The sequence below is a fragment of the Lissotriton helveticus genome, chromosome 11, assembly GCF_964261635.1.
Source record: "Lissotriton helveticus chromosome 11, aLisHel1.1, whole genome shotgun sequence".
Lineage (NCBI taxonomy): Eukaryota > Metazoa > Chordata > Amphibia > Caudata > Salamandridae > Lissotriton > Lissotriton helveticus.
In genome coordinates this window covers 815394800-815683157 of record NC_136072.1, presented here as the reverse complement: position 1 = coordinate 815683157, position 288358 = coordinate 815394800, and the positions used below count along the sequence as shown (strand labels likewise).

At 46.2% G+C, this 288358-nt stretch overlaps 1 protein-coding gene across 1 annotated transcript; it reads left to right on the top strand.

The window, feature by feature from the left end:
* The first annotated feature begins 83871 nt into the window (after positions 1 to 83871).
* LOC144791208 (neuropeptide Y receptor type 1-like) lies at positions 83872 to 208555 on the top strand. Its single transcript, XM_078665858.1, has 2 exons — positions 83872 to 84007; positions 206836 to 208555. The coding sequence occupies exon 2, from the start codon at positions 206942 to 206944 to the stop codon at positions 208043 to 208045; it is 1104 nt and encodes a 367-aa protein (XP_078521984.1). The 5' UTR covers positions 83872 to 84007; positions 206836 to 206941; the 3' UTR covers positions 208046 to 208555.
* The last annotated feature ends 79803 nt before the right edge of the window (positions 208556 to 288358 follow it).

Sequence of the window (288358 nt, the reverse complement as noted above, 5' to 3'; positions counted from 1 at the left end):
GAGCATTCTGTCACCAGATAGGCTCCAGACGTGGGACGTCAGCCACACAACTAGTCATATACATAATTCAGACATACTGCTTACCCACCAGATCCTTCTATAACCAGGCAGGATCCAGGCACTTCAGCCACACAACCAGCCATACACTTATTTCAGACCTACTACATGCCCACCAAAGCATTCTATCACCAGGCAGGCTCCAGGCACTTCAGCCAACTAGTATGTAACACTTGAATCAGATATGCTACATATCAATCAGAGCATTCTATCACCAGGCAGGATCCAGGCACTTCAGCCACACAACTAGTTTTCAACTTAATTCAGACATACTACATATCTACCAGAGCATTTTTATCACCAGTCAGGCTCCAGGCACTTCAGCCAACAAGTATGTAACACTTAAATCAGATATGCTACATATCAATCAGAGCATTATATCACTAGGTAGGAGCCAGCCCCTTCAGCCACACAACCAGTCATACACTTACATCAGAAATACTACATACCCTTCAGAGCATTCTATCACCGGGCAGGGTCCAGGCACTTCAGCCACACAACTAGTTGTCTACTTAATTCAGACATATTACATGCCTACCAGAGCATTTTATCACCAGTCAGACTCCAGGCACTTCAGCCACTTAACCAACCATACACCTAATTCAGACATACTACATACCCATCAGAGCATTCTGTCACTAGTCAGACTCCAGGCACTTTAGACACACAACTAATGATGCACTTAATTCGGACATACTACATCCCAGAAGAGCCTTCTATCACCAGGCGGCCTCCAGGCATGGGATTTTCAGCCACATAACTAGTCATACACTTAATTCAGCATAATTGAGAAATACCACATACCCACCAGAGCATTATATCACCAGGCAGGACCCAGGCACTTCAGTCACACAACTACTCATACACTTAATTCAGCATGCTATATACCCATCAGAGCATTCTATCACCAGAAAGGATACAGGCATGGGCCGTCTGCCATACATCCAGTCATACACTTAATTCAGTATAGTATCTACCAGGTCCCCCCCACACAGCTTGTCATGCCTCCTTCCTCCTACTAGAGAAAGGGCTAATATTGACATTTAATAAGACCAAAATGAGCCATTGCAGGACTTCTGGCAGAGGGCTTGATAACATCACATGCCTGTGAAGTGATGACCAAAATGCCATCAATCATTCATTTTTGGAAGACGAACCCTTACACGTAATGTGGCAGGATGTTCAAGGACCTGTACATTTTATTTTAATATACATTTAAGTATGATTTCCCTAAAGTATCTAAAACTTTTAGAAGTTTTATTATTGATTGTAAACATTTCTGTCATATTTCAACTGCCGAAAAAGGTTCTGTACCACAACCCAGAATGTCCTCACAAAGTCACAAATGATTGGTGAGTAATGAAAAATACTAGCTAGGACCCTTAAGATATGAGGTGGGACTCCGGCCAGGCTGACCAGGACAAACCCCAGGTGTACAGCCAGTATTAGTAGCATGCACGGAGCATGGAGGAGACATGTTACTTCTTCCTGTTCAGATATCCACAGTGAGGCTGGTTAAGTTGGTATAACTCGTTCATCCTACCGGTGCTCCCTACCCTCCCTAGTACCACTAGAAGAATTGTGCCTGGTCGAATGGACAGGAATCTGCTGTTCCAGTTACAAACAGGAGGGCCAGATCAGCTGGAAAGAACGCTTAAGCCTCCACACTGCCCTGAGGAATTACACAGTGGTGACATCCCACCAGTATGAGGCCAGCACAACATCATGCTAACATCACAAGTGAAGTGAGTCTGTTACCTCCAGCTGCACCCCATTCAACACTCCATCTGATTGCATTGCCCAAAGCTTGGACAGAATGTAGCCAAGGACTCTGGTGGGCACAAAGCTACCTGCAGGAGTTTGTAAGTCCTCAGGTGAGTGGTTCTGGCTGACGGACAAGCAGCCTCGCCAGTTTTTTCTCCTTAGAAGGTTTCTGTGGCATCTTGCCACATCTTACTCTAGTCTCCCCATGAGGGTAAGTGGTTGCCTGCCATCATACAAGGGCTAGGCGGCAATATCTTCTTCCAGGCACAGGATTCTAGTGCCCACAGTGGCAACACCCACACCACAGGAGCCTTCAACAGATCTCCATCCCTGGAAGCCTCTGCCTTCAGCAGTCTCCTGCACTCCACCACAGGGGCTGAAAGGCTTACCTGAGTCTGACAAAGCGTGCTGCATTGGAGTGTACTCTTGGGGCCAAGGGCCTGCGGCAAAAGGGCTGGAAGAGGGTACAGCCAATATGGGGAACCTTCTGGGCCCATAAGGCAAAGGGAATATATTATTATTATTTGGGAGATTTATAGAGCGCCTGGTTACGCGCACCGGCGTGTCCCCGCGCTATGGTAAGTGGAAGTAAACGGTCCAAACCACCCTCAAGTCGCCTACCTCCCGTATAAGTGAGTTTTAAGTTTTTTCCTGAAAATGGACTCTGGAGGCTCCAAACGTAACTCCAAAGGTGGGGCATTCCAATGCTTGGCGGCCAGATATCTAAAAGACCTCCCCCCCCATTCGGGCCTTCTTAATTCTTGGAACCTTCAGTAGCCCTGAACGGGAGGAGCGAAGATCACGCAAAGGCTCATACCGAGTCACCAAACTCTGTAGCGGAGCGGGAGCTTTGCCGCTCAGAATACGGTGACATGTAGAGAGTGCTTTAAACTCCACCCTTCTCCCGACAGGGAGCCAGTGTAGTGCCTGGAGCGCTGCCTTAGAAGGAGATCTCTTAGGGAGCCTCAGGACTAAGCGAGCAGCTGCATTTTGCAGCACCTGGAGGTGGCCTATAACCTTTCCCGTGGCCCCCAGATACAGCAAATTGCCATAATCTAGGCGCGATGTGACTAGGGCATGCACCAGCGTTCGGCGCGCTGTAATAGGTAGGAGATCTAATACCTTCCTTAAGGTTTCCAGGACACCGAAGCATGCCCCTGCCACCCGGCCAATCTGGGGGCCAAAGGCCAGGTCAACATCCAGCCATACTCCAAGATTCCTTGCTTCCTGACAGGGGACTGGGGTATCTCCCAGGCAGGAAGGCCACCATGCCGACGACCAAGCAGACGGCCCTCCCCCCACCACGAGTACCTCGGTCTTGCTACCGTTAAGCTTCAAGCAGTTGGTGGACATCCAGGTTGCAAGTTCTTGCAAGCAAACTCTGAAAATGTCCGCCGCAAGACAGGGCATACGTGAGAGGGAGATGACCAACTGCGTGTCGTCGGCATAGGACACTAAGTGCAGACCATGTCTTTCTACAATTGCAGCCAGCGGGGAGACATAAACATTGAACAAGGTCGAACAAGGGGCGCCTCAGGGGCTCTGCACTCACTCTTCCACTCACAAATCATTAGCAATCAATCCTATAGACAATTCAGATGTAGGCTGGAACAGAACAGTTGGGGGGGGGTTACACAAACATGTGACGAACAAACCAATCAGAAAACAATATACACAGGAACACAGTATGTAACCATTCTTGAATGGTCGCCGTGTTTCAGGAGGGGGGCGTGGTGAATCTCAAGATCCCTTTCCTGTCGCTGGTCAGCTCCCTTATCTCAACTTTCCCTAAAGGGAGATGATGTTACAGGACTCCATCCTGTGGGCACCTGTTATCAGGCTTGGCACACAAGGAACTAGTATTTGCTGGGCTTCCCCTGCCAAATCAATTGTATCCTTAAACATATAAGTTCCAAGTCTGGTACCGGTTTCTCAACAAAGGTAGCAAATAGCCATTTTTATGCTTTATTTTTTTTAATTGTGTATAGATATGCATTACGATGATTAACTGTAAGTGGTGTAATGTTCATAAAACAAAGCCTATGATTTGTACATCAAGCACTCACTTTGGTCTCAGTTAACCACCCAATACACTCCTTTTGTTCTGCACGAAAAGTTATGGTTGCTGATAAATTAATGAATGTATCGATTAGCATCAGGGCTCTGGTGCTGGTGTGTAAGGCCAGTCTATGAACTGGTGAGCTACAACGGGCTTGCTAATGAGCTGTAGGAACCGAAGTCCAGATCTCCATTTTCCCCACCGTTTCTCCCCAGTGACAACACGCAAAATGATGCCCCCTCTTCCCCTGCATAACGTGAAGAGGGCCCTTGAGTCTCCTAGTGCTCAAGAAGGTCTTCTAGTAAGATCTCGCATGCAGTGATTTTCACAAGTGATTTGTGAGGCCTAAAACAGAAGCCATCTAGGTGCCACCTGTCATGTGCCACCGAGCAGTGATCAACTTTACTTGGTCAAAGAGCACCCACAGTGCTCCCCCTTTCTGTGAACTTCGCCTACACATACATCTTTGACTGACCAATGACCAACTGGTTTTTGTTGAACAGTGTAGGAGTAATTGAAATTGGGCCCCTATCCAACTCCCACGCAACTTAAAAATGTACGATTCCCTATAGTCTATTAGTCAGTAAAAATATACCCTCAAACTTGGCAGTATGGAGTGTGCTGTTGCTCCCCAGACCGTGGACTTGGTTTGCTAATTTCCCGCCAAATTGGGACAAGCAGAGATGAGGTTCTGTTGGAGGAAGCATCCTGCCTTTGTGCTGCAGGGCCGAGAGGCATGCTGGGACTGCTGACTCCGCTCAGGGCCGTGGACCCTGGCTGAATGCAGCGGCGCAGCTTCTATTGGGGCAGCACGGGCCCAGACTCCCGACGGACCCACCAACCGGTGATAATTGCTATATTTGATAGGTCATCCAGCGGCCAGGCGGCTCATTTCCATGCTTGCACTAGGGCACATGACACACTGGCTGCGTCACTGCCTGACTGAAGGCAAACCCCCTTAAAAGTGAGTACTCCTCTCATCCACCCTGAGCATAACGAACTAAGGGGCATGTGTCAGCCTTGCAGGCGGGTTTACAACCCGCATTGCAGAACTGGCTTCCCCACTCCCCACCCGAGGATCCGCCATTTCCTGCCACTGTCCCTGCTTGATGTGGCATATAGGGCCAAGACTCACCTGCTGCACCATCCATCCAGAAAAGGATTTAACAACTGACATGCTGATTACACCGTGCCCAGACTGCCAGGACCATTAAAATCCCGGGCTCCTTTGCCTCTAAAGCAGGGGTATCCAACCTTTTGTGTAGTCAGAGCTACTTCTGGCCAGTGAAAATCGCCGTGAGCTACTGAACCCGAAGCAACTCGCGCATTTTTCAGAGAGACCTCCCACGCCTCGTTTCATTGACTTAAAGTCTAATTTCATCAGAGCCCATACTGTTGTTTGAACAAAATACCCAAGACAGGCCTGACTTAAGAGTTCCCTAGAACACCAAAATAAATGACTTTGGATTTGTGACGCTTCAAGACATTTCAATTAATAGGTCCAAAATTAAGGTCCAAAATTTCAGAGACACTGCTAACGACTACAAATTACAAAACGATAAAGTAGTACTATCACAAAATTAGCTGCAATACACCATATAATTTGTCTTTTTTGCTGCATGATTTTGTCAAACTTGCTGTATAATTTGGTCCCCCAGTGCCACATAATACCAGTGGCCCTGAACCATGACTTAACAGTCATGCCCCCTCAATCCCATGCCCCCCATACCCCTCTACTCCCCCCCCCCCCGCCTCATCATGAGCTTGGCCTTGACTACTGGACACAGATAACTGCAGAGTTGTAATAGGCAGTGGTACCCAAGGGCTTGTGGAAAGTGAGCAATCATACAGCAGCACGAAAATCCTACTGCTGATCCTGGCTGTATCTATTTTTACCTGCCTGCCAAGTAACGGTAACCTATACATGTGCCTTTCAAAGTTTTTTGTTTTATTGTATTGCCTGTATTATAATTGTTGTGTCTGTGACTGCTGTTGTCTGTCTTCCCCCACTGCCTGTACGTGGTCCGTGCCCCTTTTTCTTCCCTCTGTTCCCCTCGCTGTCCCCATGCTCTCTCTGCCCGGTCTTTCCTTCTGTACCCCTCGCTGCCCCGTGTCTCTGCCCGGGTTTCCCTTCTGTTACCCTCGCTGCCCCCGTGCCTCTATGCCCGTTCTGCCTTCTGTTCTTAGCTGCCCCTATATTTTTGTATTCTGTATTTTGCCTGTGTCCCTTTCGTGTTTTGTGCCCGTCTGCCCTCTGTGCCACTTGTTTTCCCTGTTTTTTGTGCCCTTCTGCCCTCTGTCCCACTTGTTTTCCCCTTGTTTTTTGTGCCCTTCTGCCCTCTGTTCCACTCGTTTTCCCCTTGTTTTTTGTGCCCTTCTGCCCTCTGTTCCACTCGTTTTTTGTGCCTTTCTGCCCTCTGTTCCACTGGTTTTCCCCTTGTTTTGTGTGCCCTTCTGCCCTCTGCTGCACTCGTTTTTTGTGCCTTTCTGCCCTCTGTTCCACTCGTTTTTTGTGCCTTTCTGCCCTCTGTTCCACTCGTTTTTCCTTTGTTTTTTGTGCCCTTCTGCCCTCTGTTTCACTCGTTTTTTGTGCCTTTCTACCCTCTGTTCCACTCGTTTTTGCTTCATTTTTTGTGCCCTTCTGCCCTCTGTTCCACTCGTTTTCCCCTTGTTTTTTGTGCTTTTCTGCCCTCCGTTCCACTCGTTTTTGTGCCCTTCTGACCTCTATTCCACTCGTTTTTTGTGCCCTTCTGCCCTCTGTTCCACTCGTTTTCCCCTTGTTTTTGTGCCCTTCTGCCCTCTGTTGCACTCGTTTTTTGTGCCTTTCTGCCCTCTGTTCCACTCATTTTTTGTGCCTTTCTGCCCTCTGTTCCACTCGTTTTCCCCTTGTTTTTTGTGCCCTTCTGCCGTCTGTTCCACTCGTTTTTTGTGCCCTTCTGCCCTCTGTTCGATTAGTTTTCTGTGCCTTTCTGCCCTCTGTTCCATTCGTTTTTCCTTCGTTTTTTGTGCCCTTCTGCCCTCTGTTCCACTCGTTTTTTGTGCCTTTCTGGCCTCTGTTCACTCGTTTTTGCTTCGTTTTTTGTGCCCTTCTGCCCTCTGTTCCACTCGTTTTCCCCTTGTTTTTTGTGCCCTTTCTGCCCTCTGTTCCACTTGTTTTTCCTTCCTAACCGGCGCTCTCTGATGCCTTGTCAGCCATCCCTCCCACGGGATCCCTAATTCCACCATTGAGCTTACCTGCGGTGGAAGGCACGTCTCCTACTGCTCCGCGCTGGCACCCGACGATGACGCCACAAGAGTCAGACTCTCACGAGAGGAGTCTGCAGCTCCAGGAGAGGAGCGTCATCCTCTTCGCCCGCCCCCACCCCAGCTTATCTCCAATCCGAGCGGCTGGTTTGGGTGAGGGTGGGCAAATGGAGCAGGAGAGGCTGAAGGGATACACGAGCTACTCCCGGGGTCTCCGCGAGCTACCGGTAGCTCGCGATCGACCGGATGGAGCTACCGGTAGCTCGCGATCGACCGGATGGAGACCCCGGCTCTAAAGCCTGAGTTCAAGGGCGACTGCTCAGGGAGACTCACACAGCCCCCCCCCCCCCCTCCTTTCCCCACCCCAGACTCTGGCCACCACCTGGACGGAGGCACTTGTAGAATTGAAAGATTCGACTGGTGCACCTATGGGGCTGTATAAAATATTGGCACGTCTATGGAGTTTTATACCCTGGGATAATATTGGCAAGGCTGCTTTTTACCATGGAGTAATATTGGCATGGCTATGGTGCTATGCAGAAACGAATACAGTAATATTTCCCAGGGAAAACGTTTCGATCTCACTTCCTATAATCACACCACCACCCATATATTAAATTCATGCTATAAAAAAGGTATCTTCTACGAACACTGTAAAAACAACCACATTCATTTCTGGAACAAATCTTGTTAAACATGCATTATTGTGATTAAACATCTATCAATTCATCTTTTGCCCCCTTGTTAAGTCGAAGTTTGAACTATCAGCATTGGAGCTTTAGATCACGATACGAGTGAGATCAGCTGGGCAACGAAATAAGATTATAACAGTGGTTCTGGATGGAGGCTTTTCCATTTGCGTCGTTTAGCAGGGGAAGGTTGCACTGAGTAACCTGCAGATCTAAATGGGAGGGATATTTTATACGACGAGTGTAACGCTCTGAGGGGTCCCTGTATTATTTTTCATGGGGCATTTGATACGAATTGTTTTCAATCCTTTTTAAGAAGAGAAACAAAGCCATTCAATGGTCTAAATCGTTATTTGAACGTTTATATATTTATGAGCCTCATTCTATTTCTATATATTGTGAGATTCCTTAGTTATAACTCACAGTAAATGATTCTAAAAAAAAATATTGGGACGAATATATAGTTCAAAAGTCCTAAAGACGGTGGTGTAGAAGTATTATTTCCACCGAAACGCGTCGGCCAGGAATAGTGACATAATCACCCAGCACTGAGGGTATATGAAAAATGAATTCTTGATTGTAGAATGACATCAAATGGTGAATATGTGTTAGTTTAAAGGCTAATGTACTAGCTTAATGTAACATTTTCTTGATGTATGTGATACTTGTTTTATGTGTTTTTTATGGTGCAACAACACGTGACAAAAAATGAATTGATAGATGTTTGTTATAACAATAATAAATATTGAACAAGAATTTTTAGAAATTGATGTTGGTTTCACAGTGTTCTTAGAATATATATTTATGACAGTATGAATATAACATATGTGTGGTGGTGAGGTGGGTATGACATATTTACCCAGGGGAACATTCTTTAAGTTTTTGGTTTGCAAACCTTGACCCCTTGGTCTGAGGGGTTGTTCTCATTTACTACTTATGGTGCTATACACCTTGGGATACTATTGGCCTGTCTGTGGAGCTGTGCAAACTGTGAAAATACTGACCTGGCTATGGCGCATTACACCCCGGTGAAATACTGGCCTGTCTAATGAGCTGTACATACTGAGGGATTACTAACTTGGCTAAGGAGCTGTACATATTGGAAAAATACTAGCTTGTTGGTGGAGCTTTATACCTAGGGGTAGTATTGGCATGGCCATGGTACTTTACATCCTGGGGAAATATTGGCCTGCTATGGCACCTTACGTCTTGGAATAATACAGCCTTATCTATGAAGCTGTTCAAGCTGTGGAAATACTTCCCTGTCTGTGGAGCTGTGCAAACTGTGGAAGCACTGCCCTGTCTGTGGAGCTGTGAAAACTGGGGAAAAACTGCCATGTCTGTGGTGCTGTGAAAACTGGGGAAATACTACCCTGTCTGTGGAGCTGTGCAAACTGTGGAAGTACTGCCCTGTCTGTGGAGCTGTGCAAGCTGGGGAAATACTGCCCCTTCTGTGGAGCAGTGCACACTGAGGAAATACCGCCCCATCTGTGGAGCAGTGCAAACTGGGGAAATGCTGGCCCTTTTGTGGAGCAGTGCAAACTGAGAAAATACTGCTCCTTCTGTGGAGCAGTGCAAACTGAGGAAATACCGCCCTATGTTTGGAGCTGTGAAAACTGTGGAAGTACTGCCCCATCTGTGGAGCTGTGCAAACTGGGGAAATACTGGTCCTTCTGTGGGGCAGTGCAAACTGGGGAAATACTGCCTCTTCTGTGGAGCAGTGCACACTGAGGAAATACCGCCCCATCCGTGGAGCAGTGCAAACTGGGGAAATGCTGGCCCTTTTGTGGAGCAGTGCAAACTGAGAAAATACTGCTCCTTCTGTGGAGCAGTGCAAACTGAGGAAATACCGCCCTATGTTTGGAGCTGTGCAAACTGTGGAAGTACTGCCCTATCTGTGGAGCTGTGCAAACTGGGGAAATACTGGCCCTTCTGTGGAGCAGTGCAAACTGGAGAAATACTGCCCCTTCTGTGGAGCAGTGCACACTGAGGAAATACCGCCCCATCCGTGGAGCAGTGCAAACTGGGGAAATGCTGGCCCTTTTGTGGAGCAGTGCAAACTGAGAAAATACTGCCCTTCTGTGGAGCAGTGCAAACTGAGGAAATACTGCTCCTTCTGTGGAGCAGTGCAAACTGAGGAAGCACCGCCCTATGTTTGGAGCTGTGCAAACTGTGGAAGTACTGCCCTATCTGTGGAGCTGTTCAAACTGGGGAAATACTGTACTGCACGTAACAATTTAAATACCACTATTTTGTTTCATTTCTTTTATAGCGATGTAGCACTACTCATCCCAATACAGGGTGTCAGAGCGCTTTACATCAAGCGTACACATTAGACATTGACAATTGTGTAAAATCAATATGCAGACACTGAGGATTACAAGGTCTAGGAGACACATGTCCTTCATAGCTTACTGTGCTACATTGGAAGGATTCAAATTTATGAACTGCAGGTAACAAAAGGATCTTTGTGTTAAAAGCAATGTCATTTACATAAAATAAAATATTTCATCTGCTGTTACATAATGCGCTTTGCAGGAGCCAAATTACCCCTCTATGCTAATTTAATTCAAAACTAGGACTAGACAAAACACAGATTCCTCCAGCAAATACGTTAACCTCCAGAGTCATCTTACATTATTATTCCCTGAGCTTTAGTTGGCACACAAAGGTCTCTGAAGCAGGTGCATAAACCCCACAAGATATTTTAATATGCAGACTGCAACCAACTAAGCATAACATGTTTCCCTCCATGTTCCTCCTTGTAGCCAATTTCTCTGTGGCAAGGTATTGAAAAATAAATGTATAGGTTGAGGCTCATATTTTGCGTCGGTTTACATCACTTTTTTGGCACAACTCAGATACAAAAATATAATTTGTTAAATATTGTAATGTGCTCAGATGTTCTCACGATAGACCTGCTAAAGATATGTGTGAGGTCTTAAGATCTGATGTTATTTCTTGTAATGACACTTTCTGTGAAGTCATGGGCTGTGATACCACTTCCTGTGAGGTCATGGGTTGTGATGCCACTTCCTGTGATGCCACATGCATTGTCACACGCTGTGTTGTCACACGCCATGATGTCACTTGCATACTGCCTAATATAATATATATGATACAATGTGATATGACATACTATTTTTTTAAATATTCCCGGGAAGGGTTAAACGAATAGCCTCGACTGGAATTGGTTGAGACCAGTCGCTACGCTCACTCAAAGGGGGCTATATTAAACAACCTTTCCAGGGCAGTGTTGCGTGCCCAGCTCATAAAGTGGCAAAAGGCGAGAAGTTTTCGCTTCTATGAATCATTAAAAATTTGAATAACTCGAGGAGACAGTTGGCTGGGCGACAGAGACAGTGTGCCCAAGGAAAGCGCGGTTGACATTGGTCCACGCGCACGGCATGCCGTGTTCGGGCCACCAGCTGCATGCATGAAGAAAATCCTCCAGAGTACAGAGACTGCTACAAGGGCAGGGGCGTAGCTAGTGTACCATGAAGAAAGGGACTTGCCTTATTAGCCCCTGTTTGAACTGTGAAATATACCAATAACCAGGCTTCAGATGGCCCCTCTGGCATCTGGGCGGCAGTGCTACTGCACCTGCTGCACCAGCACATTCTACGCTTCTGCAGTCAGCCAGGGTATATGGCCAATGAGCGGAGTCGGCAGTCCCAGCATGCCTCTCGGTCCTCGAGCAGAAGAACTCCATCTCATCTTGTGCCAGTTTGGCGGGAAATTACATTCACAGGTTCATGGTCTAGAGAGCAACTGCACATCCCTACTGCCAAGTTTAAGGGCACATTTTACTGGCTAATGGGTCTTGTAATTTTTTTTAAAGTACGTGGGCGTTAGATAGAGGTCCAATTTCAATTACAGTATACTGTTTTGCAAAATCCGGTGGCCATTCTGTCAGAGTCAAAGACGTATGTGTAGGGTAAGTTCACAAAAATTGAGAGCACTGTGGGTGCTCTTTGACCAGGTTAAGTGTATCTCTGCCCTTGGGCACATCACACAGGTGACAGGGGCCTTCTATTCTAGACGTCACCCCTGCGGTGTCACGCGCGCTCAAACTAAGGAGAGCTGTTCATGTAGTGTGCACGCTGAAGGGGTGGTGCGGGGCGGGGGCAAAGTCAAGGGCAAACCCTACGCATCAATCAAATCAATAAGACGGAGCGTGTCTGAGCAGATCTCAAACGAGGGGACAGGAAAGCTACTCGAAACCCCACACTCCCTACCAGGGTAAAAACGTCTGCCTCAGCAGAAACAAAGTCTATATTTTCACGTGAGAACCACATGTGGCCAGGGGCGCTGGCACGGGCCCATAGCCCCCACCCATCTCTGGAATGGGATGGGAAAGTGCCTTGGGTGGTGTTAGGAGGGATGACGCCATGTTCCCTACGGGCAGCCTCTGCCTCCACTGTCTTTTTATGGGAGGTTATGTTAAGAGAAGTCCGAATTAGCAGCAAAGGAATTTAGCGGCTTTCATTTTTCACGTAAACGATTCCATTACTTTTTTTACAATCATTTTCGCAATGTGCGTAGTAATTTTTCAGTTACTGCATACACTTTTCTATTTTACAGTTATACATTGCTGGGACGGGAATGCCCCCTGTGTGGTACAAGAACGTGCGCTCCTGCCCTCAGTGCCCGACTGCATTTAAATATGGTATCCTTGTACCTTGGCACTTGGGTCATGCTAAACGTGCATGTGAGATGAGGCCCTGGCCTGTCCCTGACTGCGCGAGCTCCAGAACCTGTCCTGTGACCTGCAGGGGTGCAACACTTGTGGCCCTCACAGTGGGCAGAGTACTCCTGCCCTGTCATGGGTGAAGCACACAAAGTGGTGGTAGAAGCATACCACGTTTTGTGACTGTAGCACGGCTTAATTTGTAACAAAATAAGTGCTGGGCCCTCTTTAGGAAGCCACTGCAGCTTGCATCACTCATTGCCCCAGTCAGCAAGGCCAGTGACAATACCAACCAAACTACTAACCGTCACACTCCCACAAGTGTGACAATTCAGTCTATTCCAGGTTCCCAAAGCTAGAATAACGGCTTGGACGGCACAATTTAGTCATTTTTAATGTATATTGAATTGATAAACAGCTGTTGTTGTGCTCATCTCTATATATTAGATACACACTGCCACCATGTGGCAGACTGTCATAAGGGCCAGAGTTGACAATTAGTGGCAGTGCCAAGCATCGGAAACCAGAGGCTCAAATTAAGCTTTGAGCGTGACCAAACATTTTTATCTGAGTCAGTGAGAGAGTGGACTACTGTCCCCTCTTGTATACATTTCCTCTTGATCTGTGTACCCAAAAAGCCTGTGCTAACATTACACATATATCCATCAAGTGCATGTGCATGTACAGTCAGCCTGAGGTACAAGGGCGGTAGAACGTCTCTGTATGTGTGAGAGTCTGATTACCTAAATGCAGTGATCAATTTTGGATGCACATGGTTTGGCATGGCTACTTATGGAGGATGAGGATAGCTCCTTCAAGCATTCCAAGTACATAGCCTGCATTTCTGTGGCTGGAGGTTGAAGATCCTGACACAGAAATGATGAGGATTGAGATAGGGCTACATCCAGGGGCAGTATGTAGGCTCCTGCAGCTCCTGCAGTGTGGGGGTCCCCCAGCATTTCTTGTTTTGGGGAGGGGCCCATTAACCCTCCATTGAGCCCAAGATCAATGAATATCTGTGCGATCCGGGTGACGCCTGCGTCCCTGATCACATTCCGCCGGGGTGCCTGAACATTTTGCCTTACGCCTCTCTCTACATTTAGAAATTCCTAGGATTTTTTATTAGCAATGGAACGCTGATTAGTTTTCCCAGAATACTGCCATTAGGGGATGTTCAATGTGCGAAAGTTTCTGGGTCCCTCTTTACGGCTTTAGAAAATCTGATGACAGCAGAGGTGCAGATACTGCACACTTCTTTGTGCCCATCGGATGGGTGCTCTTGCTTAGAGACAGCTCCAGTGTTACCCGTGTTAAGAGAATACATTTTCACAAAGACCGTGTCTGGAGAGCAGCCTGAGAAAGACATTTGAAAGAAAGCAAACCCAAACCAGGTTTATAGTTTGAAACAGTGTAACTTCATCACCCCAAACTAAGGGGCTCATTAGGATGGCGGACGGACCTGCGTCCGTCCGCCACCCGGGTCCGTCCGCCACCCTAGAGTAGGAGGGACTGTCCGCAGGGGCAGCGGCGGTCCCTCCAGTGCAATTAGGATGTGACCGCCAGCCTGGCGGTCACATCCTCAATATTTAACATTGCGGCGGGTGCTGCTTGAAGCAGCACCCGCCGCAAGGTTAAATATGCATACTTAGCATTTGCATGCACAAAGCGGCAGGCGCCACGCGGTGCCTGCTGCTTCGTGCACTCAAATGCAGAGGGGTACCATAGGTACCCCCCATGTGCACCCCCCACCCCCTCCAATCACCCTGGGGGCCCGCGGGCCCCCAAAGAAATCACCGTATGCCTTTCCACAGCGGAGAATCCGCCGCGGAAAGGCATCTGTTTTCCGCCATCCTAATAGGGCTGGCGGTGTCTGATAGACACCGCCAGCAATGTTAGACCTTTTCCGCCGCGGTCGGAAGGCGACCGCGGCGGAAAAGCTGCGGACCGATTTTGAGACCCACCGCCATCCTAATTTGGCGGTGGGTCTTTTGTGCCTCCCCAGCCGTTTTCCCGCATCCTCCGGGCCGGCGGTGGCTTCCGCCGGCCCGGAGGATGCGGGAAAACCGCGATCGTAATGTGCCCCTAAGTTTGAAGTCTGAGACAGTGGTTCCACATCTCTTGTTTGGAAAATGTGCACACAAATATAAAGTGGGATCCAAACCACCTTACTTTGTTTCAGTCCTGAATTCTTCTTGACAAGGAAAGGAGTACTCAGCAGAGTACTAGAAGAGCTGCTGGGTAACTAGAACAACCGGTCTCCCAGAGGTGAGTGGATATCACCAGAAGTCTGCAGTTTCCTCTGGAAGGGCTTAGGGCAGGGGTACTCATAGTACGGCCCGCGGGCCGCTGGCGGCCCGCCTGGCCTTAATTGGCGGCCCGCGGACCCTGTTGCCGTGCATGTCCTTCATGTTTAAAGTTAAACAGAGAAGATGGCCGCAGGCGCATACGTTGTGAATACTTATTGAATACGTATTCACAACGTATGCGCCTGCGGCCATCTATTTTGCTTATGGTTGTCTTTGATTGGACTGCGCCCCTGTGACGTCGCCCCCGGCACCCGGCGCGAAGCACAGGCCCTTTAAAAGTCAGCTGTAACTAGCGCTGTTACAGCTGACTTTTAACCCCTTCGCTGCTAGGCCTTTTCCCCTCCTGTGCTAAGCCTTTTTTTGGCGTTTTGGAGTAGTGCGCGCTTAGGCCCTTGTAACTTTTTGACCACATAAGGTATCCGCGCCAAATTTGCGTCCTTTTCTTCCAACATCATGTGGATTCTAAAGGCGCCCAGGGTTTGTGGATTCCCTCGGAGGGGTCCCAGAAATTAACCAAAATATAGTGATTTTTTTGTTTTTTTCAGAAAAATTGGAAAAACGGGCTGCAAATGAAAGCCTCTGGGTTTTTCCCTAAAAATGGTATCACAAAAGGGTTTGTAGGGCTGAAATCTCCATTTTCTCAGCTTTCAGGGAATGACAGTCTTTTGTCAGAGAACCGACATTTTTCACTCAGTTCTGGCATTTTTCTGGGACATAGCCTATTTTTGCTATTTTTAGAGCTTTCCACCTCCTTCCAGTTAATGGTAGAAATGAGTTTGAAAGCAATAATGGATCCTGGAAAGCTTTACATTTTCGAAAAGTAGACAAAATTCTGAATTCAGAAAGGGGTCATTTGTCTAAATCCATGAAGGTTTCGTTATAGAAACTAACAGTTAGATATTGGAATATTTGAAATTTTGTTGAAAAAAACAGCCTTTTGTCTCAACGTTTCCACCTATAACTTTTTCTAATTTTGACAGCTCTTGGAAAGCAATATACCGTTACATTCGTTAGACCTTTCTTGGTTGTGGGGATATATAGGACTTGTAGTTTCACCAAGAACCCGACGCACCCAGATCCAAAAACTGAGCAGCAACTTGCAAAGGTATTTTTTCATTTAATGGGTATAGTGCACTTTGTCTTGGAAAATGTATACATGGAATAATCTGTATGATAGACACCTATGTATTTCTGAATTGGGTACAAATTATAGAGTTCAGAAACAGTATATAATTGCACATTTTCAAAGTTGGGAATACTCATACTAGCTTGAGAATTATTGGTCATTTTTCATAAAGATTTTTTTTTTACACAATGTCTTTCATTGAAAGGGAGAAATGCATGAAAGCTCCATTGGTAATAACAGGTGATTTACAAATCTGAATTACCCCAAGTGTCCCGATAAAAACGGTACCTCACTTGTGTGGGTCGGCTTTGTGCCTGCGACAGGAAACGGCGCAAAATGCAACGTGGTCACACCTAAATTTTGCAGTTACAAATTGACCCTTTTTTGGCAAAGTGCCTACCTGTAGTTTTTGCACCCTAGCTCTGCCGGCACCTAGGGAAACCTAGCAAACCTATACATTTTTGAAAAGTAGACACCCAGGGGAATTCAGGATGGGGTGAGTCGACTGCCTACCACCAGGTTTTGTTACCCAGAATCCCTTGCAAACATAAAAACTTGACCAAAAAACACATTTTCCTCACTATTCTGTGGTGGAAAGTTCTGGAATCTGCGTGGATCAACAAATTTCCACCCACCCAGCGTGCCCCCAGGTCTCCCGAAAAAAATGGTACCTCACTTGCGTGGGTAGGCATAGTGGCTGCGACATGAAACAGCGCAAAACTTAGCATGGTCGCACCTCAATTTCCCAGTGAAATTTTGCACGTTTTAGACAAAAAGACTACCTTTTGTTTTTGCGCCGTAGCTCTGCCAGCACCTAGGGAAACCTAGCAAACCTATACATTTTACAAAACTAGACACCCAGGGCAATTCAGAATGGGGTGACTCGTCTGCCTACCCCCAGGTTTTGTTACCCAGAATCCATTGCAAACATAAAAATTTGACCAAATAAACACATTTTCTTCACATTTCTGTGGTGGAAAGTTCTGGAATCTGCGTGGATCAACAAATTTCTACCCACCCAGCGTGCCCCCAGGTCTCCCGAAAAAAATTGTACCTCACTTGCGTGGGTAGGCATAGTGGCTGCGACATGAAACAGCGCAAAACGCAGCATGGTCGCACCTCAATTTCCCAGTGAAATTTAGCACGTTTCGGACAAAAAGACTACCTTTTGTTTTTGCGCCATAGCTCTGCCAGCACCTAGGCAAATCTAGCAAACCTATACATTTTTGAAAACTAGACACCCAGGGCAATTCAGCATGGGGTGACTCGTCTGCCTACCCCCAGGTTTTGTTACCCAGAATCCCTTGCAAACATAAAAATTTGACCAAAAAAACACATTTTCCTCACATTTCTGTAGTGGAAAGTTCTGGAATCTGCGTGGATCAACAAATTTCCACCCACCCAGCGTGCCCCCAGGTCTCCCGAAAAAAATGGTACCTCACTTGCGTGGGTAGGCATAGTGGCTGCGACATGAAACAGCGCAAAACGCAGCATGGTCGCACCTCAATTTCCCAGTGAAATTTAGCACGTTTCGGACAAAAAGACTACCTTTTGTTTTTGCGCCGTAGCTCTGCCAGCACCTAGGGAAATCTAGCAACCCTATACATTTTTGAAAACTAGACACCCAGGGCAATTCAGGATGGGGTGACTCGTCTGCCTACCCCCAGGTTTTGTTACCCAGAATCCCTTGCAAACCTAAAATTTGACCAAAAAAACACATTTTCCTCACATTTCTGTGGTGGAAAGTTCTGGAATCTGCGTGGATCAACAAATTTCCACCCACCCAGCGTGCCCCCAGGTCTCCCGAAAAAAATGGTACCTCACTTGCGTGGGTAGGCATAGTGGCTGCGACATGAAACGGCGCAAAACGCAGCATGGTCGCACCTCAATTTCCCAGTGAAATTTAGCACGTTTCGGACAAAAAGACTACCTTTTGTTTTTGCACCGTAGCTCTGCCAGCACCTAGGGAAATCTAGCAAACCTATACATTTGTGAAAACTAGACACCCAGGGCAATTCAGGATGGGGTGACTCGTCTGCCTACACCCAGGTTTTGTTACCCAGAATCCCTTGCAAACATAAAAATTTGATCCAAAAAACACATTTTCCTCACATTTCTGTGGTGGAAAGTTCTGGAATCTGCGTGGATCAACAAATTTCCACCCACCCAGGGTGCCCCCAGGTCTCCCGAAAAAAATGGTACCTCACTTGCGTGGATAAACATAGTGGCTGCAACAGGAAACGGTTCAAATCGTACGGTGGTGAATTTACATTACCTTATTGCAAAACTACCTTGATTTTGGGGGGGGGGCATCTGAGTTTGTGGCCCGGGGCTCGGTGGTATTCTTTGCAAAGTAGCAAACCCAAACAGTTCTGAAAAGTAGACACCCGGGGGCTTCCAAGGAGGTATGGCTTGCGTGGATCCTCCAACGTTCCTTTACCCAGAATCCCTTGCAAACCTCAATTTTAGCAGAAAAAAATCAATTTTTTCACACGTTGTAGTCTGGAAAAGCGTGGCATCACTGGTCTCACACAAATTACCTCCCACCCAGCGTTCCCCCAGGTCTCCCGATAAAAACGGTACCTCACTTGCGTGGGTAGCCATAGTGGCTGCAACAGGAAAAGGTCCAAATCGTACGGTGGTGAATATAAAATACCCTGAAGCAATATAACTTTGATTTTGGGGGGGGGGGCACCTGAGTTTTTGGCCCAGGGCTGGGTGGTATTCTTTGGAAAGTAGCAAACCCAAACAGTTCTGAAAACTAGACACCCGGGAGAGTTCAGGGATGTATGGCATGCGTGGGTCCCCCAATGTTATCCTACCCAGAACTCCTTGCAAACCTTAAAATTAGGTAAAAATAGCACTTTTCCAAACTTTTTGGCGTGGGATCGCCGTGCCGGCAAAAAGGTCCTACCACCCTGCGTTCCCCTTGTTCTCCCGAGTAAAAGGATACCTCACTTGTGTGGGTGCCCCAAAGCAGAACACGCCAAAAATGAATTTTGAAAAAAGTAGTTTTTAGTCATATTTAAGTTTTACAAATTAAGCACCCCAGCCTGAGTCACATGCCTTTGGCCCACCCACACAAGTGAGGTATCATTTTACTCGGGAGAACAAGGGAAACGCTGGGTGGTAGGACATTTGTCCCGACAGCGAGATCCCACCCAAAAAAGTATGGAAAAGTGTTTTTTTTTACCAAAATTTCAGGTTTGCAGGGGTTTCTGGGTAGGAAAACATTGGGGGACCCACGCATGCCATACCTCCCTGGACTCCCCCGGGTGTCTAGTTCTCAGAACTGTTTGGGTTTGGTAGTTTCCAAAGATGCCTGCCAAGCCCCGGGCCAAAAGCTCAGGTGACCCCCTCAAAAAATAAGATTATTTGGCTAAAGGTAATGTTTTGGTCTCCACAGTATGAATTGGGCCTTTTCCTAAAGCAGCCGCTATGCCTACCCACGCAAGTGAGGTACCGTTTTTATCGGGAGACCTTGGGGAACGCTGGGTGGGAGGTAATTTGTGTGAGCTCAGTGATGCCACGCTTTCCCACACTAAAACATGTGAAAAAACTGATTGAAAGTATGATAAACTGAACCACTGACTCACAGCTCGTGAGCTGTAAAGCCACGTCAAGGCACCAACCTCTTTACAGGCCATTCATACACCTTTCGTACGCGTGACACATACAAAACATTCACACCGCCAGCCGCGGACCCATCACATTCCAACACTCACACCAGCAAACAGCGCCATTCAAGGGCCCATCACTTTCACACGCCCACATTTCGGACACTGCAACTACACAAAATGATGGACTGTGTGGAGTGTCACTCAACTAGCAGTGTGTGTAGTGACCAACAGAAAGTAACTACTCACACACCGCCTGCCGAGCGCCAGTCCACCCACACCACCATCCAAGCACCAGACCATGCACACCGCCAGCCAAACACCACTCAGCGCACACCGACAGCCAAGTACCACTCCACACACACCACCAGCCAAGCGCCACTCCACAAACACAACACCAGCCAAGCACCACTCCGTGCACAGACAGCCAAGTACCACTCCACGCACACCGTCCAGCCAAGCGCCACTCCACACACACCGCCAGCCAAGCACCACTCCACACACACCGCCAGCCAAGCACCACTCCGTGCACAGACAGCCAAGTACCACTCCATGCACACCACCAGCCAAGCGCCCGTCCACACACACCACCAGTCAAGCACCCCTCCACGAACACCACCAGCCAAAGACAAATCCAAACACAACACCAGGCAAGCGCAAGAGCACGCACACCGCCAACCAAACACCAGACCACGCACACCGCCAGTCAAGCACCAGTCCGCAGACACCGCCAGACAAGCACCAGTCCACAGACACCGGCAGTCAAGCGCCAAACCATGCACACAGTCAGACAATGGACACTACACGCAAACCAACATCATACTTTAGTTTTTTTTTAAAACAAAAGAGAAACAAAAACAAATTGCAAATTGATACAAATCTACTAACTCGACAACTAAATCTAAAAAGACTACACAAATACAAACTTTGAAACTGAACAATAACTATTACAGAATAAAGACCAACCAGTTCACTTTACCACTCATTGATACTCCCAAAAATTATTTTGCGTGTGGTACAATCTAAAACAAGCAGGTACACACAGCCCGGGGTTTGAAGGGCAGTCGGGGCAGTACATGCGAACCTCCTTCCGCAAACCTCTTCGCCAACAGACTCTACATCTCCGACTGGGAAAGTCTTTTGAGGTTGTAGGAGGAATTGTATCAGGAAAGTGGCGATCTTTCAATCTGGCAACATCCTCCACCACTCCAACTCTAGGAACACTTGCCTGTTCCACTAAAACAAGGCTGCCTATTACAGACTCCTGAAACTTTACAAAAGTCAACTTTGACTGGGGACAAGATTTCTGGAACACAATAAAAGCATTAAAGGTTGCCAAGTGGAAAAGATGGATAGCCAACTTCTTGTACCAAATGTAAGCCTTACGAAGAGCAGCATACGGTTCCAACCTCTGATCAACTCTGTCAACACCACCCATGTACTTATTGTAGTCCAGTATGCACACAGGTTTGCGCACTTCTGCAACCTGACCCCAAACATTCCGCGGTTCAGTGCTTTCATCATGTATTGTAGTCAACATGTAGACATCTCTCCTGTCTGTAAACTTCACAGCTAGAAGCTCCTCACAGCGCAAAGCACTGCACTGTCCCCGAGCAAGCTTTCGACAAACAAGTTCTTTTGGGAAACCTTTACGGTTTGAGCGGATTGTGCCACAAGCAACAGTGTCCACTTTGGCCAATTCCCTGAACAACCGCACACCGGTGTAGAAGTTATCGACATACAAATGATGGCCTTTGTTAAAAAATCCACGACCAAGTTCCCACACAATTTTCTCAGTCACTCCAAAAGTCGACGGACAACCAGGGGGGTTAATCCTGGATTCCTTACCAGTGTACACCCTGAAATTAGAGACATATCCAGTCTCACTGTCACACAGCATATACAGTTTGATTCCATAGCGTGCCCTCTTACTAGGAATGTATTGCCGAAATACCAAGCGGCCCTTGAACAACAGCAAAGACTCATCCACTGCAATTTCTTTCCCAGGATAAAAGATCTCAGAAAATCGATCAACCAAATGATCAATGACAGGCCAAATCTTGAAAAGACGGTCACAATCAGGGTGATCTCGTGGCAAAGCAAGACTATTGTCAACAAAATGCATCATCCGCAGCAGAAGCAAATACCTATCACGAGTCATGACTGCCGGAAATATAGCTGTTGCCATCAAGGGACTAGTAGACCAATATGAAGCCATTGATGGTTTCCTAAGCAAGCCCATCAAAAGAGTTAAACCCAAAAACTTTTTCATCTCTTCCAAATTGGTGGGAGTCCACCGGGTAGCTCTAGCGTGGGGCTTAAGGCTGGCACTGTTCACCCTCAAAAAATGTTCAGCATACAAATTAGTCTGCTCTTGCTCTACAATCTCTGCCAAAAACACATCATCCATAAACAACTTGAAAAAATCAATAGGCAAAAAGTTTTCAGTGTTCACCCTACACCCTGGAACACCAGTAAATTCAGGCAATGCCGGCTGCACCATGCCTGGTGCAACCCAGAGGTCAGAACTTTCATTGTCAAGTCTTGCAGCCGCAGGCCGCCGCCCAGCTAACTCTTGTCTCACAACACCAACTGGAAGTCTAGCAGCCCCAGGCAGCAGCCCAGATGTCTCTTGCCGCACAATTGGCACATCACTGTCCTCCGCAACCACAGGCACAACCATGTCCTCCAAAACCGTAAACACAGCAATGTCCTCCCCAACCACAGGCACATCATCCACAACAAAAGTAGCTTCATCAGCACTCAAAGTGTCTTCATCATCAGATGAAGCCATGTGTAGAGAAAACTCACTACCTGAATCTTCACCTCCCACCTCTGGCTCAGAATCAGAGTCAGACTCTGGACCATGGTCAGAGGAAGAATCAAAAAGCATTCCAACAACTTGCTGAGCAGTAATCCGGCGGCTAGCCATTATCCTTACAAATAAAGGAGTCTGCACAAACAACTCAACAACCCCAACACTACGCAAAGTAAGATAAAAATGTAAGACTTTTTCACCAAAAAATATATTTAGAAAAAATATACAATTCACTTACAAGACACAACTACACTCACCAGCACCTACTCTGCAAAGACACAGCAAATAGGCAACGATATCCCACTAGAAAGAAGAAAAAGAAAAAAAAAACCTTACATCTACAGAAGGACACATCAAAAACAAATGCAAAACATGTTTTACAATCACAACAAACAGCAACAACACATACTCGTATTACTACACAATTACATTACAATTGAACAAAAAAAAGGTCTCTTACCAAACACATGCAACTACAGAAACAGCAGAACAACAGAACCACCAGTAACAGAACCGCACACTGCAACAATCTAAAGAGAAAAAAAAACAATACACATTAGAAGAAACAAAAACAACACACATTACAACAGGCTATGTCACAGGGTATGTCACAAATGGGGTGTCTGTCCCCAAGGGGGGAAGATTATAAATCATTATAAACGTGGGCCCCCTGGAAGCAACCCTACGGAGGGCAGAGAGGCCAAATAAAGACACGGCAGAACATACTGAAAACAAATGGGCCCAAGGAAGCAACCCTTGGCCAAGGGGTCGCTCCCTATAAAAAAAAAAATAACCCTGGAGTCTAGTGGGCTTTTCTATTCCCCCCCCTGGGGCAGAAAAGTCTAAAAAAATATTAGGGCCACTAGGAAGCGACCCTTCCCCAAGGGGTCACTTCCTTTTCAAATAAAAAACAAATCCCTGGTGACTAGTGGGCTTTTCTGCTCCCCCTCGGTGCAGATCGGCCGAAAAAACGGCCGATCTGCCCCAGGGGGGGGCAGAAAAGTCTGAAAAATATTTTATCCCCCTAAGGAAGCGACCCTTGCCCAAGGGGTCGCTTCCTTTATAAATAAAAAACAATCCCTGGTGTCTAGTGGGCTTTTCTGCCCCCCCTGGGTGCAGATCGGCCAAACAAAACGGCCGATCTGCCCCAGGGGGGGCAGAAAAGTCTAAAACATTATTTGGCCCCCTAAGGAAGCGACCCTTGCCCAAGGGGTCGCTTCCTGCACACAAAAAAAACAAACACAAGCAATCCCTGGTGTCTAGTGGGCTTTTCTGCCCCCCCTGGGTGCAGATCGGCCAAACAAAACGGCCGATCTGCCCCGGGGGGGCAGAAAAGTCTAAAACATTATTTGGCCCCCTAAGGAAGCGACCCTTGCCCAAGGGGTCGCTTCCTGCACACAAAAAAAACAAACACAAGCAATCCCTGGTGTCTAGTGGGCTTTTCTGCCCCCCCTGGGTGCAGATCGGCCAAACAAAACGGCCGATCTGCCCCAGGGGGGAGCAGAAAAGTCTAAAAAATAATCTGGCCCAAAAAGGAAGCGACCCTTGCCCAAGGGGTCGCTTCCTGCACAACGTTATTGCCCCCAATCACATCCCTGGTGTCTAGTGGGGCATTCCTGGTGCACGATCGCGACGCTGTGCGCGATCGTGCACCAGGAATGCCGTGCATTGGGACATCAGGGGAGAGGAAACACAGTTTCCTCCCCCCCGATGCCTCAAGGCACCGAAAAACGGCCCCCCCGCCCCACCAGAGCAGCAAACACGCACCTTGTTGCTGGACGCGCTGGAAACAAATGGCTTCCAGCGCGTCCAGCGCTTCCTGATGACGTCGGCGCGCGCTGTGCGCGCTGACGTCACCAGGAAGCGTGGGGGGGCCAGGGGGTGGCAGCGGAAAGTCTTCCGCTGCCACCCCTGCAAAAAAAAAAAAAGATCGCCGCACAGGGGGGGAGCGCCAGCGCTCTCCCCCAGGGCTGTACTGATGACGGAGCGGTTCCGTCATCAGCACAGCCCAACCGATGCTGATGACGGAACCGCTCCGTCATCAGCATCGAAGGGGTAAAAGGACCTGTTAAGGAGCTTCCTGTGTCCATGGTGACGACGTTGACGTCCCTCTCTGCAGCAGCCCCGGGGAATCTTCCTCGTGTTGCAGCAGCCCCGGAGAATGGACACCTTCATCGCGTTCCAGGAGAATCTTCACTGCAGTCGTCTTTAGCCTCGATAGTTTAACTGCAGGGAAGTGAACCGTGGTCATATTTCACTTTTTGCTTTTGTATGGTTGGCTAAATATCGGAAGCAAATGTCATCCCTGCATCCTGCGCTCCCCTGCTCGGCCGCATTCTTGGAGCCCTCAGTCAGCCCCTCGCTTCCAGCCTCGGACACAAGCATTTTAATTAATTACATATCGAGCATGCACACGAGGCATCAGGCCTGGATACAGCCCGACTCCCGAACTAACTTGGCCGGTTCCTGATGTACGGTGTCGGAGCTCTGTCTCCGACTCTCTGCTCCTCGTCTCTCTTAGCACTCTGAATTTTTCTTTCTTTCTCCTTCCCCCTCTATATATTTTCTTCTTGTCCTCCTTTCTCATCTTGTCTTCTGGCACTTCTGCGTCCATTTTTCTTGTTCATCTGTTCTTTTTTTATGTCACCCTTCCTTCTCTTTGTGTTTCACCTCACTCATGTTTTCCGTTCCCTCGACTGTCTCTCCCTGTCTGTCTTTTCTCCTCACGCTCTCCCTTTCTCAAAGTACGTAAAAAATGCAGCTGCTCTCCTGAGACTAGGGGGGCATTACCTGGCCTGTAGAGTCACACAGGCTGATGTAGTGTTTCACCTCCCTGCTCTTGCTGTGTCTGGCCTAACGCCATCACTACAGGACAGAATAATGGTGCACTAGGGAGAGGGATGCACCACCAGGAAGAGGGGTCTGACATTACCTGCTCCATGCAGAGACATGCATTGTTGTTGGAACAGGAGCCCGAGACCTCTGACCCCGAATGAATGATTGTGATAGCGGCACAGGAAGGGCCTGGGCCCTTAAAAAGGAGGATTGTCGCCGGGGTGCCTCACAAGCTCCCCTTGAAGTAAGAGCACACTTGCTGATGGTCCAGCCGAGGCCTGTTCTTGAGACAATGGGTCGACTCTGTTGCATTTCGCTGCATAAACAATCGCCGTGCACGTGCCCCCTGGATAGTAGAGCCCTGTCTTCTATGTCCTGTGACCTGCACTTTAACTACTGGGGGTGGGCGTGGGCTACACTTGAGCTCGGGGGACTGAAAGCAAACGTGCTTAATTTGTGCCGGCACAGCAATGAAGCACGCTGAGGGGTCCGAGAAACAAATAAAAAGTGAGTGGGAGACAAGGGGGGGAGAGAAAGAGATATGGGGAGAGTGGATGGAAAGGGAGGGGAGGGGAGGTGAGTGGGGAGGGATGGAAAGAGGTGAGGGAACGGAATGGAAGTGAAGATGGGGCAGTGAAATGAAGATGGGGCAGTGAAATGAAGATTGGGCAGGGACGTGAAGATGGGGCAGGGACGTGAAGATGGGGCAGGGGCGTGAATATGGGGCAGGGACGTGAAGATGGGGCAGTGAAATGAAGATGGGGATGAGGCAGGGAAGTGAAGATGAGGCAGGGAAGATGGGGCAGGGAAATGAATATGGGGAAGGGAAACCTTAAACTGCAATCCACCTTGGGTGCCCTGATACCTCCAACTCCCGCCGAACCACCTGAACATGTTTCCATGAAGGTGGATTCACCAAAGTGGCAGGGTAGAATGGGTGACATAACTGACATTGACCTCACTTAAATGACATGGATGCAAAAGGGGTGAACACCTACTTTGCAGTATGTATTGATTTGTTCTTGGGGAAGGACTGGCTTTTGCAGCAGGGACTTACGTTGAAGGTGTTTGACAATTGCAAGGTTCTGTACTGAAAAACAGTCATTCAGACCGCCTTACGTCCTTTCCGCATTCCCACAGCTCACGATGTCCCAGACATACTGCCATGACGTGCTCCTCTCCCACCTCCCCTACCCAAAATTCTTTTAATTAAAATGCCCTGTGTAAAAGAAAAATTTTCTTTTTTTTTTTAAGATTTGCATTTCAAATTGCCATTCAATCCCACTTAAGATTGCTCTTGGCTGCTAATAAAAAAATACTATAAACATGTGCTGCATGTAGTTACATCTGCTTTGGAAATACAGCACTGTCTAGTAATGTTTTGAAACGGCAGTGGTCTTTTTTACCCCTCTAGTCCCGCCCCCAAATGACCCCGCCCCCAAATGACTCCACCCCTACTGGTGCGGCCCTCGGCCACAAACAACACTGTAAATTCGGCCCCCGAGAGAAAGTTTGTGAGTACCCATGGCTTAGGGGCTTCCTAGTTCCTAGAAGCTTGTCTGCCTGCTGAGAGAAGGAAGGAGCGCGTCTTGTCCTGCACAAGGAAGGACTGTCAAGGATTAGAACATTCAGAGAAAGTGGTCACTATGAGAGAGTGAAGCCAGGAGGCTGTATAGTGAGGAAGGTCCCTTGGTCTCTCTGTGCATTTCCTACCTGAAAACTACCCCATAGATTGGATCAACCAAACATGGCCATATCCACTGTGGGCATAATTCTGTGCAGCTACCACAGCGCCTCACCACTGTGAGCTGGATTGGCCTGTCAGATTACAACTGCACCTCGCTTCTGTGAATCTGATCGGCCTGCAAGGCACCAATGTAGCTCACTATTTTGAGCCTGAAAGGCATGGACGGCCACAACAGTATCTCTCTGCTGTGAACCTGATCAGCTTTGGAGGCAGCAAATGCACCATGTTTTTTTGAGATTGATGAGTCTAGAAGGTTTCAACTGAACATCACCTTGTGAACCAAACTGGCTGAAGAGACTGCTTAGCTAGGTAGGCCGGATCCCAACGCCTGTGCCAAACTAAATTTACCCACAACATAAGAGAATTACTATTTCTAAGCATCATGGGCTGTGATTGTCTTGCTCAACCTGTGAGGACTGGTGTGCAGAGTTCACAAAGCTTACCCTGTTGCCATCGCACATGGGCTGAGATGGAAGTACCATGGATAAGCTTGAGTGACCATGTTGCACCTCTAAACCCCTGGAAGGTAACAGTGATAATCTGCATCTCTGTCTAATTCATGCCTCTGCCACTAGATACTGAGGGCTAAGCTCCTGGATATCACCCAGGTGGTGAGAAGAAATGAAAGCAGGTAAACGTAGTGTGAACTGATGAATGAAACCAGCACTTCAACTCTGTATTCTTGAGTATAATTGGGTTGTGGAGTCGTTAGTTCTATTGTGCAATTAAAGTACCTATTTTACTATAGGACAAGCAGTGAGCCGGGCATTGAAGTTATTGTGTCTGTTGATTGGAGACTTTCTCCCTTAGAAGCCTTGAACTGCTTGCCCTTGCTACCCCGAGATTCTAGTGCGGTTCTACTTGTCCAGTTTGCAGAGGTATAGTAGGACCAATGCCAGGACACCAGTGGCAAACAACCTCAACCACCTCAGTTGGAGCTTATGATTAATGAAGAGATGCCTGTGCATCTCTCGTAGTTAATCAACTTTGTGGGGTGTCTCTTGGTCGATAATTTGAGGGTGCGTCAGACATTTCTGCTAGGAACTAAAGCAATCTGTCCTGGGAAAAAATGGCAGTTGGGAGTCCAATCAAAACAGAGCACTTACCTAGGAGTAAACGCAATGCGCATACCCATGGCAGCTACCATACAATTTGATGCTCTGAATTATAGTTTTGTGCATGGACCTGATATTGGCTTTGGGGTTTGAGGCAGGTGATCTGAGCTCTGCCACCCTGACTTTTCAGGCAGGTAGTGCAGCCCAGGGGACTTCATTGGACACATTGGTCAAGGGTTTGAAGTACCGAAATTTACAAACCCCAGCTTATTATACTCACAATTATCAAATATCACTCATCAATAATCAGTCGATTGGCAGTGTAGAAAGTTCAAGCGTTTATTAAACAAATAATACTCTGCCAGAGGAGCTCCCAACGACCTCACACTCCGAGGACCGCAGAGAGACTGCGGGCACATTGTCAGGTCTTCACATATATACCATCACAATTTGCAACCGTTACCTAAGATGGAAAACTACAAGCTGGTACAGGAGGTGGCAAAGGGTATGCCCATATATGGCACACAAAGCATCTATCTAAGCTCAGTATAGCAAGGTCACGCTGGTCAACTCCCTTCTGGTGGTTTCGGTGAGAGTCTGCACCGCGCTTGCAGGAATGTGCTTATCGGGTCGGCCCCCTCCTACAACCTTGACGGGGCCCATAAGCAGAAGCAGCTGCTCGCTACATGTGCGTGGCTATTTTTCATGAGAACGGGGAGATGCGAAAATGCAGAGCTAAGGAGGTTTTACGAACAGTGCTGTGGGTTGACTAAACAAAATGGCCTATTTACAAATTCAAATTCAAAAGTGCTTTATTTCGAGTATTACTCATAAAAGCAGACAAACATACATATATTAAAAAACAATTAAATTTACATAGTCAATTAGACGTAAGCACATAGATAATATTTAAAAAACAGTACACGATTAAAATGTCAAGAGCAGGTTTGATATAAAAAAGTGCCTAAATAATAATCACGAATAAACAATTTATGAAAATATTCATATCATAAAATTTCAGCCGATGATACGTTAAAATTGAGTATGTTACAATAAAAGATAAAATAGATACGAGTCTAGCAGTCTCTGGCCAACTAATCAACTTTTACAGAGAATAAACAATAGTCTAGCAGTCTCTGGATTTACAATGAATTGTTACAGAGAATAGACATGTATCTATCAATTACTATGGACTAAACAATAATTAATTATCCTCCCATCAATCTCTGTCTTATAGTCCAGGCCCACCCCAGATATTTTGCAGTAGCAATTATAATCCAGTTAACAGATGTGGATCTTACAATCCGCAATGCTACCATGCTGTTTTTTGTACCTAGGTTCCTGCACATGGGAGCCAACCAAGCTCGCCTAGGTGCAGAGTACTTTGGACAAGAGAACAAAAAATGCCCAAGCGTCTCGTTGCCTACCCCACAGACTGGACAGATTGATACACCCCCTGCTTTCCATTTAGATGTTAGGTTACAGAGGGGAAGAGAGCCTACCCTCAATTGGAAAAGCAGTTTCCTGTCCATGGGTTTTGATATGTAGTCCCAATACATTTCATAAATTGGGTACAACTTGATCTCTAAGTAACTAGTGGTCATAGACCCACTGTTTAAACTAAGCATGCTCTTATTAACAACATGTTCCCAGTAAATGTTTTTTAGGGTGGACTTGGAAGGGAATGAAGCCCCAGCTGGATCGATCCATAGAGCATTAAGTCCTAATTCGAACAAGGCAATCTTCAATGATTTAAACCATTTAATTTTGTTGTAGCAGTCATTTGTGACAACATCTTTAAACCCATTCGCGTAGTGAGAGAGCTCTGGCGTGGTCCAAAGCCTACGCCAGTATAAAATCGGGCGTAGTTTGGCCTTATCAGAGATCGCTCTCCTACCTAGTTTGTATCTTAGGGGCAATTGCGGGCTGCTCTGAGGGGCACCTATCAATTTCCTATAAAATTTGTTTTCTGAGGTTTGGAGTTCCTGAAGGTTTTCATGCCCCCATAACTCCGCACCATACAAGGCAGACCCTATTGCTTTTGCCTCATAGATTATCAATGGTGGTTTGATGGGCTTGGTGAGCGATTTCCTTTGCTCCTTGATAATTGTGCCAGCTAATTGCTTGTGCCTTAATATAGCAATATTAAGATGTGACTGCCACCTGTTGTCATTAGAAATATGGATCCCTAGGTAGGTGAAGGATTTTACAACCTCCAAGGTGCGACCACTCAACGAAATTTTAGATTTAAAATTTCTGTGGGGATTGAAGGCCATAAGTTTTGTCTTAGACCCGTTTACCTCCAATCCGTGAGCTACACAGAAATCATCAAATATTGCCAATGCTTTTTGCAACCCAGCTGGTGTTTTTGATAAAATTAAGGTATCATCGGCGAACATTAAAATTGGAACTTTTTCACCTGCAAGAAAGGGAGCGTCCACTGCCTGAGATTGCATACAAGAAACCACACCGTTGATAAAAAGGGTGAACAAAGTAGGCGCCATTGAGCAACCCTGTCTAACCCCACGCTCAACTGGGAATTCGGCGGTATCATTACCGTACCCGCCCCAGCGAATTTTAGCGTAATTGCCCTCGTGTAAGCGCATAATTAAGGACAACAGTTCCCCAGGGACCCCAAGAGTCACAAGAACTTCCCACAGTTTTGACCTTGGTACCAGGTCGAAGGCAGCCCGCAAGTCAACAAATGCTGCATACAGGCTGCCTCCACCTAGCACCACGGTCCTCCACTGAATCAGCTGGAGACGGAAGACTTGGTCCACAGTGCTGGTTGCCCTGCGGAAGCCGGCCTGATAGGGGGATAAGATGTTGTTATCCTCAACCCAATCAAGCAACCTATTAATGATTACTCGCCCCACTATTTTTTGGATAGTGTCGATCAAACTAATTGGGCGGTAATTACTAGGCAGAGCACGGTCTCCTTTCTTGTATATCGGGATGATAACAGCACCCCTCCATGTTACAGGCATATCTGCACCTCTGGCAATATGATTTATTAACAGATGGATGTATTTAGACCATCTTGCAGTATCGTTTAAAAAAACGTCTGCTGGAACACCGTCAATGCCGGGGGCGCGACCATGATGAACAGTTTTGAGTGCAATCGATATTTCGTACTGCGTAAAAGTGTCATCTTCTGTCATGGAAAGGGGTAGACATACACTATCAATAGGCTGGTCACTAGAGGCATATTGTTCGCTAAAGAATTTTACCCAGGCATCCTGGGGGACATTGTTTGTAGTGGCGTCTTCGATCCTGTCATGACCCCATTTGACTATGTGCCAGAATAACCTAGAATGATTTTGGTCACTGGCACTCTGTAGCAAATTCCAATGGGCTTCGTCCCAGGCTTTTTTTGCTTTAGCTATGGAACATTTATATTGTTTCCTTGCTGTCCTGGTAGCCTCCTTATTTTTGTTCTTAATTGCGGCGCACAAACGGGCCCTGGCCCTCTTGCAATCTTGGTTATACCATTTGGCAGGCCTATAATTCCCAGGTTTTTTTTAATTTGCCGGTTTTAAGAAATGGCATTTTATTTCTTTGAAGAGGTCATTATGGACCTTGGTAACATTATTTTGGGTGGGAGAGTGCCCAGCCTCTCCCTCAAGGGCCAATATAGCCTTGTCAGTTGCCATACTTATTTTTTCCATGACCAGCGGGTCAGTTCTAACACTGGTCCACCTCAGCCTACGCATATCATTTGTGGGTACAGTCAATGGTGGTAGAGGTTCAACACAGGTACTTGACACAACATCAGACATCCACCAATTATGGAGAACACATAGAGGATTATGATCGCTCTCTAACCTTTCCGAAACGACCATATCAGTGACATTTGGCCATAGGGGCATGCTACATATAACGTAGTCAATACGGCTCTTATTTCTCCCATTGTTAAATGTCATGGCTGGTACTCTGTCAGACTTTGTCCGACCGTTCAAGGCCCTTAACCCATGTTCGAGGCACATAGCGTTTAAGCCGAGAATATCATCAGTCCAGCGAGTTATTGGGATTGTATTGAGAGCGGGAATATCCCATAACGTGTCTTCCTCCATGCCCAATTGCACATCGCCAATGTCTAGAGGTTCAAAAGTGCGGTTTAGGTCGCCAGCTATTAGTATGTTTTTCCCAGATGAGTGAGTTTCTAACAGTTTGTACAAAGACAAAAGGACCTCAGATTTTCCTGCATTACCCCCTCTAGCATATATATTATAAATATCTATGGAGGTAGATGGGTTACCCTTTAGTCGAATGAGCTGAATGTCTTTTTGGTAAAGCTCAATGTTTCTCACATCAATCATAAGAGCCTGGCGCACCCATATAGTAAGTCCCCCCATCGGTCGCCCTTTTGGACCCTTGGTGGCCGGGAGATAAAAGTTCAAGTAACCTAGTGCGAATACAGGATCAACAGCCCAGGTTTCTTGAAAAATGCAGACGTCATGCAAGCTGACAAAACCGAACCATTCACCACAATCCATTTTGGAACAAAGCCCCGCAATATTCCAAGACAATAAATTCCCGGTGGCATTTGCCATTGTAGAATAAATACAATGAGCTGGCCCTATTGGCGTTAGATCAACAATACCAATTTCGTTTGTATTTACTATAGTTAAACCAGCTCTAGGTACAATGATATCTGTCACATTTTGTAATGATGTTGGACAACTAGACACCTCTGTAAGGCTTGCAGCCATAGGAACTTGCAACAAGGTAGTGGGAGTGGATGGTAGTCAATCGCAAGCGTCTAGGTTGGAAAGAGCGGCAAATCTATTTTCCAATCCTAGACCCCACTCGGCAAGATCAGAGTTCTTGCTGCCCCTCTTAGTTACAACGTTCCATTTTGTTCTTAATGTGCTGCAATTAGGGCCTCTACCTTTTCTGGGATAGAAGAAATCTAGAGTCAATGGGACAATAGGGGTAAGTCTTTTCTGAGGTGGGTGGAGATTGGGCAGGATATTTGGCAAAACCTCGGGGTCAGAGAAGTTAAGTACAACACAGTCCCCCTTGAATTTTTTTACCCTATTCCCAATCCACTCAACCCTTCTTGCATTCACCAGTTCTTCCGCTAATTGCTCCTTGCCCCAGGAAGTTATGGCCATGTTGTTGGTTAGCCATGATAACGATTTATTTAGTAATGATGCAGTTGATTCAACATCACTAGGGGCTAATTTGGGTACGTTTGCAAGAACAAGAACTAATGGTGAAGCTTCCACGACGAGCTCTGATGATCCTTTCAAGGAATTAGGTTCCCCATGAGGTAAAGCAGATGGTACGTCTCCGGGGGGCCTATCGGATAAGTTTGCCAATAAAGGCAACGGGGGATTTGGTGCAACAACAGGAGTCGGTCCGTTAGATTTGCCAGATTGAATTTCACTCATCAATGGCTGGACACATGTTGTAATGACTTCTGGTAGTTTTCTCACTTCCCCCAGAGTTTTCCCCAGTAGACCTTCCAGTTTGCTTACCTCAGCAGTTAATTTATCGATTTTACTAATCAGGGGTTTTACCATCCCTTTGATTTTTGTATCCATCAGGCAACAGAGTTTTTGTAATAGATCATCGGAAAGAGTCACGTAAGTTTCCCCAATCAAGTCTTCCTCATCATCATCGGTAGATTTCCTTGGTGGCGTAGCAGCTTTATTTTTGGCTGATCTTAAGCCTCCTCGCTTTTGAATGGCTTTTCTTTTGCCCCCAGAAACCCTTGGTGCGGGAATGGGGGGAGCGGTAGAGGTGATAAACTCGCTATTTGTGGAAAGCACAGTCAATGCATCAATGTCACTATTTTCTTCAATATTAGCTACTGTGCCACTGGGCTGAATGCAATTTGTATCCTGGAGGGAGGCGTGTGCCCCGCCCAGGAGGCTGTTGTTTAGCAAAGCGAATGAATCCTCATTCTCAATAACTACCAATGGTGATTGTATAGGGGATTCTATTCCCAAAGAAGTCCTTCTATCGGTATTGATTTTTGTCACAACTTGAACAAGGTAGTTCTCCATTGTATTAGAGACAGAGGGCAACTTTTTTGCAGGCATTTATCAGCAGGAATGCACTTGAGGCAAGATAGTATAATACACACAAGAAATGAGGTTTGTGATTACCTGGAGCTTGGCAGGCCTGATATGCCTTGTGCGATGAGGAGGAATAGGAACAAGAGGCAAAATCCCTGGCCCAACCCAACCATGGCCAACCTCGGACGGCCTCAGACGGCCCGCCCTTTGTCCGGGCTTCGTCCGGGCGTCCCGCTCGCGTCCCGCGACGCGGAGGGCAGCGGGAATTTAAAGCGCCTCCGGGCGCGGTGACCCCAGTGATCGTGTTCCGGGTCCCAAGGCAGTCTGGGTATTGTAGTTTCCCTCCGCTCGGCGGCCGCAAGGAAATCTCAAGCGGCGGCGGGAGGGAAACAAGCAGAGTCCGGCAGCAGGTTCTGGCACCCCCAGGCGAGTTCAGGCAAGCAGTGGTAGCTATTTACAAGGAGAGCAAAGAAGGGCAATGATTATAAAGGAGGCTACTGAATGCATAGAAAGGGTGTCTTAATATGGTAATTAGCTACACCACGCTGAACACCGTAAAGAAACTACAATCTATTTCCCCGTGGGAAGCCTAATCCAATTTTTGTTCCTCAAACCCTACTTTTAGCGTGATGAAGCTAATAACCAGAGGCACTAATTGTCAAAGAGGTCCTCGTCCATTCGCATAAGTTCACGGATCTCCTGCTGGAGCATCTGGGCTTTGGTGGGGGTTGCCGAAGGAGTGACTGCTGCCGTTAATCTAGAGGCACAATATGAACAGCACGCAGGACCGCACTGCAGACAGAGACAGCAGACAAAAAGGATGCCTGCAGCTCCGCCCAGGATCAGTAATACCTTCCAACCAAATGTACTCAGAAGGCCCCAGAACCACCCAGACAGTGACCAGGACCCATTGTCTACATGTATTTCTGCAGCTATTCGATGGAGCTTCTGAATGGCCAAATGAACCATAGGGGCGGAGTCTGGGATGTAAACACAGCAAGAGCTGCCGATCACCCGGCATGCACCACCGCGATCAGCTAAGATAACATCTAAAACCATTCGATTCTGAAGAGAAACGAGTCTAGTAGCCTGAAGCTCCTCTGTGATATTGGCCAATATATCAGTAGTGATGTTAATGACGTTTTCTACCACCCTTGACAATCTCCTGATCTCACGGCTATTAAATATCGGACCCCAGAATGGAACCAACTCCTTAGTGAAGTCGGTGAACTGTTGCAGGGATGTGTCTGTCTGATCAACCTCAGTCATTGTAAGCTGTCTTCGCTGCCTGTGAGGGGCTAACTCGGAGATGTATAACTGATGCGTCTTATGATAGTCGGGGGGTTCAATGTATACTGGGGGATACAGAAAGGACAAATAACACTGGCCCGAGGTAACCAGGTGTAAGCATTTTCTCCACAGACAAAATATACATTAGGGGGAGTCAGCAGAGGCGGGCTACTGAATATTTTCAGATTATACGTGTAATTACAAAGGCTGATACCAACTTGTACATGACCTGCACCTTTAATGCAGAAGGGGGAAGAGGTGTTCAGGATGGGAATAGGCATAATACGTTCACTGGTAACATTTCTAGAAATAAACTGTTGAAAATATTGCGAATCGTTAAAGCTGGCAAAATCAAATAACTCATCTATTAGCCAGGTATCATTTATATTATCTGTGTAAACATTCATACAGGCACTAGGATCTAGGGATCCTTCCCCGTTATTGCCCTCGGGGTCAAAACCTTGATGCGTCTCAATGTAGGCCAAAATCATTTCATAGTCCCTCTCGGAGTACTGTTTGGGGTGAGCCACATAATGATTATACATAGCAGATAACATCTGAAACCAGGCTTCACAACTTCCTTAGAACGACAGAGGCAAAGAAAGGAACAAATCATGCTTGTGCATAACAGATGGCAGAAACCCACAGACCCAACATTTTGTCATATTCGTAGTACTGTGTGTCTGATGAAGCATTTCTATAAAAACATTCTTAGCATATGTTTGACGGTGCCTTTCTTTGTGTGGTGCTAGAGTGAACATAAAATGCTCAGGGGGAGTAACGGTCGACATCATCATTGATTGCATCGGGTTCTTATATTCCAAGTATACAAAAACCCCCATAAAGATAGCTAAAATGACTGCAATTGTAACTACAAAAGCAATTTTTACACGCATGGTCCAACTAGAAAACATTGGTTCATAAAAAGGCAGATATCTAGGAGCCAAAGGGAGTTCCTCCTCAATTATAAGACGACCAAAAGGGTACATTCCTAGCTAAAAAGTCCAAACTAACTAATGGGGCTAGAACAACTTCCTGCCAGAGGGTTCTTCTTCCTGTGTCCTTCAAAGCCTCACAGGCAGGCTTGTAATCCAAGTACACATCCGACGAAGTTTCACGGTGCAAATTTTTCGGAAAAGATTTTGCTCCAACAATCTGGCCAGTGATAAGAACAGAGTCTTTCTTTCTGAACAGAGCACAATATCAATGTTCCAGCTCTCAACTAGTTCAGTCCAGTGTCTCGCTCAGTACCCCAGATTAGAAACTAGCAAACCCTACTTTTATCCAAGTCTTTCCTTATCTCCTAACAGTGTCATCTGAGGTACTGTGATGCTTTCTCTGCCGCAGGTTGTAGCGGACATGACCGGGCACTTCCTGATCAGGGAATAACACAGGGGAAGGTACAACACCTTCGTCAGAACTGCTGCAAACCAGATTAACATGGACAGGGCCAGGGGTGATTGCTGATTCTGCAGGGACTGCCCCGTTCGGCCCTAATTCTCCTTCAGCTCCAATTTTCCGAGCATCGGAAAACGGAACAAAGGCAACAGCTCTCTCGCTTTCCTGAGTCAGAATTCCCTCAGGGTGTCGCTGGTCATGGGGAAGTGGAAGAGGAATCCTTTTTAGGTGCGACACATGGATCCAGTGTCGTTTCCCCTCCACTTTCACATCCGTCCGGGTGGCCAACAAGATCTGGAGTGGCTTAGACCATCTCTTGACCAGAACCCACTGGCCGGGTTCCAAGCGATATCCGGGGCCCTCTGGCAGGGGTTGCAGTACAGACGCTACCTGCTGATGAATAGAACGGAGATCTATAGTCAAAGTATACAGGTAATCAATCAACATAGGGTATTCAACATCAGTAAATGACCTCGGCCTAGGCACGCCCCACACACTAGCGGGTCGCCCGAAAACTATCTTGTAAGGAGATAGTCCAGAGCGTGAATGTGGGGTGACCCGCAGGGACATAAGAGCTAAAGGGAAGGTGTCAGGTCATTTTAAACCAGTGCTCTCTTGAATTTTGGCCATTTTCAACTTCAATATCCCATTGTATTTTTCCACCAACCCTGCTGACTGGGGGTGTCTCGCCGCGTGAAATTTCTGTTTTATCTGGAGCCCATTGCATATACTCTGTACAAGGGCCCCATGGAAATGCCCGCCGTTGTCAGACCAGATCAAGCGGGGCAATCCAAACCGTGGGATAAACTCTTTTATAAGCACCTTTGCGGTGGCTAGGGCAGTGTTTTCTTTCGTAGGGTACGCTTCAACCCATTTGCTGAAGGCGCATACCACTACTAGTACATACTTTAAGTTATTGACGCGCTCCATATGGATGTAGTCCATCTGGAGAACCTCAAATGGCAATGTCGGGGGAGCAAAGTTTCCACTCAGAACTGGTTCTCCTTTGCCCGGGTTATGTTGCAGACAAATCATACAGAATTGGACCAGACGTACAGCTGTTTTTTGTATATTGGGGTTATTCCAAACGGGGTCCAGCAAGGCACAAATGCCTTTAGCTCCGACATGAGCTGGTCCGTGGGCCATAGTGACAACAGCCTGTACCATTGCATTGGGCAGCAATAACCTCCCAAAACTATGGGCAACGCCGAAGGCGTATTGGCTATCCGTGAATATGTTGACCTCTAATCCCTCACTTAGCTCACAGGCCCGTAGTAAAGCCATCAACTCAGCAGCTTGGGCTGGTCGATGGGGTATTCGGAATGTTTCAACTACTGTTTTTAGAGTGGTAATTGCATATGCAGCTGTCGTGGTGCCATCTGCTAATTTAAAACAAGAACCGTCCACATACAATTCCCCTTGGGGGTCAGATAAGGGAACGTCTGTGAGATCGATTCTTCCCTTCGTTTCCTCTTCTGTCCTGAAGATACAATCATGGACATCATTCGCCTGTTCCTCCGAAGGGAGAGGTAACAGCGTAGCCGGAGTTAATGTAGCACAACGCTTAATGGTCACATGCGGGGCAAACAGAGTCAATTCATAACCCGTGAGGCGCGCGCTTGTCAGATGTTGTGTCTTTGTTTTGTTTAATAATGCGTCCACAGCATGCGGCACCATCACGGTCAAATTAGAATTTAGAACAAGCCCTTCTGATTGCCTGATGGCCGCCGCCACAGCCGCCGTGGCCCTCAGGCAACTGGGAAGTGCTCTGGCCACATTATCCAATGTGGCCGAGAAATAAGCACACAGTCTTTGTTTACCACCAAAGCCCTGTGTCAACACTGAAAGTGAGCAACCGTCGACCTCGTGCACATATAGTACAAAAGGTTTACGGTAATCAGGAGTGCCAAGGACAGGAGCAGAACACAAAGCGGTTTTCAAAGAAGAAAAAGCAGACTGACATTCATCAGTCCAAGGGAGAGGTTCATGCACATCTTTAGTGGTTAAATGTAGCAGAGGTTTAGCAAGAAGAGAAAAATTAGGAATCCATTGACGACAATAAGAGGTAATGCCAAGAAAAGCACGGACTTCACGTTGAGTGCAAGGCACAAGCATGTTAGAAATGGTAGTAATTCGTTCAGGTGATAAACGTCTACCCTCCTTCGACAGTAAATGGCCGAGGTAGGTCACTTCCTGTCGACAATATTGGAATTTGGATAGGGACAACTTATTACCTCTGTCTGCCAGATGGTGCAACAGCCTAACCGTGGCCTCTTTACAATCCCCTTCAGTGTCAGACGCCATCAGTAAATCATCAACGTACTGCAGGAGCACACTACCATCTGGCAAAGACAGGTCGTCCAGGACCGCCTTAAGGGCTTGGCTGTAGATGCTAGGACTTTCGGTATAACCTTGAGGAGCGCGACAGAATCTGAAGCTTCGACCAGATAATGAGAATCCGAAGACCTGCCTGCTATCAGGATGGATAGGGATACTGAAGAAGGCATTCTTCAGATCGATGACAGAGAAATATTTAGCAGTGGGAGGTATCATAGTAAGAATTGTAGTGATGTCCGAACCCACCGGGAATTGGGGTATTATTCCGAGCCGGACTTGTGGCAGTAGCGAGTTGGCTTCGTACCAATTGCTTACAGTTGAATGCCACCAAAACTGAAGTGCTGGTCTTGGGGAAACATGCTGAGTTATGGGGAGACCAGTGGTGGCCTCCAGAGCTGGGCATCACTCCTATCCCAGCCTTAGAAGTGAAAAATCTAGGAATTTGGCTGGACCCCGCGCTCACCTTCATAAGCCACACGAAGAAGGTTGCAGCCACCTGTTATGGTATTTTGCGTGGCATAAGGCCAGTTCTGAAATACTTCGATCCTCCCACTCGGCAGCTCGTGGTCCAAGCTTCAGTTTTATCCCGGCTGGACTACGGAAGTGCCCTGATGCTAGGGGTGAATCAAGCTGAGGCATCCAGACTTCAAAGGGTACAAAATGCCACGGCGCGGGCCATTGTTGGTCTTCCCAGACACTGTTCCGCCTCGGACACCATCTCGGCCCTACATTGGCTACCGGTCAGGCAGAGGATCAAGTTTAAAGCGCTCTGTCTGGCCTTTAACCCCTTCGGGGCTGATGACGAGCTGGGCTCGTCATGGCGTAGCCTCCTCGCACGCTCATGACGAGCCCAGCTCGTCATGAGCCCCACCCTCGGGGGAAGCGCCAGCGCTCCCCCCGAGTCAGCCCGATTTTTTTAGTTTCTGCGGGGATGGCAGGGGAAGACCTTCCCCTGCCTCCCCCCGCCCTCCCCGCCCGCGTCATCAATGACGTCAGCGCGCGAGGCGCGCTGACGTCACCGGAGGCTCCTTTTGTTTACCGACGCGCAGGGAAGCCATTTGCTTCCTGCGCGTCGGATGGGAAAGAGGTTTGTTTTGCGGCTGGGGCGGGGGAGATTGCTTGTAACTTCTAACGAGGGAAAGGAAAGGCTTTTCCTTTCCCTCGAGGGCACTTTAGAGGTTTCTTGCTGCACGATCGTGCGATCGTGCAGCAGGAATGTTAGGGATTTTTTTTTTTTTTTTCATGGATGATCAATTTCGTAGTTCGGGGAGCGGCCCCTTGGGGAAGGGTCGCTCCCCTTGTTGGGGGAACATTATCTATGAAGTCTTCTCTTTGCTGCAATGTTGTTGAAAGGCCGTTTTTTCTACAAAAATGCCGATGGGGGTCATTTATAAAGTAAAATAATAGTGCTCATTGTAATGATGGATGCAAGTGCCTCTGTCCTTCATTACTTATACTGATGTGTGTTTCTGAAGTGGCTAAAAAACACACCTGTGCTGCCTAGGCAAAGCTCACTAGTGTTTTTGGCCTGATGAATGTTTTTTTTTTGTGTGCTGCTTTTCAAACACATGCTTTGTCTCCAGTGACCATGTGTGTGTTACTATGCCATGTGCGAAGGGGTCCCTTGAGTGAGCTGTCCATCATAGTGGGAAGCTCACAAATGTTTGTGGGCTGTTGATTGTTACCTGAATTTGTGCTGCAACTCTAGCGCCATCTTTGTCTCCATTGACCATGGGTGCGTTACTATGCAACTGCACAAATGTGCGCAGGGGTCCCTTGAGTGGGCTGTCCATCATAGTGGGAAGCTCACAAATTTTTTTGTGTTGATGATTGTTTTCCTGAGTTTGTGCCGCAACTCGAGCGCCATCTTTGTCTCCAGTGTCCATGTGTGCGTTACTATGCAATTGCACAGATGTGCGCAGGGGTCCCTTGTGTGAGCTGTCCATCATAGTGTTTGGGGTATGCACGAAACATGTCGACGATAGGAGTTGATAGGTACATCTGGACACATTACGTTTAGGGCAGCCTATCTTTCCACCCCGTTTATTACCACCTAGAGGCAAGAATAAAGTTTATTGTAAACCTACTGGGCAGGTATTTCACACATCACATAGTCCACTCCTCAAATACACATGCACCACACATAGTCTAATAAAGTGCTCCTACGTAACTTTCGCAAGTCGCAGCACGCCCCAGCCCGTAGAGGACTGGGATGGCCCCAATGATGAAGCATGTCACCGTGGGGCAACCCTGGTGAGTGAGGGGACACCTAAAAGAGGAGCATTTCTCCCCTTTTTTGTACACAATACCATATTTTCACAATCGACCCCAGTGTGTGTTGGTTGTTATCTGAATAAACTAGCAACGCTCTTAGGTATCTGGAAGCAGAGACCATTTGTTCATCATAGTGGGAAGTTCACAAATGTTTTTGGGCTGATGATTGCTTTCCTGAGTTTGTGCTGCAACTCGAGCCCCATCTTTGTCTCCAGTGTCCATGTGTGCGTTACTATGCAATTGCACAGATGTGCGCAGGGGTCCCTTGTGTGAGCTGTGAATCATAGTGGGAAGGTCACAAATGTTTTTGGGCTGATGAATGTTTTTCTGAATTTGTGCTGCAACTCGAGCGCTTGCTTTGTCTCCAGTGTCCGTGTGTGTTACTATGCCATCGCACCAATGTGTGCACAGGTCCCTTGAGTGAGCTGTCCATCATAGTGGGTAAATTTAGGAAAGATGGTGCACTCCGCTAGTTGGTGGGCGTTGCCAATAGGGGATCTTCTGTGTGAGTTCACATGCCTCTTATGTGTATAAATGGTCAGAGACTGTTGAGAGCAGCAGATGGGGAGAAAGAAGCTCCTGGTCATAGGAACTGTTTTAGGATTGCGCTTGTGAAAATCAAGGATGCAAGTGCCTCTGTCCAGCATCGCAGTTAACCACAGTAATTCTGTTGTCCCCCTCCCCATGAGAATCCCTGATGATGTCAGCGCGCACAGCACGCGCCAACATCTTCAGGGATTCCCAGGCGGTCGGGAAGCCATTTGCTTCCTGCGCCTGGAGGTGTTAGGTTGGTTTTGAGATATTTGGGGGGGTTTGCAAAGAGGCTTCAGGGGAGAGGTAAGTGATTTTCCTCTCTTCTGATGTCTCTTTGCAGGGCATTTCTGGCTCACGGTCGCGCACAGCATTGCGATTGTGCGGTGGAAATGCCCTCACTAGCACCAGGGATTTTATTTTAGATTGTAGGAAGTGACCCATTGTGCAAGGGTCGCTTTCAGGTGGGTCGGATTTTAAATTTAGATGTTCTGGCCCCCCCCCCCCGGTGGGCAAATCAACCCGTACTTTTGTCCGTTTTGCCCTTTTTGATGGCCCATCTGTGTGGATGTGATTTTGGGGGTAAATTTGTGTATTGTTTATTCATTTGTTATGTTGTTTGTGAAATGTAGTATTAAATTATTTTTTTTCTTCTTTGTTTTTGATCCAGGCTTTTGCTGTTTGTATTGGTGTAGGTTGTGGTTCGGTTAATGCTGGTTTTGCAGCTTGTGTAGTTGCATGTGCTTGGTAAGTAAATGTTTTTTGTACTATTTTTCCTAGATAAATGTGTTGTTATGAAAAGTGAAGTTATTGCTGTTTGTGTGGCTTTGTGTTTCTTGATTGTTAACTTTTTTTTTGTATTGCTGCTTGATGTGTACTTTGTCTAATCTATACTTGTTTTTTTTTCTTTCCAGTGGGATTTCCTTTCTTTTTGCTGTGTTTCAGCAGAGTAGGTGCTGGTGAGTCTTCTTATATTTGGTTAGATTTGAATTGTTTTTGAGTGTATTGATTTTTGTGTGAAGACTCTACCTTGTTTACTTCTTCCTTTGCACAGTGTAGGTTGTTGTTCACTTGTGTGTGTAGTCTTCTTGATTTGTAAGGATAATGGCTGCTCGCAGGATTACTGCTAAGCAGGTTGTTAGTTTGCTTTTTGAGTCTTCCTCTGACCATGGTCCAGACACTGACTCCGATTCGGAGCTTGAGTTAGGTGCAGAAGATTCAGGCAGTGAGTTTTCTCTTCGCATGGTATCATCGGATGATGATTCTTCTTCTAGTGCTGATGAAGTGCCTGTGGTAGAGAGGGACATTGATGTGCCGGTAGAGAGGGAAGAGCCATGTGAGCGGCAGCCTAGGTCCTCAAGGTTTCCCTTTTTTTCTCGTCAGGAACAGGCAAGTGTGGTAAAGGCTGCGCCCAAAAGGTTTCACATTGCTGTGGTGCGCCAAAGGTTATCTGGTGCTGCTAGTCTTCCTGTTGTTGAGCAGCATGAGGCATCTGGTGCTGCTAGTCTTTCTGTTGTTGTTGAGCAGCAAGTGGCATCTGGGGATGCGAGTTCTTCTGTTGATGTTGAGATGCAAGAGGCAGCTGGGGATGTGAGTTCGTCTGTTGGTGAAGAGATGCAAAATGTATCTGGGGATGCTAGTATTCCTGTTGGTGTAGTGAGGCAAGAGGCATCTGGGGATGCTAGTGTTCCCGTTGATGTAGTGCAGCAAGAGGCATCTGGCCTGCAGGCTAGGGTGGCTTCTTCTCCTCATGTTAGTGATGACGTCTGGGTTGCCCCTGGCATGGTGCAGCCGGAATTGCCAGACTTCACTGGTGTTCCAGGGTGTAGAGTGGATACTGACAATTTTTTGCCAATTCAATATTTTCAATTGTTTTTTGACGATGAGTTTTTGCAGGAGATTGTGGAGCAAACTAATTTGTATGCAGAGCAGTATTTGAGGGACCACAGTGCCAGCCTTAAGCCCCATTCCAGAGCTACCCATTGGTCTCCCACATATGTTGAAGAGATGAAGAAGTTTTTGGGATTAACTTTTTTGATGGGCTTGCTAAGGAAGCCATCAATGTCTTCTTATTGGTCCACTAGTCCCTTGATGGCAACATCTATATTTCCAGCACTTATGACTCGTGATCGATATATGCTTCTTCTTCGCATGATGCATTTTGTTGATAATGATTTAGCGTTGCCACGCGATCACCCTGATTGTGACCGTCTTTTTAAGATTCGGCCTGTCCTTGATCACTTTGTTGATCGTTTTCCTGAGATGTTTGCACCTGGAAGAGAAATAGCTGTGGACGAGTCTTTGGTGTTGTTCAAGGGCCGCTTGGTTTTTAGGCAATACATTCCTAGTAAGAGGGCACGCTATGGCATCAAACTGTATATGCTGTGTGACAGTGAGACTGGATATGTTTATAATTTCAGGGTGTACACCGGTAAGGATTCCAGCATTAACACTTCTGCTTGTCCGTCCACTTTTGGAGTGACTGAGAAAATTGTGTGGGAACTAGGTAGACGATTATTTAACAAAGGCCACCATTTATATGTAGATAACTTCTACACTAGTGTGCGTTTGTTCAAGGAGTTGGCCAAAGTGGGCACTGTTGCATGTGGCACGATGCGCAGTAACCGGAAAGGTTTTCCAATAGAACTTGTTTGCAAAAGGCTTGTGCGGGGACAGTCTACTGCATTGCGATGTGGGAAGCTTCTAGCTGTGAAGTTTTCAGACAGGAGAGATGTTTACATGCTGACTACTATCCATGACGAAAGCACTGAAGCTCTGCCAGTTCGGGGTGAGACTGCTGAAGTGCGTAAACCTGTGTGCATTTTAGACTATAATAGGCACATGGGTGGTGTTGACAGAGTAGATCAGAGGTTGGAACCTTATGCTGCTCTTCGAAAGGCTTACGTTTGGTACAAGAAGTTGGCTATCCATCTTTTCCACTTGGCATCCTTTAATGCTTTTGTTGTTTTCCAGAAATCTTGTCCTGAGTCAAAGATGCCTTTTGTTAAGTTTCAGGAGACTATAATAGGCAGCCTTGTACTAGTGGAACAGGCAAGTGTGCCAAGATTTGGAGTGGTGGAGGAAGTGGCTAGACTGAAAGATCGCCACTTTCCAGAATACATTCCTCCCACAACTGCAAAAGACAAACCCACTAAAAGATGTAGAGTCTGTTGGCGAAGAGAAGTGCGGAGGGAGTCTCGTATGCACTGTCCTGACTGTCCTTCAAATCCTGGATTGTGTGTGCCAGCTTGTTTTAAATCGTACCACACACAAAAGAAGTTTTGGGAGTTTCATTGAGCTTGTAAGTGTACTGTCTGGTTTGTTTTCTGTAATATTTTTTTGTTTGCTTTTAGGTTTGCATTAGTGCAAAGCATTTAGGTTTTGAATTTGTGTTAGCAGATTTGTAGGTTTCTACATTTGATTTGTGGTATTTCTTTAAAAAATTCTAATTTTGATGGTGGTGTGTGCAGGATTGTGCTTGGATTGTTGGTGTGCGTGGACAGGCGCTTGGCTGGTGGTGTGCGTGGTCTGGTGCTTGGCTGGAATAGTGCATGGATTGGAGTTGTGCTGGGGGGGTTAGTGGATTTTTGCTTGGCTGGCGGAGTGTATGGTTAGGTGCTTGGCTGGCGGTGTGAGTGGAGTGGTGCTTGGCTGGCGGTGTGTGTGGAGTGGTGCTTGGCTGGCGGCGTGTGTGGAGTGGTGCTTGGATGGTGTTGTGTTTGTGGAGTGGCGCTTGGCTGGTGGTGTGCGTGGAGTGATGCTTGGCTGGTGGTGTGTGTGGAGTGGTAGTTGGCTGTCGGTGTGCGCTGAGTGGTGTTTGGCTGGCAGTGTGCATGGTCTGGTGCTTGGATGGTGGTGTGGGTGGACTGGCGCTCGGCAGGCGGTGTGTGAGTAGTTACTTTCTGTTGGTCACTACACACACTGCTAGTTGAGTGACACTCCACACAGTCCATCATTTTGTGTAGTTGCAGTGTCAGAAATGTGGGCGTGTGAAAGTGATGGGCCCTTGAATGGCGCTGTTTGCTGGTGTGAGTGTTGAAATGTGATGGGTCCGCGGCTGGCGGTGTGAATGTTTTGTATGTGTCACGCGTACGAAAGGTGTATGAATGGCCTGTAAAGAGGTTGGTGCCTTGACGTGGCTTTACAGCTCACGAGCTGCGAGTCAGTGGTTCAGTTTATCATACTTTCAATTATACGCAGTGTATTTCATTTTTGATGAAATTACTTGCGTATCCAATTGTATGTACTGAATCATCACTCACCCTCGTGCCAAATCCAACCAGTATGTGTGTGTGCTTGCGGATTAGATGGGTGTGCAGTAATAATTGTTTTTTTTCTAATTTCTGCAGTAGGGTGTACCTTGCCCCTTATTGTGATTGTTGTTATGTGTTGCTTTTCCATTCGGATGGTGTCAATGGTCTGGTTTGTATCAGGTATGAAAGGTGCGTGAATGGCCTGTAAAACGGTTGGTGCCTTGTCGTGGCTTTACAGCTCACGAGTTGCGAGTCACTGGTTCAGTTTTTATGCATTTATTTATTGACAGAGCATTTCATTTTTTTGAAATATCTTGTTAATAAAATTTTATGTACTGAACCATCACTCGCCCTCGTGCCAAATCCAACCTGTATGTGTGTGTCTTTGAGGAATAGATAGCCGTGCTTGAATGTTTGACTTTTGAGTAACTCTGTTAAGGTGTGGTATCCTTTTACTTGGGAGAACAAGGGGAGCGCAGGGTGGTAGGACTTTTTTGCCGGCACGGCGATCCCACGCCAAAATGTTTGGAAAAGTGCTATTTTTACCTATTTTTAAGGTTTGCAAGGAGTTCTGGGTAGGAAAACATTGGTGGACCCACACATGCCATACCTCCCTGGACTCTCCCGGGTGTCTAGTTTTCAGAACTGTTTGGGTTTGCTACTTTCCAAAGAATACCACCCATCCCGGGCCAAAAACTCAGGTGCCTCCCCCCCAAAAAATCAAAGTTATATTGCTTCAGGGTATTTTATATTCACCACTGTTAGATTTGGACCTTTTCCTGTTGCAGCCACTATGGCTACCCACGCAAGTGAGGTACCGTTTTTATCGTGAGACCTGGGGGAATGCTGGGTGGGTGGAAATTTGTGTGAGCCCAGTGATGCCACGCTTTCCCAGACTACAACGTGTGAAAAAATTGATTTTTTTCTGCTAAAATTGAGGTTTGCAAGGGATTCTGGGTAAAGGAACGTTGGCGGATCCACGCAAGCCATACCTCCTTGGAAGCGCCCGGGTGTCTACTTTTCAGAAATGTGTGGGTTTCGTAGGTTTCCATAGATGGCTGTCTCGCACGGGGCCAGAAACCCAGGTAACCCCTAAGTCCACCAGCTTTTGCAAGAGGGGTTACCTGGGTTTTTGGCCCCGTGCGAGACAGCCATCTAGGGAAACCTACCAATCCCACACATTTCTGAAAAGTAGACAACCGGGGGCTTCCAAGGAGGTATGGCTTGCGTGGATCCTCCAACGTTCCTTTACCCAGAATCCCTTGCAAACCTCATTTTTTGCATGGTAAAAAATCAGTTTTTTCACACGTTTTAGTGTGGGAAAGCGTGGCATCACTGGGCACACACAAATTACCTCCCACCCAGCGTTCCCCAAGGTCTCCCGATAAAAATGGTACCTCACTTGCGTGGGTAGGCATAGCGGCTGCTTTAGGAAAAGGCCCAATTCATACTGTGGAGACAAAAACTTTACCTTTAGCCAAATAATCTTATTTTTTGAGGGGGTCACCTGAGCTTTTGGCCCGGGGCTTGGCAGGCATCTTTGGAAACTACCAAACCCAAACAGTTCTGAGAACTAGACACCCAGGGGAGTCCAGGGTGGTATGGCATGCGTGGGTCCCCCAATGTTTTCCTACCCAGAAACCCCTGCAAACCTGAAATTTTGGTCAAAAAACCCACTTTTCCATACTTTTTTGGGTGGGATCTCGCTGCCGGAACAAATGTCCTACCACCCAGTGTTTCCCTTGTTCTCCCGAGTAAAATGATACCTCACTTGTGTGGGTGGGCCAAAGGCATGTGACTTAGGCTGGGGTGCTTAATTTGTAAAACGTAAATATGAGTAAAAACTACTTTTTTCAAAATTTATTTTTGGCGTATTCTGCTTTGGGGCACCCACACAAGTGAGGTATCCTTTTACTCGGGAGAACAAGGGGAACGCAGGGTGGTATGACTTTTTTGCCGACCCGGCGATCCCACGCCAAAAAGTTTGGAAAAGTGCAATTTTTACCTAATTTTAAGGTTTGCAGAGAGTTCTGGGTAGGAAAACATTGGGGGACCCATGCATGCCATACCTCCCTGGAGTCCCCCGGGTGTCTAGTTTTCAGAACTGTTTGGGTTTGCTACTTTGCAAAGAATACCACCGAGCCCCGGGCCACAAACTCAGATGCCCCCCCCCCAAAATCAAGGTAGTTTTGCAATAAGGTAATGTAAATTCACCACCGTACAATTTGAACCGTTTCCTGTTGCAGCCACTATGTTTACCCACGCAAGTGAGGTACCGTTTTTTTCGGGAGACCTGGGGGCACGCTGGGTGGGTGGAAATTTGTTGATCCACGCAGATTCCAGAACTTTCCACCACAGAAATGTGAGGAAAATGTGTTTTTTTGGTCAAATTTTTATGTTTGCAAGGGATTCTGGGTAACAAAACCTGGGGGTAGGCAGGCGAGTCACCCCATCCTGAATTCCCCTGGGTGTCTAGTTTTCAAAAATGTATAGGTTTGCTAGGTTTCCCTAGGTGCTGGCAGAGCTACGGCGCAAAAACAAAAGGTAGTCTTTTTGTCCGAATCGTGCTAAATTTCACTGGGAAATTGAGGTGCGACCATGCTGCGTTTTGCGCTGTTTCATGTCGCAGCCACTATGCCTACCCACGCAAGTGAGGTACCGTTTTTTTCGGGAGACCTGGGGGCACGCTGGGTGGGTGGAAATTTGTTGATCCACGCAGATTCCAGAACTTTCCACCACAGAAATGTGAGGAAAATGTGTTTTTTTGGTCAAATGTTTATGTTTGCAAGGGATTCTGGGTAACAAAACCTGGGGGTAGGCAGGCGAGTCACCCCATCCTGAATTCCCCTGGGTGTCTAGTTTTCAAAAATGTATAGGTTTGCTAGGTTTCCCTAGGTGCTGGCAGAGCTACGGCGCAAAAACAAAAGGTAGTCTTTTTGTCCGAATCGTGCTAAATTTCACTGGGAAATTGAGGTGCGACCATGCTGCGTTTTGCGCTGTTTCATGTCGCAGCCACTATGCCTACCCACGCAAGTGAGGTACCGTTTTTTTCGGGAGACCTGGGGGCACGCTGGGTGGGTGGAAATTTGTTGATCCACGCAGATTCCAGAACTTTCCACCACAGAAATGTGAGGAAAATGTGTTTTTTTGGTCAAATTTTTATGTTTGCAAGGGATTCTGGGTAACAAAACCTGGGGGTAGGCAGGCGAGTCACCCCATCCTGAATTCCCCTGGGTGTCTAGTTTTCAAAAATGTATAGGTTTGCTAGGTTTCCCTAGGTGCTGGCAGAGCTACGGCGCAAAAACAAAAGGTAGTCTTTTTGTCCGAATCATGCTAAATTTCACTGGGAAATTGAGGTGCGACCATGCTGCGTTTTGCGCTGTTTCATGTCGCAGCCACTATGCCTACCCACGCAAGTGAGGTACCGTTTTTTTCGGGAGACCTGGGGGCACGCTGGGTGGGTGGAAATTTGTTGATCCACGCAGATTCCAGAACTTTCCACCACAGAAATGTGAGGAAAATGTGTTTTTTTTGGTCAAATTTTTATGTTTGCAAGGGATTCTGGGTAACAAAACCTGGGGGTAGGCAGGCGAGTCACCCCATCCTGAATTCCCCTGGGTGTCTAGTTTTCAAAAATGTATAGGTTTGCTAGGTTTCCCTAGGTGCTGGCAGAGCTACGGCGCAAAAACAAAAGGTAGTCTTTTTGTCCGAATCGTGCTAAATTTCACTGGGAAATTGAGGTGCGACCATGCTGCGTTTTGCGCTGTTTCATGTCGCAGCCACTATGCCTACCCACGCAAGTGAGGTACCGTTTTTTTCGGGAGACCTGGGGGCACGCTGGGTGGGTGGAAATTTGTTGATCCACGCAGATTCCAGAACTTTCTACCACAGAAATGTGAGGAAAATGTGTTTTTTTGGTCAAATGTTTATGTTTGCAAGGGATTCTGGGTAACAAAACCTGGGGGTAGGCAGGCGAGTCACCCCATCCTGAATTCCCCTGGGTGTCTAGTTTTCAAAAATGTATAGGTTTGCTAGGTTTCCCTAGGTGCTGGCAGAGCTACGGCGCAAAAACAAAAGGTAGTCTTTTTGTCCGAATCGTGCTAAATTTCACTGGGAAATTGAGGTGCGACCATGCTGCGTTTTGCGCTGTTTCATGTCGCAGCCACTATGCCTACCCACGCAAGTGAGGTACCGTTTTTTTCGGGAGACCTGGGGGCACGCTGGGTGGGTGGAAATTTGTTGATCCACGCAGATTCCAGAACTTTCCACCACAGAAATGTGAGGAAAATGTGTTTTTTTGGTCAAATTTTTATGTTTGCAAGGGATTCTGGGTAACAAAACCTGGGGGTAGGCAGGCGAGTCACCCCATCCTGAATTCCCCTGGGTGTCTAGTTTTCAAAACTGTATAGATTTGCTAGGTTTCCCTAAGTGCTGGCAGAGCTACGGCGCAAAAACAAAAGGTAGTCTTTTTGTCCGAATCGTGCTAAATTTCACTGGGAAATTGAGGTGCGACCATGCTGCGTTTTGCGCTGTTTCATGTCGCAGCCACTATGCCTACCCACACAAGTGAGGTACCGTTTTTTTCGGGAGACCTGGGGGCACGCTGGGTGGGTGGAAATTTGTTGATCCACGCAGATTCCAGAACTTTCCACCACAGAAATGTGAGGAAAATGTGTTTTTTTGGTCAAATTTTTATGTTTGCAAGGGATTCTGGGTAACAAAACCTGGGGGTAGGCAGGCGAGTCACCCCATCCTGAATTCCCCTGGGTGTCTAGTTTTCAAAAATGTATAGGTTTGCTAGGTTTCCCTAGGTGCTGGCAGAGCTACGGCGCAAAAACAAAAGGTAGTCTTTTTGTCCGAATCGTGCTAAATTTCACTGGGAAATTGAGGTGCGACCATGCTGCGTTTTGCGCTGTTTCATGTCGCAGCCACTATGCCTACCCACGCAAGTGAGGTACCGTTTTTTTCGGGAGACCTGGGGGCACGCTGGGTGGGTGGAAATTTGTTGATCCACGCAGATTCCAGAACTTTCCACCACAGAAATGTGAGGAAAATGTGTTTTTTTTGGTCAAATTTTTATGTTTGCAAGGGATTCTGGGTAACAAAACCTGGGGGTAGGCAGGCGAGTCACCCCATCCTGAATTCCCCTGGGTGTCTAGTTTTCAAAAATGTATAGGTTTGCTAGGTTTCCCTAGGTGCTGGCAGAGCTACGGCGCAAAAACAAAAGGTAGTCTTTTTGTCCGAATCGTGCTAAATTTCACTGGGAAATTGAGGTGCGACCATGCTGCGTTTTGCGCTGTTTCATGTCGCAGCCACTATGCCTACCCACGCAAGTGAGGTACCGTTTTTTTCGGGAGACCTGGGGGCACGCTGGGTGGGTGGAAATTTGTTGATCCACGCAGATTCCAGAACGTTCCACCACAGAAATGTGAGGAAAATGTGTTTTTTTGGTCAAATTTTTATGTTTGCAAGGGATTCTGGGTAACAAAACCTGGGGGTAGGCAGGCGAGTCACCCCATCCTGAATTTCCCTGGGTGTCTAGTTTTCAAAAATGTATAGGTTTGCTAGGTTTCCCTAGGTGCTGGCAGAGCTACGGCGCAAAAACAAAAGGTAGTCTTTTTGTCCGAATCGTGCTAAATTTCACTGGGAAATTGAGGTGCAACCATGCTGCGTTTTGCGCTGTTTCATGTCGCAGCCACTATGCCTACCCACGCAAGTGAGGTACCGTTTTTTTCGGGAGACCTGGGGGCACGCTGGGTGAGTGGAAATTTGTTGATCCACGCAGATTCCAGAACTTTCCACCACAGAAATGTGAGGAAAATGTGTTTTTTTGGTCAAATTTTTATGTTTGCAAGGGATTCTGGGTAACAAAACCTGGGGGTAGGCAGGCGAGTCACCCCATCCTGAATTCCCCTGGGTGTCTAGTTTTCAAAAATGTATAGGTTTGCTAGGTTTCCCTAGATGCTGGCAGAGCTACGGCGCAAAAACAAAAGGTAGTCTTTTTGTCCGAATCGTGCTAAATTTCACTGGGAAATTGAGGTGCGACCATGCTGCGTTTTGCGCTGTTTCATGTCGCAGCCACTATGCCTACCCACGCAAGTGAGGTACCGTTTTTTTCGGGAGACCTGGGGGCACGCTGGGTGGGTGGAAATTTGTTGATCCACGCAGATTCCAGAACTTTCCACCACAGAAATGTGAGGAAAATGTGTTTTTTTGGTCAAATTTTTATGTTTGCAAGGGATTCTGGGTAACAAAACCTGGGGGTAGGCAGGCGAGTCACCCCATCCTGAATTTCCCTGGGTGTCTAGTTTTCAAAAATGTATAGGTTTGCTAGGTTTCCCTAGGTGCTGGCAGAGCTACGGCGCAAAAACAAAAGGTAGTCTTTTTGTCCGAATCGTGCTAAATTTCACTGGGAAATTGAGGTGCGACCATGCTGCGTTTTGCGCTGTTTCATGTCGCAGCCACTATGCCTACCCACGCAAGTGAGGTACCGTTTTTTTCGGGAGACCTGGGGGCACGCTGGGTGGGTGGAAATTTGTTGATCCACGCAGATTCCAGAACTTACCACCACAGAAATGTGAGGAAAATGTGTTTTTTTGGTCAAATTTTTATGTTTGCAAGGGATTCTGGGTAACAAAACCTGGGGATAGGCAGGCGAGTCACCCCATCCTGAATTTCCCTGGGTGTCTAGTTTTCAAAAATGTATAGGTTTGCTAGGTTTCCCTAGGTGCTGGCAGAGCTACGGCGCAAAAACAAAAGGTAGTCTTTTTGTCCGAATCGTGCTAAATTTCACTGGGAAATTGAGGTGCGACCATGCTGCGTTTTGCGCTGTTTCATGTCGCAGCCACTATGCCTACCCACGCAAGTGAGGTACCGTTTTTTTCGGGAGACCTGGGGGCACGTTGGGTGGGTGGAAATTTGTTGATCCACGCAGATTCCAGAACTTTCCACCACAGAAATGTGAGGAAAATGTGTTTATTTTGTGAAAAACTTAGCTTTGCAAGGGATTCTGGGTAACAAAACCTGGTGGTAGGCAGTCGAGTCACCCCATCCTGAATTCCCCTGGGTGTCTACTTTTCAAAAATGTATAGGTTTGCAAGGTTTCCCTAGGTGCCGGCAGAGCTAGGGTGCAAAAACTACAGGTAGGCACTTTGCCAAAAAAGGGTCAATTTGTAACTGCTAAATTTAGGTGTGACCACGTTGCATTTTCCGCCGTTTCCTGTCGCAGGCACAAGGCCGACCCACACAAGTGAGGTACCGTTTTTATCGGGACACTTGGGGTAATTCAGATTTGTAAATCAACTGTTATTACCAATTGAGCTTTCATGCATTTCTCCCTTTGAATGAAAGACATTGAGTAAAAAAAAAATCTTTATGAAAAATGACCAATAATTCTCATGCTAGTATGAGTATTCCCAACTTTGAAAATGTGCAATTATATACTGTTTCTGAAGTCTATAATTTGTACCCAATTCAGAAATACATAGGTGTCTTTCATACAGATTATTCCATGTATACATTTTCCAAGACAAAGTGCACTATACCCAGTAAATGAAAAAATACCATTGCAAGTTGCTGCTCAGTTTTTGGATCTGGGTTCGTCGGGTTCTTGGTGAAACTACAAGTCCTATATATCCCCACAACCAGGAAGGTCTAACGGATGTAACGGTATATTGCTTTCCAAGAGCTGTCAAAATTAGAAAAAGTTATAGGTGAAAACGTTGAGACAAAAGGCTGTTTTTTTCAACAAAATTTCAAATATTCCAATATCTAACTGTTAGTTTCTATAACGAAACCTTCATGGATTTAGACAAAGGACCCCTTTCTGAATTCAGAATTTTGTCTACTTTTCGAAAATGTAAAGCTTTCCAGGATCCATTATTGCTTTCAAACTCATTTCTACCATTAACTGGAAGGAGGTGGAAAGCTCTAAAAATAGCAAAAATAGGCTATGTCCCAGAAAAATGCCAAAACTGAGTGAAAAATTTCGGTTCTCTGACAAAAGTCTGTCATTCCCTGAAAGCTGAGAAAATGGAGATTTCAGCCCCACAAACCTTTTTGTGATACCATTTTCAGGGAAACACCCAGAGGCTTTCATTTGCAGCCCGTTTTTCCCATTTTTCTGAAAAAAACAAAAAAATCACTATATTTTGCTAAATTTCTGGGCCCCCTCCAAGGGAATCCACAAACCCAGGGCGCCTTTAGAATCCACATGATGTTGGAAGAAAAGGACGCAAATTTGGCGTGGATACCTTATGTGGTCAAAAAGTTACAAGGGCCTAAGCGCGCACTACTCCAAAACGCCAAAAAAAGCCTCAGCACAGGAGGGGAAAAGGCCTAGCAGCGAAGGGGTTAAAATCATGAAACTTTCGTCGCCGCCGGCTCTGACTAACTTGCTTATTCCCTACATCCCTTTGAGATCCTTAAGATCAGAGTCTCTTCATCTGGCAGTTTTCCCTCGCTTTAAACTTTACCGAAGGGGTGGCCGCTCTTACCGGGTGCTTGCTGCGGGGCTGTGGAATTCGCTTCCGGTGCACATCCGAGCTTTGAATGATCTGCTCACTTTCAGGCGCGCCATCAAAACTTTCTTGTTTCCTGCTTCTGAGTAGCTGTCCCTTTTCTTTTCCTTTTCCCTTTTCTGTGTTATGTTATAGTACCTGTCTAAAGCGCCAGGACGCCCCTTTGCTGGGGCAGCTGCGCGCTATAAAAATAATATTAACATAACATAACATAACATATTACTATTTTATTAACCTCCCGTAAATCGATCACAAAACGATAGACATCCACTTTTTCAGAAGTCCCTGTCTCAGGAGCCTTTTTCAAAATAGGTAGGATAGGGCTATTACAGATGTTCGATGCAGTTTTTGCGACCACCCCTTTATCAATCAAGTCTTGTATTGTGGAGAGCAAAGCTCGTTCTCCCGCTGGGGAGATCTTGTATTGTGGTATGCGAGGCAATCTAGCACCGGGTTTCAATGTAATGCGGACAGGGGGAATGTCTAGCTTCCCGACATCCGCATCTCCTGTTGCCCATAAACTGGGCGATATGTCCGCAAATTCAGGTGGCAATGGGTCATTTTTATCAAAACATTGTCTTGTACTTACATCGGGATTTTGGATAGTCAGATAAACACCATCAGGAGAGCAATGTATTTTAGCATTCAATCTTTTCAACATATCCAAACCCAAAAGATTCTCTCCACAACTGGAAGTTAAAAGGAATGGAGAGTCCATAGTGTATGGGCCAATCGTGAAAGGGAGGGGCTGAGAGATAGGGCTAATTACAGGAACTCCTGAAAATCCCACTGAGACATTATTATGCCCGGACAGAGCGGCCCCTGGGACCAATGAGCGAGCAACCAAACTATTCATTGCTCCTGTGTCAATCAAGAACTTATCAGTGGTCCCCATCAATTCCCCTGTCACATAGGGTCCCTGCTGAATGACCGGTATCGACACTTGGCCCCCACCCTGTCCTTGGCTGTCCTATACATCTCCGAATTTAGCCTGATCCTCAAAACCATAATCTTCATTGTAGTACTGCCTACCTGTGCCTCGTGCTTTATCGAAATGATTTTGCTCGTGTTCTCCCTGCGCTGCTTCTTCTCTATGCATATCACTTCGTTCTGGGCCACCGCGTCCTCTACCCCTCCCTCTGACTGCGCCGTTATGTGCTAGCAGCCACGGACACTGATCTTTCCAATGGCCCTCCTCTCTACAATACGCGCACTGATTGGGTCCCCATCGGGAGGGCTGACCTCCTCCTCCCCCCCTGGAGACTGGCCCGCTGGACCCGGGCCCTCTGGCGCCTCTCCCTGTGCCTCGACCCCTCACAACTTGCTGCAACAACACTCGAGTTTTAAGGTCCTTAGTCTTCTTTTCATCTTTATCCTAGCTCTCATTCTCCCTGTGCTCGTAATACTGGGCCATGCTTAATATGACAGAAGGGGAGGATGTGGTCCAGGTGCTTTCAGCCGCTTGCAGTCTGGTCGAAATCTCAGGTATCAAATTAGTTACAAATCTATTCACAAATAATCGTATTCCACCCTCGCTGGTGAGGTCCTGACCACTAAAGTCGATGAAAGTTCCCTCGAATCTGGTAAAGAAATCGGAGGCACTTTCATCCTTCTTCTGTTTACAAGTAGTCAGTTTATCCCAATCCACATTTCGTGGAGGAATCAACGTGTGCATATACGCTATAATCTTTGCTGGTAAAGCAATTATTTCCGCCTTCGGCTTATCTCCCGGCTTACGGTCTTTATCCAATGCCCTAAGCTCATCCCAGGTACCCCCCAACTCGGCCGCGTGGGGAGTATCATGGACTTGCCGCCATATATCTACGGGAACCAATAATCCGAAGAACAACTCAATATCTGCTAAAGTCATGACAGCGGAAGACGCTGCCTCTGTTAATTCTTTATAGTAGGCGGTGGGGTTCTTACGGGGATCAGGAAGTTGAGCTTTTAAAGCCAACACTTCACTTCGTTTCCATGGGGTGTACACCCACTGTTCTTGAAACCTGGCGTCTACTCGGTCTCGTGTTATTACATTCTGATCATTGTGCAGTTCGGGAATTTCGGGATGATAAATAGGGTGCACCTCCCTCACGGGGTGTTGGGAACCTAACTCGGGGAACCGTAGAAAAAGTCTACCTCGATAACCCACCAGAGTGTCAACATTCTTATAAACTTCCTCCGGGCTTAATTCAAACTTATGGGCGTGATCCTTTATGTCATACAGAATTTGTGGGGCTAATCCCCTTTCTCCAAAACTTTGTTCCCAGATTTCAATGAGAAATCGGGACATGTGCCGTAGGGCGGTCTGTTGCATCACCGGTTCAAAATCTTTCATGGTGCTCCATATATCCGTCAAGGTGTATATGTCTTTATACATCCATCTAACTGCTTGATCGGTTATTGCTTCCTTTTCTCCATAACCTACAGACCCTCTCGTAAATAACCGCCTAATATGCGAGCCCTCTGGATCCCCAAAAGGAGCCCGACCCCGGCACTCGGGTGTCGTGCTAGCTGACTGGGAAGTTCCTACGGGGCTAGACAAGGGTAATAGCGTTGGGGAGACACCCGCAGCCCCCAAGGGGCGGTGCATGTCCGGGAGCAGGGTGGCTAAGTTCTGAGCAGAGGAAGCAACGGTGCCTGGCACATTGGTGGGAGCCCGGTGCGGGGTTCCCTCTTGAGCCAATGCCACTGGAGCCGTTGGCGCCGTCAGAGGCACCGCTGGATATATCCGCTGTGGGGCATATGGCGGAGGGGGGCGAACATCCAGCAGATCCTCTATCTCATCTTCAGCTTCCTTACGGACATCATAACTCTTATCTACTTCTAACCGGAATTGTCTATCTAGGTACTCGATGTTCTGCTTGGTCTGGTTTTTATCATGCACAATTGCTTTCTGCGTAACGGTCTGTCCTTGCTTCATTTGTACCAATTTCTCGGCTCTCACTCTTCTGCAGGTGGCCTCTTTCTGCCATGTCCTCAGGGTATCGAACATGGACTGTCTGCTGCGTTTTGCGAACAGACGTTCTTGTAAATAATTAATCTTTTTCTCATTGAATGACCCTGTCAAGGGCCACTGCAGTTCTACATTATCTTTGGTGTACTTGTGCCATAACCAATTGAATATCAAGGGGCCAATCCCGTGCTTACAGTATAAATCATGGCTGGGAGTACCTTCCGGAGGGGCCGGCTGGCTTTCGTCTAATCTAGTACTATTTGGACTGGTACAGCCAAAACATAGCTTACTGAAGCACGGCATTGTGTCGCTACGGTTCTAACGGTAGCTATGGGAAGGAAAAGGCAAGTAATAATTTTACAACATTTTCACGCATACATGGCCATATCCAGTTATTCGTTCAGTCACTCATTCATAACCCGAAATCGTAATACAAATAAATAAACACAGAACACAGATTGACCTTCGGACAAGACAAACCAATAACCAATGCTAGCCCAAATCAAAAGACGGAGCCCGTCGACCCTCGTCTGTGGAGAACCGGTATGTTCCAAAGTCAAAGAACCAAAGATCAAAACAGCCTCACCATAGGGGCTGCCTAGAGATAGCCACACAGGTTTTTCATAACCACAGACCGACCTACCGACCATCCAATGGCTTTCTTGGTTCACCTCCCGGACTATGCTGGCTTAGCCCGCTTTTTCAAGCACCGCTCCAGATCTGTCCGAGTGCTACCCAAGCATGACCATCGGCATTTCAGAGGGCGCTCCGGCCAGGTGTGAACGTTTCACAATTCACACCTAGGCGTGTTAGTCATATCTCTATCAAATACAAATTAGAGGTGTCCGCCCGTGCAGTCTCAATACTGCCCTGTCAAACCACCTCACAAAATACCGCGATCTCCGTGGTCTATGACCACCAAATGCCAATCCAAAGGTAGAAGGATATCCAACATGAAACGAGACATACACTCACCTGGTGCACTCAGGTCCGGTTGCAGATTTCTCCACTGCCAATCGATCTATTCTTCCGGGTTTCACCCGTAGGACTCCGGCGTGGGGCCCTAGCAGCCAAGGCTCTTCCCGATCGGAAAATCAGAGCAACCCTTTTTCTTTGGTCAGTCCACCACCCCCCGACCGAGAACACCCCTCGTAATGTCCCGTTACTTTCCAGATACGGAGGGACGACCCCAACGTGGAGTCCCGGCGGAGTCGCCAACTGAAGTACCGAAATTTACAAATCCCATCTTATTATACTCACAATTATCAAATATCACTCATCAATAATCAGTCGATTGGCAGTGTAGAAAGTTCAAGCGTTTATTAAACAAATAATACTCTGCCAGAGGAGCTCCCAACGACCTCACACCTCGAGGACCGCAGAGAGACTGCTGGCACATTGTCAGGTCTTCACATATATACCATCACAATTTGCAACCGTTACCTAAGATGGAAAACTACAAGCTGGTACAGGAGGTGGCAAAGGGTATGCCCATATATGGCACACAAAGCATCTATCTAAGCTCAGTATAGCAAGGTCACGCTGGTCAACTCCCTTCTGGTAGTTTCGGTGAGAGTCTGCACCGCGCTTGCAGGAATGTGCTTATCTGGTCGGCCCCCTCCTACAATCTTGACGGGGCCCATAAGCAGAATCAGCTGCACGCTACATGTGCGTGGCTATTTCTCATGAGAACGGGGAGATGCGAAAATGCAGAGCTAAGGAGGTTTTACGAACAGTGCTGTGGGTTGACTAAACAAAATGGCGTCGGTCCTGTGGACCGACGCTAACCTATTTTCAAGGAGAGCAAAGAAGGGCAATGATTATAAAGGAGGCTACTGAATGCATAGAAAGGGTGTCTTAATATGGTAATTAGCTACACCACGCTGAACATCATAAAGAAACTACAATCTATTTCCCCGTGGGAAGCCTAATCCAATTTTTGTTCCTCAGGTCACTGCGGCGAGTGTGAGATGAGGAGTTATCAGGGTGCCAGGAAGTCATGGCAATCTTTCTTGTAGACGGGGCACGTTATACACCAATCAATTAGTGTTCTTGTGGAGCACAAGATAGGAGGGTTCAAGTGACGGGAAAGAGGAAGAAGAACAAAACGAGGAGGAATATAGTGAGGTGGCAGAGTTATTAGGGGCAAGGCATGAAGGAGAGGGGGAAGCAAAGATGAGAAGCAGCACAATGGAAGATGCGGCGAAAGGGAGGGGCGGCACAGGGACTGTTTGATTGGCACACAAACTAAAGGCCACGACACAGAAAAAGGGGCATCATTGAGTGCAGAGCACAAATGCTGGGGTGTACACTGTTGGTGGAAAATGGAGGACATGGGAAGAGTGACCATGAGTAGGGGAAAGAAAGTAGATGGGTATGGGCGGAGAGTGTTTCAGAAGGGGAGGAGGAACATGGAGAGTTATATGGGGATGGTGACAAGACAGATTATTGGGTAGGAGCTGGGGTGGTGCCAGAATGCAGGTGGCGTAAGTAGTATATTCTCGAGAGTCTTGTATGGCTCAAATACCCTGGAAGGAAGACAGGTTACAATCCAGTGTGGTTGACCTGGTGTCAGCGAAGTACCAGCCCAAGCCAAGCAAGGAAGATCTAGAGTGGCCTCTGTGAGGAATATGGCAAGACGGCAACCTTTCACGCGTGTTGATGCTGGTGTAGACAGCAGGGAGCTGCCTGGTCCCAGTAGAACTGGTTTGGCAGACCTGAACTACGAGCTTATGGAGGAGACAGAATTACATTACAAGAAGAGGCGTGAGAAATTAAAGGAAGGTGAAATAGCTGAAGGGGTGACAGGTGCGAGGCAAAGAAAGAGTGAGGAGTGTCACTGGATGCGGAGGACCTGAGGGCCCAATGGGGTCCTGCAGTTAACACGAAGAGTGAGGAGATTGATGTTTTACAGGCACCTAGAGCACATTCAAAGGTGCTGTTTCGAGAATAGTGATGGAGGACAAGAGGTCTTCAGAAGGAGGGAAGACTTTGGTGCAGACCCTGGTTTTAAGGCCAGGTGATTTGGAGAGAAAGAATGTGGGATTAGCGCTATAGAGGCACAATCAGTTGGCCTGGGTAGCGGAAACAGTGGCATGGAAAGTGAGGCACGCTTGGTAAAAGAGAAGTACTTGTTGCATCAAAGCGCAACTACAGTGCCGGAAAAGATGGTTGGAAATGGTGCTGTGAGAAGCAGAGGTACCCAAGCAGACGTGGTGTGTGAATACAGGGAAAGATAAGAAAGAGTAAAGAGATTTAGCTCAAGATGTTGCATTACATGGATATTACTAAACATTTGTAGGCACATTTGATGGCTTCAACAAAAGATAAAATATGGAAGGGAGACTATGTGGAACTTTATAACTTACTTCAGAGGAAGGTTAGGGCTAAGGAGGGCTCGTAGAAGGAAGAGATTGAGTTGCTAATCTGGCCAAGTTCCCAGTTAGTATTGAGAATTGAACAGCAGCGTTTTTGATATACATAGCATGTATTGTGAAAAGTACCAAAAACGCTGTGTTGCTCTTTGGAAGTATATTGTTATACTACTGAAGGCACAGGTACATTGTGGATGTTATGCCCGGGTTTACTACAAAGTGTTCTGGGTGCACCTGACAGAGGATAATGAAGGGAAGTGAGGGAGTTGAATATGGACTCATGCTTTGAATGGATGGCATGGGCAAGACTGGCCCCTACTGTGTACAAGTACACGACTAGCAGCCTACCATTGATGTATTTGCTCTTTCGACCAGGAAGGGGTGGGCAGTGCAGGCAGAGGTCAGTCTGGGCAGTAAGGGGGTTTTTGAGCATACAACAAAGATTTCTGCAAAAGGAAATATTTTCAGATTCCGTCACAAACAGTGGCGTAATGTAGGCCCCCCAGGCCCTTGCTGTGTGTGTGTGTGGGGGGCGGGGGGGAGGAAGCTTCAGGGGCCCCCTCAGCACTGTACCCTGACCTGAAAGCTCTTGATTAAGACCGGAGAGTGGGCCCTCCATTTACCTTGCTAGGGACCCGCTCAAGTTTTGTGAAGCCACTGGTCACAAATGCTCAAAATGCGATAGTAAGCACACAGTGTGACACCTATTTGTGAGAGGAACAGAGTGCAGAGTAGTGGCAGGCAGCAGCAATCACACAGAGGACGTGGTAGGAATACTCAAGGGCCTTTGGGACAGAATGCATACACCAGCTGAAATGGAGCAGCTGAGGTTTTGGCTGCAGTTTTATGACAAGACAGAGGATGCACAACACTTGTTAAAAGGTTGTGAGGACGGTTTTTGATTGGGGTATGGGAAGCCAAATGGGAGAAGATGGGTGGGAAACCTGCATTTTGCAAAACACACATGCTAAAGTCATTCGTCAGAAGCTGGAGAAGATTGGCGAGGGTGGAGTGGAGGGATCTCTCCAAACATTGCCATTGGAGCAGCTAATAATTTCACCCAAAGAAGAGGTACCGAAGAAGGATAAGGGTGAGTTCTGCCTGAGTCAACTCTTGTCATGGCTTAAATGGCACTCAGTGAACAATTGCAAATCTGAAGAATTGAGTTCAGTTACGTAGTCTTCGGAAGATGTTACAATAGAGATGGTGCAAAAGGCAGGCCCCGGGTCGTGTTTGGAAAAGAGTGACATAAAGTTGGGATCCAGACTTTTACCGTTTAACATGGAAGATTTTTAATAATTGGGCATATGGTTTGAGGGCCTTTTGTTTGCAGACAAGGATTTACCTATCTGCTGTTCCATCTCTTCTGCATTATTTGAGAAGTTTAGTTTCTTTTTGCTGTAGTTGTTTACTTTTACATCAGGGGTATAATCTGGAATGCATCAATTGGACAATTTATTTTTTGTTGGCCCTCAGTGCCCTAGAGTTTATAATGAGTGGCTGGCATATTTTCAGGATTTGATGTTGATTGTTGACTTGCCATTGACACAGGAGAAGGCTCTGGGTCTGTGTACAGCTCTGACATATCTGAGTATTGAGATTGCTTCTGGAAGTATAGAGACCAGATTACCAGAAGACCAGAAATTGGCAATGTTGCACTCGTTACGCAACTTGCTTAGAGACCCTAATGGGTGAAGTAGTCACACTCCACAAATCCTGATTGTTGGAAAGTTCAAGTGAAGGACATTCAAGTTTTCCTAGGCCATCTGAATTTTGCATGTAGGGTAGTAAGGCCAGGTAGGATGTTTTGCAGCAATCTTAGGTGGGTCTGTCAGGGCAGGGCTTGCCACATCATAGAATGAGATTGTCAGTAGGGGTTCGGGTAGACTTGATGGTGTGGAGGGTGTTTTGAGGAATTACAATGGGTTCTATGGGAGGAGTCACATCGGTGTGCTCAGATTTATTGGGAGTTTCACCTTTTTAGAATTCTTTCCACTTGTGATGTCTTTAACATTGTGAAGCGATCAACTCAGGAACAATCAGGTTGTGTTTAATGTGGATAATATGGTGGCAGTGGATACTGTAAATAAGCTCATGATGTGAACATTTTACAGCTGTTACAGTGTTTGTCTTAGGTTGCCTCCCTTATTACATCATCTTTAAAGTGAAGCATATCCCAGGTATCGGCAATGACACTGCGGATGCATTACCTCGTTTGCAGAGGAGGATAATCCATTGGCTCGCACCACATGCAGATTGAGTGAAGACTGCAATGCTGGAAACATTATGCAGATTAGGAGCTAGGAGATGGTAGCATTGACTGCTGCATAGACATAAAGACCATATTCTCAGGCATAGTTTGGGTTTTTGGTGTCAGGATCAAAGTAAAGGTCAATGGAGGACATGCACTGTGCGAGCAAGAGGGAGGATGGTTACTTTTAGGTCTGTCCCCAGCGACTATAAGTTAGCTAGTGGTGAACGCCTTTTATGGTAAGCTATTATGGAGTTACGAGCCATTGGCTGGGGAAAAAAGGAGGAAGGTAGTGGAAGGCTGGGGAAAAAGGAAGAGAAAGACAATGCCATTGGCTCCGTTGAGTAGAGTTTTGCAGGAGCTGACCGAGGTCTGTACTGGCAAAGGTGAGGTAATATTGTTCTCAACAACAATGGCATGGTGTTTTTTTGGGGGCATTTCAGTTGTCAAAGATTTCAGGGTTCGGGAAAGGGGTGCTTTCAAACAGAAAGAAGTGGTATGGAGGAGTTAAGTGATTCAAGCGCATGTGTGCAAGTCTCAAATGGATCAGAGGAGTAGAGACACATTGGTGGTGTTTATGAATTAACGTGCAGTACGAGTGTCCAGTGTACTGGTGGTAGAGGTATGTTGCTTGTAGTCGTACAGGAGAAAGTGGGTCTTTTGTAACAGCAGTGGTTGAAAATTATCTAGTTCTCAGTTGCTGCTGGTCTTAAGTAAGGTGCTGAGGATTTTAGGCTTACCGGCAGGGGATTTAGGCACATATGCAAAAAACGTAGGGCCTCAGTACTATTTAGGTCGGAAAGCATTCTGACTGACTCGGTGTCGGAATGGTTTTCTGACTGAATCGGACTCAGGGAGTCGGACCGCCGGATTATGATGTTTCCGAACACCGTTCGGTCGGACTCCCATTTATTTCAATGGGACCCTGTCCTCTGACCGACAACACAGGCTTCCATTGAAAAAGGGGGGGTTGCGGAAAACCTTGCACCCTGTGGCGGGCACCCCATGGTGCCTGCCACACTGTGCGTGGTTGGATAGAGGAGACCCATGAGTATCCCCACGGTCCCCAACCGGAGGCCTCTGGGTGAAAGGGGGCTGGCTATAGGCCCCCCAAAGTCCGATTCTGACAGCTGATCCATGTCGGACAAACCGTTTCGGAACGGCTGTCCGAATCTGACACATAATCGCTCGGTCAGAAACGCGATTCGCATAGCTGTATGAGTTGGCTCCGACTGACTCGGTTTCTCCGAATGTCGTTCAGAACGGAGTCAGAACGACCGAAAGGTTAGCTAACATTGTAGTTGGTCGGTCGGATTTGTTTCTAAGTCATTCGAAAATGTGGATTTTGAATTGGATTTGGACAAACTGAATACCATTTAGAGGCTTACCGACTGACATTGTAATCGGCCCCTAAGTGTGCTGTTCCACTTTGTACCCACAGAATTAGGTTAGTCCATGGTCCACTCAACCTTCATTGGTACTGGGGTTCCTATTTGAAGGATATATTTGCTCTCGCCGACCTAAGTGGCATGCTTCATCATCAGGCTTGCTCCACACTGTGTGGGTGCTGCAGTACCCAGCAGGCCCCAATTAAATGAAGCTCTTTGGCAGATATATTATCTGTGTCTTGACCCGGTGTTTGCCAGAGCTCATTTTTCTGCCCTAATAATTTGATGGGTCTAGGAGGCAGATTGGGTATATGTGATGAATTAAAATTGGCTATGGGTACTCCCTCTAGACTCTTTATTTGTGGTGAGTATTCATGTCAACCTGCCCGCCTGCCACCACATAGAAAACAATATCGCAAAAGCCATTTTAGGACTCGGGGAGACAATCCCCTGTCCTGATTTTTTTTTAAAATAGGGATACCCTAACCTCCTAGGTTTGGTGTGTGGGTCCCAGAGAGAACCACCCTGGGAACCCCATCCCCTGGGCCATTTAATTAAAAGAAGAAGGGGCGTGCGTGCCTCCTTCCATGAGCCATTGCATGGTCCCGGAACTTCATCCCCGGGGACAGCTCTGTAGCGGTGTTCCGGGGACATAGTTGTTTTGCTGCCTGCAAGAGCGCAGGCAGAGAAGTGTTATGTGCTCCCACCTGATAGGAACAGAAATCTGCTCCCACCGTGTAAGAGCACATATGTTTCTCCCTGTACTTGCTCTTGCAGGTAGGGAAACACAGAATTACTCCCGGCTAGTAGGAGCAAAATAAAAGCTGCTCCCACCAGGTGGGAGAAATGTTGGTTCCTGTTGCACCCACGATGAGTGTCAGCTAGGGAACCAGCGGGGCTCACTGGGGCTTGGCATTCCCTGCCCAGCCCCGGCCAACTCTTGACACGTTGTGGGTGCCTTAGATGGGCATAGTGGTACAAAAGGGGGTGGTGATAGACGGAGCATCTGAACCAATCAAACACTCACACCCAGTCAACAGATCTGGGTTTAATCCATCACCGTTCTTTAGCCCACTCTGCCAGCCCAGTTCAGACATGGCCATATGCAAATCAGTCTGACCCTGTGCCTCATGGGAATAGTCCAGCCCGAACTGCCAAGCCATGCCTTCCCTGGACCGGAAACAAGCTTCCGAGGACCAGTTTCTGGCATTTCAGCCGTCTTCAGCCCGGCGTGCTTGAATCCAGTGGCAAAGTGAGCAAGGGACTCACGTCTGAGCATACCCTGCCAACTTATGGCGAACAAAGTGGCACAAAAGGGGGTGGTGATGGACGGAGCATCTGAACCGATCAAACACTCACACCCAGTCAACAGATCTGGGTTTAACCCATTACCGTTCTTTTGCCCACTCTGCCACCCCAGTTCAGACATGGCCATATGCAAATCAGTCTGACCCTGTGCCTCATGGGAACAGTCCAGCCCGAACTGCCAAGCCATGCCTTCCCTGGACCGGAAACAAGCTTCCGAGGACCGGTTTCTGGCATTTCAGCTGTCTTCAGCCCGGCTTGCTTGAATCCAGTGGCAAAGTGAGCAAGGGACTCACGTCTGAGCATACCCTGCCAACTTATGGCGAACAAAGTGGTACAAAAGGGGGTGGTGATGGACGGAGCATCTGAACCAATCAAACACTCACACCCAGTCAACAGATCTGGGTTTAATCCATCACCGTTCTTTAGCCTACTCTGCCACCCCAGTTCAGACATGGCCATATGCAAATCAATCTGACCCTGTGCCTCATGGGAACAGTCCAGCCCGAACTGCCAAGCCATGCCTTCCCTGGACCTGAAACAAGCTTCCGAGGACGGGTTTCTGGCATTTCAGCCGTCTTCAGCCCGGCTTGCTTGAATCCAGTGGCAAAGTAAGCAAGGGACTCACGTCTGAGCATACCCTGCCAACTTATGGCGAACAAAGTGGTACAAATGGGGTGGTGATGGACGGAGCATCTGAACCAATCAAACACTCACACCCAGTCAACAGACCTGGGTTTAATCCATCACCGTTCTTTAGCCCACTCTGCCACCCCAGTTCAGACATGGCCATATGCAAATCAGTCTGACCCTGTGCCTCATGGGAATAGTCCAGCCCGAACTGCCAAGCCATGCCTTCCCTGGACCGGAAACAAGCTTCCAAGGACCGGTTTCTGGCATTTCAGCCGTCATCAGCCCGGCGTGCTTGAATCCAGTGGCAAAGTGAGCAAGGGACTCACGTCTGAGCATACCCTGCCAACTTATGGCGAACAAAGTGGCACAAAAGGGGGTGGTGATGGACAGAGCATCTGAACCAATCAAACACTCACACCCAGTCAACAGATCTGGGTTTAACCCATTACCGTTCTTTTGCCCACTCTGCCACCCCAGTTCAGACATGGCCATATGCAAATCAGTCTGACCCTGTGCCTCATGGGAACAGTCCAGCCCGAACTGCTCGTGAGGCACAGGGTCAGAGTGATTTGCATATGGCCATGTCTGAACTGGGGTGGCAGAGTGGGCTTAAGAACGGTGATGGATTAAACCCAGATCTGTTGACTGGGTGTGAGTGTTTGATTGGTTCAGATGCTCCGTCCATCACCACCCCATTTGTACCACTTTGTTTGCCATAAGTTGGCAGGGTATGCACAGACGTGAGTCCCTTGCTCACTTTGCCACTGGATTCAAGCAAGCTGGGCTGAAGACGGCTGAAATGCCAGAAACCCGTCCTTGGAAGCTTGTTTCCGGTCCAGGGAAGGCATGGCTTGGCAGTTCGGGCTGGACTGTTCCCATGAGGCACAGGGTCAGACTGATATGCATATGGCCATGTCTGAACTGGGGTGGCAGAGTGGGCTAAAGAACTGTGATGGATTAAACCCAGATCTGTTGACTGGGTGTGAGTGTTTGATTGGTTCAGATGCTCCGTCCATCACCACCCCCTTTTGTACCACTTTGTTTGCCATAAGTTGGCAGGGTATGCTCAGACGTGAGTCCCTTGCTCACTTTGCCACTGGATTCAAGCAAGCCGGACTGAAGACAGCTGAAATGCCAGAAACCGGTCCTCGGAAGCCTGTTTCCGGTCCAGGGAAGGCATGGCTTGGCAGTTCGGCTGGACTGTTATCATGAGGCACAGGGTCAGAGTGATTTGCATATGGCCATGTCTGAACTGTAGTGGCAGAATGGGCTAAAGAATGGTGATGGATTAAGCCCAGATCTGTTGACAGGGTGTGAGTGTTTGATTGGTTCAGATCCTCCGTCCATCACCACCCCATTTGTACCACTTTGTTCGCCATAAGTTGGCAGGGTATGCTCAGACGTGAGTCCCTTGCTCACTTTTCCACTGGGTTCAAGCAAGCTGGGCTGAAGACGGCTGAAATGCCAGGAACCGGTCCTCGGAAGCTTTTTTCCGGTCCAGGGAAGGCATGGCTTGGCAGTTCGGGCTGGACTGTTCCCATGAGGCACAGGGTCAGAGTGATTTGCTTATGGCCATGTCTGAACTGGGGTGTCAGAGTGGGCTAAAGAACTGTGATGGATTAAACCCAGATCTGTTGACTGGGTGTGAGTGTTTGATTGGTTCAGATGCTCCGTCCATCACCACCCCATTTGTATCACTTTGTTCGCCATAAGTTGGCAGGGTATGCTCAGAAGTGAGTCCCTTGCTCACTTTGCCACTGGATTCAAGCAAGCCGGGCTGAAGACGGCTGAAATGCCAGAAACCGGTCCTCGGAAGCTTGTTTCAGGTCCAGGGAAGGCATGGCTTGGCAGTTCGGGCGGGACTGTTCCCATGAGGCACAGGGTCAGAGTGATTTGCATATGGCCATGTCTGAACTGGGGTGGCAGAGTGGGCTAAAGAACGGTGATGGATTAAACCCAGATCTGTTGACTGGGTGTGAGTGTTTGATTGGTTCAGATGCTCCGTCCATCACCACCCCATTTGTACCACTTAGATGGGCATAGGGCACCCAAAGTTAAAGATTTGCAGGCTGCTGCCAGCAGGGCGTAGCTCTCAATATATAAAAAAAGGTGTGGCTGCCACATGTGGGCACCGAGGTACCCAAAAATAAATGGAAAAAAAGGAGCAAGAGGTGCTCATTTATTATTCACTCTCCCAGACAAGGCATGCCCTATAATACCCTTGCGATAACTATAACTGCTCAATTTCTGCAGTTTTGTTAAACCTAACTATAATGCCCCTTCCACCTTTGTTTCTTCAGTGAATTTCTACGTTTTTTTAATGTAATGTAACATTATTGAAATTCCTAACTATAACATCTCTTTAACCTTTGGCTTTTCCTCACTATTATTCACCAATGGTGCCACCATAGCTCCTCTCTTCATTTATTACATTCTTTTATAGCGCTACTCCTTGCAATATCATGTGTCAGAGTGCTTTCCATCACACACACGTATTATGCAGAGACAATTAATCATATCAATGTATAAATCATGTATAGGAAATAGGCGCTACAAGATAAAAGAGATACTTATCATCCTTGCTGGTAGGCATGGTATGTCAAAAGTGCTAGGTCTGAGAAGCACAAATGATTTTAAATGTAATGCAGTAGTTCTGGCTGTTTGCACTAATTAGAATGTATTACTTCACAAAGTAAAGTTAGCAACCATGGAATTATGAAAGATTGAGAAAAAACAATAAGGGCCTCATTTATGGTATTTAGGAGTAGGGCACCTTGCTGCACTGCCTTGCTCCAAAGTGAAAGGGCAAGAATGCACTGTATTTAAGCAATAAGGTCAATTCCGGTACTTTCTCCCTGCACTGGTGCCATTTTGGCAGCCGCTGCCTAGTGCCAACGTAGGCACTCTTGTACCATGGTGCAAGTGGGCCTACGTTGCATGCAGGATTGTTTTTGTACAGGAAGGGGCACCTTCCAGCACAAAAACAAGCCTAAGAGGCGTTTTCCTCTTTCTATGTGTGCTGCAGAATGCAACGCACGTGTAAAGAGGAAAAAACGAGGAGGAATTAACATCTATCTCCTTGTTACGCCTCACCACAGGAAGCGTATGGATTTGACGCTTCCACAGGTTTACATCACTTTGTAAATCTGGGGCAGCATCAAATTCCATGGGTGTTGCGTGGGAATACCGAACGCAATGCCCATGGAAAGCCACCTGGACGCAGAGTAAGGTGATGCAGTGATTTGCGTTGCCTAACTCATGATTTATGAGGCCACTCAAAGCCACGCAGGGTGGCTTTGAGCAACTTCATAAATCAAAATAAGAGCCCGGCGTCTTGCATGTAGCACTTTATGCCACTTTAAGGGGCATATTTACAAGAAAAGTGATGGAGCGCTGCGGCAGCCTTCTTGGCTTAATGCCATGCTCTGCCACTTTTGAAATGCAGGGCTGCACCGTATTTACAACAATACGGTGCAGTCCTGCATTTCCCCCTGCGCTGGTGCTAATTACAGCTGCCTAGCGCCAACACAGGCACCCTTGCACCATAGTGCAAGGCTACCTGCGTTGGGGTGAATGATTGTTTATGTGTCCCATCCTGCACATAAACAATCCTAAATGGCGATTTGTAATTTCTATGTGTACTGCTTTGTGCAGCACACATAAAAATTGCAACTCGTCATTTTTAAAATGATTGTTTATGTGCAGGAAGGGACACGTTTCTGTACATAAACAATCAAGCATGGCATTTTGCTCTTTTTATGTGTGCTGCACAATGCAGCACATAGAAACAGCAAAAACGAGGAGGAATAAAGCATTTCTCCTCATTGCGCCATGTTAAGACCAGGTTTTTTTTGTCTTAATTTTGGCGCTACCCCATATTTACGCCACCCTTGTCAATATGGAGCAGCATCAAAATGAATAGGTGTTGCTTGCCAAACACCCACCACTACGCCCATTGCCCACCCTTTCAAGCTAAGTATAGCGTGAAAGGGTGCCTTATTTCCAAGGCAGAATTAAGCCACCTTAAGTGGCTTAACACTGCCTTGTAAATAAGGCAAAGCCCATATTGCCACAGGAACGTTAAAAAAAGGGATGTTCCTGTGGCAATAGGGGCTTGTAAATATGCCCCTAAGATTTTTTTCCACTCAGAAATTTTAGCTGCTTTGGCATTCCAAGTTTGAAAGACATGGTGAATACATGTAGAGATGTGTGGGGAAACACAGATTTTCACGTAAATTTGCCAAAAGCGATAGGATCTGAAAGGGCACAAAATATTTCAGTACATTTATGATTTGCCAAAGACTTCTGAGGAGTTGGCCCCATTTTTGCCTCCACCACCTAATACGCACCCTGAATCCTAAAAGTACCCCTACACCCCAAAACCCTATCCCACCCTGAGCCCTAAAAATATCCCAGCACCCCAAAACCTAAACACACCCTGAACCCCAAAAATACCCCAGTACCCCAAAACCTTAAATGCACCCTGAATCCTAAAATGACCCCCTATACCCCAAAACCCTAACCAACCCTGACCCCTAAAATTACCCCAGCACCCCAAAACTTAAATGCACCCTGAACCCCAAAAATACCCCAGCACCCCAAAACCTTCAATGCACCCTGAAGCCTAAAAATACCCCCTAAACCCCAAAACCCTAACCAACCTTGACCCCTAAAAATACCCCTGTACCTCAAAACCTAAATGCACCCTGAACCCCAAAAATACCCCAGCACCCCAAAATCTTAAACGCACCCTGAACCCTCAAAATACCCCATGCACTTCAAAACCCTAACCCACCCTGACCCTTAAAAATACCCCGTAACCAAAAACCTAAATGCACCCTGAACCCTAAAATTACCCCCTACACCCCAAATTCCTAACCAACCCTGACCCCTAAAATTACACCAGCACCCCAAAACCTAAACACACCCTGAGGCCCAAAAATTGCTCAGCACCTCAAAACCTTAAATGCACCCTGAACCCTAAAAATACCCCCTACACCCCAAAACCGAACCCACCCTGACCCCAAAAAATAGCACTGTATCCTAAAACTTTAATTTGCACAGTAACACCATTATGCGTAGTAAATGCATGCTAAATTCCCCAGAATCCCAAAACCTTAAATGCACACGGAAACCTAAAAATACCCCTTACACCCCAAAACCGAATCCACCCTGACCCCTAAAAATACCCCTGTACACTAAAACTTTAATTTGCACCGTGACTCCATTCTGCGTAGTAAGTGCATGCTAAGTAATGGAATACGCGTAGTAAATGCATGCTAAGTAAATGCGTGCTAAGTAATGGCATCTGCGAACTAAAATATGCGTAGTAATGGTAATACGAAGTAATGACTGTGTAGTAAAGGTAGAATACCGTATTTGATGGTTCACATGGGATAGGGCAGCACCCTCACACCCCAGCTGATGAGCCACCACTAGTACTGTTGTTTAACATAGGTGTATCAGCGCTTCAGGTACTATTGAACTACAATGGGGTAGTCAGGTTGCTTTTTGTTTAGCCTAGTCTTTCCAAGTGTAGGTAGGTCAAACAGCAAAGGCTCACTCTGAAAGGCAGTACTAGGCATTTCGTTCAGATATAGAAGGGCATTGTAATCACACACAATAAAGTCAATGCCCAGGCAGAGCTCTATAAGTTCACCTACTTTAGTTATGTTTATTGATCCCAATCAATGGAACTAAAGCTCCAATTATGTATCAATTGTGTTACTATAAGCCTACCTGTTGCTTAAGTATGTCCATAGCCATATTTGCAAGCGGGGGGCTGCTCTGTGGGCTTGAGGCCAGGTCATTGAGAAATTGCCAACAAATGTCACAAAATCCAGGAATGTTTTAAAATGGTCAAAAACCCAATTCGAAAAAGATAATTGTGATTACCTTCGAAAGAACAGTTTTAGATTTAGGGTGCCAACTGTGACATTGTTTGCATACCTGTGTAATGTAAAAGCCTTGTATTATTGCATATTAACACACATTTAAAATACATGGCCATGTTGCATTTCAGTATTGTACAATGCACATTTAGCCTGACCCCTAATGGTAAGCATAGCCTCTTTTTGAAGTAGGCATAGACAACCGAGAAACTGCAGAAATAATGAAGCCAGCTTTCTACTGTAGCCCATTGTATTTCAATACCAAGTTCTGCTCACATTCTTCCCGCGAGAATTGCTAGGCACCTGCTCGCTGGCGGCTATCTTGAGTTTCACATTTGAGTAGGTATTCTGTCCACCACTTCATGCCTTATATAAAATTATAGAAAGTCAAAAATGAAGTAAATTTAGCATTATAGGCTGCCAACGACTCAGATGGCGAAGCACTGGTCTGCTAAAATTGCTAATTCACACATAGAGTATGTTTGCCAATTAGTATATTTTGCAATAAACATGTATTACACTTCAGTGGGCTTCTCAGAGTATTCCATTTCTTTCACACTGCTGACTGGTTTAACAAGGCCACCAAGGCTTTTGTCGTTAACGACAAGGGCAGTGGCAGCTCCTCCGCTAAGGCAGATGAGCGTCGCCCCACTGCTGTGCAGCAGTGAAATAAAGGAAAAATAAAATGATAATATCTTACGGTTTTTATCATTTTATTTTGTCCTGCTCCAGCAGCTTTGCAGGGTGGGGGCGGGGCTGCTCTAACACAGGAGCAAGGGGAGTGGTGAGCACACTTTGCAAATGTGCGTACATTTTTTGCCGGCCGTCTCGGGTCAGACATACATTAATGCACACTTCGCATGCTCTCCGCTCAGGCTGCATTACAGCCTGGTGAGAACATGCCCAGGCTCCCACTCCGTGGCTGAGCACCGAATCGCGGTGCTCAGACCAATCACAATTTGGCTTAGGGGAGTCTGGGTGCTTACAAATCACAACGCTGCATTGCAGTGTTATGATTGGCTTAGGGACACTGGGTGTGCTTCCTGTTCTGTTCTGGCAGTGCTGAAGGATGAGTAGGAGAGAGGCGGCAGTACTGTAAGTTTTTTTATTTTTATATTTTTATTATTTCCATTCTCTTTAACCCCCCCTTTCACCTCCTGCCCCACCACCCTCGATTGGTGCCGGCCTCTACTGGACGGGGGCAATGGACACAGTTCCTGACTAGACCAGTAATAGGGAAGCTACTGGCGATGGGAATGTTATGTTATGTTAGTTTATTTTTATATTGCGCCACAAATCACCGCCAGGTCTCTAAGTGCTTTAGAGAGCGAGGCCAAGGGCCAGTAGGGGTAACATAACGGCATCGCAGGGGAGGGGTAGTTAAACAGTGTTCAAGGCCTCCCTAAATAGGGCAGTTTTGAGTTGATTCTTGAAGGGGAGGAGTGCAGGTTCCCTGCGAAGGTGATCAGGCAGCTGGTTCCAGAGTTGTGGGAGTAGAACAGAGAACGCTCTGCCCTCTTTGGATATGCTGTTGCAACGTGGGGTGGAGAGGCGGCAGGCCTGTGATGACCGCAATGTACGGCCCGGGACATCGTTTTTGAGGCGGTCTTTAATATTGGCTGGGGCATTTCCATAAATTGTCTTATGGGCAATGCAGAGACCCTTAAACTTCGCTCTTTATTTAATGGGAAGCCAGTGCAGCTTGCACAATAGAGGGGTGGCGTGAGTACTTCTGGGGACCTTAAATATCAACCTGGCTGCGTCATTCAGTACCACTTGCAGCTTATGGATGAGATTCTGGGGAGGCCGATGTAAAGGGTATTCCCGTTATCTAGTCTGGAGACAATTGTGGCTGACACTACTGTCTGTAGTGATGCCGTTGAGAGGATGGGGACTAGTTTCCGCAGCTGTCTCATAAGCCCTATACAGGTTCCAACCACTGTGGTGACTTGGTTGGCCATGCAGAGTTCGGAGTCTATTTTTATGCCCAGGCTTTCCACAACGGGTACTGGTGTGGGGGTGTCACCCAGCTCTTGGGGCCAGAAAAGATCATTCCAAGGATTATTTTTTGTGGGGATGACAAGGACTTCTGTTTTATCTGGGTTCATTTTTGGTGAGTTGGTTGTCATCCAATTTACTGTAAATCTAAGGATGGTTTCGCCAGCTCCTGAGTATGGGTGGAATTGTTGATCTGAAGGATGAGTTGAGTGTCATCCACGTAATTGAAAATTCGGCAGTCCATGCGGGCTATGGCTGCCACCAGGAGTTGTGGGTATATGTTGAAAAGGAGTGGGGATAGTGCGGAGCCGTGGGGAACTCCACAAGTGAGAGTACCCCTGTCTGATACCTGCTCCCCAACTGAATCCTCTAGGACCGACCTGACAGGAATGATTCCAGCCATTGGTGTGCTAACCCACGTATGCCCAAGTTCGTGGTTCGGGCCAGCAGTTGTTTATGGCTGACCGAATTGAACGCTGCTGATAAATCTAATAGACTCAGGGTGCTCGGTTTCTAATTGTCAGCCATAATTCTGAGCTCATCGAGAACAGACAGCATCACCAGCTCAGTGCTGTGGTGGGCTTGGAAGCCCGCCTGTCGGGTTTGGAGATGCTGGTGTTCCTCCAAGAAGGTCAAAAGTGTTTTAAGAACATGTTGTTCCATGACTTTTGCTAATAATCACTGGTAAGTCACCAGTACATAACAAACACTTGGGTATTCTGTCTTAGGAGACCTTTGGAGACAGTTCCAGTATGTTGGCACCATCTAGAATCTTCTGCCATTAACTGCCTTATCGGAATACACCTGAATATACTACAAAATCAGGCAGAGCTTGCTTTGTGATACCTATAAATACCTGTTGTAGTGCTGGTCTGTGAAAAGCGCTGGCAACAAATACCCCGGCTGCCTTCCCCTTCTGACAGCCATGTCTGTAACACCCTAAGCTACTTGCATTCAGGCTTTTGCCACAGGAGAGTGGCTGAAAACATCATTTGGAGGATCAATATGTGATCTGGACATATTGGAAAAGGGGTAGATGGCGCTGTTGGTGTTGCTTAACCTGTCTACTGCCTTCGGCACCAAGACCCACCCAGACTTCTGGCCGATCAGTGATCTGTGAGAGGTGTCTGACAGGGAGGTAAACTGGTTCCGTTACTTTTTTAAGGCCTGGTAGTCAGGGCTTACAGGGAGAACTTTTCATCACACTGTCTTAGTCAATTGGTTAGGAGCCACAGGGTTTCTGCCTCTTCCCTGAACTAGTGGACATGTACCTGCAAACCCAACATCTACTTTTTCTAAACCAAGGGGTTTTATTTCATAATTATGCTGGTGACACCCAGGTAGTGTTAAGACTCTCTAATGGCCCCACTCATGAGTTCTGGCATTACAGTCGTCTTCATCTAGGCTTGCTTGAATCCAGTGGCAAAGTGAGCAAGGGACTCACGTCTGAGCATACCCTGCCAATTTATGGCGAACAAAGCGATACTAAAGGGGGTGGTGATGGACGGAGCATCTGAACCAATCAAACACTCACACCCAGTCAACAGATCTGGGTTTAATCCATCACCGTTCTTTAGCCCACTCTGCCACCCCAGATCAGACATGGCCATATGCAAATCAGTCTGACCCTGTGCCTCATGGGAACAGTCCAGCCCGAACTGCCAAGCCATGCCTTCCCTGGACCGGATTCAAGCTTCCTAGGACCGGTTTCTGGCATTACAGACGTCTTCAGCCAGGCTTGCTTGAATCCAGTGGCAAAATGAGCAAGGGACTCACGTCTGAGCATACCCTGCCAACTTATGGCGAACAAAGCGGTACAAAAGGGGGTGGTGATGGACGGAGCATCTGAACCAATCAAACACTCACACCCAGTCAACAGATCTAAGTTTAATCCATCACTGTTCTTTAGCCCACTCTGCCACCCCAGTTCAGATGTGGCCATATGCAAATCAGCCTGACCCTGTGCCTCATGGGAACAGTCCAGCCCGAACTGCCATGCCATGTCTTCCCTGGACCGGATTCAAGCTTCCTAGGACCGGTTTCTGGCATTACAGCCGTCTTCAGCCAGGCTTGCTTGAATCCAGTGGCAAAGTGAGCAAGGGACTCACGTCTGAGCATACCCTGCCAACTTATGGCGAACAAAGCGGTACAAAAGGGGGTGGTCACTTAAGGGCGCACAAACAATCTTGATTCGCCATGACCCATGCCGGATCGCCATAGCTTTACCATGAGGTTCTGAGGGCTGCAGGCAGCCTGTAGAGGGGGCCTGCTTTACTATGAGGATGAGGGTGAGTCCTCAGCCCTTGCTTATGCTTGCACTTGATGTTAAATAGCTGCCTGGCCCCGCTCGAGTTTCCTTCCGCCCCACACGTTTCAGTGGAGTCTTCCAGCTCGACCAGCATTTTAATGCAAAGTTATATACATATATACATATACTCCCTCTGTACTATATGGGCAGGTATGAACACATTTTCTAAGCTGTCTTTAGCTCACAGTCCACACAAACGAGTTCTGACTGGCGGGTGCCTTTAGGGATAGGTAGTTTTGTACAATAGACAAATTTGTACTAAATGTAAAAAAAAAAGTCAAAAGCAGGTGAGTGTTTGGCAAGCCATGTTCATAGGCGTCCCCACCACGTATGTGCAGGGTATCTTTCCAGCAAATCATGATCATGAATTTTGTACGGGTTCGGGTGTCACTTGGGAAAGGTGCTAAACCATTCTCAAAAGTCCTCTACTTTAATGGGCAGAAGGAAAAATCAGAATGGGTGTGTAAATAACATAGAATTAAAAATAGTGGGCAGCAAAGGGCGTGAGGTGCAAGAGAAACGGCGACCCTTAAATCCAGAGATATTTTCGGGCTGCTGATGCAAAGCTGGAGACTAACGGGGTATAGAGATCCGACGAGTACGAATTTGAGAGGCCTACATGGTACTCGGTGCGCTGTGATCTGTGTAAATACGAGTGCACGGGAGTGCGTCGTGACGCAGGTTGCAAGATGTTTGCTCGATTTATTTTTTGTAGCAGTTATATATCCTTATAATTACTAATTCATTCAAAAAAGACGAAAGGGGCGGCCACTTAAAATTCAAGGGAGCGTTTGGTGCCGTAGGATTGCGCTGACCTCTCATCAAAATGGCTGTCCTCCCTCCTGCTCCCCCAAACCACAGATTTCCCATCCCCCTGAGCCATATTTCCAGGGGTCTGTTTGTCCTCTTTCTCCCCCTGTCCATCTGGGCTCCCTTTCAGGGTTAGAGGAGTGGGGTCACAGAAACAAAAGGGTCCCGGACCTCTGCTCCACCCCGGCCAGCCTCCTCCGCGGCACAAGGTCACACGGTGTCACTTGTCCGGCACAGTCTTAGCTTAGCCTTCAGCTGAGCGGTTGGTTCTGCCGCATGGCGTGAGTGAGGTGTGGCTGCAGCAGTGGTCGGAGTGGGGGTACCCGAGGGTCACTGGCAGAGCGGTGTGTGGGCCCCAGTGATCGGGTCACACTTTTGGGATTCAGCACTCAAGTGCATTGGCAGAAGTAAGTGGTGTGAAAAGTGTTTCGCCCCAGGCAGTGCTTAATTTGTGTAAACATAATTGCAAGGGCTCTCGTCAGGCCACTGCAGCTTGCACCATACATTACCGCTGCTGATGATAGTACAACCCATCTACTAACCAAAACCGGCCTACAAGTGTGACATGTATATTGAATTATATATTGCATATTGAATTAACAATGCACTGTTGTGATGGTCCTCTCTAAATTAGCCAGACAGCACCACCTTGTGGCAGACTATCACAAGCCTTTGTGTTGACAATTAAATGCTGGTGCCAAGCACAGGAAAACCACCCGCACAAATTAAGCACTGGCGTTTTTTTCGCAAGTGTCTGCCACATATTAACACTGTTCTAGCCAACTTCCCACTGGCACTACCACTGATCGCGCCAGCCACTGCCTCATGTGCAAGGCATTTATCAGTATCTGACTTCAAGTTCCAGTGGCAGCAAGTAGCCACCAAGTAGCCTCATGCTACGTGTGACACTTTGAGTTAGTCCTGGCTTCTCAATCATCCCCACTTTGCATTCTGGGACTTGTAGTTTCACTTTAAATTTTGTAAGTATGGGCTCTAATTCTTAAAGTGACTACAAAGCCAGCAAAAGCTAGTATGGGGCCACTTAGCAGCTTTGGGCACCAGCCCTATTCGTTTTTTTGCCTGCTTTCATTCCTACTATAGGGAAATATAACAGATTGAAATTGTGTGGATGTGGTACAGAAGCCTACATGGGTGGGTAATATTGCTGATTACAAAATACAACTTATGTAATGACTGCTGGCTGAAATCGCCCCTGGAAAAAGGTTAACAAAAATGTGTTATAAAAATCAAAAACAATGTGCATGTAACTTAGTGTTTTTAACAATACCTTATATGTTAATTTCCATTTTAAGGTTTACATCTAAATAGCTTTCACCATAAGCTGGAAACCTTTGCTTCGAGTTGCTAAGGTACATATTCTTTTTACATTTTTAGGCTTAACCTTGTGACAGCTTTAGCGCTGTCTTCAGCCACCTTTAATAAGAGGAAAAATAAGTACTACATAAATACACACATATACATACATAGAAGAGCTTTGAGCCAGTTCTCTTCGTCCACTTGTCTGCTCAGCTGCCACTCACATTTCGCTTCTGTCCACTACAGCAGAGGTACTTAACCTGTGGTCCGGAGGCCACTGGAGGTCTGTGAATCCTACTCAGGGGGTCTGTGACTGCTTAGAAAATTAAATATTATTAACAGATTAATAAAGTGTACATAAAGAAGCAAAATTTAACATTTTTAGACGTTCTGTAAATGGGGAGGAATTTGAAATCGGAGGCAAAAAATTATGTTAGTACCCTCAGATTCGTGGATCAGCGCAAGAGCATCAAACAGAATATAGCACGGATGACAAATAGCCTCTATTTCATTTAGAAAAGCTCCAACCATCCCATTAAAATTAAGATTTAGATTTTTTTCGTTGTAAATTTTTTGTGAATTAAATAAAATATTTAATCATTGATGCACTTGTTTGATGGAGCTATTTCGGGAGGTGAAGAAAAGCAAACAGTGAGAATGGGAGGTAGAGAGGTGAGGTAGTGAACTAATGGGGAGGTCGTTTGAGAGGTGAGGTAGTGAAAAAGACCAAGGGGGTAGAAAGAGGTGAGTTAATGAGGGAGATATGAGACAGAGAATTGAAGGGAAGTGGTGAGGAAGAGAAAGGACTGAGAGAGGTGGAGCGAGGGAAGGTAGAAGAGACATGGAGGGAGATGAGGTAAAAATAGAGATGTGGTTGTGTGAGAAGTGAAGTAGATAGAGGGGAGAAACAGGGAGGTCAGATGGAAAAGGAGTTATGAGGTACAGAGTTAGATGAGGTAGAACTGAGATGGAGAGAGAGGGGATCGAGAGTGATAGATACAGTTGTAGTCACAGAGAGCCATATAAAGATGCCAGAAGTAGAGAGATGAGGTTGAGTGAGGTATATTGTTTAGGATTGTGATTAAGTGAGGTACACAAAGGTGGAGTTTAGAGAGGATGAAAAGACATAGAGAAGTATAGATAAAAAGAGAGGACGGTTAAGATATATGAGAAAGGCTGAACAGATGAGCTGAAGTAAGGAGAAAGAAATGACAGAATTATTATTTTTCACTGTAATTGCGTGCATCTGCCTGAGAGTGTGGGGTTAAAGCTGGGCAGTCGAGGCATGCACACTAAGGACAGATGTATTCTTTTTTTAGTGCAGCCCAGTGCATGGGAAAGAGGGCAGTGCAAAGTCATATATATATTTGCTCACCACCCATAATTGTGTACAAACAGGCTATTTAACCTTCTAGCACTAAAGATAAACACGTCACTATTCTTTACTACATCAACCAGGATTCAGTTCCTTGGTTTTCTGGTTACAGACACAGACCTCTGCAGTGCATTAGCCAATAGAGGTTTCAAAATATACAATAGTGTATTGCCCCCTGATTTATTTTTAATTTAAGCTGTGCATTTTTTTATATGTAGCTACCTGATGCTGAAAGACTGACAAAGGTTACAAAATAGTTTGCTTTTTTAGTCACGCCTTTGATCCCGCTCCTACGCTCACTCACCCCGCCCCTTTGCGCGCAGCATCACAGTTCGCATCCTTGTTGTAATGCACTTCGACCACTGGTGTGTGTGGAAGTTTTGGAATAGCTCGGGTGCTGCTGGGTGGGATTGGCAGGCCCATCTGAGGGTTCTAGTGTTGTAAAATCGATGGTGATTTTACGTCCGGATTGAGTAGGCCATGCTGGGCTCAGCAATGATGTGTGTGCATTGTCGAGGTTGTGTGTGTGTGTGTTGGAGAGGAGGGGTCCCCGTACTAGAATAGCACAGCACACAGAGCATCAGAATAGCGCGCTTTGGCAGGGTTGTGGGCCCGGGACTGTGACATCATGATCAGGGGCGATGCAGCTCAGGGTGTGGTGCGTTGGCAGAGCTGCGGCTGGGTCCTCGTGCTGCGATAGAAAGGGTGATGGCTATACCTGAAACCACAGGGGGTGCTGAATATGTGTCTGACACATTGGCAGAGGTGTGTGAACTAAGAAGGCACTGCATGTCATAATTGATGTACATTGGCAGAGCCGAGAGTGGGTCCCGGGCCTGTATTGGTTTTACCTGGGCAGTTCCTGTGTGAGTGAGGAGTTGGGGATGTCATGGGTGACACTGCAGTTCAGCTCAGGGTTGAGGGGCAATGCCAGAGCTGTGTGTGGGCAGGAGTTGGGGATATCATGAGTGACGCTGCAGAGCGGTGTTGAGGTGCAATGCCAGAGCTGCGCGTGGGCCGGGGTGCAGGGCTGTCATGGGTGACGCTGCAGCTCAGGGTTGAGGTGCAATGCCAGAGCTGCGCGTGGGCCGGGGTGCAGGGCTGTCATGGGTGACGCTGCAGCTCAGAGTTGAGGTGCAATGCCAGAGCTGCGCGTGGGCGGGGTGCAGGGCTGTCATGGGTGACGCTGCAGCTCAGCTCAAGGTTGAGGTCCAATGCCAGAGCTGCGCGTGGGCGGGGTGCAGGGCTGTCATGGGTGACGCTGCAGCTCAGAGTTGAGGTGCAATGCCAGAGCTGCGCGTGGGCCGGAGGGCAGGGCTGTCATGGGTGACGCTGCAGCTCAGAGTTGAGGTGCAATGCCAGAGCTGCGCGTGGGCGGGGTGCAGGGCTGTCATGGGTGACGCTGCAGCTCAGGGTTGAGGTGCAATGCCAGAGCTGCGCGTGGGCGGGGTGCAGGGCTGTCATGGGTGACGCTGCAGCTCAGGGTTGAGGTGCAATGCCAGAGCTGCGCGTGGGCCGGAGGGCAGGGCTGTCATGGGTGACGCTGCAGCTCAGAGTTGAGGTGCAATGCCAGAGCTGCGCGTGGGCCGGAGGGCAGGGCTGTCATGGGTGACGCTGCAGCTCAGAGTTGAGGTGCAATGCCAGAGCTGCGCGTGGGCCGGGGTGCAGGGCTGTCATGGGTGACGCTGCAGCTCAGAGTTGAGGTGCAATGCCAGAGCTGCGCGTGGGCGGGGTGCAGGGCTGTCATGTGTGACGCTGCAGCTCAGAGTTGAGGTGCAATGCCATAGCTGCGCGTGGGCCGGGGTGCAGGGCTGTCATGGGTGACGCTGCAGCTCAGAGTTGAGGTGCAATGCCAGAGCTGCGCGTGGGCGGGGTGCAGGGCTGTCATGGGTGACGCTGCAGCTCAGGGTTGAGGGGCAATGCCAGAGCTGTGTGTGGGCAGGAGTTGGGGATATCATGAGTGAGGCAGCGCTGCAGAGCGGTGTTGAGATGCAATGCCAGAGCTGCACGGTGGGCCGAGGTGCAGGGCTGTCATGGGTGACGCTGCAGCTCAGGGTTGAGGTGCAATGCCAGAGCTGCGCGTGGGTCGGGTGCAGGGATGTAATGGGTGACGTTGCAGCTCAGGGTTGAGGTGCAATGCCAGAGCTGCGCGTGGGCCGGGATGCTTGGCTGCCAAGGGTGACGCTGCAGCGCAGAGTTGAGGTGCAATGCCAGAGCTGCGCGTGGCAGGGCTGTCAGAGCTGCGCGTGGGCCGTCGTGCAGGGATGTCATGGGTGGCGCTGCAGAGCGGGGTTGAGGTGGAATGCCAGAGCTGCGCATGGGTTGGAGGCCAGGGATGTCATGGGTGACGTCCCTGGCCTGTGCGTGGGCCGAGGTGCAGGGATGTCATGGGTGACGCTGCAGAGCGGGGTTGAGGTGCAATGCCAGAGCTGCGCATGGGTTAGAGGCCAGGGATGTCATGGGTGACGCTGCAGAGCGGGGTTGAGGTGGAATGCCAGAGCTGCGCATGGGTTGGAGGCCAGGGATGTCATGGGTGACGTCCCTGGCCTGTGCGTGGGTCGGGGTGCAGGGATGTCCTGGGTGACGCTGCAGCTCAGCTCAAGGTTGAGGTGCAATGCCAGAGCTGCGCGTGGGCGGGGTGCAGCCAGGGATGTCCTGGGTGACTCTGCAGCGCAGGCTTGATGAGCAGTGCCAGAGCCGACTGAGTCCCGTGATAGAATGATAGCGGGGGGGTGTGGTTCAGCATTTAGATACATTGGCAGAGTTGGGTGGTCTGGGGTCCCAGTACTAGAACAGCAGAGAGCTCTGGGGTCCAGAGATAGGAACAGTGGCGCAGCTGTGTGCGCCGCACTGCTGCTACAGGAGGGCGTGCTACACACCCTGATTGAGGAACTTTGGAAGAGCTGAGGTGAGGCTAAGCCTTACTTTGAAAGCCATACCCCCAAAACCCATGTGGTTTCCATGGCGACGGGAAGCGATTGCTTAGCAACAGCAGATGGTCCTACTAGGCTGGTCTTGGCGCCAGCATCCCCATCACGGTCCCACGTTCCCATCTTCCCGTCTGTGGGAAATAGAAAATCTGCGCAGTCTAATTGCTCCTTTGTGTGACGAAGTTTGACAAATTTGGGGAAACCCTCGTGGAGAAATGCACGGCGGGATACACAGCGGTATATGTGCCTTTTTGTGAGATGGAGTTTGACTGATTGGGGGGGCTCGTCATGGGGCGGGGAGAAATAGTGGGTACATGGTTGTGGGAAATCTCTTTGGAAGGAACTCACGGGGGGGGAGGTGGCGTTCTGCGGGGGCCTTAGCCTTGAAAGAGCGACATACAGTGGCGGGGGGTGATTTGGGGGGAGCGATGCGGGAGTTGCGCGGTGGGTGCGCAGCGCACCCGCGTCATTGAGCTGAGGGGTGCGTGGTGGGTCACACTGTGTAGGTGGGCGCCTGTGGGGTGGGGGCTCGAGGGGAGGGGGTGGTGGTGGCGTTCCGGGGCTGCCTCTTCGCGCCTTCATCCACGCGGCGCCGAATCTGCGCTGTTTCTGTGGGCGGAGTCTGGTGCTTTCCTCTCTCTCTCTCTCGCTGTCTCTCGTACTGACCCTCCCGCGGTGGATCGCGGGGATCATCACACCCGCAGCTTGGAGACGACACCAGGGTCTGAAGAGACACCGGCGAGTGCCCTGCAGCAAACATGGAGCCCACCGGCTGAGCGAGCACCCCGCTGCCCCGGACCACCTGCGGCCACCGAGCACCATGCTGTAGAGGGGCCCCAGGTAAGGGAACCGCGGTGTGGGGGTCCCCGTACTATAACTATATGGGCTGTAACAGGTCAAGGTTGGGGTGCTTTGGCAGGTTTTGGCCCCAATGCTGGTGCAGAAGGGCTGTTTTGGTGAGGATTTTAAGATTGGTGTGCAAGGTGCTCCGGATGGTGCTTTCTGGGGGTGCTGCGGGAAAGGATTGAGGTGCACGTGTAATGCACGAGGAGGGTGCATTGGCTGTGATTTGTGCGGTCCCATGCCTTGGGGTATCAGTGTGTGCTAAAGATCAGGATTGAGGTGCATTGACAGAGCTGTGTGCAGTGAATGAGATCTGGTACTCTGATAGCAGTGGTGGCGCATGAGGTGCATTGGCTGTGATTTCAGTTTGTGCCAAAGATCAGGATTGAGGTGCATTGACGGAGCTGTGTGCAGTCAGTGGAACCTGGTACTGTGATAGCAGTGGTGGGTGCGTGCAATGCACGAGGTGGGTGAATTGGCTGTGATTTGTGCTGTCCCATGCCCTGGGTTATCAGTGTGTGCTAAAGATCAGGATTGAGGTGCATTGACAGAGCTGTGTGCAGTGAGTGCGGTCTGGTACTCTGATAGCAGTGGTGGCGCATGTCATTCACGAGTTGCATTGACTGTGATTTCAGTTTGTGCTAAAGATCAGGATTGAGGTGCATTGACTGAGCTGTGTGCAATGATTGGGATCTGGTACTCTGATAGCAGTGGTGGGTGCGTGTCATTCACGAGGTGGGTGCATTGGCTGTGATGTGTGCTGTCCCATGCCCTGGGGTATCAGTGTGTGCTAAAGATCAGGATTGAGGTGCATTGACAGAGCTGTGTGCAGTGAGTGGGATCTGGTACTCTGATAGCAGTGGTGGCACATGTCATTCACAAGGTGCATTGACTGTGATTTCAGTTTGTGCTAAAGATCAGGATTGAGGTGCATTGACAGAGCTGTGTGCAGTGAGTGCGATCTGGTACTCTGATAGCCGTGGTCGGTGCGTGCAATGCACGAGGTCTGTTCATTGGCTGTGATTTGTGCTGTCCCATGCCCTGGGGTATCAGTGTGTGCTAAAGGTCAGGATTGAGGTGCATTGACAGAGCAGTGTGCAGTGAGTGCGATCTGGTACTCTGATAGCCGTGGTCGGTGCGTGCAATGCACGAGGTCTGTTCATTGGCTGTGATTTGTGCGGTCCCATGCCTTGGGGTATCAGTGTGTGCTAAAGATCAGGATTGAGGTGCATTGACAGAGCTGTGTGCAGTGAGTGGGATCTAGTACTCTGATAGCAGTGGTGGCACATGTCATTCACGAGTTGCATTGACTGTGATTTCAGTTTGTGCTAAAGATCAGGATTGAGGTGCATTGACTGAGCTGTGTGCAATGATTGGGATCTGGTACTCTGATGGCAGTGGTGGGTGCGTGTCATTCACGAGGTGGGTGCATTGGCTGTGATTTGTGCTGTCCCATGCCCTGGGGTATCAGTGTGTGCTAAAGATCAGGATTGAGGTGCATTGACAGAGCTGTGTGCAGTGAGTGGGATCTGGTACTCTGATAGCAGTGGTGGCACATGTCATTCACGAGGTGCATTGACTGTGATTTCAGTTTGTGCTAAAGATCAGGATTGAGGTGCATTGACAGAGCTGTGTGCAGTGAGTGCGATCTGGTACTCTGATAGCCGTGGTCGGTGCGTGCAATGCACGAGGTCTGTTCATTGGCTGTGATTTGTGCTGTCCCATGCCCTGGGGTATCAGTGTGTGCTAAAGATCAGGATTGAGGTGCATTGACAGAGCAGTGTGCAGTGAGTGCGATCTGGTACTCTGATAGCCGTGGTCGGTGCGTGCAATGCACGAGGTCTGTTCATTGGCTGTGATTTGTGCGGTCCCATGCCTTGGGGTATCAGTGTGTGCTAAAGATCAGGATTGAGGTGCATTGACAGAGCTGTGTGCAGTGAGTGGGATCTAGTACTCTGATAGCAGTGGTGGCACATGTCATTCACGAGGTGCATTGACTGTGATTTCAGTTTGTGCTAAAGATTTGGATTGAGGTGCATTGACTGAGCTGTGTGTAGTGAGTGGGATCTGGTACTCTGATAGCAGTGGTGTGTGCGTGCAATGCACGAGGTGGGTGCATTGGCTGTGATTTGTGCTGTCCCATGCCCTGGGGTATGTGTGTGTGCTAAAGATCAGCATTGAGGTGCATTGACAGAGCTGTGTGCAGTGAGTGAGATCTGGTACTCTGATGGCACTGGTGGGTGCGTGTTATGCACGAGGTGGGTGCATTGGCTGTGATTTGTGCTGTCCCATGCCCTGGGGTATCAGTGTGTGCTAAAGATCAGGATTGAGGTGCATTGACGGAGCTGTGTGCAGTGAGTGAGATCTGGTACTCCGATAGCCGTGGTGGGTGCGTGTCATGCTCGAGGTGGGTTCATTGGCTGTGATTTCAGTTTGTGTTGAAGATCAGGACTCGGGTGCATTTGCAAAGACTTGTTGGATTCATGTCCTGGAAACAAGCATCGCTCCCAGCCAAGGCCGAGGTGCATTCGTCTGCTCTGTATTTGTTATAGAACCGAATTAGCAATTTGTGCCCCAAGTCAAAATGAAGGCAGAGCTGTGACTGAGCCGCGCGCGGGTACCTGCACTGGAACAGCACGGGGTCTGTGCATCAACAATGCTATATGTATTATTAGCCTAAGTACTCCCAGGCCTGGGCGCTGGGGGCCCGGCAGGCACCAGAAGACCTGTTGGTGGCTCTCAGTACTTGATTGACAGGGATGCCGCAGCTCTGAGGGGGTCTCTGGATCGGAGCCGAAGGGATGCGCTAGGCCAGGACTGAGGTGTATTAGGAGAGCTCTACTCGGGTGGCTGCCCTGTACTGAATGAATAGGGGAGCCGCAGGTCCGCATCGAGTTGCATTGACAGAGCTGGCTGTGAACGTTTAGTGGTCGCTCTGTCCTTTATTCATACAGCAGTCTCTTGTTTCCGGGGATCTGGCGCTTTTCTCTGGACTCTATTACCAGCGCACCCCCACCCCCCTTTAGACACTTGGAGCCCTGAGTGCTCAGGCAAGTTGAAAATAGGGCCTATCTAGAAGACATCGCGTGCGCAGTGTGCTCAGGGGAATACTGTGCAGGAAAATTGGTTGCAAAGGATGCTTTTCCTTACTGCGTGGGAGAAAACTGGTATCGGCGCTAAAAACGACCTCATACTATTTGCTATTAATGGTATTGGTAGGATTTGTGACCACCCGTGTGCGGCAGGGTGAGTGTAAGGATTTAGGAGTATTAGAACAATCCATTTTGCTATAAAGGGCAACACTGTCCGGTCTCAGGTTCTTTAAGCTGGCTCATGATTGAGGCAAGAGGCATTTATAAAACATCATCTCTGGGATAAAGGCAGGGCCACTGGAATTATGCAGTGGGGGAAGGACCGCATTATGTGGCAGGATAGACTCAATTAAGTGTCAAGAAAAGGCAAATTATGCAGCATAATGCGACCCTTTTGTGATAGTATTACTTTCGCATTTTGCCATTTTGCGTTGCTTAACACTGTCTGGGCAAAGGTGTCACTTCATTAGTAGCAGTTTAATGCCCAAATACAAGATATGCAACAGAAAGGGGGCCAGCGAACTTCTGCAAAGGGCCTTCCACTGTGCAGCAGCATGCGTTCTTATGTTATAGTAACTTTTGATCCCTTTCAGTTACAACAAACTCTTTTAAAAAATATATAAAATCTGCAGATTATGTTCAAGATGATGGATTATGAGGCAAATCCATACTTATCTGCATCCACAAAATCGCATAATTCCAGTGGCCCTGCATACAAGACCCTATGGTCCATATGTACTAACGCATTTTGCCATAGACAAAGAAAGTGAAAAAAAAAAAACCTCTGAGATATCCACCAAACATATTGATCTACAGTGCTGTCTTTTAAAACAAATACCTCAGTCACCCTTTAAAAAGTTGCTGTTACTCTAATGTGACTCAAGAATCTCTGCTGAAATAACTTGACCTGCCAGATAATTCATATTGTTAGATTGCCTCAAAGTTTGCTTCCTGTGGAGGTAATCCAGTTCTGCTAATGCTCTCTATTGAAGTGATATTTGATCTGACAGGCCACTAATCTTGTCAGGTTGCTTAATGTGGAAATACTCCAGATCTTGTAATGCGGTTTACTGATAATCTTTGAGTTATGTTCATTGGCTGAATTGATGTTAAATCCGCCTCCTGTATGGTACCTTGCTAAAGATTGTATGTCATTTTCAATCATATCTGATATGCCTGTAAATCCTGTAAGATGTCACAAGGCTCTCTGACATCCTTTATGGTCTTGTTTGTGCCATCTAGAATACTTTCTAAATAAATACATATTTTTGCATCATGCTCTGGAAACAAGGTTTTAGGGATGGGTCAGAGCACAACACCAGAAACACAGCACCTGAGGATGGCTCAGACGCCTGCCTTAGAAGCAACTTGTCATTTGTGTGGAAACACACATGTGAGCTGCTTTAGATATGCTTATAACAGGACCTTACCAATCACAGCCAAAAACATGTCTTCAGACCAGTTGACAAGAATTCCAGACTAGTAAAGAGTGCCTGGACTGTGAAAGTGCTGCGAGGACCTAAATATGGTAGAAGAGCGCTTTACAAATGGTCGTACTCTCTACTGTACCATACCGTCCCATAACATAACATATGGGAAACCTCTCTTTGCCTGCATTGAGCTAGCATCTATGACATGTTCACCCTAAAGGTGAGACACTCAGTTAGGCGCCTCGTCCATATGCAGTTTATTTGCTTTCCTGGTTTGGTTACTAACCCTTTTCAGAAACAGACAGCAGCTCTGGTGTGCGCACAGGGGCTCCCAACCACAGTCCGAGGGACTCCTCCTTCCTACAGCATTCCAGGAGGCAGTCATACTGCACTCACCCAGCAAAGGGCATCATTTATGTACACAGGTCCTTCTGAGTCTAATGATGTCAGTGACTGTAGCAAGCTGGTGACAGTTGTATGCCAGAATAGTGGGTAGAAAAATATTGTCTTACAAAAGTATATTTAGTCAGACTATCGGCTACCACAATATTGGAAATATACATACATACACAAAGAAACACACGTATATGTACACACACACACACACACACACGGGAAACAACCATTACAACACAGTCATTACAAAGCAGTTGTTACAACGCAACTGCCTTTACCTTGCATGCCATTTTAACGCAGTCATTACAACGCATGTCACTACAACGCATACAATTACAACGCATACCATTACAACGCATGCTATTGCAACACATTATAAGGTAAGTAATGGAGATTGTTTAGTTCTAGGGTGGGTATGGGTTTTGGGGTACATGGGAATAGTAATTGTTACCCTTACACCATCCAACACTTTCCCTACTGTTACACTCACTGGAGTGGGAATAGTAATTTTTACCCTACACTATCCAACACTTACCCCACTGTTACCCTAAAAGTATTATGCATTGTAATTATATGCGTTGTAATGGTATGCATTATAATGTATGCATTGTAATGGTAGTTTCTAAAATATGTTGTAATGGCATGCGTTGTAAAATCATGCGATGTAATGGTATTTGCGTTGTAAAAACAGCATTGTAAAGTCATGCATTGTAATTGTTGAGTTGTAACGTCATATATTCAAAAGCACACACACGCATACAAGCATAGATTTACTATTCAAAACGGACATCTATGTAACTTGAAGATATATATTTATTTACCTACTTGCCTATACACCCTTCACAATATTGTAGTAATTGATATTCTGGTAAAGATATTTTTGTAGGGCGATATTTAAAACAAAATATTTCAAAAGAATAGTGCTCGGAGCACAATTCTTCTTCATAACTCCTTTAGGCCTGACAACCCCAAGCCTCCTGATGTAAACATGCACTATCACATTACATTTATTGACTCGCCTGTGGCATTATACCACAGGCGAGGGCAAAGCTGCATGAGCTATATGCACATACTGTGTCTAAGTCCATTCTTAGACATTGTAAGTGCAGTGAATCCATATTCAGTACATGGGCTGGGATGTTGTCATTATGAACTCCACAACTCCATGATGGCTTTACTGAAGGCTAAGAAGTTTGCTATCAAACTTCTCAGCACAATAAACCCATACTGGTGCCAGTTTTTTGCAAAATACACTCAGAGGGCATCTTAGAGATGCCCCCTGAAAAATAACCAGCTCCCTCATGTCCAGCAGACTGGTCTTCACCAGCCTGCCACACAGACATGTTTCCGACCCCCTGAGGTGGGAGCCCTTGTGATCTCGTGTGTTAGGGACAAAGGCTGCTTGGGGTGGAGATACTTCACACCTACCCCCAAGAAGAAACAGCAGCATTCAGGGTGGTAAGCCTCAAAGACTTCCTGGCCTTTGATATGCTAGCCAGGGCCTCTCCAGCAAGTGGAGATGCCCGCCCCCTATCCAAGCCCCATTTTTGGCAGCAAGGTCAGCTGGAAAATTAGTAAGCAGGAGATGTGTGTGTCCCTCTCTGCCAGGGCCACCCCTAAGGTGCCCTGGACTGAGATGACCCCGCCTTAGAAAATCCTCCATCTTGCATGGAAGGATTTTAGTTAATCTGGTTAGGGGATGCCCCCTCCCATTAGGGAGGGGACATACTAAAGGTAGTCACCCTAAAAGACAAGTAGACCATTGGCACCATCTGCCAGTACTGCCCCTGAATTCAGTATTTAAGGGTAACCCTGAACCTTGATCTTCAGATTCCTGTTACTTAAAAAGAAAAGAATGAAGAAGACGCAGTGAAGCCAAGCCTGAAAGATGACTACTGAGTTGACCTTAGCCCTACCAGCCTGTCTCCTGTTCAAAGACCCTGCGAAGAAGACAATGCCTGTCCTGTGGCCAGCGACTTCCAGAACATGAGGAAGACTGCCCATGCTTCAACAAAGACCAGATCTCCCAAGGGCAGCAGCCCTGTCCAGAAAAACTCCAACTTCAAGGACCCCGGAACCAGGGGGATCTCCGACACCTGCCCACCCTGCACCCAGGGCCCAAGGCCAGAGTCTGAGTGGCTTACCTGTCCAACCAAGTATTCCCAGTAATCCTGATCTTGATTCCAGCGTGTGCAGTCTTTCTCCTGGACTCCACAACAACGCTTGCAGTCTCATCTTGAATGGTCCCCCTGACAGCGACAGGCTAAAGTAGAGAAAATTCGACACCAAATGGCACCCCTGCATCCTCAGCCCCTGACCTTGGGGAGCCCAGCCGATGGTGCCCAGCATTCCTTTGACTTCCCAACTTACCTGCCCTGCCGGTGTTCACCTTCATACAGCCTTCTGGTCTGAGTCGGCAGCCTCTTTGTGCAACCGAGATTCCCCATTGAAACTCATTGGGCCCCGATGCTGATTTGCACCCTGCACACAGCCGCCCCATTGCTGCTGGTGGTATAAGGTTGGTGCTGCCTTGTGGCCCCCCCTAGTGCTCACTTTAGCCCCCGGGGCCTGTGCCCTAAAACCGTGGTTACCTACCTGCAAACCGCACCTCTTGTGGGTGCCCCCAGTCTTCAATGACTAACATTGGGCTCAGTGACCTCTGCATCTGGCCGCCCAAGTGCCACTGGTGGTGCAGTACCTACCTTAAACTGAATCTTGTCCAGTGTTGGTCTAAACCCCTGAAGGCTGGAAGAGTACGTCATGTACTTACCTGTTAATGCCTATAACTATTTTCCTTCCATAAGATTACATTGCATTTCTCCTACTGCATTTAATGTCTATTTTTTACAGCTGGTAAGTTGCTACTGTTTTTGGTTGACAACACAAAATAATTTCTCATACTGTAAAGTATTCCTACTGCATTCTGAAACTATTACTACTCTTGAAAACTGTTACTTACCTGCAGCTGCGTTCCTCTTGGTTCTAAAATAAAATAACAACATAATAACTTTTTATAAATGTAAATCCTTATTTGTAAAGCGCAAACTACTCACCCTTATGGGTCTCAAGGCGCTGGGGGCCATCATGGAAATTAAGTGATCTATTGCCCAGAGTCACGAGGTGCTGAACTGAGCTGCCGCCAGAGCCAGAGATTGAACCGTCAACCCTGTGCTCCAAATTTAGCTGCCCTGGCCGCTGCACCATATCTCTCCAAAACAGTTTGTCTGGGATTCAGTTTTTGAGTGTGTTTTCATTAGGTGCTTGAGTGTGTACAACACATGCTTAACACAGCCCTCTGATACGCCTAACTGCTCGAACACACTACCACAAATAGAGCTTTTAATAATATCTACTTAAGCCTCTGGGGCTCCACTGGACTCTCACAATACTTTACTTTGGTATACTATGTACAAAGCTAGCTTCGCAAAGGCAGTGAGGAGCACTTTACCAGTATATCGTCAAGGTAAGAAGATATGAAGTTTAGAATAGTAAATCTGTACATCCCTATATGTAATCACCTTGACTATATGGTGATAGTCGATTTTGTGGGTGCCATTTATTTGCAGGCCAATATTTTGTCTTGATATTGTGACATGCATCTGCTGAGAAATTCACAGTATTTTCTATGAAGCAGGCATAAGGGTATTATAATAACAAGCACTGGAAAAGTCAACAGGTCTTGCTATGCAAGAGCTATTGGCTTTGCCAAAGTGTTTTAGCCATGTTGTACACCAGCATGACTGCTGTTCAGCATGACTAAAGGTTTTTGGCGTAGAGGAGGGTGGCATGGAGTATCATATAGTGGAATGGCGTGGAGTATCCTAGAGTGGAATGGAGAAGAGTGGAGAAGAGTGTCCTAGAGTGTAGTGACATAGAGTGTTGTGTATTGGAGTGGCATAGAGTGGAGTCACATAGAGTGGTGTTCTGTAGAGTGGCCTGGTACAGAGTAGAGTGGTGTAGAGTGCATTGGCATAGAATTCAACAGCGTACAATGCAATGCTGTAGAATGCCGTGGCGTAGATTAGAGTGTTGCATACTGGATTGGAGTGGTGCAGAGTGGAATGGTGCAGAGTAGAGTGGCATAGGTTTCAGTGGAGTGGAGTGCAGTGGTGCACAGTGCAGCAGAGCAGAGTGGCGTAGAGTGGTGCAGAGTAGAATATATTACCATAGAGGCTGTGGCATAGATTGCAGTGGTGTAGAGTGCACTGGCATAGAATGCAGTAGTGCAGAGTAGTGTGCAGTGTTGCAGAATATAGTGCATTGGTGTAGAGTGCAGTGGTGTAGAGTGGCACAGAGAGCAGTGGCGTAGAGTACAGTGGTGCAGTTGAGAGTGCATTGCCATAGAGTTCAGTGGTATAGAGTAGAGTGGTGTAAAGTACAGCGAAATAGAGTGCAGTGGTTTGGAGTGGCGTAGAGTGCAGTGGCATAGAGTGGAGTGGTGCAGAGTGGAGTACAGTGGCTTAAAGTGCAGTGGTGAAAAGTGCAGTGCCGTAGAGTAGAGTGAAGTGGAGTGGTGCAGGGTAAAATGCGGTGGCATAAAGTAGTGTAGAGTAAAGTGGTGCAGAGTATATCAGAGTGGTGTACGGCGGATTGGCGTTGAGTGCAGAGGCGTAAAGTGGAGTGTTACAGAATAGGGTGCATTGACCTAGAGTGTATTGGCATAGAGTGCAGTGGCGTAGAGTGCATTGTTGCAGAGTGGCATGGAGTGCAGTGGCATAGAGCACAGTGGTGCAGGTGTGTGGAGTGCATTGGCATAGAGTGCAGTGGTGTAGAGTATAGTGGTGTAAAGTGCAGTGGCATAGAGTAGAGTGACAGACTGCAGTGATTTTGGAGTTGCGTCGAGTGCAGTGGCGTATAGTAGATTATTTTAGAGTAGAGTGGAGTGGTGGAGGGTAGAGTGCAGTAGCATAGTGTGGTGTAGAGAGTAATGGCGTAAGGTGGTGTACAGTGCAGTGGTGTAGGGGAGATTGGAGTGGCATACTGTGGATTGTCATAGAGTGCAGAGGTATAGAGTTGAGTGTTACAGAGTAGAGTACATTGGCGTAGAGTGTATTGGCATAAGGTGCAGTGGAGTATAGTGCAGTTGTGCATAGTGGTGTAGAGTGCATTGTTGAAGGGTGTAGAGTAGAGTGATGTAGAGTGTATTGGCATAGAGGAGAGTGGTGCAGAATAGAGTAGAGAGGCGTAGAGTTCAGTGGCATACAGTGGAGAGGTATAAAGTGGATTGGTGCAGAGTAGAGTGCAGTGGCGTGGAGTGGTGCAGAATAGAGTGGTGTGGCGTAGAGTGAGTATAGATGGTATGGTAGCACACTGCCATTACAGACAAAACATTTTCAATTGTAATGGCCTTTAACATTTGCACAAACATACAGTTTTACTACTAAAACTATAGAACACACAAACGATAATGTGTGGAAATTACATCACTTATTGTATTGATTTATTTTGACCATATTAAAGTATTTGTTTCCAACACACTTCTGAATTAACATAAAAATGAGCTTCATTGATGCGTTCCTAATTCTGATACATTCTGTGTGCTAGGAAAAAAAACTTTCCTATCCCCAGTATCCAGCAAGATTGTCATATAAATCCTCTCACATTGAAGTCAGAGAAAGAAAAGTAGACACCAAGCTACCTGGAAAACAGAGCCTGAATTTGACTGCTGTCTTTGAATGCACAGCAAGTGTGACAAGATAAGAACACGATTTGAAGGTCTGTTTACAGAAATTCAGCACTGCTGGAAGAATACAGTAAATAGGGTTTGGGCAACAGAAGGGACAAACTCAAGCTGCACACCTTAAATAAATTGAACCAGTAAATAGAAAGCCAGGATGTGTAAGTTACCAACCACAAAGCCAATGGTAAGCAATGGGCAGAAAGTATTCCCAGGAAAGCTGTCCAAATGCCCCCACATTTTTTCAACAAACCAGACAGCTGCGCTGTGTGTTAGGCTTCAACCTAATAACTTGCTTTCTATATAGCGCTTCACAACCCTCATGTGTAGTTTCTAAACACTATACATCACAGCACTTACATTTTCCCACTTTGATGGCATTCAGTTCACAGAGGCTGAGGCTCATTGCAGAGACTCACGCTTCTGATCTGCAGACCCCTTGTATCTCAGCGATGAACATTTACCTCACTGAGTCATCCTGCCATCTATTAGCACAATATTGGTTGTACTACTGATGTTTTTTTTACTAATGCATATTGGAACTTGTTTTTTTATGAGAAATGTTCTATTAGTCACTTATGACATACAATACTTTTGAATGGCTAAAAATAACTGCTGACGTTCTCCTGAGCCTATCCAACACCCCCTTTTCACAGTCGTCCTCCAAGGCTGTTACTGTAGATCTACTAGATTGAATCATGGGAATATAGGAACAATTTTGAAAGACAACAAGGCATTTTCAGCCTTATAAGGCAGCGCATGTAAGAGGAGCAAGAAGCTATTGGCAGGTAAACACCACAGTAAAATGGCCGCACCCATGCTCAAGTGGGTGGACAGAAGCGTGACAGGAGACTTTATTTCGAGCAATATCACATTTCTTTTTTGCACGATCTGTGTTTCTTTTTTGCATCCATTCCTTTCGACCACCATGTATTGTGAGCTATTATTATAGGTGGGGGAACAGGCAGTATTTGGGGCAGAAGAATTATGTGGCACGTGTCTGTTCAATTTTGCATTTCCACGCTAAGAATGGATGCTCCTCATTGGATAGCACTGAGTCCATGTGTAGCTGCATGCCTATGAGAATTCTGGAAAGCCGCGGCCTGTGGAGGGAGTTGCGGTGGGGCAGAAAGGCGGGGGAGGGGCAGGGTGGGCGGTGCTAAAAACCGGAATATGGATAATTGGAGGCAAGTAAACAATTTAATTAATAAAACGAATTTCGTAGCGCGGGCTGCATCGCATTTTGCCCCGCCTTTCTGCCCAACTGCAACTCCCTCCATGGGCCGCGGCTGATTCTAGAGTCCATAATGTGCATCCTTCGGACTTGCGGTCGGTGCACAGAGAGGCACTTTCTATCCTGATAACATTCTACGTCCTCCTCACACTCTATCCCGTTTTCTGGTTATTTAGTGTCACATTCACAATTTGGAAAATGGCGAGACTAGTAGAAGGAAACATGCTTAAAAACTCAGACAGAATTAACACGTATAATGTGAGCATGTCTTGGGAGGCAGCATGACAGTGGTTAAGCAGCTGGGGAGAGAATGTCGCCTAACGGCTAGGGTGGTCGACCTCGAAGCTGGGGAACCGGGTTCGAGTCTCAGGAGGACCTCTCAACATCCTGTGATCCTGGCGGTGGAGGTGTGTTGCCCCACTGCTTTTCTAGCAGTGAAAAGGGGTAAATTAAAACGATAATAACAAGGTTGTTATCTTTTTATTTTTGTTTGCTGCAGGCTGGGTTAGGGCTCAGGGTGGGAGGAAGAGTGGACTATGCACACTAAGGGGCACATTAGGATGGCGGGCAGACTTTGTCTGCCCGCCACCCTAACGGAGAACGGGACCGCCCGCCATAAGGGCGGGGGTCCCGTAGGGGGAATTAGGATGTGCCCGCCACAGTGGCAGGCACATCCTATATGTTTATCATTGTGGTGGGCGGTGCACTCAGCACCTCCCGCCACAATGATAAACATTTCAGCACGCATTTGCATATGCAAAGTGGCAGGCACCGCGCGGTGCCTGCCGCTTTGCATATGCAAATGTGGGGGGTACCATAGGTACCCCCCATGTGCACCCCCAACACTGGCATCACCTGGGGACCCCGCAGGGGGCCCCCGCAGCAATCACCGCCTGCTTTTCCGTGGCAGTACAAAAGGGGTGGTGATAGACGGAGCATCTGAACCAATCAAACACTCACACCCAGTCAAAAGATCTGGGTTTGATCCATCACCGTTCTTTAGCCCACTCTGCCACCCCAGTTCAGACATGGCTATATGCAAATCAGCCGGACCCTGTGCCTCATCGGAACAGTCCAGCCCGAACTGCCAAGCCCTGCCTTCCCTGGACCGGAAACAAGCTTCCGAGGACCGGTTTCTGGCATTACAGCCGTCTTCAGCCCGGCTTGCTTGAATCCAGTGGCAAAGTGAGCAAGGGACTCACGTCTGAGCATACCCTGCCACACTTATGGCGGCCAAAGCAGTACAAAAGGAGGTGGTGATAGACGGAGCATCTGAACCAATCAAACACTCACACCCAGTCAAAAGATCTGGGTTTGATCCACCACCGTTCTTTAGCCCACTCTGCAACTCAAGTTCAGACATGGCTATATGCAAATCAGTCTGACCCAGTGCCTCATGGGAACAGTCCAGCCCGAACTGCCAAGCCATGCCTTCCCTGGACCGGAAACAAGCTTCCGAGGACCGGTTTCTGGCATTACAGCCGTCTTCAGCCCGGCTTACTTGAATCCAGTGGCAAAGTGAGCAAGGGACTCACGTCTGAGCATACCCTGCCACACTTATGGCGGCAAAAGCAGTACAAAAGGGGATGGTGATAGACGGAGCATCTGAACCAATCAAACACTCACACCCAGTCAAAAGATCTGGGTTTGATCCACCACCGTTCTTTAGCCCACTCTGCAACTCAAGTTCAGACATGGCTATATGCAAATCAGTCTGACCCTGTGCCTCATGGGAACCGTCCATCCCGAACTGCCAAGCCATGCCTTCCCAGGACCGGAAACAAGCTTCCGAGGTCTGGTTTCTGGCATTACAGCCGTCTTCAGCCCGGCTTGCTTGAATCCAGTGGCAAAGTGACCAAGGGACTCACGTCTGAGCATACCCTGCCACACTTATGGCGGCCAAAGCAGTACAAAGGGGGGTGGTGATAGACGGAGCATCTGAACCAATCAAACACTCACACCCAGTCAAAAGATCTGGGTTTGATCCATCATCATTCTTTAGCCCACTCTGCCACCCCAGTTCAGACATGGCTATATGCCAATCAGTCTGACCCTGTGCCTCATGGAATCAGTCCAGCCCGAACTGCCAAGCCATGCCTTCCCTGGACCGGAAACAAGCTTCCGAGGACCGGTTTCTGGCATTACAGCCGCCTTCAGCCCAGCTTGCTTGAATCCAGTGGCAAAGTGAGCAAGGGACTCACGTCTGAGCATACCCTGCCACACTTATGGCGGCCAAAGCAGTACAAAAGGGGGTGGTGATAGACGGAGCATCTGAACCAATCAAACACTCACACCCAGTCAAAAGATCTGGGTTTGATCCATAACCGTTCTTTAGCCCACTCTGCCACCCCAGTTCAGACATGGCTATATGCAAATCAGTCTGACCCAGTGCCTCATGGGAACAGTCCAGCCCGAACTGCCAAGCCATGCCTTCCCTGGACCGGAAACAAGCTTCCGAGGACCGGTTTCTGGCATTACAGCCGTCTTCAGCCCGGCTTACTTGAATCCAGTGGCAAAGTGAGCAAGGGACTCACGTCTGAGCATAGCCTGCCACACTTATGGCGGCAAAAGCAGTACAAAAGGGGGTGGTGATAGACGGAGCATTTGAACCAATCAAACACTCACACCCAGTCAAAAGATCTGGGTTTGATCCACCACCGTTCTTTAGCCCACTCTGCAACCCAAGTTCAGACATGGCTATATGCAAATCAGTCTGACCCTGTGCCTCATGGGAACAGTCCAGCCCGAACTGCCAAGCCATGCCTTCCCTGGACCGGAAACAAGCTTCCGAGGTCTGGTTTCTGGCATTACAGCCGTCTTCAGCCCGGCTTGCTTGAATCCAGTGGCAAAGTGAGCAAGGGACTCACGTCTGAGCATACCCTGCCACACTTATGGCGGCCAAAGCAGTACAAAGGGGGGTGGTGATAGACGGAGCATCTGAACCAATCAAACACTCACACCCAGTCAAAAGATCTGGGTTTGATCCATCATCATTCTTTAGCCCACTCTGCCACCCCAGTTCAGACATGGCTATATGCCAATCAGTCTGACCCTGTGCCTCATGGAATCAGTCCAGCCCGAACTGCCAAGCCATGCCTTCCCTGGACCGGAAACAAGCTTCCGAGGACCGGTTTCTGGCATTACAGCCGTCTTCAGCCCGGCTTGCTTGAATCCAGTGGCTAAGTGAGCAAGGGACTCACATTTGAGCATACTCTGCCACATTTATGGCGGCCAAAGCAGTACAAAAGGAGGTGGTGATAGACGGAGCATCTGAACCAATCAAACACTCACACCCAGTCAAAAGATCTGGGTTTGATCCATCACCGTTCTTTAGCCCACTCTGCCACCCCAGTTCAGACATGGCTATATGCAAATCAGTCTGACCCTGTGCCTCATGGGAACAGTCCAGCCCGAACTGCCAAGCCATGCCTTCCCTGGACCGGAAACATGCTTCCGAGGACCGGTTTCTGGCATTACAGCCGTCTTCAGCCCGGCTTGCTTGAATCCAGTGGCAAAGTGAGCAAGGGACTCACGTCTGAGCATACCCTGCCACACTTATGGCGGCCAAAGCAGTACAAAAGGGGGTTGTGATAGACGGAGCATCTGAACCAATCAAACACTCACACCCAGTCAAAAGATCTGGGTTTGATCCATCACCGTTCTTTAGCCCACTCTGCCACCCCAGTTCAGACATGGCTATATGCAAATCAGTCTGACCCTGTGCCTCATGGGAACAGTCCAGCCCGAACTGCAAAAGCCATGCCTTCCCTGGACCGGAAACAAGCTTCCGAGGACCGGTTTCTGGCATTACAGCCATCTTCAGCCCGGCTTGCTTGAATCCAGTGGCAAAGAGAGCAAGGGACTCATGTCTGAGCATACCCTGCCACACTTATGGCGGCCAAAGCAGTACAAAAGGGGGTCGTGATAGACGGAGCATCTGAACCAATCAAACACTCACACCCAGTCAAAAGATCTGGGTTTGATCCATAACCGTTCTTTAGCCCACTCTGCCACCCCAGTTCAGACATGGCTATATGCAAATCAGTCTGACCCTGTGCCTCATGGGACCAGTCCAGCCCGAACTGCCAAGCCATGCCTTCCCTGGACCGGAAACAAGCTTCCGAGGACCGGTTTCTGGCATTACAGCCGTCTTCAGCCAGGCTTGCTTGAATCCAGTGGCAAAGTGAGCAAGGGACTCACGTCTGAGCATACCCTGCCACACTTATGGCGGCAAAAGCAGTACAAAAGGGGGTGGTGATAGACGGAGCATCTGAACCAATCAAACATTCACACCCAGTCAAAAGATCTGGGTTTGATCCACCACCGTTCTTCAGCCCACTCTGCAACCCCAGTTCAGACATGGCTATATGCAAATCAGTCTGACCCTGTGCCTCATGGGAACAGTCCAGCCCGAACTGTCAAGCCATGCCTTCCCTGGACCGGAAACAAGCTTCCGAGGTCTGGTTTCTGGCATTACAGCCTTCTTCAGCCCGGCTTGCTTGAATCCAGTGGCAAAGTGAGCAAGGGACTCACGTCTGAGCATACCCTGCCACACTTATGGCGGCCAAAGCAGTACAAAGGGGGGTGCTGATAGACGGAGCATCTGAACCAATCAAACACTCACACCCAGTCAAAAGATCTGGGTTTGATCCATCATCATTCTTTAGCCCACTCTGCCACCCCAGTTCAGACATGGCTATATGCCAATCAGTCTGACCCTGTGCCTCATGGAAACAGTCCAGCCCGAACTGTCAAGCCATGCCTTCCCTGGACCGGAAACAAGCTTCCGAGGACCGGTTTCTGGCATTACAGCCGTCTTCAGCCCAGCTTGCTTGAATCCAGTGGCAAAGTGAGCAAGGGACTCACATTTGAGCATACTCTGCCACATTTATGGCGGCCAAAGCAGTACAAAAGGAGGTGGTGATAGACGGAGCATCTGAACCAATCAAACACTCACACCCAGTCAAAAGATCTGGGTTTGATCCATCACCGTTCTTTAGCCCACTCTGCCACCCCAGTTCAGACATAGCTATATGCAAATCAGTCTGACCCTGTGCCTCATGGGAACAGTCCAGCCCGAACTGCCAAGCCATGCCTTCCCTGGACCGGAAACATGCTTCCGAGGACCGGTTTCTGGCATTACAGCCGTCTTCAGCCCGGCTTGCTTGAATCCAGTGGCAAAGTGAGCAAGGGACTCATGTCTGAGCATACCCTGCCACACTTATGGCGGCCAAAGCAGTACAAAAGGGGGTGGTGATAGACGGAGCATCTGAACCAATCAAACACTCACACCCAGTCAAAAGATCTGGGTTTGATCCATCACCGTTCTTTAGCCCACTCTGCCACCCCAGTTCAGACATGGCTATATGCAAATCAGTCTGACCCTCTGCCTCATGGGAACAGTCCAGCCCGAACTGCAAAAGCCATGCCTTCCCTGGACCGGAAACAAGCTTCCGATGACCGGTTTCTGGCATTACAGCCATCTTCAGCCCGGCTTGCTTGAATCCAGTGGCAAAGTGAGCAAGGGACTCACGTCTGAGCATACCCTGCCACACTTATGGCGGCCAAAGCAGTACAAAAGGGGGTCGTGATAGACGGAGCATCTGAACCAATCAAACACTCACACCCAGTCAAAAGATCTGGGTTTGATCCATAACCGTTCTTTAGCCCACTCTGCCACCCCAGTTCAGACATGGCTATATGCAAATCAGTCTGACCCTGTGCCTCATGGGAACAGTCCAGCCCGAACTGCCAAGCCATGCCTTCCCTGGACCGGAAACAAGCTTCCGAGGACCGGTTTCTGGCATTACAGCCGTCTTCAGCCCGGCTTGCTTGAATCCAGTGGCAAAGTGAGCAAGGGACTTACGTCTGAGCATACCCTGCCACACTTATGGCGGCAAAAGCAGTACAAAAGGGGGTGGTGATAGACGGAGCATCTGGACCAATCAAACACTCACACCCAGTCAAAAGATCTGGGTTTGATCCATCATCATTCTTTAGCCCACTCTGCCACCCCAGTTCAGACATGGCTATATGCAAATCAGTCTGACCCTGTGCCTCATGGAAACAGTCCAGCCCGAACTGCCAAGCCATGCCTTCCCTGGACCGGAAACAAGCTTCCGAGGACCGGTTTCTGGCATTCCAGCCGTCTTCAGACCGGCTTGCTTGAATCCAGTGGCAAAGTGAGCAAAGGACTCACATCTGAGCATACTATGCCACATTTATGGCGGCCAAAGCAGTACAAAAGGGGGTGGTGATAGACGGAGCATCTGAACCAATCAAACACTCACACCCAGTCAAAAGATCTGGGTTTGATCCATCACCGTTCTTTAGCCCACTCTGCCACCCCAGTTCAGACAGGGCTATATGCAAATCAGTCTGACCCTGTGCCTCATGGGAACAGTCCAGCCCGAACTGCCAAGCCATGCCTTCCCTGGACCGGAAACAAGCTTCCGAGGACCGGTTTCTGGCATTACAGCCGCCTTCAGCCCAGCTTGCTTGAATCCAGTGGCAAAGTGAGCAAGGGACTCACGTCTGAGCATACCCTGCCACACTTATGGTGGCCAAAGCAGTACAAAAGGGGGTGGTGATAGACGGAGCATCTGAACCAATCAAACACTCACACCCAGTCAAAAGATCTGGGTTTGATCCATCACCGTTCTTTAGCCCACTCTGCCACCCCAGTTCAGACATGGCTATATGCAAATCAGTCTGACCCTGTGCCTCATGGGAACAGTCCAGCCCGAACTGCCAAGCCATGCCTTCCATGTCATGGGAACAGTCCAGCCCGAACTGCCAAGCCATGCCTTCCATGTCATCACCACCCCCTTTTGTACCGCTTTGTCGCCATAAGTTGGCAGGGTATGCTCAGACGTGAGTCCCTTGCTCACTGTGCCACTGGATTCAAGCAAGCCTGGCTGAAGACGGCTGTAATGCCATAAACCGGTCCTAGGAAGCATGGGTCCGGTCCAGGGAAGGCATGGCTTGGCAGTTCGGGCTGGACTGTTCCCATGAGGCACAGGGTCAGACTGATTTGCATATACTCATGTCTGAACTGGGGTGGCAGAGTGGGCTAAAGAACGGTGATGGATTAAACCCAGATCTGTTGACTGGGTGTGAGTGTTTGATTGGTTCGGATACTCCGTCCATCATCACCCTCTTTTGTATCGCTTTGTCGCCATAAGTTGGCTGGGTATGCTCAGACGTGAGTCCCTTGCTCACTTTGCCACTGGATTCAAGCAAGCCTGGCTGAAGACGGTTGTAATGCCAGAAACTGGTCCTAGGAAGCTTGAGTCCGGTCCAGGGAAGGCATGGCTTGGCAGTTCGGGCTGGACTGTTCCCATGAGGCACAGGGTCAGACTGATTTGCATATACCCATGTCTGAACTGGGGTGGCAGAGTGGGCTAAAGAACGGTGATGGATTAAACCCAGATCTGTTGACTGGGTGTGAGTGTTTGATTGGTTCGGATACTCCGTCCATCACCACCCCCTTTTGTACCACTTTGTCGCCATAAGTTGGCAGGGTATGCTCAGACGTGAGTCCCTTGCTCACTTTGCCACTGGATTCAAGCAAGCCTGGCTGAAGACGGCTGTAATGCCAGAAACCGGTCCTAGGAAGCTTGGGTCCGGTCCAGGGAAGGCATGGCTTGGCAGTTTGGGCTGGACTGTTCCCATGAGGCACAGGGCCAGACTGATTTGCATATAGCCATGTCTGAACTGGGGTGGCAGAGTGGGCTAAAGAACGGTGATGGATTAAACCCAGATCTGTGGACTGGTTGTGAGTGTTTGATTGGTTCGGATACTCCGTCCATCACCACCCCCTTTTGTACTGCTTTTCCGTGGCGGCATTGCCGCCGTGGGAAGGCCCCTAAATTTAGCCATCGTAATATGGCTGGCGGTGTCCATTGAACACCGGCACCATATTATTCCATTACCGCCGCGGTCACAAGGCGACCGCTACGGTAAAGCGGCAGACGGTCTTTCCGTCCGCCGCTGTCCCTCCCGCCATCCTAATATGGCGGGGGGATCCAGGCATTGGTGTCGGGCGGATTGCCTCCGGTAGGCCGGCGGTGGCCACCGCCAGCCTGGCGGAGGCAATCCGCCCGACATCATAATGGGCCCCTAAGTGCGCATGAGCAGTCATGCGCACTTTGCATTCCCCTACCAAGATGTAACGGGCAGCCTGGTAGGGAATATGCACAGGCTCCCTGTCTTGATCTGAGCGCCGATCCACAGCATTCAGACCAATCACAACACTGCATTGCAGCATTGTGATTGGCTCAGGGAGGTTCTGCAGCTCCGACCGGACTGGAGTCAGGAAGAACAGAGGAGCGATGCAGCCTGCGCAGAGAAGGTAAGTGCGGTTATAAAACATATATATTTTTAACCCCACCCCTCCCGCCCCTTAGTCCTCGTCTCTGCCCCCACCCCCATTCTCTACTAGCTGCCACTGGTTTCTGGGCAAATAACAATCTCCCCGTGCCTAAAAATGAATGTGTCCGTCTGTAAAGCAACTGGTGCTGCTCATGTAAAGTGTTCTGATATCTTCAAGTCTAGTTTGCACCATATAAAACTCCCCCAAAACTAAAATACAGTGCATTGGAGAGAATGGTATTCTAATAGTGTGCACTGGGATGTGAGGAGCTACTGGGTGGACGTGTCCCTTGTTGCAGTTCTCTAGGAGCTAGGCGCTATGAAAGAGGGTGCAGTCACAGGTGTTGACACAAATAGTGCAGCGTGATGTGCAGTGGCACCGGGACCCTGAGCGACCCATTGACTCCTACAATGTTGTATCATACCTCCTCAACAGCAGTGGAATGAGCCATTTTTCTTGCTTGCACAGGGCTGAGGATAGCCTTGTACCCTACTGGGTTCAGAAGAGTAATATGCTTCTAAAGGTCAGAGTTGAGGAGGGCTTCCTGTGCAGGCCAGACAGGACTCTCTGGGACCCCAGGCCTGGGCAGATCATCACCATGATGCCATGAGCCCCCTATGGGGCAGATCCTCTTTGGTTCTCCTGAATCGAGATCAAACTGTTCAGCTCCAGAACTGACCGGAGAAGGTGGGGAGCCGGTGAAAGCCCAGATTCATCACTCAGTTCATAAGGCCATGATTGTGGAGTACATAAGGGGGTTGGGGGGTCACCACTGAACATCTACCAACCTGAGTGGGTGAGGTGGTTTAGGAGGGCCTCCCTTCCTTGGTCCTGGTAGTGGTGACGTCATTGGACCTGGGACGTGTCTAGGCACTATCCACACCTCCTTCTCAGGCAGAAGAAGGTCACCCAGATGTTGCTGGACCTGTGAGGGTTTTACGTGCAAGAGTCCCTCAGTGGCTCCCGTGACCCCACTAGCTAGTAGTCTACTAGCAAGGGTTGGAGGGAGACCACCCTGGAACGGACAGTATGGGTTCCCAACCTTCCCGGGCTCAGGTAATGAAACTTCCCAATATGGAGCCTCTTTCCCAAGGGTTACAGGGCCAGGATTGGAACTGAGGGGCAGATTTACAAGGGCTTTAAGCCAAAAAAGCAGAGATAAAACTATCACCCTATTTACAAGAGGGTGCTAACATGCATAATCACATGATAGCATCCCTTTTCCCAACGCCTCCCTTTGCATCTCCAACGAGATGCAAAGTGGGCATCACTGGGCGTACCCCGGGTGGACAACCTTGCAAATATCGCTGATGTTCACATCGCGATATTTACTAGGCTGCCCCAGCATTTTAGCACACGTTAAAATGCAGACTTACCTATCCCTAACATTGGGGTGAATTATGCTGATACGACCCTGTGGGTCGTATCAGCAAGGTTATCGCCGTTTTGCAGGGAACATCACTGGAAAACCAGCGATGTTCCCTGCAAAATGGCGATAACCTCGCTATCTCTGGAATTTTTATCGCCCTGGAGAAACGCGTTGTTAATAACGCGCTACCAGGGCGATAAATTCCAGGGATAGCCTGCGATAAAAAGAACATCGCTATGCAGGGCCAGCGATAATTATCGCTGGCCATTGATAATATGCCCCTGAGTGTTTACCTGAGTGGTTGATGTGCGTTTTCCCCAAACATAGCTCTCCTGATGGGATTGGGCTGCTTTGCACTTCTTTTTTAATTTTATTTAATTTGATCAGGAACTCCCAAAAGTAGTTGTTGCACCGGAAAAAGACCGTGAATGTGTTTTCTGGATGCTAAACGCTGGCATCTTTCGTGTTAAATAGGCTGTGTATCAGATGACCGGGAGCACAGCTTTGAAGGCAGGCAATGTGGGCCGCAGGCGGAACAGTCTGTCTTAATCAAAGAAACCCCCGCGCGTCTGAAAGAAGCTAGTGGGGTGGAGGATTAGTTATAAACGTGCAGCGGGTGCAGTGGTACCGTGGGCTGCAGGCTGAGCAGTCTGTCTTAATCAAAGAAACCCCCGCGCCTCTGAAAGAAGCTAGTGGGGTGGAGGATTAGTTATAAACGTGCAGCGGGTGCAGTGGTACCGTGGGCTGCAGGCTGAGCAGTCTGTCTTAATTAAAGAGCACCCTCGCCTCTGAAAGAAGCCAGTTGGGGTAGAGGATTAGCTATAAACGTGCAGCGGGTGCAGTGGTACCGTGGGCTGCAGGCTGAGCAGTCTGTCTTAATCAAAGAAACCCCCGCGCCTCTGAAAGAAGCTAGTGGGGTGGAGGATTAGTTATAAACGTGCAGCGGGTGCAGTGGTACCGTGGGCTGCAGGCTGAGCAGTCTGTCTTAATTAAAGAGCACCCTCGCCTCTGAAAGAAGCCAGTGGGGGTAGAGGATTAGCTATAAACGTGCAGCGGGTGCAGTGGTACCGTGGGCTGCAGGCTGAGCAGTCTGTCTTAATCAAAGAAACCCCCGCGCCTCTGAAAGAAGCCAGTTGGGGTAGAGGATTAGCTATAAACGTGCAGCGGGTGCAGTGGTACCGTGGGCTGCAGGCTGAGCAGTCTGTCTTAATCAAAGAAACCCCCGCGCCTCTGAAAGAAGCTAGTGGGGTGGAGGATTAGTTATAAACGTGCAGCGGGTGCAGTGGTACCGTGGGCTGCAGGCTGAGCAGTCTGTCTTAATTAAAGAGCACCCTCGCCTCTGAAAGAAGCCAGTGGGGGTAGAGGATTAGCTATAAACGTGCAGCGGGTGCAGTGGTACCGTGGGCTGCAGGCTGAGCAGTCTGTCTTAATCAAAGAAACCCCCGCGCCTCTGAAAGAAGCTAGTGGGGTGGAGGATTAGTTATAAACGTGCAGCGGGTGCAGTGGTACCGTGGGCTGCAGGCTGAGCAGTCTGTCTTAATTAAAGAGCACCCTCGCCTCTGAAAGAAGCCAGTGGGGGTAGAGGATTAGCTATAAACGTGCATCGGGTGCAGTGGCACCGTGGGCTGCAGGCTGAGCAGCCTGTCTTAATTAAAGAGCACCCTTGCCTCAGAAAGAAGCTAGTGAAGGTAGAGCATTACCTATAAACGTGCAGCGGGTGCAGTGGCACCGGGGCCCAGGTGTAAGAGGGGCCACTAAACACCATTATGGCGCCCTTTTACTATCTCACCACATAGAGACAGGGGGGCAGTTTTCGTTGCTTGCACTAGATGGATCTCTTGTTACGCCACTGAGTGAAAGGAGTAGTTATTGGACTGCACTGTTGGGGCATCTCCGCCCCACGCAGGTCTCAGAACTACAATACCTCGCGTGGTCATGGACGTCATTTAGGTTTCGCCAGGGGTCGCAACTGAGACCCCTGCCTTGCCTTCTGCAACCCCTAGCACATTGCTTGCGACCCATGGCCTCACAGAAATGTAAAAAGCGCGTGAAACAATTATTTATTGTTTCAAGTAGACACCAGTAAAAAGGTCTGTGCCTTCAGGTGCATGTAAAGGGAGCAAGAAAGAAGACAGGTTGAGGGTTAGGGGGAAAGACTTTCAAGGGAAAGGAGGAAAAATGAAACAAAGAGTAGGAAGAGGACACAACAAAGAGAGGTGAGAGATTGAGAGACAAAAGTAGGTGTGTGTTTGTGAGCGAGAGGGGTTAAAGGGACATCAAAGAGAGGTGACAGGTGTGATAGAAATGCAGACAGGTGTGAAAGAGAGTGAGCCAGGTGAAAAGGTTAGATAGACAGGCAGATAGATAGACAGATGGATAAATCAATAGAGACAATAGATAGATTGATGAGAGCCAGAGAAAGGGGAAGACCAGTGAGAGATGAGATATACATAGATGCAGGTAAGAAAGAGATAGCTAAGCAGGACAGAGAGAGAGAGCGACAGGTGTGGTGAGACAAGTATTAAGAAGATAGCTGGTGATAGACAACTGAGCGGTAGATAAGTGTTGGTGAGACATGTAAGAAAGATACAGCTCGGAGATGGACAGGTAAGACACGTGTAATAAAGACGCAACTAATAGAGTGGGGAATCAGGGTTGGATTGGGATCAAATATTGGCCCTGGACACACCAAAAAAAAGTGGCCCGCATTTGTGTATTGCCTTTCTGCAAAACACTGCTTCAGAGACGTTTTATGAAAAGAAAGGGGGTCTTGGCATATTTTATTAACTTCAATTAGATTAAAAAAATGCACAGATTAGTTCACACTGCTGAGCCACACATGAATGCAAGTGAGACCACTTCTGCTCAGGCCCCCCGCTCAATATGCATGCATTAATGGGCCTACTGCCCATCTGCCTCTAGAAAGGCCACTCAGGCACCCACTAGGCCGCTGGCGGCTTCCTAACAGCACAGACAGCCCCCAGGCTGCCCAAAAAAGCAGCCCACAGCTGGAACTTGGCTACCGGCCCTTCGGCCATTTCCAGAGTGCCCGCGTTACCAATCCGACCCTGGTGAGGATACTGATGAGTGACTACTTAGAAAGTGTCTGTTCAGCGACAGGGAGAGGCAGAGGGTGGGGAGATAGTTGAGATCAGTAATAGAGACTATGATGAGACAGATAGCTCTGAGGGAAGGGAATATGGGTGTAACAGAGAGGTGCGATAAAGAGACAGGTTAAAAAGGCAACTAAGAGAAATAGGCATGGTCAACAGGTGAGATAGTAACTGCTGAAAGAAGGGAGGCACTTGAGCGTGTGTTGCTAAAGTGACAAAGGGGAATGGGAGACAGAGTGGTTCTATAGTTTAGAAAGAGAGACAGGCAAAACATCTGAGATAGATGCTGATATTTAGACAGAGACTGGTGAGAAAGAGACGGGTAAAAGAGAAAGAGAGGTGGGAGACAGGTGAAAGATGGGAAATAGAGACAGAACAGGTGAGAAAGTCAGACATGCGAGATGATATAAGGTGATCAGTGAGGGGGATACACATAGAGCAGGAGACAGGAGGGCTGAGAAAGAGACAGCATCAGGTGAGTAAGACAGGTGAGTGAGAGATAATAAAAAGACAGTTGGGAAACAGACAGCTGAGGGGAGTGTCACAGGAGGTCAAATGTCCTATGACATCACTTCCTGTTAATGCAGTTAAAGGGCATGTGATGTTGCTTCCTCTACCTTTGGCAATTTAATGAATCAACACCCATGCATGCGTGGTCCCAGGGTTTGAGTTTCAGTCATCTGGGGCTGCCTTCCCTCATGTTTTTGTACTCCTGGCTGCTGCTCTTTGCTTTTTCAGCTCCAAAATGGTAATCACTTGTTTGAGGGTTTGCAACTCCCATTTAAAGCTCCTCGGCAGCTAGTCCATTTCAGGTTTTCATTCTCTTTTCCTTTCTTTTTATATCATGGCTGTTTCTTCCTTGATTCTGTTCTGGATTTTCCAATTCTTCGTGTATCCTTCTGTGTGATGTTAGATGTCTTTTTCTTTTTCCTGTTCTTTTGCTATATAAAGGCTTCAGTCTGGTTAGAGGATGCATCGCAACAAAGTTGGGTTCCTTCTCTTGTTTCCTTGCTCCCTCCACTTGCTTATCCTGACTCCTCACTCTTGAAGAATTCCACTATTAGATTCCAGACTCCTGATTTTCTTTAACCCTCTAAAGTCTTCATCAAGCAAGGAGGTTTTTTACACCATTGGCTTTTTTTCCACCCGAGAAGGTGACAGCTATTCAAGGGTACTTGCCTACCACATATTCCAGCATGTGGTGACATTGTGGCTTCCGTAGCCAGTCACCTGTACATCAGACTGTGGAAGACCCACACTGGGCTACCGGTAAACATCCAGACCTGAACAGATTGTGAAGCCAAAAGAATCCTGTCTCAGGTATGGGTCTTAGTGTAGACTTGGCCTCTGTCCTTCAGCAAGAAACCACAGGCTTGAAGCTCTTAAGGACCGAGAATGTTGCCCTTCACAAGCAATCCATTCCAGGTCCTGCAACCTTCCTGTCATCAGTTCTTCAGCTTCTAAGTATTCTGGAGATCTATTGAGATTAAAGGAGTTTTTGAATGGCCTGAGTGTTTTTTTTGCCTCTTGACCTGGACAATTTTCCTCGGACAGATCCAAAGCGGGGTATCTTATTTGTACGTGATTGGTGCAGCTAGGGCTTAGGCAATTCCATTAGTTGTCGCAGAAGGCCCTTGTTTGAACAATTATGCCAATTTCTTTATGCTCGAGAGTCCAGACCATGAAAAGTCCATAAAGGATGTACTCTATGAGATATTCCACAGAAATTCTGAAATACTGTCCTATTGTACACAATTTTGTGAGCTTGCTGCTGATACCATCTGGATGAATTGACCCTATTCTGAAGAGGGTTAAACAGGAGTTAAAGGATGAGTTGACAAGATTTTCCAAAGCTTCCTCGTTTGGTGAATTCTTGGATTAAGTTCTCCTGATTGAACACAGACTTAAAGAAAGGAAAATGGGAAAACGACGAAGGCATAGTTTCACTTCTAGTCCTCTTCCCTGAATTGTTAGATTAACTGAGCCAGCTACTGAGCCTACTAATGCTTCATGTGATGTTCCGAAATGGAAAATGCAGCTTGGGCCTGCTGGAGGGCCCATATTCTAACTCCAAAAGGGATCAAAGACATCAGGGAGGCTTGTGTGTCTACCGTGCATGCCCAAATAATCTGCTGCAAAACGGTACTGTTCAACCTTGCAGGCCAAAGGGAAAATGTCAGAGTCCGTTCTTTGTAAAGAAAATAGGGATGGAAGATTATACTCTCCCTAAAGTTTTCAGTTTCTCAGGTGAGTCCAATTCATGTTTGTTCATATTGGAGTTAATTCTTCAAGTTCATCCCAGCCAGTCTGTCTCTGTTCCAGCCTTGTTGGATTCAGGTGTCTCCGGAATGTAAATGGCCTTCAGTTGTGCCCAGAGAATCCAAATTCCGGTCAGGTAGAAGTCGTCTCTGGATCATGTAGAAACTATTGACCGATCTCCATTGACATCGGGTCTAGTGACCTCCATCACAGTTCCTCTCTTATTGCCTTTGGGCAATTATAAAAAGATGGTTGCCTTTTAGCTAACCACATCTCCAAAGTGTGGCATTGTTCTGTGGATACCCTGATTGGATTGACACGATCGTTATGTCAGCTGCCGGCCGAGTGTCATCTCTTTTGCGTCATCAGAGGCAACACTGCGGCCTCATCCTCCTGGACCTCTTGACCGCTTTTAACACCGTCTCCCATAACACCCTCTGCACTGGACTTTACGATGCCAGCATGCGTGACAAAGCCCTTGACTGGATCCGCTCCTTCCTTACCGGCCGAACACAGAGAGTCAGACTGCTATCTTTTCTCTCAGAACCCACAGAAATCAGCTGATCCCCACATTTTTCTACATCTACTTAGCCCTGCTTGCAACCTTCATCAGAAACCACAGACTCAACATCGTCTCCTACACTGACGACACCCAGATGATCCTCTCCCTCTCCGATGAACCCACATCTGCCAAAAAACAACTGTCACAGCGGAATGAAGGCAATAGCCACCTGGATGAAGGACAGCTGCATCAAGCTCAACTCAGACAAGACCGAAGTCCTCATTCTGGGCCCAACCCCTCTGCCAGGGACGACTCCTGGTGGCCCGTAGCATTTGGACCCCCCAACCCACGGACCATGCACGCAATCTCTGTGTCATCCTGGACTCCTTGCTCTCAATGAACCAGCCAGATCAACACTGTCTCATCCTCCTGCTTCCACACCCTCCTCCTGCTACAAAAGATCTTCAAGTGGAGCCCCACTGAGACAAGGAAAAGAGTCACCCACACACTCGTCAGCAGCAGACTCGACTACAGCAATGCACTCTACGTTGGCAGTATGAAAAAACTCCAAAAGAAGCTGCAAAACATTCAAAACGTCTTCGCCAGACTCAACCTGAAAATCCCTCACCACAGCCACATCACCGACCACTTGAGAGACCTCCACTCAATCAATCAATGAATCAATCAGGGGTTTATAAAGCGAGCTACTGACCCGTGAGGGTCTAAAGGTGCTAGGGGCAGGGGGGAGGGTGGTGGGGGGCGCAGCTCCAGATCAGTTGAAGAGCCTGGTCTGGAGGCTCTCCCTGAAGGTGTGCAGAGTGGGGGAGTGTCTGATTTTGACTGGGAGCTCGTTCCAGGTCTTGGCTGCGATGTAGGAGAATGCTCTTCCACCTGCTCTGTTTCTGCAGATGCAGGGGGTCTCTGCAGATGCAGGGGTTCTCTGCCAGGGCAAGGTCGGCGGAGCGGAGGTTCCTCTTGGGTACGTCGAAGGAAACTCTCTTGTTGAGGTATTTGGGTCTGATGTTGTGGAGGAATTTGTAGGTGTGGGTGAGGAGTTTAAACGTAACTCTCTTCACGATGGGGAGCCAGTGGAGGTCTCGTAGGTGTTGGGTCTTGTGTTTGTGTTGAGGTGTCCCGAGGATGAGTCTGGCTGCGGTGTTCTGGATGGTTTGGAGTTTGTGTAGAAGAGTTCTGTTGATTCCAGCGTAGAGGGCGTTGCCGTAGTCCAGTCTGCTGATTATGAGAGTGTGGGTGATGGTCCTTCTGCATTCAGGTGGGATCCATTTGAAGGTCTTGCGGAGGATGCGTAGGCAGTTGAAACTGGTGGAGGTGACGGAGTTGATCTGGCGAGTCATGGTGAGGGTGGAGTCAAGGATGATGCCGAGGTTCCGTGCACGGTCTGTAGGGGTGGGTGGGCTCTCGAGGGTGGTGGGCCACCTTGTGATGTCCCATGCAGAGGTGGAGGGTCCAAGGATGAGGACCTCAGTCTTATCCGAGTTGAGCTTCAGACAGATATCTTTCATCCAGGCTGCAACGTCTTTCATTCCTTCCTGGAAGCAGAGTCTGGAGTCTTCGGGGTTCTTCGTGAGGAAGAGGATGAGCTGGGTGTCGTCGGCGTAGGATACGATGCTGGGCCCATGTTGTCTGATGATGGTGGTTAGGAGGGCCATATAGATATTGAGGAGCATGGGGCTGGGCGATGATCCTTGGGGTACTCCGCAGTTGATCTCTGTGAGTTTGGAGAGGAAAGGGGGGAGTCTGATCCTCTGGGTTCTGCCGGAGAGAAAGGATTGGATCCAGTTGAGGGTTGGTTCCTTGTATCCCAGCGTCATGAAGCCTAGCTGCAAAAGTGCGATGTGAGACGGTGTCAAAGGCTGCAGAGAGGCCAAGGAGGGTGAGGGCTGCAATGTGTCCCTGTTTGAGTAACATGCGGATATCATCAGTGGCGGCGAGGAGGGCGGTCTCGGTGCTGTGGTTGCTGCGGAAACCAGTCTGGGAGGCATCTAGGATGGAGCTCTCCTCGATGAAGGCGTCAGCTGAGCTTTACGAGTCTCTCAGTGACTTTGGCAGCGAAGGGGAGGAGAGAGATGGACCGGTAGTTTTTCAGGTCTGTTGGGTCGGCCGTGTGTCTCTTGAGGAGGGGTTTAACCTCCGCTTGCTTCCAGTTGTCTGGGAAGGTGCCGGACCTGAAGGAGGAGTTGATGGTCCATCCTCGTTCGGGTGCGATGGCGGCAGCGGCCCTGTGGGAGATGAGTGGAGGGCAGGGGTTCGCAGGGGCTCCTAAGCGTGTTTTCTTCTTGGTCCCAGTGATGTGTTCGGCGGTGGCGGTGTTCCAGGTCATGACGGTTGGCATGTGTGCGGCGGTGGAGAGGAGGGTAGTGCCTGGCATCTCTCCGCTGAAGTTGTCGTAGAGGGCCTTGATCATCAGATGGAAGTAGGAACTGAGCTTGGTGCAGAGTTCCTGGGAAGGTGTGACGTCCGTGGCTTCGCTGGGGAGTTTGGCGAAACGTTATATGACACTGAACAGTTCTTTGGTGTTGGTTGCGTTGGTGTGGATTTTGTTCCTGATGAAGGTCCACTGGCTCCCGGCCAACAAAAGGATCACCTACAAGCTCCTCACGCACTCCTACAAAGCCCTCCACTACACCGGACCTGCATACCACAACCAAGGCTTCTCCTTCCACACCCCCACCAGACAATTCCGTTCTGCCCATCAGGCCCTGGCCACTATCCCACAGATCCGCAGGACCACAGATGGAGGAAGATCCTTCTCCTACCTCACTGCAAGGACCTGGAACACCCTTCCTTCGCACATCAGGCAATCACCATCTCTGCCTCAATTCAGGAAGGAAGGACTTCAAGATCTTGCTCTTCGACTGAGCTGCAGACCCCTCTCCCCCCCCCACACAGCACCTTGAGACTCTTACAGGTGAGTAGTCATGCTCTACAAAACCCTGATTGATTGATTGATCGTACAGCGTCCAGTACCAGCACAGTCTGTGAGCTAAGTTAGCACTCGAGTTCTTAAATTGAACACTAAAGCAAGAGTTTGCTGTAAAGAGGATAGAGGGCAGGTTGAAGAAAAATAGATGATTCGGTTATGGAGATGAATGTGGGGATACAAAATGGAAAATATCTGGAGTGTGATTAACCGAGGGAAAGTGAAAGAGTGTCTTAAAGGGGATGTAAAGGAGAGAAGATAACTAAGACTAGAGAGGAAAGCGAAGAGTTACATGAGTTCATGGTGAGAAGGAGGAAGCTGGGTTGAACCTTAGAAAGTAGGATAGAGGCGAAGGATATAGAAAGAAGAGACACTATGGGAGAGGAGAGGTAGAGACAGATACATGAGTCTATTGATAGGAGCAAAGGAGGTGGGAGGGGCAGAGATAGCATAAAGAGAAGTAAGAGAAAAGAGCAGAGGCCACAGAGAGGATGGAAGAGTTGAGGACATGAACAGTGAAATCGTTTAGGGAAGTAGGAGGATATATGACAGCACAGGGGAAAAGCTAGCAAAAACAGGTTGGATTCTAATTGGTTGCCACCTCAATTTTTAACCAAGCTGGAATCCTTCCCAGCTCCCTCCAAAACTGACTGTTTGGCTAAGATTCAAGTACAGTTCCAGGTGCCAACCCATAGTCTTTGATTTTACTCCTGATTCCTGAGAGCCTGTGCCATGCTTTGGGGTTATAAAAAAGGCGCTCCTCTTTTCCAGCTCAGGAGAAAATGATTTGCAGACGTATCACAACAGAATCTCACAAAAATAAATGTTTTCTTTTACTGTCATTGATCATGGGAAAACCCCTGCTCAAATATATGAAGGAAGTATAGTAAAATGATCCCTGCACTTACATTTCAAAGTCAGTGGAAAAGAAGGCAACCCCAATGCACAGCCAATTTCCCAGACTCTGCGTTACTCGTATAACATCTGAAAATATTGTAATCAAATAAGCAAACAACAAGTATCCAAAGCAAGGACATCCATACATTAGTTCATTGGTGAACTATTCCAAGACGAGTATTCACGTTTCCTCCTGCACATGCCCTTGTGGTTTGTGCCTGCTGCATGTCTAGAAAAGTATTAAGGGCAATATGTATCAATACATTTCCCCATAGACACAGAATGGGCAAAACCCTTTGATACATCTGGCCCTTAGTCATTATTGTGAAATTAATCAGGCTGTGTTTGTCTCATCGCCTCTAAACTTTCCTGTAAGACATTTGCTTGTCCCACTACACTTCAAAGTGTGCATGCTCACTCTTCTACCTGTCTGTCTGTCCTGACAGCAATGGCCGTTGTCTCGCCCTGGTTTACTTGCATTGTTGCCACATGTAACAGTTAAGCTCAGGCACCATCTCAGCAGACACCCATGTCTATGTTCCCTGTGGGCTTCATCCACTACACCCTTGTTGTGTGGCATGAAGAGCTGTCACTATCTACTTGAGCTTCTTGTAGTGCATTCTTGTAGACCTGCCAACATAACAAAGATGCACCGCGTGAGGAGGGGACGAGGACTTGCAAGGGGCAGCTGAGAAGTACCTAAAAGGCAATTGTGCCCTCTCCCGCCACCAATTTCCCTTATTCCAAAAAACACAAAAGTTTGCTTGGGCTGATGCCAATGTACTGGGGTGTCCTTCAAAACCTCTAATATACATCAGCTGTTCAGAGCCTCCAAAGACGAGCGGGAAACGCATTCTGTGCAGGGGGCTCCAGCTGACCGCGCCTTCATCGCGTGATATCAGCTCTTCACCAGGTGACCGTGTGAAGAGAGCCGATGCCGTGTGGAAAACGGTGACACTGTGAGTTGGTGGGTCTGTTGTTAGCGGGAGATCCCTGGAACAGGCTGCTGTTAGCAAGCGAGTGAGCAAGCTCGTCTTCCCCTAGTGCGTTGTGGTGGGTTTTCCCCTATCAACATTTTTAAATAAATGTGGCCATTTTGTAGCACTACCTCATCATAAATTTGGTGGCGGCTCAGCCGCTAAGGCGGTGGAGTGTCACTCCACTGCTCTTAGAACAGTGAAAAGGGGAAAAATAAAACAATAATAACAAGGTTATTATCATTTTATTTTTGGTTGCTGCGGGCTGGGTGGGGCTGGTCGCTCAGGGTGGGAGGAGGGGAGTGGACTGTGCACACTAAGGGGCCGATTATGATAGAGGATTTTCCGCCTCCTCCGGGCCGGCGGAAGCCACCGCCGGCCCGGAGGAGGCGGAAAATCCTCTGCGGAGTCACCAAAGACCCACCGCCGCATTACGATGGCTGGTGGGTCTTGGATTCTGTCCGCTGCTTTTCCGCCGCGGTCTGATTACAACCGCGGCGGAAAAGCTCTCCTTTGGCTGGCAGTGTCTATCAGACACCGCCAGCCAAATTAGGAAGCATTAGTAAACATGCTTTTCCGCGGCGGTTTTTCCGCCGTGGAAAAGCATGTGTACTTTTGCTTTTGGGGGCCCGTTGCGGGCCCCCAGGGAGTAGGCGGGTGGGGGGTGCACATGGGGGGTACCTATGGTACCCCCCATCATTTACATGCACAAAGCGGCAGGCACCGCGCGGTGCCTGCCGCTTTGTGCATGTAAATGTTACACATGCACTTTTAACATTGCGGCGGGTGCTGCTTGAAGCAGCACCCGCCGCAATGTTAAATATCCAGGATGTGACCGCCAGGGTGGCGGTCACATCCTGATTTGCACGGAGGGACCTCCGCAGTCCATGCGGACGGTCCCTCCACCTCTGGGATCCGTCCGCCATCCTAATCGGCCCCTAAGTGTGCATGACAGTGGCCGGCCAAGCAGTCGTTTGCACTTTGCATGTTCTGTCTCAGGCTGCAATGGACAGCCTGGTGGGAATATGCACAGGCTCCCTGTCCCGATCTGAGCGCCGATACACAACGTTCAGACAAATCACGATGCTGCACTGCAGCGTTGCGATTGGCTAAGGGGAGCCTGTGTGCCGGATGCTTCCTGCAGCTTCTTCCTGACTGGAGTCAGGAAGAGCAGAGAAGTGGAGGAGAGACGCAGCCGTCGGAAAAGGTAAGTGGTTTTTTTTCTTTTATAATTTCAACCCCCCCTCCCCACCTCCTCAACCCCGTTCCCTACCAGCCGCCACTGCATACATTTGCTAAAAAGGTTCTGAAATGGCGATTGTAAAATATTCCAATACTTTCATGGAGTGACAAGCAAGGCTGGCCATTCCACAGGGTTTTGGAGGTTCGCCCACCCAAAGAAACATTTGATAAAATACCGGTAATAGGATGCATTTGTCAGCACAATTTCCCTAAAATAACTAAAAGCTTTTTGTGATACAGATGGTTCAGAAAATGCAATTTTGCATTGCTCATCCGTTTGCACGGCATATTTCTTCACATCACCATATTATTTTTGTTTTTCCATTCTGCTCCTTCCAAGTAGATACTTAGTCATTTCATGAGTGGGAATCCCTGTGGAAAGCACAAGGTGGAAAAACTGAAGAAATGCAAATCACGCATATCAGGCCATAGATAATACAGCCACATATTTTATAGGCGCGTAGAGGTTTGGAATAGCAGGTTGCACTAGCCATACAATGTAGGGTCTCAGAGAACACTATTACATTGTACTAAAATATCATCTTAATAATATACATATTTGTATATGTATGTGTGTATTTTGTGTATATATATATATATATATATATATATATATATATAAATATATATATATATATGTTTATTAAAATATTTACATATATATGTATATAGATATATGTGTGCGTGTGTGCGCAGAGTGTAATATACTATGTTTAGTGTCTAGAGGGGCCATGACTCACGAATGGCATAAAGCCGAAACTGGTCATGCCGTTTGTTCGACAATAAACAGCTGAAATCCCCCCCCCTGGTGTCCTCTGCTCTTCTCCGCATGGAGGGAGGTTTGTGATATATATGGCGCGCAGCTCATGGTGCGCTACAGAGTGACCCGTTCGTGAAGTGGTCTCGAGCTCATGGCCAACATGGAACTTTGTTTCTTTTCGAGCCGAGGAATCGGATGCTCGAGGCCTGCCATGCCCATCCACTGGAAGCCGTAGACTGTCATCATTGGGCAGCCCAGGACTGCTTGGGGAGACGCTTGGAATTTGCCATACGTTTCCTGTCTTGGCTGCAGTGAGAACGGGCTGGTTGAAAGTAGGGGACCCGAGGCTGTTTTGCCCAGCATTTTCCGCAAGTGCCACTGCTGCAACCGGGCATTTGCCATCACGCTGCATTGTGGGATCTGCAGTCCGGACATTGAACTGTGGAGTAACATTACCAGCAAAGAGGTTGCAGGTGAGCCCTTTATCACATGACAGGAGGGGCCTATTTTAGCAACCTACCAGTGCACTTGCTATCAGAACTGAGGCATTTGAAGAAGGCGTCAAGCCGAAACTGGTCATGCCGTTTGTTCGACAATAAACAGCTGAATTCCCCCCCTGGTGTCCTCTGCTCTTCTCTGCATGGAGGGAGGTTTGTGATATATATGGCGCGCAGCTCATGGTGCGCTACAGAGTGACCCGTTCGTGAAGTGGTCTCGAGCTCATGGGCAACAATGGAACTTTGTTTCTTTTCGAGCCGAGGAATCGGATGCTCGAGGCCCGCCATGCCCATCCACTGGAAGCCGTGAGACTGTCATCATTGGGCAGCCCAGGACTGCTTGGGGAGACGCTTGGAATTTGCCATACGTTTCCTGTCTTGGCTGCAGTGAGAACGGGCTGGTTGAAAGTAGGGGACCCGAGGCTGTTTTGCCCAGCATTTTCCGCAAGTGCCACTGCTGCAACCGGGCATTTGCCATCACGCTGTATTGTGGGATCTGCAACCCGGACATTGAACTGTGGAGTAACATTACCAGCAAAGAGTTTGCAGGTGAGCCCTTCATCACATGACAGGAGGGGCCTATTTTAGAAACCTACCAGTGCACTTGCTATCAGAACTGAGGCATTGGAACAAGGCGTCAAGCCGAAACTGGTCATGCCGTTTATTCGACAATAAACAGCTGAATTCCCCCCCTGGTGTCCTCTGCACTTTTCTGCATGGAGGGAGGTTTGTGATATATATATATATATATATATATATATCTATATATATATAGATATATATATATATATATATCTATATATATATATAGATAGATAGATAGATAGATATATATATACATCACACATGCTGCCCTCTTTGTGGGATGGCGCACTCTGCCAGCAACGTGCCTCCATGGTGAAGGCTGCAGCTTCAAAGCACCTCCTCCCTGTGCTTATTTGCCCTACGCGTTTCGGAATCAACTTCCTTGTTCACGGGCCCAGCTAGTGATGAGGAAACAGCAACAGGTAAGGTTTCAACTGCTTTTATTCGACTAGCATGCCTATGTAGGCGTGTCTTGATAGTCCCAGTGATAGCTGGTAAATGCAGTCCATAAATAATGCCCCAGTGGGTGTCGCCGTAAGCCTTGCCACAAAAATTAAAATCCAAGTGGATGGAAAGGAGCATGGTTGAAAACGCTGCTGTTAATCCCTCACCTTCGGGCACACTGACAGTCCTGAATGACGTGCCGAAAGACACTCCAGGGCCGCACACGTGCGGCGGGCCGTCCCGCGACCAAGGCATGGCCGCTAAAATACATACAGGGCAAATAAGCACAGGGAGGAGGTGCTTTGAAGCTGCAGCCTTCACCATGGAGGCACGTTGCTGGCAGAGTGCGCCATCCCACAAAGAGGGCAGCATGTGTGATGTGTATATATATATATATATATATATATATATATATATATATATATATATATATATATACCAGAACCCCTCCACAGCGCAGAAGGAAGCAGCCAAACGAGGAATCCAGGGAAAAGCTTTATTAGATGGCAGTTTAGGGCATAATGCATTTCGGCTGTGAAGCCTTCATCGGATGCCTGCTGCTCACCAAAGTCATGACCATGCCTCCGCTTTTAATGTTCCTGCAGTGCTCTTGTGATAAAGTGCAGGCACCTCCCCCAACCATGTGGTCATCCACCCGCGGCAGCACGGTAGGTACTGCAACTCCCAGGATGCAACATACCTGGGCCGGTGGTATGTGGGGGAATCGTAAAATATCCACTAATGTAATGGTGTCCTGCAGGGATATATATTATATATATATATATATATATATATCATGTGATCAAGGTGCTTCGGGCACCGAAACGCGTCGTGGTGGAGTGGTGGTGAGCAAATAAATCACTATAGCACTATACCTGGGTTTGCCAGTTTACAGCATGCCTGTCGATTCATGCTGGACGCGTTTCATGCTAATTGCACTCTTCAGCGGCACAACTGTCATTTTGGCATAGAGGCCACATCTCCCACTTAAAAATATGAGCCCTCCAATGGGCGACTCGAATGAGTCCGCGTTAGTTTGTGAGTCTTGTAGTGTGTGCTTCAGTTATGTGCCGCTGTCTGAGATGTTTCAAGCCCACCAATGGGCCTCCACTCGCACATCCGGCTTGTCAACCCTCCATAGATGCCTCCACATTGAGACTCCGTGATTCGGAGCTCCGTGGCCCCAAATTTCCGGGTGGTGCATCTACCGCGGCTGGGAGGCCGCGTATAAATCAAAGCTCCAAGGTTCCCACCTGTTGGAGACACACTCTGACATCCACTGCAGCAACCTTCATGAGGTCTCATATTTTTAAGTGGGAGGTGTGGCCTCTATGCCCAAATGACTGTCGCGCCTCTGAAGAGTGCAATGAGCACGAAACGCATCAGGCGTGAATCGACAGGCATGCTGTAAACTGGATCCGCCAGCCGATCCGGCTTTTACCTCATGAAGGTTGCTGCAGTGGATGTCAGAGTGCGTCTCCAACTGGTGGGAACCTTGGAGCTTTGAGGAGCTTTGATATATTTATATATGTGTGTTATTAAAATATTTACATATATATATGTATGTATATATATATATATATATATGTGTGCATGTGTGTGCAGAGTGTAATATACTATGTTTAGTGTCTAGAGGGGCCATGACTCACACATGGCAAAGCCTCGGATGGGACCTAAGCCCCTCCTTTTAACAATGCAGTAAACAACATATTATACTCTGTATATCCACATATATGGTTCATGACATGCCATTATTTATGTGTATTTGTTTTACCAAAAATATTTAACCAAAACCAGGATTCAAGGGATTACATTGTGTAAAATCACATTGAAGAGGCCTCTTGACTATTAGGAAGTTTTCATTTGCCTAAAGTAATTGTTACTTGCAGTCTGTGAGGCAGTAAACAGTATTTTCTAATGTCAATGTTGCTGTCCTTTGGTAATAAACTCAAATTTGACCTCTGCACTGTACTAATAAATGTTTGCATATGCTTTTGTTAGTGCTGTTGCTCTAAATATGTGTAGCGTGGCCACATTTGATTTCACTGCCATGGTATGTATGTATCTATGTCAAACACGTGTCACCAAGGCAGTCATGTCCACCAAATGTATGGGTGCTCCACGACGGGTGTGACTCCCAGCCTGTATATTTCAATCCAACTTCAGCCACCGTCGACAAAAGATGCGGGCACTCTAGGAGTCGTGTAAAATGTGTTTTTATTTGATGTTCGGAGCTTAGCTGCTCCAACATGTTTCGGCTGTATACAACATTTGTCAAGGTATATATCTATATCTATATCTATATATATATATATATATACACATATATATTGTTTTTAACCAATTTTTATAGATTTCTAATCATCCGACATACAGCACTCGCTGTTGTTCTACCCGGGCGGCAGCATCAGAAGCACAGCACATTGCATATCATTCTATGGCAGGAGTACATGGTTCAGTGCTATGAATCCCAATATCAACACAAACCAAACATGATAGCAGATTGCAAATACATCGTGGGCGTCAATAAGGACAACATATTTTATACTGTGCAATTCAGTAATGATGGGTAAACCTCATCTTATCACTTGCTAGGACCCCGAGACACAATCAGACTACATTTGTGATTGGTTCTGGGGCTCCACCCTCCTCACTTGTGGAAAAAGGTTACAACAATCACCTAGTTCAACGGGTGCCCCGGAAGAATAATGGTGTCAGTGCTAGGTGGCTCCGTTCCAGATATGACCCTAGGCATATGTCAATGGCCTTAAACACCAGTCCCAGTCACTCTTCCTGGGGAGCAGCCTACGTGTCTTGCAATTCCTGTAAACATGTTGTCCCGTGAGTTGGCAATTGGATTCCTGCGGACACCCCTGACTCCTTCCCTGTGCAGCGTGGCCGCATCCGGCCTGCCCCACTTGAGTGTTGCAGCACGCCAGTTTTGGAGTGTCGGGAGCGTGGCGGCCTTCCAGTGCATCACGATATCTCGACGAGCGATAATCATTGCATATCCATGAAGTGGTTGGAAACCTTTTGAACTGCCCTCCTCTTAAATATTCCCAGCAGTGCCCCCTCTAAGGTATGGAGATCGTTGCAGCCCGTCAGCGTGGTGAGTGTATCTGTGACTGCGGACACAACCAAAACATATGTGTTAGATCTGAATTAGTTATCTGGCATCTTGGGCAAAAGCAGGAGGACCCAAACATTTTCTGTAGGGTAGCCGGGGTGAGGTATGCCCTGTGTAAAATGTTAAATTGAATGTGCTGGAATTTGACATTAAGGGACACTCTGAGTGGGTAGTATATGGTGCATTCCCATTACTTGGCTATTCCTTGAGCATTAGATCTCAACCTATATCATCTACAGAAACACCCTCAGAGTCTCGACCTGCACAGCAGACACCTCCAGCACCACCGAAAACCTGCACTTCCAGATCCACATGGACCCCAACACCACCCTCAGAGGAACACTCGTTTACAGACCCCCGGACCCCGGCCACAGTTCATCGACGCCATCTCCGACATCGTCAGCACGTACGCTCTTACCTCCACAGACTACATCCTCCTCGGAGACCTGAACTTCCACCTCGAGAACACCGACGACAGCAACTCCGTCACTCTGCTCGACAACCTCACCAACCTCGTACTCAAACAGCTCATCACGACCCCCACCCACACTGCCGGACACACGCTTGACCCCATACTCTGCGCCAGCAACCACGTCTCCTTCAGCCACACCACCAAAGTCCACTGGACCGACCATCGCTGCATCCACTTCACCTCATTTTTCATGATACCCATCTCGCACCACCACCCGCAATGGATCCCCTACCGCAGCTGGAACAAGGTCACCGAAGACCAGCTCATCACCACCCTCACCCGAGACCGAGACCCACCAACTAGCACTACTGACACCGACACAGCTGCCTGCAACCTCAGGCAATGGAGCGACGACTGCGCCGCCAACACTCTCGCCTGATCAAAAACCCTCAAACAGACTGACTGAAAGAAATGCCATTTGGTTCACCACCGACCCCCAGGAATCCAAGCGGACTTGCCGAACACTCGAGAAAAAGTGCCACCATGAACAGACACCGGACAACCACGCAGCCCTAAAGAACGCCAGCTGCAAGCACCACCAACTCATCTGAGCCACCAAAAGGACCTCCTTCAAGGAACACATCGACAACAACGCACACAACAGCAAAGAGCTCTTCAACATTGTGAAGGAACTCTCCAACCCCAGCTCCAGCTCCAACGACATCCCTCCGTCGCAAGACCTATGCGACTCCCTAGCCACCTTCTTTCACCCCAAGATCGCAGACATCCACAACAGCTTCAACGCCCAGACCCTCCCTACAGCCACCGACACCACAGACTCACCACCCCCCAGCCTCATCAACCACCTGATCTCCTGGACCCACGTCAACGACAATGACACCATCAAGACCATGAACTCCATCCACTCCGGCTCACCATCCGACCCCTGCCTCACCACATCTTCAACAAAGCAAACCGCATCATCGCACCCCAACTCCGGAAGAGCATCAACAGCTTCTTCGAGACCGCCACCTTCCCGGAAAGCTGGAAGCACTCCAAGATCAACGCCCTACTCAAAAAACTCACAGCGCACCCAAAGGACCTCAAGAACTTCCGGCCCATCTCCCTGCTTTCGTTCCCGGCGAAAGCCATCGAAAAGATCGTCAACAGGCAACTGACCCACTTCCTCGAGGAGAACAATATCCTGGACCCGTCCCAATCTGGATTCCACAGGAATCACAGCACCAAAACTGCCCTCATCACTGCCACAGGCGACATTAGGACCCTACTGGACAATGGCGAAACCGCGACCCTCATCCTCCTGGACCTCTCGGGTGCCTTCGACACCGTCTGCCACCTCACCCTACGCACACGCCTACACGACGCAGGAATACGCGACAAAGCCTTGGACTGGACCAACTCCTTCCTCAACGACAGAACCCAGAGGGTCCGCCTCCCCCATTCCGTTCTGAAGCCACCAAGATCATCTACAGCGTGCCTGAAGGATCATCCCTCAGCCCTACCCTTTTCAACATCTACATGGCACTGCTCGCCAACATCGTCCGCTCGCACAACCTCAGCATCGTCTCCTACGCCGATGACACAGAGCTGATCCTCTGACTCACCAAGAACCCCGCCACTGCCAAAACCAACCTCCACGAAGGAATGAAGATCGTCGTCAACTGGATGCAGAACAGCTGCCTGAAACTGAACTCAGACAAGACAGAGTTCCTCAACCTCGGCTCCACCCCCTCCGCCTGGGACGACTCCTGGTGGCCAGCCGCCCTCGGAGCTGCACCAACACCCACCAAGCACTCACGCAACCTGGGGTTCATCCTGGATTCATCGCTCTCAATGACCCAGCAAGTCAACGCCGTCTCCTCCTCATGCTTCAACACCCTCCCAAGCTCCACAAGATCTACAGATGGATCCCCACGGGAACCAGAAGGACGGTCACCCAGGCCCTCTTCAGCAGCAGACTGTACTACGGTAATGCCATCTACGCAGGAACCACCGCCAAACTCCAGAAAAGACTCCAACGCATACAGAAAGCTTCCGCTTGCTTCATCCTCGACATAACCCACCATACCCACATCACCGCCCACCTGAAAGACCTGCACTGGCTCCCATACAACAAGAGGATCACCTTCAAGCTCCTCACCCACGCTCACAAAGCACAACACAACGCCGGACCAGCATACCTCAACAAACGTCTCAAATTCTACACCCCGAACAGCCAGCTTCGCTCTGCTGACCTCGCCATCGCCACCGTCCCATGCATCCACAGGACCTCCACCGGCATCAGATCCTTCTCCTACCCCGCCCCCAAAACATGGAACACCCTCCCCACACAGCTGCGACAGACCCAGGACCTGCTGACCTTCAGGAGACTTCGCAAGACCTGGCTGTTCGAGCAGTAGCGGCACCCCCCCCAGCTCTTTGAGACCCTCACAGGTGATTAGTGCGCTCTACAAATGATTGAATGACCTATGTCTACTTCCCATAGGCCACGGAGAGATAGCAAAGGGTCTGCAGTCGTGAGGGCCAGAGCTTTGATGAACCAGGTTACCAGTTTCTGACTAGTCCCCATCACACACAGGGCATGGGTCAACAGATGTTGCTCTGGTGCAGTGTCCGTAATACCCCACAGATGTCCCACCTTTGCCATCAGTATCCTGTGAGTGGAAAATAACCCATTTGAAGACTGTAATCTTTCTGCAGCTGGCCAAAGGGTATCAGCTCCTGGTCACTTAATAGGTCACCCACCAAGGACACTCCAGCACTAGCCCCTCCCTCCCAATGCCTGTGTGGCACTGTGCAAAGAAGCTCAGACTAATGGCCGGACAGTAGGGGATCATATCTGGCATTAGCATTAGCATTAGCATTTTCTTATAGTGCTGGTAAGCCACTCTCAACAGGCCATTTGCCCCTTGGGGGAGCCGTGCTCAAGGGAGCAACATTGATCCCACCCGTTCTTGCGTTCTGTGTGGCAGCAGTTTGCCCACCTTGTCCAGCTGCTGCTCAGTCGACCATCTTGCCAGCCATTGCAGCTGCGCTGCTAAATAATAGTGTTCAAATTTGGGGTACCTAGGACACCCTTTTCCACTGGCAGCTGCAATCTACGAAGAGCTACCCATCTCCTGCCCTTATTCCATAAGAACCCTCGCAACATAGTGTGGAGCTCCGCAAAGGTGGCATGTGGCAGAAAAACTGGCAAATTATGGAAGAAATACAAGAGGCGGGGTGTATCACATTTTGGAAAGCGAGACACGTCCTTGAACTGTGAGCAGGAGAGTGCTCCAGAAGGCCATCTGTGTCGTAGGGAGTAAATGGCCCTGGCCAGGTTCTCTTCTGTGAGATCTTTCATGGTATGGTATACACAGATCCCCAGATATCTAAAGACCAACTATATATCTATATATTATCTGTTTTATCAATGATCCACACTGGGTGTGTGGGAAACAGGAGAACATATACCATCAATTTGCCATTCCATTAAAAACAGCTTTACCCACACTCAGAGGAAAAAAAGGGAATTTATTAAAAGAAATTCACACAATAAACCCAACACATTTCCATCTCACACTGTCTTGATAACTGGATTTCACAGTAGTCTCCTTTCACTGTTATCCATCATTCACAATGTTGCATATCATTTCTCCTTTCTTTTCGTTGTGTTCATGAGAAATGTAGTTTCATTTTAGGGACATGTTCTCCTTAAAGTGCCAATAGTACTCAATAAAAAAGATATGAATCGTTCATCGATTGTACAGATGAGATATTGTCACCTTGAAATGCCATTTAGTATGTTTGCCTGCACATGTACTTTGATATCTGAGGCCAGATAATAGATTTTTGTAAGGGACTTATCACAATTTCACATGCAGTATTTCAGGTCTGATTTCTGTGAAGCCTAGTGCTAAGACAGTGCCTAAGTTCGTCTCTTGGTGGACCAACTATTACATTTCTTTACTCACTTGTTTATTCCAAATGGTGTCTCCTGCGACCTGCTATGTGTATTGTTATTCTTTCAAAAGGTGCCTGTGAGATCTCTGTTACCAATGTCACATTATAACAGACCAAGCACCAGCATTAGCTATCTAGTAAATGCAGGCTTTGTGTGCAAACCTCGGTTTGCCATTTACAGCAGTGATTCACATGTACTACGACTTCACATGGGTAGATGCTGCCTAGCGTGCCACAATTCACCATCTCACGTCATAAATGACTACATTATGCCATGACAATAATGCATTACCACCATTAAGTCAAGCCAAGAATTATACAAGCGGTTAGCATTGTCATGCCATGGATGCCCACAATATGCCAAGAATTGCCAATATTTGCAAGAGCTACATTATCTGAGGAGAGGACACCAACCTACAATATGTGACCACAAAATACACTAAGAATACAAACATAACAAGAAACCAAAAAATGGTCTGTCCAGTACCAGGGGAAGACACCATCATATCATGGATGAATAGAATTATGCCAGGACCAGTACAGCACTGGTAGGCACCATCATGCCATGGATCCCACAACATGTAAAGACTTCCCAATAGGATGCCAGGGCCAGGGTTATCACCAGGGTGAGTACCATCCAGGGTGAGTACCATCATTCCATGGATAGTTACAGAGAAGGACTGATTGAGATCCTAATTCTGATTTTAGGATTTACTCCGATCTAAAAACTTGACAGTTTCCTTTAGAAAAACTAAAAGGTCTGCAGCACACAGTGTTGAAATGAAGTTGAGATTTCTAAAGCGCACTACTATCTCTAGGTGTCTAGGCGCTGAGCTCCCAGTTGGTAAGAGAGGTAGTGAGTAAAAGCCACAACGACATGTGTCGAATAAGGTAGGTGTTGTACTAATTATTAAACAACCAAGGTTTAAGTGCTTTACAAAACATTTTCTGTGGTCTTTAGTTTAAGAGGCATCGAATTCCAAAGTTTGGCAGTGGCCACTACAAAACTCCTGCCTCTCCAAGTGGCTCTATTGATTTTAGGTACAACCAGATTGGCCTGGGAGGACGACCCTTAAATCCTAGAAGGGGTGTATCAATGAAAGAGCTGTCTGATGGATTCTGGGCCCTCAAAATGAATGGCCTTAAAAGCTATACACAGAGACTTGAACATTACCTGCTTCCTCACTGGGAGCCATGAAGTAAGGGGAGTGATTGGGTGACCGACTGATGTTTTGGTATCCATAAAAGCAATCTGGCCACTGAATTTCAGACCATCTGCAGCTTATGCAGAGCTTTCTTGTGGGCAGCCATGAAAAGCCCATTCCAATAGTCTAGTTTAGAAAGAACTAGTACAGTAATCTCTGCTTTGCGAAGGTCCAAAGGAATGAAGGGAAAAACCTTCCTAAGTGATTTAAACATAAAGAAACACGAAGAGGTGATGGCAGTAGCGTGTCCCACAAAGGAAAAATTATTGTGCCTCCCTAAAACCCTTTTCATGCACTTACGGAGAACCAAGCGCGGAGATACCCTTTCGGGGGTCGAATCTTGCGCTATACAAGCATATAAATAAATAAATAAAGCTTTACATTGTATTGGACTCCCAGATTTTTTACTTTTGAATCAGGAATTGGGAGAACTCCCATTTCCTGAGGCCACCATTTGGGAGACCAGAATGAAGAGCAATTGCCGAAAAGTAGCACCTCGGTTTTGTCAGAATTAAAATTCAGACAAGTGTTGGACATCCAGCTCCCGATTGGTAGCATACAGTGGTGAAAGCATTCTACAGTTTTTTTCAGGATCTTCAGTGACCGACACTACAATCTGGGTGTCGTAAGCGTAAGAGACAACTGAGAAGCCAAAACCTTTATTCAATGAAGCCAAAGGAGTGACGTACAGATTAAAAAGAGTTGGGCTCGGTGCCGATCCCTTTGGTACACCACAGGGAAGAGTAAATTATGATGACCTATGGGCGTTTGATTCCACGAACTGAACGCTGTCGGTGAGAAAGGATCTAAGGAGCTTAAGGGCAGTGCCCCTGACACCTAAATCAAAAAGATGGTTGATGAGGAGGTCATGATAGACGCTTTTCAACGATGTCGAAAGATCTAACAAAATTAAGGCAGCATTCCCTTCCTTGTCTAACATAGTTCTTACATAATTGGAGGCTGTAATCAAGGCTGATTCCGTACTAAGTTGGCTCCTAAAGCCAAACTGAGAGGAATCCAGCCACTTATGTTCCTGGATGAATAGGGAAAGCTCGGTGTTCATTGCCTTCTCTACCATCTTGGCCAGAAAAGGAAGCCGGGAGATAGGCCTGTAATTGCGTGGATTATCAGAGTCCAGATTTGGCTTTTTTATGAGGGGGAGGATTGATGCTATTTTCCATCTTTTGGGAAAGTAACCTAGAAGGAACATCTGATTAAAAATTAGTAAGAGGTGGCCGGGAACAATGGCAGAGACTTGCTGTAGCACTCTGGGTTAGCAAGGATCAAATGGCAAGCCTGATTTGATTTGATGAAACAATTCTATTACATGAACTGCTTTCAGGGGGGATAAAGCTGAAAAAATAGTGTTCATGAAGTAAGGTGGTTCTGATAGTTCACCATCCGAATTGGCAACTTCACAAGTATATGTCCCAGATTGGGAGCCATCAGATATCACCGACTAAATTGTTATTGATGCAAACTTCCTCAGAGCTATGGTTTGCAGCAAAGACATTACAGATGGCCTCTACTTTGTCTTTAAAGAATATGGCAAGTATATTGCAAAAGGAGGCATCCGTCTTGGGGTTTTTAGACGGTGAGGGATTGCTCAGTTTGATTACTGTGGAGAACAACTTTTTGGGAGTATTAATCGCCCAGTTAATTTTATCTATGAAAAAGTTGGATTTGGCCTTAAACAAGAGTTTTTTGCAGCTCTGCTTTGTAGGCGACTTTGTCTGCAAGAATTAGACCTCCATTTCCTCTCTAACCTTCTGCACGATTGCTTGGCCAGCCGAAGCTCTTCATCGAACCAGGGTTCAGACGGTGTAGAACGATTTGTGATCCCGCGTTTGGGGGGAGCTAGAACATCAGTGGATGCACTGATCCAATGGTGGTAAACACTGCCTTATGGTCTGACCATGTAAGTGGTGGAGGGGAGGTGACCTGAATGAAAGGGCAGTCAGAGAAAATGCATCAAGGGTTTTACCTCCAGAATGCGTGGGGTTTTGAACCAATTGAGACAGACCCAGAAGGGATAATGAGGCAATAAGGTCACAGGTATCGGGGTTCTCTTTTTTCTCCAGATGAAAATTAAAATCACCTAGGATGGTGAAATCAGAGGAGTTGACTTTAATATCCCATGGAATAATATCCATGTTTAAAACAAGATTTCTGGGGCCATGGGGTCTATAGATAAGGGCAATTAAGTGAATAGTGGCTTGAAAGACTAATTTTAAAAGTCAAGGCTTCACAACCTGGATGAGATAAGGGGTTGTACCTAACCTTAAATTTGTCCTTCAAGAAAATTGCTAAACCTCTGCCTCGGTTTCCTACACGATATAGCCTAATTAGAGAACGCCAGGGGGTGGCAGTAACCAAGTCAGGGCCTGAGGCTGTGTCTGCCCAGGTTTCGGTAACAAAGGCAATATCAATATTGACATTGTCTAGAAAATCAGCCATTTCCACAACATTTTTTATTAGTGAATTAGCATTCACCAGCGTACACTTTATTGTTTTGCTACGCCCTTGCGAGTTCTGGCCTGGTAGTGACTAAGAGAGTTTATCTGCTGGCAGTATAGTGTGAGAGAATATACCGGGCAAGTTTGGTTTGATAGTGCACCCAAGAGGGACATAATAGAGCCGTACAGAATCGGGCCGCTGAATTAAGTCTGCGTCTCTTTGCTGGTGCACCTGCAGTCATCGCGGGCTGGGAGGTGAGACCGGCAGGGGGGCTGGTGCCGAGCGTGCCCTGAGCACGGACGGACGCAGACAGGCTTGCCTTTGGCACCCGCGCTGCACGTGTCTGCGAGGCAGCTCCAATTAAGTAGGGGGAAGGGCCGGGAGGTCGCAAGACTGGATCACGACCCTTCCCAAAGGCGCCTATGTCCGTCAAAGGCATGCCCTAGCATCACCGTGTGAGCAAGGCAGCACCGTGATGGTCGGGAAGTAGAACCAGGAAGCCCTATCCCCGTGAACAGTTAAGGGTAATTATGTGAAAAATAGATTCGCAGTATCGCCCATTTAGCCCGTTTACACAAACACCAACACAATGACACACTAAAAACAATAAAATCACTTATAACAGAATCGGAAAACAGAACTCCTGCACCCTGCAACACACAGCAGTGCAGGAGAATAGAAGACAATAAAAAGTAGAGTAATTAAAAGATGCTCATATATAACTAAGCGTATTTGTTAGTCACAATATTGTAGTCAATTTCCACATTTAAATATTTACTCTTGAGTACGTTGCACTGTTCAAAATTTAATGTAACTTCTTTAGGACATAATTCACATGTTTGAACATGCATTCTGTGCAAACGCACATCGCCACAATTGACACTGAGAATTACTTTTTCATTCAGATTTCTATTTAGCGAGGCCCATTTGCAAAAATAAATGTTTTGGTCAACTGCTGAGATTCTTGTGGATGACCAGTAGTAATTTTTTGAGGAGCACAATTAAGGAGGTGATTGGGACTTTAAGATAGAAAGTCCACAATAAAACTTTTGAAACCATGGGTATGATATCTCGGTTATGTTCTAGAATAGAGATTTTCATATGAATGCCTACAATACATCAAGAATTACCAACATTATGAAAAGGCCAAAATTATACCATGGTTGGGCATCATAATGTCATGGATACCCACAATATGCCAAGAATTATTACCTTTGTGAGGGCCAACATTACGACAGTGATGGAGACACACACACTCAGGCACACAGACACACACAACAACACATACATGTACGCACACACAGCAACTGAAGACACATTGAAACCTTTTTTAGGTCGAGCCTGGAGGCAGGTGCTGCTCTGCAAGGCATGCTGTAATCCCTCTGTGGTGTTAGACAATGCCCACCGCTTTCAATTTGTTGTTTCATGTGCGATTCTAAATTGCTTTCATTTTACAGGTGAAACGCTCCTCTTTGTTCCGCCTGTGGGTGTGTTTTACCTTTCGTGGCTACTGGCCCCTTCACAAGTGGCCTTGGGTTTAGTTATCGTTTGTACAGCATACTATTTTGTTTTTTACATTCAGTGGTCCTGTGACGTTTTTTGCTTCACCATGGCCACTTGTTCACTTTGCGTGTGTATGTAATCTCCGCCTGTCTCTGAGCGTTGCTCGTGTTGCCTTTGCTCCCGCCCCTCCCGTTGTCCGTGTTCGCCACCTCCATTGTTTTTCTCTTCTTTTTTTTGGTGGGGGGGTTTATATAGCATGACCTCGACCCGAAGTTATCAGAGAGCTTTACAAGAGCACCAGTTGTGTTACAGATGGATACATTCATTTTAGGTACAGGCCGATTAAGCGATTTGCCCACCTTGGTTCGTGTCTTTGGTGGCAGGCAGCTTTTTGCCCTTCCTGTCTTGATGGTGTTCCTCAACTGTTAGTAGTGTTCGCGAGGGCTGTAACATGGATTTGGTCATTTCATAGTTTCCGCATGGTGGCAACTGAAGAGACCAAGTGCTACAAGGTTAATTGCAGCAAGAAACGCAATCAACAACTGCTCTCGGCCGCACATGCGCTGCAGAATTTTGCGGGGACCATGAGCTCGAACCTATGCCTGCTTTGGACAAAAAAATTACTGCACCAACTCCTGGACAAAACAAGCATTTGCAATGCAATAGGTGTAGTTGAGAGAGTTTAAGCTGTTGGCATTGTAAATGACAATGCCTTTAATTTATTTTGTTTTAAAAACCAACACATAAATAAAAGGCATAGGCATTTACAATGCCAATAACTCAAACTCTCGCAAATGCATGACCTATTGCATTGAAAATGCTCTTTTGATACTTACCCACATCCCATTCTCATTCCACTCTTAGACGATATCAGAAGTTGTCACTTTACTGACTCTGGACTGCAAATACTCAGAAGACAACTGTAAAGCCGCTAATTAAGATCGCATAACCCCTATCCTACCTCAGATTATTGTAATATACGTAGTGAACACGTTTGAAAGATATGTATATAACTTTTTATTTCTATTCTTTATTTCTATTGTCATTGTCGTGACCTGTCTTGTTAAGCGCTCTGATACCTAAGGGTCTTGTTCGCGCTATAGAAAACTTTTAATAAATAAATAAATAAATAATCCCACTCTGGCTGCCTACTGGGTGGTTCTCTTCGGCAGGCCTTGGAATGCCGCATGTCTTGCTTCTGCACTTCTGCCCCCACCACATGGCTAAGACTTGTTCACACTTACATTGTGATTGGCAGCACAGGGTCTGATAATATTATTGGACCTACATTGTCATTCTTAATCAGGGCCAGTGGAATTATACTATTCTGCTTCATTTTCCACATAATTATTGATTTGCTGCATTTACCGCATATTCCATCATTTGCTATATAATTAGCACACTTTAACAAAAAAAAATTCTAGGTCAAAGGAATCAACAGTTACTAAAGTGTGTGGGTATGCAGTGAAAGGCACTTCCCAAATTTTGACTTTTCAGTTTCTTATTGCTGGGCTTTGGTGATGGGTTGGCACTAATGAGGTGAACCATTTTCCAAGACAGTGTTAAAATGTGTAAAAATTACAAAATAATGAAGTAATACTATCACAAATTGTGCTGCATCATGCCACATTATTTCCATTTTCTTGCTGCATAGTTGAACCTCCCCTACCACGTAATTTGGTCTTCTCCTGTCGTATAAGTCCGCGGACCCAGATCATATTCTAAGTCTCAAGCCGGCCATTGGTTTTTAACCCCTTCCATGCTCATGACGAGCTGAGCTCGTCATGAGTTGCGCCGCTCGCATGCTCATGACGAGCTCAGCTCGTCATGTAATGCGGCTTTCGGAAAAAAGCCGCACAGCGCAAAAATGACCGCAGCACGCATGCGGTTAAGAGGTGATGTACAGGACTCTGGAAGAGAGATGCAGCCACGATTTTAGGTCAAACCTCCCCAGGAGAGCACAGTGCATCAGAGCTTTAACCAACACAAAGTGTGCATGTCTGGTGGGACTGCTGACACGAGACATGAAGGTTTGTTCCCCCTGTCGTGCCACCAATTCGGAGCTGCAATTCAAAGGCATTACTACATTGTTAGACCATCGGAGGGACAGGAAAGATAGCAGTGTAGCGCCTTCCTAAAGCCTTCATCCGCGAATCAGCACCGCATCAGTGTTTGGTGGCAAAGAAACAACCCCGGGTAGTTATCTGGGATTTTTGCATACATTTTCCTTGGCACTTTCAAAGTAACAATTACAGACCTAGGGGCATATGTATCAAATGAATTTTTAGTCACAAACGCTGCGAATCGCAAAAAACAGCGTTTGCCACTTAAAATTTGCAATACGCGATGTATAAGCAAAATCGCATCGCAATATTAAGGAATTCCTTAATTTTGCATAAGCATTTAAGGAATCACAATTTGCGATTCCTTAAGTGCTATGTATCAAGCACCCAAACAATTTCTCCTTAAGAAATCACAAATTACCACCAACTTCAAGTTGGTAGTAATTTGTGATTTCTGTCAATAATGCACTTATGGCATTTTTTAAAGTGCCATGTGGCGTACATACATGCCCTTAGGGCATGTATGTGCGCCATATGCGCACACATGCTCATTTCAGGGGGTGCTTAAGGGTGTCCTTATGACACCCTTGCACCCTTGAAATTATTCGAATCGCAAATTGAGAATGACTTCCCCTTCATTCCTATGGCCTCCTGGCCCATAGGAATGAAGGGGAAGGTATTCCTTAATTGCTATTTCGCAATCTGCTAATCACAATTAAGGAATACTAAGAAATCGCTAAATATTTGCGATTCTTTTAATACATCCCGTTTTGCAATTCTCAAATAGCGATTCCCCAAAAATCGCTATTTGAGAATCGCAAACACGGACTTTGATACATATGTCCCTTATTGCATAAAACAAATGAAAACTTTCATAAAGTTTTAAAAGCAGTGCTTCTTTTTATTTGCGGGAGTCCTCTAACAGAGGATGCTACATGAGTACTATCCAGAGCTTGATCTATGAGGCTCTGCCTTTTAAATATCAACTGACCTATGAAGTACTGAGGCAATGAATAAATACTAGAAACAAGAGAAGAGCAAAATGTCAGACAGGCCAGCCTAGGAAGCTTAGCCTTGGGGAACACCATATCTTGTTAGATTTATTGTAAAAAGCTAGTTAAAGAGGTTGATACTGAGTTTGTGTGTATTGTGCACCACATAGATGTGAGCCTGTTAATTGGCCCATGGAACACCCAGGCAATTGAGCAGCCTTAAAAAAACACACAAACCAGGCAACTTGTGGATTGGATTTCTAAATGTAAACAAGCATTGGTAAAGCCAACAGAACTCGCTTCTGAGAGCTATTGGCTTCAGTAATGTTTAGCCATGCTGTACAGTGCGGATGCTTTTCAGTTTGGATAAAATTAATTTAAAAAGCACAATGACAGTCAGCGCTAATGCACTTTTTTGAAGTGCATTAGAGCTGGATGCGCAATAGTCCTTTTTTAGTGCCGTTTTATTACAATTTTTTGCTATACAGCATGGCTACAAATCATTGCCAAAGTCAGCTATGTCCATGCTGTACATCAGGATCAAAAGGCAATTACAGAGTCAATAGTCTCAAAGGCAAGGTCTATTGGGTTTGCCAATGCTTGCTAGGTCTTGACACAACACCACTGTGATTCTGAGAAAATTAGTTTCTCTCCCCAGGCGTAAAAAAAAACATTTGGCAAAAAATGCTATCACATAAAGAAAGCAATTACGCCAAAGTCTTAGTGAAAGCACATTTGGAAGCAGATAACTTTTGTTCTCATAATAAACATCCATTTTATAGGAAACAAGCATTAGAAATGCAATAGGTCTTGGGTTTTTTTGAGTTAGAGAAAATGGCCTTGTAAATGGCAATGTATTTTAGGCATGTGTCTTGGAGTGTGAGCATGTGGTGTGTGTTGGAAAAATGTGTTTTGCATTTGAATATTAGCAATGGTGGTGTGCTGTGCTTTAACGCATTATCTTGAAAAGGTAAAGTGTCGCATAGAGCGATTGCTACAATATTTTATGGTGGATGCATTAACAATTGATAGGTGCATTGATGGGTGGTGGATGTGTGTGCCTGTAGGAATTGTGCAGTGATGGCTGGTGGTGTGTGTGCTTGTGTGGCTGTGAAGCGTACAGAGATGGATGGTAATGCGTGTGCTTTGTAAAAGAGTGCACTGACAGCTGTTGATGAGTGTGCTTACTGAAAGAGTGAACTTTGGTGGTGTTGTGTGTGACTGATGAAAGTGTGCAGTGACAGCTGCTGGTGTGTGTGTGTGTTTGGTGAAAGCATGTACTGACATTGTGTGTTGTGTGTGTGGTGGATTTGCGGCACTGATGCATTGTCGTGTTTGTGTTTGGTGAAAGCGTACATTGATGGCTGTTGGTATTTGTGCCTGGTGAAAGTATGCACTGACGGCTGGAGGTGTGTTGTTTTGTGTGTTTTTTGTGTGTGTAGTGATGAGTGTGTGCTGGTGAGAGGCTGGTGTGTGTTTACTGTGTGTGGGTGTGGTATGTGTGTGTGGTGTATGTGTATGTGGTGTGTGGGTTTGTGTGTGGTCCTATGTATGTGTGTGGTGAACTTAGTTTTAGTGTTTGTCTCCCGCACACTCAGACAGTGTCCCTACACACATACACTGCTCACTCTGCACATCCACACTGTTCATTCGCATAGTCACACACTGTTCACCCTGCATACTCACACACTGTTTACCTTGCACACTCACAGCTGCAGTCACTGTCACTCTGCAGTCACTGTTACTCTGCAGTCACACTCACTCTGCAGTCACTCTGCAGTCACTCTGCAGTGACACTCACGCTGCAGTAACTGGAGTCACACTTACTCTGCAGTCATTCTGCACTCGCACTCACTCTGCACTCACTCCTTACCTGATCTCACTCTGCACTCACTTTGCACCTGCAATCACTCTACACACATTCTCCAATCACACTCACTCTGCAGTCACTATGCAGTCACACTCACTGCAGTCACTCTGCAGTCACACTCACTCTGCAGTCATTCTGCACTTGCACTCACTCTGCACTCACTCTTTCTGCACTCACTTTCTCTGCACTCTGCACCTGCTCTCACTTTGCACTCACTCACTGTGCACCTGCACTCACCCTGCACTCACTCTGCAACTGCATTCACTTTGCCCCTGCACTCACTGTGCACTCACTCTGCACTCAGCATTCTGCACTCACTGCCACTCTGCACTCATTCTGTACTCACTCTTTCTGCACTCACTCTTTCTGCACTCACTCTTTCTGCACTCTGCATCTGCTCTCACTTTGCACTCACTTACTGTGCACCTGCACTCACCCTGCACTCACTCTGCAACTGCATTCACTTAGCCACTGCACTCACTGTGCACTCACTCTACACTCAGCACTCTGCACTCACTGCCACTCTGCACTCATTGTGCATGCGCTCTGCAGTAAATCACACTCGGCACTCACTCACTGTCACTCTGCACTCATTCTGCATGCACTCTGCACTAACTCACACTCTGTACTCGCTCACTCTCATTATGAAGTCGTTCTACTTTACCTTTGCACTTATTCTGCACTCACTTCTGTCATTCTGCACTAACTCACACTCTGCACTCACTCTCACTCTGCACTCAGTCTCAAACTGCACTTGCTCTCACTCTACACTCACTCTCACTCTGCATTTACTCTCACTCTGCATTCACTCTCATTTTGACTGTTGGTACTTATCTACACACAGCACTCTACAGCACACAGCACTCTACAGCACACAGCACTCTTCAGCACACAGCACTCTACAGCACACAGCACTCTACAGCACACAGCACTCTGCACTCAACTGCACACAGCACTCTGGAATCAACAGCACACAGCACTCTGCACTCTACAGCACACAGCACTCTACAGCACACAGCACTCTACAGCACTTCTCAGTACACAGCACTTCTCAGCACACAGCACTTCTCAGCACACAGCACTCTACAGCACACAGCACTCTACAGCACACAGCACTCTACAGCACACAGCACTTCTCAGGACACAGCACTCTACAGCACACAGCACTCTACAGCACACAGCACTCTACAGCACACAGCACTTCTCAGGACACAGCACTCTACAGCACACAGCACTCTACAGCACACAGCACTCTACAGCACACAGCACTCTGCACTCAACTGCACACAGCACTCTGCAATTAACAGCACACAGCACTCTACAGCACACAGCACTCTACAGCACATAGCACTTCTCAGTACACAGCACTTCTCAGCACACAGCACTTCTCAGCACACAGCACTCTACAGCACACAGCACTGTACAGCACACAGCACAATTTCCTTTTATGTATTAATGGGAAAAAAGACTCATCTTTTAAAAACGTTTTTGTTTGTTCCAAAAGGGGTCAACCTTTGACTGCAAACATAGTTTCAATACATCTTAGTTCCTGAACTGCAGTCACTGTGCTAAAAAAATGCCACTTGAGTTCGAAAGAGTATAGCTATCCGCAAAACTACGCATGTTTTTCATCAGACTTTTTTTTAAGGATTTGAGCGCCTGACATCAGAGGGCAGTAATTAAACAGGACTGGTAAGTGAGGAATATAATCAAGTGGATAATACTAGTCCTCGATGATGAAAAACGATGCTTTCCCAATGGCACAAAATCGCGATAAGCCTGGCATCTGCCTTCAATTACCGGCACCTCTGACAGCTGGTAATTGAGAATTTATGGCATTCTCCTGGTCGGGGAGACAGCATGCGCGCACACACAGCTCAAGAAAACTACAGAGTCGTGAATGCGCGAACGGACCCTGACATCTGGTAATTGGGAATTTATGGCATTCTCATGCGCGTGTTAGCACGGAATATGCAGGAAGTGGAGAGAGCAAAATTCCTAGGGCCTATTGCGTGAAGCCTTACAAAAACACAGCCGTGAGAGGACCAATTGCCATGCAGATGGCACACAACACCACGAAAAAATCTCACGCAGTGAGGAGTTTTTACTTCACTATTCTGAGCCACTTAACAATACGGCTCGGAGCTCCGCCCCACTTCTGACGAAGTGGTGACGTAGGCCGAGCCCTAAAAAAGGGCTTCTTTGAAGTGTGTCTGTCATAGTAAAGTAAAACATAGCTACAGATTGTTAAGAGGTTCAAAAAGGGCAACAGGGAAGAAGAAAAAATAAATGTAGTACCTCAAACACAGCGCGATGAGCGGAAGGACAGAAATCAAACTGAAGCAATCAGTACTTAGTCTAGGCTACAGCTGAAAGAAGAGAAAGTGAAGGCAGCACACGCTGACCAATTAGAAGACAGCAAATAAGAGTGACAATGAAGCCGACAAATGTCAAGCCATTGGTGGGCTGCAAGTCCCTAGTTGTATACAATATCTCCGCAAACAAGAGCACATGCAGCGAATACGCTGTCGCAGGTGAGACTTAATAAATGTTTTGGTAGCTCTGTCCTTCACGATAGAGTGATAGCCCAGTGAGCTAATTGCTGACTGCTAACAGGTTGTTTGTTAAAATCCTGAATCCCTTAGAATCAGTTGCCGTTTAATTGGGTATTTGCTACACCTAAGATTTTCCATGTCTGTAGTTCTATTACCCGTCATAGTTCTACATTGGAAACACATTGCCTTTCAGCCAGTCAAAGACCTGCCATCCCAACTGAGTCAAAAAGCTGGTTGCATTTAGAGCGGGCCTTCAAACACTGATGTCTTACTTCCTTCGTCCGTTATTAAAAACATGGAGGTTCCAGGCAGGAAGAATTGTCCTACAGACGAAGAAAATTCCTAGAGCATCAATGCCTTTGATATTCTGTTTTTTAGAAATAAATCCTTGTTTTGGGGGTTGTTTTTGAAGAATGAAAATATGGTGTCCAGTCTGCTATTAGCAGTGCTTAATTTGTGAAAAACATAAGCGCCAATAGCCACATTTTTCTTAAAAGCCCACCCGCGCTGCTGTTGAATGTTGGGTTTGCCGAATACCAAGGCTTTCTAGTCCTGGGTCCGCCACGTGCCCCTTTCATTCACCAGTATATTGCTTCTGCTCCTTTGTTTCACTATTCTTTTTATCACTGCTTTCTCTTCTTTGCACTGTTTATCCATATTTCTCTCCCTCCTTGTTTCCCCCTTTGCTGCCTTTGTCTTGTTCTGGATCAAAGTCTGATGATTAAATATGAGTCCTGGTCCCAAAAAAAGAGTGCTGGTGGGCCCCTCCTTCGAATACCAGCGCAAATTAAGTACCGGCCATGACATGGTAAATTGTGTAGCCCTGAGCTTTTTGCCAAACGTGCTCTTGCTGCATCAGCCATTCCCCTTTGAGTCAAAAATCTCCACCCTACGGGCGGGGACCAGTAAAAACATCAGGCCAGTCCCTGGTGGTGGGTGGATGCTTGTTCGTCACAGCCACTTGTCACTTACCTGCCAGGCCCTAAGGAGGGCCAGAGTGATGTCACCAAGATCGCACAATTTGGGCAAATGTGCAAGCCGGAAGGATTATATAAACAAGCATTTGCAATGCAATAGGTCTCACATTTGCGAGAGTTTGAGCTATTGCCATTGTAAATGACAATGCCTTTTATTTATGTGTTTTGAAAACCTGCAAGCGATGTGTAAACATACACTTTGAACTTTGCAGGTTTTCTTAACACATACATAAAAGGCATTGTCATTTACAATGCCATATTGCAATGTATTTTATTTATTTATTTATTTTTTTTAAAACCTTTATTTGTACAAAAAGGATATACAGGTCGAGGCCTACAACCAAACTGGCCGGCCACAATACGAAAATCAGACGAAAAATCCAAAGAGAGCAATACAGAATCAATCAGAAAGGAGCATGAGCAATACCATCTTAAAAAGGGGGAGAAGGAGTAAGGAAGTACTACACGGCCTGCAAACAGGAGCAAAGAAGGTTAATTTTATAATATAGGGAGAAGAGGCATGACAGGCTTAGTGACAACATAGAAGGATCCGGAGTCCCCAGATAAACCGTTAGCAACAAAGAGGGGAAGGGGCCATAGTACAGGAGTGTCAGCACTGTATACATCGATAGGAAAAACAGGTGCAGTAAATACAAGCAATATGCAATGATTAACAACTTCGTCGGCCCACCACTCAGAAATACATCGAAACCAGGACAGAGGGGCCGGAGGAGCGACTTCACCAAACCTAGCCCATCATACGAACCTAAGAAGAGAAAGAAGGGGGGGGGGGAAGGGAAGGGGAGGGAAAGAAAGAAGAAAGGAAAAGAAAAACACAGACGAAAGGAGGAGTGCCGCGCAGAAAAGCATCCCGTAGCGAGGGATACAGAAGAGAGCAGGAATATTAACAACGAGGGGGGTACGGGAGTCGCGACAGGAAGCAGCAATTATAAGAAGAAGAACAGCGACAGGACAGACCCCACCCCAAACACGCCCTGGAAGGCAGGACAGACGCAGCACTCCAATAAAGAAATACAAAAGGGCCATAGAACTGAGGAAAAAAACCCATCATAGAAAACCCATCCCCCCCAACCCACCCTGCACCCCTGCAGAAGGCTACGGCCTACCCTCCACCCTGTCGCCCTAAACCTGAACCCGAAATGCAGTAGAGAGAAGAGAGAAAAGGAATAAGGAGACAAAAAGAAGGAGAGAAAAAAACAAAGAAATGAACGTGGGGGAGGAGCAAAAGGGCAAAAACAAATACGGTCGGCCACAGCCCTCCGCCCAACCATAAACATATTACGTGTAAACCAGAACGTCACGATCTCGAGCGCCATAAAGACTAACAGGGGGTCTCCCACAGCACCATGAATATAAACAACTGCGCCATGAATCCGTACACCAATAATCCACCGGGAGCCGTGCATCTCACCCCAATCCTTTCTTAACCACAATTCCCACCCGCCACATGACAAACTGAAATGAGCAACACAATGCGAGGCAAGCACACAATTGAAAGAAAGTACGAGCAAGACGTAGACCAGGGAGGGCAGTTGATCTGCAAGCAGACAAAAGTGCAGATAGGTAGTTCGAATGTCTCAGCAATAGTAACACAAACAGCAAAAAATAGGAGGCCAGTCTCGTAGATCGGAAAAGCAGTGGTGTACTTGCAAAGGAAAGAAACAACTCCGTCAAGGCAGCAACAGGAAACAGTCCACCATAGTTCTCCGGCATCCGGGGAGGAACGGGCCTCCGCTCCACATCCAGGTCCCCCAAGTCCAACCACTGAAGAGCAGGAAGGTCCAAAGCCACCGGCCCACAATCCCGTTGACGAACAGCGGCAGCAAGCTTCGCGGCGACCGAGGGGGGCGAGGCAGCGGCATCACCGGGACAAGAAGGGGTCATGAAGAAGCGTCCACCCAAAATGGCGGCGGATCGCAACGAGTCTCCAGGGGCACCGGGGGCCAAGGACGCGCGCCAGGATCGCAAGGCACAAAGAACGTCTCCAATAGTAAAGTTTCGTGCACACGTCCCAGCCCCCGTGCAATCCAATGACCCAAGTCCGCCATCACGAGGAGATCGACAGCCCAGATCTTCGGCAGCCATTTTATAAATTAAGCCTCCTCACCACCCTCGGCAACTCTCGGGACAGTGCACAAATGCAGGACTTTACAGATGCTCCGGGGGTCCCGGCAATAGCGGCCCTGGCACAAAGAGGAGCACCGCCCAACGCGGGGGGCCGCCCGTACCACCACCGGCGCTCCCCACGATTAGAGTCGGAGCGCGCGGGGCCAGGGCCGCCGGACGGAGCAGCGGCGGGGGGTCCCCTGCACGCGATCAGTCCCCGGAGCACCGCGCCCCGCACAGCCTCACCGCCATCAAGGCAGGCCCGGATCAGGGCAACCGGGATGCTCGCACAATGGCTCTCACCAGCGGTTCACTCTCTCTGCCGGGGCCTGTGGTCCCAACAACGCCTGGCCGGATCTCATAGGCGAGGCCCCGGCCGCAGCCCCACGGAGGCCCCGGTCCCTTCGGAGGGGCACAACTTCGGATTCTCAGCTCGCCGGAGCTTCCAGATCAGATGGTAAGTGAGAGCGAAAGGTCACGATCATAGTTCCTCGAAAACGTGTCGTCTTTGGACAGGATATGAATCAGGATCTACGGGTCAGGCCGGAGGGCTGACGGAGCCGAGCTAAAAGGCGACCATCACGCTCGCGAGCTTGGCTCCTCCGCCATATTGCATTGTAAATGCTTTTCTCGTTGTTTATTCTATAAACAATCCCTTCTGTTCAAGAGCAAAATGACAAAAATGGAAATCGACCAATAAGTGCAAACAAGCCACACGCACTAGTGTTCAGAATGCACCCCTTTCCCTTCCTCCTCCACCCGACCCCAACCACGCAATAGATTGTCTTATACTGGAGAAATCTTGTTTCCTCAGGCTTACCACCACCACTAGCACAGATGCTGAAGAGTTGATTATTGTAAAGCGCTCTGATACCCGCAAGGGTCATGTTCTCGCTATATAAAACTTTATTAATACATTAAAGAAATACGATGGGGTCCCTAACTGTGGTGATATTTCCAAAGAGTTTATGACAGGCTGTTGGCTTGTCACTGAGCAGAGAGCTGCACCCCTTACACTGCGCCCACTACTGGTCTGAGGCTTCTGTGGAACTATTCAGCAGCTGCCCTGGGCACACCGTACATATAGTATACGTGTACCCGCTCGTTGGTGTAGGTAAAATCCCCCATTTTAATGTTCTCAACTCGTTTCACGGGGCATAGACTGTTTAATGGCACGTGGGCTTCAGAAGTGCCCGTCAATCCACTGTTATTAAAATAAACTTCGACAGAGAAGAGAGTTTAGGGACAAAAAGTCACGTTATCTGCCCAGGATCACACACCCTTACCGAGCAGGGACTAGAGCTCAGGTGGCTCAGTTCCACGGTCAGTGGACAACTCCTTTCAACAGGATAGCAGCACTTTCCAGAGTACGGTCTAGTGTGTGTATCTGCGCTGCCCCCCTTGGAGGGCTTAGGGGTGCCCCAGCCTACAGTTCAGGGGATAGGAGGGCACGCAGTGGCACTTCACAATCCCATGCTCTATGCAGGGATGATCGGTGCCTAACCCGAGCCACAGTTTACAGTCTGCAAATTTTCTCCTTGACCATCCCGACACACACTAACCGAGCCGAACAAACTCCAGAGCCAGGGACCCGAAACCACACCTGCTTATGGTAAGCCAGAGCACTGCGCCCTGGCCACGGGAGCGCACACTGGCGCGGTGGTATGTTTCTGCATGTTTGAAATGGTGCTAACTCGAGGCCTTTTACTTGCAGGGAAGAGAGAGAAATTGCCGCATTTTGGAAACACGTCCAGCCAGGACGGCGGACCTCGCTGAGACGTGGAATCTGGAGGGACGTGAATGAAAGGACGGTGATGGAGGTACAAGACTCATGGGGCATCGCTCATCGCCGCCGCCCAACTTGCACCAACTTCACACAGCAGCTTTGTTTGTGCTCGCACGCTGGCGGTTCATATTGTCACTTGTGGCTGGTGTGCACTGCACAAGTGCCGACACCACCCGTACCCACTGCTCAAAAGTCCCAAGAACCCCGTTACGTGTCCCTCGCACAGGCACAGCCCCCCTCTCCAGTAGTAGGGAGTGGCGGCGCTACACCATTTGGTAAAAGTAACATTTGTTTTTGTAATGTTTGGATGGTTTGGGGTCCGAGTCACCTGTATAAAACAAGTACATGTCCTTTAAAGTGTAACAGGGGGACAGACGTCTCTCCTTAAAGTAAAAGGTTCTCTAGGCCGCAACGCAGGCCCGTCCCGCCCCCGGTGCCCACTGAGCTGTGCCCAAAGTGTGCATGCTGCTTGCCCTGAATTAAAGTGGGTGCTGTATGTCTCGTGGGTTCGCCCTTTTTCGCCACAGCCACTCCATTGCTCTGATGCCACCTTCTGAATGCAGTAAGATGCGCGATGGCTCGACCTACCCCCATTTCATCCAAACCCAAGCTTGGCACACTTGAAGCCCGGGTCATCCACTCCAGTGACGGGTTGATAAAACAAGTTAGGTATTGAAAAAAACTCACCGCCGCAGCCCGGCTTGAACAGGAAGCCAGGCAACCTGTGTTGGGACGGGGGCGGGGCCGCAAAAAATACAGGAAGCAGACGGGAGCCTACCCCGCGCTCCTGTGCCCCTGAAGCCAGCCAGAAGATTTGCGTGTCAGCTAGCGGGGCTCCCGCGCTCGTGGAGAGCCCCACCTGTTGCTGAGAATGACCCGCTGGCTGCCGAGGGAGAGAGGGACACGCAAAAAGAACCTGGTGAGTGGGGTGTGAGGGGGGGATGTGTGCGCACATGTGTGTGCGATTGTGTCTGTGTGTGTGTCTGTGTGTGCATGTGTGTGTGTATGCGTGTGTGCACGTGTGTGTGTATGCGTGTGTATGTATGCGTGCGTGTGTAAAAAGAGCCCGATGACTGGTGGGGGGAGAGGGGATGTGTGCGTGAGGGTCTGTGTGTGTGCGTGCGCATGCGTGTGTCTCTGTGTGCTGTGCGCTGAGGCTTACAAGGGAGACAGGAGATGTGGAACGCGGGTGTGACCTGATCGGATTACGGCAGGGTGGGCGTGCCCATCTCTTGTCTCCCTTAGCTCATTGTAAGCAGAACCGCCGACAATAGGCCTTGCAGCGACATCGCTTCGCGATCGTCGCAGGTGCGAGACCTAAAAAGTGTTGGTTTATGCTGAAGCCCAGGGCTATAAGTGCGATGAAAAAACTGGGGGGTCTCTCAAAGGGGCGTGGCCAATGGAATTAAGGGCGTGGTTTTAAAACACTTACGCTAAAAATCTGTGTTTAGCATTGTGTGCCGCCCGACTTGTATTTTGCTGTTTCTGTCATTGCATCCAGATCTGTGATACAAGTAACATCATGCCTACAAGTAGTATTGGCTTTGTCAATGGTTATAAGTTGCATAAGATAAATAAGCTGCAACTATGGCTTGTATATAATATTGAAAAAGCTTCCACTTAAAGCCCTGGTGACACCAGGACAATGTTGCTGCTCTTGCGTTTCAGAAAGAGAAGGGAAATCCAAAAAGAAAATGACTCTTTAAAGGATTTTCCTTCCCCCACAGCGCTCGCCTGGCATGACGTCATGCTGTAATTTCTCCACTAGTGAGAAGTGAGCAGTGTGAGCAGCGCACATCGATGTGCCTACTGTCTCGAAACGGGTCTCTAGCAGGCTATTTTGCGCCCTGGCACTTTTTTCAGGACTGTCACTGCAGTCCGGAAAAAAACGGACCGCCTGTGCCAGGGCTCAAAACAGAGCCCGATAGAGACCCGTTTCGAGGCCCCCTTTAAAAAAATGTTGGTGCTCAGACCCGGTGAGACCTGGCCCACTTAAAGCCCTCCTGAAGCCCTCATCTTCGCCACTAGGCAACATTCCCCCCCTTCCCATTCGCCTCACATTCCTCTACTTGGTGACGACAAAAGGATGAATAATAGTACAGTATGTGGAAAAGTTGAAGGGGCCAGGTCTGTAACCATTACTCTTCAGTGCACAGGCACTGCTTCGCCTCCCACAATGTTCAGGAGAAACAACTGACAATGAGGGAATGCTGTAATTCCCAATCTTCACATGACAATGTCAACATTGGACGACATAAGCAATATGGCCCATATTCCACCTTACTAAACAACAACTAATTATTTACAACCACTGAAATAATAATTTACGTTCTGCACACTTATCAGGACTTTTTCCTGGTTCGAACACAGTTTTTTTCTCATGGTGCAATTGTAAACGAACTTCCTTCCCGTCATCGTAAAACCAGATCTCCATTGTATTGCTAACGTACCATTTACGCTACCTAGCAGATACAATTCTTGAGCACCATTCTGCACAGTTGTTTTTAGGTCTCGCCTGTCGATGCGCATGCGCATCGAGCTTGCAAGACTATGAGGGCTTAACCAGTCTTTAACCAACTTGCAAGGAATCGTGGCGATTCCTTGCAGTGCCCGTGAAATTCAAGCTTAATGCGCATGTGCATTGAGCTTAAAAGCGCGTGCACATGCCCCCAGCCGCCTGCTTGCATGTATTTTCCCTCAGCCACACTCCTCCCACACCCCCGCTCCGCCCCCTCCCCTGCCTGCCGTGTCGCATTTCTTAAGTTCCCTCAGCCGCACTCCAGACCCCTGCTGCTTTCACACCCTCTCCCCGCTCCGCCCCCTCCCCTGCCCGCCGTGTCGCATTTCTCCTCCCCCCTCCCCTTCTCTGCCTTCCCTCCGTCTTGTTTTTTTTTTTACCCGCTCCGCCCCCTCCCTTTTCCCCGGAGTCACTTATTCCTCTGAAGAAATGACACAATGCTTTTAACAATCTCACAATTTGCACTCGTGTACCACTACCCCCTCTCTTCTCCCCCTTCCTCTCTCTCACTACCCCTCCCTTCTTTGTGTGCGCACGCACCACGTGAAATCCCAGCGAAAAGTTAGCAGCGCTGAAACCCTCCCAATCTCAGCCCGCCAGAATCGCTCTGGATGAAGGCAAAGCTTCTAGTGGCTCCCTAAGCTGTTTTCCTCTTACATACTCGGCTCAATCAGCGCTGCCGCACGGAAGCATTTTTTTCCATTTATTCCTCTCCGCTCCGCCCCCTCCCTTTTCCCCGGAGTCACTTATTCCTCTGAAGAAATGACACAATGCTTTTAACAATCTCACAATTTGCACTCTTGTACCACTTCCCCCTCTCTTCTCCCCCTTCCTCTCTCTCACTACCCCTCCCTTCTTTGTGTGCGCACGCACCACGTGAAATCCCAGCGAAAAGTTAGCAGCGCTGAAACCCTCCCAATCTCAGCCCGCCAGAATCGAAAGCTTCTAGTGGCTCCCTAAGCTATTTTCCTCTTACATACTCGGCTCAATCAGCGCTGCCGCACGGAAGCATTTTTTCCATTTATTCCTCTGAAGGAATGACACAATGCATTTCCCGATCTCACAATTTGCACGTGTGTAGTTGAAGTTGATCCCAAAACATGCCCTTTCACGTGAAAACCGTTTCTTCTCCCTTTTTCACAAGCGAGGGATCATCCCAGGTAGGAGGGACCAGAGGGAGAAAGAGAACCGCAACGCCTCATTCTTTTCTCGAACCCTCACTCTCTCTCTGCCTGCATTGCTCAGGTTTCCCTCTCGTCTTTTGTCTAGATCATTTCCATCTGCCCCTTTGCAAAGCTGGTTCCGTCTCTTTTTTGCTTTCCTTTTCACCCGTCTCTTTTCTGTCATTCTGTATTTTCTGTTTGCCTCTCTCAACTACAAAGAATTTGACAACTATAAAATTAACACACAAACATATAAGCCCCTTCATACAGACTCATGAACACTTTCACAGAACAGATGCACCCCCCTCCCCCACCACAAAGCGCGTCCGCTTCATTACTTCATGCGCGGCCTCTCCTTAACCTAATCTACCTCACCATCTATTCTGTGTTGTCAGACTGGAAGGCACCTTCGATGCATCTGCTACTATTTGCTTGACGCCCTGCGCGCTCCTCTCATCCTGTGTCCTACAAGTCCCTTCTTTTATTTTAATTAAATACCGGACCATTTACTTGCAAAAAAAAAAAAATACAGACTGCAAGGCGCCTTCAGTGCATCTGCTACTATTTGCTTTAACACAAACTAACACTTTACCATACTGCACTTCCTGCTTTCTCCCTCCCTACCTCCCTTTTTCTTGAGTCCCTTCTGCTTTAGCTACATGCCACTACTATTTGCTTGCCATCTTTCGTGCTCTTAACCCTCCCTTTCTCCATTAAGCCCTTATTGTTTTCTTATAATACATCATACCATTTGCACACAATACTACCTTACTCTTACGCAACTGCTACTATCTTCTTCTCTCCCTCCCTGTCTCTACCTACTACAGCATCCATTTTAATATAACAATTTGGAGCTGTACTGCAACTTTTGTATTTCTACTACTTCTCATTATTGTTTACTTGTTTTTATATGTTATTACAATGCTACAATTGTTAGTTATTTCTGTTAAATAACACGACAACACACAAAAACAATTTAGTTCGCCTCTACAAATATGCTCACATTCCTTTTGCCTTCCATAACTTTACTATCAACAAGTTGCTGCTCTTATATCTTTTGCCCCCCACTCTTCCTTATCCATACTCTGCCATTCACCCATACAATCTTCCTTCACACACACAATACTTTTGAAATAACTTTCTCGCATATTACCTTTTAGCACTCCATACTAACAAGCATTTTTGCTGCCTACTCCCACAGTCCCCCGCAGCCCAAACTCACACGTTGCACAAAACTCCATATTGTATTAAAATAGCGTGCCACTTGCCAGCCGCAATTAACCCCTCGACGACGCCCTCCAAATCCTAGATCATAACGATACCTGCCTCCTCATCCTCCTTGATCTCTCCTCCGCATTTGACACCGTCAAACATGAGAGCTTACTCGAACTATTAAACACAAGAATGGGCCTATCTGGAACTGTGCTCAAATGGTTCACTTCCTTTTTGCAAAACAGGTCGCAGAAATTCAAGAGCAACAACCTGATGTCCGCACCAAGACCCGTATCGCTAGGCGTACCACAAGGATCCTCCCTATCCCCAACTTTGTTCAACCTAGTTATGGAACCTCTCACCACCTTGCTGCAAGAATCCAATGTACACTTCCACATGTATGCTGATGACACCCAACTTTATCTCAAACTACAATCACCCAAAGACATCACGCTCTTGAACTCAACGATCAGAAGCACCCAATCTTGGTTGGCCGCCAATCATCTCAAACTCAATGCCCTAAAAACAGAGTTCCTTCTGATCTCACCTCCAGCGAAGATCACTACCGCACAAATGTGGCTTAAAGACCTAACGGCGCTCAATGTCCAACCCACCATCGTGGATTCAGCGAAATCTTTGGGCATAACACTTGACACCAATCTCAGCATGCAGGAACACATCAACAAAGCAACTAAGGGAGCAAACTACCAAATCAACACCCTTAGGAAACTTAAACCTTTCCTTCCAGCCAAAGACTTCCAGACGGCGGTACAATCACTAGTCATACCTCGAATAGAATACGGCAGCACCGCCCTCTGCGGTCTCCCCCTAGCTACTACGGCACCCATAAGAGCCTCTCTAAACGCCGCAGCGAGACTTATCACTGGATCAAAAAAACACTCACACATTTCCCCTGACTTCAAATCATTGAACTGGCTGCCGTTTGAAGCCAGAATACACCTGAAAATAGCTTGTTTGACCCACAAGGCTGTCCACCTGAGCTCACCTAGATACCTCGCTCAGAAGCTGACGATTTCTGGAGGCTCCAGAAACACTAGAGGCACAAACAACCTTTTGCTAAAGCCTAAAAGATTCCGCAAGGAAAAAACCTTTAAACGCTCTTTCTCAGGAATGGCTCCCAGGATTTGGAACTCGCTCCTCCCTGAAACAAGGCTTATCACCTCTACCATACTTTTCAAGAGAGAAGTGAAAGCGATCCTCATGGCTAAATACACTTGAACGACTACTGAGGAAAAACTACAAAGACTCGATACTCATCTGTACTACTTGTTCGAACCCTTGTATTTTTATTTTTGACTTTGAAATTGACTTACTTGATTGTTTTATGATATCACTTCAATGTACTGTTAACATGATTGATGTATCTGCGTATTCATGCTCCCCTCCTCTGTAAAGCACTCTGATATCTGCGAAGATCTTGTTCGCGCTATATAAAACTTTCAAAATAAATAAATAAATAAATAAACCTCCTGGTCCAAGTACGCCCACCCCTCCCCTGGAGGGTTTGAATGCGCATTGTTTGTGTTGAGGAAGGTCACGTGAGCACTCTCTGCAACAGCCCACCCCCAAAAGGCACGTGCTCATCTCCCAGCTGGCTGCTGCTTTGACACAGGCCGACACTTCCTGCCGTGCGTTCCTTGCCCCCACCCCGAAAGAATTTGAGATGGCATGTTTGACCTCCGACCTTGCTTATCCATCCCAGTCCTCTTCTGTTCTTAATTTCAGCTTCTATACCCCTGCACACCAACTGTTTGAAAACCACGTAGGGTATACTTATACTGGGTTAGACTTTGGCACGTCAGTAATGGGTTTATGTGGTCAGCGGAATCTTTTTGGGGGTGGAAATAGGGGAAGAGGGTGTTATGCCAGGCACCCTTTGAGGCCTTATTGCCTCCTTGTGCTTTCACCAACACATCCACCATCACCTCCGCATCCACCACGACCACATCCACCACCACCACATCCACCACCACCACATCCACATCCACCACCACCGCATCCACCACCACCACCACACCCACCACCACCACACCCACCACTACATCCACCACCACATCCACTACAACCACCACCCCATCCACCACTACCACCACCACCCCATCCACCACCACCGCCGCATCCACCACATCCACCACCACCACATCCACCGCATCCACCACCACCACATCCACCGCATCCATCACCACCACATCCACCATCACATCCACCATCACATCCACCACCACATCCACCCCCACATCCACCACCACATCCACCATGACATCCACCGCCACATCCACCACCACATCCACCACATCCACCACCACTTCACCACCGCATCCACCACCACATCCACCACTCATCCACGCAACGCCACTCACACACGCAACGGCACTCACACACGCAACGCCACTCACACACGCCATGCCACTCACACACGCCACTCATCCACGCAACGCCACTCATCCACGCAACGCCACTCATCCACGCAACGCCACTCATCCATTTGCAAAACGAAAAAGGTCAAACTCTTCTATTGCGAGACCTATTGCATTTTCAATGCTTGTTTTTCTTCTAGATCTGGAGAATACTCTCTTCCTTCTCCCCCTTGACTGTCTCCTACTTCCATCACTTCAAACTTTGCAACACACATTGGATTCCAACATTTCCCCCTTCCACCCACACCGAATTCCTTCCTACAAATGACAACTGCTCAATTGCACCAGATATATCATCTCCATTTACATCAAGTTCTGCTAACCTTCTCTTGACCCAGTCACCCTCCTTGAAGTCATTAGTTTTCATACTCATCTCCTCTCATAATTCCATTATTCTGATCCTGATGGGATCTCATTCATTTACACACTCCCCTCTAATGTCACCTTTTTTCCAACCCACCAAACCCAAACATTTAAAGCAGTTTTCCTTCCCCTCATCATCTCAAAGGGGCTTTGAAAGCAACCAAGTGTGGAGTTATGCTTTGCTTGAAAGTGAAACCCCTTACCAACCTAAACCACTGCAGCCCAGAAACAAGAGGCAGCTTCTCCTTCATTTAGTGTTAAATCTCCAACTGTCCGTTATTGGAGAGGTTATATAATAGTGATAACAAGGTCCTCGCCATAAACTCTCAAACGTCTCTTAAAATCTTCTGACCACATCTGCGTGCTCATATCTGTAACCTTGATTTCTGATATTCCCTCTCTACATAACGTCCTGTCAAGAAACGTTGTCAATCTAGTGGTTCTAGTTTGTCACCCAAGTGGAGACACATCAATGCAACTTAAAGCCGCTAAAGACCAGCACTCTGACTCATAAAATTAGAGGGGTTCGTACTGATGAAAATTATTTTAATGTAATAAATCCATTTTAGGAGTCAGTAAAATGTTACTAACGCTTTAGAAATGATACCGAACTGCAATTTGGAAGGGGCATGTTGTGGGCATCTCCTCCATAATGTAAATCAGTACCTTATATATCAATGGCTTGTGCCCGGAAACCCTTGATAAGGTCCCTTGATTTCGGGGGTGGTGGTAACCCATTCGCAACTGGGAAAGGGTCCACGTTGGACCCTCTTTGCACCCTTTCCCCTTTTGAAGTTTGGGAGGTGGCTTCAGGAGGAGTTGGCAGTGGTTTAGGGTAAAGGTGCGTACTCTCACTGAAGTTTTTGAAAATTGATTTTTTTTAGAAGCAACCCAGTTTTCTTTTTAGTAAATCGGGCTTAAAAAAAAACACGTTTTCAATTGCGAAAAGCATTCACAGGGATGGTTGTCTACTGACCGTTGCAGGCCATTATCCCTGTAATTGCAGTCTTTCCTAGTGAGTCACAAATTGCAACCTACTTAATTAATATTCAATAGTTTTGTGTAGTTCCCACTAATCCGTAGGATCTGCACATTGTTTGGACTACATAAACTAGGGGCTTGGTGTCTAGACTGATTCCGCACACCCTTGCAGGATATGTTGGCCTAGAGACCAGCTAGCTCTCAGTGCCAACCTAAGCCCCCCTAACCTATCAGGGAGCGAATAGTTTCTGGCAACCACTGAACATTACAACCCTGTTCCCTCAGGGATCGTGGATACAGTACAGAACCTTTCGCTCAGTCACTTGTGCTCACATATTTTCAGAGTAATATACAGAGAATACACAGTGGGACGTTTTCAATAATATTTATTGAACCAAAGTTATTCTTGCATAACATACGTGTGCTACAATGATTAGTAGACAGAAGCAGATAAATGTGATTACAAGCACCAAAAGCGTAACTAGTAGATATAGTTCTACCACGGTGCTAAGCAATTGTATATATGCAGGCATATAAACAAGACACTAATCTAGCGCTCTCCTACTATGCAAACCCTACTCTAAGGGGCATATTATCGAGACAGGCGATAAGATTATCGCCCCTTTAGCGGCAGAAAATTGCGGCTAAAACTATGATAATGGGCTTGATATTATGCTCTATGGAATTCCAATTGAAGCCTATGTTAGATGTTTTCCTAGAGTGTGTGTAGGTGTAGAGCCAAGAATCCCCCCAATGGACGATCCAACCCCATTACCTGATGGGATATAGTGAAGGACCCTGTCTTGGTCATGAACTGGACACCCCTCACAAGATGTAAAAAAAAACTCATCATGAAAGGACCCTCGGTGTCTGCAAAAGTACCTCCTCTAATAATCTATTGGGATGCTCAAATTTTATAATAAAAGCAGCATTGCAATGTGCGCATAGATTAGTGATGTTATGGATATGTAGATATCCCTGTCACCCCAAAGATGAAGATAGTGATGACATATGTATGTAGTGTGAAACATGATCTTGTACATGATGGTCAGGGCATTGTGATAATGTTTGCGTGAAGCTAGATGTGAAAACAAGTTTCGTTTCAGAGAAACTAATCCAACGTGGTTGTGCATGCAAATATGTTCAAAATGTCACAGCTGGAAATGTTTTTTGTGAGGACAATGTAAGAAATAAGTTGCTTCGCTACATGGGCCTAACTCGGGAACATAACAATAGGTAGATTAGACCACTAGGATTCCTCATTTTGTAAACTGATCTAATAATATATAGGTTGGTTTGCAAAAAAAGGTAATGGTCGCAAAATATCAGCGTGCAATTTGCGAACACTTTTTGTGACCAGGTTTTTTAGTACATCAGACCCTTAGGTACACAGTCCATTACCAATAAGGGAAAACATGAATTTACTGGAACTCTTTTGCATCACCCCATTATGTCAAATGATATCGTTTCCCTCACACTGTCAGTTCACTAAGCAGGCACCATTTTAGCTTAGTGTGCTGTATATACTCTGTAAGAAACCATAAATACTTATCAATTCATCAACCTATGTATCCATACTAGACTACCAGTAGTACTTCTATAGTAACCTTTTCTGTCTAGATATTTCTATATGACCATGAAGTGCCAACAAAATGTTCTCATTCCTCACCCCCCCCCCCCCCCCCCCTCCGGTGGAATCAAATATTGACACCTGAGCAGCAAATCATTTTCAAGCTCATTTCCTGTTCCATATGCATGTGTGGAAATAACTCTGGATGCGTGGCCTCAGAGTCAGAGTCGGGTCTGACTCGTGCCTGCTGAGTGGGTGCTGGGTGTCAAGACTTCAGAGTGACTGACTAGAATCAACGCATGTGCGAGAACGGGCCATGAGTGACTTGCTACACTTAATTGTTACCCCCTGACTGAGTCGGACGGTCGGACCTTGTACTTGCTGCGAGGCAGGTTAGGTTATGTGAGAGTGAGACTGGCTGAGTTGTCACATCGACTCGACTAGAGTGTGGGTTTTTTAACTCCCCTTGTGGTGGTGCAGGTCATTGTGACTCCTGTGAGTTGCGGGCCCTAGGCACATCTCCAACAGAAGCAACTAGTAAAGTAAGATAAGATTATTTGCTTTTGGAGTTGACATAACATTTTCAAATGCCCTGCTGTAAAACTTCAGAAATTATTATTTAATAGCACACATTTCAGGTTCAACCCTTCTAGTGGTCTAGCCATTGTTTAGTCAATGTGAATAACACATCAATTGCCAATGTTTTATGTCGAACACTGCATTTGTGTAGCCACAGCATGCGCACGCCAGTCAGTGCTGGTGGACTGGCCAACAAGACGTCTGTTTTGAACACAACTAAGGATGAAATGACCGTATTGGGCATTGGGCGACGGTCGGGCATTTCCCTGGGAGGCTGGAAGGGTGAGGGCAGGTTTTGTGAGGGGGGCAGATTTGTAGCAGTGCAGCAGTTTTAAAAGCACTGCAAAGTTCCTTGTATAGTCAGCAGTTGTTGGGCAACAATAAAAGTGTCAAGTTAACTCTGGTGATTTATTAATGTACCTGCAGGAGAGTGATGGGAGTTTTGTCTAGTGGCAGTTTTCACTTATCTAAGATAGTGCAGAGGTTTAATATGCCTGCTGCAAAGCACATGTGCCATGCACATCAAAGAACAATATTTTATGTGGATAGCTCAGAGGGTTACTGCTTTTGTCAGAGAGATTATGTTATTACTGTGCAGTTTATAAATTACATACATAATCTAGCACAGTAAGCTATGAATTGCTATCTAAGAGCTGCATGCAATCTGCATAGGACATGTTAGAAAGTTATGTTTTTTGCCAGTCTTTCTATCCTGATGTTGCTAAAAAGGTTTGTTTGGGTAGAAATAGGTTCTTATTATTAAAGTCAACCCTAGCCTCTGTGTCATGTTGTGAATCATTCGTTTGTGCTTCTACCAGACCCAGCACTCTAAAAAAGTGCCTACCAGTATGGATGACATGTGAATCCTACACCCTGTAGTCTCCTTTGCTGTATGTAACATTGTCTATACACTGATTTACACATATATACTTCGTTGTCTCTGAATGTGTGTGTGATGGATTTTAAAGATGTGGAAAGTTTTGCTTTAGGAGCAGTGATGAATTGAGTTATTTTTAAATGCGGAATGTAACATCTGCATTTGTAAAGCAAGCATTCATGCCTTTGGGCTGTCTGGCTGTTAGATAAGATATTTGTTGCTGGTAAGGTATGCTAATGCAGAACAAGCATATTATTGTTCAATACAAATGGTGTACCAGTGATGTGTATGTTTTCGGTAAAAGAAATTAATGATAGTAAACCTGGTAAGTTTCAATGGCTCCACAGGTTTACAAGTATGTATACCATGTCATGGAAATGAAGGTTGCTGGGAAAACTTGACCTGCATTAAATAGCACTGTTATCTATGTTCCAAGACTGAGATTTAATTACATTGTACACTTAGTTTCTAAAACAAATGATAACGTGAACTTGATTTAAACATTATAGGCCCACCCACCTTACCATCCTATAAGTTATTTGATATTTGATATTGATAATGTCTGATTTCAACTTGACTAGACTATTTTCCATTGTTGTACACTATTTCCTATGTACTATGTTCATACTAGGCAGCTTAGGTCGGCAAGTAAGAATCTACTAATAGTTTCGAGGTTTAAGAAGGCTAGATGGGGAGGAAGGGCCTTCTCCACTGTCACTGCTAAGTTTTGGAACTCCCTCCCTGAAGATCTCTCTGGTCAGGTGTCACACTCTCTCTTTGGCAAGGCCCTGAAGCCTTGGCTTTTTACACAGACATCAGTCTGAGCATGCTATTTCATGTCTGTACAACAGTCCCTCCGCAGTGCCTTGATGCCCTTGGGCTAAGTTAGCGCTTTATAAATGTAATAGTCATTCATTCATTGCTACATTATCTTCATTGTATATCTGAAGAAACTACCTGAAACAATGTATGTAGCTGCATTTTCAATAGGAGTTGAAGTATGTATGATTATACTGTACTTTTTTTTATCTGTAGAGATTTGCCAGCCTCTGTGTGTGATGTAAGTAACAAAGTTAGATGCATCACTTCCTGTGAAAGCACCAAGCCAAAGTTCATGCACTGTCGCTTCCTTTGATTTCATGGGGTCCAAAGGTCACGTAATGTCACTTCCTGTGATGTCATCAGGTCAAATGGCTAGTGATGTCACTTCCTGTGACATCATCAGGGTGGATCAAAGGGCAGGTGATGTCAATCAATCAATCAATCAGGTCATTTGTATAGCGCACTACTCACCCGTAGGGTCTCAAGGCGCTGGGAGGGGGGGGTGCCGCTTCCTGTGATGTCACCAGGTCAAAGTTCATGTGATGTCACTACCTGTGACATCAGGCGGGCATCCCATGGCATGTGATGTCACTTCCATTACCCCTATCATTTTGTTGAATCGACATCCATGGAATACCGTATACATTTTGTGTTTCATGGTTACAAAATCTTTCATCAGGCATATTTCATGACAATGATACCTCAGTTTTTCTTGTTTGGCTGAACAGAGTACAAAATATCTCCTTATCATGTCCAAGATCTTTTCTGACTTTTCGTTAGTGTACTCTTTAGCACACAGAGATAACTTCAGTTTTAGATCTGCTAAACTTGGTGCCCAAGTAAACCCACTTCTATGCCATTCACAGTTTAAAACTGGTATACCTCCATTTAACCCATACCTTCTCAACAAAGTACCCTTGCAAATGTATATTGCCCCACTCAAATTCCTAAGTAATATATTCTATGGAGCCAATACATTCTTTTAATGCACACATTTTTCTTGGAACACATTTATTCCTTAATATTGTTTGTGGTGATCCTGAATCCCCTCTTCACCTTACACAAACCCCGCCTTTAAATACCACACCCTCAACACTTTTTTATCTGCTCTATCAGTTTCCTAACAGAGGCTTATGATCCAAACCCCCTTTATGCAATGCACCTGATTGTCTGTCCCTGCACATCTTCGAAAAATGTCAGTTACCGCCATGTTCACGCTGATCTGAAACCTGATATTACTGCGTTGTGCTCACATTGGTTTAGAACTAAAAAATTAAACAAAGTAGTAACCTGAAGAACTAACACTTTAGATAGTGGTCTAGGGAAAGGTGTTCTTTACCTCTGATAGTAACTTGACAGGCATACGAATTTAGCGGCTTATATTTCAATCAAAATAATCAGTAGACACTATGAGCTAAACAGGAGAGGGCCCCTGACTCACCTTTGTGTGAGTTAAAGTGCAGTGAGTTAGTGCTGCTAGGACCCACAACAACCTTGAGTGCAGGGTTCTCTAAAGTCGGTCCTGGAGTGCTGATCCATGCCAGACTTTTAGCATATCCCCATTTAGATGAATATAGCTATCTGAAAAGTATGGCATGGATCCGGCCCTCCAGGACCGACTTTGGAGAACCCTGCTTTAGTGTAATAATGCTAGAGTTTGTTTTATCTGTCTTTCTACACTGCCTTCACTCCACACATTCACTTTATCCCAGGTTTAAAGTTCCCCAGCCATTCACTTATATTTGTTAACAATGATGTATAGCACTATGGTTGGGTATAAGAATTCCATAACTTTTTTGAAACATAATCTTTCAACACTTTAGTCAAGTATCTCATTAGGAATAACTCACCCCATCTCAACTGATTTCTATAGAAATTATGAAGCGGCACATAGGGATTTCACTAGCAGTCCATACACTGCCTGAACCATTGGCTTCCTGTGAGTGATCATTTATACACCATAGAGGTGGCTTTACAGCAGGAGACTGAAGTCAAGTCATCCCCTGGTATTCCCTTTTCTTTTATACAGATAAACAGCCACACCCTTTTACTCCTGTGATTCATTATTCATGCAGTTGTCCCCTGATAAATTCCGGAAGGTCAAACCTGTTGAAGTTTTGAGGGGGAAAGGCCCCAGAACAGTGGCGGCTGATGGAGCATTAAAGTGGTAGGGCACCATGGGGGAGGCCGGGCAGGTGGGGACAGCACGGGGTCAGCATGGGGAAAATAATTAGAAAAATGCTTACCTGCCATCTGCAGCATCGGTGCTCTTCTGGCCTCTGCTCCTTGACTCCCGGCATGCCACAGGCTCCCCTACGTCAATCCTGACATTGGTCTCATACTGTTATTATTCAGCATCAGAGCAGTGCCGTGATTGGTGTGAGTGTCCCAGTTAGGCACTCACTAAACTGTACAGCACAGCTTGGTTGGAGAGATCATGGTGCGCATGACGGTTTGGCTGGCTTTAGACGGCTGGCCAGATTGTCATGCGCACTTGAAGCAGTGCCACCACGCCTCCGCCTTCCTGCAGCTATGTCGTGCAAGAATAGACAGCCCCGCCCTGACCTCGGCTGCAGGAAGTGAGCGAGGAAAAATAAAATGATAATAACCTTTATTATAATCCTTTTATTTTTCACTGCTGAAAAGTAGTGGGGCGACGCTCCTCCACCTTAGCGGAGGAGCCGCCCATGCCCTGGAAAAAAGCAACACATGCTGAATTCGGTGTGTCAAAAGCTGATTCTACATGCTATGCACCATTTTCCTTTCATAAACTTGGAATAAAAGGTGTTTATCACACGTGGTAAATAATTCCCCCTGGGGTAATGGTATTTAATACATATGGCAAATACCCCATCCTATTTGGACAACCTTGTAGAGGGCCCTAGGAGGCTCCCTTTGCCTTGCGTTCACTTTCTAGTTCACTCTGAAACAATTTATACTGAAAATATCCTTCTCTAACTTCATGTGTTAAAGAATTCTTACCTGTCATCATGAGGGGAGGCTCCCTCTGGAAATAATCCTGAACTCTGTCTTTTCGCCTGTGGAGACCTCGGTGAAGAATAACACAATAGGAATCCTTCCCCACCCAAAGCGGGAATGTCCTACATCTTTTCCAAATGACCTTGTATCTGTTTCAGCTGTAACCTCATTTCGCCTGGGTGAAAAACTCACTGAAATCCACACAGCAACCCTCAAGAAAGGATAATGCTTGAAACAATTATCAAAGTGGTGGTAAATTGAAAGGCTCCTGTAGGATGTCTGTCTATGGTCCAGCTTGAGGATTTTGTTCCTTAGCTGAAAGACCCCCTCGTTTTTCATTGGGCATCCTGAACATCCTGCAACCATCATGATTGGCTTGGGTTTCATGGGAAAGTGGGGTATTTATTTTTCCTTTCACACCAGCAGTCATTTCTTCTTTCAAAGATCACCTGCCAGTTTTTTTTTTAATGAAAAGGGATTCTTGAGCCCTCCCACACCCTAAATGGGTGGGCATCACCTCTAACCCAGGCTGGGTAACATTAATGAAATGGCAGCATTAATGAGGGGCATTTGATGTAATGAGACAAAGAGGTGGGTCCTTCATCAGTAACTGAGAACAGGGCTTGAGGAAATCTCACACCCATAGACATGATCTTCACCTCAATGACAACTACTCAGTTTTTCATGGTCTGGGAGTGTGCAGCGATTCCATATTTCTCCTAAGTCTCTGGATTTCTGCCCATGGGCCCAGAATTATAACAAATAAAATGCAACACAGCCACTAAACATGCAGAGAAAGGGAGAGAGTAGAACAGTGCTGTATCTTCTGCGATATGGCGCTGTTTTCCTTTCTCCCTGTGCTGGCACACTTTAGGCGGTCATGTGCCAATCCACACCCCCCTTGTGCCATAGTGCAAGGGTGTGTGCGTTCTTTAAGGAGTTGTTTTCGTACTGGAAGGAGCGCCTTCAAGTACAAAGACTATCCTTTAATACTTTTCCTGCTGTGTATGTGTGCTGTACAATGCAGGGGACATGCAAAGTATGAAAAACGAGAAGTGAAAACATTTCTCCTTGTTACATCTGCCTCAAAGAGGCGTAGGATTTTGGCACAAATCCCTGTTTACGTACGATTGTAGATAGAGATTTGCGTCAAAACCCATGGGTGGTTGCATGTGAACGCTCAATACCAACCATTGACAATCCCTTGATGCAAACTAATGTAAAGCAGCGTGTTTCACTATTTTGCATTACGTCGTGCAACTACCCAATGCAAATCCTCATTTGCATTTGATAGTAAATCATAGCATAACACTTTTCGTCAGGTATGCATTACAAACGCTAACCCGGGCTAAGCGTTAGTGAATCTGGGCCTCCATCTCCAAATTATTGAAATCCTCTCAGAGTCAACGTTTTAAAGTGCCTGTCAGTGACAATTCAGTCAGCTCACAAAGACAGGACCGCCAAACTAGAACGCTGACTATTGGCACCCGTGCTTACCAGTCTATATAGCTAATAGTACTTGTAATGATAACTTACATCCAAACAGAGAAGCCTGTGAAAAGCAAGCCTCTCTCTCAACTCTATTTCACTTCAGATAAACCAAGACTAAATCAAAATGTCGCACACGTTACAAAGGTGTTTGTGAAACCTGCTCCTTAGACCTACATTCTGTAATATTTTGGCTCCAGTGAGCAGAGTTTGGGCATGTCTGAGATCATATTTTGACAACCGCGAGTGTGAGTGTCAGGCACTTTGAGGATTCACTATTATGTTCTGCTTAGTGAGAGCTCCATTTCTAAATGGGCACTAAAGACATGTCCTTTATCAAAATAATGCTAGATATTCATCTTTATTAAGCGTGATAACTCAATAAAGATGAGGTGGGTATTCCTCAGCCGTACATAGTGTTGATAGATTACATTTTAAGAAAACTATCCAATGTGTGCATCTAACCATGGTGCAGAAGGGTATTAAAAAATGAGTGTGGGGCTGGTGAAGTGGACCCCAGTATATTGTATCTTACCCTGAAGGCGTGCAACCTACTTCAGAGAACCTTCGCTTCTTGAACTGAAGAAGGTGTTGGCGGACCTGTGCAAGCAATGGTGGCCTGTGCTCTGGAACAGTGTTGAGAAATTATAGCTCCAAACATAGATACTGCCCAGCGCTGCCCACCTGCCCCTGGTCCTAGAAAAAAGATGAGGCTAACATGAAAAACCCCAAGGAGGGAAAGGTGTCCTTAGACAGCCAACGTTTGATGTGAGGTTGATGAAATGGATTTTCCAGGCCAGTGAAGTGGCTCAGAACCAAAGTAAGCAAAGTTAAAGTTATTTTTCCTGGATCTCTTTTCCAGGAAATAGGTTCAGAGCACTTTTAATGCCTCGAGGTGAGATCCTTGTTAATTCTTCTATATGACCAGTTCCTCAAGTTCCACACCTGTCTAGCACCAAGAAGCAGTGGACCGGTCAATCTTTCTCTACCCATTGAGCAATGTGCCTCGAACTGCAGCCCCTTCATGGGCTGGGCACACATATTGCTCCTCTCTCAGGACAGTCAACAAGGCTAATTTCAGTCAGCCTTGGTCAGCACATTGTCCTATATGAAGGATCACTGGAATTATGCGGAATGGCAAAACAAAGTTATGCAGCCTCAAGAGGCAAATTATGCTCCGTAATGTAGCACATTTTTCTTTATAGTATTACTTCTTTTTTGACATTTTTACATGTTAACACTGTCTGGGCGAAGATTTCACCTTATTAGTATGAGTGTAACACCCAAACACAGTAATTGGCAAATGAAAGATAACCAACCAACCTTTGCGAATGGCCTTCCACTGTGCAGGAACACGTGTCTCCACGTTTTCAGTAAATCTTGATGCATTTAAGCTTAAAAAATGTTTTTGTTAAAATCTGCATATTCTGCAACAGATGATGGATCCTGTGGCAAATGCAGCAAATTCATAACTATGCAGAAAACGCCTCGGCCGCAGCATCACTTAATTCCAGTGGCTCTCTCTATATGCCAGCAGGGTATTTAGAAGCTATTTTCCTAGTCCCTGGTACACAATCTCTTGAGCCATGAAGGAACGTGTCTTTTTTCAGGGAGAGAAGGTAGCTCCAAGATGATACAACTGGAATGGCAAACATGTCATTGTTCTTTTAAAAAAAAAAAAAACTTTTAATTTACATTTTCAGATAAACAAGTCACGTCTTCATCACATTGTGTATTCATTGGTAAAAGAGAAAAATATCTGATCATCAATTGACCTGTCAATGTATGTATCGTGGGTCCATGCCCACCCATCAAAGCCCAGTCACACCAGAGTGGGATCCCCATACAATGTCCCCTCCCCTCGCTTGAGCTTCCCATGCGCCCTGTCACAGCGTCCATGGCTGCCATATGTTCCCCCATTTTTTAGGACAAACTCTGTCCTCAAAGGTTTATTTTCCTGCCAGTAGGCACCAATATAGGTATTCCTTCCAGCCATCAAGGTCGAAGGGAGTTGCCAAAGCCCAGTGTCTGTATTTCTCCTTTCCACAATGAGGCCTACATTGCTGAGTGTTCTGGCACACCCAGACATGCCCTCGTCTCCCCAGATGGACTTTTATTTCTGCACCAACCGTGAGCCCCAGGCACACGCTCACCCCTCCAAAGAAGAGTTCTTCCTGAGGAGAGGACCCAAGTGTGTGAAGGAGCCCCTCTGATGCACCCCTCGTGCATCTGTTTTGCATAGTAGGACCTTCGTAGTAGCTGCAATTTGACAAGGTGGCATCTTACCCTGGGTACCCTTCCCTAGGAGCTCCAAGGGCTCCCTCCACTTCTCGTCCTCTAATTTTCCAGGATTTGCTCCCAATTTCTTCTTAGTTTCCCAAAGGGTCTGGGGCATTTTAACTGTTTTTCTGTAGGTCAGGGAGATGGTCTTCTTGGAAAGGGTTCAGAAAGGACTATGGGGTATATTATCAAGCACAAGCGATAAAATTACCGTTGCTTTATAGGCAGGAAACTGCTGCTAAAGGGGCGATAATGGGCTTGATAATATGTCCTTGTGAATTCCCATAGCAGCCCAGATTCTGGTGTTAACCTGGGCTGCTATGGGAATTCACAAGGGCATATTATCAAGCCCATTATCGCCGCTTTAGCTGCAGTTTCCTGCCGATAAAGCGGCGATAATTTTATTGCCTGTGCTTGATAATTTGCCCCCCCTTCCATGGGCAATGAGTATTCTATTGTCAACCCCACACTCGTAGAAATGTAAGTGTGAGTCTGATTTGCATCTATCGCTAAAATTGCGAGTTTGCCATCCTGTCCTCTTCCTGCAGTGTCTCAAAGGAGACTGGTCTTTCCTCTTTCTATCAGTCCCCTAGTTTGCTGGTGCTGATGTTGCCCCATTGCAGGAGGTCCTTCAGTTTTCCCACCTCTGATAACCCATTGCTACTCCACAGTGGTGTTGCGCTAATCAGGATTCCCTCGCATCACCGAGAGCTTGTTACTATAGTTGACAGAACTGCCTATCTGATTGGTAGTGTAGTGTGCTCAGGGCCTCTAATTGACCAATCCAGACTAATGTGTCAACCCACCTTTCAATACAGAATTGCTTCTCTTGAAACTCGAAAAGTATTTGATGGCGCCAAAAAATTCTTCCTCCGCAGGAAAAAAATTTTGTCTTTGTGTTTTGCCAGGCAAGAGGTTTCACTCTGAACCTGACTCCCTCTCCATCAGAGCAAATCAAAAAGGGAATTTGTTTTTTTTGGATGAGTGCAGCAAGCTTCTTGGAGTGTAGTGCTGTACTTTATAGTTGAGGTGCAGTGGGCAATTCTGCTGGTTGTGTAAGGCACAGGGCCTTTGATATAAAATTGGGCTTTACAAGGAGCATGTGTAGTGATGTCAGTGTCTGAGATGGCTTTTCAGGGCTTCTCCTGATCAAATGTTTGTTCGGGTAGCCTATGGCTTCGAGCAGTAAATGCCCTAATGTACACTGTGAACTCTTCAAGAATTTTCCGTAAAACTTCCGTCAATTCTTGGAATGCATGGGGCTGCGTTATTTAGGCCCAGGCTCAAATATATCCAAGCTAAATTGACATCCCTTTTCCCCACTGGGGGATTGTGAATGTATCCAGGGTTTGTGGTTTCCTCTACAGGGACCTGAAAAGATAGCCAACATATGACAATAGTTTTTTTTAATGGGGAAGTGCTGGGCAAGAGTGTGCTTTTTTCTAACAATGGCATCAACAAAAGGTTTGCTGTACCAAGATCACTTTCTTCCCAGCTTTTAGAAGCAGTGTTGAAAAGCAATCTTTTCTCAACCATAGTTTTGTAGTTTTCTAAGTGGCAGTCAGTATTTCCTATTTTTGGAGTTTCGACCTACCTGCAGTTTGAAGGGGTAAGAGAGTTGGAACTCATGACCCAAAAGTTCAATACTCCTGAAAAGTAGACAAAATTCTAGTCTTATCAAGGGGTCATTTGTGTAGTATGCACAGGGTTTTCCAAATATGTTTGCACTGAAGGCTGATCTAAAAAATTAATATAACAATAAGTCTCTGATTACGAGTTTAGGTGTTATTTATCGCACATGATAAATAACGATACCACGAGGTACGCTATTTATTGTGTGCGATAAATAACACCCATCACAAGTTTTTAGGGAATAACGTGGATTTTGGACTTTAAAACACCAATATCCGCCTGCTACGGTAAATACTGTATAATTTCACTCTTTAATTTTGGCAGGTTTTACCTGCCGAAATTTAATGACAGCGGAGGTATTTAACACATCTGATAATTATTGGATGCGTTAAATGCAGCCGAACTCGTTATTCTGACACGTTACCGCTCTCTCGTAATCAGGGCCTAAGTCTGTTTGACTCGTCCTGTTGCAGAACTATTCTTTCAATTCCAATCATTCTTGAGAGGAGGGAAGCTGTTGTATTTGGGATTGACCAGTACCAGGTAAAACTACTAACCTAAGACACATTTGTGAAAACTATACATCCAGGACAGTCCATAATGGTGTGTCTTGCAAGGATCCCTCAGACTTGTTTACCCAGAATACACTTCAAATGTCAACTCTGGAAGAAATCACATAATTTCCTAGCATTTTTTGAGAGAAAGTTCTGGAATATGTCGTGACCACCACTCAGCATTCCACACTTCTCCTGATAAAATGTTTGCATGAGTAGCCTATAGCTTCGAACAGGAAATGCCCAGAAGTACACTGTGAACTCTTCAAGATTTTTGCTTTGAACTTTTGTAATTTCTTGGAATACAGGTAGTTGCATTATTTAAGCCCAGGCTAACTAGCATCAAAGACAACCTTCCAATCCCAGATACTTCTATGAACTAGAAGCCATGGGAAATCGATGGTAGTGTGATTTGCATAGATTCCAATGTATTTTCAACCCAGAGAGCCCTGCAAACAACTTACCATTGCACAAAAACAGCAATTGTCCTCTCCCTGCCATTGTAGCGCTGAAACATTTCAGACACTCACTCACTGTCACAGATCTGGGTTGAATCCATCATCATTCTTTAGCTCACTTCGCCAACCTAGTTCAGACCCAGCCATATGCAAATCAGTTTTGACCCTGAGCCTGATGGGAACAGTCCAGACCAAACTGCCAAACCAGGTCTTCCCTGGACCAGGATCAAGCATCCTGGGACTGGTTTCGGGGTAACACCCCTCATCAGCCAGGCTAGCTTGAATCCAGTGGCAAAGTGAGCAAGGGACCCACATCGGGGTATACCCTGCCAACTTAGGACGAACAAAGCAAACACAAGGGGATGATGGACAGAGCGCTGAAACTTTTCAGACACTTACCCCCAGTCACAGATCTGGGTTGAATCCGTCATCATTCTTTAGCTCACTTTGCCACCCCAGTTCAAACCCAGCCGTATTCAAATCAGTCTTAACCTTGTGCCTCATGGGAACAGTCCAGGCCAAACTGCCAAGCCAGGTCTTCCCTGGACCGGAAACAAGCATCCTGGGACCAGTTTCGGGGTATCATCCGTCATCAACCAGGCTAGCTTGAATCCAGTTGCAAAGTGAGCAAGGGACCCATGTCTGGGCCTATCCTTCCAACTTAGGGAGAACAAAGCAAACACAAGGGGATGATGGATGGACCGCTGAAACTTTTCAGACACTCACCCCCAGTCACAGATCTGGAGGTGAGTGTCATTATGGAACCCTACTAACCCTAAGCCTTTCTGAAATCTATAGACTCAGGCAAATCCAAGATGGTGTGGCTTGTGTGAATTTCAAAATGTTTTTTTTTTAACCAGGAGGCCCTGCAAACATCATACTTCTTCCCAAAAAATCCAATTTGGCTTGTAAGGCTTTTGCCATTAGCTAGACATTCTTGACATTTCTGTCACATAACTGTGGGGGAAATTGCGTTTTTGAAATCCAATTTTGACATTTTCACCCTAATGCATTGTGTGAGGAATAGTGTTGACCATACCTTGTGATATCTTAATAAGAGCTTCAACAACAGGAGAGAGAGGGAAAAGGACACTCTCAGTCCCCCAGGTAAATATGTTTCAATCAACAAAAGAGGGAGGCATTCGGCTTCTCCTGGTGGGCCCAATGATGAAGCATGTCACCAACCAGGGTGGTGAGTGAGGGCTTCCTGAAAAATCCAATGTGATTTACTCACTTAATTCTAACCTTTCTCATGTGTCTGTGCTTACACACATAAAAAACGGACACTCTTTTGTTGATTAACACATCTTAATAAGGGCTCCTTCTGAGCCGAAAGGAACCATATTCGGTTATTTGAGCCTATTGAAACGTATCACATTTTGTTTGGCATTTCACAATGTTAATACATTAGCAATATGTAAACCACCCTCATATGGAAGGTATACATTTGTCTGAAGAGTGGCAGAAACCATGGAACAGGAGATTTTGAGCATTAACTGAGCAAGTATTTATTTGATAGCTAAAATAACTGAAATGGGAGTAAGCTGAACTACAAAATAACTTATCTGCGAATAAGTAAATTCTACTGCAGCTACAAAAATGTATTGCAGGAGAACTGGTACAACACACAAGAGTGTGAACTACACTCTCCAAGATGGAGGTCACTATCTTCACTTGAATTTGCGCCCCCTACTGTAGACACGCTCTTGCCCTATGACCTGAAGTGATCAGAGTGCCACCTGTTCAAATATTATTCTTTCTAAATCTAAACTAATAGTGCTTCCTAGGGCCCACAATCATTGATCCCAAGTTTGCTCCAGCCTAACCTGCTCCAGCATTACCTGATCCCAGCCTAGCTTGAAAAATTTTAATAAGTATATCAAAAGCAGTTGGCTTATCCGACTGATGTCTCCAGAAACGCTAGGCTCAATCTAATGCATGTCCTTATTCTACACAGAGCCTACCTGACTCTGGCCAAGATTAATCAATACTTCCCCCGGGGCGAACATCGCCTGCCCCTGATATCAAGCACCTGATGCTAATCGACATAGGGTGACCAGAATTGTAAAGCCAAAAACCGTGACATTTCACGAAAATAGAAGAGGGACTACAGTGTTACTTAAGCAAATGCATAGAATGACAGTGCTCCTCAGAACAGGCAGTTAGAACACACATAAAATGCAATTTTTAAACCCAGAAGTTTGCCTGTTAATTAACTTGCTTTCTTGAAACAACTGCTAACTATCCCTGCTTTGTAAAACATAAAAAAGCACCTCTTGCCGTTTTCAGTCAACCCTTTCTAAAAACCGGGACAGGAGCTAAATTTCCATGAAATCTGGTAAAAAACCGGGACCGTCCGGGCAAATCCGGGACGCCAGGTCACCCTATATCTACACCACAGAGTTTGCGGATCCCTCTCTCAGTATTGGGCTGCAGGTGCTACGCAGCACAGCAAATGAATGAGCTGCTCTTTCCACACCTGGGAGGTGTGCGCCTTTGCTGCTTCCCACACACTGTGAAGAATAGATTTAAAGGCGCTTCTTGGATCTGGCCTTGGTTCTAGCCAACAGCGTCATGAAGCACCGTTGGAGGGCTCTGCAACCCTCTGCTGCAATGGTGTGGCGGCTTTGCTCAAGGTTTAGGCTGAGGCCAGTAGTGAAGCGTTGAGAAGGCCTAAGGGCTCCTGAAATAGTCAATTTTCATGGAATGGGGTCAGGGCCGTTTCTAGGTGTTTCGCTGGCCTTAGGTGAGAATTGAAAAATGTCGCCCCCTCCCTTTTACTACCATCACTCTTCCTCCTGTCATCCAGGTGTCAGGGAATAGAGGCCTTCTTTGGTGCCTCCCTATCTAGTTTGGACTGTCAAATCCATATTAAAGATTTCATCCCACATACAACACCTTTCACTCATTCTCCCACCTCTCCAGGTTCACTTCGTGCCATGCTCGAACACCGTCCAGCGCTCAGCGGGTCATACGTCTACCTTCTTAAATGGTCTAAGCCCACGCTCTGCATACCACCACCCTTACAAAACTTTCCTCGCTTTACAAAGACAGTTTTCTATACCGTATTCTTAATCATTCCCAAATTAGTCTCATGAGATCAATATATGAAACACGTTCCCAGGGAATTATATTCCCCTATCTGACGTAGCTGTCCGTACTGGTTGTCCTGGGGTCATCTTTGGTAGAACTGAAAACAATATGAAGTTCAGTGACGTCGTCAGGCCCCTACTGCCTGCTACCTGTCCTGAAGGACTGGCTGATGATCTGTGACTGACAAACAATGTCGTACATCAAAGGGGAGAGATTGGGTTGACAACAGCAGAAGAGACCGGCCTTCGCAGCAGGGTACCGCGGTCATATTGTTGCTTTGATGCACACTGTCTGTACCATCCCATCCATTCATACATGCATTGGATTGTGCTTGTTGTCAAACACCAGTTAGCCCACGGCCCTCTCCCATCTCCAGCCCAGCCCACAGCACTGTTAGGGCAGATATCTCTGCAGCCCCCGATGGAGCTTCATGTGATGTGCGCAGTCATGAGGAGATGTCGCCTAACGGCCAGAGCTCTCCACAACCTTTGAAAAATGAATCCAACCTTGTGTAATGTAATCTCTGGTGCTCGTGTAAAGCGCTGTAATTCCCTTGACCCATGTTCGCGCTCTGTAAAACTGCAGCAGCAAAAAAGACTTGGATATATTCACTGGGGTTCTGGTGGTCTCCTTTCTCACTGCTCAGAGTTTGCTTCAGTTATAAATTGTTTGAGTTTAACGGACTTGTGGGAGCTTTTCACATGTGAGAATACAAAATACGTGATTTGGACACCTGGTGAGATTGTTTATTGGTGCGCGTGACAGAGTCTAGTCCCAAAGCATGCACACCTGCCCATGAAGCCCTGCCCTTTGCTTTTCTAACAGGCCGGGAAAACTTGTGAACGCTTGTGAGCTGAGGTGACTTCAAGACTCAAAGAATTATTCAAGGGGAAAGAATACAAAAGAATAGTCTAGAAACATAATCCATTTAACCATTATGTGACACTATGGTTTGAATTAGATGCATGGGGTGAATACATTCTGCAGCATAACTCCCTTGACACTGGAAACGAAACACAAATACGTGACGTACTGAAATACAATGTTATAAAACTGACGCTTGCTTGAAAATGTTTCTTCTGTGCTGAACTCAGAGTGCTTACTGCTTAGGTCCTCATTACAAGCTGCAAGTCATTTCAGTGCAGTAATACCGCCCGTGAAGAACAAAACTTCACCAAAGGAAGAAACTCCAGTGCCATATTTACATCCATTTCGGAGATTCCGAGGTCGGTCATTTTCTTGCTGACCTCGTCCCCCGTGGAAATCTAATCAGGTTTTATCTGTCAGTTTTTTCATAAGAAATAACTCTGAAGTTCAAAATTACATATTTCTTGAAGTACTGCAATCGTGCGCATCTCTTCTGATGACGTTACTGCCGAAGAACTCAGAATAAGGAAGACGCCCCCAGCTTCCTCAATCCAGTCTCTGTAGTGACGTTTAAAATGCATCACATGCAAGGGGTGTGGCTCCTCTCACGACGTCATGGACTAATGGCGCGTCAGCGTGTTTAGAAGGACAGCAGGTACTTGCGCCAGCATGGTGCCTTGCCTTCTCGAGTGTATCTCCGGGGCTAGGTGAGAAATGAGGCCATGCATGCTTAAAGGTGGAATGTCAGTGACACAGGAGCATCCCCTTTCCATGTCGTTCTGAAAGCGGTAGAGACCCTTGGGGTGCCGTTTTGCTCAAATTCTGGGGGTAGGCGGATGATGACATGGGGAGCCTCCTCCATTATGGTGGCAGCAGATTTAAATACAATGATAATAAACCAATTTTATCATCATTTTATTTTTCTTCTTACTTGCAGGCTGCCAGCGAGCCGCGTAATAGGGCTGGGTGGGGCTATGCAATCTATGATAGCAGTGGGAAGGGTGATGGGTACCACTAAGTGCACACTTAGCATTTCTCCACCAGCTGTGTTGTACAGCCGGGTGGAGAAAAGCCCCAGGCTCCCGGGCACTGTCTGAGTGGCAAACCAGGCTGCGCAGACCGATCCTAGCTCTTCTCTCATGCTGGGAATTGTATTCCCAGCATGAGAGCAGCATTAAGATTAGCATCTGGAAGTCTGAGCAGTGTGCACCAGCCCTGGAGTCAAGGATCGGGAGAGGAGCAATGCAGTGACCGCAGCAGCAGGTAAGTAAAGTTTTATCTTTCTTTTTTTGTCAGTGCTTAGTTTTGTATTCACCAGTCTCTACCCCCTCCCCCCACCCCCCCCCCCCCCCCCCCCGGCTCCACCACTTCGGATCCCAAGCAGCCGCCACTGATGATGATTCCTCATCTCCATAGTTTTGTCTCCTCATCTAACCATGGAGTGACATCTCTCCGTCGCCCTGGCATGCACCCCTTTTTTTCTGCTGTTTTATACAGCGCAAACTTGACCCAATGGGCTTTGCAGGAGCGCCTGTTGCATTATACCAGAACACATTCATTTTTGTGTAGGCATGGTAGATAACGTGATCTGCCCAGAATCATAGGATGTTGTGCAAATGGCGATAATCGAACCGGGTTCCCCAACCCCCCAACCGGGTTCCCCGGCAGCTTTGACCGTAATGCCACACCCTCTCCCCATATCCAGCACCGTTCCTTGTGTGCCTGCCTTCTGCCCTGGGGGCACCTCCTCTACATGGCTGCTATGTCAGCTGCTCGGAGAGCATGCCTGGCTTTATACTTCGTCTTTGCTTCTTGATGTTTGTGGTGGGGGAAATTGTCAATGCCTCCTTCCCTACCCAAGACCTATAACCCACCAGCCTGCTTCGTTGATCCTCCACTTGAATCTAACCCCTACTTACCTCCCTTTTTTCCCTCCTGTTCATCACTTTTGGATTTGTCTTTCTATCTTGTCATTGTGAGTTCAATGATCTACTTAGTTGAAATGCAATTAAACAATGAGAACATTATAGGATAACAATGAAAGCAGATTTGTATGACTGTGAGTCATGCCATTGACACTGTGAAATGTCAAACATGTAATTGTCGTTATCCTGCAAAAACCCAATAAAAAATAATTTAAAAAAGAATATCACACCGGCTGCTCCGACCACACCTTCGCTTGCATGGTGCCATCAGCACAAAGCCCGAAGGTTCGTGGGCGAGCTTGCCAATGTTACCCTGAAATAGAAACATTCGGGCATAGCTGGTGGCATCCTTTACGGGGCTTGACGCATTGAAAGAACTGAATCACCAACAATGTTTGTACTTTGAGACTCTTATTTAAAAAGCTAAAAAAAATTCTATTGAAATTAGTTCTTTAACACACTTGACAACATAAAAGCTCCACATTGTAAAGGATAATTGATCGTCTTTTATTACGTGTGTTCCTCTAGGGTAGCCTCTTCCCACCAGAGAACTCTCTGAGAAGCTCCCCTTACTGTTCTCAGACAAAATTCTTAAGACAAAGGACACAATTAGTCAAATCCCTTTTTAACTCTCCTGCTCACACCAATCCTAGTGGTGCTTCTAGAGTCTTTCACTCTCTTCTCTTTGGAGACTTTCCTTGGGTTACCTGTTATGTGTCACTCACAGACCCTTCTCCATTAGGGCTTTTTCAGGATTCAGCTTGAGTCATTTTCTACAATAAAGGGCAGTCAGTAGTGGCACCTTTACCAGTACAGAGCATTATTGGACCTGGTTGATCCACCAAAATAAAGGCTTTATTCTTGCTTTGGAAATGTGAATGACCTGCCAGCTTGCAACCTCCCATGAATCTATCATCTGGATGCTTTTCAAAGGCGGTTTCGTGCAGCCAGGGGTACTAAATCGGCAGTCTAGGGTAATATAGTGTAGGGGGTTTATTATCTTAGATCTTTCTGCAGCGTTTGACACTGTTGACTATTCAATCCATGGCAAATCAATGGATATTAGAGGTGGTTCTTATCTTTCTTGCTACATCAGGTTCACTTGATTTGTCGTCCATTTTTAACATCCGTTTTGTGTGGTGTTCCTCTCTGCTCCTCACTGCTTCCACTCTTCTTTAACATTAGCATTGGTCCTCTTGCCGGAGTTATTTATTTCAGATGTATTTTTGGACTAAGTGGTATGCTCATCCTGCAGCTAGCGGTAGTCCAGTGTGGCCCAGTTTCTTCCTTCCAAAAAGGGTTGACAACCACTGGGAATTGAATAAGAATACAGTTGCTTAAACTAAGTTGTAGCAATATGGAGATTACGTGATAGGATCTTATTCACATTTGTAAGCGTACTCCTGTCTTTTGTACAAACCTTGTAGAGTTTTCAGCAATCGGGGAACAAAAGGTCCACCAGGTTCTGAGATTTCTCATGGGTTGGGCTCAGGAGGGTCTTGTATCATCAGGTCCAGTCTGTAATGAGATTTCTCATGGGTTGGGCTCAGGAGGATCTTGTGTCATCATGTCCAGTCTGTAATGAGATTTATCATTGGTTGGGCATTGGAGGGTCGGGTATCACCATGACCAGTCTTTAATGAGATTTCTCATTGGTTGTGGTCCGGGGATGGGTATCATCATGTCCAGTCGGTAATGAGATGTTTCATTGGTTGGGCTCAGGAGGGTCTTATATAATCATGTCCAGTCTGCAATTAGATGTTTCATTGGTTGGGCTCAGGAGGGTCTTGTGTCATCATGTCCAGTCTTTAATGAGATGTTTCATTGGTTGGGCTCAGGAGGGTCTGGTATCACCATGTCCAGTCTGTAATGAGATTTATCATTGGTTGGGCACAGGAGGGTCTGGTATCATCATGACCAGTTTGTAATGAGATGTTTCATTGGTTGGGCACCGGAGGGTCTGGTATCAGCCTGTCCAGTCTGCAATGAGATTTATCATTGGTTGGGCACAGGAGGGTCTGGTATCACCATGATCAGTCTGTAATGAGATGTTTCATTGGTTGGGCACAGGAGGGTCTGGTATCACCATGACCAGTCTGTAATGAGATTTCTCATTGGCTGTCGGGGGGCTTGTATCATCAAGACCAGTCTGTAATGAGATGTTTCATTGGTTGGGCACAGGAGGGTCTGGTATCACCATGTCCAGTCTGCAATGAGATTTATCATTGGTTGGGCTCAGGAGGGTCTTGTGTCATCATGTCCAGTCTTTAATGAGATGTTTCATTGGTTGGGCTCAGGAGGGTCTGGTATCACCATGTCCAGTCTGCAATGAGATTTATCATTGGTTGGGCACAGGAGGGTCTGGTATCACCATGATCAGTCTGTAATGAGATGTTTCATTGGTTGGGCACAGGAGGGTCTGGTATCACCATGACCAGTCTGTAATGAGATTTCTCATTGGCTGTCGGGGGGCTAGTATCATCAAGACCAGTCTGTAATGAGATTTTTTTTATTGGTTGAGTTCAGTGGGTGTCTGGTATCATCATGTCTAGTCTGTAATGGTCGTTCTCTTCAATATAGATATAAGTAATAATTCATGTTTGTTTATTTGACAAACCAAATTGCATCTGAGCATGCCAGTTGTCAGAGAGCGTTGTAATGGATGTTGTGAATGGTGAGTGAGTTCATTTCATTTTATTCTTATTCACTAACTAACTGAATGACTATGTCCCATGCCATGGGCACTCTCCTGATATTTCTATTTTGTTTTGTACAGTCCTTTAAATTCGTTTTCATGAATCCTTTTTCATGAATTCAGTTTACAGCCTGCACCTTAATAGTCATGTAAATAAACTTTAAAAAATAAATGCTGTTAAACAAGGACTAAACGTTGGCCATTGCCCAGCCACATGGGTTGGGCAGCTGTATTATTAGCAGGTACTTCCATGTTATGGAAATACCTGTGAGTATGGTGTGTGGTCTGACCAACAAGATATGTTGACTCTGAGGAGAAGCGCAATGTGATCTCCGAACGCCATTACTTTGCCAACTGCATGGCTGTGGTGTGGTATTGTAAGTATGTGGGTGCTGAAAGGCTGCCTAATGTTTTTAGGTGTTATTGTAGATATTGTTGGGCTCAAATAGTGTATTGTGATGTTTAGGGCATCATTTCACCAGCGCTATCTCTTTGGTGTTGTGATATGCGTGTGTGTATAAGTGATGGTGGTAGAAAGTGTTAACTCTGCGAAGCATGGCAGTGTGATAATCTCTCTTGGTGGTGCCCATTTTCCACATATACGACTCTTGTGCCGTGTTGTAAGCGTGTCATGTGATATGGACTGGCCAAAAAGTTACGTTAACTCTTAGAGAACTGGTAGTGTGAGGGGTGGGATATGGTGCAAGGGGTTAAAGCTGGGACATCTATATAGTCTTGGTGAGGTGCTGTGCATGTGAGGGAGCTAACATGACCAGTTGAGTCTGTGAGGGGTGGTTCTGTGAAGAGTGGGCGTTCTGTTGGGCGGGGCCAATTTGTAAACTATTGAGCTTTGGTGCAATCCCTGAAGGATATACAATGACCCATGCTCACCATGCAGGATGTAGTTGAGTGGGAGGGGCTATTATTCTTCAGAATGGTTGGGATTGGTCTATCACAGAAGTGACAAATGGGAATTTTCAAGTGATGGAATGGAAATGCTTATTATATGGAGAACGGACCTTGCATTTTCTGCTTATATAATGCTCTCCTGAGTAAGATGACCAGTAATGGAAAGAGGTGTGCGTCATGATTGACACTTCAGCAGTAATCAGACAAAAAAAGATCATTTTAGGAGATTTTAATCTGCATGTGGATGATTGCCAAAGCTCAACAATCTGTGGACACAATTTGGCCCTGCAGTGTGGTGCACCATATTTTAACAGCGTCAAATGTAAAGCGCCATCCCCTAGATCAAATTTGGGCCATGGAGGGCCTAATTAGGACAACATCTTGACTTACCCTTCCATGGACGTGTCAGCATTTAATTCAATTTGATATATTATGGGATGTAAACCAATCCTTTTGCCATTCACAATCAAATGGACACGGCCCTGTGAAGCAATGTAATGCGAGGATATCTCAATGACAACAGCCACACCTTAAAGGAAGTACTGAGATGTTAGTCTGTCACTCAGGATTGGGAAATATTTATTAAAGAGCTGCAAAAAATACCAGATGAGGAGGTACCCATGAAGGCAAATAAGAAATATCGAAGAAAGGCTACAAATATGTGGTAAACAGATGATTTGCAACAAGAGAAATTCCTATTAAGGAGAGCAGGACAGAAGCATAAAGTGCGCGTCCGATTCGCAGTGCTGGCGCTTCTCCTAGCCAAGTGTATGCGTGCACTTCAACGGTGATCGCTGACAGCCCCGTCGGTGATGGCCTGGTACAGGGCCCTGCGCGAGTGGGGACGAGTAGAGGAGGATGCACTTCGTTGCAAGGAAGGAGGTGTGACATCTCCTCAAACGCCCTATTTCTCTACAACAGGCCACATTATACGTACAGTTTCTTCAACTAGTCGAACCGATAAACCCCCGCGCCACACAGTGATCACCCCCATACCCATGACACGATAGACCCTCCAGACGCTGCAATGCTAATTCGATGACCTGGACAACTGCATTCCCGCTATTCCTACATCTGGATGTGTTTTGGAACAAACGCCTGGGGAATCCCCCCCACACCACCTCCCTACTATCCAACCACCTGGCCCACCTGAGCTCTGTCTGATCATGTCTAAACCTTGCTCCTAACAGCAAAGTCCGCACCACTTCTTACAACTGCCTATTCATCACAGCCAACCCTTGCACATTTTCCCTTCCCCACTTCTCGTTTACCCCCCTGTCGGTGTTTCTATGATGGGATACTAGCAACACGCGCCTGTCTCCTTCACTAATTTTCAGCTGGTCCCTCTCACCAACAGATTAGCTGACAACTAAGTGTGACTTTGTTGGTATTTTCGTTCATAATACTGTGTTTCTTTCTGATTCATTGTTTCACTCCCACTATGCACCACAGCGATTTGTCTTGTTACATGTGCTGTTCGCAATGAAAAACCCAAGAAAAATATTTTACAATAAAAAAAAGAAAATAAGTAAAGCAGGACAGAAAATGAAGAGGTAGCTACAGTGGGAAGGACCTAGCCAGCTATAAAAAACAACTTGAATGTGTTTAAATAGTACAAGAGGACAAAATCGATTTACTGGGCTACTTCCATTTAAAATTCCAAGACATTAATACAGCTGGGCTATTGTTAAGAGCAGTAAATATACTTCCCTGTAAAGATTCAGAAGAGTTATGATGATACAATCAAATTAGATAGGGAGGCCCTGACCACTTCCGACAGCTTAGATCAGATGGAGGGGATGACCTTGAAATGGCCTCTTTCCAAAGGGGTGGGAGACGAGGGGATTAGGGAAAACATGCTGGAAACGAATTCAGGGTCATCAGATGACTGAGTCCTTCTTTACCTCATACGTAAATTTGCGTTGCTATTTGCTCCTTATACGACAAAGGTGGGTTAATGATGGTGGAGAAGCGTGGCTCAGTGGTTAGAGGCGGCAGACCTGGAAGCTGAGTTTGACCGTGGACCAGGGTTCGATTCCCCGCCTCAGCGGGTCTCGGGCTCAAAAATTCCACGGACTCAACAATTCTCGCTCCGGTGCCTACTCAAATCACAGGGTCACACTCTGCAACTCTGGGCAATAGCTTGCTTAATCTCCACTATGGCCCCTCGCGGCGGGATGCCTGGCTTTCACCTTGTGGACACCCTGCCGGGGTTTCTCACAGGGGAATACCAGGACGGGTTCCCTAAGCAAGCGCCAGGATGCCCTTTGGGTGACAGGTTTGCGCTATATAAGTACACCTACATTTACATTTACATTTACATTTAATAGCATCTAGGCTTTAGGCCTGACAGAGAAACAGAATCAGCTATGGCACCTACACTGGATGAGTTTCGAATAACTATCAATGATGGCGATAGTGCCACACTGATTGCTGCAATGATCCTGTTGGATTTCTCCACAGCATTTGACACAGTGGATCATAAAATAATGTTGAGCGCCTCAGCAGCCTAGGCCTAAAGGTGGCTGAACTATGCTGTTGTAGCTCCTTCCAGAAGAATTGATCGTAGACAGCAATGTTATTCCATTACTGCTCAACGTCGTAAGAAGTTTTGTGTGGAAAGCCTTTGGGGTTGTTATCACTCAATTTATATATTATAGATATTTGACCACTCCTAGTGCTCATTAAACTCAGTTGTGTCCCATGCGGACGAAATGCAACTAATTGTGAGGTTGGATTAAAATACCCCTACCTCTGAGATGGCCTATACCTTTCTGCAACTCAGCACCAATAAAACAGAGCTGCTGTTAGTGGAAAACGATGCGACCAGGTGGAAGGACAAGCCTAGTGCCATGGGGGTAGCTCCTGCCCCTATGTCCAAGGTAAAATCACTCTATGTCCAGGTAGATGTACATTTGTCCATGAGTCATCGGATTATTCATTGAAAGTTAATGGAGATATTTGGCCTCACATATGAAAACATTCACATAAGAAAGTAGTATCTGTGTGCATTTTATCCAAATTGATGAAAGGAATATACTGTAGGTCTATTGTGGAAAAAAGGGGTACCCCATTATGCTGTAGGCCTTCCAGAATTTTCCTTGAACTCGTTACAGCGGTTTCCAAATGTGGCAGTTAGAACAGTATGTGAACTACAGAAATACAAGACTGTTTATCAAGCAAGAAGGGAACTGCATTTGCCCCCGGCAAAAAAAGGTTGTGTTCCAAGTTTGAAGGCAGGCACTGTGTAGAATGGGGTGGTGGAATAAACTGACGCAGGAGACCCCCGTTTGGGATAATGGGCACTTGCCGCAATTAGCTACTTTGCAAGGTTTCAGAGGGCGGGATCTCGGTCTTGGGGGATGTTATGAAGGGTCTGACACTGAATTCGTTCCAGGACCTTTAGACGGAGTTCCATATGCCACAGTCCCAATTTTTCAAAAACCTTCAGTTTCGGCACGCCTTGTCGCCCAGCCTAGTGGGGTTAGAGTTAGTGCCTGAGTTCAGCTTGCTGTCTTTATGGGGGAACTACAGGACCGCAAGATATCCAGGATATATCAAACTCTGGTTATTAATTGCTCCTCCACACTGCAGAAACTCTGGGCGGATAGGGAGGGGGACATAGCGGTGCGTCTACGCCTGGTCCAGTTCAAATATTTGCATAGGGTCTATTACACGCGAACGCGGTTGTGGAGGGCGGGTTTGGTTGCCTCCCGAGGTGTCTCAGATGTCACAGGGAGGAGGGTATGTTGATGCATACGGTCTGGCAGTGTCTCTCTCTGGATCGGTTTTGGAGGGGGGTCTTCACTTGCTTATCGGAGGTTTTGGGCTGGGATCTTCCTCGCTTGCCAAAATTAGCACTACTACATGTCGTAGAGAGGAATAGGAGGCAACATCTATAAACGACACCTGTTACTGTTAGGTCTCACATTGGTGAAGAGGGACATAGCGAGGGCATGGAAGGCTCCGAGGCCCCCTGCAGTGGCCGCATGGAAGAATGGCCTAGACTTTTGTATGGGCCTTGAGAAACCTATCTTCCTTGCTAGGGGATGCCCCCTAAAACATTTCAAAATATGGAAACGGTGGGAAGACTATTGGGTATTGCTCCTAGACCCTGTTTTGGTTGAATGAGATTAGCGATTATAAAATTCGGGCTGCTTGGCGGGGACCCTGGGAGTGGGGCGGGAGGTGGGACCCTGGTGGTTAATTTCACTATCAATGTCTATGCAGATCTGGTTAGGGTGAATGGGTAGTGCACTCGGGGGGAGAGGGGGCATTGGATTTATGTTGTATTTCCTTTAAGGTCTTATTGGGTATAGTAGCAGAAAAATGTCAAAGTCAATTCTATATGTTATAATTGTGCAGATGTCGCTGGGTTACAGGGCTCTGCTGTACATGTGCCGCTTGACCAATAAAATTTGTTTAAAAAAAAAAAGAAGGGAACTGCATTGCCTTGCTGTTGGACAGAGAATCCTTTAAAAACTTTGTTTGATGGTTAAGGTATTCTGGGGAATCCCAAAACCCTCTAGCAATTAGACTGAAACTGTATATATCACATAGAGATCTCCATTCCAATTCAAGACTATTATTTTATGTCCCTGGATTGCAGAAAGCAGGATGGATAGCAGAGCCCTTTCATATCTGTGGCCACAGTTAAGGAACTATCTCCGCTTCAGATCAAAGCCAAGGAGTCATATATATGGGCTTTCAGAAGGGGCTCTGAGTCTTCCTATTTTTATAGTATCAATAAGATGTGGCCGGTTTGTGTCTGCAACCTATGCGATGCGGCCTAACGTCCAGTGCGGTAGATCTCAAATCTGGGGAACCAGGTAAGATTCTCGGCATTGATGCTCAACATCCTGTGATTCTGGCCAAATCACTTAATCTCCACGTGCCTAACAAAAATAAACATGTCCTTGGGTAACGCAACTGGTGCTCATGTAAAGCGCTCTGATACCTTCAGGTCAAATTTATGCTACATAAAATGCTGAGGAAAAAAAAAGATGTCTTCAGGTGAACGCTGCACTTTTGAGGTTTGTTCTATTCTGTACAGTGGTGCTCTGTTGTGTGCATGAAGGTGCTTACAGGCCTGCCTCAATCGTTCCGTTGGGCCTTTGGGGTTGGGGCTTTATTTTTGCAGCTTGCCTGCTGAAGCACTTTTGATTTGTGATGATGATCCATTGATTTTGTAACATTGAGTTGGCCAATGGGCCATATTTTAGTGTCTTAGTTTCTGGGTACCAAAAAATTAGAAATTGGAGAGAGGGAGGAAATGTGGCTTAGTGCCTAAAGCGGCTGACCTCAGAACTGGGAAACCGTGTTCAAACACCGCTCAGCTCAATTTCCTGTGATTCTGGGCAAATCACTTCACTTCCTGGTGGCTAAAAAAAAAAAGCTTAATATCTGGGTCTCATGTAATATGCTCTAATGCCCTTAGGCCATGTTTGTGGAATGTAGGACTGCAAAAGCATTCCTATTGTTGTGTCCAGAAGAGGAAGTTCAGTAGGAACTAATAGTTTAAGGGATATTAAGATTAGCTATGAGTGAGATATCCTTACCAAATGTGAGGCTTCAGCACCGAGCATGAGCTTCGATTAATGACAGTATGGATCCTGGTATATCTACCCAAATCTGCTCCAAAGAATTTGACCCACTATTATCACAGCCCGATAGATATTTATAATGAGGTATAACAGATTCGCGAATCTTGAATGCAGATTTAATTCTTCACTTGGAAGAACACCATGTTCTGTTGTTTTGAAAAGCTGTTGCTTTTATATTTGCATTTGAAGAAAATAGTTTATGCACAATTTTTACTCTGAATGAAATACATCTTTGTTTATTTAGAGTTATACATATTTTCAACCCATGTCAAAAAGCTGCATGCCAACTTATTGACTACAGAAATACTGATCTACACATATACTGTCTCCGCTGCTTTATCTTGTTGGGAAGCATGCATAATGAAGTATTGATTTACAATTCATATCTCCATTGCTGCCAAGGTTTCAGATTGCTTATGTGAGACATTTTCATAATTTCAGTGTAATTATGAGTGACATTCAACGACTACGAGTGATATTTTCTTGCTAGCAAAATCAAGAAATGAAGACAAGGGAAACATATAAATATCAGAAATTACACCCATTTGAGCAAGGAGAAACTCTAATAAGATCTTAAAACTGCTTTAAAGCACCAGAAATGGATGGGCACTAACCTAGTAAAAAGCAGTAGCTCACAGATAAACCTCATAAAAAACAGGAATTTACAGTAATGACAGTGTGGGCCATATAATGTCGCACTATTGTAAAATTATATTGCAGTATGTTCAGCCTATGCTCGACTTTTCGTGACCCCAGTGCCCCGCAGTCACTGAACAATTAAATGCCAACCAACATCAATGAAAAGGAGCATATAATTTTATAATCACTTTGGTTCGATTAACCATATTTTATGTGATAGTATATCCACATTTGTTCCTTTTTAATGTTCAATCAAATTCTTCTGGAGTCTTGTAAATCGTATTTAATCCACTTTATTGAAATGTATTCATTATCACAATTGCAGTTCAGCCCAGCCAACTCGTTTCATCCTTACGGACTTCATCAGGGCGAAGCCTGCTGACGCGGCTCGAGGAGACACTCAGCGCTAGCCTTCCCTCCCCAAGCCTAAGCACGGAGCAAGCTGCTGTAGAGGGTCACATCGGTGTGACCCTCTGTTAGCATATCATCCAATAGGATGGAACATGCCTGCGCCGTAAAAATGGTGCGAACCAGCAAGAAGTGACCCTCTGCTCGTGCCCCCTGCCGTGTTTGATACCTACTCAACAACTTGGTCATGGTGTGAGCCAGGCGGGCAACTAGAGCCAAATGTCGGGGGGTGGGAAATATTTCGGGGGGAGTAATTCTTCCAACCACGGACAAAGTGGCTGTAGGAAAGGGTGAACACACTACAAAAGCCTCATTTACAACTAAATGGTCTTTTAAAGACCTGTTAAGTACTCAGGTGCGGCTGCAATTAGGTGCTCGCCGGCCCGCAAAGCTGTCTCCGCTCGGGCTGACAGACACGACAGGGGGTGCTGAAGCCCCGTGAGCCCAATGGGTGTTGCGCGCCTGGTGTGAGCAGCGGTGCTATTGCCTGCAGCCTGCAGCCTGCCACTAGTTTATTTGAACTGCAACCGCCCCGCTCACCCAGCAGCGTCATGACTCATGACTATATAGTTATTAATCAAGCTGCGGCACGCCGCAAATTCTGTTAGATTGTAGCAGCTTATAGCTGCAGACTCGCCCCCAAGTCTGCCGGAAGCAGACAAGACTCGGAGACCAGCTTTAGATTTTCAGTATTGGGGAATGATTTACTTAGTGCTGAGGAGGCGCCAATATGCGTGACTTCGCATTACAGTGCGGTGATGCAGAACACCACACTGAAATGTGTTAGTCTAACGCCTGATGCGAAGTACTTGACAGGACTCCACATTTACATACCTTGACGATATAGTGCGAGTTGATATTGTTGGTTTCAATATATGTGCAGATTGATATTTAAAACTCAGCTCCTGATTTAGAGTTTGGTGGGGAGGGTACTCCGTCGCAAAGGCAACAGAGTACCCTCTCTGCCAAACTGAAGTTCAGTCCGCCCATTTTAGAATCAGGTGGAACTTCACTATGTCAGTGACAGAGAGTATTCCCTTTCCACCGCTGACATACACTTCTGACGGCATAACGGAGTAAAGGCCATCAGAGTATGTCCGGCTGCGTGTTTTAGAGTGAGTGGTCAAATTACCTCTTTTCATTGTCAGTCAAAGTGAGGTAAAGGACAGTGAAAACTGCACAATGTGCCCCGTACCAAGGGAGGCAATTCCCATGGTTTGGGGGTCATTAGGGTTTTTTTGTTCTTTTTTTTTGTAAATCCTGCTTTGGGATTTTTTTTTCTTAATAAAAACAGGCTAAAATGATGATGGACGGAGCCGTCCGTAAACATTGACAGGAACTGCTGTGTTGGTGGTTCGGACCAATGTTAGAGATTTCCGCTGGGATGGCGGACAATTCGAGATTCGGGGACGGGTACTCTGTCAGGGTTACTGAGAATTTTACTCCGTCACCTTGACGGAATAAGGACCGTCCTCTGCGGTCTAAATCAGCCCTATAATTTTTTGGAACTACTTCCGTCAAAATATATATTTTTTTTAAACCTTGTTTTCCTCAGCTGCTTCCATCCGTCAGAAAGGTGATGTTCCCTTTCCAAAGCTGTAATGCATGTAGCCTCTTATGTCTTCCATTTAAGGCGCACCCGTTCACATGAACACAGTTCGTGACAGTCTCTCAAGGTCCCTGTCGCTCGCTCAGCACACAGCTTTACACAGCAAACTTGCGCCCGCTAAGACCTTGAGCCCTTTCCGCGCATCTTAGAAGGATAGCAAACTCGCCATTTTCTCACTTATCCCTGCCAACGACTCCTTGACGTAAGCAATGTGGACTAGCTTGTTTCCATCGAGCCAAGAATGAACTCTTTACACTCCGCATAAGGCACACCACACAAAGAGGTGTTTTGCAAAATAACAAACATTTTGTCTTTGTTGGAAAAGAGGCAAACCGTGACACTTAGAAAATACTAATGGAGGTGGATTCAGATTTCAGTAAACAAACAAGCACTGACAAAGCTAATAGGTCTCCTTCTGCAAGCTTGCCATGTTTTACCATTTTTTTTAATGAAAGCATACATTATGTAAAGAAGGCAAAAGTATAAAAAAAAAGAAAACTAAAGCAGTCCCCTACGAGCCCTTGCACACCAATCCTGGTACTGAAGTGCACAGTTTTTCAAGTCGGCTATGCATGTGACCAGGCAAAATGTCACACATTGCAGAGCAAGGCAGACAAGGGATGAAGTGAGCTGACCAACTGCCTAATTGTGTATGCTGTGGAGTGCAGAAGCAAAATACAAATGACAGTTGAAGAGCACAATGGATGAAGAGTCCTAAATATCCCCTATATGTTATACGTGTGCATGTATGTATATATATATATATATATATATATATATATATATTTATATATACACATACACATATATATTATATGTATATATATATATTACCCAGTTACCCAGTGACGGTCACCTTTGGGTAGTTATAGTTAAGATCGTGTTTCCATAAAAAATGCATTTTTTGGCATGCTTTTATATTTGTCAGTTTGACAAATCTCACAAAACCTCCTCAAAATATTTTCTTTTCACCTCAGCTGCTCGCTGGAAGATTTTGTGAAGATCCGTCAAGTGGGGGTCGAGAAAATGGGGGGATCCGAAAATGCATTTTCTCATTACTTTTTCCAGAGGAACTTTAAACACAACTACAGCTGAACGGATTTACACCAAATTTTCTTTTTGTGATTTGGTGTAAATCCGTGCAGTCGTTTTTAAGTAATTAATGCTCAAAAACGTTGTATATATCATGCAGCAGAGGATCCGTGGAGCTGACTGATCTCTCAGAGAGATCTGATTTGCTGCCACCACATCAACAAGGATGTGGCGGCAGGCATCTTAGGACTCAGGACTCAGTCCTGAGCCCTCAGAAAAAAAGGTTTAAAAAACGAATGAGGGGGCCGGGTAGGGATCCCATGGGCCTCGTGGTGGGGTCAGGCCAAAAACTTTTATTTTTATTTTGCAGAGGATGTGCAGTAAAATGTTGACAAAAATAGCTTGATTTAAAGCAGTACCCCCCAGGGTGGGCCATGTCCGAGGAAGGTGATGCATTCATTATTTAGGGGGAAGCGGGCATGTGGCCCCTATCCTCGAGCCCAAATAGGCCCCAGCGATCCCATCCCCCAGGGCCATAGAAACAATTAAAGATGGTGGGCACATAGCCCCCTTCTCAAGCCTGAAAAGGCCTCGGGAAATAACTAGATGAGGAGTGAGGCCGTGTGGCACCTCTCCCGCAGCCATTTTATGACCCCGGGGATCCCATTCCCCAGAGCCAACTCAGGAACGGTGTCCATGGGTCCTCAACCCCGGGGACACGGTCTATTTTCCTGCCTGCAGGTGCGGGCAGGGAAAGTGCAATGGTCTCCCACCGGGTGGGAGCACACATCTGCTCCCGCCCAGTGGCTGAACAAAACTTTTCCCTGTCTGCACTCTCAGGAAGGGAAAATACTATCAATTGCTCCCACTTGGCGCGAGCAAAGTAAAAACTGCACTGTGGAGTGGGAGCAATGCCAGCTCCTGTTGCACTCTTGATGGGTTCACACATGAGAGCCAGCAGGGTGTTGGGCCCCTGGGCCTTTCCCTAGCCCCCAACGAGGGACATGCTGTCAGGTGCCCTGGGTGAGCACTGGGGCACCCAACTTTGAAATGTAAAGTTTTTGTAAAGAAAATACTGCTGCCTCCTGCAGGGACAATGAGCCATCATGGCTGTGGGGGGCATGGGGATTCCCCCTCTGCCCCCCAAAAAGATCAATGGTGTGGGGTGCCCCAGGTGGGTACTGCACAAATTAAATAAAAAGGCCGGCTCGTGCACAGCCCCAAAAGGTCACTTGCAGGAACCTGGTGGGGCCGCTGAGGCAATGGGCCTCCCCCTGTGGCTCCCTATAAAAAGGTTACTATAAGGCATGAGTTATAGTTACTTGAGATAGCTGTAACTGTTTAAATTCTGTGGTTTTGTATGTTTAAAACAGCATTTTATAACTGACATTGGCAACTAACTATAACGTCACTATAACGTCACCTTAACCTTTGTTTTTTTCAGTGAATATATGTATGTATTTATATTATGAATTATTTAATTGTCTCGAAAACTTGAGGCTGCAAGAGGCAAAACTGTATTTAGGCGAAACCTAAAAAGAAAACCTTTCCTCAAGACTTCCATGTGAGCTACAGATGTTCTGATAGTTTCAATGTCAAATTAAAGTTAAATCTCGTCATCTCCAGCAAATAGGAGAAGGGCATTTCTCCAAAGAGCTGGTTGACTGCCAGCTGCGAATCCCATGTTTACTGGTATCACATATGATCTGAGTTTCTGTGCTTCTGGGGCATTGATACCTTCTCCTGGTCCAATGAGAGCCCCAAATCTCAAAACAAAGGGCACCTGTAACATAATGCTTCAAAGTGGATTGCTCGTTTATACATTTTCCCTTGTAAGGATACCATCTTCCGGAGCATTGCTATCGATAAAGCAGCAGGTGCAGTTGCACCAGGGTCCATGAGGCTGTGAGGCCCTTTGCATTCCAATTATGGATGTAGTTTACAACCCTTCTGGTGCTTGCATGAGCGCCAATGGCCTCCTTTCTAGGCCGCTCACCTCCAGATGGGCGCGAGATTACTGCCATAAAATGGACAGACGCGTGATTTCAGCCAATAATTCACACATGTAAAGCTTTTTAAAGAGAAAGGCACCCTGCTGTTGGCACACCCCTCTTTAGGCAGGCATTTCAGGTTAACTGGAGCTAGTTCATTTCTATGCCTCATGTCTAAAGGGAATGGATTCCATAATGCAAATGGTTTTGATAGCCATGAGGTGAACGCAGAATCGATTAAGATGTCAAGTGATAGAGCCCAGCCGATGATTACCTGCACAGCAAATGGCCCAGTTTACTGCTTTCACTGTCTTCAACTGGTCCAGTCCCTTTACCTCTGTCTTAACCTGGTCCAGTCTCCTTGTTTTCATATTTGAATCTGGTCCAGTCTCCTGTTTATATTGTCTGAGCCTGGTGCAGTCTCCTGTATCCGTTTTTGAACCTGGTCCAGTTTCCTCCTTCTTGTGTCTGAGAGTCAAGTCCAATCTCCTCCTTCTCATATCTAAACCAGGTCCAGACTCCTCCTTCTCATATCTGAACCAGGTCCAGTCTCCTCCTTCTCACATAGGAGAACGAGGTCAAGTCTCCTTCTCATATCTGAGAACCAGGCCCAGTCTCTTCCTTCTTGTGTCTGAGAACCAGGTCCAGTCTCTTCCTTCTCATATCTGAACCAGGTCCAATCTCCTCCTTCTCATATCTGAACCAGGTCCAGACTCTTCTTTCTCATATCGGAGAACGAGGTCAAGTCTCCTCCTTCTCATATCTGAACCTGGCCCAGTCTCCTCCTTCTTGTGTCTGAGAACCAGGTCCAGTCTCCTCCTTCTCATACATGAATCAGGTCCAGACTCCTTCTTCTCATATATGAACCAGGTCCAGGCTCCTCCTTCTCATATCTGAGAACCAGGTCCTCTCTCCTCCTTCTCATATCTGAACCTGGCTCTGTCTTTTGTTTCTGTTGTCTAAACCTGGTCTAGTCTCTTTCGGCTCATATTTTAATCTGGTTCAGTCTCTTGTTTCCATTGTAGAGCCAGGTCCAGTCTCCTCCTTCTCATATCTAACCCAGTTCCAGTTTCCTCCTTCTCAGATCTGAGAACTTGGTCCAGTTTCCTCCTCCTCATACCTGCGAACCAGTTCAAGTCTCCTCCTTTTCATATCTGAACCAGGTCCAGTCTCCTTCTTCACTTATATAAACCAGGTCCAGCCTCATTCTTCTCATATATGAACTAGGTCCAGTCTCCTCCTTTTCATATCGGAAAACCAGGTTCAGTCTCCTCCTTATAGCTGAGACCCAGATCCAGTCTCCTTCTTCTCATATATGAACCTGGTTTATTCTCCATTTTGTGTTATCAGAACCTGGTCCAGTCTCATCCTTCTTATATCTGAGAACTAGTTCCAGGCTCCTAATTCTCATATCTAAACCGGGTCCAGTTTCCTCTTTCCCATATCTGAACCAAGTCCAGTCTTCTCATATCTGAGAACTTGGCCCATTCTCCTCCTTCTCATACCTGAACTAGGTCCAGTCTCTTCCATCTCATATTGGAACCTCCTTCTCATATCTGAGAACCAGATGCAGTCGCCTCATATCTGAGAACTAGGCCCATTCTCCTTCTTCTCATATATAAGTCCAGTCTCTTCCTTCTCGTATCTGAACCAGGTGCAGTCTTATCCTCCTCATATCTGAGAACCAGGTCCATTCTCCTTCTTCTCATATATGAACCAGGTCCAGTCTCCTTCTTCTCATATCTGAGAACCATGTCCACTCTCCTCCTTCTCATATCTGAACCTGGTCCAGTCTCCTCCTTCTCATTATCTGAGAACCAGGTCCAGTTTCCTCCTTCTCATATCTGAGAACCAGGTCCAGTCTCCTTCTTCTCATATATGAACCTGATCCAGTCTCCCGTTCATGTTGTCGGAACCTAATCCAGTCTCATTCTTCTTATATCTGAGAACTAGTTCCAATCTCCTACTTCTCATATCTAATCCAGGCCCAGTTTCCTCCTGCTCGTATCTGAAGCAGGTCCAGTCTCCTCATATCTGAGAACTAGACTCCTTCTCCCCCTTCTCATATCTGAATCAGGTCCAGTCTCTTCCTTCTCGTATTCGATGAACCAGGTCCAGTATCTTCCTTCTCATATCTGAGAACAAGGTCCAGTCTCTTCCTTCTCTTATTTGATGAACCAGGTCCAGTGTCCTCCTTCTCATATCTGAGAACCAGGTGTAGTCTCCTCCTTCTCATAAATGAACCAGGTCCAGTCGGCTGTTTCCGTTGTCTGAACCTGTTTCAATCTCATTCTTCTCATATCCGAGAACCTGTTTCAGTCTCCTACTTCTCATATCTAAACCCGGTCCTGTTTCCTCCTTCACATATCTATACCAGGTGCAGTTTCCTCCTTCTCATATCTGAACCAGGTCCAGTCTCCTTCTTCTCATGTCTGAACCTGGTCCAGTCTCCTTATTCTCATATCTGAACCAGGCCCAGTCTCCTTCTTCACATATCTAAACCAGGTGCAGTTTCCTCCTTCTCATATCTGAACCTGGTCCAGTCTCCTCTTTCCCTTGTCTGAACATGGTCGAGTTCCCTCATATTTGAACATGCTCCAATCTCATGTTTTTTATATAATGGCATGATACGGCTGTCTGTGCATATAGAATATATTCTAATGGATATACTTTTCTTTTTTATTGTACATTGTTCATCTGTATTCTTGCCACGTAATGTACTTATATTGTGTTACTGTATCCTTGCAACCCTGCACTTTCTCACCTCGGTGTCCTTTCTCTCGTTGTGCAGCTTTCCCTTTTTTCAATGTGAAGCACTCTCCGCCTCCAGGCATTGTTTCCACGATATAAGATCACATAAATAAATAACGGATGGATTGATAATTAATAGCAAAATAATTGCACGGGTCAGTTAAATATGACACTACTCTATTTGTATCGGATATGTGAAAATTTACTAGTGGGAGAACTGTCTTAAGGAGGGCTTATTTCTGGCACAGTAGCTGCCTGATTGGTGCATGGTTACTAGAGTGTAAAGGGATATGCTGACCCGCACAATAACTTGTGGGAAAATCGTATTTTTTAATGGCATGAAGAAACTGAATAAATTGACATCCATTTTTCGCTGACATCAGCAGGCAGCCTATAGCACGTTTAAAACCAGCACATTTTAAGTCTGTACTGCATGGGCTGTAAACGCCCAGTCCCAGCATGTGTTCAGGGTCATCTGAGTGCATAATACACAACCAGGCCCTGTTTGGCCTCATCAGTACCACAACCAGGCTCCTATTCCTGAGGTCCATCTCTGTGTTTTTGTCTTCCCAAGGGCTTCCTGAAAGGAAAGAGTGCATGTAGAAAAGTCGGTGCCAATCCCATAAAAAGTTTAGGCTCGTTTACAATTTGACGGAGCAGAGGACCGCCGTAAATTGTGATGGTCCAGCCTTGCCAAGCCCGCGATTCCCCAACACTATTTAGAGTTGACAGAACCTCTACACTGGTGAAGGTCATCTCTCCCAATTTAGGATAGGGTGATAATCACTAGATTTCCCTGCGTGGGATGGCATGGCAGTCCTGGGCAGGGAAATCACTCAAAGGCCCTCACGCCCAGGGAGAACACTCCCTGTGTGTCAGGGTCTTTGTCAATAACCTCCTGTTCTGGTAGTTAATTCTTGAAAAACAAAAAACTTTCCGGATGGGCTTCTGCTGGGAAGGTGGAATGATTATTCTGTCCATCTGATGGTCTAGCGGACCGCCTGCCATATTGTAACTGATCAGGGGCGGCCTTAGCCATGTGCAAGCTGTGCACCTGCACAGGGCTGCCAAACTTCAGGGGCCGCCACGCCAATATATATCCTTAATATAATAATCCTCTGAGTATGGATACATATTTGCGTGGCGGCCCCTGGCAGGGATTTGGCAGCCTCCTGCTCTGTTCCACTTCCAAACACCCTGACCCCCCTCTTTACTGACCTCCGCGCCTGCGTTCCTCCTGGTTCCTGATTGGCTTCTTTTTTCCCTACCCACTGCTGGCCCACTGGTACAGACGTATATAAGCCACGGCCACCGCCATCTTGCGCGAAAGCAACTATAACCTTTTCCTCTCCCGGCGGGCGAGTCGTCTTACAAGTTTATCTATAGTTTTTATAAAGTACTGGTGTTAGCGCAATAGTCATAGTTAATATCTGGTGGGATAGGGAGCACACGACATTTGCGTACCCATTGCAAGCAAAATGAAGAGAATTCGAGTACACGAATCTGGTTATTCGAAACGAAAGAGAAAGGCGGCTCAGCAGGCTTTCGTAGCGTCACAGGAAGGAGCAAGCCGCAGGTACTGGTTATCTGAAGCCTTTTCTGGACGTTTTATTAAAACACCTTCCTGTGCTCTGGGAGGCTCCGCCCCGCCCGGACCCCCTTTTCCGGGGCCCCCTACCTACGCTCCCTGCCAGGGCCGCCATGAGCCTAGAGCCGCCCCTGAACTGATTATCTTTGCGCTTGATTTAGAGTTTGGTCGATGCAGGATATCTGCAGAAAACTGATGGATGCCCAGTCCTCCTGATTTAGAGTGTGCACATGTCTGAGCATATAGAACTCTATCTCCTCTAAAGAGAGGCCATCTGCTGCTTCTTGGCTGATGTTCTGCATTCATCACACTCTAAATCGGTCCCTTCATCTGTGCGATTCCGCATCAAGTCATTTACACAAAGGAAATAAAAGACCACAACAATTCTCAGAAAAAAGGGTCATGGGAGATTACCCTAGAAATAAAAATGGATGTGTGTGTTGTCACTCAAATCCCTTTTAGTGCCTCTGGGAAAATGTACATTTTAAGCTACACTGAGACGAGTTTGAATGATTACTGTGAACACTGATAACAGAAGCAGGACTTTTTTTTACCAGTGATAAACTTGGGAAAAGAAGAGGAGGTCAGCTCCCATTTGGTCCTGTGCAGAAAGAACCTCAGCCTTCACTCCACCAGCCACTGGCGCGCTATTATCAGCAGAAGGTGCGATTACATAATACAGCGAGGCATTGCAAAACTTCTTAAAATAGCATGCATGCCCTGTCTTCTAACTTTTGCCCTCTTAACTGTATAAGACCTCAGACGCTTCCTTGTGAACCAGGAAACTTTCTGAACTCATACGGCACAGGAAACTGAAGGCAAAGACATCTGGGTCCTCTTTACCTTTCAGAAACGCAGTCTTTCATCCGAAAAGTCCATGTGACACCTTCAAGGGAGCCAGACGACCTTTGAAAGGCTAACAATGACATAAAAAATAGAACTTTTCAGTCAGTGACTTCAAAAGTAAAGCATTCTTACGGCTCTGGCTCTATTTTAACACCAAATTGACATTCCAGAGGACGTTATAATACAGAACCAGAGGTTTAGCTCCTGCGAAAGGCTTCAAAAGTAGGGCGCTGTAATCCAACACACAGATCAGAAGACAGCTGTGAGTGAGTGTGGGCACATGACTTGAGCCACCCACCTGCCTCTATCTACCAATCAGACGTCCACAGCTATCTCTCATCCTGGAAACTGTTTGAAAATTAAGAAATCCCTGCTACCTCTCCGGATTTGAAACCAGCAATAGGCGGGAGAGGGCATGTGACTTTAGCCGCCCATCCACATTTACTCTCCACTGAAAAAGCCTCAAAGGTTCCCCGCCCTGGGAACTGTTTGACAAATAAGGAAAGAAACTCTTCCAAAGATCTAAACTGGAAGCCAGCTGCTTAAAGGGAAGGACGGTCAAGTTGCCTTCCTCCCTCCTGCTGTTCCCCAATAAACAGCTGCAAGTCCTTTTCCGGCTTCAGCTTTTTAAAATAAGGTAGCCCTCTAGGCTTGTAGCTTAGAAGCCAACCCCATTTGTATTCAGTGACAAGATCTGCACATCTGACTTTACCCACCAGTTAGGTGGCGCTAACCATTTTCAACCCTAGGAGCCTTTCGAAATAAGTAAGGGAGCCACTCGTGACCACTGGATTGGAAACCAGATACGAGCATACTGCTGGTCATAGGCGACTCTCTTGTACCTCTGCCCACTTCTACCAGTTATTTTCAGGTTTTCCTCTTCTTTTTCTGCTGATCCTCGGAGTGTCCTTGCTAGGACGTATCAAAGGAAGGGTGGAGACAGTCATGGGTGAGTACTTTTTGAGCCTATTAGAGTGTGGAAGCTGCCCCCAAAATAAGACATTAAACCTCACTGTCCCATGCATCATCACACCGAGCCTCAACACAATCTTCCTCACAGACACCAGACTCGCCTCTACATCCTGCACATTTTTAACATTCTCTTCTCACAGTTACATCCTAGAATGCTTTAATAATGCTCCCAAAACAGGAGGATGCCTAACCTTTTCTATCCACCACACCAGTAAAAATTGTCTCTGAGGCATTAGCCTTAACGGAGACTGAATGAAAAAACAAATTAAAGATCTCTAAATCGACCTCTTGAACACTCGTGGGAACAACCTTGCCCCCACAAATTAAAGGCAACATCTCCAGGTTAGTCTTAAGTGCCTTACAAATGCTAAAATGCCGCATTCCAATATGTCAACTCGTCTCCCTAACTCCCTCCATCACAAGTCCATGATGCATTATGAACAACCCAAATATGGCAGCCAAGGCTTCAGCTACTTAAAATACTTGTGTGTGGACCTTCTGCAACAAGATCTTGCAAACGAATACCAACGCCTAGAGTAATTGTCGGCACAATCCTGGATACCATGAGCAGATCCCCAAAAACATTAGGGAAGCCTACACCCCCAATAAAAACCTAACTCCATCAAACCAAAGCTCTTTGCACACTGGTTCTCGCAAGAGCTCACTGACAATGAGTGCTCTGTGAAACCTATCTGTGAAGAAGCTCTCACATCCAGTAGCGGTCGATGGTGGGAGTAGCTGCCGGGCGGTGACGTGGGGTGGGGGAGGGCAGGGTTGGGGTAGTAATCTATGGATTACGGAGAATTACAGGTAAGTAAACATATAAATAAATAAAACAAATTTTGTTGCACGCACTGCATCCCCAAATGCGATGCAGTGCACGCAACAAAATTGTTTTGTTTATTTATATGTTTACTTACCTGTAATCCTCCGTAATCCATAGATTACTACCCTCCAACCTGCCCTCCCCACGTCACCGCCCGGCAGCTACTCCCACCACTACCGCTACTGCTCACATCCCTCTTTCACATTACCAGTGCCTCCCTCACCCAAAGCATCAACGCTGACACACTTAAACTTGAAGAGATCCGCAGACTTCTGAGGAAACTAATCCTGGACCACACCACTCTGTACAACTATAGATGCACCACACATGCCGTTCATTGCAAAGGTAAACAAGAGAGCTCTTTCCACCGAGCTGCATGAGCGAATCAGTGAAGATCACCTCATGCACAACTCTAGTCCCACTTGATGCAGCAGCCAATCTAAGTCATGTATGACAACCTCCTGATGAAGGATACAGGAGACTCATGCTTGCTGATCCTGCTCGACTTCTCTGCAGTGATTTCATACCAGGCCTTAGCAAACCTCATAGAATCTCACACGCAATTCTTGGATTTGGTATTTTGGTGTTAGCCTTGCATCTAACAAATGACATCAAATCATCTAAATGTACACATCAAGATTCTAGAAGTGCCTGCTCGCCTTCGGAGTACCCGTGGAAACCGTCCTCTCTCACATCATTTTAACCTCTATATGTAGACATGTGGAGCTCTACCCATGAAAAACAGCATTACAAGCCATCAATATGTCAATGAAATGCAGATCCACCAGAAAGTCTCAGCGCTTCCTGACAATGACTAACTTATACCCTGCCAGCTCTCAGAGAGAACAGCATACCACACGCTTATCTGAAAAGAAACCTGACCAAAATGGATTAGTTCCTTTTCACGAACAGCAAAAGAGAATCCCATTACCAAAATGTGCTCTTCAATATGAACATCAATAGTTTCATCCCTGTTTGCTGCAAATCGAAAAACTCAAAAATTTACCTTCAATGCCCTCTTCTTCGAGACACCTATTGCCCAGAAAACCAAGGCAGCTTGTGAGGCTCTCTGTAGACTACTGTAAAATCCTGCATTCCAGAAGTATTTTTAATACCACAGTAAAACCACTGGTTCTCGCCCACCTTGCTGGTGGAAGTGCCATGCTCAATGGTGACTCTGCTTCTACAGTGGTTACATGAAAGCCTTTACTTCACATCACCCACTGTCACATCATGGGACTGGCAAAATATGACCACATAACCCTCAGCCTGGAAGTACCTGCACTGGCTTTTCCTCCTGGCCCTCAATATCTTCAAAACCTTCAGTGTAACCTACAAAGCAGCAAGAACCAGCACACCAGCATACTGGACTCAAAAACTGACCACCTCAACCAACCTACATGACACAAGTCTTTGCCAACTCTGACGCCAAAAGGTACAAAACGCAGAATCCATCCACAGAGTATATAAATAATATTTCTGGTACCATCACTTGTGTAATTAAGAAATGAAGAAGAGATGTGCCTGTCCAAGGAGCACCTCAACACCCCTCAATAAGGGCCATCATTCCGTATGTCTGTGAACAGATTCAATTAGCACAATACCAATGAATATATGTGAATACCAGAGGGGGCAGATGCCAGCTGTCTGAAAATCTTAGAAAACGAATCTGCTGTCATTCCGGAGTACCTTGAACTGTACTCCACTTGAAGTGAAACCTGATGTTTGAGGCGAAGTGCCCAAAATTGTCCCATCAACTGAGATAGACTTATTAATCCTTAGCCAAGCAGTTGCTTGACCCCATCAGAAACAGTGTGTGTGCCATAAAGGCAGAAGAGTCTGGGGCAGTATCAGTGTGTCACTGACCTTTAGAACGAGAGTTTGGCACAAGCCATACTCATGTTTCATCACACTGGGAAAGAGTATGCTGGGATAGAAACCTGACTTGCACCAGGAACTTTTTTACTGGGAGAAGAGGAGGTGGCCATCTGAAGCATTCTCCTCATTAGAGAAGATTCTGCAAGGCCTATTGCAAATTTACCGTCAAATACAGACACCCTCAGAAAAGAACTCCATCACAGCCATTGAGAATAACACTATAAAGCGCTACCACACTTAAAATCATTCGCCATCCTGAGGAGCCTCTCAAGTCCAATAAAGGCACTTTTATTACATTAACTGAAAACAACCAAAAACAAGCTTTGCCAAAGCCAATATGTCTAGACTATGAGAGCTATTGGCCATGGCAATGTTTTGTAGCCATGCTGTACAGCAGTGTAGATGCTTTGCAGTGTGGCTAAAAGTAATTTTAAAAAGTGTTATGACACAGCCAAGGCAAATTTCTTTTTTTGAAAGTGCATTACAGCTGGATGCATCAAAGTATTTTTTTTATTATTATTTAGCCATCCTGCGCAGTGGCCACAGTGCTATGCAGCATGGCTACAGATTATTGCCAAAGTAGCAATACCCAACCAAACATCAGGAATAAAAGGCAATGGCCGAGCCAACTGTCTCAAAGGCTGGACTGCTGGCTTTGCCAATGCTTGTTGTTGATGGTTTTCAGTAATTGTAATGAAAGTGTCTTTTTTGTTAAGTCTTGGTACAACACCCCAGGGTTTCTGAGCAAATCAGTTAATCTTTCCATGCATGACTAAGAAACAATATATACAATTTGGCAACAAATCCTGTCATATAAAGAAAGCAATTGTGCCCATGTCCATATTTTATTGAAAACACATTTAGAAGCAGAGAAAGTCTGTTGTCACAATAAACATCAATTTCAAAGGAGAAAAGGGCTTCTTTGAATTGTGTGTGGCATAGTAAAACATAGGTACACATGAAAAGAGATTCAACAAGGATGATAGGGAAGAAGAAAAAATAAAAATAGTTCCTCAATCACAGCACGATCAGCGGAAGAACAGCAATCAAACTGAATTGATCAGTACATGGTCCATGCTCAGGCCTAAAGAAGAGGAAGTGAAGCCAAATTGTGCTGGCCAATTAGAAGGCAGCAAATAAGAGTGACAATGAAGCCAACTAATGTTTAGCAATGGGTGGGCTGAAAGCCTCTTGTTGTATACAACATCTCTCGCAAGTGAGAGGCGTGCAGGGCCTATGCGATCGCAGGCAAGACCTAAATATTTCTTAATCTATTTTCTCCTCACAAAAGGCAACATGGCTGCTATGATTTGCCGAAGGTTTAGTAGCAAGAAAGAGTTAAATGTAGGCTGATTATAGACTGAACGAGTCACATGCTCTGACAGAACATTCATGGCAGGATGTTTTTCTCTTATAGGTTTGATTGGCAGCTGTTGTGTTGCAGCACAAAATAACGAGTTTGCAGATCACTCAGTCTCCGTGGAATAAACAAAACGCTGACTGAAACGCGTAAAAATAACAACATAACTGCTCAGCTGTGACAACCCAGCGCTCTCGCCATCTTATTCTTGCACTTTTCTCATTTGTAGCATATTTTGCACTCAGCTTCTCCTGGCTGTCAGCTAATACATTATATGATCGCTTCATCTCAGTGAGGGGGAGGACAGCCCACACTGGGGGATTTGAAGCCACCGTCCGTGAGCATCCTCCCGAAGGCGCATCTGCCACCCAAGCTCACCTCCACCCCTGCTATTGTGGATTCGTGTTTTCTTTTGTTCTGTAATTGGCTTTTATTTTTTTGCTTGTTTTTTATACGTTTTATTATGAAGAAATACGCAACAAAACAAACAGTAAATGCCATCTCTAGGCTAGCGAGAAAGAACAGTCATAAAAGCATATCTATATAGTTAAGCCATCCATTAATCAAATTATTTCTCATGAAAGTATATTATTTTGACAGCAATATCATGAAATAAAAATAGGGGTTTTCTAATGTGTGAGCCAAGAGGAAAAGGGGAAAAGAGTAGAACGAATAGATAATGGGTTACCAGGGGAAGAAAAGAAAATGCGTCAGAAGATAATAATAAGTCATTACACATTTAATGAATATGTACAGCAATTATAGGAACAAAAATCCATAGCAAAAAGTAACGTGTTGTATTAAATAAAACAATAAGCTGCAAGAAACGTGCAAGAGCATGTAGCAAAATCAAGGAGGTGTAGACACTTCGGCATTGTCACCCAACCTCAGTAAAATTACAGTATGAATTTTATTTTATTTATTTATTTATTTTCAAAGTTTTATATAGCGCGAACAAGATCTTCACAGATATCAGAGCGCTTTACATAGAGGGGTACATGAGGGAACATAGTCAAACAATAAATCAATAGATCACATAGTACAAATAGGTGGCTGCAAGCCATCACGTGAGTAATAAAACAACTCATACAAATAAGTAAATGAGTCAAGCATGCAAAACAGATCGGTGCAAGGTGTTGACAGAGTTCGAGATGATAGATCAAGTGTATTTAGCCATGAGGATAGCTTTTACTTCTTTTTTGAAGAGTGTAGTGGAAGAGATAAGCCTGGTTTCGGGAGGGAGTGAGTTCCAAATCCTAGGCGCCAATCCTGAGAAGGAGCGCTTGTAAGTATTTTCCTTCCGGAATCTTCGAGGTTTCAGCAGAAGATTGTTTGTGCCTCTCGTGTTTCTAGTTCCTCCAGAGATTGTCAGTTTCTGAGCGAGGTAGCCGGGTGAGTTTAGGTGTACCGCCTTGTGTGTCATGCAGGCGATTTTCAGCTGTATTCTGGCTTCAAAAGGCAGCCAGTTCAGGGATTTCAAGTCAGGGGTAATGTGGGAGTGCTTTTTTGACCCAGTGATGAGTCTCGCTGCAGCATTCAGCGAAGCTCTTAGTGGTGCGGTAGTAGTTAGGGGGAGTCCGCAGAGGGCGGTGCTGCCGTATTCAATACGTGGGATGACTAGCGATTGTACTGCTGTTTGGAAGTCTTTGGCTGGGAGGTAGGGTTTAAGTTTCCTCAGAGTATTGATCTGGAAGTTCGCTCCCTTTGTTGCCTTGCTGATATGTTGCTGCATGTTGAGGTTGGTGTCAAGTGTTATGCCTAAAGATTTTGCTGAATCCACTATGGTCGGTTGGACATTGAGTGCTGTTAGGTGCATGAATGACATAAAAAAGCAATAAAGGGAGGTCACCTACGGTCTCTTTTTTCATAATGGTCCCAGTTGTGCAGCTGAGTTATTTTTCATGTTTAAAACGAATACCTTCCTATGGAGCAGAATAAGAGATTTTCGTCATATCTTTCCAGATTAAAGTAATTTGTCGAAGAGCTATTAGGATAAGTAGTTCAACACATTTCCCTCTACCTGGGATGCATTTCCAGTAGTCTTTAATATTAGCTAGTAAAACATTAATACAAGGAAAAGGAACTCTGGGGCATATTACCAAGGGCCTTATCGCCGCTTTAGCGGGAATTTTTCCCGCTAAAGCGGCGATAATTTTATCGCCCTATTACCTAGCTGTTGCTAACACCAGTTAGCTACAGCTATTAGGAGATAGCGATCATCTTGGGGCCCACTTTGCATGTCAGCGATAATTATGGCTAATGACATGCAAAGTGGGCGTGCCAAGATGTTAGCGACTGGAAACAGTCGCAAACATCGCTATTTCCTATTACCTACTTTTGGAAATAATCGCGCTAAGCGCGATTATCTCCAAAAGCTAACGCCTGCCCAGAGCAGTTATTAGCCATGTTATCCAATGGAAGGTGGATAACATGGCTAAGAGCATTGTCAAGATAATGCATGAATATCGCTAATTTTTCAGCGATATTCATGCATTTTGCAGGATTTTTACCGCTTTTGAGATAAACCTTGATAATATCAAGGTATCTCAGCGGTAAAAATCGTCGGAGCGCGGCAATATAATTATAGCCGCTAACCATGCATAGCGATAATTATCGCTATTGCTTGGTAATATGCCCCTCTGTTACCAGAGGGGCATATAATTATTTTTTTCCACAACTCCCATCAAAAGATTTAAGCTCCTGTATATTCAAACAATAACTGGTGGAATATACCAGTGCTACTCTTAATAACTGGCTTTTGTAAGGTGCACAGTTTGCCACTGGTATGACATTGAAGCTCTTTCCATCGTCCATGGATGATTTTCCAAACGGTTTTAGGGTTCCATAACCTAATGGGGTCTCATTGAGCCTGCTAGGATGTGTTATCAGTAATAGGAATGGTTGAGTGTCCCTATGTTGGGTGAATGTGTCAGTTTCAATGAGTTGTAGGGGAATGTTTTTGATATTTGATGGAGGAAACTCAGTCACGTACCCATCTTATAGTATAACAGCAATGCCCACTGGTGCGTGTGTGTGTGTAAGCGAGTGCTGCGGAGTGCTGCACTTGCCAATTAAGGGGATATTTGAGCCAGGTCAGTTGCAGGTTACAACTTCTGCCTTCTTATGTTCTGGTGTTTTATAGTACATGTGGTGTCTCAGTGCAGATTGCTGTTCTGAACGCTGTGATTGACAACACGTGGCATATCAGTGCTGTGCGGTGTGTGTGTGGCCATTGTTATACCTTAAGTCTAGAGGTGGAGGGTGTTTAGTGATTGGTAATATGTGCTGTTGTGAGCACAGCAATACCCATCTCAACAGCATTTCTGGGCGGCACAGCGCGTGTATGCAGTGCTCTGTCTAACATCTCCTGTTGGTAGTGTGTGTGTGTTGTCACAGGCCGGAGGGTTGCTGCAAAAGCAGGAGGAAAGCAGGAGAGAAACCAGTCAACCAAAAGTTAGTTGGGAGGTCGGGACGAGCGGCCTGTAACTCTGCAGAGGAGGCTGGCAGGGGCGGCTCTAGGCTCATGGCGGCCCTGAGCAGGGAGCGTAGGTAGGGGGCCCCAGAGGAGGGGGTCCGGGCGGGACGGAGCGCGGAGCCCAGTGGAAGTGGAACAGAGAGCCGCGCAAATATGTATCCATCCTCAGAGGATTACTATATTAAGGATATATATTGGCGTGGTGGCCCCTGGGGTTTGGTGGCCCTGTGCAGGTGCACAGCTTGCACATGCCTAAGGCCGCCCCTGCGGCTGGCAAAGAAAAGCAACGTAGCACTGGGATGGGAAGGGAATGGTAAGACAGGGAGGGCTGGGAAGTGCTGGGATCAGAACTCCTGGAAAGAGAGTGGAAGAGAGGGGGTCACAACCTAGAGGAGAGCAGGCTAGACACTGGCCTGTCAGACAGAGAGCAAAGCAGGCACTTCCTGGAAGAAGGCAGCGCTTGGCTTGCAGTGAAGAGTGGTGGCTAGAGGGTCTCTTTTGTAGACTGCCAGCCACGAAGCCCCCCGCTCACTTTCGTGTTTTGTGTGTTTTTCAGAGCGCTAAGAGGCACCTTGCAAACACTTCGGAGCACTAGCTGGCATCTTGGCACTGGGCAGGGTTGAAGCCTTGAAGGGCAGAGTGTTTTGCCATTGATGGAGCCTGGTACCTCACAGCGGGGAAGTGATGGCAGCCCTGTTGTCTAAGGGGTGAAGGATGAGTCGCAGATCACCTCTCTAAAAAGCCTGGAGTTCTGAGGAGAAGAAACGTTTTGGGTGCTGTGAGAAAAGAGGCCAATGCCAGCTTTCAAGAGGCAGGCAGAGGGTATATCAGAGCTTCCTTCCTAGGTCCTGCATCATGCCTGCTTTGTTGAAAAGGAGGGAAGCTGGGCTGGGTGTAAGACATTGTTCGTGATGATGCTTACACGACAAAGCCACCCTTTGCTTCTCTTTAGCAGGGCATTTCACACAGAAACGTTCTGCTAAATATATAGGGCCTCATTTATGAAAAGTGACGCATTGCTGCGTGTAAACAGCGATGCCTCACTTTTCACTGCGCCCCCCTTGCGACACCAATGATGCGTCATATTTACAGTATGATGTATCATTGTGCAAGGAGTTACAGATACGTCAGTATTTCTAACGTATCTCTTGGCGCAAAAGTGACGCATTGCTGGAGTGTGTCACAAAAGTGACGCAACTCCAGCAATGTGTCCTTTCACATGGGGCAAGCCCCATGTGAAAGGGCCTGCGTCAGTCTTACGCCTGCTGTGAGGCAGGCGTAAGAAATTGACGCATTTGAGTCCTAGAAGTGGCGCAGTGAAATCTTATAGATTTCACTGCGTCACTTTTATGACCTTTTATTGCGTCAGAACTCCCCTTGCATACATTATACCTGGCGCAGGTATAATATGGCGCAGAGGTTTACAAAGTGACGCATCTACCTAGATGCGTCACTTTGTAAATTTGGTGCAACACGGCACATTTTTTACGCTGCTGGTGCGTCACAAAAAGTGACACACCAGTGGCGTAAAAGTGACGCACAGCCTTATAAATGAGGCCCATAGTGCCTTGACGCGACCAGTGTGGCCCACAGTGCTGTTACCTAGCCCCCACAAGCAAAGAGGTGCATTAAATGCCATTGCAAGTCAATGCATGCATGGGGGAGAAAGGCGTTGCTTGGAATGACCTTTGTACAAAATGGAGGGAGTCTGGGTGGATCTGCCCCCAGTCACTGATACAAGCCGAGCAGAAGAGATGCATTCTCTCAGCAGCTTCAAAGATGTGAAGCAAAAGCACGGAATTATCTTACCGTCTCTGTGACGTCACTTTAAATGTGTATGTCTTTTTAGCCAAACACATTATGTGCAAGGTGATAATAATGCAAGGAAGAGGCTGGTTGCTGTGGCTGCACATTCACTGAATTTCATTAGCTTCCTCAGCGCGAACAAGGCCAATGGCACCTGAGAGCTGTAAAATAATTGCATACATAATAATAAAACATTAATTAAAATACATCCACAATCTTGAATACATAAATTAATAACACATCACAAGAAGAAAATTAGACATACGTATTTAGGAACGAAGAACACCCCCGGTGCCAGCAGTAAAAGTTACATTTTTGAGTATTTTCCACGATATGATACATTTATTATTATGTTGAGTTTTATATAGCGCTAACAAGACCCGAATGTATCAGGGCGCTTTAAATGTAATGTGTTAACGTTTACCAGAAGTACATGATGGGATCCATAAGAGTCATAGTTGAACAATACAGCATTAAGTGGTTACAAAGTCACGCAAGTATAACACAAGGACGCATTGAGGGATGGCATCGGGGACAGAATAGGAAACTGAAAGACTCATGTGTCCATCTTGAAGGAATTAGTCCTTCAGAAATCCCTTACATTTCTCCCTAAAGCTTTGCACGCCTGAATAATATTTGTGTGTCTTTTATGCTACTCTGAGTACTGTTGCAGTCTCTCAAAGAGGGGAAACAACCTTTACAACGCAACTTTTACAACGCACTACTATTACAACAAAACTTTTACAGCGCAACATCCATTACATAGCATGCCATTACAACACAACCATTACAACGCATGACACTACGACGCATACCATTACAACGCATGTCATTACAACGCATACCATTACAACGCATACCATTACCATCCAACACTTACCCTACTGTTGCACCCCCTGGAGTTAGAATAGTAATTTTTACCCCTACACTATCCAACACTTACCCTACTGTTGCACCCCCTGGAGTTAGAATAGTAATTTTTACCCCTACTCTATCCAACACTTACCCTACTGTTGCACCGCCTGGAGTTAGAATAGTCTTTTTTACCCCTACACTATCCAATACTTACCATACATGCAATGTAATGTAATGCGTTGTAATGGTATGCGTTGTAAAGGTAGTATGCGTTGTAATGGAATGCGTTGTAAAGGTAGTTAAAAAAAGTTAGTTGTAATGGCATGCTTTGTAATGGAATGCGTTGTTAAAAAATACGTTGTAAAGGTGTGCGTTGTAAAAGTATGCGTTGTAACGTCATAAAACCCTCAAAGAGACACCAGTGTCTAAACAGTACTAGAAACTTTGTAGTTAGGAAGTGGAGGATCTGAGACAGCCTGAACATGTTTCAGATGTCAGGAGGAGACTACTCTGGGTGCCTCTATGGGAGAGAATACAGTTTCAAACCTGATTCTAACACCTGTTGTAAGAGACAACTTTTATCCACAGGGCTTGGTCAGGCATTTGCGCTCCCATTCTCAGTCGTCGCTGCGCCTGGCCCTGAGCCGTGCTGAGGGTAGACCTTCTCAAGACATTAGGGCGTTGTACCCTGAGATGGATTCTCATACTCAATGAGGGTTCCTCAATGTTGTTGCCCCAGAAGGAGTCTTATGAACATCATAAGGTAGAGTGAGGGAATTTTATTGTTGCCTCAGATGCAGTTATATTCTGCTTTATGAGGTTAAGATGTTGGAGGCTCTGATGGAGTCTTGTATGCATCATGAGCACGGACTGCCCTTACCTCATATGCAACTTAGGTGTGCTTACTGAAGGTAAGGTGTTGTGGCCTCTTGTAGATCTCTCGTACATCCTGAAGTTGGGTGTTACCATGTGCGATGGAGTTATGTGTACACCATAAAGGTGGATGTTTAATCCTCACGTGAGTCTTGGTGCACCTTGTGGAGCCAGTGTGGTAGCCTCAGATGCAGTCTTGGTGTACATCCCAATAGTGTGGACTTGTAGTCTCAGATTGAGTCTCAAGTACATTACAGTGGGGTTTTATAGTCAGATGAATCTTCATGAACCCTTTAAGTGTTTACTGTTGTAACCCGAGACGGTCTTTACCGTACCTCATGATGCTCGTGTGCCCTCAAACTCAGCCTCATGCAATCATTTGAAAAGTTGATTGGATAAACGCTTCTTTCAAAAGGTTGGAATTTAGCATTTCTTAAAATGCAGATAGTTTTAATTTTCTCAGGTGTGTGGTTGGAGTCAGTTAAATTTTCTGTGAGTTCCACAGTCTGATTGATGCGACAAGCCGATATATTTCGATGACGGGAGTCAGTTCCACAATCTGTATGATGGAAGTAAGTTATACACTCTGGCTGGTGGGTCTAAGTTACCCAGTCTTGTGGTTGAAGTAAGGACCACAATGCGATCTGGGCAGAGTGAGTATGTTCCAACATCTAGGTGTTGGAAGGGATTTCCACAGGTGAGGTGGAATGAGTGAGTTCAGCATTCCAGGTAATAGAAATGAGGTTCACAAGGTGGGTGGTGACAGTGTTAGAGCTGTTGGCGCCCAGTGCATACAAAATGTTTTGGTGCCCCCCCATGACCACCTCCTCGGATTCTCTCACAACCACTGGGCAAAAGTGCCCCTCATCTCTCCATAGCCCCTCTCTCACACATACATTTTATTTATTTTAAAGCACTTGTGAAGGCTGACTTTACCAATAAGAATGTATATTTACCAAAACAAACCCTTTTCAGCAGCATTAGGAATAGATAATAAAAGACTGGGAGAAAACAGAACATCCTAACCTATTTTATGCAGTTTCCATGCAGGTCTTTGATGACCGTTAGTAACAGTCACTGTTCTTTATTAGGGTTGTACCGTATGAACTGAAGTAGCAAAAGGATATCTGTGATAAAAGCAGTAATCCACTCAGCTATCCACATAAACACAGATCTGTGATCTGCATGGTATGGGTTCTTTGCAGCAGGCATATTAACCCTCTGTGCTATTTTATGGCGACTCAAAACTGCCCCTAGTCAAAACTCTGAGCTCTCTCTTTTTTTTTTTTTACGGAGTTTTATATACCTCGAACTTGACCCGATATCGGGTATCAAAGCGATTTACATAGCACCAGATGTGTTATATGAGGACACATTAATTTTTTTGTTAGGTACCCAGAGATTAAGTGATTTGCCCAGAATCACAGGATGTTCAGCATCATTGTCGAAACTCGAACCCGGTTCCCCAGATTCGAGGTCGACCGCCCTAGCCATTAGGCCAACTCCTCTCCCAGAGGAGTCTCTATATCAGGAACATTAATCACAAGAGTTATTTTGTCATTTTTAATGCTGCCTGAAAACTGGACGCACAAGGAACTCTGATGAAGGTGTTTTTGAATCGTAAGTTATTGTTAAACCCAGTGCCCACCCCCCTCCTGAGGTCAGTGCCCCCTCCCCAGGTCTGCGTCCTGTGTGGCTGCAACAGTCATACTGCCTTAAAGCTGGCCCTGTATGACAGTAAGTTCCTTAAGTTGGACTGTGTAGGTGAGTTCCACAATATATTTGGTGGTTTGTAGAAGTGGTTGTGTGTGGTGGCAGTGAGTTCTAGAGTATGTGTGTTGAAGTGAGTTCCATAGATTAGGGGTGGTCGAGAGTTGCACAGTCTCTGTTTGGGAGTAAGTTTGATGGTCTGAGTTGAAGAATTGAGTTCTTCAATGTGGGAGTTAGTTGTTCAGAGATCAGTACTTTGCCTGGATAATTATGTAGGGCCCTAGTTAATAATTTGCACTGCTTGCATCTTGTGTCATTGCTTTTAGTGCATTTCTCCAAATAGTAACCTTTCCATTTTTGTTCTTTTTCAGATCTTTTAGGCTGGATTTCTTGCAGGGCAATACTTGCCCGCCCCAGGAGTTTGGTGGAGGCTGACTGCATTAGTTACCCTAACCACCTGCAAATCACCTCTTCACCATGGATGAGTTCCTGAAGCTCCTCTACCTCAACTTCTCAGAGCGTCTGGACCACCCGTGGGAAGGAGATGGCATGTGTGGTGACTCTGTGACCAACATTACCTTCCTCATTGTAGCATACAGCGCTGTCATTGCTGTGGGACTAATCGGCAACGTGGGCCTTGTGTTCGTCATTGTGCGCCACAAAGAGATGAGAAATGTCACTAACATCTTCATCGCCAACCTTTCCTGCTCTGACATCTTGATGTGCCTGGTCTGCCTGCCTGTGACAGTCATATACACCCTCATGAACCGTTGGATCCTGGGCGAGGCGCTTTGCAAGATCACCCCATTCGTCCAGTGCATCTCTGTCACCGTCTCGGTGCTGTCGTTGGTGCTGATTGCGCTTGAGAGGCATCAACTTATCATTCACCCCACTGGCTGGAAGCCTATCGCTTGGCATGCCTATCTGGCTGTAGCAGTAACCTGGAGTGTGGCCTGCTTCATCTCCCTGCCCTTCCTCTCCTTCAGCATCCTCACCTCACTGCCCTTCCAGAACCTCTCATTGCCCTTCGACCCCTTCGTCAACCACTTCGTCTGCATGGACAACTGGCCCTCTGAGCAGCACCGGCTGGCCTACACTACATGTCTCTTGATTTTCCAGTACTGCCTGCCTCTCCTCCTCATCCTGATCTGCTACTTTAGAATTTTCCTGCGACTGCGACGCCGCAAGGACATGGTGGAGCGAGCCAAGGATGGTAGCCGCAAGGGCCAGCACAAGAAGGTCAATGTCATGCTGGCCAGCATTGTGGCAGCATTTGCCATCTGCTGGTTGCCGCTCACCGTCTTCAACGCCCTATATGACTGGGACCATGAGAAGATCTCTGTATGCTATCACAACCTGATCTTCTCCCTCTGCCATCTGACAGCCATGGCCTCCACCTGTGTCAATCCTGTCATGTATGGCTTCCTGAACAACAACTTCCAGAAGGAGGTGAAGGCACTAGCGTACCGGTGCAGGTGCGGTGGGCAGCAGGACAAGTACGAAACATTCCCCATGTCTACAATCAGCACCGAGTTGTCAAAGGCCTCACTGCAAAGTGGGAGTGCCAACAACAATGTCTGACTTGTCCTCCGCCAAGTGTCTTCACCTGCTGTACTCCTCGCTACAAACTTGGACCAGGATCTACCAATATCAGACTCGGAAACTTTTTCTGCATTCTGATTCACCTTGGTCTAAGTGACCTATCGTATCTTCAGCTCTAGCCTTTGACCAATCAGCTTGCTCAGCAGCTGTGTGTCCAGACTTGTGAACACTATATTAGGAAGCTGAGCACGTTTGGTTTACCTCTTTTGTTATTCAACAGGGATCAATGAAAGTACGAAAGGCACTATACTTCTTGTCCTGACCACTAGCTATTCCTATTAAACCTCGACTTGACTCTCCCTATACCTATGGTCTATTAATTAGCTGCTCTTCAAGTCCTGAACAATAGGGGTCACTGTAGAATCAATCTTTAATCATCCTCTCAAGGATTTTTCTTATTTGAGCTACATTCCCAGCTCTGACAAAGCAGGTCTCACTATGAGCAATACGTAGTTGTCCTTCCCTAGGATATTTTGTACTTCAACAACAGTACCAATTACAGTCAGCAGGCGTCACTGTAGCTGCACTGCTTGGCTTTTTGTCAGCTGTCCACTTTCACCACAGAAGCAACCACAGAGTTATCCAGCAGGTGTCCCTTTGGCAGCAGGATTCAGTTAAGTGTCTTTTGAGCATTATAAATCACACAAAAAACTCAATATAAAAGTAAGAGCCAGAAAATCTAACAGTGGCATAGACGGCACTGTGTTTATGCCTCACAGCTGTTGAATCTGTGAAGTATTCTTTCATGAGCTGACAGAAAGCGTGTAGCCTTTTAGGGTCTCCCTGTCTTTACATGTATAGCCGTCTTTGCAAATTTCATTGACTGCACCGTCTTCCTTTTTTGCTCTTTGAATTGAAAAGGAGAAGACAGGTGGATTCCGCCCAACAATTCACCTATTGATTTGCCTTTTTTTAAATGTATGTCTGGCATTGGCTAAGACATTTTGATTTTACTAGAATCATTCTCTCTCTCTCACTCTCTCACATTCTCTCTCACACTCTCACGCACACACACTTATAGAAACTTTCAGCCAGCCCTCTTCATCTATTGTTATTTGCTCTGACATATCACATTTCCCCCCACTCACTACAGTATACAGAGTACCGTAGGGCACCTCCTCAGCCTACTTCAGCCATTGGTTAAATTCAGTGCATTCTGCTCTTTCACAAGGAGAACATCCGCAAACAAACAATTTCCGTGCAGTTCCATGGACTGCTACGATGAGTTCCTATTGAGACCTAAAATGTTTACTTTTTGCTGATGTTTTTATTTTTATTTTGGCAACAGCCTGGCAGCTTCCCTAAAAACTAAGTTTTACAAAAACATGGCAAAACAAAACAAGCATTGGCAAAACCAAAATTTTATTTCCCCCCCCCCCCCTCCCTCCCCCCCAAGACTTTGGCTTTGCAATGCCTGTAAATTGTGGAAGTTATTTGCGTCCCTAACTTTAGGTTTGGGCTTATTTTATATTTAACAGAAATTAAATAACTTCGAAAAAATGTAGATGATTGTTCATCTCAAAGAGCAAAGCAGCTCTGGGAGCTGCACTGTACCCTTCCTCGTCTATTGTTATACTGTTTAATGCAAACCTCTTAACCTTGATTGGAATTTATATCAAGAGTAGAACTTGACTCCTCACCTTCAAAAACATTGTTACATCTCCATTTCTGCAAAGAGCTGAAAACCCATCTCTTTCAACAACCAAGTGCTCAGTATGACCACTCCTCAAGAGTTACTACTGTAATCCTATGCACCCTAAAACTCCTCTCATCTGCTGATCTGTATCTCCACTCTCTGCATGATGTATGTTCTAAGCCTGGGCACCACAAAACCTGCATTATGCATAGCGCTCTGTTGCAGTGTATCTCGGTTTAGTGCTTACAAATTCAGCCAGAATGTAGTAAAGCATTTGAGTCTGCAAACCCACTTGCTTGTGGTTGGATGTGTTTTCCTTGGAACACTCTCTACATAAAAGCCCCATGAAACACCTTAACAGAGGCAGAGAAACGAATTCATAAAACAAAGTCACAGCCCTAGTGCTCTTTTTTCTGTTTTGCAAATCTTCTGACAAACCAGTTGATCGTGTGCTACCAGTAGCTCGCAGAAACCTTCAGAGTAGCTCCCAGCCTTGAGTTCTTTTTAACTAAGAACCGCAATAGTGTTGTGTTTTCCTTTTAAAGTTAAGGAAAGTCTATGTTTATTTTACATTCTTATCAGGCTGCTGAAAGCAGAGCCTGATAATGAGCAGTGCTCCTCTTAGATTTGTGACCCTTTAAACTCTTAAATAAAAGTAATTCTCAACTCAGTATTTGAGCGTGAGACCAAAATTATATTGCTGAATGCTTTTAAATGAAAGAAAATTAAAATGAAGAGTTAACTTAATGATAAAGTTAACTCTTCATTTTAGTTTTTGCGCTTTTCAAAGTGTTGCATTTACACACAGCCGGCATCTTGCTCCCAGTGGCTACTAGACACAGTGCCATATCTATAACTGAAAAATACAGTCCTTTACTTTTAAATGGAAGAAAGTTAAAGTGAAGAAAAATGTTTCCATAAAACAGTCTCTTAATGTTTTTCTCTACTTTAAATTATGCCAATTAAGCCCTATTGTTTAATAAAGCATGTTTCTTCACTTTAAATACCTCACTTTAAAGAAATGACTGTATTTTCCTGTTATAAATATGGCACCATGTCTACAGGCCACTGAGTAATATGCCTGCTCTGTGTAAAGACACTACGACATGGAAGAAAATTTAAATTATGAGTTTTATGTAATGCATATAAACATAAAGCAAACTCTTCCGTTGAACTTTCGCATTTATAAACAGCAGGCATCCTGCTCCAAGTGGCTGGTAGACATGCTGCCATATTTATAAGTGAAAAATACAGCTATTATCTTTTTTAAATGGGAGAAATTTAAAGTGCAGAAAAATGTTCCATCAGATGCAGATAAATGTTCCTTATTATAAACATTTTTGCAGAACATTTTTCTGCACTTTAAATTTCTTCCATGTAAAAAACAAAAATGGATGTATGTTTGTGTTGTACATGTAACAGTGCCACATATGGTGAAAGGTATCTCCTGTGAGACAAGTACATACGACACAGGCTCACAGTCACCCATTGACCCATATCCCACTCATTCAGTCACATGTTCATGCATCTCCACTGACCATATACTCACTAATGCACATGGCAGCCTTATCATAGTGGCCCTGGCCGGCTTCAGAATGGTGGTTGTCCTTCTCCTAGCATAAGTGGCAAAATCAGTGCGAGGACATGATCGATCACGTAGGAAGGGTTCACCATGACCTAAAAATAAAGCACCCTCACCTTTATCCCACATGCACTGTACACCCAGTGATCAAGGCATCCTTCCATGACCCTTGTGGATAGGTCTCAGTCAGGTTATAAGTTAATAATACAAATATCATTGACTTATGTATTGTGGGTAAATATTGTTCACACAAATAGCAATCTGGTGTAGCGCTTGTATTATTAACTCCAATGGGGCTGGTAGCTTTGTAAACCATATTTAGGATACACTATTTTTGTTGGATTATATTCAGGCCACAAGCCTGACCCTCACTCAAAGAAGTGCCAGTACTCTCCCATTAAAGTGCAGATACTCTCTCTTTCAAATTAAAGAACTTCAAGTACTCTGTACTGGACAGAACCTGCCCATTTAAAGTGTTGATCTAGGACCATAACGCGATTAGGTGCACTGGCTTGGTATAAAGCTGAAAAAACATATTTTTCCATCAGAAGTGTGGACAGTTCTTACATATAACTCAGAAATGAGAGATTGTCTCTCTCTGTTTCTGACTTGTTTAATCTGAAGTCCATGACCGAATTCAGAGAAATTCCAAATATATATGAATTTTAGATGTCTCTAACGCAAAAAAACAGGCACTCTGCTCCAGCCTCAGCCTGCGCAGCTCCTCATGATAAAAACCAGGGGCCTTATTTATGAAGGACTTGCGCCACCGGTGTGTCATTTTTTCCCATGTTAAAAGTGACGCACCGGCGGCGCAAGTCCTTCATAAATAAGGCCCCAGGAAGTGCTGCTGATCTTTCGGTCACAGGAAGTAATTGTCAGCTGCGGTACAGTCTGTGCACCTGATAGGCATCTGCCATGCTGGCGCGTTTAGACGCTGCACTACACCACATCTCCCAGCAGGGGGCCCTAAAGGAACCAATCACCTATGAAATTTCCTAACCATAGCGGGTACACACACATACACACACACACACGCACTATTGGCCCTAGACTTTCACTTTCCTTGTGTTATTGATACCCTTAGGGATGTCCAGGAAAGCAGGATTTCTTCGCAATCATGCACAAAGAAACCCCTACTGGGAAAGTTAATAGCGGTTTCCGATGAAGAAAGGCCCTTGAGTCTCACATACTGGAGATAGTGCCTGTCTATCTTTTCTTCATCCTCTTCCATTGTCTGCCCCTCTTCTCCTTATTATCCCCATACCAATGACTGGCAGGTAAAATCGAACCCTTTTACTAACCCTAGTGGATTCTCACTTGTCACAGAAAGCAAACAGTTGTCCTTTCTTACTTTTGCTGTTTTGGTGTTTTGTTCAGGAGCCATGTTTCCAATGGCTAGGGTGTGGACTGCCTCCTCCTGTGTGTGAGATGGTGGCAGGCCTAGATTCAGTAATGTATATGTATGAAGGATGTGGTGTGGGGTGGGTGGGACTCCATCTATAACTATTGAATGTATACAGTCGTTTGTTACTCAAGCATTCTGAGGTTACATTAACACTTATATACCACAGTGATGAGTTGGGGGGGATGACGAAGTTGGTGGACAATAATGCTGAATGTATGTGTTCTGGAGTAGTCGGCGATGCACTAATGCTCATACATCTCTGTTCTGACTCGGGGTGGTTGTGAGGGAGAAAGCTGGGATGTTAAAGCTGAATGTATATGATATTATGGTATCTATGAGCCCAAAGTATGCTTTAATGCTGATCTCTCTGTGATGGGACGAAAGGAACAAGGATAAAAGGATTGAATAGTTCTTTTGTATGGGATGGGGCTATATGTTGTTCTCAATGGCTTGAAAATGGTTAACTCCTTATCAACACTTTCCTGCTCACTTAAAGGCAATTCACAAATGGTGGTGCAACAGCAAACCTCTCAATGATGTTGGTGAATGTCAGTCCTTCGGAGGGCATTCAGTCACCAGGGGGAGGCAGAACACCAACAGGGATCTCTTGAGATTGCTACCAGATCCTCAAACTAACTACTACAAGGCTCTTCTCCAGGCCATTTCCCATGACCTCAACCAGCCTTGGATGTCTTCATGACTGCTGCTGAAACCTGCCACAGCCTGCTCCCCACAATCTACCACTGACTGCAGCTCATGAACTACCAGACACTGAGGTCTGGGGTCTACCACGGATTGCAGCCTATACGCTGACACAGACCAAAGCCCATGGCCTACCACAGATTGCTGTTCGTGATCAACCACAGACTGCTGACTGCTGCCAGGGTCTACCACTGACAGCTGCCAGTTTCGACGGTAGACTGCTACCCTGGGACTACCACTAACTGCAGCTCAGGATCCACCAGGGACTGCTGCCGAGGATCTTCCCAAGACTATTGTCCGGAGTCTACCACAGACAGTAACCGAGGGTCTACCACAGACAGCTGCCTATGATCTACCACAGTTTGGAGGCCGAGGCCTCCCCCATATTGTTGACCATGATCTAACACAGACGTAACTCAAGATCTACCACAGAAAGGGGCCTGTGATCTGCCACAGTCTGCAGGCCGAGGTCTCCCACATATTGTTGACAATGATCTAACACAGACGTAACTCAAGATCTACCACAGGCAGGTGCCTGTGATCTACCACTGACCGCTGCCCAGGGTCTACCACAGACTCCTGCCAGGATCTACCACACTCTACAGCTCAGATTCTACCACTGACTGCTTCCTCAGGTCTGGCACAGACTGCTACCTAGGGTCTACCACAGACTCCTGCTAGGATCTAGCACACACTACAGCTCAGATGCTACCACAGATTGCTTCCTCAGCTCTGCCACAGACTGCTGTCAGGATCTACCACACACTACAGCTCAGATTCTACCACAGACTGCTTCCCCAGGTCTGCCACAGACTGCTACCCAGGGTCTACCACAGAATCGTGCCAGGATCTACCACACGCTACAGCTTAGATTCTACCACAGATTGCTTCCCCAGCTCTGCCACAGACTGCTGTCAGGATCTACCACACACTACAGCTCAGATTCTACCACAGACTGCTTCCCCAGGTCTGCCACAGACTGCTTCCCAGGGTCTGCCACAGACTGTTGCCTATGACCTAATACAGACTGTTGCCCATGAGTTACCACAGACTGCTTCCCAGGGTCTCCCAGAGATTGTTGCCTATGATCTACCACAGACTTGTGCCCAGGACTACCACATATTGCTGACCATGATGTAACACCTGCTGCTGCCGAGGTTCTACCACAGAATGCTGCAAGGGGCTACCACAGGCTGCTCAGGATCTGATACTGTCTTCTGTACTGGATTTGATTTTTTAGGACACACAAAGAGGTCCCTTGAGAGCTGCTGACCAGTTTCCATTTAGCCACCTTCATGAGTGCCTGTTCACAGACAGATCCTGTCTTTACCATTCCTGAAGATATGTATAAAATAAATGTGCGTAAAGGTATATATAGAGAGACAGATATGTAAATGCATAAAAAGAAATGTACATACAAATTTATAAGATGTATTTTCTTGTAGTTTCGAGTTTTTTGCGGCTGCTAGAATTTAGAAAGGAAAACCTATTTCTTCGGAAATTATTACTAAAGGCTGTCGTGTACAAAACGGTTTATGTTTCTTTTTAAATGATTTGGAATTATAGGAGCATTTGGCCCTTTTTTCTAAATAAACTTTTGCGTGCTTTCAAAAATTAATTGGGTGTGTGATTTGTAGCTTTGATCTAAGTCAGTAGTGGTGGGAAAGAGAGCAAATTAATCTGGAAAAATAGTCAGTGAGGACTTGACATGGTCCTCAATGCCAAACCACCAGCCCAGCCCAACCGTACTACAAATGCTATGCAAAATATACTATATATATAAAAAAAAATATATATGAACAATATGATATTACTGTTTTGACTGGTTTTAATAGAAGTGATAGTTTCTAAGCATAAACTTATAAACATTCATGAACCACTCCCTTCCAGCTATGTAATAATCTTCCAAACCATATGCAAGAGAGGTTGGTTGTATGACAAAATATTGAACAAAAAAATATCAAGGTACATAAATATTGTGCCAAAAAATATTGTTTACTCAATATCGTCTTTCTATACTGGTGATAAGAATGACAAAAATATAATGTCAAGAATATCAGGCAAGGGAATATTGTCCAAAACAAGGTAAAAAGGTTTTTTATTAAGCATACACTGTAAAATTATATATTTAAAAGTAAGCTGAGCGTACCTGTGGTTCCTGTGCTCGTGGAGAGTGACCGAGGCGTGCCCTTTTCTCCCCTCTCCTGAGGAGTTACCGCTAACTTCACGCCACCTCTTGCCGCAGCCGCTTCGCGGGTGCCGCTTCGCGTGTTAGAGAGGGGCTGCTCGGCCATTGGGAGCAACGAGGAGGAGCACCTGGGAGGCGGAGCGAGCGCCTGGGACAACATCGACCAGGAGCCCCTGCGCAGTGCCGTTAATTGGCGCCGCGCCCCCTGGACACCACGCCCCCGGCCGACCAGGTGAAAAGGTCGAAGGTCCTGCTAAGCAGGTGGGACAGTAAGCTGAGCGTACCTGTGGTTCCTGTGCTCGTGGAGAGTGACCGAGGCGTGCCCTTTTCTCCCCTCTCCTGAGGAGTTACCGCTAACTTCACGCCACCTCTTGCCCCACCCACTTCGCGGGTGCCGCTTCGCGGGTGCCGCTTCGCGTGTTAGCGAGGGGCTGCTCGGCCATTGGGAGCAACGAGGAGGAGCACCTGGGAGGCGGAGCGAGCGCCTGGGACAACATCGACCAGGAGCCCCTGCGCAGTGCCGGTAATTGGCGCCGCGCACCCTGGACACCACGCCCCCGGCCTGTAACGCCCCTTCATTAAGGATCGTCCTCCGCGCAGCGGGACGCGAGCGGGACGCCGAGCGAAGCCCGGGCAAAGGGCGGGCAGTCTGTGGCAGTCCGGGGCTGTCAGAGGCTGGGCTGGGCCACCCCTCTGGCATCACCGTCCCTCATAGCGCTGCCGGACCTTCTAACTCCAGCGTGAGTACTTGTTCTTCCTCTGCTCCCTGAACTAATGACCACCCGCTCAGGGAAGAACTTAAGGGGAGGAAGCGGAGGGTGCCCAAGTGGCGCCATAGGCACCATGGACAAATGTATCACTCGGGTAGCAGCCGGTATAGAGAAGGAGATAGTTATGACGGAGCGGCGGCTTTCGCTGGAGCTAAACCCGTCTAAGAGATCATCCTTGGGCTCTATAGCTCGAGCAGAATCACCCATAAGTATTCCTGCCCAACCACCAACCCCTCCCAACATACACGATGAACCTCGGCTTGTCTCATTGAGGGCTAGCATTGATAGATTGGAAAACTTGGCTGCATTATCCACTCACCATCCTGAGGTTGCTGGCACTGAGGCTCCCCTTCCCATGGTTTCCCCTGCCATACCAACTAGCCCTGTGCCCACCGCTCCTGCTACAACAACTAGCCCTGTGCTCAACGTTCCTTCAGCAAGAAACCCTGGGTCTCTGGGCAAATCAATGCCGGTCCCCAGGATTTAGGCTTTTGGAAAAACAAAAGGAAAAGGATTGCTAGCCCGTACAAAAAGAGCTCCCTGAAACTGTACAAGAAATCGCGGAAACAGGGTCCTAAGGGCATAAGCTCTAAGCATCAAACTAATTCCCCTTTTGTATTTAAGGGGACGGGTTCCACTGGTGAAAATATCAGTGCCATTCCCTTCTCACCCCCCAGACTCTGTCTTCCTGTGCCCCGGCTACTTTTGCTCAGATGGAGGGGTTGCTGAAATCCCTGTTGTCTCCGATTGCCGATAGAGTAGCAGGGTTGGGAGAAGGCTAGACAGGCTTGAACAATCAACCCTGGACAGCTTTTTCTCGCTGAAAGCACTCATTAAACACCATTTTAAGACAAGGGAGGAGGGGCAGGGAGGGACTCCCCCTAATAGTTCCACCATGGTGTCTCAGCTCGCATTGCCAGATACATCTCCTGTGGCCAATGTAACAACACCTCAGCCGGTTGACACTGCACCTGCAGTGTCACGGAGGGCTTCTCCGTCGGGTAGTACTGGTCAAGGAGTGCAAGCTGTTACAAGTATCCCGAAGCACCCTAAAGTCCCGGGTCGGGCTGAGCTGCCAGGGGGGAGCGGTCAAGCAGTAACAAAGGGAACCCCTAAAGGGTCGGGCAAAGGCAAAGTCACTTCGCAGGCCCGCACTGCTACAACCTTACATGCTAACAATACCCCTACGCAACCGCAAATACCATCACCAAACGTTGTCCACAAAGCCACATTCTCTAAAACTGCCCCTAAATCTCCCCCAGTAAACTTGCCCCCTGACTGCCACCCGTACGTTGCTGTTCTTGTCAACGTACCTACACTGAAGGCTGGCCACAATGAATCCCCCCAGGCACTATTAAACAAAACTATGCACTGGCTCGAGTCCAACAGACCCCTTGCGAGGGGCCTTGATGGCCACATTATAGGAGCCAGAAGGGTGAATTGGGTGGGCTATGGACACAAGCAAGTGGAAGGAGACTGCGTGGTAGTCAACTTTAGGGACAGTAGAGTAGCACAATCTATTTGCGACTCCAAACCTAATTCTGGGGGACAGGGAATTAGTTTAGTGGACTTAACATTCTTCTATCCAAGATTAGCCCCACCTTGGATTGGCCGGGATTTCGGCTCAGGGCGGAGTAACAGCACCAACCTTTTTGATTTCCCTGCCAAACCACTATTCTATCCTCAGGCAGTCTGGCAACCAACTGGGTGGAGACCTCCGGGATACTGAATCGAACCTAATCCTGGGGAGGCGCCCGGAGTTGGCATTCTTGTTGGCGACTCTGATCTGAGTGAGCTGCCTGTTGCTCCAGTTACACCCCCCACGTGCAGTGAAATCCCCACTCCCATGCATGAGAGAAGTCACGCTCGAGATGAGCAAGAAGGGGTTAGTACTCTAGTGCTCCAGGAATCTGTGGCAGGAGAGAATGACCTCATCTCCGGCGTTGTTACAGCTGTGACGGATCCAGTTCTTAGGATCTTCAGCTGGAACATCGCGGGAATTGATAGGAAGCTGGAGTTGCCTGAGTGGAATGCCCTTGTGGAGGGATACTCCATTTGTATATTCCAGAAGACATGGGCCATGGAGCCCTGTCACAAGGTGGGCTATTCGTCGCACTTTGTTCCCGCTGTCATGTCTCAGGTAGGGAAGGGGCGCCCCTCGGGGGGCTTCCTCATTTGGGTTGCAGTCTCTCTGGACTGCAGGGTGGAGGAACATCCCACAAATTCTCCTGACATCCTCAACATTATGATGAAGGATTCCCGGGGTCGCCTTCTCTTAGACATTTTCAATGTCTATGCTAGAGGTACAAGGGGGGGGAGTACAATTGGCCACCATTGCACTTCTGGAAGATCTGCTAAGACAACGGCCAAGGAACTCGAGCACTATGGTGGCGGGTGACTTTAACTGTACGTTCGAGCCCCTGGGCCTCGATGATATGTTAGGCATGGAGGAGGAGGATGCGAGAAGGGGGATTCCGGCCCTGGTTCTGCGCCCCATTAAGAAGTGGACGCAAGTGGCGTTACAGATCAATGCACTAAATTTGAAATTGATCTGAGGGCGGTAAATGGGAGGTCCAAATCCGACCTGCAGGGTGCACATACATATAATAGGCCCAATCATACATCGAGAATAGATTATATTCTTCTCGATGTATGTCTATGGAGCACCCTGAGCGACATGAAGATCATTGAGAGTACTGATAGCGATCATAATCTCCTGTCTCTCGGTCTGTCTCCAGGGTGGTTAAGGGACAAGGTCAGGTCCCAACAACCCTTGTTGGCACCTAACACCCAGAGGTTCAATGTATCTAACTGTGGGAGGCGGTTAAAATGGCCTAAGATCGCCCTGTCCAGTGAGAAACGTTCTACCATAGTGGCCCTGCTGGCTGAGGCTCAGAGTAACTTGAGTCTATTGCCTAGTGCAACTCTTTGTTTCGCCCAGCGGCGCCCGGGGTATGTCCAACAGGAAAGACCCCTGGACAAAACAGGGTTGGTATACAACTAAATGTAGGTCCCAGAAAACGGCCCTGATAGAGGCTGTTAAATCCAAGTCCCCAATAGCTGTTAGAACAGCCAGGAAGGACTATTCTCTGACCCTAAAGGCGGCAAAAAAGGAGTGGGAGGAGAAGTTCTGGGAAGACCTTTTGGCTGCTAGCAAGGGAAAGGACGCAAGGGGCTTCTGGAGTTTGATTAGGAACAAGAACAGGCCAGATGGGTCGCTTGTCACTTGCAACATCCCCGGTCAGCTCTGGTACACTCACTTTGAGGCCCTGTATTCTCATCCTGAAGGGACTCTTAGCGATTCCTTTTCCTTGGAGAACGACACAATGGTCAGTGACATTGATGACTTCACTGAGAGGGAGGTGGAGGCTGTAATTAAGTCCCTGGACCCTCTAAAGGCTGCGGGGCCGGACGGGATACCCGGTGATTTGCTTCGTGCCAATCTAAAGGCATGGGGTAAATTGGTCACCACATTATTAAACGCAATCATGAGGGGCGCACTGGTACCTGATTCCTGGAAGGGGGCGGAGGTTGTCCCGATTTTTAAAAAGGGGTGTCGGGACAACCCCGCCAACTACAGGCCGATCAGCCTAATTGACTCTTCACAAAAGGTGGCAGGGAAGGTGATTTTGGGGAGGGTCCTCCAATGGGCTGAGGAGCACAAGATACTGTCAGATTTCCAGGCGGGTTTTCGCTCAGGCACGGGGACGATAGAACAAGCATTCAGGGTGACCCTCCTGTTCCGGAAGGTGGTGGTGCTGGGCAAGGGCAGTCTTTATTTGGCCTTCATTGACCTGAAGACTGCCTTTGACCTAGTACCAAGGGAGGAACTATGGAGGGTTTTGCAGGGGCTGGGACTACCCGCCTACATCCTGTCGCTTCTTATTAAACTTCACTGAGATAACTATGCACAGGTGCGGTGGGGTAAGAATGGGGAGAAAAACAACAGAATCCCAGTGCAAAGGGGTGTCCGCCAGGGTTGTGTGCTGGCTCCCACACTATTTTCATTATATGTGAATGGTGTGGTTGAGCATCTGCTCAAGGAACCTGCAGATGCTCCGTCCCTGTCGGGCACCCGGATCCCCACCCTGCTCTTTGCCGACGACACCTTGCTCATCGCTAAAACACCGCAAGGTCTCCAAAAGCTCCTCACCCGCTTCCAGGAGTTCTGTTCCCTTAGGGGCCTTATAATTAACGTAGATAAGACCAAATTCCTGACTATGAACCCGCCCAAAAAGCTAGGGCCACCTCCGATTTTAAACACCGTCCCGCTGGAGAGGGTCCTTGAGTTTGACTACTTGGGGATTCGCCTCAGTAACTCCATGAGTTGGACCCCACACATTCACAAGATGTTGCTTAATCATAAAAGGGTGACTGGTGCCATACTCAGGGAACATCGTTCTACCCCTAAACATTGTATCTCCCCAGCTATAGATATTTACAAAGCCAGAGGGGTTGCAGCGGCTTTGTATGGGGCGGAGTTGTGGGGTTCCACAAACCTGGAGGTATTGGGCAAGGCAGAAAACAAATTCTTGAAAGAACTCTTGCTACTCCCATCAAGTACACCCACAGTCCCAGTGCTTCTCGACATGGGTTGCAAATCGATCACGGACCAGGCGCGATTGCGGCCTCTGCTTTTGTGGGCCCGCCTGTGGAGGGTCCCGGAGCTAGCCTCCTACGCAGCTGGTCTGTCTGAGGTAATTGCAATGGAAGGATGGCATCGAATCAAATGGCTAAGAGACATTAAGAGCCTTTTGGTGGAGCTGGGCTTGGAAGATTGCTGGGCTACCCGATCTGCCCCTCCGAAAGCCACCCTGAAGAAGATATATTGGGACTGGGTAGCCACCAAACTTATTCGCAATCCTCGTCACTGCAATACGACCGCAGCATTCCTGAGAATCAAAGACGTAGTTGCCTACGAACCCTATTTGGACTTAATTTCCATTCCCCTGGATAGGGCTCTTTATTTCAAACTCAGAGTGGGTACCTTACCTTTGGCCGACTTGGTGTCCAGGTGGAGATCTTCAACCTCCCAGCCCTCAGCATTCTGTGCGGTGTGTTTGACACGGGTTGAGACGGTGGCACATTTCTTTTTTGAATGTCCTGACTACCGTGCCCCAAGGAAACGCTGGCTACTACCTCTATGCAGGCTCCTTGGCACAAGACAGCATCTAGTGGCCCTCCGCATTTTATTGACCGATACAACCCCTTTTATTGTCTGTGCTGTCTCCAAATTTTTTAAATGGGCTTGGATGATCCGAGCAAAAAGGATTTCCATCTCAATTTAATCCTATTTTAACTATTTATTGCATTTTTTATCTGTCTGTTTTATGAACTACAACTGTATGACATTATAAGCCTTGTAATTGTATTTTGTAATGTATCGCTTTTAAGATATTTACGTATCGAAATAAAGCTTTTACAACAACAAATAAACTTTTGCGTGCTTTCAAAAATTAATTGGGTGTGTGATTTGTAGCTTTGATCTAAGTCAGAAGGGTGGGAAAGAGAGCAAATTATTCTGGAAAAATAGTCAGTGAGGACTTGACATGGTCCTCAATGCCAAACCACCAGCCCGGCCCAACCGTACTACAAATGCTATGCAAAATATACTATATATAAAAAATAAAAAAATATGAACAATATGATATTACTGTTTTGACTGGTTTTAATAGAAGTGATAGTTTCTAAGCATAAACTTATAAACATTCATGAACCACTCCCTTCCAGCTATGTAATAATCTTCCAAACCATATGCAAGAGAGGTTGGTTGTATGACAAAATATTGAACAAAAAAATATCAAGGTACATAAATATTGTGCCAAAAAATATTGTTTACTCAATATCGTCTTTCTATACTGGTGATGAGAATGACAAAAATATAATGTCAAGAATATCAGGCAAGGGAATATTGTCCAAAACAAGGTAAAAAGGTTTTTTATTAAGCATACACTGTAAAATTATATATTTAAAATATTATTATACTTAAATGTAAAAATAATGTGAATTAAATACTGTGAATCAATAATTTCGATATATATATGTACATATATCATTCAAAAACGAAATACCTCTCACACTCTCAGAATCGTCCTGACATCAGTAATCACGTGCTGGGTGCAATCAAAGTGGGGGTTTATTTTCAGTCATAAACCGCTGTGACGCGTTTCGCCACCGTGGTGGCTTGTTCACACAGCGTGTACACAAACACAATGTCCATTACATACACTGAAGTATAAACATGGCGTATATATATTTTTTTGTCTGTGTATATATTCTGTTTAAATGAAACAACACTAAATAAACAATTTAAAAAATCATTTACATTAAAAAAGTAAAAATAAAGTACATGAAAAATTTACAAAAATATATACACCCTACAGAAATGTATAAATAATGTCAGTTATTAATTTTAACTCATAAAATGTGTGTGTATATATATGTATATATATATATATGAAACACACTCGTCTCCAAACAGCCAACGTTCCCGCAATCCTCAGGCGTCGTCGGCTGAAAAACGAAAGTTGACCCAGGCTAGGGTGAAAGGATATTTTTATTATATTTTCAAAATCGCCACCAGCTTAATGTTTCGGCCTTCTCAGAGGCCTTGATCACATGACGTTAGGGGAGGGACACAGGTTTTTTAAAGTGCAAGTGCTAATTAAATGAAAGCATGATTGGAAGGTTCAAAATACAAGGTGATAGACATAGTAAACAGCCTTAACATGGATTACACAATCTGGTATAGCTGTACATGCACGGCAAGGCATTATTCTAGGGGGAACAGAGATTTCAAAACATTTCATAAAATCAATATTACACATCCTAAAAAAAAAAAAAAAGTGCCTATAATTTTTGGGAAACGAACTGGAAGAATCACCTATTATTGTATCAAATTAAAAATTCTATGATAATTCCCCGTAACGTTCCTACCAACATTACCAATACCGATGTCCATATACAGCTTGCTTAATAAAACCCAAGTGGGTTATGTATAATGATCGTGTGACTGTAAGTCCTTCACCTTCACTTTCATGATTATTTCAAAACTATTTACAATGGGGTAAAAAATCCCCCAACAACGAACCACCAACTTAAATGCCATACAGTTTAACAAAATGTATGAAATGCAAAAGGTGTACATGTGAAAATCTGTGATATTAAAAACCCCTCTATATTACAAATTGATTCAGGGTGTAATGTCATAATTTCATAACTTCTGACCACCATGGAATAACCGTCACAACGAGCAAGCGTGGAATTTACAGTTAGAAACTCTCAAGTATTGTGACCAGTGTCCCAGCCTATGGCGATGGAATTCATTGGAATAATAGGACAAATCACCTTTGTCAGGGGACAGCATAAAATGTAATTTATTATTTGTGGGCAAGATGTTACTTATAGCAGCAAGTTTCTAGGAGCTAGGGAGACATTATAGGTGTGTGTAAAAATCCACACTTGAGTTAAGACCCATGGGGGACCTGGTGTCTAGGTCTAAAATATACCTGGTCTCAAGGGCTCGTAACAGTGCTTCCCTATTGCCACCTCTACGTAATGGTGGAATTGCATCAATGGCAAAATATTTTAAAAGATGACTCTGTTTGCCATGAGCTTCTTTAAAGTGGCGTGCCACCGGGTAGGAGGCATCCTCAGTATTGATTGCCCTTATGTGCTGGAGAATCCTTTTGTGCACCTGCAACTTGGAACTACCCACATATCGCAGGGCACAAGGACACTCCAGCACATAAACGGTGTACTCTGACTTGCATGTGAGCTGTTTGGTGATTAGTCGAGGAACATCAGAAAAAGGAGTCAGGTATTGCGTTTTGCTAACACCGTGTTGGCAAGCTTTACAGGATGAACATTTTTTGAAGCCCTTAATAGCTTTAAACCATGGCGTTAAAGTGATTACTTCAGGGCTGGGTTTAATCAATGATTCTCTCAGTGAGAATGCCCTTTTGCATGAAAAGCTGGATTTCGAGGGCATCACATGACCAATAGTGGGGTCATTGTTGACTAAATTCCAGTTTTTAGAAACGATTTTTCGTATGGCCTGGAATTGCTGATTATAAGTCAACACCAATCTAATTGGTTGTTCACTACCCTCGGTTTCCTGTTTTCTGCTCTGCCGGGTTTCTAAAGCATTTTCTCTAGTCATGGTATTAGTCTTTTTGATGGCAGATTCAACTACCTTCAAAGAATAACCTCGGGCTAGAAAACGCTCCTTACTGTCCCTCTGTGCTTGTCTACACTGTTCTTCTGTACTGCAAATACGTCTGATTCGCAGCATCTCCCCATACGGGATGCTGCGAATCAGATGCGCAGGATGATGACTCTTAGTGTGGAGAATGGTATTCCCAGCAGTTGGTTTGCGGAACAGGGTAGTTTGGATTCTGTCATTTTCGATCAAGATCTGTACATCCAAAAAGCAAACATTTTTCTGACTCATGTGGTGAGTGAATTCCAAATTAAATGTGTTAATGTTGAGTTGCCTGATAAAATCTACAGCCTCTGTCTCGGTACCGCGCCAAATCAGAAAAATATCGTCAATGTATCGGTACCATTGAACAATCTGTTCCTCCATGACCAGGTGGTGCGTGCCCATGAGGACCTGTCTCTCCCAGTAGCCCTTGTGCAGACAGGCATAACTAGGAGAGAAACAGGCCCCCATGGCCACCCCTCTGATCTGTTGGAAAAGCTGGTTGTTAAACTGAAAATAGTTATTGTTGAGACAGAAGGAGGTCATTGACATCAGCATCCTGTTATGTTCCGCATATTGGACAGATCTGTTATCCAAATAAAATTGCATAGCCCTCAAACCATCACAGTGTCTGATACTGGTATAGAGTGATGAAACATCAAGTGTTATTAACCAGTACCCAGATTGCCATTTCACAGAATTTAATTGTCTTAAAAAATCACTGGAATCTTGCACATATGACGGGAGAGCAGTAACAAAATCTTGGAGAAAGAAATCAATGTATTTCGTGACGTTTTCCAATAATCCATTTATGGCAGAAATGATCGGTCTGCCAGGAGGTTTGTGAGGATCCTTGTGAATTTTAGGGATCAAATAAAATACAGGCATAACTGGAAAGTCTTGTTTCAGAAATTTGAGTTCATCAAGACTCAAGAGGCCCATACTCTTCCAACTCAATAATAGGCCCCCCAGTTCATTTTGTGCCTGTCTTAAATCAGTGAGATCACATCGTTTATAACAAGAGGCATCCGACAGTTGTGAGTATGCCTCTTCCAAATATAAGGCTCGCGGCCAAAGCACGACATTGCCCCCCTTGTCAGCTTGGCGGACAATGATTGAATTATCGGCTTGTATCTTCCTCACCAGATTGTTATATTTGTTGTTATAGATGTTGTATTTGCGTGTCTCCTTCAGAGTTGACATATGAAGTTTTTTAATCCCTGCAATGGTAAGATCATGGAAAATGTCAAGATTGTCATGGACAGTTAATGGTGTAAACGTTGATCTTGGTTTGAATTTCGTCAGTCCAGGTGCGCTAGTAATCACAGGTTCATCTTGTGACGCTACAGATGCCCCTTCATTCCTCAAGGCAACTAGATTTTGGAGTAGGTTGGCATCCCCTGCTACAGCTCCCTGTGTTGTTATGCCATGTGAAATTGATCGTGGCTTCAGCAAGGGATGGCTGTTTAGAAAATGTTTTTTAAGTTTGAGTTTCCGAATGAATTTAAACAACTCAATCCTCGTTTGCGCATAGTTGAAATTATTAGCTTGGCAGTAGGAGAGACCTAGAGATAGAATATCGACATCAGACTTGTTAAGTGTCATCAGGGTGAGATTTATCACATCTGGACCTCCTGATTGTTGTACTTGTGTTGTTTCTGTGTCAATTAGCTTCGTTTGTCCATCTCTTTTTGTTTTTTGCTACAAATTTCTTTTTCATTGTTGGTTGTCCGCCTTCGGGCTGCTTTGCGCCGCTGGTATCGCTTGCGGTTCCGTTCTTGCTTGTTTGTGGTCATGGGATCCTGGGGCGTAATGTGTCTCGACGGTCTTGCCGGAGACAATTTACCTCTTGCCCCAGCGAGAATTTGGTAAACCCCAACTTCGGGTTTATTCCACCACTGTCTGTTTCCGAACCGCTTTCCGGAGCAGAGCTATACTCCGAGGCTGAGGAAGGCGGGTTAGAGGCCGATGTTCCTGCTGCCCCTGCTGCTGATATACCCGCCTCTGCACTGCAATTAGCCGCTTTAATCGCGTCGTATTTTTTGGCAAATGTAAATACGCGCCTATTTTGATAATCGGCTTTATCCCTTTGAAATGTGAAAGTTTTTCGTTTTTTTATTATGTCTTCTTCCTTGAGAAGCCTAGTTGTCATCTCCTCTCTTGGTTTCTTAGACTCCTCCTCAGAGCTTCTTAGACTCCTCCTCAGAGCCTTTTTCCAGCTCAATGATTTCACATTCAAGGACATCAATTTGCTGTAACAGGAGTATGCGATCACTTTCTGCATACCTCACTAAGATTATTACAAGTCTTCATGATGAATCCAAATTGCATTGTGCCCATTCATCGAGCATCTTTGGGTCAGGTTGTTCAAACGATGGTGCCAGCATAACGCACAATCTATATATGGAGCTTCGCCACCAACAGTTGCCTTCCAAAGACAAAAAGAATGACGATGATCGGACCCAAGGTTCCTGGTTCCAATCAAAGTGCTTTTATTGTGCCCAGCAAATCTGCCATAACGCGTTTCACTTCCCAACGAAGCTTGATCACATGACCATATATACCTAGTTTCCACAGGAAAAACGTTTTTTGATTTGCCAATATCTTTGTTGTCGTTTGACGAATCTTCGCGAAATTTTCAAAACTAATGGTGCGGTCAGGTCAGGCTGCTGTGTTGAAAGTTTGGGGGTGATTCGTCAAGTAGGGGCCAAGGTAGAGGGGGGTCCCAAAACACGTTTTCTCCATGTTAATTTCCATAGGAACTTTAGACATGGCTACAGCCCACACTGCTGCACGGAATGACATCAACTTTGGCAAAAAGGTAGCTCTTGGTTCAGAACGCACAGTGTTAAATGGCATAAATCCATTCAGTAGTTCCTGAGAAATTTAAATATTTTTCAGATATACAAACATGGGATCCGCGAACCCTCCCGATCTCGAGCCTGCGATCTGATTGGCTTCCAACACTTTAAACCAGGAAGTGTTGGCAGCCATCTTGTGACTCGGTTGAATAGAGTCACAAGAAAAAAGGTAAGAAAACAATAAAAACAAGAAAAGAGGGCAGGGTAGAAACACCCTGACCCACCTAGGCCTGCTGAGGGAGTCCCACAGGGACATCCAGGGCCAAATAAAGCATTTTAATTATTTTTTTCAGCCTGAGTCGTGTTGGGTCCGCGAATCCCACTGGGGGCAATGATCAGAAAACATGCGGGGGCCGGCCACAGCCCCGGGGACCGCCACCACTCCGGGGCTATGTTCATTAAATGTGGGGGGCCACGTGGACCCCTGCAGCCCCGAGGACTGCCACCTCCAAGGGGCTTTCATTTTTAAATAAAGGTGAGGTGGGGCTCCTGCCCCCCACGCAGCCCCGTGGATGGCCACCTCCACGGGGCTAATTTTGTTGAATTCAGGGGGGCACGGGCCCCCCTCGTAGCCCTCTTTGAGCCGTAATGGCCCTGGGGACCACCACCCCCTAGGGCCGGTTCAAGCATTGTTCCGGGGTGCCCACCCTCGGTACATTGCAGTTTGTTATGCATGGCGGAAGCACTGCTCCTGTCAAGCCAAAGCAAACTGTGCTTCGCTTCATGGAAGCAAGAGCAGAAAAGATGCTATCGCTTTCATGAAGCGAAGCAGAATTGCTTTTGGGCAGAGGGAGCTGCATGTTAGCAGCTCCCTCTGCTCAAAAGCAATTCCGGCTCCCGCAGGAGCCGGGGAGCCGGCAGGGACCACGGGGGCCTTGACGCTCCCCCTGCGGTCCCCAAGCAAGTGGCCATGCACAAGGGATGGGGGCCTCAGGCCAAAATGGCCCGGGTAGGGGGCCAGGCAGGCCTCCCGACCCATTTAAAAACAAAAAATGAATAACGGATGTGGCCATGCCCCAGTGATGTCATCAGTGATGTCATTGACCATGCCATAACTTATGTAATATGTGAGGTCATAAGCAGTGCATTGCAGGGGCGCAAGTTATAGTTAGCTCAGCTAAGTATAACAGCTGAATTTCTATGGTTTTGCACAAGTGAAATGTCCGCCTAACTATAACGTCTCTGTAACCCTTGATTTTTTCTGTGAAGTTCTAAGGTTTTTTAAATGCTAATTCCTAACTTTAACATCTCCGAAACCTGTTTTTTTTAGTGAATATATATATAAAATATTTTTTACATATTTGCATTTTTTTTAATTACCAAAATTAATATTAGCTGCAAGAACAATTATAAAAACATTAGCAAAGACATCCTGGAACTCCCAATATTGTAGATTTCATTGAAGACAGTAGTGATTGTGCTACTAAGACTGATATGGTCCAGCACTTGTACTTTTTGTATTAAGTATAACAAATTGTCATTGTATAACAAATAAATCAATGATGGAATGGATGATTGTTTCCTGTGTTACAAGGACTCTCTCTTCATCTTTTTTTTTTGGGTCAGACTGACAGACTACTGTCTTCAATGAAATCTACAATATTGTGAGTGCCAGGGTGTTTTTGCAAACGTTTTACAAGGTACTGTTGTTTCTTGTGTTTTATATACGCCTTAGGTAGTGGGGTGTTTTACCCCGAGTGGCACCAACTCTACTTTTCTTTGTAAAGGTTACTTTCTAAAACCTACTTTATAAGCCCATACTTATAGCAACCTTGTGGTGCGACCCTTGTATCCACCACTACCTTCCTGTTTGCAGTAATTATAAAAACATATTTAACAAAATATAAGGCCTGATTACCATGTCGGACACCGTTGCGGTCTGGACCGGACTGACCATGGGTCAGCGTTTCCGACCGCCGGATTCGGATGCGTCCATCCTACGGGCAGTCGGTAACATCCATTTTCCAATGGCAGCTTGTGTGGTGGGTGGAAAAGGCCCACAGCACAAGCTATCATTGGGAAACGGATGTTTTCGAACATCTCTGCATTGTATGGCAGGCACCATGTGGTGCCTGCCACAAGCTTCAAGGATATTTAGCGGGGCACCATAGGTGTCCTACCAAGCCCCATAGCGGCAGACAAGGGGGCCCTGCTAGGGGCCCCCAAAGACACTTTCCAATAGACTTTTCATGTCGGAAAAGCTGACATGAAAAGGCTGTCAACAAGTGCCATTAGGGAATTATGTCGGCTTCCAACGGGTTCCATGAGCCCGTCAGAAGCACATCATAATCCTCACGCAGGTTTTACTCCGACCGCCATCATCCTAATACGGTGGTCAGACTGAAACAAACGATGTGGGATGAAAAGCCTCCAACAGCTGGTAGGAGGCTTTACTCCTGACATCCCAATTAGGCCCATAATACATTATGAAAGCAATATAATCAATATAAAAAACGTACATTTTAAAAGAAATCTTTTAAAAAAAAATAATATGATGGAAAGCAATTATTAGAAAAATAAAACCATATAATAATGAATAGCAATACAATAATAATTACTATGAACACTGATTAACAAACCTTACATAAACTATGTACCTTACAAGGGCTTAATTTACAAATCCCACTCTATCGCAATAAATAGTAGGGTAACTGTTGGACTTCAGAATGATTAGATTTACTATTGCTGCTCCAGTCTAAGCAACAGTAGAGAAAGTGTTGGACTCCAAAGGGGTTGGATTTACTATTTCTACTCCAGTCTAAGCAATAATAGGCAGATTGTTGTACTTCGGAGAGACTAGAAATATCATTCCGCCTCATAATCATTTTATGAAAAACTTGCAAATCCCTAATATCAGAAAAAATAAAATGAAATTTTAGCAGTTTTTGTAATAAATTAAATACATTAAAAATAAAGAACTTTCAAGTACAATAAATTAAAAATAAACTTTACAAACATTAATATTAAAATACTTATTCAAGATTAATACATACATTAAAAACGTCCTTAACTTGTATATCTTTACAAAAAATACCTACATAACTATCAATTAATATATACAATATTAACATTTTTTTTTTAAAGTATAGCTTTAATAACATCCCACCCTATTCCCATATAAAACCAACAACCCATTACTAAAATACAAATTACTTTAAAAATATTAGCAATTAAATATGCTATAAAAGTTCCGAAAATAATATTTAAATAAAGCAATAATTATAAGTGATCAACTTACACAATTAATAATACATTAAATAATTAACAATTCGAAATGAATTAAATTACTGTAAGATGAGAAAGAATGTAATTAACTTCCCACTCTGTTTCCATACAAACCCAAAATCCCAAAACTAAAAACAATATAATTACTAAACAAAATCACTTTTAGGTGTACATTAAAATAATAAATTAAATGCGTAAAATACCTATTAAACAATATAATAATATACATTATTACTAATCAATGAAATATTTAATTTGCAATTCAAAATTAATTAACAATAAAATAAAATTAATTATAATTGAATGTATTTCCCTCCTATTCCCCTACAACCACAGCAACCCACTACTACCTTACGATTTACTAATTCAGTTAAAAAAAGAAATTAAGCATTTTAAATGACAATCTTTGCTTTACGAAATTAATAATAATTATACTAACAATACTAACACCTACAATTAATATTTTAACTAACTTGTGTGAAAATAATCCTAAAATTATATTTTTCAACTATATTTAAGTGAACAATATGAAATAAAATTATATAATTGAAAACAATATTACTTACCTAAAAAATTATCATTTTAACCACAATATTTTTCTACTAACGATATTCTTGACATGATATTTAGGTACCACAATATTAAAGTTTCAATATTTTGTCCAAACATCAAGACATTTATTAAAGGCATGTACTTGCCTGAATTATTTCAAGGTGTTCATATTGTTGTTATATCCACAAGAATAATTTACATAAAGTGAATCAAAATGGAAATTCCTAATATATTAGTGATCTTCAAAATCAAGAATGGATCAAGCCTTAATGGGTCTACTTTGCTCATCTCTGATCTCTCTTCATCTACTAAGCAAGTATATGTTTACAGGGCTTGGCATTATGGTGTGTGAAGTTTAGAAGCGGATGCACTTCGAACTCAGGGCCCAATTACGAGTTGCGACGGTGTGGGAGTGCCCCTGCACCGCCGAGACTCGTCGCCACCCGCCTGCCAGATTATGACTTAAAAGTGGTCTGGCGGGCGGCGTGGCAGTCCTGTGGCAGTGCCTCTCTCAAAGGTGGCGGTGCCTTTGTAAAAGGCACAGCAATAGGGCTGCACAACAAGGTTCCTGCACGGCATGGACTCGAAAGTCCATGTCATGCAGGAACTGGTGTGCATGAACACAGGGAGGCACATGTAATGCCACCCTGTGTGCATCCACATGTGGAGGAGGCACAGGGGGCCCGTAGGACCTCTTTTGTTTCCTCTCTGCCACTGTGTACATGGGAGAGGAACCTTCATGACACAGCCGGCAGAGAGGAAACTCGTAATATGCTTGACGGGACCTCAGTGGTCCCACTAAGCATATTGTGGCCACTGACCGCCGCAACACCGCTAGGGAACGGCGGTTCCCTGATGGCGTCGGTTGTCCCAGGGCGGTCCAACCACCCAACTCGTAGTGGGGTGGTCAGACGCCGGTGCGGCGGTGGCTGGACCGACACTGCAGCGCCCTGGCAAATCTGGTTGTCCTCGGACCGTCAGACTCATAATCATGGCCTAGGTGCTAGTTTTTTTCTGTAAAAAAGCTACTGAAGCTTCCCAAAATGCAAAGTTCCAGTAGTTTAATAATAAATAGTGGGACCTTCATCAACTCTTCGTGGACACTGTTCCCGTTATTGGACAAAGGGTAGATGGACAGACTGTCGTCAATAGACAGCTGCCCTAGGTTACCTTGCTCTGATCTTCGTCCCTCAACCTGAGCGAATTATCCTAGCAGGTCAGTAACCCAGTACCACAGTAATCTAGCAACCCGCCAGCCTGCTACTTGCATAGTCCCTCTCACACACTGCATGGCCCACACCTTCGCTTACTGCAACCCTAAATGGCACTGCTTGATTGGGACTTTTGGAGTGTGTAACAGCAGCCTGCTTTTCCATTGCTTCCTGCTCCACCATGTCCCTCAAGCAAACAACCTAGAGCAGGACAACATCATGGGGGTGGAAAGTCGTATTTGTCACTATGTCCAGATCAAATTGAGCAAACTCTGGACATTTTGGTATACTTCACAAAGGCTAAAAATACCCGAATTGGCCTGAATACATGAGCATAATTGGATTGACATTGACATATCCAGGCTGGACTTTCAGTGGGAATGGTCATTTCCACTTCATATGGACCAATTCTCTTTCTGCCACTTGTCTGATATAGGCTTGTTAGCCTCTTTCCTGACCTCTGTGACCTAAAACATTGAAGCTAACATCTGCATATGGTCCAAGCCTGTAATAGCTAAGTAACTTGAGGCAAAGACCTGCAGTCTAAGAAGCGCAAATATGCACTTTATCATCTGAGCTTCTTGTTTGGAAATAACCTAATATAACTAATGTTTGATTCATATGAGCTACACACAAGGCAGCTGCTCATTTCTGAGATCTTCTATTATCAATGACCATCCATTGTGCAGGTTATCTTGTCCCCCTTCTCATGCCCCGTATAAATCAGTTTCATTGCTTGAACTTCAAGGAAGTTCCATTCTGTGGCATTGGTGACCCCACTTTGACCAGTGTAATGTGATGAGGCATGGCATCAGGTCTGCAAGAGCAGCGCTTTTAGTCACAATAATATTTTTCACGGTGACACTACCCCAAAAATATTGTAAACATTTTGTTCTCAAAAATTATGTTTAGCTCAATGCTGTGTTTTCCTTTTGACCTATCTCCCGCCCATGCCATTGCTGTTCTTCCTTGAGAAGCTACATTATCTCTGTATCATCTCTTACCTTTCTCTCTACCACACCTCTCTTTCGTGCTCGTCTTTGCTCTCTAAGTAACGTCTTTCTACCTCTTTCTCTACATTGCTCTCCCTTTATATATGTACCAACCTCCAGCTATATCTCCCCTCGCTTCCCCTGGAACCTCAACTCTTTCACTCACCCTTCTTTAGCCCTCACTCTAAATCTTTCTCCGTTCTCTTTCCTGTTGCCTTTCTTCAGCTTTCTGCCTCTTTCTCCCTATCTCTTTACATGTGCTTCTTCCTACCTTTACCAGTGGCGGCTGGTGACATTTCAAAGTGGTGAGGCGTAAACTTCCACTGACGGTGTGTCCAGACCTATAAAACTGGCTAACCTATCTCTGCTGAGCGGTTTTTGAAACGCGCAAAGCACAGAAGCCAACATGCACCTGCTGTTCAAAGTTTATACTGAGCTCTATGTGGTTTATACAATGAGATAAGCACGAGTGCGCAGTATGCATCAGTCATTCACAGTTTATACAGGTCTATGAAGAGGTAGCACTATATCTGATCTAGACTGAGCCTTTTACCTCCCGCATGTCTCTGTCAATGTGAGCCTAAGTCACTGACTGAGCCATCATGCCAACGTAAAGGCCAGGGCATCAAAAAAGCACAAATGAGGAGCGGTGGGAGTCTTGCCACTGATTGAAATAGAAATTAGTGATGTCTTATGACCAGGTCAAGTGATTTCCACTCTGTTGTAATTTTGCTCTTTCATGTATAGTCTCAAAACTTGTTTTCATAAAAGAATCTCAAAGTTTCTTAAAATCTTTGAAAACAGGCCTAAAAGTAAGCCCTAATCAGACCAGGACTGGGGGTTTTGAGAGGGTCTTATTGAGGTGTAGGCGGCGCCGCCCAGTACTTGGAGTTTAGTGATAAAGGTTGTCTTTGCGGGTACAAGGACAGACACGTGGCATCACCTGAAGCATGATATTAAGAGACATGGGAGATGCCAACCTCAAACAGACTGAATGCTACTGTTAACTCAAGCTTTCCTTTCGAAATAAAGAGCGCATTGCGGCAACGTTACGGTTCGATGTGGCATTGGCACCTAGACATGAGCATTGGGTTAAGCGCTCTGAACAACCGACCACCACAAGAGCGATAAGGAGTACTTGGGGTGGCTCTGAGATTGGAGTAATGATAGGTAGCAAAGCAATGTCTGCGGTGCTTTATTCAGAAATAAACTCAGATACCGGCCATCCCCGCACTCCTGAAATAACGGTGCATTGTGGAATTACACAGAGCATGTGACCTCTACCACCATGCCTCGACAGAGGTCGAAAAGCTGCTGGGACCTGTGTTACCCCATCTCACCACTGCCAAGGGGAGATCCCGCATCCCTCTCTAGGACTCCTTCTCCACAGCCCCCCTCAGTACCACACATCTAGCACAGCTGCCTCCACAGCCCAGTCACACTGCTGCTGTGAGGCCTAAACAGGTGTGGGGTGAATTACACAGACGTTTCTCCTTCAACTCTCAACATGTGTATTGAGGTTAGCAGAGTCTACTGGCAAAACTATTCTTCTTAAAGGCATAATATATAAAAGAGATGCTAAAAACAAAAGATGACATTCTATCAAAAATTATCACTCTTTATTAAAAATATGGTTAGAAAAACAAATATAGCACTAATAATGCTTACGGAGTAAAACATTTCATGAGTACACACCTCAATACTCATCATTCAGACAATAAAAAAAAGCAAGCACTGTGTTGGTTTGGACACTGAGTTTAAGACCTTCGAGTCCACAGATATGCAGGGCTTTCACATAACTCACAGTGCAACACATTCAATAGTAATATTACAAGGCCACAAGACAGATAGGATGCATCAGATTCATCGGTTAGGGATGGGTGATGAACAATGACGGGCATTGGCGGGAGGAGTTTAATGAAAAAAAAGATATACATTAATTAAAACATACCGTCCCGCGACATCTTCTGACTGAATGGGTCCGAGTCCGACTGGGGTAGTCGAGTAGTCGTTCAATAATTATATCCTTGATCCCATGAATATTCGTAAGAAGAGATTGTTTTTTTAAAGTTGTTTTCTATGAAAGGCAGGGTAGCTGCATTTCGGGGAAAAACTTGCTAAATGCACTCCGCTGTTTTAATTACAGCTTCAGAGTGAAGACCTTTAATTCCCCCTCCCAATAGGGCCCATGATTGTGGTAGATTTACGTTGGAATTCGAACAACCGGCCAACATTTTTTGCTGTCTCTGCAATTTGAAAAGCTCGTTGTGACAATCATAGCGCAAAATCGTCCCGATCTAGACTAAAAGAGGGCCCAGGCCAAAGACGTAAAAGCTGTGACATGACATGTGTTTCTGCACCATAGGAGTCTCCAACCCACAGTCTCCCGCTCTTCTGCACCACTCACGCGCGGCACCAGTGCTGAACTCTGCTGCAATGTGTATTTACTCAGCAAATCCTGGCGCAGCTTAACAGCGCCACTGCGCCAGGATTGGATAAAGAGCAGGGTGAATACTGCCCATGTGAGACCCGGGTCCCCCGGCCCTGCCTGTCTGCGAGCTAGAGGGGAGGAGGAGGAGGGAAGGGACTACCGCGTGTGCGCATGCGTGGGCCAGTCGTAAAAAACGATAAGTCCAAAATGCGCACACACTGTGCTGCCTGCTGCGCAGCGCTCCTATTTCTGCTCAGCTGGCCCTGTCCCTTACTGTCCCGCAGCCCCGCCCCACATCCTTCTGCGATGTCCGATTCTGCTTCAATGTCCCGGTACAGCTGGCTCTTATTGACGCACGCACGCAGACTGTGAGTGCGCTTCTTAGCTGGGATAATTTATTTTTGAATTGCACTGCACATACTTAATTGCAGCGTGACGTGACGACGGTCCTTTACCTTACTTTTAACTACCTCCGGTGCTGTCTTTTGTCCTTGGTGGTAAGTTAAGGCAGTGCTTGACAAAAACCCCCTTTACCACCATATTATGAAAGCAGATTTCTGGGGTTGGTAATGTGCGTCAAGAATGGGTGTGCATATTTGTTGTGCGGCATGAAGTTATGGTAATCTGTACTGTTTTTTCTGCGGCAATGTGTTTTTGTATGTTATATTGCGGCAATGTGATATTATTGGGTTGTACTGTAGTTATGTTGCTCTGTGCATTTTATTGTGTTATGTTACTGTTTTCTATAGATATATCAACAAATGCTGCTACATTTCCAGTCAAAGGGAGTGTATGCCTTTAAAGTTCCCGTGACAAACAACCATTTACCTCTCTCTAAGTTGGTAAAATATTTAACACACCAGTCAGCCTACAACCATGGCAGAGACTTGTCTTAAATTAGAAGCTCTGCAGTACACGCTACGGGCCTCATTACGATGTCGGGCGGAAACTTTCCGCCCGACACCGTCTTGGATTTGGGAACTGACCCACTCATGATCGGCAGTTTCACCCGACCAATTACGATGCAACTGAACACTGTTTGGTCGGAGTCCCATTGTTCCCTATGGGATCCTGTGTTCCGACCGACAACACAGGCTCCTATGGGGAAATGGGGTGTGTGTGTAAAACCCTGCATCATGTGGCAGGCACCCCAGGGTTTAACAAGGGGGTCCCTTAGGTACCCCCTCAGCCTCCAATTGAAGGCCGCAGGAGAAAGGGGGCCTTGCTATGGGCCCCCAAAGTCACTTTCTGCCAGCCTTTTCATGTCAGACATGCTGACTCAGAAAGGCTGTTGGAAATAGACATTGTAATTGGTTGGTCGGAAACGCTGTCCGTAGAGCTGCATGATGCGGTTCCGACAGACACAACTTCTCCGAGAACCAGTCGGAACCAATTCGGAAGACCGTGAGGTTTACAACACAACCGCGAACATCGTAATTGATCGGGTGGATTGTAAACCAACCTAGTCCGTCAGAAGGGTTCCGATGCAATCTAGAACATTCCGACTGTCGGGCAAAGGCTTTCTGCACGGCTTCGTAATGAGGCCCTAAGTGTTTCAGCCCCCGACTTGTTATGTCAGAGTGAAAGTAACCCTAGAGAGGCAAATCTTAAATACTATTGATTATCAGTGGTGAGACAAATTTTAATAACTCTAATATTCTTTAGTTTCTCTGCCATCCCCTTGGTGTGTCTGACAAGCATATTCCCACATTGACGACATAACTTGAAAGCAGTTGTAAAAACTGACTGTACCAGTTTGTGCCCAGTGTTCTAACGCTTGTTTGCTGACTTTAAATAAAACCAGTTAAAACTTAAATTAATCTTTCATCAGATTATGTGAGAAAAATCATGTCACATTGTCAGTTTTCCTACTGAGCCATTAAATTCTACAAAGTGACTGACTGGCTTACTACATTTATCTATCACACACTACTCAATTGTTCTGTCAGAAATTACTAACCTTGTTCTCCAGCTCCAACAGGAATGATGCACTCCTCGACCACTGACTACACGCAGGATGAAATGTGGGACAGGTAGTCAAAGCAGGGAAACAGGAATGGGATAAGAGAGAAAAAAGAGACGCTGAACATCAATTCTCTGCCTCGTCACACTGATTTGGAAAGTTTAAATGGATTTTCAAAAATAAACTAGAAAACGTAAGAATCTGTCATGAAAAGTTCAGCATCTATTTTTCACAGTGACAGCAATATTCCTTGAAACTTGACACATGGTAAGGGTGACATGCTGGTTGTTTAATTGTTTTTATTTAAAAAAATGCATAGGAATTTACAATGTGGTTATAATCGTCTGATTTTCGCCCTCACAGATAAACCCCATCATAACATGCACTCTTGCTACAATAGTGAAAATGGAAGCACTGCCCTGAGGTTTTTCACAAATCTATCAGGTGAAATGTGATCGTTTTCTACTTATTTCCTGCAGTAGCTTAGAAGAGCGCAAGGACAAATGGAATATGCTTAGACCATGAAGAGTTGTTAGTCGGTATTGAGCAGCAGTTGGTGACCAGAGCAGCAGAAACTCAGGTGTTTTCTGCCCTCTCACAGGACCCTGTGAACTAGAACTTACAACTGAAGAAGATGACAGGACGAATTGCTTGTGAATAGGAGTTTGCTTCCCTCTGTCCCTCTTCCCCTTCCCCCTTCTCAGTCCAGAGAGTCATATCCAGCTCTGTTGATTAAGTGAAGCTGGAAGGGTAGGAAAAGCAAGAGAGGGGATTACCGGAGGGTAAGAGACAGGTGTTGAAGGAGAAGTGAGGGATACAGAGAGAAGGCTAAGGTAGAGAGAGAACGAGATAGGTAGGATAGAGAAAGAAAGATGCAAGAGGCGAATTAAAAAGATGATAGAGGTGTGAAGAAAGTGGTGAAATACAGAAAGAAGTGACTTAAAGATGGGAGTCCGAGAAAGGTGAGGTAGTGCGAGAGAGGTGAAGAAAACTAATAGAGGCGGAAAAAGAGGCAAAGAGAGAAATAAGATAAAGGTAGGTAAAGAGAAATGCAGAGGGAGGTATACAGATAAAAAAGATTTGTGAGGTAGGGAAAGGAAGAGGTGAGGTAGAGTCACTGAAGGACCAAGAGAGGTAGAGAGTTAGTGTGCAGTAGAGAAAGAAGTGTGAGGCAGAGAGAGAGTTGAGACAGTGAAACGTTATGTGGGGGTAGAGGGAATGTAGGGAGCAGTGTCTTGTAGACAGGCGAGGGAGAGAGAGATGAGATAAAGGGAAGTGAAGTAGAAAAATAGTGAATTGGAGGCGTGCTGGAGAGAAAAGCAAAAACTGGTGAAATATGGGGTAGAGATTTAGAGTGAGAGAGGTAAAGATGTGAATAAGAGAGAGAAATGTCTGAGATAAGTGTGAGATAGAATTAGAGTAATGTGATAGAGAAGGAGGTATGGTAGGGAGAGAGATTCGAGAGAGAGGGATGAGATGTATCCATGAGTTGAGGTAAAGAAGTGTAGGTGAAGTAGAGATGCTTGGTAGATATTAAAATAAGGTCCAGAGAGGAAGAGAGTTAGACAGAGAGCAGTTATGTAGAAAAAGGTAGATCTAGAAAGGGGTGGCTGGTGTAGAGAGAGAGGGGGAGGCTGTTACCTGTATAACCAACTCTCTGCATTCTTGATATGTAGTGAACTGTCCTGGAAATTGATGGGTTGCAAGACATAAGTAACTATATGAATACATTTAACCCTTCCTTCCAGCAGTAAGTTGACTACCTTCAACTTCATACATATGTGCCTCCTGATCCAAATGTGCTTTAAGTTCTGATTTGTTTGTTGTACAACTAAAACAATGTACATTAATCAACTCACTGTAATTCCTAAGCACCAACATATACATCACTTCCCCAAAACAGCTAGTACCTTAAATGCTAATCACATATACATGGAGGCTTGATGATAGAATTCCTTCTGTTACCACAAAAGAGTTCAAGTTCCAAACTAAGGGGGTCATTATGATGGCGGAAGGACCGCCACCTTCACGAAAGCTCATTTCCCACCGCCAAATTAGGATGGCGGTGGGTATCGCGGCAGACGCAAAGCCCGTCCGCTGCTTTTCCGCCAAAGGCAATTGCACCGATTGCCTGGCGGATGGTATAGGGCCCCTGAAATGGTGGTGGTGTCTAGCAGGCACTATCTACCGGATCAAGGATGTGGGTATGGAAAGGCCTTTCTATGGCGGCGATATGGCGTCGAAACCACCATGGAAAGGCTGGCGGGGATTGGGTTTGGGGGCTCATTGTGAGCCCCCTTGTGGGGTGGGGTGTGACGCTGCACTGGGGGGTACCCATGGTACCCTCCCTCATTTTCATGCACCAAGTGGCAGGCACCGCGTGGTGCGGCCGCGTAGTGCAGGAAAATGCTGTGCACGCACTTTTCACATTGCGTGTGGTGCTGCAGCCAGCAGCACCGCCCGCAATGTGAAAAGCCCGGGATGTGCCCACCAGTGTTGGGGGCGCATCCTAATCACAGTAGTGGGACCGCCGCATGTCTGGCGCGTGGTCCCAAACACCGCTACGATGACGGGCTGACCTAGTCCACCCGCCATCATAATCAGCCCCTAATACAATAGCCCAAAACCTTTGACCACTAAAGTATAAGTTCAAATAACAGTTCAAAGTTTGCGATAATAGTTCATCTATAAACTTGAATCATGAATCCACGAAGCAAGGTCTTTCGTTACAGCAACTTCAAAGCTCAATTGCCTAGCAAGGACATCTTGAAACACAAGAAAATGTATTCTCGATTATCCAAGATGGCTGCCACCATCTCCAACCCTTGTGAGGTCTCTGGAAGTTCTATGACCTGTAATTCCGGTGGTAGCACGAACAGTAACCTCCACAGTCTTCCTGCAGGTCATTGCTGTGTGCAATCAGCCTCTCCGCTTGTAACTAGCACTGAGTGCTGGTAGTCTCAGCACTTGCCGCCATAGCACTCATCTCATAGCTAGCAGAAAACTCTGCCCACAGACAGGTTCCCCTGGGGCTTGGATTAAATGCAGCTATTACTGAAACTGATTAGTCTTTAATACAGCCTTAAAGCCCACCGTAGGAGGCTATACCGGCCATTAAAGGCCCGCTCCAGCGTAAAAGGGCTTTTAACAAGGGAGCGGGACTTTAATGGGTGTATAGCCTGGCTACGAAGGACTATAAGGTTATTAGAACACTCTGCCACTAGAGGGCAGAATGTTCTAACAAATAAAACAGAGAGGGTTTAAATCTCCCCGGGCTCTGAGAGGCCTTTACAAAAACAACGTGGAATGTTGCTCTGCGGGCTTGTGTGGGTGCTGCAGATGGTGCAAGGGTTCCACATAGAATATCTGGGAAATCCAGTTCAATGTGCCACACCCTGTCCCATTCAGTTCTCTATACATGACACCACCCTGGTCGACGAGGAAGTCACGTCCCTCCTCAACAAGGGCACCATTGCCCTGTCCTCTCCTCACCCCAGGGGGTTCTTAAGCAATATTTTTCTGGTTGACAAGACCAATGGGAGTCGAAGACCGGTCATCAACTTAAGCGAATTCAATGAATGGGTGGTTTATCGCCATTTCAAAATGGAGGGGATCCACTTCCTCCGGGATGTGCTATGCCCTCAAGATTGGATGGTCTGCTTAGACCTCAAGGACGCCTATCTGGTGAGCCCGATTTATCCTCTCCATTTATGATTCCTCCAGTTTGTCTGGTGTCAGGAAATGTACGAGTTCACAGCGCTCCATTTCGGACTCTCCTCGGCGCCCTGGTGCTTCACCAAGGTACTCAAACCCGTGGTGGAGTTCCTTTGAGCTCGAGATATCAGGATGATCGTGTATCTGGACGATCTCCTTCTAATTGGTTCCTGCCCTCACCAACTAACTGCCCATATTCAGATGGCAGTAGACCTGCTTCAGAGCCTAGGCTTTGTCATCAACGAGCAGAAATCTTTGTTACAACCTACTCAGTCTGTTACCTTTCTGGGGTTCGTAATAGACTCCACCGTGTCTACTCTCAGTCTGCCTTCCAGGAAGGTGACCAAGATCCATCATGAACTGAGACGTGTTCTTTCCAGACGAGTATCTCTCCGTCAACTGGCCCGGGTGGTGGGCCTCCTGTCGGCATCTATCCAGGCCATTTTTTCAGGCCTGCTCCACTACCGGGCTCTTCAGCGCCTCCAGGCATATTTTCTTCGCAAGGGTTTCCCTTATTCCCACAAAGTCTCCCTGACCAGTGAAGCCCGGTAAGAGATTCAGTGGTGGCTGAATCACATGGAGGCCTGATACAGCCGCACCATTTTTGGTTCCGCACCCGATCTTGTTATAGAATCAGATGCCAGAAGACTAGGCTGGGGTGCCAGGTGCGGGGATCTCTGGTCACCCGACGAACAGATGTTGTATATCAATTGCTTGGAACTTATGGTGGGGTCCTTTGCTGTACGCTGTTGGACAAGGGACTCAGTGCAGTCCTGTGTCCTTCTCAAGATGTGCAACTTTTCGGTGGTCCGGTATGATAACCATCTGGGAGGCACCAGATCCAAGGGCCTTTTGGACCTGGCGGCGAGTTTTTGGCAATATTGCATAGACAGTCAGATTTTGGTCACAGCAGAGTATTTGCCAGGGGGAGACAGCCAGGAGGGAGACTTCCAATCTCGCCACTTCAGGGATTCCAGCCTTTGGATGCTCGACCGGAGCGTGTTTGCCAGGCTGAACGATCATTGGGGCCCATTTTCAGTGGACCTGTACGCGTCCAGATTGGACCACCAGACACCTCGGTTTTTCAGCTGGAGACCGGATCCCTTAGCGGTAGCTACAGATGGGTTTCTCCAGGATTGGAGTGTGGAGAGGGGGTATGCCTTTCCCCCTTATCGATGATCCCGAGATCAAGGGCCCAAGTTCGCTGGAAGTCAGCGGACCTATTCATAATAAACCACCCCTTAGGAGGTCGCAAGTTTGGTTTCCAGTTCTTCTGGAACTTTCCTGGAATTTTCCAATCCTACTACTCCCACTTTCCGACACTCCTCTTGAGACCCGACAGAGCTCCGCATCCTCTGGTGCCGGCGAACTTGCTGTGGCTCATGGTGTGGCAGATTTCCCGGGCCTATGGGAGGCCCCAGGCCTTTCGCAGGAGGCTGAGACTCATCTCCAAGGCTAGGGCGGACAGTACCGTTAAGAGGTACAGATCCGCGTGGGGCAGATGGTCCTGTTGGTGTTTGTGATGGGGTTGTGATCCCCTGGTCACGAATTTTCTAGCGCAATTGGCCTCCAGCGGCATGTCTTACAGGTCCAGCAACAATTTCCATTCTGCCATCTCGTCGGGTCATGTCCCAGTTAATGGCACGGCAATGGGCGAGCACCCGCTGGTATGCAGGTTGTTGCGCGGTATTCGGCTCTCGTTGCCTCCGGAGCCTCGCTACTCGGCTCTTTGGGATGTGAACCAGGTTTTCAACCTCTTTCTGTCTTGGCAGTCGAACCGTTTTCTCTCCAGGAAGGAGCTTTCTGCCAAATTGGCTATGCTCCTCTGTTTTATATCCTGCAGATGGATTTCTGACGTTTGAGCACTGGACATCACCAGTAGGATGTTTACCCCCCGAGGGGGTGACTTTCACTCTGCTCAGGTAGACGAAGTGCCATACCAGGATAATTTCGTACCCGGAGTTTCTGGATTCTCCCAACCTATGTGTGGTTAGATGTCTGAAAACGTATGAAGAGAGGACGGAAGAATTCCGACCACTTGGAAAACACCAACTCCTTATTGCACTCTGGAAGCATTTTAAGGAGGTTTCCTCCCCAACCATCCGCATGGAGCGCAATGGCGTCTAAAGCATTCGGGTTCGGGTCCCGCTTAGTGGATATCCTCAATGTGGCCGATTGGTCTTCGGACTGTACTTTCAAGAGGTTCTACTTTAAGCCGGTGCCAACCATTGCTCACCTCGTGGTGAGCCAGCTTTAAACTAGCATAATCCTCACCTCCAGTCCTGACATTGAATGAATATTTCCTAGCTAACGTAACGGAAAGTTTCAATTCTATTAAGGACTTGGAGGCGAGGATTATCCTGCTCTCCCTGTATTGAAGTAAGTAAATTGTTTAAAGGTTTAATGAGATGGAATAGTCTTGCTTTGCTGCTTTAACTGCTGCTGCTTGAGTTACAGGTTGTAGTAGTTACGAGTCACTCTGTAATTTGCTCTTGTTGTTTGCAGGTTCTGAAGCATACAAACAGAGGTCCAGAGCCTTAAGCCAAGTTTTCTCCAAGTAAAAACAGATTTGGGATTCATATTCAGTCTTGGGATTCCTGGACCTTATTGTCCCCTTTTCATGCATACAAAAAGGATGCCTGAAGAGACTGCGTTGGCTGACTTCAAGCGACGAAAGAGGGTGAAGGAACACTAACAAGGGACTATATTTGGCTAGGAGGCCACTGATTGGACATTGTTACTGCAACATGATTGAATGTTACCATGTATTTTTTTCTTGCTACCTTTCCCTATGGTTCATGGGACATGTAGTCTTTGTTAACCTTTTAATAAGCTGTGATTGGAAATAAAGCGAAGAGAGAAGGCATAATCCTCGCCTCCGAGTCCTCAATAGAATTGAAACTTTCCGTTACGTTAGCTAGGAAATTTTTCATTACGTGAAAGATTTTACAGGACCTTTTTTATGGGATCGATCCCTGGGATCACGTGACTTAGGCATTTACACATCAACTATATTATTATTATTGAAGGTTCATAGAGCGCATAGCTACCCAGATAGGGTTTCCCAGTGCTAAATTCTTCAAGGTATATCGAACATCTCAGAAAGGCCAGGCCTTTAGGAGCTTTCGAAAAGCAGAGACCGATTGGCACGATCTTTAAGACGTAGGCACAGTGTTCCACAGCTTAGGACCCAGGTAGGTGAAGGATCGGCCCCCTTGATGGACTTAACATCAAGCTGATAGGATCGGCTACAAACAGCCAATTCAGGGATCTGCATGATTGTTAGTCATGGGTCCTTTATTAAGAGAGGGTATGCAGGGGCGGCCTTAGGCATGTGCAAGCTGTGCACCTGCACAGGGCCGCCGAATCGATTCTTGATCTCCTTGCTTTTTACCAAAATATCTACCTGAAGTTCACCCTCTCCCTGCAATTTTCCTCAGCTTCCATCTCTTCCTAGTACCAGTCCCTGCAGTTTATTCTCTCCTCAGAAGTTCCTGCTTTTCCTCTCTTCTTACTAGCAGTCCCTGCTGTTTTCTCGCTCGGCTCCATCTGTGTCTGTTGGTGAAAAAAACTATTGTCATTTTACACCAGGCTTAGAGCTTGCCCATTGCTTACCATTGAATTACTTTCATTGTCATGCTCTTTTGCTTGCTTTCTAGATTCATCATGTGCAGCGCTTTTGAAGTCTCTTGTTAGGATTTTTTTTCAGGAAAAATAAAATCTTAAAAGGGGCTTAGAACCCACCCATTACTTACCTTTACTTGTCATTGGTTGGCTTCCACATCACTCTTTTTCCTTGGACCCTATTGGTCAACACCTATACCTCACCTCCATCTTCCTCCTGGGCTTTGAGTCGTTTGTTCCTGCCATGGAGAATGGACCAAGAATAACTTCCAGTGGCCAGCTCCCTTCCACTTGCTGCAGGCTCCTGCGGGTACTCTTTTTTCCTTTTTAACATGCACTCCTACAGATTGCACGTGTCTACAGTCAATCTCCTTCACCTCCACCCTCCTTCCACTCTCGGTGGTGTCAATCCTCACCCCTACCTTCGACCCACCGTCTCATCTTTTTAACCCTCCCTCGTCCTCCCACCATCCATTCTTTCTAAAACACCTCCCACTGTAGTTCTCTTTTACCCAACCTGCCGTTCCTCCTTTCGTGTTCCCCATGCTCCTCCCTCTTGTGGCTTGCCACCCCAAAGCCTCACGTGCTCTTTTAAGACATATTGAACAGTAGTGCGGGCTGCATTACAAGATGGCTGAAAGTAAATAAAAACAAAGCGCTATGGCATGGCCACTGTTGACTGCCATAGCACTTTGTTTTTATATGCTTTAAGCCATGTTCCACAGCAGCCCGCGCTGTTGTGCAACTTCTTTAAAAACATACTTTTTTTAATGACTTCATCTGCTTATTGGGAATTATCATTCTTAAGAATTTTTCCATTTTTGCCACTCTACTTTAAAAAATTTGTTCTGAGGTGTCCTCCCTGTTAGGTGAGTCTAGGCATGGCCTGCACATATGTGGGTGGTAAGTGTTAACTATGAGGCGTGTCTCTGAGATTGCTGGTGGTTTTACTGTGAAGTTCAGAAAGTTAGTGCTTACTGTGATTGTTGCCAGAGAACTTAGCCAGGTACACTCTAAAGATATCTCAGATGTACTAATAGTAGGTGATGGGAGCAATCAAGGTCTTAAAAATGAGAAAGGCCGAAAACCCTAGACATACAATAAACACTTGACTATATGCCATAACAAAACTAGAATAGAATATTGCTTCTAATTGTTTTCGTTAAAGCACCTGCCTTCTTAGATTAATGCTAGCTGCATTGAAGGAAATGGGAAAGCATAACAATTGAGCTATTTTAGTGGCCTACATGTGAGCTAATACTTTACTTCTGTTTTTGCATTGATTAGAGACATGAACAACCTGTATTCCTTAAAAATGTATAAAAATTATTATACATGTTAAAGTGTTTTGGTGAACAATTATTCCATTATACACATAAACCTCTTAGCAACAAGTCTAAAAAACATTGGCAAAGCCAATATATATTGCATAGGCGAAACCTATTGGCTTTGCCAATGTTTGTTATTCATCAGCTTTTGTGGACTTCACTTCCTCTTCTTGTGTTTGTCCCTCCCCTAGAGCATGGATGCATTACTTGTGTACTTCCACTGTTCACTTTTGAAGCACTACTTTTTTCTTTTGGTTAAGCACTCCACAAGAGTGCATGTGTTTTTCTGCTGTCTCCCTTGTGTACTGCTCTTCCCCTCTTCACAGCACACTTCGTTGTTCTGTCTCACCCATGTGCTTCTTCCCTAACCTCCTCCATGTTGTGCTCACCTTTGTGTGTTTCTTATCCATGCTTCTTTCTCGTCTCTGTGCTTCTCACTTAAAGCTCCACATTCCTTCCCTTAGTCTGTGTAATTCTCTTCCCCATGCACTCCACAATCCTCTATTTTCATTGTGCTTCCCCCACCCACCATATTGCTTTACCCACCCACACCCTACATGTTGCTTCCTCCCCCCACCTTCCCTGTGGCTTCTGCCCTCCATATTGGTCTTTCTCCACCTGTACCCTCTGTGTTGCTTCCCATCACCCGAGTTTCAAACAAACAAACAAAAACAATTTGGTGCTACTTTTTAAAACATTTTTAACCCATTCAACTCAGATTGGTAAATAAAAAGAAAACAAGCATTTACAATGCAATGGTTTCGCCTTTGGAAAATTTTGAGCTATTGGCATTGTAAATGACAAAATTTGTATTTATGTGTTGGTTTTGAAAACAGATAAATAAATGGCATTGTCATTTACATTGCCATTAGCGTAATCTCTCGCAAATGTGAGACCTATTGTACCCTACGGACGAGCTCAGCAGACAGCAATTACTACCACACACACACACACCCAGAGCCAGCCACACACACACACACACCCAGAGGCAGTCAGCAGGGCCCGGTGCAGCTGTTCCTGGCTATCACCTCCTTTCCCTGCTGGTCTTTCCTCCCCACTGACCTTCTCCTGGTTGGTCACAGCAGCACATATTCTCCAGTGCCAAACGTGGAAAGCTACCGGCAAAGAAGGACCAGTCGCTGACAATAATCTCTTCCAGTTGAGAAGCGAGGACTTCTCAAAGTCCAGGTGAAGCACCAGTTACTGGTGCAAAGACACTGATAACTATCCTACTTTGGGTGTGCAAAAGTTAAAAAATCAACTACCAATTCTGAGACACAGAGCCCCCATCGCCAGGCAACAGCCAGTAGTATAAGAAAATGAAGTGATTTTACCACACTCTCCAGTAAACTTTTACAGCAGTGAAAAGGAGAAGCTCTTCACACACCCTGATTTAGATCTAAGACAGGAGTCACACCTTAAACGAACTTGAGAGACTAGGCTTCTGACACCCAAAGGCTATGGAATGGGAAGAATGTGTGTGTAGATATCTTGAGTTGTTTACTCAGGAGTCCGGGTCTCCTGGTAAGCAAGTTGCTACTGAAACGTCATTGATGCCGCCGCCTCCCTCCAAACCTCTACCCTGAGAACTAAGCTATTTCACACCTCCACGTTCATTCCCAACAGGCACCGCCAGTCTCCAAGCACATGGTAATCTTTAAACAAGCATTGGCAAAGCCTACTGGCCTAGTGCTGAATGCCAGCCCTTTGGCTTTGTCAATACTTATCTGCTTTGCCATGTTTTTTGTAAAGTGTTGTGGAAGCTGACTGGTTCCTCACCAATGGAAAAACGCACTTTGTCTTCAAAGCACATGCTGCAATAGTAGTCACTAGCCCTGAAGTGAGTTAACTTTGAGCAGATGTGCTCCTTGAGAAAGAAGAATGTCATCAACACACAGTGGAGTTAGACAGCGGGTGCATGAGGAGACCCACTACCCCATATCGTAGGCAGTAATGGCCAGAAGAAAAATTTGAATGATACAGCAATATACCAATGGGGGGTGGGGGGGGGGGAGAGAGGCTGGTCTCATCAATAAATAGCTTTAATAAAAATAAAAAGGTACTGGATAACGCCAGGACCTTTTGATTTTACTAATATTAAATTGCCTAACGCCAGACCTAAAATGAAAACACGAAGCTATTGAAGGCAACCGGTCCAATCTTGGAGGGGGGGGGGGCTGAAACGGAATTCTAACGCTTAGGAAACAGCTTACAGTTAAAAATAGACCCGCACATAAAGCTGGCGACCACCCGCCTGCCAATTATTGAGAAGTCTGGTCCTTTCTGACCGCAGATCAGCTGCATCTCAGCATTAAATGGTTGTCTCTGCGTGCATGGGAAGTTGAAAGTCTTGTCCAGAGACGATCAATAAGTCAAGCAGAGCGGCTCTCATGGGCTGCCGGCATTAGCATGAGAAGATAGCCAGTGCCCACAATCCGACAGGCCTAGTGAACAGCGCAGCAACACACAGCACTCCTACGTGCAGTGTGGCACCTGCAACAGAGTCATGTTTACAGTCTACACCATAAGCACACAGAGCTGCAGCCCAACACTCGTAGTATCCACAGGAATGGGCCGAAGCCAAGCACACCCTCTCCCCAAACAGCTCTGAAACCGGTAATACACCAAACTACGGGGGAAAGGAAAAACAATAAATGCAGAGTGCAGTCTGCTGCCTTCATAGTTAGACACCACATTCACATACCTGCCACCAAAACACGAACAAAGTTCCACCACGTTAAAAAAAAAACGAATGCAATGACAGGCTTTCCACTCCAAAGGCACAGGGGAATTTTTAAACTGGAAGCCTGAAAGTCTGGTGGGTTTTCCCCATTTTATTAAACAAGCACTGATAATTTGGTGGCACAGGGCCTGTTAAAATTTACTCGATGAATAGATTTATTGGGGAAAGCGTTTGTTTTTTGGTTTTATCTGGCTTTCTATGCAACTCGCCACTTCCATGTGGGCGTGTAATATTAAGGGCCACACAGCTCTTCCTACCACAGTTAAGTTGACTATAAACCCTGCATAGTAGAGATGTTATTGTAAAAAGGACCCTGCATATGTGTGTGCACAGTCATGAGGAAAGGAGGGCGCTTCTTTATCTTGGGGGGCACTGGCGTCCCTAGAGGGGAACCTGATGGGGACCGTGCCCTCCTGGCCCACATTGTGTCCCACAGCTGCTGAATGTGCCAAGACCTGACACAGGAAAACAACCACTGGCAAAGCGAAATGGGTATCGCCAATGAGAATTATTGACTTTGTCGATGTGTTTTTAGCTATGCTGTACAGCAGAGCGGCTGCTGTGCAGCACAGCTGGGAAAAAAACCCCGATGCAGCCAGTGAATGCAGCGCCATCGTGTGTTTTTACTTTATTGCTGAGGGGGGGGGCATTAGGACTGGGGGCGACAGGAAGGGAAGGCGAGGGGGAAGAAACCCTGAGGCAGCTAGCATGTTCATGTTTATTGCAAGAGAGGGGCTGGGAGGCGGCAAGGAGCAAAGGGGCGGGGCAAGGGGGGCAGACATCAGAGGATAGTGCTAAGGGTAAGCTCACAACAATGGGGAGTAGGAGGGAGGGGCTGGGGCGGGTAGACGGGCAGCGGCCGGCTGTTAAGAGCATTGTTTTAAATGTGTATACATCTATATATGCAAATAAACATGCGACGTCCCATTTCAACATTTCAAGCAACCAGGGAGACATTATGTAAAGTCCAGTCACTAAATATGATATTGAGAAAAGAGCGAGCAGCGACTTTACCCGAGGTGGCCATCTCTCACTCTCGATGACGCCGAGTAGGTTCTCCAGGCGGTTGTACTTGTCGCCAGGGTACCTCTGGACCGGGCTGCGGGGGCTGGCACTGAGTGGGCTACCGTTGGGGCTAGCTGCAGGGCTCCGCGGATCCGGGCTGGTGGCAGGACTTCCGGGGGTGGAAGAAGCCCGCAGCTCCCTGCCCGCTTCCTTCTGCTGGGGGTGTCAGAGAATGCATTACACTCGGAAATACCACACAGGGGCATCACTCAGGAGTGACTGGCGTCGCCATTTAATGTTAACTAAAACACCGGCAGTGAGAGGGTTAATTCCATATGTCAGGTCGCCTCCAATCTCACTGCCAAATTCAAGGGGGTGTACATTAAACTACATCCTAGGGACAGAAAATGCGCGCGGGCCTCATACTCGATGGCGAAGTGAGGCTATCTGTCACAGGCTCAGTGCTCCACACAGTAAAAAGAGGCTCGAGCATGTTTATAACAAGCGAGCAAACCTACACCACATAGCTTACTATGAGGTGTTAGGAGACAACAGGCAGCCAAGAAGTCAATCCACATGTGGTTTCGGCATACTTTGAACAAGCATTTACGATGCATTTACACATGGGCTCACGGACAGCGGGAGGGGGGACGGGCTCACGGACAGCGGGAGGAGGGACGGGTTCACGGACAGCGGGAGGGGGGGACGGGCACACAGACAGCGGGAGGGGGGGCGGGCTCACGGACAGCGGGGGGGGGCGGGAACGGGAGTAAAATATGCCGCTTACCTGCTAGCCGATGCCAGGCAGACGTCCCTCGTTGCGGTGCCTTCCAGGAGAAATGACCAAAACAAACCTTCAATAAAAAAAAAACACCGCCCACCGCCGCATGACGTGGGCAAAAGCCTAAAATTCTCGGGAACGCCCACGAATCTGCTCCGGCATTGACGGACAGATCTCTGTTCCAATGGCTAGCCTCCATTTATGGAGCTAGCTAATGGAACAGAGGGGCGGGACTACACACACACACACACTGTACACAAAAGATTTCGCCTGCGCGAAACGCTGCTTGCGCAGCTTTCGACAGGCGAAACCTAAAAAGCACCTGTGCTATTTTGTAGGTGTGCACCTACAAAATGAGATGGTGGACATGTCAAAGCTCCTTTTTTTAATTCACTTTAGCCACAATGCACAGCATCGGGATGCTGTACAGCATCCCTAAAAATCATTGGCAAAGCCAATAAGTCCCAAAGGCAAGACCTAATGGGCTTTGCCAATGCCTGTTTCTCTCTGCCACGCAAGTTCCTGTTTTCACTTTTAGTTCCAGCTCCATACACAGCAGTTATCGTTCTTGCTGTTGTTTCCACTCCACCTCAGCATGTTCTCTTCTTCCAGCTTATTATCCCCTTTGATAGTTCCTGCTCTGGTTGTATTTCTCACAGGCACTCACCAGCAGCTGACCATCATACCACACCTGTGGTGCCAGTCCTGTCAGTGCAGGCTCAATAAAAAGATGCTTTTACGTTCAAGCAAGCAATCCTCATCAGCGTATATTGTATATGTGACCCTCATTGCATGCGCTATATAAGTGCAAATCCTTCCCTCTTTTGTCCCTCCACTATCCTTTTTCAAGCCAGTTAACAGACTCACATGTCCATCGCTCAAATTAATTTCATATTTCCCTATACTAATTCTCCACTAATCCTTTTTGGGTTCCAAAGTAGCGTGCTACTTGCCGAAAAGTGGTTTGACGCCTCTATTCAGGGGTAGTAAGCGACTTATAAATGCAATTCCAATTACTGGCACTGTGAGGGCCCTCTGTTTGGCCCCTTGCCGCATGTTTTTTTTGCCTAAAACCCAAGAGGCACTTCATTTGCATCCCTACCTTCTTCTACCTTCTTTCCCTCTCTCCTTCCACCTCTGTCACTGGAGCACTGATATTTGTCTGGAAATTTCTACCTCTCTCTGAAGATGGATCTTAGCGGAACACCGTAGCCTGACCACACTAGCAATTTCCGTGACTGAGCTCAATTTCCAGGCCTAATTGGTGGAAATTATGTTATTAGAACATAAGTCTCCGAAGCCTCCTGAGCGGGGGAGGGGCACTAACGCTAAGCAGCCCTATTGATTGCTTTTCAACAAATTATATTATTTTGGCATTGAGGGTAAAATTTGAAATATTTGATGGAAGGGAATAGGATCTGGTCGATCCAAATTAGAACATTAAGTGAGCTGAAAATACTCTACCTGACTCGCGAGCTTCATCCACCACCGAGTATTATTGGCATTTTTAGATGATCAAATTTCCTAGGGCCTCTTCTAGCTCTCTATTGGTCAACAACTGTTACGTGACGGAGGATTCTTTTGACGTGACCTTGGTGGGGCTGAACTAGGGACCGTGAAAGGCGCGCTGCCAGATTACCACCTTTCTCTGAGAAAAATACAGGTTCTTGTCTTGAGATACTTGAGGGGTCAGCAGCTAGCGCTTGAGTAGCATGTGGTGTATAATTCTGTACATTCATGTTGCCACTGCTTAAATCATTACTTATCAATAACACAGAGAGCTTTAAACTACTGTTGAAGTGATTTCAGTTTGCACTTGTTTTAAATGTTTATAACCAAGGGAAAATGCAAGTCTATTTATTTTTCCAATGTTTATGATTACAATTGAACTAAAAATACCAGCCCTTCTGGTAAAATACTGGCCCGCTCGCAGCCCCAGATGCAACACAAGCATATTTGAGTGTTCAGTAGGCCCCGAAAAGAGTGAATGTGCCCCAGCTGATGGTGAAACATGCTCTGGTTATCCTGGGCAACCCATTGGAGTTCTCACATCTACGATTTCACTGCAATAATGGCACTGTGGGCCAGATGTAGGTGGCCAAATACCGAGCGCTAACGCTGAAATTCGCAGAACTTGCGATTCCTTATTTTGCTCTTGCATTTAAAGAATCGGAAATTGCGGTTCCTTAAATGCAATGTAAGAAGCACAAAAGAAAGTGCACTTTAGCCTTACGGAATCGCTAATTACCACCATCTTCAGGTTGGTGGTAATTAGTGATTTCCTTTAAAAAAGCACTTTTTTGCTTTTTTTTAAGTGCCATGTGGCACACATTCATGCCCTTAGGGCATGTATGTGCGCCACATGTGGAGAATGAAATGCAGATTGTACAGGACAGTTTAGGAAGCTTAAACTGTGTTACTTATTTGGTTAAACATCATTCACTTTTACAGCAAAGCTTCCAATAGTCAAGGATGATAAATGTTCAGAGGGTGTAACGTAAAGTATTAGATGGACAGAAATAGAAAGTTAATCTCTCAGGGCAATTGTTGTGAGAGGGGATGAGTGTGTGTATTGGGGAGAGCATGTGGCACAGGCCATAGCCTCAGACTTTGGAACAAGGGAACCAGCTTCAAGTCTTGGTGTCGGCTCAACATCCTGTGATTCTGGGCAAATCACATAATCTCCATGTTGCTCGAAAAAAAAAATTATGTGACCTTCTGTGATGTGCTCATGTTGTAAAATGTTCAAACACCTGGGTCATGTTCGCGGTAAATAAAAACTGCAAAAATATCAATACATTGTGTTTGCAAGCAGTGTCAGGCCAAAGTATGTCTGATTTAGGAGGGTGATTGCTCTCCTGGATTGCTGGTTTTATTAACCCGGAAGGAGTCTGAGGCTACCTGAGTGTGTCTGTAAATACGTGTTTGAGGAGTGCTTCGGATTGACCAGGTGAAGGGGCGGCGTGATGGAAGGTTACCTCCACGAATCACAGAAACGCAGGAACCAGTAGATCTCAGATCAGGCGCCATGTTGTACCCGTGGCATCTTCCACTCCAGGAGGAACCAGACTCGAAAAAAGCTTGACAGGAGAAATTATGTGTGTTTGCCTTGAAGAACCTGTTGTTATTTTGTTCTTTTTTAGTGCTAGGTGAGCAATAGAGAACACGCCTGGTTAACTGCAGGGAGCGAATTCAAAACGTGTGAAAAGTAAAGAGTTTAAATTTTTTGTATTTCAGATATGGCTTTTCACCTGTTCCTTGTGTAACCCTGCTTGATGTGTTGGTTAAAGCAAACATGACCTCACTGTGTGATGACTGTTCTTGACTGGAAGATGAAAGCTGGTATGTCATTTATGACTATGATTTCTTGATGCAGTGCTTAATTTGTAAACCCATAAGTAGGTATGGTAAAGGCGCCACTGCAGCTTGTAACACACTCTGCCCCCTGCCAGAGTTGCCAAATACAGTGCCACCGCTACCTAAAGCCGGTCCGGCACACAGCTTTAACCTTTTTGCCATATTCAATTGATTTGTGCTTTCCGTATCAAAACGAATATTTCTCATTTCTTCGGTCCCCTTGTCCTTCCCTTCCATTTACTTTAGCCTGCTCGATGTTTGTTAGTTGCGTCTCCCTACTCACAGTCTTGCTCCTAACAAGTACTGCAGTGAAATTCCACAGGATGTCGGTAGCCTAGGGGCTAGCCGTAGTCCACCTGCAGGCAGCAAGGGTAAAATCCTATTTTCACCCTTTGATTAGATACCTGTATGCCATATGTTTCCCCACTGACTGTGCTTTCTCGGCCAAGGTGGGATGCTTCTAAACCTTAAATATTTATTAAAGACACCGCCCCACAACAAACCCGGCTGGGTGTTCACCATCCAACCTGCAGGAGTGGTCGCTCTCTCTCGTTCTCCCCCCTTTTGCCCTTACACAAGCGTCCTCTTCAAAAGCCTTGACATAGGTGGTGAACGGACCAGTAGGTGGGACAGGGGGTATTGGCCATTAGATGCTCAGCATTGTCTATGGAGGGTCAGACTGGCCTCTAGGGCGATCAGACAGTGCCTGAAGGGTTGGTCTGACAGATCTCTACATGGGCCGCTTTTTTGCAGTTTGTGGGCCTGTTATATGACCAGGTGAGCCGACTTTTACTGTTGATTTTGTCTATTAAAACCAGGGGCGCAGCTCTGGGGGAGAGGGGTATTTGGGGTGTTACACCCTCCCTAATAAATGTATTTTCTGATGAATAGTTGGGTCAGGGGCGGCTGGTGACATTTGAAAGTGGTGAGGCGTAAACTAATTTGCATATTGCACCGCAGCGAGCGAACGAGCCCGAACCACCTTGCATCCATCCATACATCATTCATGCATCCACCCATCCATCCATCCACCCACCCACCCACCCATCCATCCACCAATTCTGCATCCATCCTGCATCCATCATTCATTCATGCATCCACCCATCCATCCAGCATCCATCATTCATTCATGCATTCACCCATCCATCCATCCTGCATCCATCATTCATTCATGCATCCACCCATCCATCCTGCATCCATCCATCATTCATTCATGCATCCACCCATCCATCCATCCACCCATCCATCCTGCATCCATCCATCATTCATTCATGCATCCATCCATCCACCCATCCATCCACCCACCCATCCATCATCCATCCTGCATCCGTTCCTGCATCCATTCATGTGTCCACCCATCCATCCACCCATCCTGCATTCATTCATGCACCCATCCACCCATCCATCCTGCATCCATCATTCATTCATCCACCCATCCACCCATCCATCCATCATTCATTCATGCATGCATCCATCCATCCATCCACCCACCCATCCACCCATCCATCATCCATTCCTGCATCCATTCCTGCATCCATTCATGCATCCACCCATCCATCCATCCTGCATCCATCATTCATTCATGCACCCATCCATCCACCCTGCATCCATCCTGCATCCATCATTCATTCATCCACCCATCCTGCATCCATCATTCATTCATGCATCCACCCATCCATTCATCCACCCATCATTCATCCTGCATCCATTCATGTGTCCACCCATCCATCCACCTATCCTGCATCCATCATTCATTCATGCACCCATCATTCATTCATGCACCCATCCATCCATCCTGCATCCATCATTCATTCATGCACCCATCCATCCACCCTGCATCCATCCTGCATCCATCATTCATTCATCCACCCATTCTGCATCCATCATTCATCCATGCATCCACCCATCCATTCATCCACCCATCATTCATCCTGCATCCATTCATGTGTCCACCCATCCACCCATCCATCCACCCATCCTGCATCCATCATTCATTCATGCACCCATCATTCATTCATGCACCCATCCATCCATCCTGCATCCATCATTCATTCATGCACGCATCCATCCTGCATCCATCATTCATTCATCCACCCATCCATCCACCCATCCAGCATCCATCATTCATTCATTCATGCATCCATCCATCCATCCACCCACCCATCCATCATCCATCCTGCATCCATTCCTGCATCCACCCATCCACCCATCCATCCACCCATCCTGCATCCATCATTCATTCATGCAACCATCATTCATTCATGCACCCATCCATCCATCCTGCATCCATCATTCATTCATGCACCCATCCATCCTGTATCCATCATTCATTCATCCACCCATCCATCCACCCATCCAGCATCCATCATTCATTCATTCATGCATCCATCCATCCATCCACCCACCCATCCATCATCCATCCTGCATCCATTCCTGCATCCACCCATCCACCCATCCATCCACCCATCCTGCATCCATCATTCATTCATGCACCCATCATTCATTCATGCACCCATCCATCCATCCTGCATCCATCATTCATTCATGCACCCATCCATCCTGCATCCATCATTCATTCATGCATCCACCCATCCATCCACCCATCCAGCATCCATCATTCATTCATTCATGCATCCATCCATCCATCCACCCACCCATCCATCATCCATCCTGCATCCATTCCTGCATCCACCCATCCATCCATCATTCATTCATGCACCCATCCATCCACCCTGCATCCATCCTGCATCCATCATTCATCCACCCATCCTGCATCCATCCTGCATCCATCATTCATTCATGCATCCACCCATCATTCATCCATCATCCATCCATCCACCCATCCTGCATCCATCATTCATTCATGCACCCATCCACCCTGCATCCATCCTGCATCCATCATTCATTCATCTACCCATCCACCCATCCTGCATCCATCCTGCATCCATCATTCATTCATGCATCCACCCATCCATTCATCCACCCATCATTCATCCTGCATCCATTCATGCATCCACCCATCCTGCATCCATCATTCATGTATTTTTATGACCATATAACTTGCACACAGCTTGTCAGTGTTTAATACCCGTCTCGAACCTTGTACTCCAGCACCAATGATACATGATTAATATTAATTGTTTTTAAAAACATGTATTTATTCGACACCAATTTCACACCTTAGTCGGAACATCATTTTTATTTGTTTTTTTTTAAATATCTATTTATTTAACACCAAAGTAAGTCATGTATACATTTTTATGGTTCGATAAGAGGCTCGAACCTGGTTTCCCAGCACCAAAGTCGGCCGTGCTATCCGTCAGGGGTTATGTAACCGGGCTATGTAGTGACCAGGATTGGCTGGGGGGGCACCATGACTCCTCGCCCAGTCGCCCTGTGTAACCCCGGGGGCTGCGGCCCGCCCCCTGGTCCTCTCTCTAAGGGGGAATTCACAAGAAAACGATCTGCGCATGCGCGGGCATGTTTGTGCCCAAAAATACACTTGCGCAGCTGCAGCAGCCCGATCCTTCCCCCCCCCCCGCACCCCCCTTTGCGCACTCCAGGAAGGTCGGGTGTCTCCCGGTTTCCCGGCCTGCAGATAGCGCGATTTTTAAAAATAATTGTGTTTGGCTTCTAGTGAGGACGTGGTGGGTCCATTCAATGGGGCTTAGTGGGGCTTCGCCCCTACGCCCCAATGGACGCACCGCGCCTGATTGGGTACATGTGGTCTCAGACGGATATGGTGCGGTGTCTGAAGCAGCAGCCCCTGCAGGTAAGAGCAGTGGGGCCGGGTGGGGGTGGGGGTATTTGGACAGACGGCAACAAGGGAAAATTGATTATTTATTTAATTTTCCTTCATGGTCTTCTGTCGAATCCACCCCCAATCCAGCCCCACCACTCTTACCTGCACCGACGGCAGCTGGGTGTCTGTCCAATTTCAGCTCAGATTTTTGCATGAGCACTCTGTCAAAAAGACACACGCCCCATGATTTGAAAGTCCTAAAAAAATGATTTTTACAAAATATTGTTTCTCTCACTTAGTACTCCTACCAGTCCACATTCATCTCCATGTCCACCGCCTATTATCCCCCTCTCATGCCCCCTGCTTGTTGTATAATGTATTGAAACATTATATGCCAGCGTGATTGTCGGGAAATCTGACACTCACACCCCCCCAATCTTAATGACCAAGCTACGCCCCTGATTAAAACAAACATTGCCTGCAGTAAACACAAATGCGTGCAGTCTCCCGTACCTTGCAAAATCCTCATACAGCGTGGCTTTACAAGTTCAAAACTGGCCTGATTTGCAAATGTGGGCTTCTTTTTTAGCTATCCGGTTTGCCAACATGGGCCCCTTTATTTCTGTGCCCGGCCTATTTTTGGTCCCAGTCCGACCCTGTGTCTATGCTCAGGTTATGACAAGTCAAAGATGTGGGACTTGATGGGCCCGGGCACGCTGCCTCCAGGCACACCGGATGCCTTCTTTCACCAGTCGCCTGTTTCCGCCCCATGTGTATTATGCCCTTCAGTCCCTGCCATGTCATCTGCTTCACAGGCCCCATCCTCGCTCTGCCGTCCTTCACTCACTTTCTAATGTCACCAATCTCTCGTCGCTCGAATTATACATTTTCTCAGGGTCTCGGTATAATTGAGACTGATAACCGTCTATAAATACCAGCAATTAAACAGCTGGAAGTGATTAGGCGCTGCGTCTGCCAAGAAAATACACAACTTAATGCATCATCAGGGGGTGGCGGCAGTGCGGGGCCTATGCGTTCGTTGGAACAACCGCATAACTGTGCTCTGGGCTCTGACAGAAGCATTCTGCGACCCTCTCGATCTATTTCTCTATTTGATGATATTTCCATCTTCCTGGGTGCCTCACTTTTTTAAGCGGTCTCTTTTATCTGCGTGTCATCGGCTATTTCCTATGTCTCTGTGCTTGTTTTGTACTTCTTTTTCTCCATCACTCTATGTCTGACTTTTTTTTCTTCGCTCCCAGGGTACAAGAAGCTAGGGGACTAACCAAGTTAGGCAGTATGCATGTGACATCATGGCACGGGACATCACAGCACATGACGTCATGACATGTGACTTTTCACGTGGCATCACAGGAAATGACCTCACAGAAAGTGCTATCACAAGAAGTGACATCAGATATTAAGACCTCACCCATATGTTTAGCAGATCTATCATGAGCACATTTAAGCAAATTACAAAATGTAACAAACAAGATTTTGTGTCAGGGTTATGCCAAAAAAGTGGCGCAACCCCGACACATAATCTGGGTCTCAGCTAATACGTTTATTTTTTGTAAACTCTGTCATAAAGAAATTGGCAACAAGGAGAAACATGGCAGTATATATGTTCTGCTGAATTTGTTGCAAAGTCGGCATTTTAAAATTTCTTATGTGGTTAAGTCACCAGCTGCAGAGATATTTGTGTGCCAGTAAATCTCAGGGAATAATAATATAGCTTTATAGCAATCTGCCAAGGGCTAGACCAGTTCTTAAAGGCACTGAACCCGAGGTATAGGCCAGAGCCACAGGTGAGGGCCTATAAGGAGGGTGATTAACAACAGGTATAGCCTGAGGAATAAGGGCTACCACTATAAGGCTATTAGAACATTCCACCCTCTAAGGGTAGAATGTTCTAAATTAAAAAGGGAGAAACAGGAAGAAAAACATTGGAATGTTGGGGAACCAGGCTTATACTAGCCATTATAAGCCCCTAGCTACTCCTTTGTATTCAATGGAGCTCGTTCTAAAATTGGTAAATTAACTCCGGAGGTTAACAGTTTTGCTGGAGAGATCTGTGTTTTGTCTGTTCCCAGATTTGAATGTAGGTAACATGGTTAAGGTGTCTCATGCAAAGCACACCATGTAACATGCAGATGAAAGCTTTTATTTTATGTAGATAGGTAAGTGGGTTACTGCTTTTAACACAGTGAACTATGAAGAATGTGTGACTCCTGCACCTTTTAACCCTCACTGTCTTATGTAACACATCTTGTATATTGATGTACACACTTGCATGAGTTCTCATCAATGTGTAGTGTGTATGTTACGTAAAGCGATATGACACCCTTCATTGAAATAAGTAGCGCTATAAAAGTAATTAATAGTAGTATTTAAATTGTTATTTGTGTAGATACTGGGACAGACCAACATATCTAACATTTGTATAGTGCATGATTATCTCTTAAGTACAGAGACTGAACACAGTCAAAAGCCTGCCTTTCTTAAGTACTTGTGAAGTAATAACAAGCTGTGCACCTTTGTTTCCCTCCAATGCATTTACATTTAAGTGTGAGGCTCCAGACCACGCCAGCCATGATCATATTGGAACAAAAGGAGGCTTGAGGACCCCTTAACCATGGCCATTATCTTTATCCCAGCTGGAGGTGAAAATAAAAAAGCCGCCTCCCTGCCTGCATATTGCTGCTGAGAATGGAAAGCAGACAACATACAGACCTGCTGAACATGTCCTGGTGTCTGAAAATTACACCGGGACAAGTTCAGCATATTTCAGTGGGGCCCAAATTCTTGGCAGGGTGGACGGCATCTACCCTATAAAAATAATAGGTGGGCACCGTCTACCCTCATGTACGCCCTGTTTGCTCCTCTCTATTCAACTGCAAATTGTAAATTGATACTTGTATAGCGCACTACTCACCCGCAAGGGTCTCAAGGCGCTTGTACGAATACCACTGTGGAACCCTTCCTGGCTTTCCCTGTGAGGTGTCCACTCCTGGGCACCCCCAAGGTGGAGGCCAGGCATCCTTAGCGTTGTGGGGGCCGTTGTGGAAATTAAGCAAGCTATTGCCAGAGTTGCAGAGTGGGACTCCATGATTGGAATAGGCACCAAGGCAAAAATTATCAGGTCCGTGAAATTTTTGACCCCAAGACCCGCCGAGGCGGGGAATTGAACCCTGGTCCCAGGCTAGACTTCTGCATCAGGGTCTGCCGCTCTAACCATTGAGCCACACTTCTCCACCTCTGGCTCGTTCTTGCTCCGACTGTTCTGTTTTCTCTGACCCACCCAACGCTGTGCAGACAATGGAAAGCATGTACTTTGGTAACCCACATATATATATGGGAGTTGAGGGAGAGGGATCAGAAACGTAGCAGTGAGGAAGATTGTAGCCCTAAATGGGAGCCAGTGTGTTTCTGTCGCTTGTCCGCCAATTCATAATATGCATTATTTTTTTTTACATAGTGTGTCCCAAAGATGGGTAATTAAAGATGGTTGTAAAGCCTTTGTACAGGCGTACTTGTTTGGTCACTAACAGGTGGCATTTTGTGCTAGCTTAGGGTTTAAAGGACTTGATGCAGATGTCTGTATTTATACAGCAAGCCTCAAACTATAATATTGATAATGTAGATCGAGTGGTAACCAATGGTCAAAGTGCATTAACAAAAGCATGGGAACTGTGATGCTGCGTGCAGTGGGGATAGGGTGGGCATAGCAGAGTGATCCATTGTGTGGCTAAAAATACAAAATATTCTATACCTTTTTTGGCCTTTCACCTTCAGGTAAATACATATAAAATTATGCACATCTTAAATGAAAATGAAATGCAAGTAAGTTAATTAGTGGGAAGTGCATTATTGTGCATTATAAAACCTCTGTTAGTTCATGCACTGCACCAGAGAACCACATAATTAAATCCTGGTTGGTGCAGTGCAGTGGTGGCTGGTGACATTTAAAATTGGTGAGGTGTAAAATGTGTGTGGGAGTGCACTGCAGTGAGCAGACGTAGTGAGCGAGCCTGAACAACCTAAGGGGGGTTCGGCCGGGTTCTCCCCCTAGAAGTTTTTTTAAAAGAGTGGGCAAACTGGGACATCTTAAGGATTTTGGGGGACCTGGGCCAAACATATTTAGGGGGCCCTGGCCCCCTGTTAGGGACAGCTTTGAATGTATAGTCCAGTTTCAGCTGTTTCATGCCCTCTTTGACCAGGTCATTGACAGTGCACAGTCATTCCTCCAAAATTCTAAATGGGTTTACATCTATAATATTCATGGATAGTGATGACATGTTTTCAATAGTGCAACACAACAGCAGCTCACTAATATTAATAAAAATAATCTCTGTGATGCTCTCCCATTTCTCATATGTGTGTGAGGTACTGTTTTGATCTAAATGAAACTTTTTTATTGATGTTGCATGAAACATAAACTAACATTTCTCTGCAAAATGTCACTCTGAAATAGGCTAGTCTCCCACATCACCCACATTAAAAATAAATGTCAGAAAAACGGCAATCACCTTACCTCGACTGTACCACATGGCGACATCTGGTTTACTAAGGGGATACCGTTAACTAGTAGAGCAAGTAAGCCACTAACCAGTGGATTAGGGATCAGTGAAGGCCAGGCCACGCGTGCCTCTGCTCAGCTGTTCTCTCCAATATTAGAAGGACGTGAGAGAGAGGGCTATAAAAGAAGCATGTGTGCCTTGGCAGAGTTTACAGCCTGGTCAGTGCCTTAATGGGGAAACAGGAAGATACTGAGCCCATCACTACTGCCATGACACCAGAGATATAAGACTTCAGGGAATACCCTTGGGCAGATAAAGTTAAAAATCATTAAGTGTTGCCTCTGATATCTGCCCATTCCCAGGCCCAAAAGCATGAAACAGAGAAGCCACAAGCCCCCATGGTGAATTAGATGCATGAGAGCAAAGGTAGCCGACTGCATGGGAAGTGAGCAGATGGTCTGACAGGACATAGAGAAGGGCATGGTGTATATGCCAGCTAATGCCAATTAATCGCTAGTCTCTTCTCTCGCTGGGCTCGAAGGGTAGCCTGTGACAGGTACTGTGGCCTGGCCTTAAAGCCTAGCTAAACAGGAGCAGACACGTGTGCTTCTAGCCACCCAAAGGCCAGCACCCAGGTGTCAATGGCCTATGTCTTGGGTACATTTTACAGCAGCAGTAACTGTTAGTTATACTCACAGCAGGAAGAGCAAATAAAGAAATGCGCAGAAGGGCAAAGCCAGCCACTAGCACTCTTCCCAGCCATGTCGGGGGTCTTGTCACCGTACCCAATAGTCAACAACCTGCCCTGATGTTGTGTTAATGATTGAAGGAGGGAGCTAGGTGGAACTCACCTCCGACTTGGAGATCTCTTCATCAAGGTTTATATGCTCCAGATGAGGATGATGACTTTTGAGAAGCTGTTGTTTTCCCGCTAACAGCCCAGCATTGTGGAACTAGCAGGTTCCTACTTATATATGGAGAAAATAAACTACAAGTTCCATAATGCTTTGCCTGTTAGTCACGCTAAGAAGATTTTTTATTTTGCAGTTTTATACAGCGTAAATTTGGCGTGAAGGTATATTGGCGCATTTAAGGAGCACCAGTTACATTAAACGTTGACTTTTGGTAGGCACAGGGAAGAGGTTTGTCCAGAAGCACAGGATGTTGAGCCGACCACGAGGCTCAAACCTGGTTCCCGAGTTCCATTGTCGGCAGGTCTGGCCGTTAGGTCACACTGCAGATGATATCAAGTGTTTATCTGCCACTTGGACCATGCAGTGAGAGTTTTTTGTCCAACACAAATTGCTCAGCCTGTAAATCATCTTCACTATTAGTTCACTAAGTCTTCACCCAATCAGATCCCGGTTAAGGAGTTCAGATTAATGTTACTTTAATGCTAAAATCACTGTGTACCTCCACTCTGAACAGGCACAGTGAAAGGTGATCCGTGGCCTTTTCTCTGCAGGCCCGTGTTTGCTGAACGGCATAACCAGAGTGTTTTGACAAGCTGTTTGGCAGTCGCACCGCCATGAAGGGCGGGTGGTGGGGTTCGAGTGGGGGGAGTCGCAAGTGGGGGGCAGGAGTTTTTTAAATTTTACCTCTAACAACACAAATGTAAATACAACGCTCACACACCCTTACCCAGCCCCCTTGAGGTCACGGCTGTACTGTTTAGTAGGCAGTACCCTGTATCCCACTCCATCCTTGTTCTTAGTTATTCCCCATTTACTTCAGGCAACATCCAAGATAATCCCAGCTAGTAGTCTGAGTCTCAAGAGTCTTATCTGACTCTATGGCAAAATCAGAAGTATTCCAGCCCCAAAGTGCTATCTAGGAAACAAGTTCCCCCGGGGTTGATTGCCCCAAAATCAGTGTCACCCAGACCTTCAGGATCGAAGCGACCAGAGTTGCTGAGAATGCCCCTTCTGTGAGCGCTGGAGAGGCAGCAGCTGATTCAAGTGTGTTTGCTGCGTGCAGCACAAGGGGTCTGCACTCATCGGTCATAGAGTTCTTCACACATGTTCGTGCCACCACAGCAACCAGAGGTTCTTTGTGGCTCCTCAATGCTGGGTAAGCCTAAGTTTTTGGTCTGCCCCACAGTGGGGGTGCACAAACATCCTGGTGCAGATACACAGGGGTTGCCACTGTGCCCTTGAATCTCCGATGACAACTCCAACTAGGTTACAGGTCTTGCTGGTCCCAGAGACCATCTGTGGCATACAAGGTCACTGTAGCCTCAATGTACAGGGCTCCTGCCTGATCGGCACAGCAAAGAACTTGGCGGCGGACGTCCTGGCATATGGGGTTACAGCCAGGGTCGGACTGGCTGTAGTGGTCACTGGGCATTTCCCTGGTAGGCTGCCAGGGTGGGGCTGGTTTTATTACCAGGGGCCTGCAAAATGGGCCCCCTGTAACAGATCGGCCACAACCTCTCCCCCCTCCGGGGCCGGCCGGGCAATTTGACAGGGACGGTTTCGCTTCCCAGTCTGGCCCTGGTCTCAGATCACTTTAGAATAAGGGCTACGGCCCTCACTGCATACCAATCGTCATTCATGGCGGACAATCCTGCAATACAAGGTTGTTGGCTCCTTACTAAGCATGGTCCCAGCCCACTTGGTGCAGCCCTGTACATAGTTCGCTTCAAACTTCCCTTCTTATAGTCCGCTTCCAGACACCAAATGTGATTCTGAGTCTGAGTCTTTGAAGTTTATGTTGGGGGTCTGCTTTCATTTGAAGTGCTCACTCCTCTGCCTTCACTTACTCTTAAAAAGTCTGTCACAGCAGGAGCAACTCCAAATGGGAGTGATGAGAATTCACCACAGTGGTATGTGTATCAAAAGGCAAGACCAAGGCCTCAGCACTACTCTCAATGAATGCCTTATCTGCCCCATCTCCTTCATGAGATGTGCCTGAGCCCCTTCTTTGTGACCGCTCTCTGAATCGAAGAGCACCCTTTGAAGTGTACTGGGGAAACCTAGCTCTCTCCTCTCCAGTGTGTTACACCCAGCTTACAAGAATGCAGCAACACACACATCTGTCTGGGGGGATCCCTCTACCTCTTCTCCATGTTTCACAAAGCAGGCCTGGGTATCCCAAAATGGAACCCTTAAACTGCTATGTATTCTACCATTGAGAGGCACACATTGACCCAGTACTTGCACTTAACAAACACACATAGCACTGTATCCTTCACGTAACATACCACTAACAGGTAGACATACATCCAGTACTTCACATCACTATACCCACTCGCAGGCACACATACATCCAAGACATCCATTTAACATGCATGCACTGCACAGCACTACATCCTTCATGTACTGTACCACTCACATGTGTATATATATATATATATATATATATATATATATATATATAACACATGCATTTTAACATGCAATCACTGCACAGTTCTGCATTACCCCTGCATGGCACCTTTCCCAGGCACACATGCGCTGTGCAGCACTCTACATCATTCCAATGTAGGCCTAGGTGTGAGTTAAGCACACAGCAGTGAAACTTTCAATGAGCGAGCTTGTAGGCACCACTCCAGTGACACAGGTTAAAGAAAACCTGATCACTCATACTGATTACTGCATGGTAAACTGTCACCACTGCGCTCATGCTACTTAACTCCTGCCAAAGGCAGTAGCCTTTCACCACTATGAGGGTAGCCCTTTGGACACCAATCCCTCTCCAAGATCGCAATCCTTGAGGCAGGCCTATGTCATGGTGCACATGCATGATTCGTGTTTGCCAATGGAAACAATACCCAGCATTAGGGATCCAGACATCAGTTCACCTGAGGCAATATGGACCGAGGATCACGTCCATTACCATGAGGAGGACTTTTCTGTCCTGACACTTGGGGACTGGCACTTATTTATGTACAAATCAAGAATTCTTTGTGGCAATGTTTGAATGTTGACTGTGCTCCCTTTGACTGTAGACAACTTTTCCCCTGAAAGGACGCAATGGCAGCAAAAGGACTTACTGGTTGTCCTTTGAGAAGGCATTTGTGGCTGGACCCTAGCTTGGAAAAGAGCCTTGGATTACTCCTTACCCCTGAAGGCTTTTGCTCTGTTAAGAGCACACTGAGTGTGAACTGGTAGGGATGCAAGGTGCTGGCACACAGTCAGGATGGTTTGCGAGGCTGGACAGAATTATGGTCTGGCTTAAGGATATGTGCCACAACTGGAACCAAGCTGGCAAGCACTCAGTGTTAGCACTGCCTCTCTGGATTGTTTTCTCATTACTGCTCTCCCGTTTCGGCAGCACCCTTCTCATTTTCTATCTTTTTATCAGCATGTGTGCATAGTTTTCCTTTCTTTTTTTGATCTGTGTGTTTGTCACTCATTTTGTCCTTTTTCCCTACCTCTCCAATTTTATCGGTTTCTCATAGTGTATTTGTGTTTCTCTAAGTTGCTTTCTCTCTGTTTTCTTTGGGTGGTTTGTCGCTGTCTGTTTCATTCTCGCCCTCGCCGGCCTCTTGTCCTCTCTCCCTTTCTTTATCCCTATAGTCACACAGCTCCTATATCTTTCTCCCCACCCATTGTTTCCTGTAACTCAATTTGTTACTTTTTCCTGCTCTGCCACAATATGTGTCTTCCTGTCTATCTGAGCCCCTCTCCTAGACTCTTTCTGTTCAGTCATCTTTATTTCACTTTCCTAGTTTTGGCCTTTCAATGTGTTTTTCTTTTTCATTCTCTCTGCCTGGGTTAATACCTTTTTTGCTGTACACTCTATGGGGCATATTATCAAGCGAGTTATCGCCCCGTAAGCGGAACTTTCGTGCCGCTAACGCATCTTTTTTTAATTACGCTATTATCAAGCTTGCGCAAACCAATGCTAGCGCTAGTTTTCGTGCAATAGCAACCGGTTTTTCTATCGCCTTGCATGTCAGCGATATTTATCGCTAATGACATGCAAGGTAGGCTTTCCTTACAAATATTACACGGAAAAAGTCGCTTTCCCCCCTTCGCACTGTTACCAAAGATGTCCAGCGATAAAATAACTTGCGCTAAGCCCCCATCAACGCAGGAATTTAACACCTGAAAAAAACCTGACTTACATGGCGGAAGATAAGGAAGAATAGCCCTGATCTCATTCTGAGAAGCCACAGACACCAAAGAGTTAATCCTCATGCTGAATCATTAGCCCCTTAGCATTAGCCTCTTAGCCTCTTAGCATGTGGAAAGTGCAATTATTTCTGCTCATGTCCCAGAAGGTGCTGGTGTTTAACATTCACTGTACTGTAATCTGTACTTTGTACATTGTACTGTATACTCTACTGTATTCACTGGTGTGTGCCTTTTGTAGAGGGTGAGGCGGATATCACTCAATGGGGCAGGAAAAGGGGGTTTGCAGGCACTCCATGGGCATTAGCTGCAATATAAATGCCGCTAACACATCCATTTCCGCCGAAGCCAAGGCATTGCAGTAATGCTTATTGCCTCTTAGCAGGAGTTATCGCTCCTTTTCCCTGCCACTATCGCATCTTACCGACATGTTGATAGTATGTCGGTAAGAAAACGAAAATTATCGGGAAAAGGTGGCGATAAGAAAAATCCTGATACTTTGCATGGGCGATAATTATCGCCCTTACTTGCTAATATGCCCCTATGTCTTTCTCACTCTGAGTTCTTTTTCTCTCTCAGGGTATCTCTCTATTTTTGAATCCTTACCTCTTACTCTATGGCCTTTTATATTTGACATTCTTGTTCTCTCCATCTCTCTACCTGTCTCTCTATTTCTACTTCTCTGTCTGTCTGTTCTTGCCCCTGTGGGTACATCTGTCTATGTTTCTTGCCATGCCACTCTGTCTTTCTCAGTTGCTTTAAGTCTCTGCTTGTGTGTCTTTCTCTCTGTGCTCCTCGCTTTCTGTCTCTGTCTCTTTCTCTACAGTCTGTACCTCCCTCCTCTAACTGTAGTAAACACACAGGAACATAGAAGGTGTAATGCACTCCTTTCTTGGCTGCAAATCCATAACTCCCTGGAGTAAGAACTGCCCTCCAGGAACAATAGTCAGCTAAAACCCAAACATTCTATTAGAAAACAGGATGCCATAATGTGACACCCTGAAGGCAGTGTACAGCATGCTACAACATCTCCTTTCTTTACAAATAAAATAAATGTTAGCATTTATATAACTATACAGGTGTCCTATTTAACAACTTAACATGCATACATTTATAAAGAGGAAATATTATACATAAAATTGAAACAACAAAAACAACATTAAATAATGAATAAGAAAATAAAAGCAAACCCAGCTAAACATCATTATATAAGGTACACTTCTAAAAGTTTGAAGAAACATGCATTGATTGACATGATACATGACATCACATCTGAGAAAGGATTGACCTAATACACAACATCACATCTGAAAATGGAATTACCATCCAAACGTTTGCGGAGCATTTACTCTTCTACCACTTTTACGTGGTCCATTCGGTTGAGAATCATTATCCATTACGTCCTCTTGATCATTTATCCTTAGGGCTACCTGATCTGACAACTTGTACACTCTTGATAAATTCCACCAATCCTTTCCTTTGACTCTGATTGCATTACAAGATGTGCCATCAACCCTCACAAGTGGACCACATTTTGATAATCCTTTTGAAATGTTATATGGGTGCTTAATTCTAACCCAATCATCCACTTGCACCATGGGTCCTTGCAATTTGGTACCTTCAATACTTGTGCAATCCTACTTCCCCACCTTCCCTCATTCTGGCCAATAGGGTCTAATCTTAAACTTATTTTTGTCTTCAGAAGTGATCCATAAACCCCGCTTCCTTATGCAAAACACATCTCTATCGCAGCTACTCTCCCTCTTTACATCTCAAAAGGACTCTTTCCTAAAAGACGATTTGGCGCAGTGTGATGTGCCCACAACATACTATGTATCGCCTTCATCACATCCTTCCTGTGGCTCACAGCCCACTGTATACACTCCACCAACATGCAGGACATCCATTCAACAAAGTCATTGGCTTGGGGATGATAGGGGGCTACCCTGCGATGAACAATTTCAGACTGTCTAAGAAATTCATAAATTCCCCTTGAAACAAATTGAACTCCATTATCAGATACTATTTCTCTCAGAAAAACTTCCCTAGCAAAATGTTTTGGAAAAACTTCACGACACCCTCTGTGAAGGTATCTGTCTTAAATTGTACCTCCCATCATATACTGTAAAAATCGGTAACCACCACAGCACATTTGTATTTATTAGGCAAAACATGGATTGGCCCAATGAAATCCACTGATAGTTTCAGCCATTGTACCTCATGTACTTCCATGGATTGACAGGGAGGTGTAAATGTTTTGATCACTTTGCCACTGGTGCAACAAATTACACATTTCTTGAGCACTTCAGATATATGTACATCCATTGACTGCCACCAGAAAAACCTATGGATTTTGTTTAGTGTTGATTTGACCAAGATGCCCTCATGACCTAGTTCAATAATGTACACACTGATACTCTCCAGAGGAATAAAATTGCCACTGCATGATTATGTTTTTTCCCTCTAAAGATAATTTGTCTGGTATCTTTACATATGGTTGTATTTCACCAGGTACATTGTGTTCCTTGAGCCACTCATGTACTATGAATTCAACTAAAGTATCCTTTTTTAACTTATCAAACCATTCCTCTTCAAAGAATCCTCCTGCCGAACATACATCTAAAGCCACAATCAAGCACTCTTCATCATTACCTGGCATGACAATCTCATCCATTTCTGTGGGCAAAGGTGACCTTGATAAAAAAAAACCTGCCCTGATATTCTTCCCACCAGGTATATATTCATCTTAAAATTGTATTGAAGCAATTTGGAACTCAATCTAGTAATTCCAGGAGTATCATCCTTTACCATATTGCCACTGAGTATGTAAACGAGGGGTTTGTGATCCGTTAGCAACTTAAACGCTTGATTCTTTCAACAGCCCAACAGCAGGATAGTACCTCCCATTCGATTACAGAATCGTTTTTCTCACTCAGGTATAAAGCGTGAAAAGCAAAACCTATAGTGCCCCCTTTGCCTAGACTCATTTGAGTAATCATACCACCCAACTCACACAGACTCGCATCCAAAGAAACAATGCATTCTTTGTGAGGGTCAAATGGCATTAAAATTCTCTTCGAAGCAAGTTCTTCCCTTACTTAGTCAAACTCTTTTTGTCATTTGTCATCCCACAGAAAAGATGTCGATCTCCATAATAATGCTCTCATGCATTCGGTCTTGGCCGCAAACGTCTGCTCAAACGTCGAATAGAATTTGCATACCCCTAAAAATAATGAAACCTTATCTCTGCTCGTGGTACTGGGTGCTTTAACAATTGCATTGATCAAACCGGGGCATGGCTCAACCCCATCCGGAGAAATCAGACGTCCTAAATACTCAATTGAACCAACTTCAAACACACACTTCTGTTTATTATCCACTATACCCCTGTTGTGTAACTTTGTCTACACAATCTTAAAGATTTTTATCATGCTCCTCTTTTTTTTTTTTTCTTTTTTCGGAGTTTTATATAGCGCGAACTAGAACCGAACCGAATCAGTTATCAGAGCGCTTTACATAGCACCAGTTACGTTACATGAGGACACACTTTCATTTTTTAGGCACGGGGAGATTAAGTGATTTGCCCAGAATCACAGGGGTTTTTTGGCGTCGTTACCGAGACTCGAACCCAGATCCCCAGGTCCGAGGTCGAGCGCCTTAGCGGTTAGGCCAACCCCTCTCCCCCTTTTGTCCTACCTGATACTTAAAATATCATCCTGAAATACTGCTGTGCCTCCCACCCCTTCCAAAACCTGCTCCATGGCTACTGAGGCCATTCTAAATGGCATCATCCTAAATTGGAAAGTGCCGACTGGAGACGCAAAGGTAGTAAGGTGTCTTGAATTGATATTTAACTCCACTTGATGGTATGTTGAATCCAAATCTATTTTTGAAAATACTTTGGTACCTGAAAATGTGGTTATTATGCCATCAATTCTCGGTAGGGGATGGGAATCTACCCATATGTCTTTTTTGAGACTGTGTAAGTCCACACACACCCTTAGGGCTCCATTCTTCTTCCATGCCACCATTAACAGACACAGCCATAATGATGATTCGATGGGCTCAATAACCCCTGTCTTGCACATTCTCTTCAACTTAACAGGTAAATCATCTCTCACACTGAACGGCACTTTACACAATCAGTGTTTGACAGGAGTGGCATTTTCCTTGACTATGATTACATGTTTGAAACCCCTTCTGTGGCTAAGTTTTCAGCAAACAATTCTTTAGACATATTGACCCAAACCCTTGTTCCACCTTGATGTTCAAGTACTGCTTGACTCCCAAATCCCGGATTATGTTCCAAATTAATCTTTTGTGCCTAGTGCTAAATCTAGTTCCCGCCAAAGCACCTAAATATTTAGTCAAGGCCCTGTACCATGCCTTGCACCTAACTGGTGGATATATTGGGAGCTGTAAAAAGGGTGGCGGTGGATGAATACTCTCCATATTGTCCATTTATTTTAATAACACTGTTTTACATTAATGACTAATGGGAACGCTATTCCAAAATATAAATAGTATCTACACACACCAAAATTATTCACAGCTTTGAAGTATTTAGATATTTCAGAAAACACTAATCAAAACAAAACAGTACTGTTCTCCTTATGATATTGCAGGATAACTATTACAATGTCCGAATAGTTAACCTGCTCAGCACACTTCTGACGTTACTTTCCTGTGCAAAGACTGCTGAAAAATCCAGCGCAGTGCCAGTTTCACAAAAGTGTGCTGAAAATCTGAATTCGCCAATGGATCATCGAGACCTCGGTCACCACAAAATGATACTGACCCAAAACAAAATAGTGGTGTCCGCACAACCTGGTAGAAGGTGTTCACAAAATAGCATCGGTTGCATAGCTGGTCTAGCTGTTATGTCAATAAGCGTAAACGTGTCTTGTGTGTTCCTCGTCAGATTCGTCTCATGCAGGTGCATACTGCCAATTCACTCCGTATTCCGATGACACCACAAGTCCCATGACAAATCCAGTCAATGTGGTTGTGCTCTGCTAGATTTCTCCTATGCTGCTGTCATCATTTGGAAGGTGATCAGAGTACAGAACAGAGCCTTGCTTCATCAACCGCAGTGACTCCCTGACATAAAACACAGTATCACGGGAATGAGCTGCGCAGGGCAAGATGAGTACCGCCCAGAACTGTCAAACAGAAATGAACGCTCGCTCCACTCCAGGCAACACAGCCATCCTGCAGCATGCCCCGAATGGTGGTCCACACACACTTGTGTCTCAAATGCAGTGAACAATGAGTTACTTCCAAATCAATGCATCTCCTCTGCATGATAAATGCGGCTCGTGGATGGAATTTGCGGTAAACGCATCTCCAATTCTGTAGTAAACACACAGGAAAGTAGAAGGTGTAAGATGCTCCTTTATTGACTGCAACTTCACAACTCCCTGGAGAAAGAACTGCCCTTCAGGACCAACACTTAGTTTAAATCCAAACATTCTATTAGAACACAGGATGCCATAATGCAGCACCCTGATGGCAGTGTACAGCATCTTACGCTTACCCACTTATTACCCTCCTTGGCTTGGTGTAGTCTAAAATCAGGGATTAAGAGGGGGTATTTTGTATAGGAGGGTGGGTCACACTGTGACTAGATATCCCGGATTCGCCTTAACAGAACCGGTTTTGTGTATCAGTCACAATCGTTTTCTCTTAATGTCCTGGTTTCAGAAATTGGTGATGTGAAGCTGAGTACGACTCTACACAACAAAGTTGTGAGAGCTTACACCTTCTTCAGCTCCTCTAGTAAGAATTCTTTAGTGTGATGGTAAGGTAAGCTTCTCTTTACAAGCACAGTGGCATTCACTGAACCTCCCCGGACAGAAGTGGTAGTAACCGAGCTTGTCATGTCTAACTATTGTTGATGTGTGCCAGGTTATATTATAAAGACAAACATATTTTTTGGTTTGAGAGGTGTAGACCAATACCTCACATTGTTAAAAAGCATTCAGTGTGTCCACCAAGAAGCGACCGGGAGACACCTATATGAATGGGTATTATACCACCAGTCCTTGAGCATCTGATAAAGAGTCCACTTAGGAATGACAGACAGCCAACCCAAAAGGATGGGTATTATCAACCAGTCCCAGTATATGCGCTTAGGAGTCCACCCAGTAGTGACACAGGAGCAATCCATAAAAATGTGTATTATACAACCAGTCTAGGTCATGCACTAAGGTGTCTCCCAAGAGTGACAGAGGAGAAACCAATAGGAATAGGCATTATACAACCAATCCTGGTACTTTCACTAAGGAGTTCCCCCATGAGTGACAGAGGAGCAACCCATATGAATGAACACTATACAACCAGCCCTAGTATATGCGCTAAGGAGGCCACCCAGGAGTGACAAAGGAGCAACCTGTAATAATGTGCATTACACAACCAGCCTTAGTGCTGTGGTAAGGAGACCGGATGTATGACATTACAACGCATGGTTTTACCACACATGCCTTTACATCGCAGTTTTTACAACGCATGATGTTACAACGCATAGCGTTAAGGGGTGCTGGATAGTGAATAGTTTAATTTACTATTCCAACTCCAGTCCCCGTGGATAGTAGGGAAGGTGTTGGATAGTAAATTAAATCTATTCCCTATCCTAGAGCGCCCCCCAGCGCTATGCGTTGTAATAACATGCGTTGTAATAGTTGCGTTGTAAAGGCACTGCGTGGTAAAAGTTGCGTTGTAAAGGATGTTCCCCAAGGAGACCAGCCAAGAGTGATGGAGTAGTAACCTATAAGAATAAGTAGTATCTTACCAATACATGTGCCCTGGAGTACACCCATGAGTGACAGAGGAGCAACCCATAATAATGGATATTATCAACGATGAAATAGTACTCGTGCCAAGGAGTCCACCCAGAAGAGACAGAGGAGAAAACCATAATAAGGTATATTATACAACCTGTCATAGTAAATGCGCTAAGGTGTCCACCCAGGAGTGACAGAGGAGAAACCCATATGAATGAACACTTTACAACCAGCCCTAGTATATGCGCTAAGGAGGCCACACAGGAGTGACAAATGAGCATTACACAACCAGCCCTAGTGCACTGGTAAGGAGACCAACCAAGAGTGACAGAGGAGCAACCCATATGAATGGGTACTATAAAACCACCAGTCCTAAATCATGCACTAAGAGTCTACCCAGAAGTGACAGAGGAGCTACCCTATAAATGGATATTACACAACCAGCCCTAGTACATGCGCTAAGGAGTCCACCCAGGAGTGACAGAGGAGCAACCCATAAAAATGGGTATTATACAACCAGCCCTAGTGCATGCGCTAAGGAGTCCACCCAGGAGTGACAGAGGAGCAACCCATAAGAATGGATATTATCCAACCAGCCCTAGTACATACGCTAAGGAGTCCACCCATGAGGGACAGAGGAGTAACCCATAATAATGGGTATTATCAACCAGCCCTAGTGCATGCGCTAAGGAGTCCACCCAGGAGTGACAGAGAAGAACCCCATAAGAATGTATATTATAGGAAAATTCTTAGTACATGGGCTCAGGAGGCCACCCAGTAGGGACAGAGAAGCAGCGCTATGGATTGATATTATGCAACCAGCCCTAGTCCATGCGCCAAGAGTCCACTAAGGAGTGACGGAGGAGCAACCCATAAGAATGGGTATTATACAGCCAGTACTAGACCTGCACTTAGGAGTCCACCCAGGAGTTACAGAGAAGTAACCCATATAAATAGACATTATAAAGCCAGCCCTGGTACATGCGCTAAGGAGCAAAAGAACAGGTCCCCTAAGACCTCTATTGCTTAACTTTAGATTAGATCTCGTATGGGTTAGGAAGTAAATGTACCTATGCATAATTTGAACATTCAAATACACCTAAGCAGGTGTACTTGAATTTTATAAAAAAATTCATTTTATTTTCAATTCTTATTACTTACCATTAGTGGATGCAAGATGGACGCGGAGTCACGGTAGAAGCAGTTGCCGAGGGAGCGGGTACGTCCATGGAGGTCCCAGCCCATTGGGCACATTAAGAGACAATATAATAATCCCCCACTGATAGGACTCATAGTGTGGCCTGTCTGGTGTTTACGAGAATAAGAATATTCTAACCACGATACACGTACTTATTAAATTGGATACATCGGTGCTGAGGAACTGACTTCCATGGAAAATTATTATTCAAAAGCAAAACTGCCACCGTGAGCTAGTAGGACACGACTAGTCTTAGACGAAATAGAATCCGCAATCCATACTTCTCATAATCGGTTTTCCTGTGATAATGGATATTATACCTAGTTTTAATTAGTACCCCCACTTTGAACTGTTTTGGTGACACTGTATTCTCTTTGAACGAGGTCCTGATAAAGTTGGTTCACGGTTGTGTTACCCCACCGAAACGTGCGTAGACCACGTGCGACCAGACCTTTTGGCTTTTTGTCATCACACTTGTCCATCTGAATCGTTTCATATCTTTGTGTTCCGTATACCCAAAAGTATATGTGTCTTGTATGATTGGGAGTGAGTGAGAGATATATATGTGTCATGGAGTTGTTCCATTTAACTGTGGGGGGGGGTTGTCACAGTTGGTTCATACTGTATATATCAGAGTATAATTGTGTTTGTATTATAAAATGTTAAAACAATATGTTTTTCTATTGAACTATATCAAAAACATGCAGAGTCAAATATACTGATTAATAAGAGATGTAAAGTAATAAGAATTGAAAATAAAATGAAATTTGTTATAAAAAAGATGTACAGGTGTACTTGAATGTTCAAATTATGCATAGGTACATGTATTTCCTAACCCATACGAGATCTAATCTAAAGTAAAGCAATAGAGGTCTTAGGGGAGCTGTTCTTTTGTTTCATGTGTTTGTTTTTTCCCTCTTGCTCCTTGACCTTATACGCCTTTTAGAGGGGGTCCCTTTATTTACAAGTACATGCGCTAAGGAGTGCGCTAGGAGTGACAGCGGAAAAGCTCGTAGAAATGGGCATTAGACCATTAGATTGTTGGAAGCTCCTTTGAAGACAATGAAGCGGCTCAGGGCTAATATTGGTGGGTTTGAGCCTTCTGCTACAACATTCCAATGTTTGTCTTTCTGTTTCTCCCTTTTTAGTTTAAGTATTCTACCTTCTGTGCGAGAAATATTTGAATACCCTTATAGCCCACCTGCCTCAGGCTATAGAAGTTGTTGAAGGCCCTCTCCTTCATTTTATAACTCGGTGCAGGGCCTTTAACAACTGGTATAGGCCTCAGCAGAGTGCTATAGGGCAATATTATGCAACCATTCCCAGTACATGCACTAAGGAGTCCACCAAGGAGGAACTGAGGAGCAATCCATAGGAACGGGTACTATAAAACCAGTCGTAGCACAAGCGCTAGGAGTCCACCCAGAAGAGACAGAAAGCTACCCATATAAATGGATATTACACAACTAGCCCTGGTACATGAGCTAACGACTCCATCCAGGCGTGGCCAGGGGAGCAACCCATAAAATTGGGTACTCAACAAGTCCTAGTATTTTCACTAAGGAGTGCACCCAGGAATAACAGAGGAGCAACCCTTAAGAATGGGCATTAAACAGGAAGAAATCATCTTGGTATATCGTCTGAGGGGATGTATGACGTTACAGCGCATGCTTTTACCTCGCATGCTGTTACAACGCAGTTTTTACAACGCATACCATTACAACGCATAGCGCTTTGGGGTGCTGGATAGTGAATAGTTTAATTTACTATTCCAACTCCAGTCCCCGTGGACACTAGGGAAGGTGTTGGATAGTAAATGAAATCTATTCCCTATCCTAGAGCGCCCCCCAGCGCAATGCGTTATAATGGTTTTCGTTGCAAAACCTGCGTTGTAATAGCACTGCGTGGTAAAAGTTGCGTTGTAAAGGATGTTTCCCCGTCTGAGGAGACCACCCAGGAGGAGTAAAGAACAACCCACAGGAATGGATATGATATATCCTATGAGGAGTGACAGTGGAGCATCCCATAGGAATGGATATTAAACAGAAAGCAACCATCGTACAACCAACTTTTGTGTATCCTCCCAGGGGTCCTCCTAGGAAATAAAGAGAAAACCCCATAGAAATGGGCATATACATCCTCCATAATGCTATGAGGAGTCTGCCTGGGAGTGGCAGTGAAGAAACCCATGAGAATAGGGTTGCTCCACTGCCACTCCTAGGTAGACTCCTCACTGTTTGTAAAACAGTTACTTCCTGTTTTAGGTTTCGCCTACGAAAGTGCATGCTTGTGCTTTCACTTGCAAGAGATATTGTATACAACAAGGGACTTATTACCTACCCATTGCTTAACATTAGTTGGCTTCATTGGCACTCCTATTTTAAGCATTCTAATTGGCCAGTGTGGGCTGGCTTCACTTCCTTTTCAGCCGGCTGGAGCATAGACCAAGTACTGATTGCTTCAGCTTGATTGCAGGTCTTCCACTTATTGCGCTGTGATGATGTGCTACTTTAATTTTTTTATTTTTCCTTGTCTTTCTGTTTGAACCTCTTGCCATTCGTAGCTATGGTGTATTATGCTACACACACTTCAAAGGAGGCCTTTTTTCCTTTGAAATTGATGTTTATTGTAAAAACAGATGTTATCTGCTTTTATTGTGACAACAGATGTTATCTGCTTCCAAATGTATTTTCAGAGAAGGAAGCCTTAAGCTGCAACACGCAGTAGCATCCTCTTTTCAAAACAAGAATATGAAGAGATGAAATAAACGTCCTAGCATGTGAAGCTCACTGCTGCCACCAAATGGTCCCCATGATTAATGCAGCTAGTCCGTGTTACTTTTCTGTTTCTGGTAAGGATTCTAACAGTGCTAAATTTCGAACAAGACGCTCTTTCTGGGTTGAAATAATTTTCACCTTCTGAATTCAGAAAAGTATTCAGTTTTATGAAATTGAGGCTATCAACTCATACAAATATCAATATGCATCACGAGTTGAAAGTTTGTCCATGCTATTATCATCACAGGATGTCTTCATTGTCACCTAAAGGCTGTGGGTTTGTGTCCCCCGCAGACACTCACTGGCCCTTAGAAACATCTGTGTGGGTCATTATGGCTTACATGCATTTACAGCATCCCTTGCCCGTCGTGCCAGACTAAGGTACAGTGCACGTTCTGCAATGATAGTAAACTCATTCAGTAACATTTTGAATCATATTTTGATTGATATTTGACAAAAGGAATGCTAAAATCAAAAGCAATGGCTCATCGATTCTCTCTCTCTGCCTCAATCTCTTTTATAAACACACAATTTCTAGAATGTTTGATGTGTGCAGGGTCGGACTAGCCTATAGGGCAATCAGGCTGTGCCTTTTGGGCTGGTGTGACAGGTCAGTGTGTGAGCCAGGTGTTTTTTTTAGCCTTTTGGACCAGTTTTTGGCAAGGTGGGGCAGTTTTCCTGTTTATTTCCCATATATTATCACTTTTTTTTCACTAAATGCTTCGCTAATGTGTGCCCCATTTATTTTGGTGCCTTGGCCTGTTTTTGTCCCAGTCCGACCCTGGATGTGTGCCATCAATATCTCCCCTCACTGCCTCATCAGCCAGGTCAGGGCTGCTGGCAGTCTATTTTTGGTTCAGCAACTGCAGTAATCAACTTCATAGCCAAGAACATATGGGGAATGTATAAGTATACAAAATAGTGATGAATGGGAGGCTTGAATTAATCTCATCCGCTAGTAATCACCCGGGCTGCATCCAAATCCATTATTATTCTGCACATCAGGCCACCTCAGTTTGGACCCAGCTCCATGCAAATCAGTCTTGACCTGCTCCAATGGGAACAATCCAGCCTGAACTGTCAAGCTTGGTCCTCCCTGATTCAGAACACAAGTAACCCAGGACCAGTTTTGCCCTTGTTATGGTCTCATCAGCCGGGCACAGCTTGACTCCAGTGACACAGTGTGCACTGGACCAACATCTGGGGATACAAAATATGTATACAAAACAGTGATGTCCTTCTCACCAACAAGCGCCAAAGCACTCCGAAGCATGCACTCCCATCAAGACAAAATTTCCAAACAAATCAGGTTCAAGTTCATCAGTGATTTATTCTCATAGCTAAACAAAACCCAATGCATTTTGGTGTCTGCACGCCCTGGTCACGGGTAAGGAAAGACATTTTTCGGCATGATTTTAACACAATTGTGATACAAACAACATAAAAGATTTCAGCATTGCAATACCGACTACAAACTTGTCGGCCATATTGTTGTGTGCAAAACAACCATGAATCCAAAATAAATTACAACAAAGACACATGAAAGCTCTTATTAAGATAATAGCTAATAACAAAACAGTGATGGATGGAATGCTTGAAATAACCTCTGCCACTGGTAATCACTCAGGCTGCAACCCAATCCATCGGAGGTAGTGTGATGGGCAAAAAATGATGGATTAGGATGTGACTCAGAGCGATTGCCAGTGGCTGAGATTAATTCAAGCATTCCATCTATCACCTGGCTGTTTTTTCATTTAATGTCCTAAGTGCATCAGGTATGCCCAGAAGAGGGTCCCGGGCTCACTGTGCCCCTAGTACCAAGCAATATCTGACTGTAGAGCACCAAGGAGGGCAAAACCAGTCCTAGTTTGCTTATGTTCTGGTTCAGGAAGGACCTGGCTTGGCAGTTTGAGCTGGAGTGTTCCCACTGGAGCAGGGTCAAGACTAATTTGCATATGGCTGGGTCCAAACTGTGGTGGCATGGGGAGGAAAAAACGATAGATTGGGATGTGGCCCAAGTGATTGCCAGCGGCTGAGATTAATTCAAGCATTCCATCCATCAACTTGTTGATTTTGCATTTTCGCCCTAAGGGCGGCAGATATGCCCAGACATGGGTCCCAGTCTCACTGTGTCACTGGAATCAAGCTATACCTGCCTGAAGAGCCCTAAGTGGGGTTAAACTGGTTCTTGGTTGCTTGTGCTCCAGTAAAGGGAGGGCCTGGGTTGGCAGTTCGGGGCTGGACGATTCCCATTGGAGCAGGGTCAAGACTGATTTTGATATGGCTGGGTCCAAACTGAGGATGCATGATGGGCAAAAAACGATATATTGGAATGAGGCCCGAGCGATTGTCAGTAGCTGAGATTAATTCAAGCATTCCATACATCACCTTTTTGTTTTCGCATTTGAAGCCCTAAGCGCGCCAGGTATGCCCAATAGTGGGTCCTGGGCGTATTGTGCCACTGGCACCAAGCTATATAGGGCTAAAGACCCTAAGTAAGGCAAAACTGGTCCTAGGTTGCTTGTGTTCCAGTTCAAGGTGGACCTGACTTGGCAGTTCGGCTAGACTGTTCACATTGGAGCAGGTTCAAGACTGATTTGCATATGGCTGGGTACAAACTGAGGTGGCATGGTGGACAAAAAACAATGGCTTGGAATGTGGCCTGGGTGACTGCCAGTGGCTGAGATTAATTCAAGCTTTCCAACAATCACCTTGTTGTTTTTCCGTATGGGGAATGTATGTCATAAAATCGTGTTTTAAATAATGACCTTCAAAACTATTGCTTCCACAATATCGAATACCACTATGCATTTGAGGCAAGCATATATATATCACAGTGTATGTAGCCACTCTGTAGTTATAGTTAGGGTTACCAGAGATAGGAATTTCTTGGAATTTTGTCCCTTAATAACTTTGCATGCATTTGACGAATCTCCAGGAAACTTTGGAGACCCTTTGTCCCTGTTACATTGGTGGAGGATGGAAAGTTTTGCAGCGTTTGATCAAGGGGGTTCAAAGAGAAATGGGAAGGGCGTCTCAAAACAGATTTTGACCTCTATGCATTTTACACAGACTTTTTATATTGAACATAGCGCAAAAATGGTCTGTTGGTTTTTCAAGAAATTTGGCAGGATTGAAGATTATGGTGTGCAGAAGATATTTTTTGTGGAGCGTCAAAAAAGTATAACTATTTTAGAGCAATTAGCAGTTTAAACTTAGTGATAGCTGTTGTTGCTGTAGTTTTGAGGTAGTACTGTGGTACATAGCGATGATAAGCCATTATATGATTGGATAATGACTGCCTTTACATAAATTCAATGCAGCCATGTTGTTTTAAGGCCACTTTGCTGGTGTTCTGGCTTAGTGTCTTAAATAAAGGCATTTTTCTCCTACCTAGTATCTCTTAATTTATAGGATAATAGGTAGAGAAATATCATTATAAGTTTCTATATATTTCATAGGTATTTTATAGGCAGTACTGCGGTACCGTAAAAAATCTGAAAACAATAAATATGTAAAAACTTTGAAAAAACACTGTAATACTCTATATTTCACAAATATAGTGAACTAGTGTCTTGAGTTTTTTTTACATATTTCATTGTTTTCAAAAAGGTCTACACATTATCACAGTAATACCTACAGATTAGTGCGATATTTAAAAAAATTACAAAAAAGGTACATTTTGAAATAAATATATGTTACTTGGTAGGTGCTACCGCGGTGCTGCTTAAAATGGTTAAATAAGTGGATAGAAAAATATTTTTAAAACTGTGCATACCTATTTCCACTTAAAAAAATTATGATAGTTTAGGAACAACAATAAAATGATTAACAATAAAAAGATTATTGCTGTCGTTTAAATTTGTTAAGGTAGATACTAGTTAATTATACAGTAACTTGTCATTGCCATGTACCACGGTATACTGCTAACTTACTGCAGTATACCATGCCATAAGATATCGCTAGAGGCCAAATTTGTGATTCTAGTGTGTTACCTTTGCACTAACCATAGTGACGCAAGGGCATCGCAATACTTACGTAAGATTTACAAGCAACTTAAAGCCACCATGCGTCGCTCTGCTTTGCTTATTATATCTACAGAAACACAATACAGCGCACGTTGCTGCCTTATGTTGCTCTGCACACCATAATCTACTGTCCTCAAAAATTTCAATTACATCCTCCCACTACAGTGTAGACACTACATTATACACCACTCTAGTCTATGCAATTACACTATGTGTCAGTGCAGTGTACACCACTCCACTGTATGCAACTCCACTGTATGAGACTCCACTATACACTACCCAACTCTACACCACTCCACTCTGTTATTTCACTGTATGGCACTCCAATAAACCCTACTCCACTGTACGTCATTCCATTTTATGCTATTGCCTTGACTGGCACGCCACTCTGCCCCACCCCACTATAAGGTATTCTACTTTACACCATTCCACTATACGCCACTGCAGTATTCCCCACTTCACTGTACGCTACTCGACTGTACGCACTATAGTGGATGCCAATTCAATCTATGACACTCCACTCTATGCAACTCAACTATAGGTTACCCGACTGAACACTAGTCCACTGTACGCCATGCTAGTCTATGATATTCCACTGCATGGAACTCCACTGTATGCCACTCAAACTTACCCAAACCACTCTACAACACTCAATGCTATGCTGTTCAATTGGATATCACTCCACTGTACGCCACTTTACTATATGGTATTTCAGTGGAATGGCACTGTATGCCATGCCACTGTACGCTACTTCACTGTAAGCTAATCCACTGTATGGCACTCCACTGTACTCCACTTCAAGGTATGCCATTCCAATGTATGGCACTCCACTCTACGATACCCCAGTGAGTGCTATTCCATTGTATGCCAACTCACTCTTGTATACTCAACTGTACGCTATTACACTATATGCTACTCCACTGTATGGGACTTCACTTCACGTCACTACAGTGTATGCCACAGCACTCTGCGCAGCTCGAATGTACGACACTCTCCTCCACTCTCTAAAAGTGCACTATTTAAAATAATACTGCACTTTATAGCACTCTGCGAGACTCTACTTCACACTGTCCACATACTCTCCACTGTCTAACACTACAATCCAATCTATGCCCATACACTCCATTGTAGAACACTCTATGCCACTAAACAACACGTTTCAATACTCTACAATACAGTTCTTCACTCTACTGTACGACACGTCACTCCAATTTATAAGAGTTTACTCGACTATATGCTATGCAACTATAACATAATTCACTGCACTCCACTCTATTACACACAAAAACACTGTACTATACTTTACTCCACACTATGTTACACAACTCCACCGAATTCTACTCTCTTCCATTGAATGAGACTTTACCTCACTGTATGCTACTGTATAACCACCCACTCAGCTCTGCTGTACAACACACCACTTTACTCCATGCAACTCCATTCTACAATACTCTACTGTACTGTTTCCCACTCTACCCCACTACCTTCTACTACACTACACTCAATTCCACTCTACAATCCTCCACTCTATGACACTCAACTGTACGATGCTGCCCTTCATTTTACAGTATGACCCTTCAATTAACGAGACCTTAATATATAACACTCAATACTACAATTTAAAACACATTTTCATTAAAAACATTAAAACCATTTACATTCCATGAACAAAACAAAGGTTGGTGACAGGTTATAGTTAGGAAAATGTTATGTATTCTTTCCGTACAAACCATACTTAAAGTACACACACATTTGAAATTCTATAGTTATAACTTAAATTAATAATTTAAAACTTAACTTAATAATTTACAACTTAACTTAAGAATTTACACACCACCTTCGTATTACTGTCAGTTGCGCACCTGTGTACACAGTGTTACCTATAACTTACATTTTAACCTAACACACACCACCTTCAAATTACTACAAGTCGCACACCTCCATACATAGTGTGCTCACTTCCCTCATCATACTACATTAAATATAACTGGCGACTCTACCATGCACTATGTTTTGAGAAATCATCTTAATTGAGCTGTTATAAATGTGGTTATGAAAGCTATGAGTTGACATGGTATAAGTGATGTCATATGCAAGGGCATAACCAGTGCATTGAGAAATTAATAATTCCTCCAAGTATCTGGAAATTGGGGGCCAGAAGATGCTGTTGAGGATCCGTGCACTGGTCCTATTCATGCTCAATGCTGTTCCCCAAGTACCACCTCCCTGTACTTATAAGGGGGGCCCAGCTTGCACCTGGACTCTTCTTTGCACCTTCAATCTTCAGATCTTGTTGGAGCGGGAGCCTCTACCAGGGTCGTCAGCCAGCCAAATTCCCACCTTGCGATCTTGTTTACGAAGTAATCTATCAGGGATAGCTCTTGGATGTAGAGTTCCAGAGCTCTTGAAATACACAGAGCCACCATATCTTCCTACTCTGTGTCCCTTCTGATGACTAGGTCTGAAGATCATTCACCATATTTTTTTATATGAACACTGATGCTTTTCTCTGAACTTGACCAAGGTAGCTTACCTTTGGGGCACTCGAGGTAGTAGCCAGGCCATACTTCGGTGCCTTATACACCACCTGTTGTGTGGCTTTAGCTTCTCATATACTTGCTGCACATTTCATCCAAGTTATTGGTGCTAATGGTACCTGGTTGATCCCTCCGCAGCCAGTAGGGCCTATCGATGTGTGTGAACTAGGTGGTTGCCTTTGATGTAAAGTGGGACACCAAATCTGTGTAAAAAAATGAAATAAAAAAATTTGCAGAGCGGCAGATTGCATGGTTTTCCTAGGATGGCAGTTGCTGATATCTAGTCTTGGGTTGCAGCGGTCTACACCTTCGCAATCCAGAACATTCCCTTTGGGTTCTCCTCTTGTTTTGACTGGAAACTAACGCAAGGGGATGGCGTCTGTGCTGTCAGTGGCACAAACATAAACCAATGATTGCATGTCACTGAGTACGCAGTGCTCTATCTCTGGGTTTTTGTTTAAAAACCCCAAGCATTCTCGGAGTTCCAGTCCTTGTCCCTACATTTCAAGGGTATCAATGCAGCAGAAAACAATCCTTTGTAAAAGAAAGCGCTAGAATGGAGCTCTGTGTCCATGGTGACATGGAGTTATCCAGTAACCTTAACTAACACGGGACAGACCATACATCTCGCCAGGGGCATTCTTAGACCATTAACCATGGTGCGACTGTGCCAAGTTGGCAAGTCGACCCTGCAGGCACTAGACTTTCAGCGCAGGAAGCAGTAGAAGGGACAAACAAAATAAGGGGCAGTTGAAAAGATGAGAGAGGGAAAAGGGGTGGAAGGAATGTAACAAAGAGGGAAAAAGAAAGAAAGCAGGAAAACAGGAGCAAAGACAGGAATAAAGCGAGGGAAAAACAAATGGAAGGAATAAACCGTGAAAAAGAGAAAAGAACATGAAGTAAAAGGATGGGGGAGGCAAAAGAAAATAAGGAAGAGAGGAACGAATGGCAGAAATGTAAGGGAGGGGATTGAGAAAGAAGGGATGAAAGGAAGACAGAAAGAGAAAAGATATGAACCGAAGAAGATAGAAAAGGAGAGTGAGAAAGAAAGACGTTAAGAGACCGACCGAAAGTGCTGAAAAAATGAAATGGCGGTAAAAAGGGAACAGAGGGGAACACGGAAAAAAGGAAGAGAACAATTGAGCAGCGGGGGAATGAAAGGTCAAAAGAACTGAAAGAGCAACAGTGAGGGAACCCATGGAGAACGAGGGAACAAATGTATTTTTTTTGCACCTGCGCAGCAGTTAATTGGGTAATATTACTTTCTGAAGCATGAGTAAGTGTTTATGACGATCCTTAATTTTGCTCTTGAAATAGCACAATAGTGTTCAATTAACATTCACTTTAAATTCTGCTGGTCTTACTTTAGTCTTCACAATCATTGCCGTTAGTATTCAGATAGTGCTCACAAAGAATACCACTAGTATTCAAACAGTGGTTACAATCAATGACACTAACCTTCATTTTGCTCTTGAAATAGCACAAGAGCTGCAAATAAACCCTAACAGAATACTACTAAGCTTCAAATACTATTCTTCTAGAATACTACTAGTCTTTTAGCAATCAATTGAAGTGTTCATTATGTATTTGAAGGGTAGTTGAGTAGAACTAGTATTCCCTCATTTGCATATTTCAGCTTGTGGGCATACCACATAGTCTTCATGCATACTAAATAAATACTATATTTTAATAGTAAATGAATACCGCTGTAACCACTGGAATCACACTAAGTGAAGATCTTCCAATTTGGTGAGGGGACAGACCGTCCTGCTGCATCAACGGTTTTGCCAGGATATCTGTAATGAACTGCAGTGTTTTTTTGACATGAGCAGGTAGGTGTGCACCCCTAGTGGCCAGCACACCACACTGCAGAGCTGTGATTGCTCCTGCAGACGGAAGTGGCCTCTAATGAGCCCATATTGTACCTTTGGCTGGGGGTAGTGTATGTTGTACACCTTCATGTTCATTGGCATGTTTTGTAATGTTCTACTGTATTGCTCTGGCCTCGCGCTGCCTCTACCACCACGTGCCCATGCCCAAGGGTTCTATGATGTGCATAGGTTCCACAGTAGAATCTTGGCCATGGATAACGGTTGGATGGCAGTTGCGTTGACCAGCAGCCCTTATGAAGACGTGCCCTCGGTGTCAGTGGCATCATATTTAAATAAAGACTTTAACTTACCTTCTGTCTCTGGATCATCTTTACAAATTTGGTGATGAGGGAGCCCTGACACTGCATCGAACCCACAGGCGCTGTCCAGAGTCCTTACTCGTCGTTCTCTTCTGCGAGAGTCGTCTTCGTCCTTCCTGCGATCACAAGACCCTTGAGGCAATCCACCTCACCCATTGGTACCTCCAGTGGCCTTGTTTCAGCAGTAGTAGCGCAACTCACCAGGGATCGGCAATGCAGGATTGCATGCACACCAAACTAAGTTCGGAAACTTCAAGGTCTCTCAGCTGCATGCACAAGCACTTTTAACATGTGCTGCCTGTTTTTGGGCCACTGGAATTATTTATTTATTTTATTTATTTATTTAAACTTATAAGGCGCACAGCTACCCGCAATGGGTTTCCCGGCGCCAAGGGACAGACTAAAGAAGGAAAGAACTGCCAAGCAAACTACTAGAAAAGACTGCTCTGATCACTGCTGGAAAAGCCAGGTTTTTAATCCCCTAGGGAAGCGGAAAAGATCTGTCTCCAACTTCAGGGTCGTGGGCAAGGCATTCCAAGACTTAGTACCTAGATGAGAGAAAGAGCGGCCGCCCATCTTCACCAGCTTAAATCTAGGGACAATGAAATCGCCTTTTCCCGAGGATCTCAAACAGCGGCTAGGCTTATAAGCCTGAATGAGACCCTGTAGGTACTTCGGGGCTGAGCCCTGTTTAATCTTAAAAATGTGGCATAAGGCTTTGAATTTAATTCTACTCGTTATTCTCAGCCAATGCAGGTTGCGAAGGGCTTGAAAGGCGGATGTTCTCCGAGGAACATTACGTAGAAGCCGTGCGGCCGCATTCTGGACAACCTGGAGTTTATTCACTGTTGTTGAATCAGCACCGAGGTAGAGGACATTACCGTAGTCCAGGCGGGAAACTACCAATGCCTGGACCACGGTCCTCTGTGTGGAGGTGGGGAGCATCCACAGGATTTTTTGAAGCCATCTTAAGGTTGCAAAACAGATGGAGGCCACCCAAACAGCCTGTTGCCGCATCGTAAGCTTTTCATCAATGAGGAATCCGAGATTGCGAACCTGAGCAACGGGTTGAGGGGTAGGGCCCATACTCTCCAGCCAATGTTGAGGACCCCATATATCTTTACCCTTGCCCAGGATCACAACCTCGGTCTTATCCCCATTTA

Coding starts and splice junctions, on each gene's coding strand:
- LOC144791208 (XM_078665858.1), top strand. CDS start 206,942: ATGGATGAGTTCCTGAAGCTCCTCTACCTCAACTTCTCAGAGCGTCTG.